Source organism: Pelophylax lessonae (genome assembly GCF_965119305.1).
Source record: "Pelophylax lessonae genome assembly, chromosome: 5".
NCBI classification, from domain to species: Eukaryota; Metazoa; Chordata; class Amphibia; order Anura; family Ranidae; genus Pelophylax; species Pelophylax lessonae.
In genome coordinates, this window is record NC_138772.1 from 343,560,861 (window position 1) to 343,798,201 (window position 237,341).

General features: G+C 44.2%; 3 protein-coding genes across 4 annotated transcripts in view; 1 reads left to right on the forward strand and 2 right to left on the reverse strand.

Annotated features, from left to right (window-relative positions):
* Window positions 1-733, reverse strand: part of NHLRC1 (NHL repeat containing E3 ubiquitin protein ligase 1) — a 1,342-nt gene extending 609 nt beyond the window's left edge. Inside the window, exon 1 of the mRNA XM_082259902.1 lies at window positions 1-733. This exon is cut by the window's left edge and continues 609 nt beyond it. Coding sequence (XP_082116028.1) covers window positions 1-679 — 679 coding nt within the window. The 5' untranslated portion in view covers window positions 680-733.
* A 5,811-nt stretch (window positions 734-6,544) lies between these two features.
* Window positions 6,545-95,142, reverse strand: TPMT (thiopurine S-methyltransferase). The gene is made up of 9 exons (XM_082259316.1): window positions 95,027-95,142; window positions 44,073-44,197; window positions 34,861-34,953; window positions 32,816-32,948; window positions 32,226-32,278; window positions 29,540-29,614; window positions 19,789-19,874; window positions 10,254-10,298; window positions 6,545-6,868 (listed from the first exon to the last, which is right to left on the reverse strand). Exons 2-9 carry the CDS (start codon window positions 44,186-44,188, stop codon window positions 6,747-6,749), a joined length of 723 nt encoding a protein of 240 aa, XP_082115442.1. The 5' UTR covers window positions 44,189-44,197; window positions 95,027-95,142; the 3' UTR covers window positions 6,545-6,746.
* Window positions 95,143-95,210: 68 nt separating this feature from the next.
* On the forward strand, window positions 95,211-223,754 carry KDM1B (lysine demethylase 1B). Of its 2 annotated transcripts, none has more exons than XM_082258769.1 (21): window positions 95,211-95,382; window positions 113,621-113,723; window positions 115,445-115,569; window positions 120,716-120,805; window positions 136,999-137,110; window positions 138,117-138,233; window positions 139,569-139,607; window positions 144,128-144,326; window positions 144,425-144,609; window positions 147,074-147,250; window positions 147,461-147,532; window positions 147,970-148,107; window positions 149,468-149,639; window positions 153,872-153,999; window positions 168,816-168,947; window positions 175,842-175,916; window positions 192,937-193,053; window positions 203,472-203,597; window positions 203,687-203,809; window positions 205,116-205,268; window positions 223,354-223,754. In XM_082258769.1, exons 2-21 carry the CDS (start codon window positions 113,634-113,636, stop codon window positions 223,435-223,437), a joined length of 2,454 nt encoding a protein of 817 aa, XP_082114895.1. In that variant the 5' UTR covers window positions 95,211-95,382; window positions 113,621-113,633; the 3' UTR covers window positions 223,438-223,754. The 2 variants fall into 2 exon arrangements, with proteins under 2 accessions (XP_082114895.1, XP_082114894.1); XM_082258768.1 differs by having other exon boundaries at window positions 147,458-147,532; window positions 223,354-223,752.
* The last annotated feature ends 13,587 nt before the right edge of the window (window positions 223,755-237,341 follow it).

Below are 237,341 nucleotides of genomic sequence, written 5' to 3' on the forward strand. Positions count from 1 at the left end.
CCCAAGGCAAGAGGAAAGGCTTTTTAACTAATAAAGTACATTTTCCAGCTGGACTGTACACTTTTAGTGAACGATCACCTGCATCGGTCACTGCAACAAATCCATCCAATGTGACTGCCACACTGACTGCATACACTAGGCCATTTTCAGAACTGTCTTTCTCTCCCATTTCCTGAACTAATTTTCCATTTTTTGTGAATCTTGAAAGCCTTTTTTTACCATCGTGTGCCACAAGCAAACAGCCGGTGCTGGAACAGAATGCAGTACCGGTAGGGTTGAAAAGCACACCCCAACCACCAAAAGATGCACTCAGTTTAAAACTTGCAGATTTCAGTATTTCTACTTGATTACTTTTACAATCTGTGAGTCGTCTTTCTGGATGATCAGGAACCATGCGCCCTATGATCTCCAAGAGGTGTAGGACAGGAAGGCAAACACTTGTCTCAGACTTCCTGCAACCTTTGCGGCAGAAAGGGCATTCTAGCTTTGAGTTTCCAGGGTTGCAGAGCGAAGAAACACAATCCTGACACATAATGTGACCACAAGGAAGATTCCTAGGCCTATTTTTTTGCTGATGACTGTATTTTTCAAAACAAACCTTGCATTCAAGTAAGTTCATTTCGGTTTCATCCAAAAAATCCTTCATAGTCCTGATTTCTTTCTGTGATGGGGATGACATTGCTAGTAGCTGTAATCCTTCACAATAAGACCAAAAGCTGATCACACTGCAGCAAATCACATGACCAGGTGGTCTGAAATAGTCAGCACGACTATTATAAGCACAGTGAGAAAGCACTTTCAATGGCTTGTCATACCATGCCACCTATTGGTCTGAAAGATATGCACAGCTTTTGGAATAGGAAAGATGTCTTTTCTCTAAATTTTTCCAAGGACATTTGGTTTTAGAGACATACATCAACATCATGCAAAATCGGATAAAATAGCCTAATCTGCAATACCACAATGCAGCTATATTCATCTTTTTCAGAGATATAGAATATGCAATAAACACAAATGGGTCTATCTATAAACATTTTGCTTTGCAAATGTCTCAACATTTATGCAAGCATACCAAATATTACTTGTAATGCTTGTAAAATGCGTGTAATAGTTTCCTTGTTGCCTTTTGCTGGGCGAATGTAACATTCAGTAACATTTGTTCCTTACAGAAAATCGCTATAATGCAATAATGCAAATATAATACAACAGTACTATCTATGGAGAATCCTGCGCAAAACAGCCAAAAACACCGTTCACTGCAGTGTGAAGTGAAATATTTAGCAGTGGTATAATTACATTATTAATGGCACTATTTTTTATATTGATAATACTACTGCAAAATGTTTCACTTCACAATGTTTCACTTCACACTGCAGCAAGAGGTTTGTTTAGCCGTTTTGCACAGGCTTCTCTATAGACAGTACACAGTGCAGAAGTCTCCATTATTTCCCCTGCTAGTAAAATGTTCTTAGTGGTATTATTACCACTGCTAATTGTGATGCTTCATCCTGGTCAGTAGAGAGCTGAGGAAACCTCATGCAAAAAAATAAAAATAAAAAAAGCGTGAGGTTTCTCCCCCTTTCCCGAAATTCATACCAGGCCCTTTTCCGAGCAAACAGCCAGGTCACGTGCCCCAATATGGGGATGGGGTACCTTTCAGGGGGTTCCCCCATGGCAAAGCAACTTGTCCCCATGTTGATGAGGACAATGGCCTCTTCCTCGCAAGCCTGGCATGGTAGTTGTGGAGGTCTGCGGGTGGGTGTCTTATTGGACTATGGAAGCCCCCTATAAAAATAATACATAGTAGCCCTACTCATTAACGAAAAAAAATATTTTAACTAAAAAAGGGCCCATGATATAAATCCTTCAATTACGTCATCCGGGAATGCAAATCCACATCAGTCACAATGCTTGCTGACCACTTGACTTCTGCCTGTGTTAGCTCTTGGTCCACAAAATGAGAAAAGGGGTGGGGTTTCCAGATGACATACCGGACCACATATGGACATGACCATATTTGGTCAATGATATCACAGAATATCAGAAGTGGGATAGGAGGTAGATTTTCTTGCTTTGTGTAAGGTGGGGATAACCGAGTGAGAATTACCCCTATCTTTCCAAACCTAGGCTTAAATAGCAATGCCATTAAAACCAATGAGAAGCAGAGTGGAATAGGAGGCCTTGCACCAGTAAGTTGGATCTGTTTGGAAGAGACGAATGAATGCCCACCAAGAGTCTAATGCCTCATACACACGCAACGATTGTTGGGCGTGAATTTTCGGCCAACGTCCGATCGGCCAATTGTCGGCTTGTTAGTATGATGCTTCCGACAACCGACTGCAACTGATCAACAGAACGGCCGATTGTTCGTCAGTCAGATTTCGGCAGACAAAAATCTGATGCGCAAGACTGGGCATGCTCAGAGAAGAAAAAACACACGGTAAGTAAACCAGCACATGATATCACTTCTGAAGTTGGTTTTTGTTGGCCGAGAAAATTTGTGTGCAGTCTAGAGCACATTTCAACCAACACAACAACACTGGACAAAAGACGGCCGATCGGTCGGCCGATAATCGTTGCGTGTGTAGGAGGCTTAAGAATGTCTGTGTACCACGTCCTTCTTGGCCAGTTCTGTGTGATGAGGATCTTCAGAACTCTTTCTATCTCTATCTTGCACAGCAGTTGGTGGAGAATCTTTATCAGAGTGATGGCATATATTAGCCTGAATGGAGTCCAAGGATTCACCATGAATCCCTGGACCTGGCAACAAATTTGTTAAGTTGTTAAGTTTGTTGTTGAACCTGAAGGACAGGGTGTCCACATCTTGTTTCCTCTACCTTTGACAGAGAGTCTTTAAGATCTTGGAGTGCAGGGATAATTGTCGGGGGGCAGGTGTTGGCTGTTTAGGAAGTCCACCTGCCAATTGTCCATTCCAGGCCTGCGGACAACAGAGAGAGCTGGAATTTTAATTACTGCCCAGTAGAGGATTAGATTTGCTTCACTTTGGATAGATCAACTTTTGGTGCCCCCTTGATTGTTTATGTAGGCCTCTGCTGTGGCACTGTCTGAATGAACTCTGACTGGATCACCTTGCAGAAGTGGGGGTCCGGTATTGTAGAGTTAATTTGATGGCTTTCAGTTCTATGTTAATGGGCAGTCTCAGCTACTCAGAGGACCATGTCTCCTGCACAGTTAGGGAGTTGTCTCGCCTAGGACGGTTCAGAAAATGGATTTATTTTCTCCACGATTTGAGGGTGTTTATTTAAAGAGACCTGGAGTGAACTTAGGCCAAATGAACTGCTAAAGAAGGCTACCATTGAACCCAGAATCCTAAAACAGAAACAAACTGAGGGGTGCCTTTTGGATCTGAGGATGTGAGACCTTAAAGACGCAATCTTTTTTGAGGAAGGAAAAATTTGTCTTGGGATGTGTCCAAGATTAGACCCAGCTACTCAAGACATGAGGGCTGGGTGGCAGACTTTCAAAAGTTAAAGTGGAAAAAAAGGCATCGACATCGACCAGTTCAATAGAAACCGGCCAACATTCGATCTCTGTGTATGGCAGTCGGGCCAAAACAGTGCTAGAAGTATGTATAGCAACAAGTAACACAATAGAGTGAATAATTTACGATTCCTCTGCCTACATATGCCCAATGTGTAGGATGCCTGTTAATAGCCAGGAATTGGTCCAAAAGACAGGGAAAAACTGTGTCTTTCTTCATCCACATTGCTGGGCCCATTAAGGGTCCAGGCTTTGCCTGTCATGGTGAACATACCCCTGAAGGAGTCTTCAGGGTCTTCCCTGTATAGCATCCTGGGGCTAACTACACATATTTGGTCAAGATGAGTGCCTAATGCAGGATCCAGTGTCTAAAGAAAACATTACAAGCTGGCCCCACATAGTGGTGTCCAGGTACAATCCCCAAGGTGTCCCAATGGCTACTGATCCAGAAAATAATAGATAGCCCAGGGCAGTAAGCCCTGTAAGTCAGATCTTGATAGAAATGTCAGATTAAAAAGGGAAAGATTAAAAGAACAAACTTCAAAAAGGGGAAAAGGTCAATTACATAAAAACCTTAGAAAAAAAGATGGAGTCTCACAGAATGAGTAGACATAAAGGGAGAATTATGGCCAAAGCTCTTTTGGCCATATTTCTCATGCGGATCACAGGAGTGAACTTAGGTCTGCACTCCTGTGAACCAGATTCACCCGACACTGGGCTAAATTCTGCTGTAGGCTGATGTCACAGAGCTGGTCCAGGCTATGTAGAAATCGAGACAATGTCCCAGATGCCTGACTGGCAGCTGGCTCAGCCTCTCAACATGCTACTGAGAGCCTAAGCAAGCCGCTCTCGCTCTCCCCAGCCTGATGCTCCAGTGAGCAATGGAGGGCCAGAGCATAGAGTGGTGACTGACAGTCACGGTTCTTGGTGCTCAGAGTGGACCCAAGAACTGAGCAATTAGTGGACTTTGATTGATCAGTACTAGGTGTAGAGCCAGCGAGGGACAGTTGCAGCATTAGATCAATGCTGAAGCCATCTTGGTCAGTATGTATGTTTTTTTTTTTTTCCATTTCCTTACTTTTCTTTTAAATGAACATGCACTAAGGGCAGCCCTAGCAAGTTTTTTCCCCCAGTGTTCAATTACCTGAAGGGAGCCTGTATATAACCCATGGTCTATGAATACAAGCACTGTGTCCTGTACTGTACAATAAAGATACATTGTTTGTTTTCCTGTCACCTACCTTGAAGATATGAAATTCATGTTCACTATTATTATGTTGCATGATAAGTAAGATCTGAGAGTTTTTGTGCAACTGATGCTTGTAAACCACAAAGACAGAGAATCGTTCACCATTCCCAGTTCTGGTGTGCTTTTTTAAAAATCTATTAATAATCGTGGTCGTTAAAAGCTTTAAAAAAAAATTATACGTAAAGAATATCCAAACCCCAGCTAGAGAAAATTTAGTTTTCTAAAGCAAGTACTGTGTATCATAAACAATTACCATTTTCATAAAATATGGTGCATTTTTGTTTTTTATTCTTTCTTGCATTTCTGCACTGATCTTCTCCAGCCTTTTTTCAACCATTTATTGTCTACATGCATTGCTCTAGTGTCCTCTAAATATTATTATTCTGGACTAGATTCCTGATCAAGACAGTTGTGCACCTTGCTTGTGCAATGTGTGTTAGCATGGCTGCTTTTAATCTCCACCAGGGATGAATTGGCAGCAGAACTGAGAGACAGTTGTCACTCCATAACCAGAATTATTTTAAAAAGAATCTTTATGTAAGGATCACCAGGTAATGAAAGCTGCATATTTAAAAAGCGTGAAAAGCAAGTTTTTAAATAATTTTAACATGGTAAAGCTTATGGCTTTAGTAATTGGATTTACATTTACTTTATTATTATGAACATACTGTTGTGTCGCTTATAGCAGAAAAAAATACTACCATCAGGTAAGTCATACAGTCTATGGAACCATTTGTCTGCCTTGAAGAGGTAAATACACCTTTCATATTTCCAGGCTATACACCGAATAAGAACTAGACATTACCAAAGACACCATTAATTATCCTTTTTTTTTAAACAAGTTTATACATTTTTTTTATTGAGTTTGTTAAATATAACAGTAATAATTAAATATAATTAATACAATAGAGAGATCAGAAGTATGTTCCAGTATAGACATTACTCAAAATTAGTATTAAATGGACAGGTAAAAGTGATGACAATTGCAACCATAAATCATCTGTAGTGGTTATTTGAAATTTTTTTTAGAAACAGTAGGTTAGGCAGCATACATACAGCCCCAACGGCTTTGCGCCATTATTGGCACTTCCTCAGTAGATCAGAGCATAGAATTTAAATGAGAGAGGAGGGGCAAAGATGCACATATTTCTCGTCCTCCAACCACAGAATGTCCTGTATTCTGTGAAAAAACAGAAGGCTTTTTGTGAATGGGCATGGAGTAAGGAAGGGGTGTGGTGCAACCGGAGACCTTCATGGTCGTTAGCCATTGCTCTCATGCTCAAAGCACCCAGTCTAGTGGAATAGGCTTATAATAAAATACAATTTTACTACTATACAGCAGCACCGAACACAGAGTTAACCTATTGTTACCTTTTTCTTACATAGCTGGTGCAGGAATTACAATAACATGTTTACCCGGAGTTGGGCTTTAATAGTTCAGACATATTTACTTTATAGTGTTTGTTACCCCAACATTGCCATGTACTTGTATGAAAAAATATCCTAGTCTCTTTGTATTGCTGCCTTTCTGTGAAATCCCTGGTGTTCCTGCCAGTCCCTCTACTTTCCCATTAAAAACAGACCACAATTAGCAGGAGAGCACATCGTGGTCAGTCCTCTAGCTATGCTGGGAACTCAGCCTGCTCTCCTCCAATGATCAGACTTGTCTTGACCCCCCCCCCCCTCCCCCTTCTCAAAGATTAGCTTTTGAAAAGAGTATGCGTAAATTGGTCTGGAAAGCCTTCACCTAATGACTCACTCCATTGTGCGACTGTGTATAACAGCTTACATACAGTGAACAATATAGATGCTAATGAAACACAAGGGACATTTTTACGATGTAGATATTTATACCTGAAGTGCAGAGGTACAATTTGGCCATCAAATTATCAATTAGACTTTATGAAAGTAAAGATGTTACAGGTGGTAGACACTTGAAATCTATTGATACTTACACATCCTAAAATTGTTATCTCACTTTATTGTTTAAAATTCATCAAAAATGGGATTTTAGAGTTACAAGGTATAGTTTTTCATAGAAGTAATCAAGTCCCCACTGTTTCTCCCTTTCATTGAGTCTATCCACTTTCTTCAACAGTTTATAATTGCAGGCAGAACCTGGAAGGATAGAAGGAAAATTATTTGAAAAACAACAAATCTATATCATTAGGCTAGATTTGGGTTTATCATCTACTAGTTTCAAGTGTTTTCATTTTTGCTTTTTTTTTTGATTTTTTGCTTAAAACTGTAAGAGCCAGTTCACACACATTCTGCACTGCTATGGAGCTGTGCTTCAGTGATTTGCAAAAAAATGCAGACATGCTGCCTTGTATCACAGTGCATTGGACAGGATAGCATGTCACTGTACAGCAGTGCAGTGCCCCACACTGCTGTACAGTGACATGACTAAAGTGTCACTTTTCTGCACTTCAAATAAAGTTCTTTGAAAAAATAAAAAGGGAGTTATGTGATGCGCTGAATCATGCACCACAACGCCCCCTACCACCGGCTCACTGCACCGGACCGTTTATACTGTATGTGAACAAGCCTTAAAGGGTGTCCAGAAAAGGCATGTTATGCAATTCAAATAAAATAAAGAATCAAAATGGAATGGGTGGAATGACTCTAGGCAGACCCCTACTGTCTAAATTACCACTCCAGGAGATTTTACCCCCTTTATGACCATACTATTTTTGCTATTCAGCACTGTGCTATTTTAGCTGGTAATCGGGCGGTCATGCAACACTGTATGCAAATGAAATTTATAACATTTTTTTTTTTTTTTACACAAATAAAGCTTATTGGTAGTATTTGATCACTACTTCATTTTTTGTTATATAAACGAAATCGAAAATTTTGAGAAAAAAACAAAAACAAAACTAAAAACGATTCCAATAAGTGTATATGACTGCCTGTTATATAACTTGAGGCGCAAAAATGCCAGGTACAAACACCCCCCAAATGACCTCTTTTTAAAAAGTAGACACCCCAAGGTATTTGCAGAGGCTTGAGTTCATAGAAGATTTTATTTTTTGCCACAAGTTTTTGGAAAATGGCAACAAAAAAATGATTTATTTATTTTTACACAAAGTTGTCACACATTTTGTGAGATATTTCTCACACACGTCATGAGTATACATGGCATTACAACCCAAAATGCATTATGCTACTTCTCCTGAGTATGGGGATACCACATGTGTGAGACTTTTTTGGGACTCAACATGCCTCTCAGAAAATACCTCAGGGTGTCTACTTTCCAAAAAGGGGTCATTTAGGGGTGCTTTTGAACGATAAAGTAACAATAGAACATTAACTCGATAAAACAATGTTTTTTTTTTTTTTTCCTATTTTTTTTTTATTTCTTTTTGGACTTTTTTGGTAACTTAACTTTATAGAATCATAACACTTCAAGCCTTTGATTTTAGAGTCTCTCAAAATGTGATAGACCGTTTCCTGACCAACAAAGGAAGCAGCCCTTGATGCAGAGGCCAGGACAGGTGGGACAGAAAAACTCCCCAAAAAACAGGCATCACGCCTCACTCTGCATTTACTACAGACACATCTTTTTTGGGGGTTTCCTTTGTGTTGTGGTACCTGGGAGGACATATGAAAAATGTCTCATGCAACCGGATAACTGCATCTGGATTTGGGTCACAGCGCATTCTGGATACAAAAGAGCTGTGATGATCTCTTCCTGAAATTGTAGGAAGGAACCAGTTCTTTAAGTAGCTTTATAACAAAAGCAGTATATAGAGCCAAATTAAATAAATAAATTGACACTTTTTGTACCAGTGTCTAACTCTGAGGGAAACTAAATACAGCTCTGTCATTTAGTTGTTGAAGTCTATGTCTGCTATATTTAGATTATAGTTGTGGACACAGAGAGGCTTTTCAACGACACCAATCACGGTGTTAATTTTGACCGTCATATCGGCGTGAATGGAAGACAGGATGAATAAATTCAGTCTGTCCTTCCACTTCACTGCAAGTAGTTCTCCACTGCGCAAGTTCTCCCGCTTTCTAGGTGGGGTGTTAATGAGCCATTGGGGGAAGCCCCTGTGATTATGTCGCACGGTGCCACAAAAGCCAATTTCTTGAATGAACAAATGTCTAAAAAGTGGTACACTTGCAAAAAGTTGACCAGATACAAATGGTACCCCTTACAAAACAAGGGAGACAACAAGTCCCACACTATCTTGCCACTGCTCCCCATGTAGTCTGGGCATCTGGGAGCTCCACTTGACTGTCTTTTCCCTCAAATTCTAAAGCAGTATTTATAGCTTGTGGCCCTTTCACACTTATACAGCTTATACAGTTTTATCCCATATCTGGCATGCTTGCTGGGGAGATATTGCTTTATTGCAAGCCTGCCAACAAAAAGGAACAAGGGACTCGTTTATGCGGATGTTTTACACAATAAAATTGTGAAGGTATTCGGTGAAAAACAGCTAAAAAAACATAGGGCGTTAAGTTAGCTGTTTCCATCTGAACCTTGGGCTAGACTGTGACTGGGGGATATTGGGTACTGCTGAGTCTAGGGGAAGCCAATTAGGGTTTGTAAACACCTCTGAAAGGCTACTATGGGCTCTATGGGCCAGTGCTAAAATTCTTGGTGGCTTGTGGCCAAACACAAGTGCTGGCAGTAATAGAGGCTGGTACCACTAACACTGCGTTTTTGGAAACACTAGTATAGTTCTGTTCATGATCAAGATACTGATCCATACAGACACTATACTAGCAATGGCGGTGATCAGCGACCTATAGTGAGACTGCAATAGTGTGGCGGACAATCTAGAACTAACTGACCCTGGCTGGGACGGACGCTAACTGGCTCTGATGCTATCTGATGTTGCTAGGGACACTAATACAGTGTTCAGTGAAAATACTGTACACTGACACTTTATTAATGGCACTGGGTGATTGACAGGGCAATCATATGGTTAAGTGACGGGCAATCAAAGGGTTAAATGTGCCTAACAAGTGTGTTCAAGTGTAAATGTGCTGCTTTAACTCACAGTGGTCTTGCTTTCTTTTTTTACTGAACTAAAAAGGATTCAAGAATAGAAGAACCAAGAAGATCCTGTGTCTAGGTTTATAAAAAAGACACAGGACCGTTTTGGATTGGCTACAGCCGATCAGCAGGTTCACCCCCAAAATCATTGGCCAAAACCCGCTGACAAACTTGTGTTGTAGCCAATGACAGCACGGGTCAGCAGGGAGTGAGTGCATGCGTGCCCCAAACCCAGAAGTACATGTACGTGAATATGCCTGCACCTGCAACTCGATTGCAGTATATTAACTGTCAGCGGTAGGCAGGTGGTTAAATATAAGAATAGCAACATGCTTGTGCTAATGTTCACAGGAGTATCTACTTTAAAGAAGAATTTTTTCGGCACTTTTCACAATAAATAGAGTTCACACATTGTTCAAATAGGAACAGAGTATACAGAGGAGTATTTTCCTAAAGGTTATAAACTTACTGTACATCACTGAATCTACTTACCAAACAGTTGCTCTAATTCAGATTCAGAGACATAAAATGGTGGTCCTACAGGAAAACACACAGCATTAGTTTTTATAAGGTATGGAGGCTGCTAACTTTTACATTCTAGGATTACAACAAAAGATCTAGCAGTAGACTGAAATCTTGTTAAACCTTAACAACTAACCAAATTGACAGAAATACAGTGGGGAAAATAATGGTTTGATCCCCTGCAGATTTTGGAAGTTTGCGCACTTACAAAGAAATTAAGGGTCTATAATTGTTATGATAGGTGTATTTTAAATGACAGAGACAGAACATTAAACAAAAATCCAGAAAAAATACATGATACAAATGTTATAAATTGAGTTGCAGTTTAGTGAGTAAAATAAGTGTTTGATCCCCTACCAACCAACAATAATTCTGGCTCCCACAAACTCGCTACAGTATGTGCCTCCTGTGGTACACAGATTAGTTCTGTCAATTTAAGGTGCTCCTAATGACAACTCATTATGTGTATAAAAGACACCTGTCCACAGAATCTTTCTTCCATTCCAACCTTACCATCATGGGCAAGACCAAAGAGCTGTCAAAGGACGCCAGGGGCAAGATTGTAGACCTGCACAAGGCAGGAATGGGCTGCAAGATCATAAGCAAGAAGTTTGGTGAGAAGGAGACAACTGCTGGAGCGATTTTTCACAAATGGAAGAAATACAAAATAACCATCAATCACCCCAAGTCTGGAGCTCCATGCAGGATTGCGCCTCATGGGGTAGGGATGATTATGAGAAAAGTGAGGGATCAGCCAAGAGCTACATGGGAGGATCTTGTGAATGATCTCAAAGCAGGTGGAACCACAGTCACCAAACAAACCATTGGTAACACAATACGCTGCCATGGATTGAAATCCTGCAGAGCCCACAAGGTCCCCCTCCTCAAGAAGGCACATGTAAAGGCCTATCTGAAGTTTGCCAATGAACATCTAAATTAATCAGAGAAGGATTGAGAGAAAGTGCTTTGCTCAGAGGAGACCAAAATGGAGCTCTTTGGTATTAACTCGACTCGCCGTGTTTGGAGGAAGAAAAATGCTGACTATGACCCGAAGAACACCTTCCCTACAGTCAAGCAAGGAGGTGGAAACATTCTTTGGGACTGTTTCTCTGCTAAAGGTACAGGCTGACTTTGCCGCATTGAGAGGCCAATGGACAGGGTCATGTATTGTAAAATTTTGGATGAGAACCTTCTTCCCTCAGCCAGATCGCTAAAGATGGGTCATAGATGGGTCTTTCAGGATGACAATGACCCAAAACATACTGCCAAGGCAACAAAGGAGTGGCTCAAGAAGAAGCATATTAGGGTATTGGCGTGGCCTAGCCAGTCTTCAGACCTTAATCCTATAGAAAAATGTATGGAGGAAGCTGAAACTTTGAGCTGCCAATTGACAACCAAGAAACCTTAAGGATTTAGAGATCTGTAAAGAGTGGACCAAAATCTCTCCTGAGATGTGTACAAACCTGGTAACCAACTACATGAAATGTCTTACCTCTGTGCTTGCCAACAAGTACTAAGTCATGTTTTGCTTGGGGATCAAATATTTATTTTACTCACTGAACTGTAACTCAATTTATAAGATTTGTTTTGTGTGTTTATTCTGGATTTTTGGTTGATATTCCGTCTCTATCATTTACAATACACCTATGATAATTATACACCATTCATATCTTTGTAAGTGGGCAAACTTAGATAATCTGCAGGGGATCAAGTAATTATTTTTGCCACTGTAATACATATATGAGCTGTTTCGCCCGCCAAAAGGTTTGCATTTTTTTTCATCCAGTTCTGAGATTTAAATAACTCTGCCCGACAACACAGCCAGTCTAAAGATCAGACTTTTCATACCTGCATAAATTAGCAATTTTAATTTGCCTGGAGTTTAGCTTTAACCCCTTCCAGCTCCAGATCCGGATGTGCCTTTAAATAGTTTGTAACGCCTGGGGGCCAGAAGGATCAGCATATGTACAACATGTGGGTGTTATAGTCTACCCTTTTGCCACCGCACATGTGTGTTGATGTGTCGTACAAGGGTTAAGAGACAACTAAAGATCACATTAAGCATGTAAATATAATGTTTGAAGTTTACAGGAGAAGATCAGCATTTGTGTATTTTTATGTCGGCGTGACTTCTCGTGTCTCATACCACATGCCTCATTTCCCTCCTAGCTCCAGTGCCTGCCCAGGTGTAGCAATGTTTTAATCCTATAGCTGGATACATCCTAACAAACTGTTATAGGCAGTGATGTACACCATGACCAGTCCATTTCTTCCTGTGCTTCTTTCCTGCATTTTTGCTCACTGAATTTTGGATTGTTGGATTACTGGATGTGCCTGAACATTTAGCTTGTGTTGTCTGAAAATGTCTTTGGACAGCAAGCTGTAATTATGCTTCTATTTATCCTCTTCTTAGGCCTAAGAGATTCTAAACCCACTGTTCCTGATCATAGGGAGAGCCATTCGTCACTTCATGTACACTATATTGTCAAAAGTATTGGGACACCTCCCTTTACACACACAGGAACTTTAATGGCATCCCAGTCTTAGTCCATAGGGGTCAATATTGAGTTGGCCACCCTTTGCAGCTATAACAGCTTTAACTCTTCTGAGAAGGCTGTCCACAAGGTTTAGGAGTGTATCTATGGGAATGTTTGATCATTCTTCCAGAAGTGCATTTGTGAGGTCAGGCACTGATGTTGGATGAGGCCTGGCTATCAGTCTCCACCCTAACTCATCCCAAAGGTGTTCCATTGGGTTGAGGTCAGGACTCTGTGCAGGTCCTTGGACAATATAGTGTAAGAGCAGCCCAAGGCTGTACCATAGTTTATGTTATCTTTAAATCATGGAGTGCAACATGCAATGCTCCATAGATTTCCAACTAAAGTTATATGTTGCAATTAGTCATGACACATACATTGTCTGGTGGTCATACAAACACCTTTAAAATGTTTGCCTTACAAGACCTCCTCTTTGTATGTGTAACCAGTTTTTCAGTTTACTGATTACCATTTTCTTAATTTATGACAAAAATAAGTATTAAAGAGGAAGTAACCCCTCCTCTGACACTTTTACCTATAGGTAAGCCTATATTAAGGCTTACCTATAGGTACTGTAAATATCTCCTAAACATGTACCATTTTGGAGATATTTACCTTACATGCAAGCCAGTGACGTCACTAGCGCATGCGCTCTGAAGGAACGGCCGCTGGTGCCGCTTCTTCAGAGCCCCCTGCCATGACCGTCGGCTCCCACGCGCGTGCACGGGAGTGACGTCACCGTGGCTCCAGGCAATCAGATGGCCGGATGCCGCGATCCCGGAAGACGGGCGACTGGACATGTCGCCCGTCATACAGGTTAGCGTGCGGCACGGCAGGGGCTCGTTCTTAGGTAAGTATTTCATAATGAGCTAGTATGCGATGCATACTAGCTCATTATGGGTTTCTCTTTCAGGTTGCAGCAAAAAAAAAAAGTTTTGAGGGTTTACAACCTCTTTAAAGTGTAATTAAACCCAAATAATCAACAACTGTCAATACATACTCTATTACATTGTGTTCATACTCACTCATTCACTACAGCATTTGCTTTCTGTAGACTGCAAACATCCTGGTTGATCCTGCTGTTCACTGTCCCTCATAACTCTGTGTCCCCACTGCAGCCTGATATTGTGTACACCAGCTTTTGACATCTACTAAGCATGCTCCAGTTTCAGTTCCCTTTCCCTTCTATGCTGTTCATTTGCTCTTTTTTCTTATCTGTGTAACTCATGTGACTATAGAGTCACACATGTGGGCATATACACAGTGGAAAATGACACTCCCCTTCCCTCCCTCCTCCGTGTCCTCATATTGCTAAACACCATATGAGGAGGGATATAAGATGGTGATTGCGGAGGCTTCACTTCCCTGTTAGTCCAAGCACATACACACCATAGACAAAGGCTGGAGGGGCATGACAGCCTGTGATTGGCAGAACCTCCCCCATATATCTCTATAGTGTGAACAAAGTGAAAGCTATTGTCAGTAACTTAAACTCCACCCACACCATGTTGTTGCAAAAAAAATGATAATCATAAATATTTGCTTTGAAATATAGATTTGTATGAAGCTTTAAAACACTGTTGCTATTATTTTAATTCTCTATTCTACAAGCCTTTTTTATATCATGTGACTGGCACAGCACCAATCAACTCTGTTCAAACACAGATTCAAACATTAGCAGAGTACCTGAAACTCCTTCATTAGAACTTTCCCTGAGGACAGAAAATACCTGACCTCTGAACACCAATGTACTCAGATAATTTTTTTTTATATTAAATTAAATACAGTGATGTGTTCTTTATACATATATAAAAGGGATAATGGCAATTAAAAATTGTATGTTTAGTATCACGTTAAATAAAAAGTACTAACCATAACATCAACAACATACATTATGGTGCTATACATTTAATAGGATAATATTGGGATTTTTGACTTACCGTAAAATCCATTTCTTTAATGTTCATTGATGGACACAGCTCTTCATCTTCATGACCATAGGGGTTTTACTGTCCCCTACAGGAGTAGGATACTAGGCAGAGAAAAGCTTGAGCACACCTATGGGGTAGTCCCTGGGGGTATACCCCTTCTATAGGTATTCAGTTTTGCAAACAAGCAGTGTTAGAAGAAAAAAATAAAACAACTCCAAAGAGGGGTGGGTGCTGTGTCCTTCAATGAACATCAGAGAAATGGGTTTTACGGTCAAAAATCCCATTTTCTCTTTCATTCATTGACGGACACAGCTCTTCATCTTGACTGTAGGGACATCCCAAAGCAGTGTCAAGCATGAGGGGTGGGAACAGCAGAAAAACAAACTTCCCCAAGGCTAAACATAGCCAACCAGGTAACATGAAGCTCAACTGATCTCAAAGTTGGCCAACAGAGCAGTTGTAAAAGCAGATCGTCCAGGTACCCCAGTACTGCTATCCCCGGCTGATGCAGCAATGCTAGCACCGGGGCCAACACCTTTGTGAAGACCCAAGGAGTGGACGTGAAACCAAAGGGTAAAGCCACAAATTGATAATGCTCCTCGCCCACGGCAAAGTGGAGGAAGCGCTGATGGGCGGCACAGATGGGGATGTGAAGGTAAGCGTCCTTGATGTCGATGGATGTGAGAAATTCCCCCTGATGTAGGGACGCCACTACCGTGCGAATGGATTCCATTCGGAACTTCTGTACCCGCACAAAGCAGTTTAGTGCCTTGAGGTCCGCTTTCGTCAACATCTCTTTAAGGTGCTTCTGTTTGTCATTCAGAGGCACCTTAAAGAGATGTTGACGAAAGTGGATGAAAATTAATGATCATCCACACCTGCTTTTGCTGTTTAAAGCGTGAGCTGCATTCAGATTTCTCTTCAGACAGCAATAAACAGGAGAGGGGACATAAGGCCAGCACCATATTCCAGCAGCCTCCCGCAGCCTAGCAGAGGACCGGCGATCGGATTACCAGGCTTGGAGGATATTTAACCACTTTAGTACCAGTCACGTAACCTCTACGTCATCAGACTTTGCGGGGTTATACCGGGATGATGCCTCTAGCTAGAGGCATCATCCCGGTACCGTTGTTTGAAGCCGACGGTCGGCTTTCCGTCGGTAACGATCGATGCGGCTCGGGAGCCGCTCGATCGTTACCCGGGGGGGGCGGGAGGGGACGTCCCCCCCCTCCCGCCGCCTTCCGCGGCTTTGCTCGGGGCTACCGTCCCACCGGGAGCCCCGAGCACCCAGCCGGCACGTCCGCCGGCTGGATGGAGTCCCGATGAATGCCGGAAACGGCATCGATCGGGTCTCCGTTGACGTAACCCGGAGGCGGCGTCCATGACGTCACGTCCGGGTTACTGTGCTGCAAAAGGCGGCAGATTTGAAAAACGGCTGTATGCAAAAATGCCGTTTTCGGCGTTTTGCATACAGGGAAGTGTAGTGGAGGGGTCTAGGGTCTTTTAGACCCTCGATCCCTCCATAAAGAGTACCTGTCACGACATATTGCTGTCACCAGGGATGTTTACATTGCTTGTGACAGCAATAAAAGTGATCAGATTTTTTTTTTTTTTAAAAACCTGTAATAAAGTTTAAAAAAAAAGAAAAAATAAATAGGAAAAAAAAAAAAAAAAAAAAAATTTAGCCGTCCCCGTCACCGTTAGCTCGCGCACAAAAAAAAACGTATACGCAAGTCGAGCCGCAAATGAAATCGCTGTTCAAACCACACATGTGAGGTATCGCCGCGATCGCCAGAGCGTGGGCAATAATTAAAAAAAAAGAGCTACACTCTAACTCTAAACTGGTAACCGTTAAATAAATTTAAAGCGTCGCAGATTGAGATCTCTATTGACCGTAGTTTGTCGCCATCCCACGGGGGGGCGCAATTTTAAACCGTAACATGTTTGGTATCTATTTACTCGGCGTGACATCATCTTTCACAATATACAAAAAAAATGGGCTAACTTTACTGTTTAGTATTTTTTAAATGCAGTGAAATGTGATTTTTCAAATTTTTTCCAAAAAAATGGCGTTTTAAAGACCGCTGCGCAAATACCGCGTGACAAAAAATTTTGCAATGACCGACATTTTATTCTCCAGAGTCTTTGCTAAAAAAATATATATAATGTTTGGGGGTTCTAAGTAGTTTTCTAGGAAAAAATACTGGTTTTAACTTGTGAACAAAAAGTGTCCGAAATAGGGCTGGGGCTAAAGTGGTTAAAAGGCACAGCAACCCTGTACAGCCACTGTGTTTAAGGCTTGAGTTACACAGTCTTCCGGTGAGTAGGGACCCAAAATGGGGAGCACCAGCACTTTTTACAGAGTGGAGCACTGAAGCACTTTGCAGCACTATTGATTTATGAACTGTTCACATTGATACTGGAGGACATTTATTTATTTATTTTTATTCATGCATTGCACTTTAGATTTGAGCACAATGCACTAAGCACTTTTCGATATCCATTCATTGTATAATTGCTTATTTATTATAACATTTATTTAATGATTTTTGGCACTCTGTTCAGCGCTGACTCACACACTCTTAGGTTTGAATAGAAACCTTGAAAACGTTCCGACAACAGAACCGGAACAATCACTCCTTGAAGTAACAGGTCTTGCACTGCCCCGTAGAGATCTTTTAAACGATCTGGGGATAAGTGCAGGTTGGAAGGAAAGAACCTTTCCGGCGGATATGATCGAAACTCGATCTTATATCCGAATCGAAAGACTTTGCGGACCCAATTTTCTTGAATCAGGGAGGTCCACAGGTCCGAAAAATAGTGAAGACATCCTCCCACCCCTAATGCGGGTGAGGGCGCCCCTTCATGCGGAGGAATTTTTGTCTGCAGTCCTGACAGACCCCACTTTAGGTTTGCCCAATCAAGACTTCTTGGAACCCCCATTGGAGGCCCTAAAGCCTTTAGATCCCTTGTCCTAAGATCCTGAGAGACGAAAAGGCCGCTTGTGAGCAGAAAAAGAAGGACCCTGTCTGCGGCGGGACTCCTTACACTTGGAAGCCTGAGGAAGAAGACTACTCTTTCCCCCTGTGAGGCCTTTGATGATGTCATCCCAGGAAGCTTCAAACAGGCGATCCCTCATGAATGGAAGATCGGACAAAGCCTTCTTAGAAGCCTGGTCTGCAAACCAGCACTTCAGCCAGATAATGCGCTGCAAGACCACTACTGAAACATACAGTCTAGAAAGCAGGGGAGCGGCATCCATTGGATGGAGGACACAAGCCGCAATAGACCACTGAGCTGGGGGGGAGGGAAAATGCGGTTGGGAAGGAGGGGAACCCGGGGGTCTGAACATCCCAGGGAGGGGAGGGGCCCACCCCAGAACCCTGCAAGGGTAGAGGGGGGACAGCTATTTACCACACCAGGAACAGGATGGGCACAGCTACGAACAGGACACTGCTCCATTGTAATGTGGGTGTTGTCGGCCAGGGTTAGAAATGCTGGCGACTCAGGCCAAAGCCATTTCAAATGCGCCCTCGCGAGGCGTTTAACTCGCAGGCCAGCCCCCAGTGGGGCTATGTCACGGTCAACCTAGAGCAGAACTGTGGTCTGCACGTGCTTGCTGACCCGACTGGGGGGACCCTACGGATCTAGATTATCCAGTTTGTCACCCAGTCCGGCAGTTGATAGATTTTCACAGGAACAAAATAATAAAAGGAAAAAATTATATTTAAAAATAAAAAAAATGCTAGGACCAAAGATCCCAGCAAGGAACTAGGTCCTTACTCCTGACTAGGCAGAAAAAAAAACTGAATACCTATAGCAGGAAGTGAGCGTATACCCCCAGGGACTGCCCCATTGGTGTGCTCAAGCTTTTCTCTGCCTAGTGTCCTACTCCTGCAGGGGGCAGTATAACCCCTACAGTCATGAAGATGAAGAGCTGTGCCTGTCAATGAACGAAGAAAAAAAAACTTTAAAGGCTAAAATAAGTTTAAGAATCTGAGTTATACAGAGACAGGGGTGAAAACATTAATGTATGATTGCACCACTTAGTTTATTTTTACTATATAATTTCCACCTATGTAAATATTTAGTTCCCTTACTTTGAATGCTTTTTTTTTTTCTGGATACATTTTTCTCCTTTTTTCCTCTTCTATTATTTTCCTAGCCAGGATTGTTTTTTTTTTCCTTTCCCCTTGATTTGTAAACCATGTGAGCACACATTGCTCTCTAATTCCGTTTGAGTATCACATAACTTTTCTATACCTGTAAATTCGAGTGCACACATTTTGCAGTTACTGAAATATAAATAGTTGTGACTTTATATAGCAGTCCATCTACCTTATGCCAGATATTACCCGCTTGTGTTTCACTGCTACAGGGTGGCAGCTGTGCGCTGGATCATGTATATATACATGATTCTGGACCTCCGCCTGCAGGAGGCACGCACACACCACCGGCCCGTCGCTTCTGCTGTGATAATTCACACCAAAAGCCGATCTGTGGGTGCCAGGCACTCAATGTCCTCCAGCACCCGCCAATCGTTGCCAATACACAGATAACCGAGGTAAGCCAAAGTAAACGGTTATCTCAGTCCTGACGGGTGAATGAGCGGATTCTGTGTTTCTGCAAAGCAGGGACTAAAAGCTCTATTTGTGGGGAAAAAAAATGCATAATATATTTGGGTACAGCATTTCTTGACCGCGCAATTTTCGCTTAAAGTAATGCTGGATTGCAAAAATGGCCTTGTTATGAAGGGGGGTAAATCTTCCGGAGGTCAAGTGGTTAAAGCAGCAGGCAGTATAGTGACACAAAATGTATGAAGGTCATTATAGCCAGAAAAGTAATAGTTTAGACCTATTTAAATGCCACTGGAAGACCGTGAAGTCAATGTGGTAACATATGAATCAGATGGAACATTATCACAGACTTGACTTGCTTACCAACCATCAGTACTGCCACATATGATAAAATGATTCTTGTAGGATACATAACAAAAACACAAACAAACAAAGGAAACATATACTTTTGGTATTTTACCTCTGATCAGCTTTTGATTATAATCAAGGACTATCAGCAAGTAGCGACTATCCTTATTTAGTAATGGTTGTAGAACACTGGCATACCTGTTCCAAAATACATGATAAAATGGAGTAAGTAAAAAATGCTAAATCGCAACAAAAGACAGGAAAAGCATATGTGCAAAAACTGTACTTTCTACTTGTACACCTGTAAATGAATGAACGCACAGATTTTATAGCCAACATTATGTGAATGTCTTTTCTCTTCTAACTTCCCAGAAATAGAACAATCCAAATTCTGCTTTCCTCACTACTGGACTTTTACACCATAAATTATCAGTAATAAAGCTCTGGCCTTTTTTTCTGTCCACCACTCTGCAGTTTCTAATTATACTGAAAAGTAACTGCAGAGTGCGGTGGCAAAAAGTGGAAGTTCCGCTTCAAGGACTACTCACCCCCTTACATGCCACATTTAGCGGGTACCTACAGTGCCTTTAAAAAAGTATTCATACCCCTTGAATTTTTCCACACTTTCTCATGTTACAACCAAAAACATAAATGTATTTTATGTGATGGACCAACACAAAGTGGCACATAATTGTGGAGTGGAAGAAAAATGATAAATGGTTTTCAAATTGCTGTACAATAAATATATGAAAAGTGTGGCGTGCATTTGTATTTAGCTCCCTGGGTCAATACTTTGTAGAACCACCTTTCGCTGCAATTACATCTGCAAGTCTTTTTGGGTATGTCTCTACCAGCTTTGCACATCTAGAGAGTGAAATTTTTGCCTGTTCTTTTTTGCAAAATAGCTCAAGTGCTGTCAGATTGGATGGACAGCGTCTGAACAGCAATTTTTAAGCCTTGTCACAGATTCTCAATTGGATTAAGGTCTGGACTTTGACTGGGCCATTCTAACAGATAAATGTGCTTTAACAGCTTAAAGACCAGCCGCCGCAGATATACTGCGGCAGGCTGGCTCTCTTGCGCAAACCGCTGTACCCGTATCGCTCGCCCGCTCTCTAGCCCTGCAGCTTAGCAATGGGTTCCAGCAGCCACGATGGCCACCAGGAACGATCGCAGCAGGGACTGACAGAAGGTGGTGTGCCGTTGTAAACATGGCACAGCACTCATCTGTCACTGACTGAAACAGGGCTCCTGTGATCCTGTTATCTCGGAAAACACAGGAACCCTGTTTCCATCACAGTTAGAATCACCCCCTAGGTACATATTTAATCCTTTGAACGCCCCTGGTGTTAACCCCTTCCCTGGCAGTGTCATTATTACAGTAACAGTGCATATTTTTAGCACTGATTACTGTAGTAATGTCACTGGTCCCCCCCAAAAGTGTCAAAAATGTCAGGGGTCCAATCTATCAGTTGCAATGTCGCAGTCCCCCTAAAAATCGCAGATCGCCGCCATTACTAGTAAAAAAATAAGTAAAAATGACAAATCTTTTTCCGTGTTCGATAAAGCAATAACTTTTGCACAAACCAAAATACACTTATTGGGATTTTTTTACCAAAAATATGTGACAAAAATGATGAAAAAATTTGATTAGAAAATGTTTTTATTGGGAATGTTATATAGCAGAAAGTGAAAAATATTGCTTTTTTTTTTTTTTCACAATTGTCGCTTTTTTGTTTATAGCGTATAATCAAAAAACCGCAGAGGTGATCAAATACCACCAAAAGAAAGACGGTTTGTGGGGGAAAAAAAAAGTCAATTTTATGTGGGTACAGTGTCGCAGGACCGTGCAGTGGTCAGTTAACCACTTTAGCCCCGGAGGATTTGCCCCCTCTTAATGACCAGGCCCTATTTTGCGATTTGGCACTGAGTGATTTTAACGGACAATTGCGCGGTCGTACGACGCTGTACCCAAATGAAATTGACGTCCTTTTTTCCCACAAACAGAGCTTTCTTTTGGTGGGGTATTTGATCACCTGTGCAATCTTTATTTTTTGCGCTATAAACAAAAAAACAGTGACAATTTTGAAAAAATAATATTTTTCAAATTTTTTTGAAAAAATTTAAAAATCAAAATTTAACATTTTAGGCCAATTTGTTTTCTGCTACATATTTTTGGTAAAAAAAAAAAAAAAAAAAAATCGCAATAAGTGTATTTTGATTGGTTTGCGCAAAAGTTATTGCGTTTACTAACTACGGGAAAAATGTATGTAATTTTTATTGTTTTTTTTTAAACTAGTAACGGCGGCAATATGCGTTTTTTTTTTTGCGGGACTGCGACAATACGTCGCTTTGCCTGTAAGCGGCAGAGTGCCGCAGTAAATCTACATGAGGCAGGGCTAAAGTGGTTAAAATAGCGCAGTGGGGGGCAAATCCTTCCGGTCCAGAAGTGGTTAATCTAAACCATTCCATTGAAGCTCTGGCTGCATGTTTAGGGTCGTTGTCCTGCTGGAAGGTGAACACCTCTGCCCCAGTCTCATGTCTTTTGCAGACTCTAAGAGGTTTTGTTCCAAGATTGCCCTGTATTTGGCTCCATCCTACTTCCCATCAACTCTGATCAGCTTCCCTGTCCCTGCTGAAGAAAAGCATCACCACAACATGATGCTTCCACCACCATGTTTCACGGTGGGGATGATGTGTTTAGGGTAATGTGCAGTGCCAAAAGTTAAATTTTGGTCCCATTTGACCAGAGCACCTTCTTCCACATGTTTGCTGTGTCTCTCATATGGCTTCTCTCAAACTGCAAACAGGACTTCTTATGGCTTTCTTTCAACAATGGCTTTCTTTTTGCCACTTTTACAAAAAAGGCCAGATTTGCGGAGTGCACGACTAATAGTTGTCCTGTGGACAGATTCTCCCACCTGAGCCGTGGATCCCTGCAGCTCCTCCAGAGTTACCATGGGCTTCTTGGCTGCTTCTCTGATTTATGTTCTTCTTGCCCGGCCTGTCAGTTTAGGTTTTAAACTTTCCATTTTCAGGAGATTGGTTGAACAGTGCTAGGTGTGATGTTCAAAGCTGGGGATTTTTTTTTTTATAACCTAATCCTGCTTTAAACATCTCCACAACTTTATCCTGACCTGTCTGGTGTGTTCCTTGGCCTTCATGATGCTGTTTGTTAACTAAGGTTCTCTAACAAACCTCTGAGGTCTTCAAAGAACAGCTGCATTTATACTGAGATTAAATTACACACAGGTGGACTATTTACTAATTAGGTGATTTCTGAAGGCAATTGGTTCCCCTAGATTTTAGTTAGGGGTAGGAGAGTAAAGGGGGCCGAATATAAATGCACACCACACTTTTCAGATATTTTTAAACACATTTTGAAAACCATTTATCATTTTTCTTCAACTTCACAATTATGTGCCACTTTGTGTTAGTCCATCACATAAAATCCCAATAAAAACTGGATTTTGTCTTACTGTAAAATCCTTTTCTTTGATGTTCATTGACGGACACAGCTCCTGTCATTCTTGATCATTGGGTTATACTGCCCCCTACAGAAGTAGGACACTAGGCAAAAAAAAATTCTGGCTACACCCATGGGCAGTCCAAGGGGGTATACTCCCTCTCTCTGCTATAGCCACTCAGTTTTGTTACAAGCAGTGTCAGGAGAATGATAACTCCACAGAGGGGTGGGTGCTGTGTCTGTCAATGAACATCAGCAAAATTTACGGTAAGTCAAAAATCTAATTTTCTCTTTCATTCATTGATGGAAACAGCTCCTGTCATTCTTGATCATTGGGACATCCCAAAGCAGTGTCAAACATGAGGGGTGGGAAAAACAGCAAAAAAATCCAAAGGCTAAACACACACATCCAATTTATAAAACTTTTGTAAAAGTATGCACAGACGACCAGGTGGCCCCCTTGCAAACCTGCGTCACTGACGCTTGATGACGGAAGGCCCAGGAGGCACTAAGCGCCCTAGTAGAATGCGCCTTGACAGGGAAAGGAGGAACCTGACCCCTGATGGAATAGGCCTGAACCACCGTCTGTTTGATCCATCTACAAATGGTCGCAGTGGAAGAGGACAACCCTTTGCGAGGTCCATCAATGAGCACAAATAGAGAGTCTGACTTCCTGAAAGACTCCGTAGCTACCAGGTACACCCTTGTTGCCCGGACCACATCCAAGGCATGCAAGACAATTTCCTTTGGAAGTTTAGGCTTGAGACACAGAGAAGGCAACACAATGTCTTCATTCAAATGAAAGTCAGAGATCGCCTTAGGAAGTAATGACAGACAGGGGCGAAGCACCACCTTATCCTTGTGAATCACCAAATAAGGTGGACAGGATAACGCTGCCAGTTCCAACACCCTGTGCACAGAAGTGATAGCCACCAAAAAGGCCACCTTCTGGGACAGCGAAAGCAGGGGAATCTCCCGAATATTTTCAAATGGAGGCTTCTATAGAGCTGAAAGCATCAAATTAAGATCCCAAGGTGGCAACGGAGCCCACACTGGAGGAACCAAATGTCGGACCCCCTAAAGATAAGTACGCACCAGGGAATGTGTGGCCAAATGTCGTTGGAAAAAGACCACCAAGGCCGATACCTGGCTCTTGATGGTACTCAAGGCCAAATTCTGTTCAACCCCCCGTTGAAGGAAGGTTAAGATCCGAGCCACCGAAAAGGAGCGAGGATTAACCCCAAGAGACTCACACCATGCAATGTACAACTTCCACGTACGATGGTAGATCTTCCTAGAAGCAGATTTCTTACCTTTCAACAGGTTAGGAATCCCCAATACAGATAAACCTCTATCCTTCAGCACCTGGTGTTTAACATCCAAGCCGTCAAAGCCAGCGACTGCAAAGAAGGATGGAAGATCGGTCCTTGGGACAGCAGATCCTCCCTGAGACGAAGCTACCAAGGAACGTTGGCGACCAGCCGCACAAGAACGGCGTACCAAGCCCGGCAAGGCCAGTCCGGAGCCACTAAGATAACTGGAATTCCTTCTGCCTCGATCCTACGTAGGAGTCTGGGCAGAAGCTTGAGAGGAGGGCAGGCATAGATCAGACAATACTGACCCCACGGGGCCACCAGTGCATCTGTGGCGTCTGCCAGGGGATCCCTTGACTGAGCCACAAACCTCTGTACCTTCTGTTGAGCTGAGGTACCCCACCGGAGACACAGCCGATGAAACACCTCCAGGTGAAGGGACCACTCCCCTTGGTTCAGCGCCTGCCTACTGAGGTAATCCACCTGCCAATTTTCCACCCCGGGAACGTGTACGGCGGAGAGGGCTGGAATGAACCGTTCTGCCCACCTTAGAATGCCAGCTATCTCCAGGGCTGCCAGGGCTTTTCTTGTGCCCCCTTGGTGATTGACATAAGCCAAGGCCGTGGCATTGTCTGATTGAATGCGCACTTGGCATCCCTGAAGACGATCTGTCCAATGATCCAGACACAGTCTGATCGCTAGGAGTTCCGGTACATTGATCAGTAGTCTGGACTCTTCCACCATCCAGATCCCCTGAGCAGAATGCTTGGGGAGGATGCCTCCCCAGCTGAACAGGCTGGCATCTGTGGTAACCACTGTCCAATACAAGGGGAGGAAGTACTTTCCAAGCCGAAGCACCGGAGAGCGAAGCCACCATATCAGGGACTCCTTTGTTCCCTGACTCAGCCGGATCTGTTTGTCCAGAGACTGCGGAGTCTTGTCCCATTTGGTCAGAATCTCCCTTTGCAGGGACCTCATATGGAACTGTGCAAACGGAACCGCCTCGAAGCACCCGCATGCAAGTCCAGAGGGATGTTGTTGGACAGCAGGAGGCAAATTTCAGCCTGCAATTTCTGAAGTTTGTCCAGCGGAAGGAGCACTCTGGCTAAGGCCAAGTCCAGAGTCAGTCCAGCTTCATGGAAGGAACCAGGGCAGACTTCTGAAAATTCCGAATCCAGCTGAACTCCCGCAGAGTTGGTATTGTGATCTCCAGGTTCTCCACCAGAGATGAAGGAGATCATCCCAGTACCGCGATCTCCCGTTGGGGTAGCAAGGCTAGCACCGGAGCCAACACTTTTGTGAAGACCCGAGGAGCGGAGGCGGGTAACGCCACAAACTGATAATGCTCGTCTCCCACAGCAAAGCGGAGAAAATGCTGGTGACTTCTGTACCTGCACAAAGCAGTTTAGCGCCTTGAGGTCCAAGATTGGACGCACTTTGCCTTCCTTCCTGGGAACTATGAACAGGTTTGAGTAAAAACCCTGAAATGTTCCGAAGAAGGAACTGGGACAATCACCCCTTGAAGGAACAGGTCTTGTACCGCCTGAAACAGACCCTGTAACCGGTCTGTGGACAGGCGCAGGTCGGAAGGAAAAACCTTGCCGGGGGACAAGAGCGAAACTTGATCTTGTAGCCAAACCAAATTACTTAGTGGACCCACTTTTCATGCACCAGGGAAGTCCACGCCTTGTCAACGGGTCTGGAGAAGTTTGCTTTTGGCTTGCAAGACCAGGTTTATTTGGATCTGCCAGAGGAGGCCTTGAAAGGCTTCGAGCCATTGCCAGTCGACCCTGAGGGATGAAAAAACGTATGAGCCGAGAAGGAAGGTCCACGTCTACAATGAGGTTCCTTGCCCTTAGTGGCCTGTGGAACAAAGGTACTTTTCCCCCCTGTGAGACCTTTCATGATGTCATCCAGGGTAGCTCCAAACAGAAGATCTCTTTGAAAGGGGAGATCAGTCGAGGCTTTTTTTTTAGAAGTCTGGTCCACAGACCAGCATCTGAGCCAAAAGACTTGCCAAAGGACCACGGCCAAAAAAGAAAGGCGAGCCATCAGGGGAGCCGCATCCAAAGAGGCATCACTGATGACCAGCTGGTCCAGGGGCTGCAGTTTGCCAGCTCAGCAAAAGCAGGAGGAGGGAGCTCCAGGTCATGGCGAAGGAGCTTAGTCCATTCGGTCAGAGTTTGCGTCACTAGGGCAAAGGTAAATACCAGCCTCATTGCCGGACCAGCTAAGGTGTACATAATGCGGGCCACAGCCTCCGCCTTCCGGTCAGCCGGATCCTTAAAGACCGGGGACTCTTTCACCAGAATCATGGGTGCCTTGTTTAATCTAGAAACCGGAGGGTCCACCACCGGTGGCACAGTCCACTTCTTAAGAAGGGACTCCTCATAGGGGTAACGCCTGTTAAAGCGCTTAGGAACCCCACGTGGACGCTTTGGTTGTCCCCACTCTTTAGTGACAATTCTTTCAATATAGGTGGGGAAAGGAAACACCTTTGCCACTCTGAATGGCTTACGAGTGCCGAAAGGGTACCTGCGCCTCCGTCGCAGCTTCAGCTGCGTCCTCCATCTTCAGGGTCTCACGCACAGATACAATCAGTGCATCTAACAGCGCCTTTTCGTGCATGATCGCAGACGTGGAAGAATTATCCTCATTATCAGAGGATTACAGGCACGTAGTCGCAGACCCAGAAGGGTGGCCCACGTCCGCGGCGGCTGAATCAGATTCAGGATCTGATGAGACTTATGAGGCAGGGGAAGGCGGTGGGCGCATTTTGCTAGCCCGTCGCCCGCAAGCCGCCTCCACCTGGGACACAAGGGGCCCCAGGACCGCCGTCAGTGCATGGATGGATGATTGGGACCCGGAGGGCCACGCAGCCTCAGAGAGGGGATCAGGTGGGGAAGCATGCTCCAAAGACTCCATGAGTTACCAGGGGTCCCCACAAAAAGGTGTAACACACTGCTACAGGACAACCCCCACCGCTCTGGCAGCACCACCCAGTTGCCATGCACAAGGCACAGAGCGATCCTCAGCTGAAAGGGAGAGGACCCCACCAGACTCACCACCTGCCGACACAGTCACCTGCAATCACCAGGAGAATCTGCACTACACATGCGGCGACCAGGAAGCTAAATGATCCAGGAGTCAGCACCAGGGGATAAGGAGGGGCTCCCACTGCCAAAATCGCTGCCCACAGGGCTCCACTGTCATGGCTGCCGCTATTTGCAATGGCAAACCACAAGAAAATGGCAGCTGGATTACACAAACATGGCCTGCGGTGTAAAGAAACACAAAAGCTACAACAAAATGGCGGCACATAGGGACCCAGAATTGGGAGACAGGGCCTCAGGACATCAAGACAGGATGGGGGGCTCTGGCAGGAGCCCCCACCAGGTACAACCCCCCCCCCCGCACAATCGATCATTCGGTCGCTGGTGGCGCACCCCCCCCCCCCGGCCCCATGGCCATTAGCGCCCTGCCCCCACCCCAGGAAAGTGGCCAGACCACCCAAAAAAATACATCCCCAGCGTATGTGGAGGGGAGTGGGGCAGGATGTTGGACTTGGCAAGGGGGGCGGTGCTTGCGAGAAGGAGAGGAACCCGGGAGTCTGGCCGTCCCAAGGAAGAGCCACGTCCATCCCAAAACCCTCCAGGGGTAGAGGGGGAATAACTACTCACCATACCAGGAGACAGGCGGGCACCACTCCAGACAGATCCTCCTCTGCATCGAAATGGGGGGGGGGGGGGGGCTGTCGGCCAGGAGGAACGCTGCTACTCAGACCGAGACCAGGTCATATGCGACCTTGCGATACGTTTAATTTGCAGGGCCAGCCCCCGTCCATTGGGGCTAGGTCGCGGTCGACCTAGCGCGGAGCTGAGGCCTGGCGTGCTCGCTGACCAGACTGGGGTGACCACTGGATCTAGATTATTCAGTCCGGCAGTCAATAGTGGATCTTACAGGAAAAATCCAACAGGAAAAAATTGTCTATCTCAAAAGATTTTGCCAGGACTAAAGATCCCAGCAAGGAACTAGGTCCTTACTCCTGACTAGGCAGAAAAAAAACTATAGACTATAGCAGAGATAGGGAGTATACCCCCTGGGACTGCCCATGGGTGTAGCCTGAATTTTTTTTCTGCCTAGTGTCCTACTTCTGGAGGGGGTAGGATAACCCAATGGTCAATAATGACAGAAGTTGTGTCTGTCAATGAACGAAAGAGAAAATACATTTACGTTTTTGGCTGTAACATGACAAAATGTGGAAAATGTCAAGGGGTATGAAAACATTTTCAAGGTGCTGTAGTTTTGATAGGTACCTAGCGCCGTGGCACCCGAGCGGAAGTTCTCCTCTCCCCCTCCCTCCCTGCAATCTTCTGGGACATGTCACAGGTCCCAGAAGATTGCGGAGGTGCAGCGTGATACGCACATGCGCAGTGAGCACCTGGCTGTGAAGCCGCAAGCTGTCACAGCTGGGTGCCCACACTTGTGATGCCGGCGCCGGGAAGAGCCAGGGGAGAGAACCAAGGGGCCGGGAGGCCGCACCGCTGGATCGTGTGACAGGTAAGTGTGTTTATTAAAAGTCAGCAGCGACACTTTTTGTAGCTGCTGACTTTTAGCAAACACAAAAATGACGGGAACACCACTTTAAATGTAAAGAACCTTCCATGTGTAGCTCCCCGCCCCCAGCTCCCCCCCCCCTATACTTATCTGAGCCCAATCTCAATTCATCGTTGTGCATGAGAGCAGCGGTTCTCTCCGCTCTCTTCCTTCATCATAGGCTCAGAGACAGCAGCGGGAGCAATTGGCTCCTGTTGCTGTCGATCACAGTCAGTAAGCAGAAAGTGGGGCTGAGTCACGCTCTGTGTGTCTGCTTTACTACTTTGTCCAGAATGCAGACACACTAAGACAGAAAAATGTAGTAATGGGCAGGATCACTAGGTGAAATAAAGGAAAAAAAGGTCTAAAAAAAGGAAAACTAATGCAGCCATCACATCTAAGGATTGCTTAGCTTAAATATACTGCATTTTTGTTATGGGGTTTAATACTGCTTTAAGTAATTAGAATAACTTATTACTATTACAGACCGTTCTCTGTCACATGGGTTAACAGCAACCAGTGCCCCTCTGTCCCATATTCCATCAATCCGTCCAATGATTGAGCTGAAAAACACAAAACAAAATCATAGTAATCCAAAGTTAAATCAGTTTTTTTACTGAAAATTGTTTCTTGCTGGCCATTAGATGATACTGCAGTACAACTATGCAAATGGAGAAAGAACTGATGTTTTTTGTCCCTTTGTCACGATCCAAACACACCTATAGGATTGGCTCTTTACACTCGGACTGTCGGGTTTATGATGGAGTGTAGACTTTGAATCCAGACCCATACATTACGGGCTTTAGCCTATCAATCCGAGTGGTCATCCTGCTGAATTCTCCGTATTTTGCCTATGAGTGCCATACCCTGCTGCAACTCTTCTATTGCTCTGACACATATCCTCCTTTTCTGCTCATTTGCTGCTCTCTCGGTCCCTGCTGCTCTGACTGATATATACAGCTCACTGGCCACTTATACTGTTACTACATATGATAAGTTTATGACGCTCCGGTCCATGGTTAAAACTGCTGCATTGACATTCGCTGATTTTCCACTGCTGCTTAAATATTTTTTCGTGCTACAGCTGCCGTACTTAGCTTTATGACTCGTTAATTACCTCTCATCAGATGGACACCTGTTGTCTAGCAGCCCAGTCCATCCAGAGGTCTCCAAACTATGGCCCTCCAGTTGTTCAGGAACTAAAATTCCCATCATGCCTAGTCATGTCTGTGAATGTCAGAGTTTTACAATGTCTCATGGGACGTGTAGTTCCGCAACAGCTGGAGGGCCATAGTTTGGAGATCCCTGGTAGACCTTCACTACTCTGGGCTGTGCCTGAATTACTGCTTCATTATATGCATCCAGCAGGTTTAGTGTCCATGATATGCTATTGTTTGGCGCGCATCCACTGACTCATTTCAATGCATCAGCATCTTTAGAACACTGATTACCTATATTTTTGTTGGCCATACTCATTGATCTGGATTTGTTCTATACTTGCTGCACCATTCAAGGAGTCATTATTGGTGAATTCCATACACTTTTTATTGGAATATTGCTTATTGCTTTACCAACATTTATGATTTGATTTCCTGTGTATGTGAGCGTGTGGCGTTTGGTGCACCGTATGGTCTTTTGTTTTCAAGACAACGTTGTCTTTTTAATGGTGATAGTGGGAAGGTGTTTTGTTTTACATAATTTCTCTACATGTTGCATCTACTTATATTGTATTTAAAATAAAATTTGATACTTTTTGCTACACTTATTTTAGGTTGATTTAAAATCTTTTTTTTTAAACCATTCCTAGGTGGCTAATCAGATATGGTGCTTTAGGCTACTCTTTCTATTTGCCTATTTTTTTCTGTATTTTTTGCCATAGAGTCCCACTCTTTAATCTACTGTATATTTAAGAGTGAGTGGGTAGGTTACAAGAGGGTGTTCACTACATCCTAATTTATTAGCCTTCCCATTTTTCTTTTTTCCTAGTTAAAGGCAGAAATAACATGTAAACGTCTCGTCTAACATATGTAAATTTTACTGATCGGAAATGGTTAATACCAGCTGCAGCCATGATCCTGGCATATTTTTTTTCAGCCAGGGATCTTCTGTCATGTAAAAGTGATCCAGCTGGCTCCACCCCCCCCCCCCCCAACCAATGTCCGCAGTGCTTCCCGGGCTCTCCCTTTCCTGCTCAGCTGTCAGATATGCTTACTGCACAGGAGTTTTAGAAACATCCGTTCCCCGATCTCCTTTATAGTAAATAAAGATGGAAGTGATGGGGATTTAGTCACTTCCAGTTTCAGGCCCATCTTTCCCTGGTTTGAACAGCTGCTTTGGAGGGCAGTGGAGACATCAGGGTTCCTTTAGACCCCTGATGTCTCCTTGAAGAGGACCTGTCACCTGCCCAAATCTTTTACAAATAAAAGAAAACATTTTAAAGTACTCCTGTCCCCTTGTGCACACATGCAAACGCAAATGTGCACGTACGCCTGGCAAGTGTATGTAAGCAGTAGTTGCACTACAAATTAGAGGTATCAATGCAGATGTCAGAGAAGGAGCAATAATTCTAGGGCCCTAACTTAACTCTTAACTGATAAGCTATGAAGGCTTTTAAAGTGCCACCTATGGACAGTTTTAGATACCATTGTGTGTTGCCATTTCACAGGCATGCACAAATCTTTACGCTTGGCATCTATTACTTGATACAACGTCATCATTTAGATTTTACAAAAAAAAAACGGTATGTAAAAAATCTGAGAATTACACCAGACAGCTAGTAGTGTATTTGTGAAGACTCTTAAATAAAATTAATGCACTTTATACTATTGCAAACATTTTTTTAATGCTCTAAAAATATTAATTTTTAAAACAAAAAAGTATTCCGCTGTCACAAGCCTGCGCAGCCTCTTTTTCAATCCCTCTTACCCATTGTGGTGGGGTATGTCTCAACACAATCTTTTCTCAATAAGGCCCCTTTCACACATACGGTCCGATCAGATCCGCCAGGCAGTCCATTCTCATCCGATTCCCCCATAGAGGACAGCGGGGATCTGACAGCTCCGTCTCCACACACAGAGCACAATTAAGAAAGCATTTTTGACAATATTAAAGTGCTACATGAGAGAAACAAAAATATAACGACTGAGGAAAAAACATAATAAAATTTACACTTACGCAGAAATGTCAAATATGTTACAGCAGTACAGTGAAATGTTTCCAGAAGTGCTCTGCAAATAGTTAAAAACAGAAACATTCATTAATGTATATGAAATATAAACATCTAATATACACAGAGCCCTCTACTAAACAGAAGCAGTAAAGGAAATGCAATAACATATACAACATTACTTGCAATGTACACTGCTGAACAGGAATAGGATTATTTCTTAACAGATAGTAATGGAGTGTCAGTACAGATGCTGAAGCAATATGTTCTGCCCAGTACAGTAATTGGAAATCGTAATTTGAAATAAAAGCTGTAGAATAGACATAGACATCTTCCAGCGCTCTAAAAAGTTTCTGTTTAAGCAGCCATATTCAAACAGTAAACATATGACGTGTTCCAAGTGGAAGAAAGCAATACTACATATTAATGGCAGCCAGTCCATCCAGATACCAATACCAGATCATTTTTCAAGAAATAATTGTTTGCTTGCTTTTCGAGGGACACATACTGTATATAAGGATTATTCAGCAACTAATAATACTAATCGCAACAAAAGAAACAATGATACCACATAATAGAGCCATACATTTGGGCTAACCTTGAAAACTTTTGCCCCGGGTATCTCTGCTACTGGTTCTTCAACATAGGGAACATTTTGCTCTTCAAAAAATTCCTTTAATCCCACTTCAGCGACATCAACCCCAACAATGTTATGTCCCATATCGGCCAACCTGTGATTAACCAAGGTTTTATTATGTTGAAAAAAAAAAATGGTCCCACACATTTTCATACAAACAAGAATACTGGGCATTTCTTAGCAATGGGCGATAGATCTTTTAGTGTTTTATTATTGCAGACAGTGTATCAAGAAATTCATGATTTTACCTGTGGAAAATCTGATTGAATACTCCTATACAGACAACTTTAGTATCCTTAACAACATCTATGTAATATCGTTTTTGTAAAACCCGGTTCACACTGGTGTGACATGTGCTCTGACTTTGAGTGCATGTCACATGACTTTTCCAATTCAATGTTTCCCTATGAGAGCCTTCTTAACTGATCCGATGCAAGTTGGTCTGACCTTTAATAAGGTTCCTATACTACTTTGGTTCAACTTGGGTGTTATTTCAGCCCATAGAATATAATGGAAGCCCCATCCAAGTCAGACCATCATCTTAACTCATCCGACTTGTTACAAGCGACGTGCTCAGAGGTCAAATTTCCCAGAAAACCCCCTGCTCCTGTAGCCCTGTCTGTTGTAGTGAGTGCAATGTTAGCAATGCAAAACTTATTGAAAACAAATATGGTGTGACACCACCCCCCCTCCCCAAATTCATACTAGGCTCTTTTGGGTCTGGTATGGATCTTGAGGAAAACCCCACACCAAAAGGCAAAAAAAATATTTAAAAAAATAAATATGGTGCGGCCCCCCAAAATCTATTACAGCCCCTTATCCGAGCATGCACCTGGCAGGTCAGGAAAGGGGGGAGGAACAAGCGAGTGCCCCCCCCAACCTCCCCTCTGAATCATATCAGGCCTCATGCCAGTACCCACAAGCACCTTGTCCCCACGTTGACTGGGACAAAAGCCTCTTCCCCACAACCCTGGGGTGGGGCAGTGGTTGTGGGGGTCTGCAGGCAGGGGGATCCCAAAACCTGTCCCCCCCCCTATATGAAGGAGTATGGGTTTCATAGTATAGTGTAAAAAAACAGGAGGCAGTTTTTGACAAGTGGGGGGCCATGCTGTTTTTTTAATTTTGGAGTGGGGTTTCCCCTCAAAATCCATTCCAGACCCAAAGGCTTCTTTCACACGGTCCGCCTCCGCAGGCGGATCCGTGTTGCTCAGCGGGGATCGATCCGCGATCCCCGCTGAGCCGGGCGGATGACAGCTCCGTCTCCGCTTGCAGAGCGGAGAGGGAGGTGTCTCAGCACCCGCTGCCCTCTATGGGGGATCGGAGGAGAGCGGACCGCTTGTCCGCTCTCATCAGATCCGCTCCGCTCCGATTACTGAACGGATGGAAAAATAGGGTTTCCATCCGGCCAGATTTCAGCACAGGATCGGATGCGGATGGCAGCGGGTGTCAGCGGAGGTGACCTCCGCTGACACCCGCTGCCCCATAGAGCTGCATGGAGGATCCGATCAGATCCGCCTAAAAAACTGACAGGCGGATCTGATCTGACCGCCTGCGTGAAAGAGCCCTAAGGTATTGTTTTGACTGGTCAAAGGACAAGTCGCATTAATCTCAAAATCAGATCCAATTCATTAAAGTCGCATGGAAGTCAGACCGAAGTCGCAGGTCAAAGTTGGGTCGACAGTTGTGCAACTTTCGAGTTGCACCATGTAAGAGAGGAACTAGGTAAAACACTTCCCTAAGGCCCTGAGGAAAAGGTTGATGGCAGCTCCCTCACCAGATGAACCCTGGCTATGTGCCATCTTGGCAAACAGTAGAGCTCTAACAAGAGACCATCCATGTAGACAGGCTCCATTCTTCCCTGTAAGGCTCTCTGCTGTCTATATAACTAGCTGGTGCAGTATATTATGTGGCCTTTGACAAATACTCAGAATGTAATGAACATAATGTAGAACTGTTATAGTAATTAGGCTGTTTATAACATGTCTAATGGGAATACACTGGTGTACCATTTCATATCCACTGCTTTTCCACATAAAGGAAAGAAAATGTTGAGCTTCTCCCTGCCATTTTTCATTTCATTCAGACATTCTGCAAGTAACCTGAAAGCAAGAATAAACACCATTAAAATATACACATTAGATCAGTTAAATGGGAATGCCTGCTTACATCCTGTTTTTAAAACACAACTTGCCACAATGACCACGTTCTAATGTATATGTTGTTAAACAAATGAAGTTGGTCCAAAGGTCCAAAAACCACATTTTTACAAAAAAACAAAACCCATTTGTTATTGTGCTTTGCCCATCTGACCTAATCCTTGCATTAGCTCTTCCAAAATTACAAAAAATATATACATAGGCCATCAATGTTCTGTTTGTGAGAGATAACACTTGTTACATGGTCAGAATGAAGGCAGAAAGGACATTAGTGACCCTTCAATTATTTACATGCAGATTGAATGCCAACATTGATATGGATGCCAGAGTAAATGAACAGTACAAAAAGTGAAACGCTGCATCTATGAACCTCTTTCTGCTGGTGGTACACATATGTGGAAGCAATGACTGCCACATATATGGTACTTTTGTTTGTGCTGGGAAAATGCTGAATCCCATGCTTCCAGCATTGAGACTGAGCTGTCATCAACAGCTCCTAGTCTGGGACTAATAATCAAGAGCTGAAAAAAGGGGCCCCTGATCACATGAACACTGTAATAGCCAATCATGGTGATCACTAGTTTCAAAAGCCCACTATATATATATATATATATATATATATATATATATATATATATATATATATATATATATATATTCTCCTCTGTGAAGAGAAAAATATATATTTTGTCCTAGCAGAGGCTCTCTAAAAGAAGAAGTCTGTTAAGACAACAAAGGGCTGCCCTATTATGGGTAAAAATGACAAAAAATGCACACCTACTGTATGGACTTTGAAAGCACATAAAATAATTCCAAAATTTTATTTTGTCTACATTAAAAACTTATACAAATAAACAATGGAATATAAAATATTTTCAAAAATATTGCTAAATACTGAGTGTAAACCACTTTAAGGTGTATACCGCACACATGGAGACCCTGCACATAGAAAGATGTACACCAGAGTGTTCCGTTTTCTCCAGGTGCTGAGGTTCCACTTGTCTTTGCTGGGGCTTTTAACCCTTTCACTGCCAGGTCCGTAAGTTGTATGAACCTACAGCACTGCTTCCAGCTCTGATCAGATTATATTCCCCTGAATAGAGTTATTCACCTCAAATGTGACCCCTCCAATGCTGCCGCTTCCAAGTCTCCAGGCTATCCCCTTCCCGCTGCTCCTCTTTCTCCAAAAAGGCTATCCCCTCTCCCCTTTTTTCTATGTCCTTTGGCGGCAGTGGCAGGTGAGGTTGGGGCTGGGGGGGGGGGGGGGCTTGGTAAACGTGTTTACCAGCCACCTCCCTTCACTACAATGGACCGCTCCTGTGTCCATTGATAACTAAGCATAAAAAATCGTGTTTACTATGTATCTGTTTATGAATGCATAGGAGTCTCTATACAGACTCCCTATTCATTCATGTAATTTGCTGCAGAGAAAAGGACTGTCTTCAGTCCATTTCTCGGTCTCAAAAAAGAGACATCAGGGGTCCATTCAGACCTTTAATATCTCACCAAAGACAAAAAAAAAAAAATATATATATATATATATATATATAAATTATATAAAATTATAAAAATATAGTACAAAATATAAAAAAATATTTTAAAGAGATAAAAAATAAAACAAACATAGTAAGGCCCCTTTCACATGGAGCGGACTCCGTCAAGCAGAGCCGCCTGGTCAGCCTGCTGTTCTCTATGGGGTGGTCAGACAGAAACAAACAGACGCCTGTCCATTTCCATCAGATTGCCATTCCATCTGATCTGCTAGATGGATGGGGAACAGATCCCCATCTGTCTGTTTTTGGCGGAATGGATCGGATCAAATGCAGGTGGGTGTAAACGGACACATCCATTTACATCGGCCTCTCCATAGAGAACAATGGGTGGTCTAATCAGGTCCACCTGAAAAACAGACAGGCGGACCCGATCGGTCTGCTCATGTGAAAGGGGCCTAAGGCCTTGTTCACACAGGGCATACATAGTGTACACCCCTGCAAGGCCATGTTTACCTGTACAGGGAAGCACAGGTGTACTGTGCATCCCTGTGCAAGCAGTCCCATGGATGTCATTTGTCAATATATATATTTTTTAGCAAAGACTCTGGAGAATAAAATGGAGGTCATTGCAATATTTTTTGTCACGCGGTATTTGCGCAGCGGTCTTTCAAAAGCCATTTTTTGGGAAAAATTATGAAAAATCACATTTCACTGTATTTAAAAAAGAACTAAACAGCAAAGTTAGCCCATTTTTTTGTATATTGAGATAGATGATGTCACGCCGAGTAAATAGATACCCAACATGTTACGGTTTAAAATTGCGCACACCCGCGGAATGGCGATAAACTACGGTCAATAAAAATCTCCATAGGCGACGCTTTAACATTTTTTAACGGTTACCAGTTTAGAGTTAGAGTGTAGCTCTTTTTTTTTAATTATTGCTCACGCTCTGGCGATACCTCACATGTGTGGTTTGAACAGCGATTTCATTTGCGGCGAACGGGGGCGGCTAAAATTTTTTTTCTTTTTTTAATTGTAACACAGGTTTTTAAAAAACAATAAAAATCTGATCACTTTTATTGCTGTCACAAGCAATGTAAACATCTCTTGTGACAGTGATATGCAGTGACAGGTACTCTTTATGGAGGGATCGAGGGTCTTAAAGACCCTCGACCCCTCCACTACACTTTCATGTATTCAAAACGCCGAAAACTGCATTTTTGGATAAACTCACTTTTTAAAACTGCCGCCTTTAGCAGCCGAGTAACCCCGATGTGACGTCATGGACGCTGCCTCCGGGTTACATCATCGGAGACCCGATCGAAGACGCATCCGGCTTAGATTGGGACTCCATCCAGCCGGCGGACGCGCCGGCTGGTATGCTCGAGTCTCCCGTTGGGACGGGAGACCCGGGCAGAGCCGCGGAATGTCCCCTCCCGCTCGCCGGGGTAACGATTGAGCGGCTCCCGAGCCGCATCGGTCATTACCGCCGGAAAGCGGACCGCCGGCTCTAAAAACCGGTACCGGGATGATACCTCTTGCTAGAGGCATCATCCCGGTACAACCACGCAAAGTCAGCCGACATAGGTCTACGTCGCTGGTCGTAAAGTGGTTAATGGATTGTCAGTTGAGAATATACACTCACTTATGGTGGGGAAAAAGAGAAAATATCCAGTGAGCGGCAGTTGTGTGGAGTAAAATGCCTTGTTGATGTCAGAAGTCAGAGGAGAATGTGCAAATTGGTTCCAGATGATAGAAAGGCAACAGTAACTCAAAAAAACACTTATTACAACCAAGGTATGCAGAATACTATCTCTGAATGCACAACACATTGAACCTTGAAGCAGATGGACTACAGCAGCAGAAGACCACAGTGGGTGACACTCCTGTTAGCTAAAAACAGGAAACTGAGGCTACAGTTTGCACAGGCTCACCAAAATTGGATAATAGAAGATTGGAAAAACATTGCCAGGTCTGAGGAGTCTCGATTTCGGCTGCAATATTCAGATGGTAGGGTCAAAATGTAACAACATAAAAGCATGGATCCATCCTGCCTTGTATTAACGGTTCAGGCTGGTGGTGTATTGGTTTGAGGGATATTTTCTTGGCACACATTTGGACCCTTAGTACCAGTGGCGGCCGGTGCATAGGGGGCGCTAGGGCGCCGCCCCCCCTGAAAAAAGGAAGAAAAAAAAAAAAGATAAAAAAAAAAAAAAAGATTGCAAAACGAGCAATAAAGTTTGAAAAAAAAAAAAAAAATTGCGTTCGCCGCCGCCGCCGCCAGCCGATGTGGAGGGGGTGGGGGGGTAGGGTTACCACCCAGAAGAGGCGCCGATTGGCTGCCTTCTGGGGGGCGTGGGGGGCGTAACCTGGGCGCAAGGCAGATTCCTTGGAAACCCCCACTTCGTGGATTCCTGGCTGTGATTGGTCCAGCCTCCAGCCTGGACCAATCACAGCATCCAGGACATCCAACGCTGACCCCGCTGACGTCACTCGCAGCAGTGGACCGGACCGCGGGCGATGGAGTCGGGTGGACACCGGACGGGAGTGACGGCGGCACCGGAGAGGAGACCAGACCACCGGAGGTCATCTGCTGGAAGAAGACATCACCACCGGTGAGTCCTCCTGTCCTGTCAGTCCTCCATGACCATCCATCCAGCTTTTCCACCGCCATCCCCCTATGCTCTGCCTCATCCCATGAGTCATGGGATGAGGCAGAGCAGAGGGGGATGGCGGTGGAAAGGCTGGATGGATGGATGGTCATGGGATGAGGCAGAGCAGAGGGGGATGGCGGTGGAAAGGCTGTATGGATGGTCATCATGGGCCATGACCATCCATCCATCCATCCATCCAGCCTTTCCACCGCCATCCCCCTCTGCTCTGCCTCATCCCATGACCATCCCTCCCACCGCCATCCCTTTGCCTGATCCCATCTCTCCCACTGCCATACCTCTGCAGGGGGCATGTACGCTGGTCACTGTATTGAAAGGGGGCATGTACGCTGGTCACTACATTGAAAGGGGGCATGTACGCTGGTCACTACATTTAAAGGGGGCATGTACGCTGGTCACTACATTGAAAGGGGGCATGTACGCTGGTCACTACATTTAAAGGGGGCATGTATGCTGGTCACTACATTGAAAGGGGGCATGTACGCTGGTCACTGCATTGAAAGGGGGCATGTACGCTGGTCACTACATTGAAAGGGGGCATGTACGCTGGTCACTACATTGAAAGGGGGCATGTATACTGGTCACTACATTGAAAGGGGGCATGTACGCTGGTCACTACATTGAAAGGGGGCATGTATGCTGGTCACTGCATTGAAAGGGGGCATGTACGCTGGTCACTGCATTGAAAGGGGGCATGTACGCTGGTCACTACATTGAAAGGGGGCATGTATGCTGGTCACTGCATTGAAAGGGGGCATGTATGCTGGTCACTGCATTGAAAGGGGGCATGTACGCTGGTCACTACATTGAAAGGGGGCATGTACGCTGGTCACTACATTGAAAGGGGGCATGTATACTGGTCACTACATTGAAAGGGGGCATGTACGCTGGTCACTACATTGAAAGGGGGCATGTACGCTGGTCACTACATTGAAAGGGGGCATGTATGCTGGTCACTACATTGAAAGGGGGCATGTATACTGGTCACTACATTGAAAGGGGGCATGTACGCTGGTCACTACATTGAAAGGGGGCATGTACGCTGGTCACTGTATTGAAAGGGGGCATGTACGCTGGTCACTACATTGAAAGGGGGCATGTACGCTGGTCACTACATTGAAAGGGGGCCTGTATACTGGTCACTACATTGAAAGGGGGCATGTACGCTGGTCACTACATTGAAAGGGGGCATGTATACTGGTCACTACATTGAAAGGGGGCATGCACGCTGGTCACTACATTGAAAGGGGGCATGTACGCTGGTCACTACATTGAAAGGGGGCATGTACGCTGGTCACTACATTGAAAGGGGGCATGTACGCTGGTCACTACATTGAAAGGGGGCCTGTATACTGGTCACTACATTGAAAGGGGGCATGTACGCTGGTCACTACATTTAAAGGGGGCATGTACGCTGGTCACTGTATTGAAAGGGGGCATGTATGCTGGTCACTACATTGAAAGGGGGCATGTACGCTGGTCACTACATTGAAAGGGGGCATGTACGCTGGTCACTACATTTAAAGGGGGCATGTATGCTGGTCACTACATTGAAAGGGGGCATGTACGCTGGTCACTACATTTAAAGGGGGCATGTATGCTGGTCACTACATTGAAAGGGGGCATGTACGCTGGTCACTGCATTGAAAGGGGGCATGTACGCTGGTCACTACATTGAAAGGGGGCATGTACGCTGGTCACTGCATTGAAAGGGGGCATGTACGCTGGTCACTGCATTGAAAGGGGGCATGTACGCTGGTCACTACATTGAAAGGGGGCATGTATGCTGGTCACTGCATTGAAAGGGGGCATGTATGCTGGTCACTGCATTGAAAGGGGGCATGTACGCTGGTCACTACATTGAAAGGGGGCATGTACGCTGGTCACTACATTGAAAGGGGGCATGTATACTGGTCACTACATTGAAAGGGGGCATGTACGCTGGTCACTACATTGAAAGGGGGCATGTACGCTGGTCACTACATTGAAAGGGGGCATGTATGCTGGTCACTACATTGAAAGGGGGCATGTATACTGGTCACTACATTGAAAGGGGGCATGTACGCTGGTCACTACATTGAAAGGGGGCATGTACGCTGGTCACTGTATTGAAAGGGGGCATGTACGCTGGTCACTACATTGAAAGGGGGCATGTACGCTGGTCACTACATTGAAAGGGGGCCTGTATACTGGTCACTACATTGAAAGGGGGCATGTACGCTGGTCACTACATTGAAAGGGGGCATGTATACTGGTCACTACATTGAAAGGGGGCATGCACGCTGGTCACTACATTGAAAGGGGGCATGTACGCTGGTCACTACATTGAAAGGGGGCATGTACGCTGGTCACTACATTGAAAGGGGGCATGTACGCTGGTCACTACATTGAAAGGGGGCCTGTATACTGGTCACTACATTGAAAGGGGGCATGTACGCTGGTCACTACATTTAAAGGGGGCATGTACGCTGGTCACTGTATTGAAAGGGGGCATGTATGCTGGTCACTACATTGAAAGGGGGCATGTACGCTGGTCACTACATTGAAAGGGGGCATGTATACTGGTCACTGCATTGAAAGGGGGCATGTATGCTGGTCACTGCTTTGAAAGGGGGCATGTACGCTGGTCACTACATTGAAAGGGGGCCTGTATACTGGTCACTACATTGAAAGGGGGCATGTACGCTGGTCACTGCATTGAAAGGGGGCATGTATACTGGTCACTGCATTGAAAGGGGGCATGTATGCTGGTCACTGCATTGAAAGGGGGCATGTACGCTGGTCACTACATTGAAAGGGGGCATGTACGCTGGTCACTGCATTGAAAGGGGGCATGTACGCTGGTCACTACATTGAAAGGGGGCATGTACGCTGGTCACTACATTGAAAGGGGGCATGCACACTGGTCACTACATTGAAAGGGGGCATGTACGCTGGTCACTGCATTGAAAGGGGGCATGTACTGTGTGGTCTGTGCTAGGGGGTCTGTACTGTGGGGTTTGTACAAGGGGCCTGTACTGTGGGGTTTGTGCCACTCTGTCAGTGTATCCCATAATAGGGCCCCTGCTCCCTATTATGGGATATACTAGTACTGATGGACCCCTTAATATGTGATATATTGGGAGAATTGGTTCACGCAAGCAAAATACAGGGGACAAAATGGGTGGGGTCTATAAGGGGTGTGGCTTCTGAGAAATGGGAGGGGCCAAAATAGAAGGGCGGGGTCTTGCGCCCCCCCATCTTAAAACTTCACCAGCCGCCACTGCTTAGTACCAACTGAGCAATGTTTAAATGCCACAGCCTACCTGAGTATTCTTGCTGACCATGTCCATTCCTTTATGACTACAGTGTACCCATCTTCTGATGGCTACTTCCAGCAGGATAATGCACCATGTCACAAAGCTCAAATCATCTCACCACTGGTTTCTTGAACATGACAATGAGGTCACAGTACTGCAATGACCTCCACAGTCACCAGATCTCAATCCAATAGAGCACCTTTGGGATTTGGGAGATTTGCATCATGGATGTGAAGCGGACAAATCTGCAGCAACTGCGCGATACTATCATGTCAATATGGACCAAAATCTCTGAGGAATGTTTCCAACACCTTGTTGAATCTATGCCACGAAGAATGAAGGCAGTTCCAAAGGCAAAAGGTCCAACCCGGTACTAGCAAGGTGTACCTAATAAAATGGCCAGTGAGTGTATATCTCATGCTGCAAGTGCTGTCTCCCTCGTAGATAAATGTGCCTCTATATCCAAGAGTGAGACCGTACTTGCAGCTGTATCGCCGCTCCTCTTCTGGCTCTGGGGGTGAGCGCCTTGATCCCCACATCCCATTTCTTTGTCTGTGATTCATAGCATTTAGAAATAATTTAGAACATTTTTTATATTCAATCGTGGCTTCAAATAAGTTTTTAATGTAGGCAAAATAAAAATTGGAATTATTTTATCCTATGTATACGTACCTTCAAAATCCGCACACTTTCGGATATATTGTACCCATGGGCCACCCAATAGGTACTACACCTATTTTTATAATACACCTACTGTATGTGATATCTACATGCATGCTAGGGAGTAGAATTTATTTTGCTTGGTTTTTTTTTTGTGGTGGGTGATAGTAATGGCTACAAATATACAACTGAAAAGTGCTTTTTTTTTTTTTTACTATTTTGGGAAGGTTTTCTTTTGATAAACAAAAAGGAAATATCCATAACATTTACCACCAAAGGAAAGCCCAATTTGTCCTGAAGACAAACAAGGTATATTTCACCTGGATACACTAGGTTGTTTCAGAGATATGTACAGTTATAACAACACCTGCCCAAGTAGCAAAAGTGCTTTCAGGCTTTAAGGCTTACTTTACCTTTGTCATTTAAGTGGGGTACACACTATAAGAAAATCGGGCGAATGATTGTCCAATTTTCTTCCGATGTTTCACATTGGAACCGATGAACGAAAATTCTTAAGAAAATTTGTACTAAAATTCTCGTACGACAAAGGCTTTTTTTGTTGTTTATTGTTTCTGATCATGCGCAGTCTTATTTTCTGATTCTTCTTGTACAAAAATCGTATGAAAACGGTACACATTAAACGAAAATTGTTTGCTTTTTCCCGTATGAGAACAATTTTGGAGTTTGTCCCTTTGAGAATTTTCGTACGAAAATTCCGAATCGTCTGTAGAAAGTTCTGTACACACTATACGAGAATCGTACGAAAATTCTTTGTACTAAAATGTTCACCCGATTTTCTTATAGTGTGTACCTTAAGGGGTTAATTATCAAGCTCTTTAACAGATGACTAGAAAGTAATTTTTGTATGATAAATATTGTCAGATGTCAAAGAATAAACATAACATGGTAAGCCAATTGCATATAACAAAAATTCTTACGGATGTATATCCTTGTCATGAAATCCAATTTGTCCGGTTTCCCATCTTTGGGTCCAGTCCATTTCTGTAAGAACTCTGTTCTGTTTTGTTTCAGTGTCGTTAGGGCAATCAGACATAGTGTGCGTCTGAAAAGTAAAGAAAAAAAACACAATATCCTGTAGTAAAGGTAGAATTATTATTACATAAGAGTTACACGGTCACCTTCCCATCCTTCCATACAGACATACTCACACATCCACACTCCCTTGACACTTGGGGTCAATTCTGAGTAAGCTCCTGTGTTGGATGGAGAAGGTTTATATGCCCTCCCCCATACCCAAAATCTCAGCTTTATTAGAACTAAAAAGAGGCTAAAAGAAGAAAAAAAAAAAAAAAACATGAATTGGGAGTATACCTTGTGATGCGGGTGGGGAGAGCTATCAGGAGGCAGTGTTAATAGCACCGAATGGGAAGTAGTTACCAGTATCTATTTAAACAGAACCACACACGGTTTGCCTTATAAAAGAATCTGGATATTTAACCTATAATTTGAAACCTGAAATCTTAATACAATTTACATGTTATTCCCCTTATTAAAGGGATTGTAAAGGCAGAAGGTTTTTTTTTCTTCTTTTTTTTAAATCCTAATGCATTTATGCATTAAGATGAAAAAAAAAAAAAAAAAACTGTGTGCAGCAGCCCCCCTCATACTTATAACGAAGAAAATTTCTGGACAGCTGCACTCCAACGCAAATGCCCATTGAAAAGAGGACAAAAACACCACAGCAAACAGAGGTACGGATCAAAGACAGCTGACGCGTTTCACACTTCTAACAGTGCTTAATCAGAGCTATGATTAAGCACTGTTAGTAGTGTGAAACGCATCAGAGTCTTTGATCTGTACCTTTGTTTGCTGTGGTGCTTTTGTCCTATTTTCAATGGGCATTTGCATTGGAGTGCGGCTGTCCAGACATACTCTTCATTCTATATGGCTTGCACATTGAGCCTGCACCCTGCACCTGTGCTGTTACTGTGAGGATTATTGAAGGAATTTCCACCTTGAGCGGTGTGTGGTTTCCCCCTAATACTTACCTGAGCCCATCTTTATCCAGCGATGTTGCAGGACTGTCACAGCTGCCTGGGACTCTCCTCCTCATTGGCTAAGACAGCAGCGTGGCGCAATTGGCTCCTGCTGTCGTAAAAGTCAGTCAGCCAATCAGGAGAGAGAGGGGGCAGGTCGCAGCTTCGTGTCTGAATGGACTCAGCTCGGGTGCCCCCCACAGCAAGCTTCCTACTGTGGGGGCACTCAACGGGAAGAAGGGGCCAGGAGCACAGGGAGCTGAGAAAAGGAAGATCCAGGCCACTCTGTGCAAATCCAGCTGCACTGAACAGGTCAGTATAACATGTTTGGTATTTAAAAAAAGAAAAAAAAAAAAAAAAAAAAAAAAAAGAGACTTTACAATCACTTTAAGTTTTAATTGTTCGGAGGATGGTTCTTCAACCTGAGTGAGAGGCCCCTAAGGTAAAGACATTTGGTGCCTTGTCAATTGGCTATCTTATAATGGTTCTAAAGGCTGAAGGTTTTTTTTACCTTCATGCATCCTATGCATGAAGGCAAAAAACATTCAGTATGCAACTCCTCTTGCAGACCCCCCCCCCCCCAATAATTACCTGAACTTGATTGCAATCCAGCAATGTGCACAAGAGCGGCTGCTCTCCTGGGTCTTTGCCTCCTTATTGGCTGAGAAACAGGGTTGGGGGCCTTTGCTGTCAATCACAGCCAGTAAGGAGGGAGAAGGGGTGGGAGCAAGCTGTGTTCTGTGTGATTTATGGAGCAAGTGAGCACGCATGAGTGCCCCATAGCAAACTACTTGCTATGGGGGCACTTGGAGAAGAGGAGGAGCCAGGAGCACAGAGGAGACCCAGATCGGGGCTGTTCTGTGCAAAATCATTGCACAGAGCAGGGAAGTATAATGTTTGCTAAATAAAAAAAAAATGTTATTATCACATAATAATTCCAGGAGACTGGACAAAAGAGAACACATGAGTACACATAGAAATGTCCTGCTGAAAGAAGAGACTGTGAATCAGAAGAAGGAAGTGAGGAGGAGGTGGTGGAGACACATTAGCTGGAGTTAGGGATATCTTATTTACATACGATCCTATACATCTGGCCCGGTATGGAGTGCCGATGGATGGTGATGATTTTTTGAGTTGATCCCTGTCTCTATTGCCCGATTGACCCATCATTAAGTTGAGGGTCCACTGCAGCTGGTAAGGGTACCTATCTTGTTTACAACACGGTGGTGGATTATCCTCTTGCAGTGGGGAGCGGCTTCCTATCGTCACCATTTTTTCCTATACCAGAGACTTATTCATACCAGGACTGTTTTCTTCGTCCAACATATGTACTAGATAATTTATATCAGCATTAGAGCTGCACGATTCTGGCCAAAATGAGAATCACGATTTTTTAGCTTTGAATAAAGATCACGATTCTCTCACGATTCTCTGTGTAACAAAAAAAAAATTGGGATAACTTTACTGTTAAGTTTTTTTTTTTTATTCATTAAAGTTTATTAATTGCGTTTGAAAGACTGCTGCGCAAATACATTCTGTAGGGTCTCTGCTAAAAAAAATATATAAAATGTTTGGGGGTTCTAAGTACTTTTCTAGCAAAAAAAAAATGATTTTAACTTGCAAGCAACAAGTGTCAGAAGAGGTTAAACTTCCTTTCTCCCTGGCAGAGGGATGGAAAAGATACAATGTAATCATTTTGTTTATAGTTACTGGGAGATTTATGCTGATAGAAGTTTGTGGGAGGAAAGATACAATGTAATCATTTTGTTTATAGTTACTGGGAGTTTTCCACAGCTGTTTTCTCTGCTCTCTCAGCTATGCAAAGAATCGAGCATATGTCAGGTTTAGATCGTCAGGGGGGGTGAATCGAGATCGCGATTTTCATACGATTAATCGTGCAGCTCTAATCAGCATCACCGCAAATGTGTGTTTTAGGTGCTGCACTTTATTTTTGTTTTGCATTCTCAGATTGGTTATCTGTTGTGCTGGCTGCCTTGTTTGTTAAAGCCTATTTATTTCATTTTATATTGCTTTTCAGTTTGATTGTTGGCTAGCGCAGCTTTTTTCTCTTTTTTTATTTTCCAGAACTGCCTTAACCCTATTGGGAATAAAGCTTCACAGGTTGCCACTGGAGTCCTCTTCCACTCCTCCATGACGACATCACAGAGCTGGTGGATGTTAGAGACCTTGCGCTCCTCCACCTTCCGTTTGAGGATTCCCCACAGATGCTCAATAGGGTTTAGGTCTGGAGACAAGCTTGGCCAGTCAATCACCTTTATCCTCAGCTTCTTTAGCAAGGCAGTGGTCGTCTTGGAGGTTTGGGGTCGTTATGTTGGAATACTGCCCTGTGGCCCAGTCTCCGAAGGGAGGGGATCATGCTCTGCTTCAGTATGTCACAGTACATGTTGGCATTCATGGTTCCCTCAATGAACTGTAGCTCCCCAGTGCCGGCAGCACTCCTACAGCCCCAGACCATTACACTCCGACCACCATGCTTGACTGTAGGCAAGACACACTTGTCTTTGTACTCCTTACCTGGTCGCCGCCACACACGCTTGACACCATCTGAACCAAATAAGTTTATCTTGGTCTCATCAGACCACAGGACATGGTTCCAGTAATCCATATCCTTAGTCTGCGTGTCTTCAGCAAACTGTTTGCGGGCTTTCTTGTGCATCATCTTCAGAATAGGCTTCCTTCTGGGATGACAGCAATGCAGACCTATTTGATCTAGTGTGCAGCGTATGGTCTGAGCACTGACAGGCTAACCCCCCTCCCCCCCCACACCTTCAACCTCTGCAGCAATGCTGGTACGTCTATTTCCCAAAGACAACCTCTGGATTTGAAGCTGAGCACGTGCACTCAACTTCTTTAGTCAACCATGGTGAGGCCTGTTCTGAGTAGAACATGTCCTGTTAAACCGCTGTATGGACTTGGCCACCATGCTGCAGCTCCGTTTCAGGATCTTGGCAGTCTTCTTATAGCCTAGGCCATCTTTATGTAGACAAACAGTTCTTTTTTTCAGATCCTCAGAGAGTTCTTTGCCATGAGGTGCCATGTTGAACTTCCAGTGATCAGTATGAGAGAGTGAGAGCGATAACACCAAATTTAACACACCTGCTCCCCATTCACACCTGAGACCTTTTAACACTAACAAGTTACATGACACTGGGGAGGGAAAATAGCTAATTGGGCCCAATTTGGACATTTTTACTTAGGGGTGTACTCACTTTTGTTGAGTTATTTTGAGGGGACAGAAAATATACAGTGTTATACAAGCTGTACACTCACTACATTGTAGCAAAGTGTCATTTCTTCAATGTTGTTACATGAAAAGATAAAATAAAATATTTACAAAAATGTGAAGGGTGTGCTCACTTCTGTCAGATACTGTACATGTTGAACCCCTTGGTTTAGTCTAATCAGCACTAATTAACTCGGTATCCTCCTTCTCCATTAAATTGTCATTTTCCTGGTGATTTTTTTTTCAATTTTTTTTTTAACGAATAGTTAAACTTTTTTTTCTGTTTTTGTTTGCTTTGTTCATTATTATTTTTACACATTTTACATATATTTACACGTATGACACTGAAAAAAAATGCAAAATTTAAAAAAAACAACTTTACTTCATTTATTTATTTATTTTTTAACCACCAGAATTGGTTTTAGTGAAGAAAAAAAATGGCATAGTACAATAGGCCCAGTTCACTTAGCAATTCAGCACATCTAAAAAGGTATTATGTGACAAACAGTGTACAACAAACAATTGTATGAATATAGGCGATGGGTGCAAATGCAAAACATATACTGTCATCACAATGGGGGGGGGGGGGGGGGGGGGCTGACAGGGCACTCAACGCAATCCAGGGCAAAGTAGACAAGAACCCGTACATCCATCACCTCCCCCTCCAGGGTTGCCAAACCTTATCATACTTCCCTGGGCATCTCCTACTAATGTATGTCAATTTGTACATGGGTAGTACAGCATCAATAGAGGATTCCCATGAGGCCACCGTAGGGGATGGGGGAAATCCATCTATTCGGAATTTCTTTTTTGGCATAGTACAATAAATGTGCAAGTGTTTTGTTACCTCTGCTCATCGTCTTGAATGCCCAACAGGGGCGTACCGTGGGGTTGGCCAGAACGGCGCCCGCCAGGGGCGCAGGCCGAGGGGGGGCGCAAAAACACTGGCAGCATAGTGTAGCCAGGGCCGGCACTACCACTAGGCAGGTTAAGCAGCTGCTTCTCATCACCTCTCCCGCCGCCTCCTTTACTGTACAGCCAGCGCCACTCAGGACCATCACTGTGTCACTGAGTGTGGAGGCGCCGCGGCTGCAAAAATACACTGCCATACTCATCTGTCCTGACTGACAGTAGTGAGTCACTCTCTCTCTCCTCCTGACCTGACACACAGTGAAAGAGGCAGCCCGTACCTCTATGATCAGATACTGACAGACAGGTCACACCTGTCTGTCTCTCCCAGACTCTGTGGTGCCTGCCTGGTCCCTCCCACGATCATCCATGCTGCAAGTTACACAGACAGCCGTAGGCAGCATACATGCTGTCCTGAAGTGGTGTGTCATGTCAGACAGTGACAGCCTGGATGGGAGACACTGCTGAGACAGGGCTTGTTGTGCCTCCCTGGAGAGTGGAGACAGAGAGAGAGAGCCGTTGGGAGCAGAGCCCTGGTGCTGTGCCTGGTGGTAAGTGAACACACAAGAACATATTGAGTTTATTTGACTGTGTATGTACTGTGTGTGTATATAGACTTGTCCTTAAACTCTTCAAATGTATGATGGCATCCCCTCCTTGGTCCTCCCCCCCTCCTCCTTACCCCCTCTTCCACCCCCTCCTCCTCCTTACCCCCTCTAGCACCCCCCTCCCCTCCTCCTTTTTCCCCCTCCCTCCCCTCCTCCTTACCCCCTCTTCACCCCCCCACCTTCTTCCCCCCTCCCCTCCTCCTTACCCCCTATTCCACCCTCCTCCTCTCTACCCCCTCCTTCTTTCACCTCCCTCCCCTCCTCCTTACCCCCTCTTCCACCCCCTCCTCCTTACCCCCTCCCCTCCTGCAAACCCCCTCCTCACCCCCTTTACCTTCCTCCCCCTCCTCCTTATCCCCTCTTCCACCCCCCTCTCCCTGTCACCCCCTTTCTCCCTGTCACCCTCTCTCTCTCTGTGCCACTCCCTCTTTCTCCCTATCACCCCCTCTCTCCCTGTCACCCCCCTCTTTCTCTCCATGTCACCCCCCCCTCTCTCTCTCCCTGTCACCCCCTCTCACTCTCTCCCTGTCACCCCCCCTCTCTCTCTCTCTGCCACCCCCCCTCTCTCTCCCTGTCACCCCCTCTCTCGCTCTCCTTCCTCTCTCTCTCCCCCCTCTCTCTCTCTGTCACCCCTTCTCTCTCTCTGTCACCCCTCTCTCTCTCTCCCTGTCACCCCCCCTCTCTCTCTCCCTGTCAACCCCCTCTCTCTTTCTCTCCCTGTCATCCCTTCTATCTCTCTTCCTCTCTCTCTCCCCCTCTCTCTCCGTCAACCCCTCTCTCTCTCTCTCTGTCACCCCTTCTCTCTCTCTCTCTGTCACTCCCCCTCTCTCTCTCCCTGTCACCCCCTCTCTCTTTCCCTGTCACCCCCTCTCTCTCTCTCCCTGTCACCTCCTCTCTCTCTCTCCCTGTCACCCCCTCTCTCTCCCTGCCATCCTCTCTCTCTGCCCCCCCTTCTCTCTCTCTCTGTCACCCCTTCTCTCTCTCTCTGTCACCCCCCTCTTTCTCTCTCTGTCACCCCCATCTCTCTCTCTGTCACCCCCATCTCTGTGTCACCCCATCTCTCTGCCAAGTCCTCCCCTCTGTCTCTCTCTGTCAAATGCTCTCTCTCTCTTTCTCGGGGGGGGGGGGGGGGGGGGGCACCTCTGATGCCCAACAGTGCTAGTTCTGGGGACAATGGCAGGGTTAACAGAAGATGGGCAATAATACACTTAAATACTTTCTCCCAAATTCGTGCTACTCTTGGCAATGAACAAAACATATGGTAGTATGTACCTTCAGTAGAGTGACATCTTGGACAATCTGGGGAGTGCTGTGGGTAAAATTTTATGCAGCCTTTGAGGCGTGAAGTAAATTCTTTGCAAAATTTTTGTTTGAGTCAACCTGTCACAGAAGGAAATTACCATCATAGTATTATTCTCAAAACACTCCTCCCAAGTCTCTCTATCCAGGGCCGGGATGTCCTCACTCCGCTGTCCCCACAACCTATCAATTTTGGGAGACTCGACACTAAGAATAGCCAGGTAAAGGGAAGATAGGGGCTTTACCAGGGTCTCCTGCGCAAGAAGCTCCTCAATTGGGTCTGCCTTCAAGGTAGGAGCAACAGGAAATGTGGCTCTCAAAGTGTGACACAGTTGGAAGTATCTGAATAGCATCCACCTAGGTAATCTATATCTGGCAGTCAGGTCACGGTAGAGTAACAGCACCGCAGCAGGCAGAATATCCTTAAGCGTTTTAATCCCAAAGCGAGCCCATAATTGTGGATCCAAAATCGTCCTAAAATGGGGCAAAGATGGGTTTACCCACAACGGGTGGAACGGGGACCACTGATTAGGTTGGAGGAATCGTTTCCTAGCAGTCATCCAAACTCACAATGTCGCCCCTGTGGGACAAGGAAGCAAGGTATAGGCTTTGGAGCCCCTAAAGACAAGGTTACCAAGCTCCACCAGGGAACCCAGAATGGCCGCTTCTAAGCAGACTGCTGCGTTGGTCCTGGATTGCTCAAACCACCATGTAACAGTTACCTTTGCCCAATAATTGGCTTGCAAATTAGGTAGTGCTAAATGCACATGGAGCACTTTACTTCATTTGTAAATAACTTTGCAATGCTTTGTACCAAAATCATAATTTTAGTGTTGTTTGAAACAGGGCAAATTTCAGAATGAAATTCACACTTTGTATGTGCAGTAATACTATTTATATTTAAACTAACACTGCTAGAAAAATGCCTTTTGTTTAGTTTTAATATATTTTATTGTCTAAGGATTGCGTAAAAAATATATATTGTTGCAGGACAATATTCACAAAAAGAAAGCTTTGCTTGTTCTAAAAAAAAAAAAAAAAAAATCTATGTATTACATTTTTATCTTAAAGTGATCGTAAAGTCTCATTTTTTTCCTACAAAAATGACAAACATGTTCTACTTACCTGCTCTGTTTCAGTGGTTTTGCACAGAGCAGCCCAGATCCTCCTCTTCTGTGCTCCTGGCCCCTTCCTCCTGTTTAGTGCCCCCACAGCAAGCAGCTTGCTATGGGGGCACCTGAGCCGAGTCAAACCTTCCTGTGTCCATTCAGACACGGAGCCCAGCCTCCTCTCTTCCCTGATTTGCTAGCTGACTTTGACAGCAGCAGCCAATGGCGCCGCTACTGTGTCTCAGCCAATCAAGAGGGAGAATCTCAGACAGCTGAGACACTTGTGGACTTCGCCAGACAGAGGGACCTCAGGTAAGTGTTAGGGGGGCTGCAGCTCACGGAAGGCTTTTTATCTTATTGCATAGAATGCATTAACCACTTTACCCCCAGCCCTATTTCGGACACTTTTTGTTCACAAGTTAAAACCAGTATTTTTTCCTAGAAAACTACTTAGAACCCCCAAACATTATATATATATTTTTAGCAAAGACTCTGGAGAATAAAATGTCGGTCATTGCAAAATTTTTTGTCACGCGGTATTTGCGCAGCGGTCTTTAAAACGCCATTTTTTTGGAAAAAATTTGAAAAATCACATTTCACTAATTTTAAAAAATACTAAACAGTAAAGTTAGCCCGTTTTTTTTGTATATTGTGAAAGAACATGTCACGCCGAGTAAATAGATACCAAACATGTTACGGTTTAAAATTGCGCCCCCCCGTGGGATGGCGACAAACTACGGTCAATAGAGATCTCAATCTGCGACGCTTTAAATTTATTTAACGGTTACCAGTTTTGAGTTAGAGTGTAGCTCTTTTTTTTAAATTATTGCCCACGCTCTGGCGATCGCGGCGATACCTCACATGTGTGGTTTGAACAGCGATTTCATTTGCGGCTCGACTTGCGTATACGTTTTTTTTTGTGCGCGAGCTAACGGTGACGGGGGCGGCTAAATTTTTTTTTTTTCCTATTTATTTTTTCTTTTTTTTTAACTTTATTACAGGTTTTTTTTAAAAAAAAAAAAATCTGATCACTTTTATTGCTGTCACAAGCAATGTAAACATCCCTTGTGACAGCAATATGTGTGACAGGTACACTTTATGGAGGGATCGAGGGTCTAAAAGACCCTAGACCCCTCCACTACACTTCCCTGTATGCAAAACGCCGAAAACGGCATTTTTGCATACAGCCGTTTTTTAAATCTGCCGCCTTTTGCGGCACAGTAACCCGGATGTGACGTCATGGACGCCGCCTCCGGGTTACGTCATCGGAGACCCGATCGATGCCGTTTCAGACATTCATCGGGACTCCATCCAGCCGGCGGACGTGCCGGCTGGGTGCTCGGGGCTCCCGGTGGGACGGGAGCCCCGAGCAAAGCCGCGGAAGGCGGCGGGAGGGGGGGGGGACGTCCCCTCCCGCCCCCCGGGTAACGATCGAGCGGCTCCCGAGCCGCATCGATCGTTACCGACGGAAAGCCGACCACCGGCTTCAAACAACGGTACCGGGATGATGCCTCTAGCTAGAGGCATCATCCCGGTATAACCACTCAAAGTCAGCCGACGTAGATCTACGTGGCTGGTCGTTAAGTGGTTAAGATAAAAAAACCTTCTGCCTTTACAACTCCTTTAAAGTAATTGTAGTTTATCTTTTGTATCGTTTTTTAAGTTTAAAAATAACAAACTTTTAATAATTACCTGCCCTGTGCAGTGGTTTTGCACACAGCAGTCCGGATCCTCCTCTTTTTCGAGTACCTCTTCGGCTCTCCTGGCCCCTTCCTCCTGTTGAGTGCCACCACAGCAAGCAGCTTGATATGGGGACACCTGAGTCGAGCCGCAGCTGCGTGTGTCCATTCAGACACGGAGCCCCAGCTAGGCCCCACTCCCTCTCTCTCCTCATTGGCTCACTGGCTTTGATTGACAGCAACGGGAGCCAATGGCGCTCCGCTGCTGTTTCAGCCAATGAGGAGGAGAGTCCCGAGTCTCTCCTGCAACATTGCTGGATAGAGCTGGGCTCAGGTAAGTATTACGGGGGCTGAGGGGGGCTGCTGCACATAGAAGGTTTTTTTATCTTAATGCATAGATTGCATTAAGATAAAAAAAACGTTCTGCCTTTACAACCACTAATGACAAAATTATTATTGACGAGTAAACAGGCCCATAGCAGAAATTTGAAAAATGCTCTGGTCCATAAGGGGTAAACAGGTGTGAAAGCCGAATTGGTTAAAGCTAATATTCAGCTTAACCGCTTTCCGACCACCCGCCGCCTTTTTACTGCGGCAGGGTGGCCCTCCTGCGCAAACCGACGTAGACCTACGTTGGTCGCGGGAAGCTAGGGGGCCGGCGCTCTCCCGCCCCCACTTGGCAGCGGGGAAGCCAATGCATGGGTCAGGCGGCTCTGATTGCCGCCTGACACCCACGATCGCTTCTCGCTGAGAGAGAAGAACGGTCAGCTGTTGTAAACACAGCTGACTGTCCTTCTCGCTGGAATGATCATAGAGCCCATGTGATCCTTCTATATAGGATCACATGTCTCTATAGTCATTTGAGAAACCACGCCCCCCCCCCTACAGTTAGAATCACTCCCCTAGGCTCACAATTAACCCACTGATCACCCACAGAGTTAACCCCTTCCTTGCCAATGGCATTATTACAGTAACAGTGCATATTTTTAGCAGTGATTACTGTAGTAATGTCATGGTTACCCCCAAAAGTGTCAAATATGTCAGTTAGGGGTCCGATCTGTCCGCCGCAATGTCGCAGTCCCGCAAAAAAAATAAAATAATGCAGACCGTTGCCATGACTAGTAAAAAAACAAAAAACAACATAAATCTTTCCCGTAGTTAGTAAAAAATGACATAACATAGTTAGTGAGGTTGAAAAAAGACATCAGTCCATCCAGTTCAACCTATGATGTGTGTGTGTCTACTGTTAACCACACATTGTATACCCCTGTATGTTGTGGTCTTTAAGGTGCCCATCTAATAGTTTTTTGAAACTATCAATGCTCCCTGCTGATACGACTGTTTGCGGAAGAGAATTCCACATCCTTACTGCTCTTACAGTGAAGAACCCCCTGCCTATTTTAAGGTTAAACCGCCTTTCCTCTAGTTTTAGTGAGTGGCCACGCGTCTTATTGTATTTCCTTTCTCTGAATAGGTTTTTCCATATGCTAGGGTTTCCAGTACAATATTTGTACATTGATATCATATCCCCCCTCAATCGTCTCTTCTCCAGAGAGAATAAGTTCAGTGCTTATAGTCTTTCCTCATAGCTGATGTCCTCCATTCCCCTAATTATTTTTGTTGCCCTTCTCTGGACTCTTTCCAGTTCCAGCACATCCTTCCTGAGGACCGGTGCCCAGAACTGGACAGCATACTCCAGATGTGGCCGGACCAGAGTCTTGTATAGTGGGAGAATAATATCTTTATTTCTGGAGTGAATCCCCTTTTTTATACATCCCAGTATTCTGTTGGCTTTGCTTGCAGCACCCCCAGGTCCTTTTCCATCCTAGACTCACCCAGAGGTCCCCCCCCCCCCCAGTGAGTAGCTTTCTTTCTTGTTTCTGGCACCCAGGTGCATTACTTTACATTTTTCAACATTGAACCTCATCTGCCATGTAGTTGCCCACCCCATAATTTTGTTCAGGTCCGGTTGTAAGGTTTCCACATCCTGCCCAGAAGATATTGGCATGCTTAGTTTAGTATCATCCGCAAATACTGAGATTTTGCTCGATATCCCCTCCTCTAGATCATTTATGAATAAATAAACAGGATTGGCCCCAGGACAGAACCCTGGGGGACCCCACTTTCCACACCCGCCCAATCAGAGTACTCATTAATCACCACCCTTTGCACTCTCCCCTGGAGCCAGTTCTCTATCCAGGTACTCACCTTATGGTCCATACCTACCTTCCTTAGTTTGAACAGTAAGCGTTTGTGGGGAACGGTGTCAAAGGCCTTTGCGAAGTCCAGGTACACCACATCCACAGGCTTACCTTTATCTAGGTGGCAGCTCACTTCATCATAGAAGGTTAATAGATTGGTTTGGCAAGAACGATTTTTCATTAATCCATGCTGATTAATACTAATAATACCGTTTTCATTACTAAAAGTCTTGTATGTGGTCCCTTAACATCCCCTCCAAAATCTTGCAGACTGCTGAGGTTAGGCTGACCGGCCTATAGTTACCCGGGATATATCTCTGCCCCTTTTTAAATATTGGTACCACGTTGGCTTTTTTCCAATCAGCTGGCACCATACCCGTCTGTAAACTATCCTTAAATATCAAGAATAATGGTATGGCAATCACCTGGCTGAGCTCTTTAAGAACCCTCGGGTGCAAGCCATCTGGTCCCGGTGATTTATTTATGTTAAGTTTCTCTAGTTTAGTTCTAAGTCTTTCCCATAGTTAGTAGACGCAATAACTTTTGCGCAAACCAATCAAAATTTTTTTTGAGAATGTCATATAGCAGAATGTGAAAAATATTGTTTTTTTTTAACATTGTCGCACTTTTTTGTTTATAGCGAAAAAAAAAAAAAAAAAAAAAAAAAAAAAAAAAAAAAAAAAATCGCACAGGTAATCAAATGCCACCAAAAGAAAGCTCTATTTGTGGGGAAAAAAGGACATCAATTTTATTTGGATACGACCATGCAATTGTCTGTTAAAGTAATGCAGAGCCGAATCGCAAAATAGGGCCTGGTCAGGAAAGGGGCAAATCCTTCCGGTCTTAAAGTGGTTAAAACAATGCAGAATAGCTGAGCCATGATGAATCAGCATATCTATACTCCAGTGAAATCTGAAAAGCTGGATAACTTGTCTATACAGTTTCTCTTTATCTACAGTGCTAAACTGACTATGCTAGACAAAGATAGGACTGCAGGCTAAATGAAAATAAAGTAACAGAATGCTCCATCCACGAGGTAATTGGAGGGGAAGAATTCCCCTGCCAGGGCATTGAATTCTGACAATGGGATCCCTGTATTGGCTGTAGCCGCTGATAGAGAAACTTTTTCCAACATTCTCCTACTGCAGAAGTTGATCAAATAATTGACTTCATTCAAACAGGGATGGCCACACACTGATCTAAATTTGTTAGGTCCCTACTGAACTGGCTGAACTTTAATCTGTCTATCTATGGTCAGCCTTACTGTGCAACAATGTAGGGCTTTCAAAAGCAACAGGACTGCTGAAAGAGGGAGTTAGCATAAATTTCAGCAAAACCTTTATTGCTCTGCAATACTACCTGTAGGCTCAATGAATATATAAATCCAAGTCAGTACTGGATTCTATTTTTGCTTGCTAAAATGCACATGAAAATTATACTGAGGATTCTTTTACGACTGCTACTACCTGGCAAAAAAAAAAAAAACAAGTAGAGATTGTAGCCACAGATAATGCAGACAAGGGATTAAAATCTTCTGCCACTGTTGTGTAGCATAAAAAGCCTTCCTAGATAATCACAGAGAGAATGAATTGTACAGTGATGGTATTTCACGATGTACACTTAGCCCTTGTTTTCTTGTAAGACACTGATCATACAGGTCTGTGTAGACTGAAAAAACCAGGCTGACATGCTTTCAAGGACAGCAGTAGACAGACAGCAGACCAATTGTTAGGGTCCATGCAGGGCCGTCTTTAATATTGATTGGACCCTGGGCAAAAATTTTCTTGGGCCCTCCCCCCACCTCTGTTCTTGGGACATACATAAAAATAGCAGGTAGACTCAAAATCAGTTTACTGCAGCAGATCATGCAGTGATTACATTTCGTTGCCAGAGGTTACAGTCTATCCTTACTGCTCACAGACTGGTTGCTAGAGGTTACAATACGTTATTTCTGCTTGCCAATTGGTTGCTAAAGGTTACTGCACATTATTGCTACTCACTGATTGGTTGCTAGAGATTACAGCGGATCACTACTGTCAACTGATTATTGATTGCTACAGCTAATTGCACAATATTACCACTGACTGAGCAGTGGAGCAATCCCAAATAATTGCGCAAGTAAAGCGGCACATTAATACACATACTACAGGAGAGGGTCAGAGATTGTAAACGTACTACAGGAGAGCCTCAGAGACTGCAGACATACTACAGAAGATGGTCAGAGACTGCAGACATACTACAGGAAACGGTCAGGGACTGCAGATATGGTACAAGCGACGGTCAGAGACTGCAGACATGGTACAGGAGGGGGGTCAGAGGCTGCGGACATGGTACAGGAGGGGGGGTCAGAGGCTGCGGACATGGTACAGGAGAGGGTCAGAGACTGCGGACATGGTACAGGAGAGGGTCAGAGACTGCGGACATGGTACAGGAGAGGGGTAAGAGGCTGCGGACATGGTACAGGAGATGTCAGAGGCTGCGGACACCTGCTGCACCTACCACACACCTCTGCACCTCCCAGCATCCTCCGTACCCCCATACACCTCCTAGAATCCTCTTTATCCCCCAGTATGCCTCCACATGCCTAGAAAGCCTTTGTAACCCCCAGCACACAAACACACACACCCACCCGTCAGTGGGATCTGCTTGCTCAGCGGGGATCTCTCCACTGAGCAAACGGATGACAGGTCCATGTCTGCTTTGCTAATGCAGAGCGGACACGGACAGCCAGCTGCTCTCTATGGAGCTGTCGGATAGAAACAGGCCACCTGTCATTTGATCTGATCCACTGGATGGATAGAGAATGGACCCCCATCAATCTTTTTTTAGCAGACAGGATTGGATTGAATGGCAGGGGGTGTCAGCAGACACATGTCTGCTAAGATCCGCTGCTCCACAGAGAGCAACAGATAGAAGGATCGGGTCCATCTGAAAAACAAACAGGCAGACCTAATCAGTCCGTGAATGTGAAAGGGGCCTACCACATCTCTGCTCTGTACCCACTTGATGTGGACCTCCAACCCCCAGTGCATCTCTGTATCCCACCCCCAACTTTCATCCCATGGCCACTCACCTGAACATCTCCCCCTGCATCTCAGTTCACTTCAGCTGCAGTTCACTATGCAGTGGAGGGGGGGCGATCAGCAGCTCTGTGGTGCCCAAAAGCTGCAGGATCTCTCTTTGTCTAGCAGTTTACTTCCCGAGTCTATACAGTGGAGAGGGGTAGGGGCCTCTGACCTGGGCAGGTATTGGCTTCAGTGTACAAGGAGAGCGACTTGTATTCTGAAGCCAATACCTGCCATGGTCAGAGGCCCCCATAGTTGCCAACGCTTAAAAAATATTTTTTAGGGACATCCTGGTTTCCTGCATGTCCAGAAAGCCATTGTAGGCGGGGCATGTACTTTAATTAGGGACGGGGCATTCATTTATTTTCAGTGTGGTTCTACAAGAAGCGTCCCATTAACATATTTATTTGTTGGGGGAAGCTTTCCTTGTATCTAAAGTTTACTGTTTACATTTTGTGACATGTACATCACTTGGGTCCCAGGACACCCCATGAGAGATTTGGAGCACATTTTCTGAGTGCCCAGGGCTAGTGATTATACTGCATGTATTATTATTGTCACTAGGACATTAGGATGCTATTTGAGATATTATCATAACATGCATGAAGATGTGAAAAATTGCTAAAGTGAACATACTGTATATACTGTGACTGTACTTTTATATTACTTCCATGGTAATGTGAACATACAGATATTTATTTGGATTTATTATTGTAGCTTATTATAAACTATAATAATAAACCCAAATAAATATCCACGTTCACATTAACAATAAATAAAAAAAGCAGTCTAATATATGGTGACTTTAGCAATTGTTTACATCTTCATACATATTAGGAACATCTCCATTTGTAGTCCTAGTCACATTAATAATCAATGAAATCTGTAATGTTGATTACTGACTACAAAACCTTACATTGGCTGGTGGTGGAGACACTGAGGTTCCCTGGATTTTGGTTAAGGGTGGAGGTGTGCACACCTCCACCCTTAACTGAAATCCAGGGAATCTCAGGGTCTCCATATGGTTACATTTTGCTGCTTAGAGAAGCGTCACCTGCTGCACATTTTCAACCTGGAATCCTCCACCGTGCGCTGCAGTCTCTCACAGGGTCTCTCTCTCTCTCCATGCAGCTTGAGCCTCGTACCTGCACCAGAACATGGACTGGGCACCATCAACTTCGAGGCTGGCCACACCCCCTCCCAGAGTCCAACCCAATCAAAATGCATGCCTCAGCAGGCTCTGCCTCGGGGATGTTCTGCAGAAGTAGGAGCAAGTGTTCTGATCTTCTGCTCCGCAGATCGAGACAGCTGGCAAACACAGAGGCCCCTCCCCTCTCCACTGTACATACAAAGGAAAGTTAACTGCTAGCCGAAGGGAGATTCCACGGCTCACGGGCACCGCAGAGCTGCCGATTGCCCCCTTCTGCCCCTACTGCATAGTGAACTAACGGCCGAATCTACAGGGGGAGATGCCGGGTCTTAGGGCCCCCCCACATTGGCGAAACACCAGGGCCCAGTCGCAAGTGCGACTGCTGCGATCCTGGTAGTTCCGACACTGGCGCTTCTAATCCTACCAGACAGTCACAGGATACAGCAAGGGAGCGGGACTGGGAGCTCCACTGATGCTCTGACCCCCGCCCCCCTCTAAACTGGCAGGGGAATACAGAGGTCTGGGGGCGGGGCTCCCTCTCCGATTACTGCTCTCCCTACAGCCGCTCTGATCGAACAAACAGGATGCATGGGGCGGGGATCAGAGCATCAGTGGAGCTCCCAGTCCCGCCCCCTCTCTGCTGCCTTGCTTGGAGTCGGGAATGCAGCCTCCGTGCGCTCTGCATCATCCATGTGCGGGTTCAAGCGGCAGTTGGGCCCTGGGCAGTTGCCCTGGTTTGCCCTATGGTAAAGACGGCCCTGGGTCCATGTACACGGGACGTTAGAAAAAACGTCCTGCAAAGCTATTTCTGACGCCGGGAAAAAGCAGCTGTTAAACGTGCTTTCAGTAGCTTTTTCCATTTGCATTATTGCACGTTTGGCCACGTGGCTTTTAGCAGCATTTTTCTGCCTCCATTCAAAATCAATGGTTCCCTATGGGAGCCTATTGATTTGAATGGAAGTCGCACCGCAAGTCGGATCCGACTTGCGGCGCGACCTGCACTGTGAGAATCTTGAGGGGGAACTCCACGCCAAAAATGGGAAAAAAACTGCGTGGGGTTCCCCCCCAGGTTCCAAACCAGGCCCTTCGGGCCTGGCATGGAATTTAAGGGTAGCCCCACGCCGAAAAAACGGCGTGGGGTCCCCCCCAAAATCCATACCAGACCCTTATCCGAGCATGCAGCCCGGCAGGCAAGGAAAGGGGAGGGGACGAGCAAGCGGCCCCACCCCCCCTGGACCACACCAGGCCACATGCCCTCAACATGGGGCGGTGTTGGTGCTTTGGGGCAGGGGGAGCTCTGCACCCCCCACCTCAAAGCACCTTGCCCCCATGTTGATGAGGACAAGGGCCTCATCCCCACAACCCTGGCCGGTGGTTGTGGGGGTCTGCGGGCAGGGGGCTCATCGGAATCTGGAAGCCCCCTTTAACAAGGGGCCCCCCAGATCCTGGACCCCCTCCCTATGTGAATGGGTATGGGGTACACTGTACCCCTACTCATTCACCACATAAAAGGCAGTGTATGGAAATAACGACAGGAGACGTTTTGGAAAGTTTATTAAAAATCTTCATTCGGCTCTTCGGGGTCTTCTCCTCTCCGGGGTCTTCTGCTCTTTTGCTGCCCCCTCTCCGGGGTCTTCTGCTCTTTTGCTGTCCGCTCTTCTTGTGTTCTTCTCTCCGGGGTCTTCTGCTCTTTTGCTGTCCCCTCTTCTGCTGTCCTCTCTTCTTTTCTTCTCCTCTCTGGTCTTCTGCTCTTTTGCTGTCGGCTCTTCTTCCTCTGGTCCTCCTCCGACGACGTCTCCGGTGATTATGCCGGTCTCTGCAGCTTATTATATAGCCATAAGGGGCGTGGCCCGATGATATCATAGGGAGGCCCCGCCCCCTCATGTCACAGATGACGTCATCTATACAAGAGTCCTGTACTACTTTGGGGCGACCTCGGAGCGACTTGTATAGACTTCCATTATGTGAAGTCCCTGCAAGTTGCTCCGAAGTCGTGGTGCAATGTAATGCACAAGTCGCCCCCGAAGTAGTAAGGAGTCGTGTCGCCTCAGTGTGAACCGGCTCTTAGGCCTCATGCACACTAGATGTTTATACAGCTGCAGTTTTTGGCTCCAGGAGTTTTTTTTTCTGCAGCCAGTAAACTCCCCGGCATGTTATCCTACAGTATGTATGTGTCCATGCATACATAGGCTTTCATCAGCAGTTTTTGGCAGGGGTGTTTTCAGGCTGGAAATAAAACGCAAAAAATGGATTTTTGTAAAATCTTACCGTAAAATCCTTTTCTCTTAGCTCATTGACAGACGTAGTCCTCGGTGATACAGTACCTTCGGGTTATGTTGCCTCCACAGGAGCAGGACTAGACAGGAAATTAAAATGCTCTGGCCACACCCTAGGGGCAGTCCCAGAGGGTATATCCTCTCTCTCTCTGCCTCAGCAAATCAGTTATGTCAAAAAGCAGTCTTTAGAGATTTTAACCCAACCCAACTCCAAAACAGAGGGGCGGGGACTACCTCTGTCAATGAGCTAAGAGAAAAGGATTTTACGGTAAGATTTTACAAAAATCCATTTTTCTCTATCGCTCATTGACAGACGTAGTCCTCGGTGATACAGCACCTTCGGGACGTCCCAGAGCAGTATCACAAATGAGGGGTGGGAAAATGGAAATCAAATCCCAATCTAGAAGGCTCAACCGGTGCCAACTAGAAGTTTACAATGCTCATCCTTAATGATGAGACTCAACAAAAAAGACATTTTTCAAACAGAAAAAAACTCTCGAGGTAGACCACCGGTCTCCTCAAATTGCGGCCTGCAAAACCTTGCGGCCAAATGAGGCATCCGCCGATGCCGTCACATCAATTTTATAGAATTTTGTAAAGGTATGTACCGACGACCAGGTGGCCGCCTTACATACCTGGACCACTGACGCCCGATGGCGAAAGGCCCAGGAAGTACTGAGCGCTCGAGTGGAGTGCGCCCTAACAGGGAACGGAGGACTCTGACCCTTAATAGAATAAGCCTGTACCACCGTCTGTCTAATCCATTTGGCAATGGTCGTGGCAGATGCAGGCAAACCCTTTCTGGGGCCATCCAAAAAGTGAATCCGTCTTACGGAATGATTCCGTAGCTTTCAGGTATACTCTGATTGCCCGAACCACATCCAAGGAATGCAACGCATGTTCCCGATGATGCTTGGGCTGAGGACACAAGGAAGGTAGTACAATATCTTCATTCAGATGAAAATCTGAAACCACCTTAGGAAGAAAGGATGGCTTAGGATGAAGTACTACCTTATCCCTATGAATCACTAGGTATGGGGACTGGCATGATAATGCAGCCAGTTCTGACACCCTGCGAGCAGAAGTGATAGCCACCAAGAAGGCCACCTTCTGGGATAAAGTAAACAAAGGAATCTCCCTGATGTTTTTAAAGGGAGGTTTCTGTAGAACCGACAAAACTAAATTAAGATCCCAGGGCGGTAAGGGCGCGCGGACTGGTGGAGCCAGGAGCCGCACCCCCTGGATGAAATTCCGCACCAAGGACTTGGTAGCTAAAGGTTTCTGAAAGAAGATTGCTAATGCTGAAACTTGACCCTTGATGGTGCTCAAGGCTAGCTTCTGCTCAACCCCTTGTTGCAAAAAAGCCAATATTCGAGTCACCGAATAGGTACGTGGAGGAAATCCTAAAGATTCGCACCACGCAATATAAGTCTTCCATGTGTGATAATAGACCTTGCTGGAAGTCGCTTTCCTTGCTTTAATAAGGGTAGGAATGACTGAAGCTGACAAACCTCTGTCCTTCAGTACTTGGGTCTCAATGGCCAGGCCATTAAAACCAGCGACTGTAAAGCACGATGGTAAATTGGTCCTTGAGACCACAGACATTCCCTGAGACGAAGTTCCCACGGAACATCTGCGACTAGCCTGTCCAAGTCGGCCAGGCCGGCTTGACGAGGCCAGCCTAGAATTTCTAGGACCACTGGTGCTGACTAGATCTGAACCAGGCGTCCCTAGAGCTATCTGGCCCCGACCATCCGAGAAAGTCTGGTCGTTTTCTGTTCCCACACATTTATCAGATACCTGATTGCTATCAGGAAGGGTGATCTTTTCTGGTTGAACCTCAGGGACCGAAGTCACCCGGCTAGAGGCTTCTTGGCCTGTCTGGTCAACCAGATCCGATTCCTGTGGGGAATTGAGACTAATCTTAGGAAAAGGTAAAGGAAAAGATCTATTCAGGGAACGGTGACTACCGCTCCCTGTAGTACTTAAATGTTGGAAGGGAAGAATCGCACCGGTAGTAGTAGTTGATGCTCGATCTAATGTCCTGAATACCGGTGAAAACGTCCCCCCACCCTCAAACCGGGTGGGGGCGCACCTTCAGGCTGTGTACTCCTTTGCTTCGGGTTTGGCTGAGTTGGTCCTCTGTTTGTCCGACCAGCCTTTCTTGAACCCTCCTGGAGGAGTCTTGCCTTTCCCGCTTGTTCCAGCCGGGCGTGCGAACCCTTTATGGGCGGTAAAGAAAGGTCCTCGCTTGTTGCGAGGTCCCTTAGCTTTAGCAGCCTGTGGCAAAAAAGTGCTCTTGCCCCCAGTGGCATCCTTAATGATTTCATCTAGGGTGGCCCCAAATAGACGATTCCCCTGAAAGGGGAGATTCGTCAAGGTCTTTTTGGAACCTAGGTCAGCTGACCAGCATTTTAACCACAGCACACGTCTGAGGATTACCGCTGACATAGATGCATGCCCTAATAGGGGAGTAGTGTCCAAGGCTGCGTCACAGATAAACTGTAGCCCTTGTATAATCTGTTCCATCAAATCAGATGTTTCCTGGGGAATATCTTTTTCCCTAAGGTCTTGGCGTACCAATCTCGCCCATTCCGTAAGTGTCTGGGAAACTAGACCAATAACAATTACTGGTCTAAATGCTGACCCTATCAGAGAGAAGATGGTGCGGGACTCTGCTTCCATCTTTCGATCCACCGGATCCTTAAAGGACGAAGTGTCCTCCACTGGGATAACCGTGGCTTTATTCAGCCTGGAAATAGGTGGATCCACCACTGGTGGTACCGTCCATTTCTTAATGATGGATTCCTCAAACGGATAGCGTCTAGCAATACGCTTGGAAATAGTAAAGGTACGTTTAGAATGCTCCCATACTCCTTTAATCTTATTACCAAAACACTTGGGTACAGGAAAAACCTTCACCGTTTTGATGGGCTTGTTAGTACCAAAAGGAATCTCTGTATCAGTTGCTTCTGCCGGTAAAACCTCAAGTTTTAAGGTTTCCTGCACTGCCACAACTAGTGCGTCCACCAATGCTTCTTCCTGAATTATAGCGGGAGAAGAAACGTCCTCCTCACTGTCTGAGGGAGCTTTACCTGAGGTAACAGCCCTTGCAGAGGGACCTGCAACTGCAGTGACCATCTCTGAATCGGAGTCAGAGGTGTCAGATAATATAGGGGTAGGCGGGGGTCGCTTCCTTGACCCTCGTCCCTGACAGGCCGCCTCCACCCGAGCCACCATAGACTCCAAAATTGCTGTAAATGCCTCTACACTCTGTGCACCGGCGGGTCCCGTGGCCCCCTCGAGGGAAACAGGTGGGGGAATTTGTGTGGCAGGGTCCATGATTATTCCAGTAACTTCCCGGATAATATAATTCAAAAATAAAAAACTTTTTTTTTTTTTCACAGATTTTTCACAGACCCCCAGCGCCACAAAAGCCCCTTAGTGTTACCTGCTAGGGATCCCTATCGATCGAGAGAGAGAGATAGACCCCCAGGCTCACCCCTTGATGCTCAGAGTTTAACTGCAACAGGTTACAGCGCTGTCTTGACAAACAGGAAGTCTTTTGGCTGGCTGCCCAGGAAGAAAGGAGGTGGCTCCGCCCCTCTGCACGCCTTCCGGCGCCTCCCCTAGCTCCACGAGGTGTTTGGATCACCTCAAACATGGCTGCCCCCATGCTGGACACACGAGGCTACGCCAAAATGGCGGCTTGTGCAATCCAGCAAAAAAAATGTCGGCGGCCTGTACCGAATAGCGGTGTGCTGCAGGGCACACAACACTATCTCTGCATGGGGATTTTTGGCGTGGTTGGCGGTACCGGCCCTGGCGGACCTCATGGCCGTTCGGAAGGCCTGCTATAGCTGGAGATTTGACTAGGAAGGCAGTCTACATGTCCGTGGCTTCTGACTGGTAGGTACCTTATTCTTATCACAGTAAGATTCCCAGACTGCCACTGATTACAATCTTTTAAACATGTATACAATTAGATTGTTAGCTCCCAAACCAAGCCTCCTGGCTTTTTGCACATAAAATCACACTCAAAGTAGGGGGATCTGTGCCATGTTATAGGATAGAGGGGGACTCTATCTTACCATACAGAGAGGGGCCCGCGTTCACCACAAGACCCGTCAGGGGGAAAAGGGGGAACATACTACTCACCATACCGGAACCAGGCGGGCACCAACTCCTGACAGTACCCCTCTCCACCGGGGCGGGAGGGCTGTCGACCAATACGGACGCCGTGACTCATGGTCTTTGGCGTTTCAGCGAGACGTTTAACTCGCGGGGTCAGTCCCTTAATGGGACTTTGTCGCGGCCGACCCAGCGCGGAGCTATGGCCTGCACGCGCTCGTAGGCTGAACTGGGGTGACCACCGGATCTCAACATCCAGCCCGTCGCCCAGTTCAGCTTTCTTGCTTGAAGATCTCACAGGAACACTGGAAAAAAAGCTGTCTAAAAAATCTTTTTAAGAAAAAAATCTTGCCAGGACCGAAGATCCCAGCAAGGTATCTAGGTCCTTACTCCTAACTAGACAGAAAATAACTGATTTGCTGAGGCAGAGAGAGAGAGAGGATATACCCTCTGGGACTGCCCCTAGGGTGTGGCCAGAGCATTTTAATTTCCTGTCTAGTCCTGCTCCTGTGGAGGCAACATAACCCGAAGGTGCTGTATCACCGAGGACTACGTCTGTCAATGAGCGATAGAGAAACTAGGGTTTGAAGATGAGATTTTCATGCACACTAGTGTTTTTTAAGCTTCTAGAAGCTGTTATTAGCATTTTTTTTTTTCTGCACCTAGAAGCTATATAGTGTTATCCTATGTGTCCATGCACACTACTTTAGGCTATTAGCATTTTTTGAGCTTCAGCATCTAGGAGCAGAAAAAAAAAATGTTTTGTTAGAGTTTTTGGAGCGTTTGACACTATATTGTATTGGTATTGGGACGCCTGCCTTTACACACACATGAACTTTAATGGGATCCCAGTCTTAGTCCGTAGGGTTCAAAATTGAGTTGGCCCACCTTTTACAGCTATAACAGCTTCATCTCTTCTGGGAAGGTTGTCCACAAGTTTTAGGAGTGTGTATATGGGAATGTTTGTCCATTCTTCTAGAAGCGCCTTTGTGAGGTCAGGCACTGATGTTGGATGAGAAGGCCTGGCTTGCAGTCGTCACTCCAATTCATCCGAAAGGTGTTCTATCAGGTTGAGGTCAGGACTGTGCAGGCCAGACAAGTTCCTCCACCCCAAACTTGCTCATCCATGTCGTTAGGGACATTGCTTTGTGCACTGGCAACCTTGTGGACAGCCTTCCCAGAAGAGATGAAGCTGTTATAGCTGCAAAGGGTGGGCCAATCAATATTGAACCCTACGGACTGAGACTGGGGTGCCATCAAAGTGTATGTGCGTGTAAAGGCAGGCGTCTCAATACTTTTGACAATATAGTGTAACTGCTTTAACTGCAGTCAAATTAAACATGTGCAAGTTTCGAAGAAAGTTTACACAAGAGACTGTTTTCTTTGCACTAATATACATAAATGTTGCCTTCATTTAGGTCTTTAGATAGTTAGTTTAGGGTAAGAACATGTACGGACGTCTATCCTTTACATGTTCTCTAAAACAAAAATGTCAGTTGATGATAGGTAGACTTAGCCCTTTCTATTACCCAGCCAGACAGTGGCAGCCCATCCATTGGGGCCTCCCCCTTATCCATGCGTCCAGCCCCCTAATCTACATGCAAGGCGCCGGATGCATGGATTCCAATGGGAGATTTTTTTTTTTTTTTTGAAGCATGTGATTAGAGCCAGAGGCTCAATTAGGCTTAAAAAAGGGTGAAACTGCACCCTGAGCCCACCCAGTTGTGTGAATGAATAATCGCTATTGCCGCACTGATTCTCCTCCCAGCCAATCCGGAAGTGGGTCCTGAGACCTGTTTACCAATTGGCTGAAAGGAGAAGGCATCCTATTGGCCAAGAAGGAGAGAGGAGATGGCCGCCGAGAGGGAACATGGAGTCTGAGGGGGGAAGCCGCCGCTGCATGTCTGTCCCGCGGAGCGAGGTAAGTAAACTGGCGGGGGGGATATGGTGGTGCGGGCTGTAGTGATTTGGGGGGGGGGGGGGAGAGATCCGTCTGCTGGGGGCTGTCTGCCGCCGCCACCCCCGACTGACGGAGCACCAGCCGCCACTGCGGCCAAATCTACTTTAAAATAAATAAAATGTGTTTGTAATTTTTTTTTTTTTAAAGAACTAAATGCCAAACTTTTTGTATTTTCTTTATTTTGGGAAGAGTAAAAGGAGGTTGTATTCCCGGTCAGTTTTTTTTTTTTTGCCATCCCAAGTTGTTATCAGAACTAGTGTCCTCATTGTATGAGTTTACCGTTCTGGAGATAACCCAAAATTTGTGATTCTCTTTTATTTCACTTTTGGTGCCAATGGTAAACAGGAAAAATAGCGAGGGTAAATCTCCCAAACAGGGGAACAAGCAACATAAAAACATGATAGGTATTCTAATTCCTGTCCAATCAATCCCAAACTAAACAAATTGCTTTTAGTTATACTTTAAGCTCTGCTTTTATCTCTACACTATAGGAACATTTTCCTACGTAAACTCTTTAGCCCTTGATTTTCCCTTTTATTTTTCCTTTTTATTTATTTTTTATATTTTTTTAAATTATGGCCAAAAAATATATATATATATTTTTTAGTTGTAACTACTGCGGGGCAGTATGCTCCTTTAATAAGCCCCGACTGTGGTAGGGCATCATCAGCATGCAACACTGCCCTGGAATTACATGCTCCAAGCTGCAGATCAGGCAACAAGGGTTAGTAAGGGGACAGGCAAAAAAAGAGCCTGCCAATGGCAGCAGCACCGTGAAGTTACACACTATGATCTACAGGACATGAACAATGATGACCACAGCAGAAAGTGTTAATCTCAGTGTCACCAAGCCTGGAAGTAAGGGGACTGACCTTGATCCCCTATTATATACAAAGGCAGAAAAAAAAGTAGATGCAGGGGGATTTCAAGCAAGGATAAACAATAAGCTACTGAACAATGGACGGTATAAACAGTACAAAAATATACTGTTACATATAAACGGTAAACAAAAATATAACATTGGGTTTGGGTCTTAAACTATACCTAACATACAAGGATTGGTTTTAGGTTCTATTCATCTTCTCTGTACATGTTAACATGTGTTTTTTAAATTTGCTGAAATTAACTCGATTAAGATAGCTCATTCCCTAATAAGCCTTAGGGCAGGTTCACATATATGCAACTCTGTGAGACACGTTTTGCACTAATGGGCTGCCGTGCCTCCTGAAACACAGGGAAATGGTCACTGCAGCATTTCAGAAATAGCAGTCTGCATGGGAACTATAAGTGCAGTGCGGTTCCCAATGCGGGTGCGATTTCCAGTGTGTGCGGTGTGCCATGAAAATGAATGGCACCCACACACATCCAGTGAGTTATACTGTGCGGGTGGTTGTGGCTATGGGAACAGGTGGTGGTAGGCAATGGGCAGCACCAAATCCAAAACATAGTAGTCGACACACACACACACACACACACACACACACACACACACACGCACACACACTTTGCAAGGTACTTAAAAATGCACCACAACAATTCTAAAATACACTTTAAAAATACACATTAGAATCTTTAGATTATGTTTTCTCTTCTGTTTTATATATAAAAAAGACTATGCAATTATAGAAAATATTAAATCAACAGGCTTAAATAATTTTTTTTTTAAACCAAAAACATGCAAAAAATGAAAAATCCTCAATAAAAGTCATAGTGAGCTTACCCAGTAAAGACCTGTGCCTGACTAAAGCGTAAATCAGGAATGCACTAGTAATAATTGCTCTCTTGCCCCTCCTACACATGTGAACTGGTCACAATGACTACACAGTTTTTCTTACCCATGATTGTACATTGTAAGAGTTAGCATTCTTAGCTTTCAGGGTTTAAAATCAACTTTGTAACTAGGAATCTTTATTAGTTATGCCTGGTTCACACCTATGAGTTTTTTTTATGTTTTTTGCAGAAATGCACCACAATCCATTTAACATGGTTTCCTATGGGACACGTTCACATCTATGCTTTTTTCAGCCGTTGCATTTTTGGAAAGGGTCAGAGACCTTTCTAATCGGAAAACTGTGTGTTTAGACTTTAATGGAGAAAGTGCAGAAAAGCATGTAGTGCATTTTTGCCATGTTTCGCTTTTTAATCTGTCCAACAACAAATTGGTAAAAAAAGAGCATACACAAAAAACACGAAGTGAACTGCAAAAAGCACTGAAAAAGCACAGAAACAGATCAAAAGCAAGCTGCATAGATGTGAACCAGGCCTTACATTGTGGATGGTGTTACTGAGAAGTTACCATTCAAAACAGCCAAATATTGGTTTTAGATTACAAGCAGAGGTATTACAACTTCAATATGTACTTTATTCTTTTCCAAGGTACCTTGTTTCTTTAGAATCTGATCAAATGATCACATCCCTGCCAGGCCAGCCCAATCAGGTGTGGTTGGGGCATTTCCCAGCTTCAGCCAATTGGGCTAGTGGGGATGTGTTTATGTGACAACTTCCTGTGGGTTCTGCCGCACTGGGTTTGGACTAGGGATTGACCGATTATCGGCAAAGCAGATTATTAGAGGGCCGATATTCACTTTTCCCGATATATCGGTATCAGCCCTGGAACTTGCCGATATTACCGATATTGTTGTGACGTCATTGCGCATGTTGCGCCACGCGCCTCCGCGCACTGGGCCTAACCGTCGAGACTAGTCAGGAGTGTAACACAGCCATACAGTCACCCACCCACAGCAGCCCAGTGCCAGCCAGCCACCCACACCCACAGGCCCTGTTCCAGCCAGCCAGCCAGCCAGCCAGCCACAGGTCAGGCACTGTACCAGCCAGCCAGCCACCCACAGGCCCTGTACCATCCAGCAACCCACAGCCCCTGTGCCAGTCACCCACCCACCACAGGGTGCCAGCTAGCCACCAACCACAGGGTGCCAGCCAGCAAGCCACCCACCACAGATTGCCAGACAGCCAGCTACAGGTACTATACCAGCCAGCCACCTACAGGCTCTGTGCCAGCCAACCACGTACCACAGGGTGCTAGCCAGCCACCCACCACAGGGTGCCAGCCAGCCAAACAGCCAGCAACCCAAAGGCCCTGTACCAGCCAGACACTCACAGCCCCTGTGCCAACCAGCCAGCCACCCACCACAGGGTGCCAGCCAGCCACCCACCACAGGGTGCCAGCCAGCCAGCCATCCACCACAGGGTGCCATCCAGCCACTCATCACCACAGGGTGCCAGCCAGCCAGTTTTTTTTAACCCTATATTAAATTTTAGTAGTGTCTTTCAAATTTCAATGGAGATGGATGCAGATAAAAAAGTAAAAGTGTGATCTGGGACTATTTCTCGTCTCCATCTCCAGGAAAAGCAGCAGTGTGCAACACGTGCACAAACAATGTAATCATGGGATCAGCAATTGCAAAAACTAAAAATACATCAAATCTTTGGGCCCATCTAAGAGTTCATTATGTTAAATTATATCATGCAGCACAGAAAAAACACAATGAATCACAAGGTGAAATATCAGTATCCCAGGCAACAATAACAGATACGTTTCAGAAAAAAAAAAACAGGTGGCTAAATTCAGATGGAAGATCCCAACTGCTAGACAGAGTAGTCAGAGAGATGATGGTCACTGATAACCAGCCATTTACAATGGTGTCTGACTGGATTTAAGCGGTTGATGTCCATAGTTGAGCCAAGGTATACACTGAAGATTGACAAGTATTATAAGAAATGCTGGGAAAGATTCACTAAAAAGAATGCTGGAGCAGAAGTGAGCCCTTACATTCTATTCAGGTGAATATGGACTTGGAGGGTATTCTTGTCCTACTGCTGATAAGTGGGACATTGTGGCCAATGTCATTGAGACCCTCCTCCCCACAGAGGAAGTGACACTAGAGGTGAGTCATTACGACTCATCTGTCATCCCATGCATGAGAGTGCTGAAGATGCTTCTTCAAGAGAATGAAGGACCCAACACACGTGGCACTAAAACATGTAGGCAGGCCATGAGGGACAGCCTCACCAAACGTTTTGAGAAGCATGAAGAGAATAAAAATGTTGCGATTGCATGTCTTTCGGATCCTTGATACAAGAATCATGCTTTCTCTTCTGATGACGTATTGGCCAAGGCAAAACAATGGCTGATAGAAGATATTCAACAGGAGGTTTCTGCCGAAAAGACAAGTCAGGAAGAACCGGCTTCTGGAAGAGCAAGATGCTGCAATACGAGAAAAATGTCCAGAGACAATGGACAGAGGAGAAACTTCATTGAGATCGAATAGATGCCATGTTCAGTGTTTTATTGGGGCCTCATGCAGAGGATTCTTCTGAATCTGCAATAATGACCCTGGATGATGAACTTCATCTCTATTTGAAGGAACCAGTAATTGACAGAAGAAGTGGTGATCCTCTTCAGTTGTGGAAAGAAAATGAGGCATGCTACAAAAGACTTGCTTCTCATGCTAGAAGACACCTTTCTGCTCCTCCTTCCTGGTACCAAGTGAGCATGTTTTTAGTGAAGTGGCAGCAAAATATGAAAAAAACAGAAGCCGTTTACCTGGTGAACATGCTGAAATGTTATGCTTTCTGCACTATAATATTGTTCAACGACGTTCTGGGAGTATTGAAAGTGAGTAATACTATTGTCCAGTCCACTGTCTTTTGCACTGCAGCTACTAGATTTAATAATTTCAGACAGTGAGTGCACTACTGCAGCAGTTTATGTAAATTTTGTTTTGGGAAGCCTTTAGTTACTATTTTCCCAGCACTTTATTTTTCCCAGTTGTCTAAAGTCGTCTACTATTCTATGACTCCGTTCATATGATGTGAAACTGATGTATCTGCAAGTGAAAGCTGTGCGGTCTTCCTATCAGTTTTCATGCAGGTAAGGTGTGAAGAACGAGCCTTTAATGTTAATAAACATTAGATTTGTGTCAAAAATTGTCTTTATTTTTCAAAACTTTAAAAAGTACAAAATATTGTCAGATACTGATACTTTGTGACCAAAATATGACCTTATCGGTCTAGCCCTAGTTTGGATCAAACTCAGCTGATCCCTAGTAGGGGGATGATGAAGTCGTTGATATACTTACCTCATTCATCACACCTGCAAGCTTCCTCTGTACTCTAAGACCAGTCTTCTGAAGCCACTACTTTTTGCTGCCCAACCAGTCACAGCTCTCTGACATCACCCAGTACTATGCAGGAGCACCAGGAGGACCTGTCCACCACCCATGGTATTGAAGCTGCCAGGTGAACGAGAAGTAATATGGAGTATATCACCTCATTCATCACCCCCTGGTCAAAAGAATCATGAACCTTTTAAAGCAGTTAACCAATGCAAAGGTTAAAAAAAAAAATGTCCCCTGGAGTTCAGCTTTAAGCGTATAATATTAAAATCACAAAGCTCCAACTCAAACTCTGGTGTCATAACTGATCACGTTTCTTTCCTATCACATCTGAGCAGCCCATGTGACTATAGAGTCACACATGTGGGTGTATAGAGTGGTAAATGACAGCCCACTCCCTCCCTCCTCCTCCATGCCCATTAACCAGCTAAATATAATGGGGGAAGGCTAGATTAATGGAAACTTCACCTCCCTCTTATTCTAAAACAAAGGCTGGAGGGGCGTGACACAGTCTGTGACTGGCAGGAATCTGCCCACACCATGTTATTGCCAAAAAATAATAAAGATTTGATTTCAAATATATATTTGTATGACAATTTAAAACAGTTTGTTGATATTAATTATTTTTACGCTGTATTCAAAAATACTTTTTTTTTTTTTAACATGTGACCAGCAGCAGAGGACTAGAAGCTCCTGCTTAGGTTTCCCCCACTGGGAAAGAGCTGGGTCATGCGACAGCTGTATATCGATTAGGAAAAAGGGGTTCAGATTCTTTTTTTTTTTTTTAATTAAAATAATTACAGTGCCATCATCCACAGAAATAGAAGGGACAATGTAAATTAAACAGTAAGTGTTTATTACCACTTTAAGCAGTTACAGCAATATTTTTTTTTTAAAGGTAAACTTTTATTGTGCTATCAAAACAATACATACAACGAATATTAATAGAAAATACAGGAGTAATTTCCTGATAAAACAAAAGCAGGAACAGGGAAAAAGTAAACAAAGACAGTGCCGTTATATCAAATGTCCATACAGGACACAGTATATGCATAGTTATCACAGTGAAGATTAGACATAGGAGGGATATAAACAGGAGACATACAAAGGGGGGTGAGGGGAGGGGAAGGGAAGGAGAGAGGCCATACAGTCAATACTGAAAGGACTGAACATACATCTTCAGCAAATTAGGAGGAATCACCTGCAGGCAAAGAGGTCGTAGAATCAGACTCACTCTACCCAGATGGACCAAATTTTGTGAAATTTTTTTGGGCAGCCCCTAGCCCAGGGCTTGACAAATTTGCCTGACATCTAGGAGCCAGCTAAAAAAGTTAGGAGCCAGTTTTTTTTTTTTTAAACTAACAACCAAGCTTTATTTAAAAAAAAAAAAAAAACCGATACTAAATTTAATACGACTAGAACCCCGCTCTCCACTATAGGGCAATCGGATGGAAACAGACCGTCTGTCTGTATCCATCCGATGCCATCTGATCCGATGCATGGATGGATAGAAAATAGAACCACCATCCGTCTGTTTTTGGCGGACAGGATCAGATGGCGGCAGATTACCGCTCCATAGAGGAGATGAAGGGTCCGATCAGGTCTGCCTAAGAAACTGACAGGCGGACCTGATCAGACAGCCTGTGTGAAAGGGGCCTTCGGCTGTGTGGCTGTGGCATGGCAGGGAGATGATAAAAAAAAATAAATAAATATATATATATATATATATATATATATATATAGTGCCTTGCGAAAGTATTCGGCCCCCTTGAACTTTGCGACCTTTTGCCACATTTCAGGCTTCAAACATAAAGATATAAAACTGTAATTTTTTGTGAAGAAACAACAAGTGGTACACAATCATAAAGTAGAACGAAATTTATTGGATATTTCAAACTTTGTTAACAAATAAAAAACTGAAAAATTGGGCGTGCAAAATTATTCAGCCCCTTTACTTTCAGTGCAGCAAACTCTCTCCAGAAGTTCAGTGAGGATCTCTGAATGATCCAATGTTGACCTAAATGACTAATGATGATAAATAGAATCCACCTGTGTGTAATCAAGTCTCCGTATAAATGCACCTGCACTGTGATAGTCTCAGAGGTCCGTTTAAAGCACAGAGAGTATCATGAAGAACAAGGAACACACCAGGCAGGTCTGAGATACTGTTGTGGAGAAGTTTAAAGCTGGATTTGGATACAAAAAGATTTCCCAAGCTTTAAACATCCCAAGGAGCACAGTGCAAGCGATAATATTGAAATGGGAGTATCAAACCACTGCAAATCTACGAAGACCTGGCCGTCCCTCCAAACTTTCAGCTCATACAAGGAGAAGACTGATCAGAGATGCAGCCAAGAGGCCCATGATCACTCTGGATGAACTGTCAAACATGGTGGTGGCAGCATCATGGTTTGGGCCTGATTTTCTTCAGCAGGGACAGGGAAGATGGTTAAAATTGATGGGAAGATGGATGGAGCCAAATACAGGACCTTTCTGGAAGAAACCCTAATGGAGTCTGCAAAAGACCTGAGACTGGGACGGAGATTTGTCTTCCAACAAGACAATGATCCAAAACATAAAGTAAAATCTACAATGGAATAGTTCACAAATAAACATATCCAGGTGTTAGAATGGCCAAGTCAAAGTCCAGACCTGAATCCAATCGAGAATCTGTGGAAAACACTGAAAACTGCTGTTCACAAACGCTCTCCATCCAACCTCACTGAGCTCGAGCTGTTTTGAAAGGAGGAATGGGCAAAAATTTCAGTCTCTCGATGTGCAAAACTGATAGAGACATACCCCAAGCAATTTACAGCTGTAATCGCAGCAAAAGGTGGCGCTACAAAGTATTACCTTAAGGGGGCAGAATAATTTTGCACGCCTAATTTTTCAGTTTTTTTTTTGTTAAAAAAGTTGGAAATATCCAATAAATTTTGTTCTACTTCATGATTGTGTCCCACTTGTTGTTGATTCTTCACAAAAAATTACAGTTTTATATCTTTATGTTTGAAGCCTGAAATGTGGCAAAAGGTCAAAAAGTTCAAGGGGGCCGAATACTTTCGCAAGGCACTGTATATATATATATATATATATATATATATATATATATATATATATATATATATATATATTTTTTTTTTTTTCAATAATTGAAAAAAAAAAAAAAAGAAATATTATTATTATTATTTTTTAAATAATTTAAAAAATAAATAAATAATAACCACACTCCCTGTCCACTTACCTTTAAGCAAAGGTAAGTGGACAGGGAGATGAAGCCTGAAAAAACTTCCATCTCATATCCTCTTGGGAAGGAGATGGCCAGGCATTGAGAACAGGCAGTGGAAACAGTCATTAGTGACTGCTTGTGAAACTCCCGGCCACCACAAGAGGGCGCCAGTTCCTCGTTGGAAGCCCCTCTCATCAAGGCCGAAAAGCCGGGCCTCAATTTTCAGACGGCGCGGTAGTCCATGCACTCGGGGAGGAGGGGGCGCAAAAGGGATGACACCTCCTGCAGGGGACCCCAGCCACCAGGTCGCTAATTCTAGTCGCCAATGCGACCTGGCGCCCGGGGTTTGTCGAGCCATGCCCTAGCCTCATACGTCATTTTATAAAAGGGAAGTACTTGATTGGTTAGTGAGATCCAGAACGGTACGTCTGGGGGAATATCAGATTTCCAGTGCAATGCTATGGATTTTCTAGCATAAAAAAAAGGCAAAGCGTAAAAACATTTTAGTACGACTGGGGCTGTCCTCCTCATCCACATAGCCCAGCAGGCAATAAAGAGGATTACAAATGTTGGGTAGGAGTAGCAAGAAAGTCTGTCACAGCAGACCAGAAAGTCCTTATCAATGGTCACTCCCAAAACATATGAAAGAAAGTACCCTCAGCCTCAGAGCATTTTGCACAGGTAGGGGATACTAACTTGCCAATACGATGTAGGAATGTGGGTGTATAATACGCTCTATAAAGAAATTTCAATTGAATAACTTTGTCTCTAGAGGAAATGACCAATGGAATTTGCAAAGGAAGGACATCTTGTCACACCTCCTCCGACAGGTCCGGGATATTAGCCCTCCAAAGAGATTTGACGGCCATCAACCTTTTAGTTTTAGAATGTAATAAGGCAGAATAATATGTAGAAACCAGTTTGTCATGAGAGGGGTTATTAATTAGTTTCTCCAACTTAGAGGGTTGGCGGGAAACAGTGTGTAAACCAAATTGTGCAGCCGCAGTGTGTCGCAGCTGGAGGTATCTAAAGTGGGCGGTGGTGGGTAAGTTGTAGGAGCATTGTAGATCAGCAAAGGAGCGGAAGACACCCTCAGAAAATAAATGGGAGACTGATTTTATCCCATGTTTAGCCCAGAAAGCACTGTCGTCCCTACAAAAGAATTCATTAAATCTCGGGTTATGCCACAAGGGAGCATTAGAGGAGTGTACTATAGAGGACCGGGACCCATCTAGGTTGGAAGCTGTGAAGACCCTCAGAGTCACAGACAATATAGTAGTGTTCGGTCTACCCAGGGTAGAGCGACGATGGAGTACATTTTATAACGATTCAAAGGAGGTAAGTATAGCTGCCTCAAGGACTGACGCAGCATTATTAGTCTCAGGGTAGAACCACCAATGTGCGTGGGCCAACTGGGACGCTATGTAATAAAGCTGGATATTATACGCTGTGAAGCCTCCCTCAGGAACAGGTAACTGTAGAGCATCTCTAGCAATCCTAGCAGCCCGGCCCCCCCAAATAAAAGAGATTAACAGTGAGTCAATCTCCTGGAAGCGACGTTTGGGGACATACACCGGGGAGTAACACAATATATATATATATATATATATATATATAAATAAATAAAGGAAACGTGGCAGAAAAATAATTTTAAAAATATAAAATTTTATCCAGGACAGTAAGAGGGAGGGTAGCCCACAGTTTCAATGTAGCCTTGAGTCGGGTAATGAGCTGGTCTAGGTTGTTAGCAAAGAATCGGGAAAGGGGTAATTGAATTTCAATGCCCAGATACCGAAACCAATGGCCGAAGAGAATGCACCTCTCATGGTAGCTTTAAAGGCATCCCACACCATAAACATAGAAGAAGTTTGTGCGTTCACCAACCAATATGCATGCATCTCAGTCAACCCCTGATCAGCAACCGCCGAGTTCGCAAGCCATAACGGGCTCAGCCTCCACAATTCGTAATTAATAGGTGCCCCCAGAGTGAGGTCGGACACCGCTCTAGGGAGAAATGTAATATCCGAAAGCAAATTCAGCAATTCCTGAGGGATCAGACAGAGATCAATACAGGATAGGGTACCATGAGTGCCAGAGTAACATGAGTATTCCCTGGCCCCACCATGTTTCCATCTCCAGGCGTCCAGAAGGTCCAGTTTATCCAAATAAGAACAGAGAGGGGTGTGTGGATTAGACACACTCCCGGATCTATCTAGGGAGTTATCAAGAACCATATTAAAGTCACCTGCCATAATAAGGGGTCCCTTGGCTATTTCCAAAATCAAACCCAGGATCCGATCAAAGGAGGATTTAGTAAAGGTAGGGGGAATGTATAAATTTACCAGAGTATATGGTTTTCCCAGGAGATCTAAAAATAAGGATAATAATTAAACAAAAGGGTCTGTCTTAATATGCTTAATGGAGATGGGGGCAGATTTAGAAATATAAATAGAGGTACCCCTTGCATAGATGGAATAAGTGCAGTGAAGCACATAGGCTATATGGGCACATTTAAGAGCCATGACTCTGGACCCCTGGAGATGGGTCAACTGGAGGAGGATAATATGTGGATTATGCTGTTTCAGGTATTCAAACATTAGCAAATGCTTGACCTTGGAGTTAAGCCCCCTGACATTCCAAGAACTTATATGTAAATTAGCCATGAGACAGGAGAGAATCATGGTTGGCACCCTAGAGCCCCCCTGCTGGAATAGGGGCTCCCAGAATGCCAAGCCCACACACCACGGGTAGGAACACCTACAAGAACCTAGAAAAATAGTTGCATGAACCTCATCATGGATCATGGACTTTTTGACTAATAGACCTCAACTCCGATCTGGTTCCATTTGCTCAAACACCATTACACTTAATACTGGTGTACCACAGGGCTGTGGTGTGCTGAGCCTCTTCCTCTATTCCCTTTTCACTTTTGACTGCAGGCCTGTGAATGGATCTAATTGCATTATCAAGTTTGCAGATGATACTACCGTGATTGGTCTCATCACTAATAATGATGAGACTGCTTATAGGGAGGAGGTTCGGCACCTGGCCATATGGTGTAACAACAATAATTTGCTCCTTAATACTTCTAAGACAAAGGAGCTTATTGTGGACTTCAGGAGGGAGACGGGAGGCACGCTTGACGCCATCCATATTAATGGGATGGCTGTTGAGCGTGTCCCTAGTTTTAAGTTCCTAGGAATTCATTTCTCGGCGGACCTGTCTTGGGCTATTAACACCTCTAGCCTAGTTAAGAAGGCTCAACAATGTCTCTTTTTCTTGAGGACACTCAAGAAAAATCATTTTTCCATGGATATTCTGGTGAACGTCTACCGCTGTGCATTAGAGAGTATCCTGACCAGCTGTGTCACAGTCTGATATGGGAACTGCTCTGTTGCAGAGCGTAAGGCACTGCAGCGGGTGGTGAAAACTGCCCAGCGTATTATAGGGACTTCACTCCCAGCCATAGAGGATATTCAAAAGAGATGCTGTTTGCGTCGGGCTCGCAATATTCTTAGGGACTCCTCTCATCCGGCTCATAGTCTGTTTACTCTTTTGCCTTCTGGTAGGCGTTTTAGGTGCCTCCAGACTAGGACTAGTCGACTGAAGAACAGCTTTTTTCCCAGAGCTGTCTCTTTAGTGAATTTTGCTACTCACTGAGAGTGTTATCATATTCCTTTTTCTTTTTTTTCATTATAGTATATATATATATTTTTTAAATTTATTGTTAGAGTTAATATTTCTATTTTAATTAATTATGCTAATTGTGTAAAATTGTATATCCTGTACCTGCGATTGTTGCATTCTGGTTAGACCTAAACTGCATTTCGTTGCCTTGTATTTGTACATGTGTAATGACAATAAAGTTGAATCTAATCTAATCTAATCTAACCAGGGGGTGAATGATAACAGATCACACATAGGCACAGAAAAACACAACAAACCAAGAGAAATAGCAATGAAACCCCTTGAAAAAGAAAAAAGGCAAAAACATCCCTAGCCCACCCGGCCCTCAAGTCCCAACTATTGAGAGCTTTGAATCCCATAACAAAACCAAAATATTGGGAAAGCATAGAGCTGCCCGTCTACAGGCAGGGTATACTGTCAGGTAAGGAAAACAAGAAGTAGAAGTGGATCATTATAAAAAATTCTGCCCAAAGGTGCCCTTCTGGGGAACAGTAGAAAAATCGGGACAGGACAATCATCCAGGAGAAAATCAGATTCCCCAGCACAACGTGAGCTTGAGAAAGAACTGAGGGGCTGCAAACTAAGTCCAAGCTAGCACAGGTGTAGGTTTCCACTCAATAGGGAGGTGAGTGACGGTCCCGGAGTGCAGGATCTCTGTGACCCAGAGGGTCCACCCACTGAGCTGCTTCCTGAGGGTCCAGGAAGAAGTGAGCCTTGCTTTGGTAAATGATGCGCAGGCATGCAGGATACAACATACTGTATGGCAATTGTAGGTCACGTAATTTCTTCACAGCAAGGAATGAGGCCCATTGCTTCTGTGTAATGGCCGAGAAGTCAGGGAAGATGGTAATGGTATTATTATTGTAGGAGATGTGACCCCTCTCCCTGGAGGCTCCGAGCACAGCCTCCCTGTCATGATAATGCAGCAGCTTAATGAGAATGGGTCGGGTGGCTCCCCAGGTGGCAGTGGGTGCAACGGAACCCTATGCACTCTCTCTATAGTAAATAAGGGGGAGAAAGTATTAACCCCAAATGTAGTGTTGAGCCAATGTTCCATAAAGGATTCAGGGGTCTTACCCTCACAGCCCTCAGGGAACCCCAAAAAATGCAAATTGTTGCGCCGCAGGCGATCTTCCAAGTCAGTGAGTTTGTCAGCGGTGGCAGCATGATCCCTCTTTAACTCAGTCACAGAAGTCTGCAGGGGGCGGGTAGAGTCCTCAATATCACTGATGCGTTGTTCAGCATTACTAACTCTGTGGCGGAGTTTATGGACATCCTGTTTTAGGAATGATAAGTCCATCCGAACAGAGATGTAACAGAGACATAAAATTGCTGTCCTTTTTCCCCCCACAAATGGAATTGGATTATTGCTCTTTACGACAGAAGATCTTATCCGAGAGAAAGGACTTCAATCTGATACCCCAGTATCAAAGGCAGGGACCAAGGCCTGTTTGGCCAATAGGGAATTGCTGCAAACATTGCCACTGTCTTAGCAGAAGACTCACCCCCCCTCCCCCCAAAAAAAGAAAAAATACATATATAGATCGAACTGGAAAGCATATGGCTCATGAGACTTTTCCTGATCTGACACAGCATCCGCACCCAGGGCTTGGCCCTGGCTCCTAGGGAAAAGCTTTACAGCTTTTTACAGTAGAGATGGTACCGGATCTAATCTTGTCCAAAGATAAAATCCACTTGGAGGGTAGGAACCACCTATTGCCCAATTGGGCCACAGAGTATGGATTATTTTCAGAAATTCTATGTAGATTTAAAAGAGATAACAGAAGATTCTTCTCCACCCAGATCACAGTCATCTCTACCTCTTCTCAGTGGACTGACCCTGCAGGTTCTGACCTGCCCCCTGATGTAGGATACCACTGTGGAGTTGTTCAGCCTCACTGGAGACTAAAAAGCTTGCTGTCAGGTGACATGGAGCATGAAGGAGTGTTTAAACTAACTTCCCAACTGGGGAGATCTACTGGCAAAACAACATCCTAACAGGGGAGTTCCACTGGCAATAACTCAGCAGCACAGAAGATTTATTACTGTGCCAGCACCCGTGGCTTCATCTGGCCTGTTTGCAAGCCATGAATCGCTGTGTGCATTGACAACATTGGAGATGAAAACCCCTTTCAGGACAGGAGGCCTTTTCCATTGAGCATACCTCAATATAGGGATGGGAGAGACCATAGTCCTAATCATAAGGTAACAGGAGACACTGACAGGTGAAGAGAGGAAATTTAGGAATACCCTGCTTCCTACCACCAGTATGCTCTAGTGGCAAAAACTATGTATCCTGAACAATGATGGATTAGGCTCTCAGATACACAAGGATTTGCGAAAGAGTCACAAGACCCTTTTTGAAAGACTAGCCAGCCAATCTCTTGTAGGGTTTTGAGAACTCCCTCCGTATACTTGACAGGAATTCCTGTCTAGAGGAGTGGATTAAGAACCCAACCAGCAGACATATATGCTGCAAAATGTCTTAATCCATGTAGAAACAGAGATACTGTATGTCAGAAGACAGCTCTGGTAATTGGAAATAGGCATCCCCCTGAGCAACAATAGAACTCCTCTTAAAACCACATCTGCTGGAATTGGAATGGCCGTCCCTAGAGATGGTAAGAACCACGTTTGCTAGCAGAACTTGCTTATTGTTGCTGGAGCAAAGGATTCCTTCTGGCATAGTCAGAGGCTTGAAGGTGGCTGATTGACCAGCATGGCCTGAAGTGCTTTACGTGAAGGTCCAACGTCCGAGACCAAAGCTGTATCTTCCTAGCAAAAGAGAAGCAACCAGGTACCCATAGGATGCATATGGGTGGCACAAATATAAAAAAGACAAGTAAGCAACCTCTCCCCCCAGAAGTGGAGCTCTTTGCTGACTACTTGGTTGAGCACTCCTTCTCTCTTCAATTCTTTCTGGACTCCAGGCCGGAACTGCAGTAGCAAACTTTTTTTTAAGTTAGACACCGACTCTTGAACTGCAGTCCTCTTTTATTCAGCAGACATGTACTCTGAGGGAAGGAGGCCAGACTAAACACAGCTCTTAGCTAGGGCTGGGCGATAAATCGATTTATCGTTTTTTTTAGTTTGAAACGATTTTTTTTTTTTTAAACTCGAGTTTTTTCTACAATACTTTTTTCTGCCTTGTGCAGCCACCGAACTCCCCAGTAACGGACCACCGCCGCCCCTGGATGTGACGTCAGCTGCGGGGCGGGCGGTGCGTCTGTACAGGCCGGGGCTGCGGCGCGCTGTGATAGGTAAAGTCTCCCCGGAGTTCTCTGTACCTATCACAGCGCGCCGCAACCCCTCATACCCAGTACATAGGTATGGCAGCTCTCCAGTACACTGTCCACTGTTCTCTTGTGTGCGCTTCCGGCTCTCCCCCTCATCCCCTATTTGTTCCCCATCCTTTTTGGTTACACTGTGCTTTTTGGGTTGTTGCTCAATTTCCAGTCCAACGAGGCATTCATATGCACCTCCTCCTTGTTGGCGTGCCACCATGTCTATTGCCACCATACAAGCATGAAGCAGTGGTTCTCCCTTTTCTCCAGTTTGATCAGTCCCCACTGCCAAAACTTTGCCACTTTCTCGATCAACCACAACAGCACCAACACCCTTCCCTCCTCTAGCCTGGTTCAACTGTGCAGCTTCCACAGCCCTGCACATGTAACTACCAATTCTTAACTTCTCCTCATCAGACACTCCTCCTCCATGACTGCCTTGCTCCAGGTTCACGGTCTTAGGCTTCGCATGGTAGGTGCTAGGCCAAATTCCTGCCCACACTTGCTGCTCCTTACAATTCCTTGCTGCACGCGATGGGACTGAAACCACAAATGGTTCTCCCAATTCAGTTAAGTCGATAGGGTCACAGACGCACCGCCCGCAGCTGACGTCACATCCAGGCGCGGCGGTGGTCCGTCAGAGTCAGACACACATATACAGCGCTTCTCCTTCTCCTCAGTCCTCCCTCCAGACTCTGCAGTCATTTTTCAAGTGCATTGGAAAAAAAATCAAAAATCGAATCGAAACTTGAATTTTTCTTTAAAAATCGAAGATTTTTTTTTTTTTTTTTAGGCAAAATCGCCCAGCCCTACTCTTAGCTGTCAAATGAGGCTAGCCCTTGAAGGGGACTGTTTAGACTCTCACAATAAAGACAAGATTGTCCTACTTGTAGAATTACTTCCAACTATTTGCAATCAAATGAAGTTTTCACTTAAAGGGGACTGCTGGACTCTCGCAATGCAAACATGATAGTCCCCACTTGTAGAATTATCAAATTAAGCTAGCCCTATAAGGAGATTGTTTAGACTCTCGCAATGCAGACAAGAATGTTTTACTTGTAGAATCATCTCCAGCTATTTGCCATCAAGATACGGTTAGCCCTTCAAGGAGCAGAATAAGGACACACCCAATCATCCTGATTGAGTATACCCCTGAAGGACACAGCATCCTCCAATGACAACTCCATGTATACGGCTAAGCTGATGAAGGCCACATCAACCAAACAGATGACTCATTATGCTGGAAAACCTCTTCCCTCATAAGTGCCTTAATCTCACATCCTGCAGTGCAGGTAGAAGTGTCCTGGTTGGGGTTTGAAGTTGAGCAACCCAGTACTGCAAGGTGCTGACCACTAAGGCATTCTGCTGCTCTGTTCTTCTGTTCAATTTGCACCCCTCTTGAACAATGATCTTCTAGGTTAAACATCATAGGAAAAAAGGCAATGCACTCCTTTGGAAGTGCTAAATACTTGCATTGCAGGTACCTCTGCCATTTTAGGCACCCTAGCAGCCTACGAAAGGAGGAAAAAAAATCCTGCTCAAAGATCTTCCTAGGCTGCATATTTATTTTAGGAATTGTTTGAAGAGATTAAAATTGGCCAATTGACTGGTCCTGCAAGGAAAAGCTTGACATTGTCAGAGTAAAGAATCCATGCACAGGGAGAGTTGCAACAGACTCCTTTAGAGAGTGTCTTGACTACCCATGGCAACCTAATGGTCTCTGTCATCTTGCTTCTTGAACAAGGCAGGAAATTCATACAGGGTTTTACCAGCCAAGGCATGAGCAGCAAAGGCCCAGTTTATGGTGTGCATAATACATGTAGATCTGGAGACGATTAATAGCAAGCGTCCATTATTCAGCTTTTCTTACACTAGTTTTAAGAGACCTGCAAAATGGCTGACAATCCAGAAACAGTATCAGGAAGACACTGCCCCCCTCCAGCTATAACCTGCATAGAGTAGACAAGGCATAGGGCTAGGCTGCAGAGGACTTGTTGCAGAAATAAACAAATCTCAGTAATTTTAAGGGAGACCTCCAAATTGTTAAGGAAATAAATATTATAACATGTACAATTGCCACTCAAGCCATGCAGTAATTTATTAACTACTTGCAGCCCGCCCACCATCAAATGATGGCGGAGCGGTGCGGCTCTCGTTCTGGGAGGAGGTCATATGACGGCGCTCCAGAATGGGTGCGCAGCACGGTGAAAGTGGCTGCACCGTGTTCCTAGGACACAACCCGACCCTGATCTTGGTAAAGAGCCAATGACGTGGCTCTTTACCCATGTGAGCGGCTGTGTCCAATCGCAGCCGGTCACATGGAAATGTGGAAGTGCCGTTTATCGGCGCTCCTCGCCTCACACTGTCAGAGTGTGTGGCGAGGAGAGCTGATCAGCGGCTGCTTCTCAAAGGGGAGTGCAGGACAAGTACTCAGGGCACTGATCATCATACAGAGGCTTTCTAGGAGCATAAATTACATTTATAATTTCCTGAAAACCTAACACTTTTTTGAAGGCCCCTCATATTTCTAACGCATACATTGTACATACCAAGATTTACACACCAAAATACATTCTGCTGAGCATAAGGGTAAAAAAAAAAAAAAGATTACCTGTGGTTTTAGTAGTACAGTTGTCCACAGGAGAGCATTGCCCCAGGCAGAGGGCAGGGACGTGGTCAGCCACAGCGAACAGAATTGTTCAGGCTGCAATATTGTCCATAGTCAGTACAGGCAGGGATACTGCCCATATACAGTCCAGGTATAGATATTGCCAGCAGTGCCAAAATATTGGTCCTGGTATTAGGCAGGAGCATGGTCCATAGTACAGCTAGCAGGCCAGGAAAGAATGGGGACAGGGGTAGAAGCTTCTCCCACCCAAATCGCTTTGAAGCCTCCGGTCTCCAGACCCTAATCCGGGAATGAGAAAACCAAAAAATTTGTTTTCTCATCCAGAAAAACAATTCTGAAGCCCCTCACATACGTGAGACCCCTGTGTTATGAATCCCACTACTCCAGTAGCAGGGTAAAAGATCAGTCCAAGATGCAAGCAAAAAGCATGGTCAACAAACAGTCCAAGGTCATTTCCAGAGCGGGCAGAGGTAGAGTTTAGCGTTAGGCAGAAGCGTGGTCAAATAACAAGCCAGGGTAAGTTCCAGGGACGGCAGAGGTATGTACAATTTAGTGCAGTGGCATAAGGGGTGTGGAGTTAAATGACAGGACTTGAGAATTATGTTTACCATACTTTACTAATAATGTAGAGAAGTATGGTAACGGACAAAAACAGTCACCTATATAGAGGCCTGGTTGGGAAGGACACTGGGGGCAATAATACGCAGTGTTTCTTCTAAATACTCCTCTGGAGCACACCCAACATTTTTGCTGTCTTTGGCCTGTTTAACAGGGGGGAGGAGTTTTAGGAAAATAGCGTTCTTAGAGTCTATTCACTGAATCTGAGCAAATGCTTGCTGGTGGGCCTTCGGGGTACAAAAGGGCGGTGATAATTTCCTCTCGATAGGATAACGGGGTCTCGATAGATTTACTGTAAATAATATAGGTATTATACATGGCCAAACTGAAAAAAATAGAAACTTTTTATACCAATGGCGGGTTTTTCTTGTGGGAAGGTAGGGTTCGATCATTTGGGCATTGAAGTCGACTCCCCCCCATGAGCAAATACTAGTCGTGGACACATTCTGGTTTCTTGATTGGGCCGTTCCTTCTGGGGATTTCCACATAGGTGTCATTATGAATGGATGAGAGCATGTATAAGTTTCTTCTGTCCCTCCACCTGATAGCCAATATCTCATCATTCCACAAACACACCGTCTCCCCTTGTGGTAGTCTTTCATTAACAAGCCTTTGCGAGAAGCCCTTCCAATTGGCTCTCACTGGACCACATGCTGAAGTCTTCTTCCAGTGAATATTGCGGAAGAGGGGCAAGCTTGTGTAGTAGTTATCCACATATAGATGGTAACCCTTTTCCAGGAGTGGATATACAAGCTCTCAAACCTTTCCGCTTGCTCCAATGTACTCTAGGCATTCAGGGGGATGCAACTGGGTGTCTTTCCCTTCGTAAACCAGGAAGGTGTAGATGTACCCCGTGGCTCTGTCACATTATTTGTAGAGATTAAACCCATATCTGGCCCTTTTGCTGGGGATAAACTGCTTGAAGCCCAGCCATTCTGTGAAATGGACAAGTGACTCATCCACAGAGATATTTTGGTCGGGGTAAATAACTGGGTGAAATTCTCAGAGAAAAAAAACTTGGAAGTGGCCGAATTTTAAATAATTTGTCGTATGCTGAGTCATTTTGGGGAGGGCACTTGATCTTGGCAAAATGGATGAGAAGATTGGCATGTGGTGGATAGCGTCGGTTGACCAGCATTCATTTTTTTTTTTTTGTGAGCCCCATATTCAAAGTGAGACCCAAAAATATTTTAAATTCCTCCACGGTTAGTTCTCTCCACTCATAGGGACAGGCGTAACTTGAATCTGGGTTTCTTGAGATAAACTGTTGTGCATAGAGGTTGCACTGGGCCACGATGGAAGATAAAAGATCTTGGGTAAAAATTAAATTTAAAAAATCAATAGGAACAAAGTTCTCTGTATTAACTTGGATACTTGCCTGGACGGTAAAAGGGGGGGGTGTTTGCTGCTCCTGAATTGGGGGAAGCCACATAGGGTTTTGAATGGCATAGGGAAGGCTGGCATGGGTCCTAACCCTTTGGGACTGAGATGACACCCCACTAGTGCTTGGCTTTTTGTGCAGTGGTACTCTATTTCTCGTGGATGGCACTGCGCCACTAGTGGATGCCACTTCGCTACTGGTGGATGGCATGGAGCTGCTGGCTGATGCCACTGCGCTACTTGTGGTTGCCTGCTCCTCACCAGAACGCCTTAGTTTCATGGGCACACATTTCTCTTCCTCCAATTCCGTACCAAATCCACTGCTTAAAAGGGGTTCAAATGCCGAATCAGAACCGGACTCAGACTCCGAGAGCTCTCCGCTGCTCTCGTTGCTCAAGCTAAAAAGCTGGTATGCCTCCTCACTGGAATACTTTATTTCCACCATACTGAAGACTGTGGGCTGTGGTGCGATAAGGACTCTAGGACAGATGTGGCTGCACTGATGAATGCTGAATAGGATAGTCTAACGAGGCTGCACTGCTGGGTGCTGCAGAGGCTGCACTGCTGGGTTCTGATGAGGGTGCAATAATGCACTGCACTGAGGCTGCACTGATTAGCCGGCACTGATGTGCACTAATGGGGTAGCACAGATGTGCACTGATGAGGATTGACTGATAGGGTGGGACTGATGTGCACTATTGGACACTGTAGTGGCACTGACTAGCACTGTAGTGGCACGGATGAGCACTGTAGTGGCATGAAGGGACCCTGTACTGGCACTGATGGGCACTGTAGAACACTGTAGTGGTGCAGACTAGCACTAATGGCACTGTAGAGCACTCACTTTTGGGCACTGATGTGCACTATTGGACACTGTAGTGGCACAGATGAGCACTGTAGTGGCACAGATGAGCACTGTAGTGGCACAGATGAGCACTGTAGTTGCACTAATGTGGCACCGATGAGCTGTGTAGTGGCACTGAATATCTTCATTACAAATATTAACCACATACAGTTAACACAACAAAATATTTTTCTCTTTAGTAGGCTTTAAAAAATATATTTTTTTCTTACTATTAGCGATAGATCGGCTATTAGTGTGAGCACCTTCCGTGTTTTTTCTTAAAAAATATCCATTTAACGTTAACTTCTTACTACCCTGCCCTGGTGTGGAGTCCCTTTAACTGGGCTATTATGTCCGGTTGGGGGAAGATCTGCCTGATCAGTTGACCACTGAATGGCTGTTACAGAGACCAGATGATCATGAGCCAGTCCCGCCAGCTCCTGATCATTACTAGAGACCGGGAACTGTTTTTGACAGCTAGGTCACCGCGCTCGGAGCTTACTTTCAGCACAGAAACCTCTGCCGCCCATGGGCACATATGTGTGGCATGTGAACGTTAAAGCCGATCCTTTTTTCCTGCCGCACGGGTGGCAACAGTTTAAGGATTATATCATTTTATTTAAGTATATGTAAACCCTAACAGTGAATTTCACTTGTTTCTTTCCATTAGTTAAAGTGGAAATCCAGGGTTTTCCTAACTCTGCATGCTTAAGCTTGCTTCCACCCCCATTCTAACTACCCTGTGAAAGGAAGATACTTATACCCATCTATGCTGAGGGTGCCCTGGTCCAGACATGTGATTGGCTCCCAGTTGCGGCTTCAAGTGGGAGGAGGGACAACCGAAAATGGATGCTCAATAGTAAGCCTATGGGTGATGTCACTGCTGAGGCACTTCAGCTGTTGTCTGATCTCTCCTCTCCCCTGAAGAAGGCCACTGGGACGATCATGTGACCTGACTGGAGCGCCCTGAGAATAGGTAAGTATAAGGCCCCTTTCACACGAGCGGTTAGATTTCAGCTTTTAACTGTGGATAGGGGAATTTATTCACCGCAGCTAAATGCAGACAATGCATCCGTATGGCCCCATTTACACACTGCGTTTAGCAACATTTTATAACATTAAGTTTTGGGCATTTAGGAAAAATAAAGTTGACAGCGTCCATAAGCGAAGTACCACAGCTTTCTGTATATAAACGCAGTTATTCGCAGTACAAAGAAAAAATAAGTAAACAATTGCTATACAAAAGGCAAGAATTTGTTACCGCAGCCGCGTGTAAATGCAAGTAATTGCATATAAAACACAATGTACAAATGTGAGTAATCTTTGTGCCAGGAGTATTGGAGTTTTTAAAATAACAAAACATGCTTTTACCAGCGGCAGAACAAACGCCCGTGTGAAAGGGGCCTTAGCATCTTCCTTTCACAGGTAGGCAGAATAGGAGTTAGAATGGGGGTAGGAGCAGGTTTAAGCTTAGTTAGTTCTAGACTTGAATTACACTTTAACAACTTCTACAGTGCATCTGGAAAGTATTCACAGCGCTTCACTTTTTCCACATTTTTTTCCAACAAACTTCTTGTCATTATAGGGTATTGTTTGTAGAATTTGGAGGAAAATAATGAATTTAATCCTTTTTTAAATAAGGCTGTAACATAACAAAATGTGGAAAAAGTAAAGCGCTGTGAATAATTTCAGGATGCACTGCCATGCAACACTGTACCCAAATTAAGTTTTTTACTTTTTTTTTTTTTTTTTAAAGACAGATAGAGCTTTCTTCCAGTGGTATGTAATCACCACTGGGTTTTTTTATTTTTTGCTAAACAAATGAAAAAAAAAAAAAATGAAAAATTTTGAAAAACAAAAATGTTTTATTTTCGGTTATAAAATTTTGCAAATAAGTAGTTTTTCTTCTTCGCTGATGAGGAGGCACTTGATAACCTAAACTGATTGGCACTGATGGGGTGGCACTGATGATCAGTGCCCTGATTTCCAGTGTCAACAATGTACTTAATGTGCCCTGTCAGCCTTGCCGGTTATCGGCTCTCCTTTCTCATATAATGACAGTGTGTGAGGAAAGGACTGCCCATAACTGGCAAGCGTGTTTACATGTGATCAGCTGTGATTGGATACAGCTGATCACATGGTAAAGGGCTGCAGTGAATGGCCCTTTACCACGATCACACACAGCGTGAGAGATGTCACCATCACACCATGGATCTCCAAAGTGGGTCCAAAGCCTTCTTCAGCAATCACATTGTTACAACAAATAACAATGTTTCAGAGCCACGCAAGACCCCTTTATCAGGCATGTGACGAAGGGGCCCTTGTAGCTCCGAAACGTTGCTATTTGTTGTAACAATGTGATCGCTGAATAAAGCTTTGGACCCACTTTGGAGATCCATGGTGTGCTGGTGACATCTCTCGCTCTGACTATTCACTGGTTCCAGCCGTTGGTTGCTTCAGCAGCACCCACTGATATATACAGCCATCTCTACAGGAATGTGCGCTGGGAATATTGTGTTGGAATCAAAGGACACAGAGGGGCACGCAGGAGGGCGCGCTTCTGGGAGGATGTCCATGGATGACCCCCAGAACTGGAGAGGCGTGCTGTAGCCATCTTTCATCCATAGCGTGGACGGAAATGGGTTAAATATACGATTAAAAGCAGTTTGTTATATCTGAAAAAAAAAAAATACTTTTTTATTTTGTCAGGAATCCAGAGCTGACCTGTGTCCTGTGTACCCTTGTTATGTCAAGCAGTACTGAAAACCCCTAAACTTTTATGGCAAAGAGGAAGGAGGGGGGTGTTCTATAGTCCCAGCACATTTCCTGTACTAGGGTGAAAACAGTGTTCCTTCATTGATACAGTACAGTAAGTGTTGTTACAGAACAGGGAGTGTGTTATTGGCAGGGTCTCCGGGTAAAATAAAAAAAAAAGCCTGATAAGAAATGCGTCCACCATATCTAAGGACTAGTGCGCTGCAATATACTGTATAAGATGCTTGGTCTTGCTTTTAGGTACTGTGATAAGCTCCTGCTCTGTCATACTGAATATTTATTTCAGGTACTTATAGAGCACTGTCAATTTATGCAGTGCTTTACATATATATTGTACAATCACTACCCTTTAAGGAGCTTACAATCTAAGGTCCCTTAACCACTTTACCACTGGAGGATTTTGCTGTCTTACGTCTGGGCCACTTTTTGTGATTCGGCACTGTGCAACTTTAACTGACAATTTTGCGGTCATGCAACGCCATACCCAAACGAAATTTACGTCCTTTTTTTCCCCACAAACAGAGCTTTCTTTTGGTGGTATTTGATCACCTGTGCGATTTTTATTTTTTGCGCTATAAACAAAATATTGCGACAATTTTGAAAAAATAACAATATTTTTCACATTTTTTTATATGAAACCCCCCCCCCCCCAAAAAAAAAATGTAAAAATCAAAATGTTTTATCATTTTATGCCAATTTGTTTTCTGCTACATATTTTTGGTAAAAAAAAAAAAATCACAATAAGCGTATTTTGATTGGTTTGCGCTTTACTAAGTTATTGCGTTTACTAAGGGAAAGATTTCTGTCATTTTTGGTGTTTTTTTTTTTTTAACGAGTAATGGCGGCGATCTGCGATTTTTTTTTTACGGGACTGCGACATTGCGGCGGACAGATCGGACCCTTGACTGACATTTTTGACACTTTTGGGGGTACCAGTGACATTACTACAGCAATCAGTGCTATAAATATGCACTGTTACTGTAAAAATGACACTGGCAGGGAAGGGGTTAATATTATTGGAGAGGGAGGGGTTAATGTATGCCTGGTGCTTACTGACGTGTGTGGGAAGAGGTGACGGAGTGACACAAGGACAGATCGCAGGTTCAGCTATGCTGAACCCTGCAATCTGACCCTGCCTGTCACTTAGGAGATCCGCCCGCTTTGTTTACACAAGCAGGCGGATCTACAGACTCGATTCCCCGACGATCGGGGAAGAGCGGCGGTGATTACCACCGCTCCTCCCCTGGCCCGACTCCTGCTGTGACAGAATACAGTGGGAGCTAGCCTCCGGCGGTGCTCGCGCCCCGCCGAGAAGGGGGGAGTGTCTGGCGGCGTAGGTCTATGTCGCCAGACGATAACGAACCACTTTGCCGCAGTAGAGCTCTAGTGAGCAGCGGTAAACTGGTTAAGCTCCGTATACACGGGCCGAATGCCAGGTGACCTATGATGACCTATGAATGCCCCGGTTTTCATTGAACCGGCCGACATTTGGCTCATGTATATGTCAGCCAGTCCGACAGAAGCATGCTGGAAAACCAGCAGCTGACCAGCTCCTGATCAGCACTCTCAAGCCAATGGCTGAGAGCACTGATTGGAGTGTTCTGGTGGGGGGCTGTCCCCTTGTCAGAACACAACAGCCCAGTAGGAGAGATCGCTATACTAACGTTGGATCGGAGCTGACAGTTTTTTTTCCAGAAAAAAAACTCATAGTGTGTACCAGGCCTAACTCACATTCATACACATACTAGGGCCATCTAAAGCCCCGTACACACAATGAAAATATCGGACAAATGATCGTTGTTTTTTTTTTTTTTTTTTGCATGCTAGTCTTATATTGAAAACCAATAAAGTTACGAAAATTCTCGTATGACAGAATACAATTTCAGAAGTGATGTAATCTATTGTATTCTGATTTCCGTGCATGTGTGGTCTTGGTCTTCCCGTTTTTTTACGGACGAATCTTGTACTGATTATATGAAAATCGTTCATTCGTTCGAGTAAAACTTTTACGTTTATCCTTTCGGATATTTGCACATGAACTGTCGTGATGGGCTCTCGAATGCTTTGTACTGATGATCAGATTATCGGAGGAACTGATAATCCGATCATTAGTATATAGCTTTGGAGAGCCCATCACAATGTGAAAATATCCAAAGGGACAGAGCGAAAGCGGTGTCTTTCATCCAATTTTCTCATTGCGTGTACAGTACTAGACATCAGACAGGAGCCATCCATGCAAGGCACAGGGAGAACATGCCTACTCAGGCAGGCAGTGCTTTGGTTGGGATCCAAACAGACGACCCCTAGTGCTGATAAGTGGTAGTACTAACAACAAGGGCTTATGCACACTTCATAAAAAAAACTGCTTTTACAGGCATCTGAGCTTTTTATTTTTCTGCCTAAAAGCATAAAGAAGCTTGTGCTTTTTTTTTGCTTTTTTTAGCATATGCATTTTTTACACAAACTCTCCCCTCAGCTCATTTTTGTACGTTTTTTTAGCCTTTCCTGCTCGAAAGCTCCTCTCAAAAATGCAAATCTGCCTTCTCTATTTCTCTAACAGACAGTTCACCTCGTTCACTATATTCTGCACTAATATAAAAACCCAAGGTAAAGCATGCATTCTATTTCTACACTCTATAGCAAACAGGAGGTCCAAATAGTTACAGGTAGTAAAAGGAAAACTCACTGCACTTCAGAATCACGCGTTAGAACAGAAGTCTTCTTGGCTTGCTGTGAAGCCTGGCGTTCCCCTCAGCAAATATGGCCGCACCGCCGCTCACTAATAGCCCAATTCGCTGTCGTCAAGCTGATCACGTGCACAAACGCAGCGTGCGCTGTAGAAAAAGGAAGGCCTCACGGAACAGGGGATTAGGTGCGGCGCATGCGCACTGGCCGTTTTGTTCCGACTGGCTCTTTTGCTGTGGCTGTACTGTACAGAAGACCCTGCAAGAGAGATAACAGGAAGGAGAAAGAACTGGTCGTGTGTGACACCTCTGTATACTCTTCCAGTCCTCCTGTGTCTCCTCATGACACAGCTGCCAGGTGGGGAGCATGCATGAGAACTAGTCTGGGGGTTTCCTCTTCTCTGGGTAGGATATAATGTATACAGGATACCATAAATATATTATAATATACTGTATAAGAGTGGCTGAGGGGAAGGTAGACCTTCTGTGTGGGCTATGGCTGCTGGAGAATTCCATGGTGGAGTTTTTATTTGACCATATTCTGTGTATTACTGGAATAATGTGCTTTTCCATGTTCCTATTCTGTAAAGATGCTCATTGCTGCGTTTTCTGATTTAAAACAAAGAAGAAATGATTTTTGTGTCCATATTTATTAGAGAATGCATTGTGTGGTGCTGCTATTTTCCACCTTTGCTAGATCTTTCACAGTCATATGGCTTCCCAGGGATGACATGATGTCATCGTTGGTGCCCATGATGCAATCTTTAACTGCTTGACCTCTGGAAGATTTACCTCCCCTTTCATGACCGGGTCATTTTTTGCGATACGTGTTACTTTAACCGCTACAGCTCCGGAAGGTCTTACCCACTTAATGACTAGGCCATTTTTTGCGATTCGGCTCTGCGTTAATTTAACGATTGCGCGGTCGTGCGTCGCTGTACCCAAAAACAGTTGATGATTTTTTTTCCCCCACCAATACAGCTTTCTTTTGGTGGTATTTGATCACCTCTGCAGTTTTTAGATTTTGCGCTATAAACAAAAAAAGCGACAATTTTGAAAAAAAACACAATATTTTTTGATCAGGGGGATCAAGGTGATCAAGGGGTTAAGTGTGCTCCTAAATGTGCTTGCTAACTGTGGGGGGCTCTGTGAAAGGCACACCGAGATCGTTGTTTCAGCTTAGCTTAGCTGAAACACACAATCTCTCTGTGCCTTTTTGATAGAAGAGCCGCCTGCTTTGTTTACATAAGCAGGTGGCTCTTCTGTCAGTTTCCCTGAAGATCGCAGGAGGCCAGCGGCGATCGAGCCCTCTCCTTCTGCGATCTGGCGTGATTATGCGCAGCCAAGCCACCCTGCCACAGTAAATCTGCGTGGGGCGGTCGGCAAGAGGTTAAGGCTCAAATTCACACCAATGAGTTTTTTCATGCTTTTTGCAGAAACGCAGGACAATTCTTTTACATGGGTTCCTATGGAACACTTTCACATCAATGCATTTTTGTGCCTCTGCGTTTTTGGAAAGGGTCAGGGACTTTTTTGCATTTTTGGTTCAGTAGACTTCAACGGAGAAGCCGCAGAAAAGCACGTAGTGCATTTTTACTGCAATTGTGACGCAATTTGAATTTTTCAATCTGCCCAACAACGAATTTTCCCCAAAAATAGCACAAAACACGCAAATCTCAACAAAAAGGTAATAAAATTGTGGTATGAAATGCAAAAAGAACAGCAAAAAGCAACATGCATAGATGTGAATGGAGCCTGACAATTGCGCGGTCATGCGACGCTGTACCCAAACAAAATTGATGTCCTTTTTTTCCCCCCACAAATAGAGCTTTCTTTTGGTGGTATTTGATCACCTCTGCGTTTTTTATTTTTTTGCGCTATAAACAAAGCTAAAACACATGATTTCTCTGTACCTGTGTGTCAGAAGAGCCACTTGCTTTGTTTACATAGGCAGGTGGCTCTTCTGTCAGTTTCCCCGAAGATCGCAGAGACCGCGTGCACATAATCACGTAGATCTACGTGATTATGCACAGCTGAGCCGCCTTGCCACAGTAAATCTGCGTGGGGCGGTCGGCAAGTGGTTAAGGCTCAAATTCACACTGATGCGTTTTTTTATGCTTTTTGCAGAAATGCAGTAAAAAAATTTTTTAACATGGGTTCCTATGGAACACTTTCACATCAATGCATTTTTGTGCCTCTGCATTTTTGAAAAGGGTCAGGTGCTTTTTTTGCATTTTTTGTTCAGTAGACTTCAATGGAGGGGTCGCAGAAAAGCAATTTTGCTGCAATTTGCCTTTTTCAATCTGCCCAACAAAAAATTATCCCAAAAAACGCAAATCTCAGCAAAAAGGTAATAAAATTGCAGGTATAAAACGCAAAAAGAACAGCAAAAAGCACTGCAGAAACGCTCAAAAGCAACATGCATAGATGTGAATCGAGCCTAAAGCCTCGTACACACGTACCGATTGTTGGCTGTGAATTTTTGGCCTCCGCCCGATCGGCCGATTATCGGCTTGTTAGTATGATGATTCCGACAACCGACTGCGACTTTTCGGCTGAACAAAATCTGGTGTGCATGCTATAAAATTTTTGTTGGCCGTCAGCAGAACGGCCGATTGTTCGTCAGTCAGTACAGATTTCGGCCGACAAAAATCAGGGCATGCTCAGAGAAGAAGTAAACCAGCACATGACATCACTTCTGCAGTTGGTTGTTGTTGGCCGACAAAATTTGTGTGCAGTCTAGAACACATTTCAACCAACACAACACTGGACAAAAGACGGCCGATCGGTCGGCCAACAATCGGTGCGTGTGTATGGGGCTTTACTGACAATTGCACCGTTGTGCAACGCTGTACCCAAACAAAATTTATGTCCTTTTTTTCCCCACAAATAGAGCTTTCTTTTGGTGGTATTTGATCACCACTGCATTTTTTAATTTTTTATAAACAAAAAAAGACCGACAATTTTGAAAAAAAAAAAAACAATATTTTTTATTTTCCGCTATAAAACATATCCAATAAAAACATGTAAAAAATCAAATTTCTTCAAAAATGTAGGCCAATATGTATTCTGCTACATGTTTTTGGTAAAAAAAAATCTCAATAAACGAATGTTGATTGGTTTGTGCAAAAGATATAGCATCTATAAACTATGGGATATATATTGGAGTTTTTATATATATTTATTTTTTTACTAGTAATATCAGCGATCAGCGACTTATAGCAGGACTGAGATATTGCGGTGGACATTCGGACACTAACTGACATTTTTGACGCTTTGCCTGGAACCAGTGACACTAATACAGTGATCAGTGCTAAAAAATATGCACTGTCACTGTACTAATGATAGCAGGGGTTAAACAACTAGGGCAATAAATCAGTCAATCAATCAGGGTTAAATGTATGCCAGCCATTGTTTTAGTGTACTGTGGGAGGCGCTTTTAGTAGGGGAAGTAATTGATTTTGTTCCCTGCAGGGAAAGAAAATCTATGACTTCCCTGCTGACAGGACAGGGCTCTGCGGCGGTAATTTATTGGCTGACACCTGCTGATTGACACCTGCTGTGTGCAATTACAGCACAGCAAGGTCGCTGGCGGTGTGCATGTGCGCCCCCTACCTAGAAGTGTCAGATCACATATCTAGTACATGATCTGGCTCAGCTGAGCCGCCTTGCCACCGTATATCTATGTTATACAATCGGTGAACATACAGGAAAACATAATGGTGAGTCAATGGAAGCCTCATCATTGGAAGCCTCAGTGAGCACTAGTCCTCACGGTTTGGTTATACTTTTATTTGACCATTAACCACTAATTATCATCGGTGACTCTGTCACCAGATCATTAATTTCAGCAGAAACCTTCCTATGAGTGCTGAGTTTTCTTGTGTTACGTTTTTAGTGTGAGGCCTGCTATCAGGCTGTCATGTACTGTTTTTGTATCTGTTAATATAAAATTTAATGAACAGAATAATAAAAAAAAAACCTTCCTATGAGATTATATTTGCATTTACAGATTTTATGCAAGCTACTTATCTGTAAAATCTTCCTTTGTGTAGACCTCCAAAAGCCCTGAGGCTGCTGCTAAGTGCCACCATCTTGGATGTTATGTCAGCAACTCTAGCAAAGTCAGCGCTGTCACTCTGTAGCAGGGGTAAGCAACCGCAACACTCCTGATGTGGTGAAACTACAAATCCCATCCTGCCTCTGGGAGTCATACCTCTAGCTATTGGGGTCTTGCAATGCCTAGGATTTGTTCCAAACTGCTGAAATGCCAAGGTTGCCTACCCCTGATTTGTAGTATTTCCCTTTTCACCTTCCATGGAAGCTACACAAAAGGTAATGCAGGGAGGTGAGAGGAGGGGTTGAGTAGCTGGGCCAGCACAGAGAGTAATTAGACACTCACAGAAGGGAATAGGGCTATGACTTGCATGGAGGAGGGGGCTCTGCTAGAGAATTGACTCCCCGTGAAGAAGTCTAATATTCTAGCAAGTTCAAAGGCACATTGCAAGTGAAGATAAAATTATTTATGGAAAGGAAAATCTCTGCAAGTAAACAATAAAGAGGAAGTAAACCCATTGTGTCCCCCCCCCCCCCCCCCGAAAAGTAAAAGCATACTGTGCTAGTATGCATCGCATACTATACATTATGTGACACTTACATCCATACGAAAGCCCTTGTCATCCCCGCTGGAGGCCAAATCCATTTTCAGCCATCTTCCTTCCTAGTCTGCAGAGCAGACTCCGGCTATGCTACTGGCCGGGAGCCGCGTGACGTCACTTCCGTGCATGCGTGTGGGAGCAGCCGGTCACGGCACAGGGCTCTGAAGAAACGGCATTGGCGACCTTTCCTTCAGAGCGCTTGCATTGATGACGTCATCGGCGCACTATACAGTAAATATCTCCTAAACGGTGCAAGTTTGGGAGATATTTACAGTACCTATAGGTAAGCCCTATTGTAGGCTTATCTATAGGGATAACTTACAGAGGGGTTTACAACCACTTTAAAGCCCAACTCCAGGCAATTTTTATTTTTCCCATGCAGTGGGGCTGTGCCTGCACAGCATGGGTTACCTGTTCATTTTTGTCTAGGGGTGAATACAGCTCCTTGATACTTCGATCCTCCGGAAAACGTCACTCTCCCACGTTCAACGGTGGACTGTTCCTGGTGTCTTCACGTCCAGAGCCGGTCTATGGGCGTGATGACATCAGGAACAGTCCACAGCAGGAGACCACTGCACCTGGAGGGGGGTTTAATAGACAGAAGCTGAAGGGACTGTTCTTACGTTTGGAGGATTAAGTGAGTATATCTCGGCTTTTCGTACCCCTAGACCAAAACGAGCAGTTAACCAGCACAGCCCCATGGGGTTTTAGCCTTTAAAATACTGAATTTTCCCGTGTGTTTAACTGCAAATTTTCAAGTTTGGTGACGGGATCGTTTTAAAAGATCACAGGTTCAGTTCACAAAGCTTTCACATATAGATATTAATTTTGCCATGTAACTGTCATTTTCTAATCTCATTGGACTCAGCTAAGTAATTCTCTTTTTTTCTTTTTTTTTTTTTTTTTATTAAAAATGGTTATCCTTATGTTAGCTTTTAAAAAGAAGAGGTAGTAAACTCAAGAGCAAACATTTATTTTACTGCAGCTTACCAATCTTTAGATGTGGTGGCTTCATTCATTTTCGTTTTTAGGCTCTTTGCTTTATTTTCACCTGATGATCTGGCCAGTAAGTCTGTTGTTTTTCAACCAAACACATGTTCCTGCAAATGTAGCAGTTATAGCGTTGAGATAATTAATTTACCACTGACAGGTGTGCTTATAATGATCAGCTTTTATTTATTCATGAAAAACTTTTATCCCAAAAAAGAAAAAAATGTTGCTGTAACTGCTTACAAAGGTTTAGCTGGAGTTACGCTTCAGTTTGTTAGTGTATCTAAAGCTGCTAGTGCATCTAACACTCCCCTCCCCACAAACAGACAATGCTGCGGTCTGCTGTGCCCCCTGTGCTCCTTTACCCAGAATGGGGGGCACTCTAATGCAGGTGGCTTGTTACTGGCCAGATTAGTAGGTGAAAACAGAGGAGAAAAAGCCTAAAAAAAAAAAACGAATGATGTCACTACATCTAATGATTGGTAAGCTGCAAAATATTACGTTTTGGGTTTAACCACTTGCCTACCGCTGCACGACTATATACGGCGGCGGTCAGCCCCTCCTGGGCAAAGTGACGTAGAGGTACGTCACTCGCCCACGAGCCTCTAGGGGGCGGGCTCCCACCCCCGCTCGTTCCCTGACATCCCCACGCGAGTGACCGGCGGCTCTGATGTCCGCTGATCACTCGCCATCTCCCGCAGGAGAGGGAGAAAGGCAGACGGCTGATGTAAACACAGCCGTCTGTCATTCTTCCTTAGATCATGACAGAGGCTATGCGATCCTGCTATGTAGGATCGTATGTCTCTGTTATGGTCTAACAAGCCACGCCCCTTGACAGTTAGAATCACGCCCCTAGGGACACACTTAACCCCTTGATCACTAATAAAGTTAACCCCTTCCCTCCAGTGTCATTATTACAGTAACAGTGCATATTTTTAGCACTGAATACTGTAGTAATGTCACTAGTACCCCCAAAAGTGTCAAAAATGTTAGTCAAGGGTCTGATCTGTCCACCGCAATGTTGCAGTCCCGCAAAAAAAATCGCAGATCGCCGCCATTACTAGTTAAAAAAAAAAAAACAATAAAAATTACATAGTGCCGAATCGCAAAATAGGTCCTGGTCTTTGAGCAGCCAAATCCTCCGGGGCTTAAGTGGTTAATAGCGCTTTAAGTCTCATCTTTGTGTGTGTGGTTTTTTTACAGAATGTTTTGTTGAAATGAATGAGGTTGAATTGTGTCCCTATTCACCTCTGAGGAATTTTCTGCTTATTTCCTTTGTTTGACTATGCTGAATCCCATTCTTTGCAGTTGTACCTGTTCACACTTTTATGCTTCGTCGTATGCTCTATGCCAGTGTTTCTCATCCTTTTTCTCTCAAGGCACTCTTTAACCGCTTCCATACAGAGCAGTTAGACCTCCTTCCTGCCCAGACCAATTTTCAGCTTTCAGCACTCTCTCACACTTTGAATGACAATTGCTCAGTCATGCTACACTGTAACCAAACAAAATTTGTATCTTTTTTTCACACAAATAGAGCTTTCTTTTGGTGGTATTTGATCACAACTGGGGTTTTTTTTTTCGTGATATAAGCAAAAAAAGAGCAAAAATTTTGCAAAAAAAAAAACACTTTTTTTTAGTTTCTATTATAAAATTTTGCAAAAAATTAATTTTTCTTCACACATTTGGGCCACAATTTATACTGCTACATATCTCTGGTAAAATTAACCCAAATTAGTGTATATTATTTAGTCTGTGTGAAAGTTATTGAGTCAAGAAGCTATGGTACCAATTACTGAAAATTGATCACACCAGATGTACTGATGGCCTATCTCCTTTGATGGCCCTCTCTTCTTGAGGCCCTGAAATGTCAGGACAGTACAGATACCCCCCAAATGACCCCTTTTTGTAAAGTAGACAGTCCAAGGTATTTAGTAAGAGGCATGGTGAGTTTTTTGAAGTTATAATTTTTTCCCACAATTCTTAGGAACATGAAGAAAACATTTTTTTTTCTTTTTTTTCCCAAAACGTTGTCAATTTATAAGCTATTTCTAACACATAGCATGTACACAGCATAAATACACATAAAACTTTCTTACTACCTATTACACTTTTCAAGGCCCTTGAGCACCAATACAATGGAAAAGTCCACAAAATGACCCCATTTTGGAAAGCAAACACTCCAACGTATATTCTATGAGGCATTATGGGTCCTTTGAACATGTCATTTTTTTTCCACAAGTTTTTGGAAAATGTGGGAAAAAAATAAAAACTTTTTTTTTTTACACAAAGTTGTCAATTTATAGGATATTCCTAACACATAGCATGTACATAGCAAAAATGACACCCCAAAATACATTCTGCCACTCCTCCTGAGTATTGCAATACCACATGTGTGAGACTTTTTCACAGCCTAGCCATATAGAGGGGCCCAACATCCAAGGAGCATCATCATGCATCCTAGCCACTTGCCTAGGCCTATTTTTGACATTTGGTGTTTACAAGCTAAAATCAGTTGTTTTTGCTAGAAAACTACTTAGAACCCCAAAACATTATATATATTTTTTTTTAGCAGAGACCCTAGAGAATAAAATGGAGATTATTGCAATATTTTTTATCACACCGTATTTGCGCAGCGGTCTTCCAAACGCAATTTTTTGGGGGAAAAAATTCACTTTTTTGAATTAAAAAATAAGAAACCAGTAAAGTTAGCCCAATTGTTTTCCATAATGTGAAAGATAATGTTACGCCGAGTAAATAGATACCCAACATGTCATGCTTCAAAATTGCGCACGCTCACAGAATGGTGACAAACTTTGGTACTTAAAAATCCCCATAGGCGACACTTTAAAAATTTCTACAGGTTGCTATCTTGGAGTTACAGAGGAGGTCTAGGGCTCAAATTATTGCTCTTGCTCTAACGATCGCGACGATACCTCAGATGTGTAGTTTGATCACTGTTTACATATGTGGGCGGGGTTTCCGTATGCGTTCGCTTCTGCGCGCGAGCTCACGGGGACAGGGCGCTTTAATTTTTTTTTTTTTTTACTATTTATTTTATTTATTATTTTTTATTTTTACACTGTTTTTAAAAAAAAAAAAAAAAAATTGATCATTTTTATTTCTATTACAAGAAATGTAAACATTACTTGTAATAGAAAAAGGCACGACAGGACCTCTTTTTTGTGAGATCTGGGGTCAAAAAGTCCTCAGATCTCACAAGTACACTAAAAGATAGAAAAAATAAAAAAAGAAATTAAATAAAATGAAAAAAAAAAAAGGGACATTTAAACTGGTTGCTAGGCAACGACGTTTGCCGTAGCTCCGGTCCTCCAAGACCATAGAGTCGAGTGAGGGCAAGCTTGCCCTCACTCGACATCCTGTCTGTGAGGATGTGGGACCGTATCGTTTTCCCCGCTGCCGGCGGGTCCGGTAAGCGGGGAAAAGGGCCAGAATGCGGCGGGAGGGGGGGGCACCTCTTCCGCCACCCCGGAAGGGTGATCCCGCGGCAAATCCGCCACTGGGACCACCCTTATCGGAAAGCCAACCGTCCACCGTTTAAAAAAATACCGGGTTATGGCAGCTATCTGCTGCCATAACACCGGTATTTAGGTTTAAACGGAGGACGTATATAAACCTTTTTGGACTTAGACATGGTGGCTGTATGAAGGGTGACAGGTACTCGGGTACTTTGCTGGGCAGGTGACAGGTACTCTGGTACTGATGAGCAAGTGGCAGGTACTCGAGTACTCCGATAGGCAGGTGACAGGTACTCGGGTACTCTTATGGGCAGGTGACAGGCAGGTGATAGGTACTGATGAGTAGTACTGATACTGATAGGTGATACTGATACTGTAATGATGGGTACGGATGATCAGTACTGATACTGATAGGTGATAGGTACTGATGGGTACTGATGAGTAGTGATGGGTACTGATGAGCAGGTGGCAAGTACTCGGGTACTTCTGGTGTCAGGTACTCTGATGAGCAGGTGGAAGGTACTCGGGTACTCTGATGGGTAGGTGACAGGTACTCGGGTACTCTGATGGGTAGGTGACAGGTACTCGGGTACTTTAGGGTGCACTGTAGTTGGTAACTAGTTGTTACCACAATCTCCTCCTCACACAGGATCAGTGTGTGAGGAGGAGAACACGGTGACAGCTAGTTACCGTGTTCTCTGATGACATTTGTGACCGGCTGTGATTGGACACAGCCGGTCACGTGGTAAAGAGCCAATTTTATTGGCTCTTTACCTAGATCGGGGATGGGCTCTGTCCGAGGGACGAGCCTCGTCCCCGATCGCCGTGCATTAAGGAAGGAATGAGCGGCTCACGCTGGAGCCGCTCATGTGATCGGCTGTGATTGACACAGCCGATCACGTGGTAAACAGCCAATTTCATTGGCTGTTTACCTTGATCAGGGTTGGGCTCAGTCCGAGGGACAAGCCTCACCCCCGGTCGCCGTGCTGCGCCGTCATATGACGTCCGCCCGGATCGAGAAAGGATTTGTGCCGACGTCATTTGACATGACGCGGTACGGAAGGGGTTAAAACTCTGCAAAATCTCCAGGCACCCCATTCTAAAATGTAAAAAAAGTAAACAAATAATTTTTCATATTACTGCAGCATCGACAGACATGGGACACCCAACCTTAGAGGTGATTTAATCTTCCAAAGCAAATACACTTTCCTGACAGACTCCATGGCAGCATACGTATCGGGTTTGGCCCCGCCTCCAAACCTACCCATAGGACCTCACTCCCATAAATCTTTGCTCCTGTTCAGCACACGTGTTCTTTTTTTGTCCTCCAAAGGATTACCTGATATCCTACCTGAAGATGGATTCCGGGTGATGGATGGCTCTACCTGTCGGGTATGGAGCTCTCCAATAAGCCCCAGCTGCTGCGGGGTATGGAGGAGGGGCGAAGATGTAGCAGCCTTGGCCAAAAAGCCCAGCTGCTGCGGGTGGCCGGTACCCTTGAAAGAGATAAGTCCGGTGTGCATCCATCCCTGGTGGTCTGCGGTTCGTGAGTACACTCCATGGCAGCTATGTTATATGCTTATATTTGCCTTTGTTTATATGTTTTTTCTCTTACCTGGTCTTTCCTGCCTTCCCTGGTGGCTAGTGGTCCGGGGCCGGTCAGCGGTTCACTTCCTGACCGGCCGCCGGTGCGGTGCGCTACTGCGCATGTGCGGCGCCTCCAGAACGAGGCTTGGTTCTCGCGCGTGCGCAGTAAGAGCGCGGCGCATGCGCAGTGAGTTGGCGTCGGCGGCGAGCGCTGATGACGTCACCAGGCGCCATATTTAAACCCCAGAACTGTCAGCAGTGTTGTGTTTATACACACTGCTGATACTGGGTGTTCCATACTCCGCATCTGATCGGTTTTTGGACGCCTGCTGTTCGTTGCCGCTCTGCCTGCTAACCTCTGGTTCTTGGTGAGTACTGGCCCCAGTTTGGGAGCCCCCCCCCCCTCCCCCCCCCTCCTCTTTTGCTGGTTTTCTGACATTGCTGTCCGGCTCATTCTTGTAGGTCAGCATCAGAATGGAAGCTACTTTGCCCTCCGGTGGTCAGCCCGCCCCTAACAGGTATTTGGGGCTTCTTAGTGGGGCTGTGGGTTATAGGGGGTGGGGGTAGGAACTCAAGTGTTCCTAGCTTCCTGTCTGTTTTTTCTGTTTTTTCTCTTGTTCACAGCCCTCCTCGTTCAGAGACTAGGCACTCTTCTCAAAGAAGTGAAAGACGCTCAAGCTCTCGCCACCGGCACTCTACAGGAAAGTCCCGTTCGGGCTCACATCATCAAAAATCATCTACTTCAGCCAGCCACGCACGGAGACCTGACAAAGCAGGTTGCAGAGGCTGTGGCGCTAGTGTCCCGGAGAGGAAGCTTTTCTGTGATAGATGTTTCTCCCAGGCTGCGGGAGAAAGGGATACTTCCGATCAGCGCATTGAGGCTTTGGTCAAGAGAGTGGTTAAGGACTCTTTGGCAGAGTTGGGTGTCAGTCGTTCTCAAGACACTGCAACGGCTTCCCCAAGCCCCTCCCCTGTAGCACTACAGGTACAGGAAGATTTCGAGTCAGCCCACACAAGCCATCAGTCGATGCTCTTGTCAGGTAGCGACTCTGAAGATGAGGATCCCTGCTTGGGTTTTGAATATACCTTGGTGCCTTCCCTGGTTAAAGCGGTCAGAGAGACCTTAAATTGGGAGGAGTCAGCTGTTCCCCCTCCCAAGCAGAAGAAGTACTTTAAACAGCTCAATAAGGAGCGTGTTAATTTTCCCTTCCTGGGAGAGTTGGGTGAAATCATCTTGGAGGAGTGGAAAAAGGTGGAACGAAAGAATGCCTTAGTATCCAAGATGGCTAAACTTTACCCCTTCAAAGAGGATGATGTGAAACATCTTGAGTCCCCTCCCCTAGTTGACGCAGCAGTCATGAGACTGGTCAAGCACGTGACCCTTCCCTTAGAGGATACGGTCTCATTTAAAGACCCGTTGGACCGAAGGATGGACTCTGATTTGAAGAGAATCTACCTTACAGCAGGTATGGCCTGTAAGCCAGTCCTGGCTTTGGCTGCTCTATCCAAAGCCATGGAGTCTTGGGCTGATGTGGTAGACGAATCGGTCAGATCGGTTTCGGAGGAGGTGGCCAGAAGCGCTCCAATCCAGGAGCTTAGGCTGGGCGCGTCGTTCCTTGGGGAGGCTTCCATAGACTTGATCCGTCTATTGGCAAGAGTTATGCTGTCCTCGGTCACAGCTAAGAGAGCTCTTTGGCTCCGCCCTTGGGTGGCGGATCCGGCATCAAAGCAAGTTTGGTGCCGTATTCCCTTTGAGGGGTCCTCCCTTTTCGGGAATAAACTGGACGAGGCCATAACCCGGGCTACAGGCGGTAAGTCTGGGTTTCTTCCCCAGGATCGGCGCCAGTTCAACGTCAAGAAAGGACAGCCTACCAGAAAATTTGTGCCTGACCGGGCCAGGGAAGCTCGTTCTTATAGACCTGGTCGGGAGTTCAACCGGAACTGGAGATCCAGACAGTCTTCCAGGAAGACGACAAAGAATGTCTCCTCTGGGGACCGCGAGCCCACTAAGTCCTTTTGAAGGTGGGCCCGCTCAGACATGTCGGGTGGGTGCACGTCTACGCTCCTTCCGACATGTCTGGGCGGCTTCGATTCAGGACCCCTGGGCCGTCAGGACGGTGTCTTCAGGCCACAAGTGGGTCTTCAAGGAGAGGCCAGGCTCAAGGTTCCTGCCTACTGCCATACCATGTCTAGAAGAAAGGCGTCAGATTTTGTTTTCTTACGTCGAAGCTCTCATTGTTCAAGGGGCTGTCATCTCCGTTCCAGAGTCAGAGCGAGGCCAAGGAATATATTCTCCGCTCTTTCTGGTCCAAAAGAAGAACGGATCATGGAGACCAGTAATAGATTTGACCTTCTTGAACAAATTCATAAAAAAAGAAAGGTTCAAAATGGAGACCCTGTTGTCCATACAGCAGTCAGTCCAGCCGGCAGATTGGATGGTGTCCATCGACTTGAAAGACGCCTACTTTCATGTCCCTGTGGACGAAGATTTTCAAAGGTTTCTCCGGTTCGAAGTGGGAGGATTACATCTTCAGTTTATCTGTCTCCCATTCGGGCTCTCAACATCTCTACGGACCTTTTCAAAAATCTTATTGGCCGTGGTAGCCCTACTGAGATTGAAAGGTATCCGTCTTCACCACTATTTGGACGATCTACTCCTGTTGTCCCAAGACAGAGACCAACTATTAGTTCATCTGGAGCAGGTCGTGTCCACTCTCCAGAAGTTTGGTTGGTTACTCAACAAGGAGAAGAGTCACCTGATTCCAACTCAGTCCCTGATCTACTTGGGCGCTCTGTTCGACACAGAGAAGGCGACTATCTCTCTTCCAGAGGAAAAGATAGGGACTCTCCGAGACAGGATTCGCTTTGCCCTCTCATCCTCTCATCTTCAGGCACGTCAATGTCTGAAGGTGATCGGGACTATGGTCGCAGTAGTCCCCATGGTGAAGTGGGCCCTGTGGAGGATGAGACCCTTTCAGAAGGGATTCCTTCAGCAATGGGATACGTGGCATCTGGATCAACGCATCTTCCTAACCCCTTCAATGAGAGCGAGTCTTCCTTGGTGGCTATGCAGAGACCACCTGCTGAACTGCCACTCTCTGAAACCAGCTCCGTGGGTAGTGGTTACCTCGGACGCCAGCAACATAGGCTGGGGTGCCCACTGTCTGTCGGAGGTGGCACAGGGCAGGTGGGAGTTTTCCACTCGAGGAATAGTATCCAACATACTAGAACTCCGAGCAGCATTCCAAGCTCTTCGAGCATTTGCTCACCTGACAAAAGACCAACCTGTCATGCTGCGCCTGGACAACACCTCAGCAGTGGCATACATCAGGAAACAAGGGGGTACACGCAGCTGGTCCCTATTGAGGGAAGTGGAGCCGATTATGTCCTGGGCACAGAAAAATCTCTCGAATCTTTCAGCGGTTTATGTTCCAGGAGTCCAGAATGTCAAAGCAGACTTCTTGTCCAGAGTGGATCTGGACAACAACGAGTGGTCCCTTCACAAGGAAACGTTCGACTGGATCCTAACATTGGGGTTTTCTCCAGAGGTAGATCTCTTCGCCTCCCCCTGCAATCACAAACTGCCGAAGTACTACTCAAGATTCAGAGATCCACAAGCATCAGGGATAGATGCACTCTCGGATCAGTGGAGATTCCACAGGGCATACGCCTTCCCACCAATTCCGATTGTGTTGCAGTTCCTTCGGAGACTCAGGTCGGAGCCAGTGGAGGTAGTGGCGGTGATTCCCTTCTGGCCGAACAGGCCATGGTTTCCCCTTCTGACACTACTCAGTGTCCAAGATCCAATCCCGCTACCCTTCAGACCGGACCTGTTGTCCCAGGGGTCTGTACTCCATCCATGCCCAGACCGTTTACATCTCAAGGTCTGGATGTTGAGAGGAGGAGGTTACAGGCTTTAGGCTGTCCAGAAACGGCAATCTCGACATTACTTAGTGCTAGAAGAAGCTCAACGAACAGGGTGTATCAGAGAATCTGGGAAAATTTTCTGCACAACTGAATACAAGGCCTGATCCTCAATCTTCAATTAAGATCCAGGATGTATTGAGCTTTCTCCAATCAGGACTGGATTTGCCTCTGTCAGTGAGTTCGCTCAGAGTCCAGGTCTCGGCTATTTCTGCTTTTACAGGGATCTCCTGGGCCACTCATGCCCTAATTCGTCAGTTCTTCCAAGGGGCAGTGAGAATCAGACCTCAGAGAAAACCCAGGTTTCCCAAGTGGGATCTGCCACTAGTTCTGGATTTCCTGGCGAGTCAAATTCAAGACATGTTTGATTCTTTGACCATAAGAGAGCTTACACTGATAACAGTGTTTCTGGTGGCTATAACCTCAGCAAAAAGAGTGTCGGAAATTGGGTCCTTTGGGACACAAGAGCCTTTCTTAACCTTTTTTCCTGACAGAGTGGTGCTCATCCCCATGCTGGATGCGAGACCAAAAAGGACCTCTGTCTTCCATGAAAACATAGAAACAGTATTACCAACCTTTAGACAGGAAGAGGAAGAATCTTCGGTTCATCCGCTGGATGTTGGAGAGTGTATTAAGAGATATTTAAATGCCACTTCCTCTTTCAGAAAATCAGAACATCTTTTCGTTACCTTTTATGGAAAAAACAAAGGTTCAAGAGCCTCGACGAGATCCATTTCCTCTTGGATCATCCAGACCATCCAGTGGGCTTATAGGGCTAAGGGCTTGACCCCTCCAGCAGTAGTTACAGCTCATTCGACGCGGAGCATCTCTACCTCCTGGGCAGTATCCAGACATGTGGCTCCTGAAGTCATTTGCAGAGCAGCATCGTGGTCCTCTATTAACACTTTCTTATCCCATTACTGTGTTGAGCCAGCGGCTCTTTCTTCTGTGAATTTTGGTTTGCAAGTCCTGTCTGTTTGACAAAATGCATTAAAACTTTTCTGTTCAGCACCTGCCCACCCTGTGTGTACGGCGAGTTATTTCCCGATACGTATGCTGCCATGGAGTCTGTCAGGAAAACGGAAAATTTATATCAAATACTTACCGTAATTTTCCTTTCCTGATGGACTCCATGGCAGCAGGAGTTCCCTCCCGGATTTCTGTGGAGGATAGTTACAGAACACGTGTGCTGAACAGGAGCAAAGATTTATGGGAGTGAGGTCCTATGGGTAGGTTTGGAGGCGGGGCCAAACCCGATACGTATGCTGCCATGGAGTCCATCAGGAAAGGAAAATTACGGTAAGTATTTGATATAAATTTTCCGTTTTTGTACACTGCTACTGATTAGTATTCCAGGGTTTTTTTTCTCTCCCTCATTCAGCTAATGTGACCCTAGTGCTGACAGGGAGGGCAAGGGGAGGATCAAACAAGGATGCAATGCAGGCGTCCTACTTCCTCCTTATCTGATTACATTATTGGTTGTTACCACACCAGTGGCTACAAGGTTGTAATGCAGGGATGGGGAACATTTTTTCTGCCAAAGGCCACTTGGGTATTTATAAAATCAGTCGGGGGCCGTACAAAATTAGCAACTAAAAAATGTGCCTGTTATAGACTAGTTGGTGAAACATTTAATTAACTCACCCCTAATGTGATGGCTGCAACTGCTTCTCTTTGGTGAGATGTGTGATGTTAGCTGGTATTGATGATGTTGCTACTCGCAACTGCTTTTCCAGGAGCGCAGTCGACTCTTTGTGGTGGTAAGTTTTAAAAAGAACTGCTGGTGGGTACTGCTGGTGGGTATAGCTGGCTGGTACTGCTGGCTCAGGTTGGTACTGCTGGCTTGTACTGTGCTGTGGGTACTGCTGGCTCAGGCTGGTACTGCTGTGGGTACTGCTGGCTCAGGCTGGTACTACTGTGGGGACTGCTGACTCAGGTTGGTACTGCTGGCTCTGGCTGGTACTGCTGGCTCTGGCTGGTACTGCTGTGATTACTGCTGGTTCTGGCTGGTACTGCTGGTTCTGGCTGGTACTGCTTGCTTTTGCTGGTACTGCTGACTCTGGCTGGTACTGCTGGCTCTGGCTGGTACTGCTGTGTGTGCTGGTGGCGGGAAATGCTGGCTAGGAGAAGTTTAGCGGCGCCGCGCTGGATAAAGAGGCAATGTTTCCTGTATTGGTCACAGGCGGAGTGCATTTGATATCACTCTGCCTGTGACTCACTCAGACTGTCAGAATGGAGCCGGAACTATACAGGAAGCATCGACTCCGTTTTTGACAGATCAGCTGAGAGACACAGACTCAGCTGCACGTGGTGCCGGACCAGATGACTTCACGGCCCGTGGCCCATAAGTTCCCCACCCCTGTTGTAATGGGTGCACAGTGATGTGTAATGAAGACAGCTTCAATCCACCTGCTTGTTTGTATGCAATTTTTGGGCACCTTTTTGGCATTTTGCCCTAGGTGAAAAAAACCCAAAGGCATCCTGGTTGAAAAAGGCCACTTTATGCCCTACCCGCAAAAAAGTACATGAGCATTTTTGGCGCTTATTCAATGTTTTTTTATCCCATAGTCCTTAATCTGTAAGTGCCGGTTCACACTGAAGCGGCACGACTTCGGGGGCGACCTGTGAAGCCGCGTGCACCGCGACTTCGGCGCGACTTGCACGGACTTCATAAAATCAATATCTATGCAAGTCGTTCCAGGTCGCCCCGAAGTAGTACAGGACCCTTTTTCTAAGTCGGAGCGACTTGTGTCGCTCCTATTAGAACCGTTCCTGTACCACACAATGGACCGCGACGGTGCACGACTTGTCAGGCTGACCAAGTCACCTGACAAGTCGTACTAGTGTGAACCGGCACTTAATGTGTGATACACAATTAAAGTGATACTAAACACTGTTTCATTTACATTGCCCCTTCTATTTCTCTGAATGGATGATGGCACTGTAATTATTATTAAAATAATAAAAAAAAATCTACCCTTTTCCTAATTGATCTAGCTGTCACATGACCCAGATCATTCCCAGCCTGTCTGCAGGGAAACATAAGCACGAGGAACTTTTAGTCCTCTGCTGCTGGTCACATGTTTAAAATATAAAAAAAAGCAGTTTGGAATACAGTGTAAAAATAAATAATTTAAATCAATAAACTGTTTTAAATTGTCATACAAATATTTATTTGAAATCAAGTCTTTGTTTTATTTAATTTTTTTAAACAGGTGTGTAAAAATATGAGTGAGCGCTCCAAACAAGGAAAAAAAACAGCTAGCACAAAGTAAGGTAATCAGCCAACCTTATATGCAGATATAAAAAGTGCACCGCTAGGAAATTCTAAATACAAATAATAGCATGCATAAATGAAATGCTGGAATTCATAATCCTAAAATTAAAAAAAAATAACGTAAATATGACCAATAGTACATTAAGCAATTTACATGGAAAGTATAAAAAAATGTAGTAATCTCACTCCAAAGGCTACTGATCTGGCTCATGGACTTGGTGGCGTGATGTCAGCATGTACAGGCCCCACCCAGCACGTTTCGTGCGCATACACCTCCTCAGGGGACCCGCCTCTGCCTTTTTTTTTTTTTTTGGCAAAAGCATGGTGTGGGTGGATTTTTGCCAGTCACTAGCTGTGTCATGCCTCTCCAGCCTGTGTCTTAGAATAAGAGAGAGGTGAAGTCTCCATGAATCTACATGTAATATCCCACTCCCATTGTGTTTAGCCGGTAAGTGAACATGGAGGAAGTTTTTGGTTGGTGTCAGGAAAACTTGTCAGAAGTGATTCATGTTGATAGCAGAGGAATGAAGCAGTAGACTCTTCCTGAAAAGACAAGTACACACTATAGTATAAAGGGATATGCTTTGTTCATATTTCATGTCTGAGGTTTACAACCGTTTTAAACAGCATGATCTTTAATGGCAAGTCTTTTGATAATTAATAATGTATTTTTTAATATTGCAGGTAACTTGAAAGTATGTCTGGAAATAAAGGCAGAACAAAGAAAAAGCCAATTGCAATCGACACTTCGAATGACAGCCTTCCTGTACGGTCTTCAGTGCGGCAGGTATCAAGTCTTTAATGCTGTTCAGTAAACTATATGTGAGCCATTAGAAATCCATTTCTAGCAGTGATCTGTACTCACCAGTACAGTAATGTGAATTGGAAGGATACTGTTACACAGTATCATGTTGCCGATGTTAGGTTGGTAAATACTATGTTAACTTTGGAAACATTCCCCAATGAACCCACGAATCAGTAAGCACATGAACAACAGTTGTTGTCTGAATAGAGCAGAACTTGTTACTTGTGGGAAATGTGTTCTGGTTAATTTCTATTAAAGCGGTTGTATACTCAGAAAAAACAAAAACAAACCCTGCAGGACAAAGGCATAATGAGCTAGTATGCGATCTAGTATGCATCGCATTCTAGCTCATTATGAAATACCGTATTTTCCGGCGTATAAGACGACCCCCCTAATTTTCATCTACCAGTAATACTTATACTTAGGTTACCTTGGAGATATTATACTCGGCGTATAAGACGACCCCCCATTTTTGGGGGATTTTTTTGAGGTTCAAAAGTAGTCTTATACGCCAGAAAATACAGTACTTACCTTAGAACGAAGCCCTGGCATGGTAGTCTGGACAATGGATGAAACATGTAATGCATGCGCAGAGAAAACAGATGTTATTTGGATGGTTTCAGAGGTCATTGTCTCCTATCTGAATCTTGAGAAAGAACACTGTTGGGTTGATTTACTAAAACTAGAGAGTGCAAACTCTGGTGCAGCTGTTCATGGTAGCCAATCAGTTTTCTAATTTCAGCTTGTTCAAATAAGCTTTGACAAAAAAAAAACTGGAAGCTGATTGGTTATTAGAAATAGTAAAAAAATGGTGTGTTTGTTCAACCTGTGAGATTGGTTTGTATGCAAAACCAACAATAATAGTTTATTTTAACAGCAATAATATAAAGCACCTGCCACCGTTCATGCCCAAAAACCATTAATCTGTTTGTCAGTCTATTGCTGTAAACATAAAAAAATCTTTTAAATAATGTGAATCACACAAAAATAGGAAAAGTCCACACAATAAAGTCCAAAATGAAATAATAATTTGATGTGTATGGGTAATATGTAGCATACCAGAATGTTTGTCAGTGAGCCTTGCCTAATGTAGTTTACACTTAAAGAATAAGTTTACCTTTTGAAAAAAATAAAAATAAATACACATTTTTTACAGGTTAAAAAAAAATGTGCATTTCTTAAATATCATCATGTCGCGGGTGCAGTGCCAGGCTCTTGCAGACTCTCAGTACAGATGTCTGCCCATAACTCCTGTATGGGCAAACAGTTACTGAGTTGCAGGAAGATCAATGAACCACAGGAGCACTCATCAGCACCCTCGAAGTTCATTGAGAACTACAAGCTGTAAACTGCAATGGAAGATGGTACTTGTAGTCTGTTCGTTCTCAGGAAACTATTAATGAATAATGTGGCCATGTGGGGGGAGCCTGGCACAACCTCACTGTTTTCAAATTGTGACAGCGGGTATGGGAAGATCCCCCGCCCGCTGTCACAGGGAAGGGGGGGATTGGGGGAGGAGCGGATGCTGAACATGTAACACCTTAAATACAGATGTAACATGTTCAGAAAGGTGAATTTAACCTTTAACACATTTATATATTTTATATTCATTCAGCAATAAATTATATCTAGAGGTAATCTCCTTATTGTGAACACTTAGTATATGTAACATGTACGTTCATTTTCTATTCTCCTGTGTTCAGGTGAAGAAGAAGGCAAGCGATGCACTAGATGATGATGAGGATTTCTTAGAGAAGAAATACAGGAAATGTGAAAAGGCAGGATGCACAGCAACATGTCCAGTTTGCTTTGCTAGTGCTTCTGAAAGGTAGGCAGATGTTTGTTTTTATGTAGGCTTTTGTGATTGAATGTAAATGAGTATTTACCATTTGCAGCCAGCGGGTGGTGAATATGATACAACAGAGCCACCTAATTACCAGGCTGATTTTCTGTCATTCTGTGAATAGCTTATTCGGGGATTGTGCTTGTATAGCATATATGGTCGGATACACATAGCTGAATGAGGAAGGAAATATCCCTTGTTTCCCTTCTTTTCTCCCCTATCCTCAAAGAGTTTGGACACTGTACTATTTCCTGTTTATAATAGTGAACTTTCATTCCTCGGGAGTAACCCAAGAAGTGTTTAGGATTGCTTATGGGCATGCGTGTATCCCTAAAAGTGAGCCTAATGTGAATGAATTTAGCTCAACCTTCACATCCTATTAAACCGTTGTTAATTTGGAATTCTGTCCAACTTAGCTAAACAGAGAGGTGTTGTATATCTAATATAATATATAAGACAGCCCTCAAATTTTCCACTCGCCTGCTCGCTCTTTGTGAGCATAAAATAAATGAGGGCGAGTTTGGGGCTGCCTCAAGAGCCGTTCTCCCACCAATCACCCAGGGGAAGAGAAAGGAGAGAAAGAGGAAAGCCGGTAAGATAACCACAGAGCTGTAACAGCTTTCATTTGTATTGCCAGGTGCTCGCCATCGCACACAGCACCGCCTCCTGGCCTGGCTCCTTTAATAGACAGAACACTGGTCCAATGCTGGGACGTGTAATGTCTATCATAGGAGCCTATCCAGGAGGCGGAACTGTGTGTGATGGCGAGCGCCCGACAGTTCAAATGAAAGCGGTTACAGTGGGGCGATCCCAGCTCTGTGATTATCCGGCCGGCTTTCCTCCTCCTGTCCTCTCTCTTTTCCTGCACTGGTGAGGTTGCATTGACGGGCACAGGTGAGGTTGCATTGACGGGCACAGGTGAGGTTGCATTGACGGGCACAGGTGAGGTTGCATTGACGGGCACAGGTGAGGTTGCATTGATGGCACAGGTGAGGTTGCATTGATGGGCACAGGTGAGGCTGCATTGAGGGGCACACGTTAGACTGCATCTATGGGCACAGGTGAGGCTGCATTAATTCGCACAGATGAGGCGGCATTGATGGGTACTGATCAGGCTGTATTGATGGGCACAGGTGAGGTTGCATTGATGGGCACAGGTGAGGCTGCATTGAGGGGCACACATTAGACTGCATCTATGGGCACAGGTGAGGCTGCATTAATGGTCACAGGTGAGGTGGCATTGATGGGCACTGTTCAGGCTGTATTGATGGGCACAGGTGAGGTTGCATTGATGGACACTGGTGAGGCTGCATTCATGGGCACTGGAGAAGGGGCATTGATGAACACAGGTGAGGCTGCATTGCTGGGCACAAATGAGGCTGAATTGATGGGAATTGAACAGGCTGCATTGATGGGCACAGATGAGGCTGCATTGATGGGCAGAGATGAGGCTGCATTGATGGGCAGAGGGGAGGCTGCTTTGATGGGCACAGGGGAGCCTGCATTGATGGGCACAGGGGAGGCTGCATTGATGGGCACAGGGGAAGCTGCATTGATGGGCACTGATCAGGCTGCATTGATGGGCACTGATCAGGCTGCATTGATGGGTACAGGTGAGGTTGCATTGATGGGCACAGGTGAGGTTGCATTCATGAGAACTGGTGAGGTTGCATTGATGGGCACTGCTGAGGTTGCATTGATGGGCACTGCTGAGGTTGCATTGATGGGCACTGGTGAGGCTGCATTGAAGAGTACTGGTGAGGCTGCATTGAAGAGTACTGGTGAGGCTGCATTGAAGAGTACTGGTGAGGCTGCATTGAAGAGTACTGGTGAGGCTGCATTCATGGGCACTGGTGAGGCTGCATTCATGGGCACTGATGGGAACTGGTGAAGCTGCACTGATGGGCACTGGTGAGGTTTCACTAATGGGCACTGATAAGCTTCACTGATGATGCTGCACTCATGGGCACTGATGAGACTGCACTGATGGGCACTGATGAGACTGCACTGATGGGCACTGATAAAGTTGTTATTATTATTTATTTTTGTAACTTCTGCATTAATGCAAAAACATTGAACAGTGTCATTTTATGAGATAATTTATGAGGGCGTGTTTAGGGGCGGAATTAGGGTGGGGCAGGGTAGGGGTTGGGTGGGGCAACTGGTGGCAAGTAACCCTTGGCTAGTAGCTCAGGACTTGAAATTTTGAGCCCTGATATAAGATAACATAAAATCATCTAATACATAAATTGGCCATGGATGGATTGAAATTCCACCAGTTCAGCAGGAACCAGCTGAATTTCAGTTCATGTGTGGGCACCCCTGTTTGACAGAAGTTGATTGTTATATCGACTTTTGTCAAATGGGAATGTAGGAAAACTTTTGTCATTTGGTGGCTGCAGCTGCTGATGAGTGTATTTGGACAACTGAGATTCCTGCTGTCAAAATTCAAACCTTAGAATTCATAAAGACTGATGCGGACCAATTATGTGAAAATGTCTCTTCTGGATTCTAAAAGTGGTGTAGAATGTGCTAAATTCATGTACCTGTCTAGAACTTGTACTTGTACTTGAATGTGGCGTAGGAAACTTAGAATAGGCAGCCGCATACCTCAACGGGATACCAAAAAGACTTCTTAATTTTAATGTGGACAGATGATGTCACAGGAATAAACGGAAGGTTAACATGTTTCACACATCCTGTGCTTAGTCATATGACCTTATACCCAAATGTTAACCTTTTTGTTTTATTCCTGTGACTGCATCTGTCTACATTAAAATAATGAAGTTTTTATTCTCTGCCTAGTCTTTTTCTCTGCCTAGTGTCCTACTCCTGTAGGGTGCAGTATAACCCTACGGTCAAGAAGATGAAGAGCTGTGTCCGTCAATCAAGGAAAGAGAAAAGCGAGATTAACGCCAGAAAAGTGATGCAGCAGATTTATTAAATTCCCCTCATGGTCTCAGTAGGGGAAATTCCTTTATCCACCTCATTTGTGTGGATGGAGGAATCTGTTTGACCATCTATGGCAGTAATGGCGAACCTTTTTGAGCCCGAGTGCCCAAACTGCAACAGGTGCAAGAGCAGCGTGCCAGAGGTAATGTGACTGCATCCAAAGGAGGGGGGTTGGACAGAACTCCGCTCACCCCACCATATATCTGATCCCCGGGAGGAGATCACACATGGCTTGCTACAGTAATGGCCCCTCCCGGAGTCCCCGCCTTCCCCGGCAGGTGCAGCGCTCGCTCCCCATCCTCCAGGGGCAGCAGTGACACCCAGCACTGCTCAGACTGCTCAGAGAACGAGGGGGGACTGAGAGAGAGAGAGGGGTGTAAGAGAGAAGGGTACTGAGAGATGGGGGAGGGTTGAGACAGAGGAAAGTGAGGAGGGAGATAAGAGAGAAAGACCCTTAGCTCTGTCCCTATTTGCAGTAGCTTCTCTGCCCCCCCCCCCCCAGTCTCTGTCTGCAGGTAGGTCTGTGTATGATCATGTCTGGTACCTTCCATGCCAGTCTCTGTGTGCTCTCTGTTCCTTCTGGCGTCTTCCCTTGTAGGCTGTGCCTCTTGCCCATACTCATCTTTCAGGCCCCCAGTCAGCCTGTACTCCTGGCCTCACTGTTTGTGTTTTAGCAGAGGGGAGTTTTGAGGAGGAGTTCAGGTTCTGGAGAGCACTGGGGATGCTGCCCCCGCTGCCCGCCTCTTCGGGGGTCAAGGTGGTAGTGAAGCTTTTTTACGCTCTCCGGGCTTATCTCTTCATCTACCCTGTGGAGGCTGCGGGACAGCCCACTCACCCGCCTTGTGCAGATAGATTCCCACACTTCGCCCACACCGCTGTTTGCTGCCGCTCTCCCGCCGCCACGAGCCTGGACTCTCCATGGATCTCCCTCTACCCCTGCGATCACCAGACTACTCGTGTGCCCACAGAGAGGACTCTGCGTGCCAGCTGTGGCATGCGTGCCATAGGTTCGCCATCGCTGATCTATGGTCTGCTTTACATTTGATCAACTTATCCAGTGTTCAAATAATATTAACAGTGGATTCAAGAAAGAATTATTCTATTTGTTGGCTTGAGTAAATTACTTAACCGTAACCACTTCCATTCCCGACACTTTCACCCCCTTCCTGCCTAGTCTAGTTTTTAGCTTTCAGGGCTGTCACACTTTGAATGACAATTGCTTGGTCATGCAACACTGTACCCAGATGAAATTTTTAGCATTTTGTTCACACAAATAGAGCTTTCTTTTGGTCGTATTTATTATTATTATTACCACTTGGCTTTTTATTTTTGCAAAATAAATGAAAAAAGACTGAAAATTTAAAAAAAAATGTAATTTCTGTTATAAAATTTTGCAAATAATCTTTCTTCATAAACTTAGGCTAAACTGTATTCTCCTACATTTCATTGGGGAAAGTAACCAAAATCAGTGTTTATTATTTTAGTTCATTTTTAGAAAATAAAAAAATAAAAGTTTTTTACAATTTTTTTTTTTTTTTTTTTTACCTACTGTAACCAGTGCAGTACAAAGTCATTATATAACTGGAATGGCGGTTATAGGGACACTGACTGGTGACAGTATGTGAAAAACAGAAACAACATTTTTTATAATTTTTTTTTTTTTCTTTTTCAATTTGTTTTTCTTCATTACATTTTTTTACTTTATTTTTTTATTTTTTTTTTCTTTTACGATTTTTTTTTTTTAACACATTTTGACCGGAGCATTACAGTGTTAACATAGTAACACTGTACTACTCTGGGGAAGTGATCAGTGAATTTCACTGGTAAAATCAACCATTTTTACTAAATGAAATTGATTTATTCAGTGTGTATTGTGATTAGCTGTGATTGGCCACAGCTAATAACATGGTACAGATGGGCTATTTTTGGCCTTATCTGTACCATGTGATTACTGTGACCAGCTAGCAACACAATTGTATACAATAAATCGTGTACAATTCTCATGTGATCTGCTGTGAATGGTTACAGCAATCACATGGTACTGGCAGCAGGCCGGTACACTAATCAGTCATCAGTTGGAAACAGTGTCTTATATTGTTCTTGCATGATCTGCATGCCACAAAACTGTAACAAAAAAAATGTACCTCAATTAATAGTAATTTCACAACTTTAATTTCAGGTGTGCTAAGAATGGTTACACATCAAGGTGGTATCATCTTTCCTGTGGGGAGCATTTCTGCAATGAATGCTTTGACCATTACTATAGGAGGTATGTGCCGAGTTTCATTTTTCAGTTATTTTTTAAATTTTTGCATAATACATGTGTGATTAAAGAGCTTTGGTTCAATGGATATTGCTGCTGCCTTGTGGTAATGGGTTAACGAGTTTGGTTTATACCACTGCTGGAACGATAAAGGGGCACGTACAGTGCATCCGGAAAGTATTCACAGCACTTCACTTTTTCTACATTTTGTTTTGTTACAGCCTTATTCCAAAACAGATTAAATTCAATATTTTCCTTACAATTCTACAAACAATATCCCATAATGACAATTTTAAGAAGTTTGTTGAAATCTTTGAAAATATATTAAAAATAAAAAACGAAAAAAATCACATGTACATAGGTATTCAATCAAAGCCTGTGCCATGACACTCAAAATCCACCTGTGGTAAGTTCAGTTGATTGGACATGATTTAGAAAGGCACACACCTGTATATACAAGTAATCACAGTTAACAGTGCATGTCAGAGCACAAACCAAGCCATGAAGTCCAAGGAATTGTCTAGATCTCCGAGACAGGATTGTATTGAGGCACAGATCCGATGAAGGGTACAGAAAAATTTCTGTAGCGTTTAAGGTCCCAACGAGCACAGTGGGCCCCATCATCTGTAAATGGAAGAAGTTTGGAACCACAAGGACTCTTCCTAGAACGGGCCAACTGGCCAAACTGAGTGATCAGGGGAGATGGTCCTTAGTCAGGGTGGTGACCAAGAACCAGATGGTCACTCTGACAGAGCTCCAGCATTTCTCTGTGGAGAGAGGAGAAACTTACAGAAGAACAACCATCTCTGCAGCACTCCACCAATCAGGCATGTATGGTAGAGTGGCCAGACAGAAGCCAATCCTCAGTAAAATGCACATGACAGCCTGCCTGGGTTTGCCAAAAGGCACCTAAAGGACTCTCAGACCATGAGAAACAAAACTCTCTGGTCTGATGAAACAAAGATTGAACTCTTTGGCCTGAATTGCAAGCATCCTGTCTGGAGGAAACCAGGCACCACTCATCACCTGGCCAATACCATCTCTACAGTGAAACATGGTGGTGGCAGCATGATGCTGTGGGGATGATTTTCATTGGCAGAAACTGGCAGACCAGTCAGGATCTTTGGAAGGATGAATGCAGCAATGTATAGAGGCATCCTTGATGAAAACCTGCTCCAGGGTGCTCTGGACTTCAGAAAGGCGAAGGTTCATCTTCCAACAGGACAACGACCCTAAGCACAAGATAACAAATGAGTGGCTATGGGGCAACTCTGTGACTGTCCATGAGTTGCCCAGCCAGAGCCCAGTCTTGAACCCAATTGAACATCTCTAGAGATATGAAAATGGATGAGCACTGACGCTCCCCATCCAATCTGATGGAGCCTGAGAGGTCCTGCAAAGGAGAATGGGAGAATCTGTACAAATTGAAAAAAGAAACTGAAATTAAAAATAGGTGTGCCAAGCTTGTAGCATCATACTCATAAAGACTTGAGGCTGCAATTGGTGCCAAAGGTGCTTCAACAAAGTATTGAGCAAAGACTGTAAATACTTATGGACGTGATCTTTTTTGTTTTTTATTTTTAATAAATTTGCATAGATTTCAAACAAGCTTCTTTCACGTTTTCATTTTGGGGAACTTTTTGTAGAATTTTGAGGAAAATAATTAATTTAATCCATTTTTGAATAAGGCTGTAACATAACATTGTGGAAAAAGTGAAGCGATGTGAATACTTTGTGGATGCACTGTATGTCTTTTCTTTATTTATGTGAGTTCTATTTAGCTGCTCTGATTTCTATCTGTTGCAATCTGTCTAAACACGCTGAATGCCTGATGTAATGCTTTGGGCATTGTTCATGACATTTAAAAAAATTATATTGAATATTTTAAATAGAAACAAAAATTTGCCCCTGGGACTTTAAATGAATACAAAATAAGCATAATTGATACATTTATTTAACCACATCCCGCCTGCCCTATAGCAGAATGACGGCGGGAATGTGGTTGTATTATCCTGACCGGACGTCACATGACGGCGGCAGGATAATACGCTCTGCGCGCCCCCGGGGGGGGGGGGTCCAATCACGGCTGGTCACATAGTAAACAGGAAGAGCCGTTGATCGGCTTTCCTCAGTATGTGCCTGACAGGCACCAGTAAAGGAGCGGCTCCCCTGACGGGGGGGGGGGGGGGGGGGTCGGCACTGGTAATCAGATCATTGATTACCAGTGCAGACCCTCGGGGGGGGGGGGGGAGTTCCACTAGAACCACCAGGGATGACCACCCATGACCCCAGGGATGACCACCCATGACCCCAGGGATGCCCACTATGGCCACCAGGGATGGCAATCAGGACTCAGGGAGCCCCCCATTGCCCTCCCCATCAGTGCTGCCCGCCAGTGCCCTCCCTATCAGTGCTGCCCACCAGTGCCCATCATTGCAATCCATCAGTGTCGCCCACCAGTGCCGCCTATCAGTGCTCGTCAGTGCAGATCAGTGCCGCCTATCAGTGCCCACCAGCGCTGCCTATTAGTGCCCATCAGTGCCACCTATCAGTGCCCATCAGTGCCACCTATCCGTGCCCATCAATGCCGCCTATCAGTGCCCAGCAGTGTCGCCTATCAGTGCCCACCAATGCTGCATATCAGTGCCACCCCATCAGTGCCTGCCAGTGCAGTCTCATCAGTGCAGGAAAAAACGTATTTATTTACAAAATTGTATAACATAAACAAAAAACTTTTTTTTTCAAACTTTTCGGTCATTTTTTTATTTGTTTAGCTAAAAAGAAAAAACCTTGCGGTGATCAAATACCACCAAAAGAAAGCTCTATTTGTGGAGGGAAAATGACATAAATTTGGTTTAGGTACAGTGTTGCATGGCCGCGCAATTGTCATTCAAAATGCAACAGCGCTAAAAGGGGAAAATTGGCCTGGGCAGGAAGGGGGTGAAAGTGCCCTGTATTGAAGTGCTTAAAGGTAGATACAATAGTCATCATCATTTTACATTCAATGCAAATACAATAATTCCAAAGTTTCAGATATAAATACATGATTGGAAAAAAAGGCATCCTTTATACTCTACGTGTTTCCTGAGCTACTGCTTACTTCCTCAGGAGTGGATGCACATTAAAACATATCTATAAAATAGAAACCTCAGTTTAAGAGAATATACCATAGTAAAAATTGATATCTTTCAGATTATAGGGGACACTGTTTTAAGGGACCCCATGCTTACAATCGGCTAGATTTTGATTGCCATGACAACATTCCTAGCTGTGGTGGTCGGGCATGTCTGGCCTGGGAGCTGTAGGGGTGGAACCAGGGTGAACCCCAAGGGGAAACAGATGGAAGGTGAATTCAGTGTGTGTGAAATAAAAATGTGTCCATCCATAAATATCCGAAATGATTGCTATAAAAAAGATGTAAAAAAAAAAAAAAAAAGTAGAGAGATATGTGTCTAATTATTTATAATGGCAAAGTACCGAGGTGACATATTATGGGAAGTGGGAAAAAAAAATATATTAAAAAATCAGATGGAGTGTAGAGAATGCAAGAAATAACTGTAACTAGATTAAAAAGTCAAATACAAGGATCCGTCTCCAAAAAGTGGTGAAAGAGAAAAAATATATTAAAGTGTGTCTCCATAATAAAAAAGAAAAAGAAAATCACTGCAAAAAGATTTCAATATGTATACTAAATGGTGAAAAAGTAAGCATACATTGTAAGGTACAATAAAAAACTTCTTCCCCCTTCTCAGTGTCAAACAATCAGTGCTCTCCAACATTATTTGCAGTGCAAATAGATACTCAAAAGTGGTCCATCAAAAATGAAAAATCAGTGCAAAAAGATTTCAGCATATAGATGCAATAGTGGAAAACTCTGCATACATTGTAATGTACAAACAACACTTCTCCATGTGGAGGTTCAGTCGATGACCTTTTAACAAAATTTGCAACCATATATGTAACATTTTTTAGAACAAATAAATACTCCCAAGGTCCATCAAAGAACAGCAATCATAATATTCATTAGTGCTTCAGACTAGTTTTCCAGTGCTCCATCCCATTAAGAATGTATCTTCATGTGCAAACACACAATTCCAAAACACACCTAGAAAACCTCCATGATAGTGGGTGTCTGCTCTCCTGGAGAGAAGGATCCCTTAAAGCGGTTAAAAAAAACTCATGCACATTAAGAAAAAAAAAACATCTACATGCAAATTAAGAGCATAATGTGCTAGTATGCACCTTAAAAAGAAGCCCTCCACCAGCACAATGTCACCGCTGTAGAGGCTTCCATTTTCACCTGGTTCTCCTTCCGGGTTCGCGGGCTGCAGCTGCTTGCATGGCCGAGCTGCAATAACATCACTCCTGCGCATACACAAGAGTCCCAGCCATGGCACAGAGCTCTGAAGGAACAGCACAGGTATGCTATTCCTTCAGAGCGCATGCATTGGAGCAACACTAAAAAATGTTCATGTGACAACACTGAAGAAATGACACTTTGCTACAATGTAAAGTAATGAGCAGCTTGTATAACAGTGTAAATTTGCTGTCCCCTCAAAATAACTCAACACACAGCCATTTATGTCTAAACCGCTGGCAAAAAAAATGAGTACACCCCTAAGTGAAAATTTCCAAATTGGGTCCAATTGGCCGTTTTCCCTCCCCGGTGTCATGTGAGCAGATGTGTTAAATTTGGTGTTATCGCTCTCACTCTCTCATACTGGTCACTGGAAGTTCAACATGGCACCTCATTGCAAAGAACTCTCTGAGGATCTGAAAAAAAGAATTGTTTCTCTACATAAAGATGGCATAGGCTATAAGAAGATTGCAAAGGCACTGAAACTTATTTGCAGCAAGGTGTCCAAGGCCATACAGTGGTTTAACAGGACAGGTTTCACTCAGAACAGGCCTCACCATGGTCGACCAAAGAGGTGCACATGCTCAATGTCATATTCAGAGGTTGTTTTTGGGAAAAAGACGTATGAGTGCTGCCAGCATTGCTGCAGAGGTTGAAGGGGTGGGGGGTCAGCCTGTCAGTGCTCAGACCATACGCTGCACACTACATCAAATTGGTCTGCATGGCTGTCGTCCCAGAAGGAAGCCTCTTCTAAAGATGATGCACAAGAAAGCCCTCAAACAGTTTGCTGAAGACAAGCAGACTAAGGACATGGATTACTGGAACCATGTCCTGTGATCTGATAAGACCAAGATAAACTTATTTGGTTTAGATGGTGTCAAGCGTGTGTGGTGGCAACCAGGTGAGGATTATAAAGACACGTGTGCCTTGCCTACAGTCAAGCATGGTGGTGGGACTGTCATTTTTTGGGGCTGCATGAGTGCTGCCAGAACCGGGGAGCTACAGTTTATTGAGGGAAATGAATGCCAACATGTACTATAACATACTGAAGCAGAGCATGATCTCCTCCCTTTGTAGACTGGGCCACAGGGCAGTATTCCAACATGATGACCACTTCCTTGCTAAAAAAGCTGAGGGTAAAAGTTATGGACTGACCAAGCATGTCTCCAGACCTAAACCCTATTGAGCTTCTGTGGGGCATCCTCAGACCGAAGGCGGTGGAGTGCAAGTACTCTAACATCCACCATATCCATGATGTCGTCATAGAGGTGTGGAAGAGGACTCCAAAGGCAACCTGTGAAGCTCTGGTGAACTCCATGCCCAATACGGTTAAGCAGTGCTTGAAAATAATGGTGGCCGCACAAAATATTGACACTTTGGGCCCAAATTGGACATGTTCACTGAGGGGTGTACTCCCTTTTTGTTGCCAGCGGTTTAGATATTAATGGCTGTGTTGAGTTATTTTGAGGGGACAGCAAATTGACGCTGTTATACAAGCTGTACCCTCACTACTTTACATTGTAGCAAAGTGTCATTTCTTCAGTGTTGTCACATGAAAAGATATAATAAAATATTTACAAAAATGTGAGGGGTGTACTCATTTTCGTGAGGTGAGATACTGTATGTATGTATGTACAGCATGTGTTTGTAAATATGTTAGTGTATGTACAGTGTGTGTATTTGTACACTTTGTATGATCAGAACTGATTTTCTAAGCTAACAGGACTGCTTTTTCAGGGCTCCTTCACACTAGTGGTAGAGAATGCTGCTCCACTGAAAAGCAATTCATTCTCTGATCGCTTTTCAGAGGCATTTGACAGACAGTGAGGAGGCAATATGTCACCTCCTCACTGCCTGTTTTAGTCCCTAAATGTACCATTGTTGTGCTGCAACCGCATGCAGTTGCAGCAAGGCCCCATTCATCAGTAATGCCCACCAAATGCAACAGGGGGTATAATTTCTGCCATAGCCAAAAAGCATTGTGTCTACAGCAACCCTGGCTGATTCCCCTGCAGGTAAAGAGAAAGCAGTTGGGGGTGGTAAAAACGTGGCTGTTACTTTGTTTCATGCAGGAAAACGGTTCCTGCACCATTTTTCAAAACACAGTGGCTGGGAAATCGCATAAGGTTTTTGCACCATGCAATTCCCAAGCGGTTCCCACATCTACAAATGTGTGATGGATGCGGGTGCTATTAGGAATGAATGGCAACCCCACGCGTCTGTAAAGAGCAACGCGTTTTAGCTGTGGTTGGTTGCACATGTGGGAACAGCTGCGATACCTGCAACTATCTGAATTAATGTGGACCTATCCTTAGACGGGGCTGCTCCTTGACTGAATATGCTTTCAAAGGGTGTCTCAACTGAAAAAAGGTTGAGAAACACTGCTCTAGAGAATAAAATAGTTGTTGTTCCAATTTTTAATGTTACACAATACTAGTGTAGCTGTTTATAATATACAAAAATTCTGTCAAAAACACACTAAAGTTAACTTTAGGGTACATCAATGCAATAAATGACCCAATTTCTTGGTAACATATAAAAGATGAGGTTGCACTGAGTAAATAGATACCCGGCATGTCAAGCCTTTAAATTGTGTACACCCGTGAAATGGCAAAAAAATCAATACCCTATATATAAATCCTGTATAATATTAATAGTATTAATATTTTCCATAGCTAACGATTTAAAAGCCCCTACAGGTCACCAGTTTAGTCTATGGTAGTCTTGGTGTGAAAGCAATTAAGCAGTGCTGCTATTAAATACCATCATCTGGGTTGTTTGTACTTTCAATAACATGTCTGGCTAGAAGGGTGTCGAATACAAAGCTGGAATTGAGAATGGCAACAAGGAAATATCGCTGTGGAGCTTGCCAGAGGAATGTTTATTTTCGCTGTGCCTAACATTAAGATCTGGAGAGAGAAGGTGGTCTGATTATAAATCTGGAGATATCAAAGGGAGATGGTTGAAACCCCTTAAAGGGGGCAGCGCATGGTGACCTATTTATTCTAAAGGTCAATTTTTTTCAGGTGAGCGCACAGAGTGACAATTGGTGGCACACACGCGGGAATCCCTGCATAAGAGTAACCATGAGCACTGTGGAGTTATTATTCACCTAAAATATGGACTTTGTAAAGGACTTTATTATTTTCTGTGTATTTTATTATGTACAGACAGTCCCCGGATTACAAACATCCGACTTACAAACGACTCTTACTTACAAACGGAGGAAGACAACAGGTAGTGAGAGGAAATCTATTGCTAGGAAGGGAAATTCACTCCTGTAAGAGTTATCATGGGAAAAAGGTTTCTCCACTGAAGCTTTATCACTAATCCTGGTTTTCACAACAATCCAAACTTTTCAAAATCCAATTGTCATAAGGACAGAAAGTGAGGTGAAATCTTCTGAACAGTGGCACAGACAGCAAAACAAATGTTACAGGGGTGTTAACCCTTCCATATGCCATCCAAAAAACGTAAAACAATTTTTTTGGCTGGAGCTACATTTAAAAAATGTACCTGTTCCGACTTACAGACAAATTCAACTTAAGAACAAACCTTCAGACCCTATCTTTTTTGTAACCTGGAGGACCGCCTGTTTTTAAAAATAAGTGCACTTTGCACATGTCGTGTATATAAATAAGTATTTTTTAGGGCCAATTCACACTATGTGCGGTGACAGACGTTTTGCCACATGGTAAAATGTCTGTTGCCGCAGGGGCACATGGTAAACAATTGTCCCAATCATACTGCAATGCAGTCTAGCACTGCGCTGCAGCGTGCTGCGGTAAAATGCAGACATGCTGCATTTTATTGCAGCACATGCTGCATTTTATTGCAGCACATCATCCAGAATTGCACTGCACTGTAGGCCAGTGCGGTGCACCGCGCTGTCCGACATTGCAGTCAATAAAATGTACGCTGTACAAACAGTGGGTACAGTGAGCGCGAAGTACCTTAATTTAAAGCTGCTTACACTAAGAGTTGACAATATCTTACTTAGACAAATTTAAAAAGAGTGCAGCGCTTCAGCAATCTTATAAAAAGGCTTACATATAAAAATATTTCACTATATAAACAGATTATATACAAATGTAGTACTGCAAAGTGAACTTAAAGTGCCATAAATAGTGCCAAAAAATTGGTTATTATAACGCCTATATTAAATAAAGTTCAAAAGGTGCAAAATGTATCATGAATGCAGTGTCCATTAAGTATAGTATGCAAACGGGAATGCTTCCAACTTAAATTCCTCAACAAGTGCTCCTCCGATTCCACTACCACTATGCACTCACCAGAGCTAGTAAACAAATTCACCTGATATAGTTATGTCAACACTTAGGGTCTCCTTCCTGGTCCCCACAATTACTATCCCAGTAGTGATTGGGCACATCCTGGCAGCTCGTCCTATGCAAGGAATAGCTCACCACGCGGAGCCCAAAGATTGTATAATAGTTTAGTATGTTTTTTTTTTTTTTGTTGAAAGGCATACAACATAAAAAAGTTCATGTGGATAAAACAGATTTGCAAACGCCCGAACATATCAAAATGGCCGCTGCTCCGGGGACCAGATGGGGCAGCATGATATCAGTGTGTCAGGCTCCTCCCTACGTGTTTCTAGCACATGCACATCTTCAGGGGATCGCCTACCGCTGACGTTGAAGATGGCCTTCTTATATAGCCTCCGAGGCACAGAATTAACCGGGGGTATTTTGCTGAAGACCCGCTAGTTTGCTAGTGATTCTGAGACAGCCTGTGCCATTTTGCAATAGGTGCTGCCATTTTCCCATAGATCCCGCTATGTCAGCAATAGTAAAACACTGAGAAGGTTAAGCTGGAACTTAGCTAATACAAACAGCAATGAAAATCACCGCTATTATGAATATCATAAGCCCGAAAAGAAGGGAATTAAAAACACTAAACTCATACTGCCAACAGTACAATTAGCCATGCAGGTTAAGCATATTAAATTTGGATAAAGAATTATTGTATAATAAAGTCAGCTAGTGATACCATAGAAAACAGATTAGAGCCAGTTAGAAAGTAAACTATATAAGGTGCCCATAGACAATGTATCAGTTTAATCCATACAGTAAAAATAAAACCTTTAGGCCCCTTTCACACAGGGAGTCCGTCAGGCGGACTCCGTTTTTCGGATGGCAGCTGGGTCTCCGCGCTGTGTGCGGAGACACAGATGTCAGGTCCCCCTGTTCTCTATGGGGGAATCCGATGGGAACGGACCATTTGTTGCATAGTTTAGGGACTAGGCTTTTCCTGAACCCCCTGTGTGATCGGGGCCTCTAGGTATTCTAGATCGTCCTTAGGCACCGTTGTAAAGACCAGTCCCCACAGATACTCCCACACTGCAAGGTCATCCTTTCCTCTTTCCCTACCCCCCCCCCCTTTTTGTCTGACATTATAGAATTCGCTATAATATGAGTGGAATACTCCTGCAATTTCTGGGGATGAATGCACTATTTCTCCTTTTATCGTTTTTCATTTTTAGGATAAAAGATGCATTTTTTTTTCCCTCACTGCTTTTGCCAGCCATTTCCAAGGTTTATTACCCCATTGATATTTCTCCTTCATAACTATGTGGAATGCATGTTTTGTTGTTCCATAAGTGCTGCTAACCCCCCTTTTTTTTTCAATAGTCTCTCGCTTCTCTGGGATGCCTTTGGGCCTAGTCTGTTGTTCCAACCTCTGAATCTCCCTAAATAGGAAGTTCATCCTTTCCTTTTTTTCCCCTTTTTTTGTGTTCCTATGCTTATTAATAATCCCCTTATATAGGCCTTATGGGACTCCCACAGAGTAGCCCGCAAAATTTCTGGTGTGTCGTAGAAAAAAAAACTCTCTCCAACTCCCGTTCAACCTTCTCGACTACCTTGGAATCCTGAATGAGCGAGTCATTCAGTTTCAAAGCCATTTCTCTAGATGCCCTTGACTCCAGTTCTAGCTGAACTGTTACTGGAGCATGATCAGAAGATGTAATGGCCTTAATAGTCGCGTCCTTGAGAGTGGATAGCAGTTGACTTTCTATTAAGATGTAATCAATCCTTGAGTAGGACCCATGAACTGAGGAGTAATAGGTGTAATTCCTAACCTCTGGGTGTCTAATCCTCCAGGCATCTACTAACTGGTACTCCACTAGTAGTCTTTATATTTTGTTATGTCTTTGAGATGAGACGTGAGTAGAATACACAGAGGAGTCTACCCGTGAGTCAAGGTTCATGTTAAGATCCCCAGCTACAATGAGGCTCCCTACCTTAAATGCCACCAATCTTTTCAAGGTTTTCTTAAAAAACCTATTTGGCTCCCTATTGGGGGCATAGATATTTTTGATGGTACATTCCATATTGAGAAATCTACCCTTGATGAACAAAAGCCTCCCCTCGGCGTCTGCTAGCTGCTCCTTTAGCACCAACACAGCGCTCCCATCAAATCCAATAACCATACACCGTGAGTAGCTCGAAGTTGAGTTACCATAAAACCATAAAAAAAGTTAGATGACAGTCTGAACCCCGAGGCATGTGTGACATGTGTCTCTTACCACACTTGCCACAAAGTGGTGCAATTCTTTATCTTATACCTTTTTACCAGGGGTGTTCAGACCTCTAACATTATACAACACCAAGTTTATCACAGCCATACTTAACCATAAGGGCAGCTGTCATATCTTTGTTCCCAGGTGAAATCTTGCCAGAGGAGGAGGGGGAGAGAAGGAGCAAACCCCCTCCAAACAAAAATTTCAATCCCATCTCCTCTTCCAGGGAAATTGTCCCTTCTAAGGGCTGATCAAGTTTCCAACTCATGTTCAATATATGGATCTGGCAACCCTCATCTAAGTGTTGCCTCTTGTCCATATCATCTAGGGGGGCAGTCACCCCAACACTTCAACCCCACCCCAACCACTGGATGTGCAAGCCCTCCAAACCCTGCCTACCCCCTTCTGCAACTATTACACTTTCCTCTACTTTCTCCCTTACTCTCGGCCGCTAACCCAATCCTCCCATCTCCCTCTCCACTAGTTCTTAAGGTGGTTGTCCCCCCCCCCCCCCTTTTCTCTACATGTGGAGGGAGGAGGGTAATAAAGAAGAAAGAGAAGATCTTCAACAATCATGTTAACGTCAGTGTCCTTAGGTTCATTTTTCCTCTCTCTCTTCCCTCTCCTCTCTCCCTCCTCTTTCTTACTCCCACTCCCCCTTCCCCCACCCCCCTCAACCCGGTTCCATCGTTTGTTCCTTAGCGACATTGGTGTTCCCACATTCTCTTCCCAACCCGGAAGGGATGGAGGTGGTAAATACAGTTTGCTGCAAAATTCTTTTAAATCTTCTGGGACGCTCAAGACCTCAGTGCAGCCATCCATTTTCCCTTTGAGGCAAACCTGGAAACCCCAGTAATACGGAGCACAGGCTGCCTGCAGCTGCTTAAGCAGTCTCCTTCTTGCCAATGTTTCGGCCGACAAATTGGCGTATAACTGTATGTTCCCTTCCTCAAAAGGAATTCCAACAGAGTTCTCTACTTTTTCCATGATTAGCGATTTTTTCCTCTGCGTAGTGAAGCCTTGCGATCACATCTCTTGGAATTCCCTCATCATGGCCCCGATACCTTCCCACCCTATGTACCCTATCAATTCTTAGTATTTCTGAGGTCTCCCTTCCCAGTATGGGATTAAATAGTCCACAAATTACTGCTGGCATCTCTTCCTCTTTGTACTTCTGAGACAGACCCCTTATTCACAGATTTTTACGTCGACTTTGATTCTCTTAATCTTACAATTTATATAATAAGGATCTATTAGCTCTCTGCAGAAGCTTTATCTGTTCATTCATTTCCTCCAATATCTGATCCTGTGCATCTAGCCTCTTCTCTAACTCTTCCACCCGACCCAAAACCTGTCTAATATCTGTGCATAGTGCAAGATCTGTTTTTAACGATATTTCCATTTTGGATAGTATCCTGGCTAGCGCCTCTTTAATCTGGGGCATGTTTACCTGAGCCTCTTCAAGGCCTACATCCTCCCCCACTGGTGAGACTGGGCCCCCTTTTTTGACTCCCCATTCTGTACTTTGGGCCCTCCCTGGAGGTTTCCCCCACTGCTTTTTGGCCGACTTGATGTCAGGCTGCTGGGCCTTCCACTTATGGCTTCTTCCATAACCAGCTTTTGCCTGCCCGTCCCTGCCCATCCTGAGGCCCCTTATCAGTCATGCTAGTTTCTGCTGACTTGTACCACTAAATGCCCCCGGGTCTAGGAGCGGATTGGGTTGTTTATCCAGTTTTATTTGATTTACCTCTCAATTTTGACCCCTGGAGGGTTTCAGCAGCAACAGGACGGGCGAGCAGCTGCAAGTATCTATTAATAAAGATGACTAAGCGGTTCCAATAGATGAATAAACAGTAGAAAAGGTACAGGGGAGTCCACATGGGTAAACTCAGCCTCGTTCAGTTCTCATGTGATAGTACTCTTGGTGACCGATTTCCAATGTCCACTTTATTATGGGGGTGAGAGAGGGCCTCTGGTTGCTAGCAGAATGCATATTGTATCAATTGAACATGTGGCAGAGTGATTAGGTCAGGGGGGTGCTAAATTGCAAAAATCAAGCAGCAGCATAGAAGTCCACAGGCAAAGATTAAAAAAAAAAAAAAACCATCCTCCAGTAGAGCCTGTCCCTTCTGATCCAGGTGCAAAATATGCCCCCTTCCCCTGTCTCCAACAGCCCTCCACAAATGAAAGCAGGAAGGAGGGGGTTATACTGGTGCAGCCAAGAGGGGCTTGAGAAAGTTTTTCTCCCAGTCCGTGTGCTCCTTTAAGCGGTCTCTCCACAGTCCGTCAGGGAGACAATCTCACTAACCAAAGAAGCCCAGCTGCTAGCCTGCAGATACATTCTCCCATCAGGGAGGCCCTATCCCAACGCGGCTCCTGACTGTGTGAACAGAGACAAGGGAGGCGAGAGGGGATCCAGGAGCTCAGGGACCGAGATACAAGCTGTGCCTGGTCACAGCTATATGTGGCTACATGCTGTTCTCTCTCCTGCGTGGCATGCTTTCGTCATCGGGCAGCAGCGGGGACACGGTCTACAGCTCACCACTCCAACATGAGCGTTATACCGTGCTGGAGCTCCTCCCCCCTGCAACAGAGTATTATTTAAAGTGATCATACCATTTAATAAACGTCTCTTTTAACATGCCTGCCTGCGCATAGAATTTTCCCAAATCATTACGTCGCATTCTGATAAACTGACCTTTGGGGATATCCCTGAGCCAAAGTCAATGGTGACAGCTGTCAGTGGGAATAAAACTATTTTTATCCATATATTTAAAAAAGGATTTAGTAACATTATAGTACCATTGTTCATCAAAGTAAGATCTAAAAAAAATAATTTCAAAACAGCTATAAGTATGTTTTAACTTAATATTTAAAGTATTATTGTTCAGGGTCTCAAAAAAATTGTTCAAGGAGGACTCACTACCCTGCCATAGGAGGAGGACATCATCAATGTAGCACAACTAAAAAGATAATTTGGGCCACTCATGAGAATAGATGATGCCCTCCTCCCACCTGGCCATAAACAAATAGGCCAGGCTGGGGGCTAGTTAATTTAATTTAAATAATTAAAGAATTTTCAACAGCCTCCTCACAATCAGTATGACTGATGTTGCTATATAAAGAGGCAATGTCTGCTGTCGCCGTAAAAGTGGACAAGTCAATCACAATGCTACATAAATCCCTATATATATATATATATATATATATATATATATATATATATATATATATATATATATATACCTGCTCTAGAGAGCAAGGACCCAATCCTTTAAATAATGCCTCTTTAAAACAGAAAAAAAATGGAGCCGCGTGATGCGCTGAATCTTGTACCACACTGCCCCCTTAGCGCATCTGGCAACGCAGAGTGGCCAGAGGGGTGAATCACTGTGTAACAGTGTAAATTGGCCCTTATTGTTGGCTAATATCTATGCTGATGTAGAAGTCATTAGATCAGTGGCGGCTGGTCACAGTAAAATTAGCATAAAAAAAGTACACCTTTTATTATTACAGTGGGGCGCCGGACACATTGCTGGCTATGGGAGGGGTGGGGGTTTAGGCATCACGTGCCTCTTTTCTTTTGATGTGATTGGCCATCCTATAGAGTGTCCTCGGGGCGCAGAGCGATGCGCCTCGGACATTCCCATTCACAATTGCCGTCCTGTGATTGGTCCAGCCTGGACCAATCAGGATGTCTGACTTCATAGGGGCGGTGCTTGGGCCGGGCGTCACAGCCTCTCATCCAGCCTCTCAATGGGTTCAGCATGACCATGAAGGGGAGAGGAGCTAGAGGAGGCAGCTGCTGCAGACACCACCGATCCTGGATTAGAGAGAACCGTAAGTGTGTCCGCCGCCCCCTTGTGAGCCTGGGTAGGAGGAATGAGGAGGCGGTCTCATTTATAAGAATCAAGCTCTACATTTCCTTCTGCATCCTCTGAAAGCCTGTAGGAGGGGGAGGAGGAGAAGCAGGCATTCTGAGGCTGCAGAAGGAAATGCAGAGCTTGATTCTTCAAAATGCAGCCGCCTCTACTGCTCCTCTTATCCAGTGTCTTTCTACTGACCCCCAGTGCTCTCTGACCAGTCCCAGGGCTCTTCAACCCAACTGCTCTCCAACATCCCCCAGTGCTCTCCACCCCCCCCCAGGGCTCTCCTACACCCCCCAGTGCTCTCCTACACCCCCAGGGCTCTCCTACACCCCCCCAGTGCTCTCCTACACCCACAGGGCTCTCCTACACCCCCCAGGGCTCTCCAACATCCCCAGTGCTCTCCTACACCCCCCAGGGCTCTCCCACACCCCCAGTGCTCTCCTACACCCCCCCCCCAGTGCTCTCCTACACCCACAGGGCTCTCCTACACCCCCCAGTGATCTCCTACACCCCCCAGTGATCTCCTACACCCCCCAGTGCTCTCCTACACCCCCCAGTGATCTCCTACACCCCCAGTGCTCTCCTACACCCCCCAGTGCTCTCCTACACCCCCCAGTGCTCTCCTACACCCCCCAGTGCTCTCCAACATCCCCCAGTGCTCTCCAACATCCCCCAGTGCTCCCCTACATTCCCCCAGTGCTCTCCAAAATCCCCCAGGGCTCTCCTACATTCCCCCAAGGCTCTCCTACATTCCCCCAGTGCTCTCCTACATTCCCCCAGTGCTCTCCAACATCCCCCAGTGCTCTCCAACATCCCCCAGGGCTCCCCTACATTCCCCCAGTGCTCTCCTACACCCCCAGGGCTCTGCTGTAGGGTCTATTGATGCTGGCTACTGGGAGATCTATTATTGTTGTTTGGGTGGTGCTGTTGTTGCTGGAGGGGGAGGTATTTTGTGCCAAGTAGTCTATCTTTGCTGTGGGATCTATTGTTGCTCGGGCCTATTGTTCTGGGGGATCTATTGTTGCTTTAGGTGATCTATTGTTGCTTCAAGGCACTGTACCTTGATTACTGAAGGCCCCTTTCACACTTGTGTGACCTCAAAGTCACGCAATTTTTTGCCGTGTTTTTTCTGCGAAGCAATGCCTAATACATTTTACTGTTTGCGCCCCCCCCAAAAATTTGGAACACCAGCCGCCACTGCATTAGATTGTATGGTCTAATAGGACAGGGTTGATATAAAAAATTGAGTGTAATGTGTGATATGCTGCAAACTTGTCAGTGCCTTTGAAATAAATAAATAAAACAAAATTACATTTTTAGTACAAATTTATATTTTTTATTAGAATCTCCAGTGTATGTTGATTTATAGCTTTCTCAAGCCAGGTAGGTTGTATTAATTAGTGATTTTTCTGCTCTGTCTTCCTGTTTTTAGTCACAAGGATGGTTATGACATATATGCTTCTTGGAAACGAATTTGGACAAGTAATGGTAAAAGTGAACCAAGCCCCAAAGCTTTTATGGCTGATCAGCAACTTCCTTACTGGGTAAGAGTTACTTTTCTTAAAGGCATACTCCAACTGATGACTAGCTCAGTTTTTTTTATCTAGGTGTTACTGTATTATACTAATTTACCCCACTCCTTTTTGTCTGTAATCTAGTGATCCTGAGGCACACGTGACTTAGATGCTGGAACACATAACATGATGTTTGCCACACTCAGAAATCCTGATATAATATTGCTGGCACTAAGATGTTTATCAAAGCCAAGAATCAGAGATCCTTGGAAGTTTGAATATATTTTGTGATGTGAAGTAGAGAGAAAGTGAGGATGTTACAAAAATCCAAAAAGTCCAGTGCACCCCATACAACAATTAGACCCGATTATAGAAGTGTGCTTTTGTGAAATGGTGGATGGAGCCCTAATTCAAGATAAAACCAGCACACCTTGTTTAAACAAACGTCACCAAAAAAAAAAAAAAAAAAAAAACGAAACATTTAAAGCCACAAATAACCTTCTACCAGGGCAGTAGGGACAGGGGAAGAGATTCTTTGTGACCTTGAGGCATCATTTTTGTGTAATTTTGTTTGAACATAGTATACTAATGATATTTCTATCACAAGCCTTAGGAGATACACTTCTACTGGCCTGATTTGATTTCATATAGAAGTGTACCAGGTAACTGCACTTCTTTTATCTGTAATCTAGTGATCTTAGAAGGTTCTTACTTGTGTTCCTGGAAAACTCACTGAAGGCCTCCTGCTGCCTCTTCCATACAGAAAGCCTAGTGTAAAAAATGCCAATATAATAGTCAGGGAGTTTGTATTTGCAGTCCGTAATGCCTTCCTTTCAGGAGAGATTTCTTTGAACTTATAACAACCTGGAGAGTTACCCTTATTTATGGGATCCATTGCGGTTTGTAAAGAATCCTGTTGCGGTCAGTTTATGAACTATGTAAATGCTAATTATTCTCTGAATATTGAAAGTGCTGATTATTCTATGCTTGTTACACTCCTTCATTAATTGTTGATTCTGTATTTTTCTTTTTTTAGGTACAGTGCACAAAACCTGAGTGTGGGAAGTGGCGTCAGTTGACAAAAGAGATTCATTTAACAATGCAAATGGCGAAAACATACAAATGTGGCATGAAATTTAATAACTCAATGAAGGTAATGGTTCTCTATGATTCGGTGTTTATGTAGTAATGTTGAATATGCCTTAGCATTTTAAAGTGGAACTAAACCAATCAATTTAGCTGTTTACCAAAACCGTTATATTAAAGGCATGCTGTGAATAACTGTCACAGTTGCTTATGCATTTAACTGATGATCACATGTGTAGCACCATGGCAACTGCTGATCAAATAGAGGCTTAGATGGCAGCTTTATTGGCTTTAAAGGATACAAGGGCTTAGTTATGCTTTAAAGTGATTATAAAGTCTCAGTTTTTTTTAATTAAAAATAACAAACCTGTTATACTTACCTACTCTGTTGCAGTGGATTTGCACGGAGCAGCCTGGATCCTCCTTTTCTTGGGTTCCTCTTCGGCTCTCCTGGCCCTCCCTCCTGTTGAGTACCCCCACAGCAAGCAGCTTGCTATGGGGGAACCTGAGCTGAGTCACAGCTCTGTGTGTTCGTTCAGACACAGAGCTACATCCCCACCCCCTTTCTATTCTCATTGGCTAACTGATTGACAGCAGCAGGAGCCAGTGGCGCCACACTGCTGTCTCAGCCAATGAGGAGGGGAGTCCCGGACGCCGAGACATTCCTATAACATCGCTGGAGCTAGAAGGGCCTCAGGTAAGTTTTAGTAGGCTAAAGGAATTGGCAGCACTCCAGGTTGAGTCAAAATCCAGATTTATTGACTGGACATCCAAATTATGACAATCGTGACAAGGTAGACGCGTTTCACACACTGACTGTGTGCTTAATCATTACTGTAATCATGTATGATCCTTGCTCCAGCTGGGGGTTTCTGCAGCACCCAAAATCTTAGAGCCTTCTCTCCAGGAACGTGCAATGGCAATGGCAATATTGTAGCGGCACTCTCCTCACTCTCACAGACTTTGCTGAGGCAGTGGGAGCCATTGGCTCTTGCTGCTGTCAATCAAAACCTGTGGAGAGGGAGCAGGGGCGAGGCCAAGCCATGCTGTGTGTGTCTATGCAGCCTGGCTCTAGAGTAAGCCTGCACGTCTGCCCCCATAGCAATCAGTTTTCTATGGTGACGGACACAGAAGAAGAGGAGCCAAGAGCGCCGGTGGGGCACCCAAGAAGAAGAGGTTCAGGGATGCTCTATGCAATACTATTGCATGCACAAAACTGGTAGGTATAATGTGTATTATTTTAGAAAAAAAATCCAGCCTTTACAACCACTTTAACACTGTTCTGTTTGATGGAGTGTGATGTTGATGCAGGACCATTTAGCTGTAGCCTACTTTGAAAATGTTATGTTCTTGTTGTTAATTATAAAATATTTGTCTTTCTTGTTTGTTTATTTTTTTGCAGGCAGAGGGGCCAGATCAGTGCTCTATGCCAGAAGACCTGGTAAGTTAAACTTTACATTTCACAAATAGTAACCAAACATGTTCTCAGTAGATCTTGGAAAGTGTAGCACATATTAATTTATAGTGTGTATAATAAGATGCACTGATGCAAAAAAAACATTTTTACCTTGGTAGCATAAATTAAAACTATAATGGTTTTTGTTGAGTTTGTATTTTTTTGTTAGTTACAGGTGTCTAAACTGATAATTTCATTATTTGTATAAAATCTATAATTTACAAATAAACATTTTTTTGCTGTGTACATGCATGACACTGTTTGTAAAACAGGCTAATAATAAAGCCCAATCCCACCATACCTATTTCTAGAAGACTGTTTTATTATTTACCAGCAAGAGAGAAAAGGGCGTTTCCTTCCTCTGACTAAGTCCCGGTTCACATTTGTGCGATGCGGGAACGCTGCGAATATGCATCGCATCCGCACCTCTGGCAGTTCACACTGCCATATGCGATATGCAGGGGTGTCAATTAAAAGTTAACGACACCCCCAGTTGCGATCGCATATCGCAGTGCGATCTGCAAGTTCGCACAGAATCGGATCGCACTAGTGTGAACCACTATGTGATCCGATTCTGCTGCGGATGAAAAAAGCCTCATGTGCGAGTTTAGTGCAGATGCGGTGCGAATTCAGCCATACAAAGTGTTTCACTGCTAAACAGCTTCTGGACATGCCCAGAAGTTGTGCAGGGAGGCCGCGCCTGCATCGGAAGTGACAAGCGGGGCCGGTGCAGTGCATTGTGGGACGCCAACGTCACAGAAGAGGACACGAAGAGGGACGCTGCAGCTTCAGCTGCCCACACCTGAGATGGCAGCGCTGGAGAAGAACTTTTCAAGGTAAGTATTTCTTCTTACAGGTAAGTGCGACCTGGGACAGTTCAGAGGCTATCCATTATGGAATGTACTAGCCCTGACTGTCCTGGGAGTATTTTTAGCTCAAATTAACTCCGCTTTAATTTATATAGATTCTCTTTGAATTTGCATGCGTTTTGTTTCATAAATGTAGTTTGTACAGTTCTTTGAATATGTCAGAAAACCCCTGATGCATGCTGTGTTTACTGTTAAAGGACTGTAATAACCATTCTGCATTACTTTATGTAAAGAACGGTCCATAGCTGCCTACAGCCACCTTCACCCATTCATGTTTATGGGCGACTGTACACAGCTTCAGGACATCCTCAGCACCAGAAATACAAATATTTAGGGTTTTTTATGTTGCACAGGCAAATGCGCCCATGTCCATGAAGCCCTAAACTTTATTTTTTTATTTTTATTTTTTTTCCTTCGTTTGTTCATTTGTTTAAGGCTCCGTTCACATGTGAGCGTATGGATCGCGGGCAGAACCGCCGCGGTTCCGCCCGCGATCCGGAGATTTATTGCAAATAGCGGGACGCCTAGCGTTGCCCGTTGATTTGCAATAGCCCCCCCAAACGCCGAGCGATGTTGCCGCGATTTCCGCCTGCCGAATCGCGGCAACATCGCGCAAACAAAATCGCGGGACGCAACACGCTCCAAAGAAGTACAAGAGCTTCTTTGGAGCGCATTGCGTCCCGCGATTTTGTTTGCGCGATGTTGCCGGCGACATCGCTCGGCGTTTGGGGGGCTATTGCAAATCAACGGGCAACGCTAGGCGTCCCGCGATTTGCAATAATCTCCGGATCGCGGGCGGAACCGCGGCGGTTCTGCCCGCGATCCAAACGCTGACATGTGAATGCAGCCTTATAGTTTGTAAATAACTTTCATAGTTTATACCAGAATGTCATTTCAGAGTCAATATAAATGGGACAAATTATCAAACAAAATGTGCAATGTTTATTTACAGTAACCTATTTTAAAAACTAACAAAACTAACAGTCATCAAAATAGAAAAAAAAAGCATTTTTCAATGCAATCTATAGACAAAAAAATTAAAGAGCATGTCAAGGCAATATTTAAAAAATAAATCTAGCACGTCTCTATAAGGCCTCATGCACATTGGACATTTTTACAGCTGCTGTTTTTGGTGTCAGGCGTTATTTTCTGCAGCCAATAAACTCCCCAGCATGTTATCCTATGTGTCCATGCACACATAGGCTGTTATCAGCAGTTTTTGGCAGGGCTGTTTTCTGGCTGGAAAAAAACCCAGAACTAGTGGGATTTGAGAGGGGTTTTCCAGTTGTAAAAACGCTCTAACTCTGATAAAAGCTGAAAAATGCAGGAAAACTCATCTATTCGGTGTTTCTCAACGTTTCTGAGCTATAAGCTTCTGTGAGAGTATAGTTTTCCTTAAAATAGCTAAAAAACATGACAGGTAAAAAAAGCCTTGAGGCCTAATAGAGGCACATTTGCCCAAATTTTATTCCTTTAAATTTGCTGCAGGTACAGAAAAAATAACTGTGGTTAGGCCTGAAATATGGTCTTTGACAGGACAACACATGATGTCAGTCCTGCCTCTATCATTTTCTGAAGGATTGCAATATAGACAGATCTCTCCTAATTTACTCCCCTACCTTCGTTCTCTCCATAACCCCTCTTGAGCACAGGCAGAGAGCACAGGAAGTTACGACTATGCCTCAGTAAGTGGGTGAAATGCATCAGGGTGTGTGATATGGTGGAGACATGTAGGCTGAGGCTGCTTCTTATCGTTTATTCACCTGGGCTAGTCGAGTGAAACAGTGATACTTTCCTCTACACTAGCCTTCTGGATTGGCATTAGGATAAGCCTACACCCCATGTTCTGGGACACAGAAATATGCTTTCACCTCTACTTTGAGTGGCGCAAAAAGCAATATAACAGGTCATAGCTCAAAAGATTTCTTGCAATATCAACAGGTATTTTTTGCACTTATCAAAAAAAAAAAAAGCATTTGTATATTTAGCAGACCAAAAGGAAACAAACGAGAAGATTATTGTTAAAGTAGAAGTCCAGTCAAATACTAACTATACTTAAACCTGCTCCCACCCCGTTCTAAGCCTATTCTAACTACCCTGTAAAACAAATATACTTATTCTGTGGGAGCTCCGGTCCGGTCCGGTCACATGAGCTCCCCAACAACCGGCTTTAGTGAAGAGGAGAGATCGCCAACAATGGCTGCAATGCCTATGCAGTGATGTGACTTATAGGCTTACAATGGGGCGTCCATTGTCAGCTGTCAATCCTCCTATGCTGAAGCTGACGCTGGGAGCCGATCATATGACCAGACCAGAGCGTCCTCGGAATAGGTAGGTATACACATCTTTCCTTTACAGAGTAGTTAGAATAGGCAGAATAGGAGTGGGAGCAGGTTTAAAGGATAAGTTCACTTTCAGAACATGTTACATGCTCCACCCATTTTTAGCATGGAACATGTAACATATTCCAGCTTTTGGTGCTCCCCCCCCCCCACTCCCTGTGAGAACGGACAGGTGTTCGTCTGCTTGCACCCACTCTGCTCCGCCCACACGGTTGCGTCATTTATTCACAATTTCCAGTGAATTAATGCCTAGAAGTTCCGTCAGCCATTGCGACTGATGGCTTGCAGTGCTCAATGAGTTAGAATGCACATTATTTTACCTGTAAAAAATGTGCATTTATTCTTTTTTTAAAAAGGTGAACTTATCCTTTTAAGCATAGTTAGTATTTGACTGGACGTTTACTTTAAGGTTTGCATACATGTCAACAAACCAAAATGGAATATTTTTGCAAGACAATTTTGTCAATAAAAGCCTAATTTGTTCCCAAAAAAAAGAATATCTGTGTTAGTTTAAGTTCTGACAAAATTATCACTAAATAGACAGGCCCATATGAGAAATGTAAAAATTGCTCTAGTCCACAAATAGTATACTGTACAGGTACTGGAGCCTAATGGGCCATACACACTATGAGATTTTCTGAAGACTTTTTTTCCTTTAGATTTACCAAAACCATGTAATATGAGGTCAAACCTAAACACTTTCAATTTGTATGCAATCTGGCAGGCCCTTGCACTACATAGAAAAGGTAAATCTGAAGGAAAAAGTCTTCAGAAAATCTTATAGTGTGTATGGCCCTTAAGCAGTGGATATACTTAAACAAGATTTCAACTTTTTGGCTCATGTTCTGTTTGGTTTATGATACATAAAATGAGATTGTTTGGAGACAACTGAACAATATGACAGAATAATAATGTACAAATTAAACCAGTTCTGGTGTTGATTTACATAATTTAGGATAACAGAGAAACCATGTCTTAGATAGTTTTTTAACCCTGCCTTAGCTCAGGTTCACACTAGTGCAATTTTAAGTACGATTTGAGTAACACAGAATCACATGACAATGGAAATCACATTGTTTTCAAAGATGCCCATTCACATTATTGCAACACACCATGGTACAATTTTGGAAAAGGGCATTGACAGCCAGACAACTTGTGTTTTCAGAAGGAGAAAGCTGCAGCTATTGTAGCCTGCATTTTTCTTTCATAGTAGGTTTCCAAAAGCCAATTTTCATTTTGTGTCATGCTCATATATGTTGTATGCTGAATGTTTTTGTTTTTTTTTAATTATCAGAGAGTATCTGAAGTATCAACTCAGCCATGGTATTCGATGCTCATTCTACCTCCATTGCTGAAAGATAGCCCAGCAGCTGCAATGTTGGCTGCTTATTACCCTGACTGTGTGGGCATGAGTCCATCTTGCACCAACACAAATCGTCTTCATATAGAAGGAAAAATGGAGCAAGACAGAGGAGTCGGTTCTAACTTAGCTGGTGAGTGCTTCAAGTCTTATCACTAAATGTACCATGTTAATAGTTACAGTTAATGTCCCCCAACAAAAAAGATTGTTCACTTTTTTTTTCTCTTACAGCCGCAAGAATGAATCCATATTTTCAGCCATTTTACCAGCCCAATGAATGTGGGAAGGCATTATGTGTAAGACCTGATGTAATGGAACTGGATGAACTCTATGAGTTTCCAGAATACTCTAGGGATCCTACAATGTATTTGGCTATGAGAAATCTGATTATGGCCCTGTGGCACATAAACTGTAAGGTGTGTGAAGATGCATTTCTAAAGATATTCATAATGAATTAGGGTGCAACAGCTTTACTAACTGATGAGTGCTCTGCTGATTTTAGCTATAAACTGATGATGATTTAGAGCAGGGGTCTCAAAACTTTCTAAATAAAGGGAGAGTTTTCTGTTCTTCAAACTTTAGGGGAGGTGGAGTGTGGCCAGCTGGAGTAGAAAATGTCACGGTGTCAGTGTAAGTAGACAGTGTCCCCTCTTTTCTATTAGGGGGAGGAATAGTGCCCCATTGTTAGTATCAGTAGGAGGAATAGTATCCCATCAGTGGGAGGAATAGTGCCCCATTATTGGTGTCAGTGGGGGAAATAGTGCCCCATCATTGATGTCAGTGGGAGGAATAGTGCCCCATCATTGATGCCGGTGGGAGGAATAGTGCCCCATCATTGGTGCCAGTGGGAGGATTAGTGCCCATCATTGGTGTCAGTGGAAGGAATAGTGCCCCATCATTGGTGTCAGTGGGAGGAATTGAGCCCCATCATTGGTGTCAGTGGGAGGAATTGAGCCCCATCATTGGTGTCAGTGGGAGGAATTGAGCCCCATCATTGGTGTCAGTGGGAGGAATTGTGCCCCATCATTGGTGTCAGTGGGAGGAAATGAGCCCCATCATTGGTGTCAGTGGGAGGAATTTTGCCCCATCATTGGTGTAAGTGGAAGGAATAGTGCCCCATCATTGGTGTCAGTGGGAGGAATTGAGCCCCATCATTGGTGTCAGTGGGAGGAATTGAGCCCCATCATTGGTGTCGGTGGGAGGAAAAGTGCCCCATCATTGGTGTCAGTGGGAGGAAAAGTGCCCCATCATTGGTGTCAGTGGGAGGAATAGTGCCCCATCATTTGTGTCAGTGGGAGGAATAGTGCCCCATCATTGGTGCTGGAGGGAGAAGTAGTGCCCATCATTGGTGTCAGTGGAAAGAATAATGTCCCATCAATGGTGTCAGTGGGAGGAATAGTGGCCCATCATTGGTGTCAGTGGGAGGAATAGTGGCCCATCATTGGTGTCAGTGGGAGGAATAGTGCCTCATTATTGGTGTCAGTGTGAGGAATAATGCCTCATCATTGGTGTCAGTGTGATTAATAGTGTCCCATTATTGGTGTCAGTGGGAGGAATAGTGCCTCATTATTGGTGTCAGTGTGAGGAATAGTGCCCCATCATTGGTGTCAGTGTGATTAATAGTGTCCCATCATTGGTGTCAGTGGGAGGAATAGTGTCCCATCATTGGTGTCAGTGGGATAAATAGTGTCCCATCATTGGTTGTCAGTGGGAGGAATAGTGTCCCATCATTGGTGTCAGTGTGATTAATAGAGTCCCATTCATTGGTGTTGGTGGGAGGAATAGTGCCCCATTGTCGGTGTCGGTGACAGAAACTATGTCCCACTGTTGTTGACAGTGGGGGGAATAATGCCAAAAGGGATGAATAAAAGCAAGCCGAGGGCAGCAGTTTGGAGACCACTGATATAGAGGAATTGCTGTCAAGGAGGAGCAAAGCCCTGACAGTTTTTTTTTTTTTTTTTTTTTTACTTGCAAACAGAATTGGAAAGGGAAAGATCCTTTATAGGGGTTTCGTTTGTGGTTCTGTGTCTTTTTTTAGGGAATTACCCTCACTTCCTTTCGGGAAAGGAAATGATGGATAATCTCTCTAGTGGTAATACAGATTTTAAATAAAAATCTTATAGACAGTCTATCCCTTTCCCATTTTTGTGGGGGGAAAGGTTGGAAACTTCTGTGAGGTTATTACTACTGTCTGTGTCTTCCTTTTTTCAGAGACAACCGACTGCCTTATTTCTTGTCCTGGAAGTGAGCTTTCCTCAATGGGATCACAGACACCAGTAAAAACTTGAGGAATATGTACACTTTCCAGATTTATCCGAAAACTAAAGCTGTGCGTTGTAAATGGCAAGTGCATAAAAGGAGAACAGACAATCACTGAATGAGCTCTATGGCAAAATTTAAATGAAAGTGTCTGAGATACTTTGTCTCAACCTTGTCTGAACTGCAGCACAGCCAATCAACTTTACATTTTTTTGTTTTCGAAGCTGTGTGAAAAAAAATGCCTCATTTGATCGAGAACTTGTCTCAGACACTTTATTCATTTCCACCCTATGAGTTTCCAAAATACTCCATGGATTCTATAGTGTGTTTGAATATGAAAATAAATTTTGGTTCTTTGACACAAAAACTGAAAGGTGTGTGATGGCTCTGATTTCGGTGGGGACCCAAAGAACTGCAGGAGCTATAATACCCTGTGAGGCTAAAAAGAGGGGTTTTCAAAAGAAAGCATGCTGTTAATTGTTAAAGGGCAAAGGCAAACACATACTGTATTAAGCAATCCAAAACTAAAAACGAAGGTGCCCTAAGTTAAGCTAAAGTTTAAACAACTGTCTTTTTTTTTTTTTGCTCTAATACTTTTGCATTATGTATCCTAATCCATAGGAAGTGCTCACAACACCGACATGTGCTCATCATATAATGGTAAGGGGCCTGATTCGCATCCGTTGTGTACAGGAGTTGGAAAGAATTCTCTACTTTATGACCAGGAAAGGACTGGTTAACACTGGAGTTTTGTCTGTTGCACCTGGCCAGTATCTACTTCCAAAAGAATACCACAATGTGAGTGGACGGGGAACATTTTAAGGCTTGTGACCTTCTAGAAATCTGAAATGACAATGTTTTACTAACACATTTCATTTTTTAGCCAAGTGCATTATTTGACTTTTGGATTCTTTGAAATATACTGTGTGTTGGCTGTTCTTTTCTGTAGCTGTGTCTATCTAATATCTACATAAAATCCATCCCTATTTTTTCTTAATGTTCCAGAAGTCTGTGATTATCATTGGGGCAGGACCAGCAGGACTGGCTGCTGCTCGAGAATTACACAACTTTGGAATCAAGGTATGCAAAGACACTTCTTTTTTATGTCCTGCCATATTGTTTGCTTTTCTGAAAATTCAGTTTTGAAACGAAGACACTGCCATTGTACCTATTCGGGGCAAAAGTGACTGTGTAAAGCTGCCACCCAGAACATTATACCTAATTTTTCAGTGCTCCCCCTCCTTCTTCAGTGTCCTGCAGTGAAGTTTGCTAAAATTCTTGCAAAATATAAAGAAGACTTCGAGAGGTTTTCTTTTTCTGCCTGTAATCTGAATTATGTGTGGCAATGGCCCCTAAATTAGTTATGCTTAGCTAAAGAGGAAAGTTATCATTTAGCAACAGACACAGGGTAGTCAGAAAACTCCACTGAATATTGGCTCTATAGTTGCATATATATTTTTTTTTAATTAACATTTTATTTCTGCTGGTTTTCTACCTGCATTTTGTGTTCTTTTTAGGTGATGGTCCTAGAAGCAAGAGACAGAATCGGTGGTAGAGTTTGGGATGATAAGTCTTTCAAAGGAGTCACTGTGGGAAAAGGAGCTCAGATTGTGAATGGCTGCATAAACAACCCTATTGCATTAATGTGCGAGCAAGTGGGTTTCTGTTGTCTTTGTGTTTAAAATTTAGTGTTGTCTCTATTAAAGCTAAATTCCAGGCAATCTATTAGATGCAATATTCACAAGGTATTTTTAAACCCTGCCACACAGCACAGCCCTGTTTAGCAGGCCAGGAGACCTGATTTTTCTCAGCTGCAGTTTCTAACATTAACAGGTCTTATTTCTCCCACAGCCTTACTGGACCAGTGATGAACTCATCACTCTGTCACTCTCTTCATATCAACATGACCTTTACTGGCACATGAGCACAGCTGACTGGCTCACCATGCTGCTTCTCCCTCTTCTAGTTTGAGCTCTGCTTTGCAGGGACTGAAAGTGGCTGATAGCAGATCAAATTCTGGTACTTGCATCGTTTTTAAAAATGTAATTTGTTCTTTGCAAGAAATACAGAGCTGAGTGAGTTAGTGTCCTTTGCTTCTGCCTGGAATTTCGTTTTAAACATAAAAGGATTCACCAGTAATAAGTTGTAGAAAGACATTTGTAATGTGGTAATTTACTTATGTTTCTGTCCATCCCACTCTTACGATCACTACATGGGTAAAATGCATTAAATCTGGAATCACAGTGATCCCTAGAAGTGAATGTATTGGCTACCTGAATTTATTTTGACCACATACAGCAGTGGTGCAACCAGTGTTGTATTACCTGTCTTATATTCCATGTGTAGATGTTCTAAAAATCAATCAAGCTATTACTGGGCAAGTTCCTATGGTACTACTCCCCGCCCTGCATGATGTCAGAAGTGATCCACTTGTCAAATGTCTTATCTTTCAGATCTCAGACCTGGTACAGGCCATACAAGAAGTGTTTATTTTTAGATGATTAGACTTTACCTTCCAAAGAGCTTCTCATCTGGTCTGCAAATCCACTGTTCAGGGTGTATGCAGCCACTTTCTTTGGCAGTAGCACATGCCATCAGCTTGTTTCTGTGTAATCAGCAGAGAACAATAGAAAATCAGCCAAAAAGGTCCAACCTGCCATACCTCTGAAGCTGTGAGGATGAACCCCCATGGTACTCTGTTACAGTCATTAACTTACTGTATGTGGGGACATTGTTGTACAGTAGACCCATTGCATGTTATAGTTTCCTCATTGTTAGCCACATGAACTGCTATAACTGAAGTTTCTGTCTTCCTTTTAATTAGGTATGTAAAATCAGAATGGCTATTTGTTGTTTTCCTATCTCATTTCAGATCTCTGATGACTAATAAAGTGATTGCAGTTTAGAATTTTTTTTGATTGATATGTTAGAATTCATGAGTGATCTTAATGCTTCTTTGTTTATAACTCATATTTTTTAAGTCCCCCTATTTATTCTTTATTATTGAAACCGCAGCTTGGTATAACAATGCGCAAACTAAGGGAAAAGTGTGATTTGATACAAGAAGGCGGAAGGCTAACAGACCCATCTATAGACAAACGAATGGATTTTCATTTTAATGCTATACTGGATGTTGTGGCAGAATGGCGTAAAGATAAGGGTCAGCAACAAGATGTTCCACTTGGAGGTATCTATTCACTCAATATATTTTATACAGTCTTAGTAAATACTAAGAACATACCTAAGGTTGTCCATTAATGTGCTGTTTAATGACCAATGACCTTAACATCAAGACATAATTTGCAGATCATTGTTATACTTTATACAGTGCCTTAAAAAGTATTCCTACCCCTCCACATTTTGTCATGTTACAACCAAAAACGTAAATGTATTTGAATGGGATTTTATGTGAAAGACCAACATAAAGTGGCACACAATTGTGAAGTGGAAGGAAAATGATAAATGGTTTTCAAATTTTCTTTACAAATAAATATCAGAAAAGTGTGGCATGTATTTGTATTCAGCCCCCCCTGAGTCAATACTTTGTAGAACCACCTTTCACTGCAGTTACAGCTGCAAGTCCGTTTTGGGTATGTCTCTACCAGCTTTGCACATCTAGAAAGTGAAAATTTTGCCCATTCTTCTTTGCAAAATAGCTCAAGTTCTGTCAGATTGGATGGAGAGTGTCTATGGAAAGCAATTTTTCTTGCCACAGAATCTCAATTGGATTTAGATCTGGACTTTGATTGGGCCATTCTAACACATAAATATGCTTTGATCTAAGCCATTCCATTGTAGCTGTGGCTGTATGTTTAGGGCAGTTGTCTTGCTGAAAGGTGAACCTCCGCGCCTCAGTCTCAAGTCTTTTACAGACTCTTGGTTTTCTTCTAACATTGCCCTGTATTTGGCTCTATTGATCTTCCCAGCAACTCTGACCAGCTTCCCTATCCCTGCTGAAGAAAAGCATCCCCACAACATGTTGCTGCCACCACCATGTTTCACGGAGGGAATGAATGGTGTTTTCAGGGTGATGTGCAGTGTTAGTTTTTCACCACACATAGCATTTTGCTTTTAGGCCAAAAAGTAGAATTTTGGTCTCATTTGACCAGAGCACTTCTTCCACATGTTTGCTGTGTCCCTCACATGGCTTATCGCAAACTGCAAACAGGACTTCTTATGTCTTTCTTTCAACAATGGCTTTCTTCTTGCCACTCTCCATAAAGGCCAGATTTGTGGAGTCCTGTAAACAGATTCTCCCACCTGAGCTGTGGATCTCTGCAGCTCCTCCAGAGTAGCATGGGCCTCTTGGCTGCTTCTCTGATTAGTGGTTTTCTTGCCCAGCCTGTCAGTTTAGATGGACGGCCATGTCATGGTAGGTTTGCAGTTGTGCCATACTCTTTCCATTTTCGGATGATGGATTAAACAGTCCTCCATGAGATGTTCAAAGCTTGGGATATTCTTTTATAACCTAACCCTGCTTTAAACTTCTCCAGAACTTTATCCCTGACTGTCTGGTTTGTTCCTTGGCCTTTATGATTCTGTTTGTTAACTAAGGTTCTCTAACAAACCCCTGAGGGCTTCACAGAACAGCTGTATTTATGCTGAGATTAAATTACACACAGGTGGACTCTTTTTACTAATTAGGTGACTTCTGAAGGCAATTGGTTCCACTGGATTTTAGTTCTGGGTATCAGAATAAAGGGGGGCTGAATACAAATTCACGCCACGCTTTTCAGATAATTTATTTTTAAAAAGTTTGAAAACCACTTATCATTTTCCTTCCACTTCACAATTATGTGCCACTTTGTGTTGATCTAGCGCAAAAATCCCCAAAAAAATAAATTTTTGTTTTTGGTTGTAACATGAAAAAATGTGGAAAATTTCACAGAGCATGAATGCTTTTTCAAGGCACTGTACACTTCAAACTTCCCTGCTGCTTTTCACAAGTTTTACAGTACCTCAATCATGGTAATGAATAAGCTTGTAATGCATCTGTCCTGTCGTCCTGCACTTCTCATCACTACTTCCATGTCTGGAGTCCCAAGCCTCAGGTCATGTGACATACAGTATATTCACACGTACAGTACAAGACTATAAAAAACACAATCGTCTTTGTGCAGTACAACACACTATTTGGATAGAAAAGTAGGGTGATGGCACTGCCTACAGTAGAAATAATTGAATAAAATGTAGTATAAAATAGAGAGGTACTCACATAACAAGCATGTATACAGGCACAGATTCGTGAGTCTGGAGCGCGATGCGGTCCAAGCCTCGTTCTCGATCGTGCAGGAACCGGAAGTGACGCGACACGGCGTACGCGTTTCGTAATGAATACGTCTTCAGCAGCAGGGCTATATTTAGTCACTGGACGTGACTCAAGAGACTTTACCATATTGGACTGTCTATATACATATCTGCTGCATACCAGTGTTAATTTGGACTGTCTATATATACATATCCACTGCATATCAGTGTTAATTTATTTGATATTTTTTATTCAATTAGCACCTTATGCACCTATATCACAGTGTATGATATAGTTGGGAATCCCTCACGTGCACGTTAGCACTTTATTTGATAAGCACTTTATTGGATATGCACCTTTAAGTATGCACTATTTGTGTTTTGACATTTAATATTTGCACCAGTCACTTTACTAAGTTCATTACCTGATATATACTGTATTTTATACTACATTTTATTCAATTATTTCTACTGTAGGCAGCGCCATCACCCTACTTTTCTATCCATTCCATATTTAGTCTTCGGACTAATATCCAGGGAGGCTGCAGCCTATATTTACACCTTTTATATATAATATATCACCATCCACATTTTTTCATCTCTATATTTATACTCCCACATCTTTCACTTTACCTTTGCACATATTTATAATATAATTTTTTCACATCCAAATAGAACCGTTTGCGCGGAGTTTATATCTTCCACAACACAGTATTTAAACAGAAACCTAAAACACACACTTTTACTTTTGGAAAGCATATCTATGGGGTCTTTGTATAAAGGATTTGCTGTGTGATTTAAGACAAAGAATGTTTGCTTAAAATTTGTCCATTTGTGTTTTACAGCATTTGGCTATCTTTCAGATCATTCACAGTATGTGTAATGGGTCAGCTAATGGACAACTCTTTCATTTTTAAATGTGAAGGATGAATCTTGTTTGTAGTTGGAATCTCTCTATTACTGTATGCTGTATACTGATGGGCAAATCTTATTTTAATTTAAATGTGATGAGTGAATCTTGTTTGTAAAAGTAATTTCTCTATTATTTTCTATGATGATGGATGACATTTGTAATTGTTATGTTAACATGTATGCTAAAAATGATAAATGACTAGCGTGAATCTGAAAAAAATAGTTCAATGCTGTAAAATGCAGATGGATGAAAGTCCAGCAAACATTTGCTGTTTAAATTGCAATTCTTTGTAAAATAGGACCCTATATATTTTTCCTGTCTGTTGGCACGAATAGCTGTATCTCCTAGTCTGCTGACAGCTTACCTTTGTGTCAGTAAATGAGGAGTGTCTACCCCTTGTAAAAGGGGCTGGAGATGTTTTGGGCACAATTGTAATCTATGCCAATTTGTAGGATGCTGACTGGACCACGCATTTGTCAATCTGCAAAAATGGCTAAATCTCTTAACAAGATGGGGTGACGAAGAACAAGTCAAAGCCAAGATGGCCATTTTCATGTTTGGCCAGCTTTACAGAATCAAAGTTTTCCTTTTTTTTAGTTATATACACTATATTATTTTATCTTGGTTTCCATGTATCATACCTCCCCTTGCTAAGAATATAAATTCAGTTTATAGCCTAATTAATGTATTATTTAAAATCTACACTGCTTGTGGGCTTCCGTCAGTATACGGCTTCCTTCAGTCTTGAACATAGATTTCAGATTATTCAGCCTCCCCCCATACAAAGCTAGCCGACAACTTAGCTTGTTCTGGAACCTTCTCCTTTATTGAACAGTCACTCAGTTTATATATAGCATGGACATCCCCCTCCTAATCAGATTACCACACACAGGTCAGGGGTTGACTGATTACATTATCATATGCAGATTAAATTATATACAGAAATCAAATTAACCTGAACTAATTATCTAGTCATCTGGACAGAAACAATATGTGAGTTCATTAACAGTGGGACAGACAGGCTTAACAGAATACACAAACAATAGGAAGGGACCCCCAGTGACAGATTGTCTGTCTTTGACATTGAAGTACAATACACATTATCAGAAGTGTAAACACAGAACCCATTTGAAGCACTTCAAAACATATTCTCAGTGTCCATTAAGTATCTGTCTTTCACTCCCAGTGGCGGTGAGTACCGTCACACTACATATTACTGTTCTGCAATGTAATATCTACACTTTTTTTTTTTTAATTAGATAAGATACAAGAGATCTACAAAACATTCATTCAGGAATCTGGAATCCAGTTCACAGATGTAGAAGAAAAGGTCTTACAGTTCCACCTTGGGAATCTGGAATATGCTTGTGGAAGCAATCTACATAATGTGAGTTCTTGTTGTTAATTTTTCACAAAAAATAAATAAATAATAGATATTTTTTCTATGTATTTATTTTTTTTACAAATTAATTTGTTTTTAATTTTTTACAATGCTTTTTTGGGAGGAGGGGGTTTTGGGGCAGTGGACAGTGAATGTTCATTCAGATCCTTCTGGACAGTGTGGAAATCAGTGGACAGGGGTTTAATAGTATTTTCTACATCGCTGGTCTTTGTTTAGCGGTAGACAGGGCCATCTTTTCCAATGGGCATGCCCGGCGGTTGCCCGGGAGCCCCACTTGCCAGGGGGCCCCACATGGATGGTGATGAACTGGCAATTACTGTCCCTGGTGGTCTAGGGCCCCCCCGTTGTCCGCCGGCCCGGGCCCCCCCCCCCTTGTCCGCCGGCCCAGGCCCCTCCCCCCCTTGTTGTCCGCCAGCGGTGGCCGTGGTGGCTCGAGTCTGCACTGCACAGACACTGGTTGCTAAGGCCAGCATGATTGGCATCTAGCAACCAGTGACGTTAGCAGAGCAGACCCATGATGCACAGCGCCGCAGCGGAGGACTCGGAGGAGGATCCTCCTCCTCGTCGGCTCGTCCTCCTCTCCGTCGGTCTCCGTGCCTAGAAGACTGGCTCCGTCTCCGCCTGCTCCACCCACCTCCTCCCATGTGCAGCCATTGTGAAAAAGGTAAGGCAGCCAGCCCAGCTGCCAGGCTGCTTGATATTTTTTTTTTAACTCTCTCTCTCCATGGCATGATGATGATTGACACAAGAGACAACTACCTGTCCTGGAGGATATACCTTACTATATATTGGTCCCTGTAATATGTATATAGTAAGGTATATATCCTCCAGGTAGTAGTTGTACAGTACTCTCTTGTATAGTGTTCCCTGTAATGTGTATATAGTCTATATACATATTACAGGGAACACTATATACTACAAGAGAGTACAACTACTGCCTGGAGTATATACCTTACTATATACATATTACAGGGACCAATATATACTACAAGAGACAACTACCTGGAGGATATACCTTACTATATACATATTACATGGAACACTATATACTACAAGAGACTCTTGTAGTATATAGTGTTCCCTGTAATATTTATATAGTAAGGTATATACTCCAGGTAGTTGTCTCTTGTAGTATATATTTTTCCCTGTAATATGTATATAGTAAGGTATATACTCCAGGCAGGGCCGTTTGAAGGAATTTGGGGGCCCCAAGCAAAATGGACATGGAGGCCCCCCCGCACACACGCAAAGCCTCCAGCTTTATTTTTCACAGAGGAGAGAAAGAAACATGTGTTCCTTCTTCTTCTTTGTGCAATGCCAACCCAACCTGTTGGAATGGGAGAGCCCAGGAAAACAGGTGCAAGTGGCGGCTGAACACAACCATGGGGATCATTTTTGCTACACAAAAAGCATCATGGCCACATCATATAGTATCCATCCTCTGCTGTTTTGCAGTATAAGGGTAAATGTTTGGGGATGGTAAAAAAAAAAAAAAAAAAATTTTCTACACCCTAAACACAAGTGTAAGGGGCTCATTCACATGAAGAAAGTGTAGGTTGTGTCTCCTGTTCAGAGCTGTATTTTACCAGCATGGGGATGCACAAAGTATTGTGGGCGTCCACGTGCCAGCTTCCCATTCATTTCTATTTGGACCTGCACCCACACCTACCTGCATTTTAGAATAGGACCCAGTGGTTGTACCCATGCAACTGCGTTTCCCAGTAGAAATGAGTAGGACACTGGCAGGCGAGGCGGATGCGCACACAACACTTTGTGCATCCCATGCTGGTAAAAGATGGCCCTGCACAGGAGACATATATCTGCAACGCCAAGTGTCCGGTGTCCCTAAAAGGGCCCTAAATGAGGCCTAAGAATGCTTTTCACTGTCCGTCCTGTGATCACCATCATTATCATCATTATAATAATCACACAATACAGATGCTGTGGTTCAATGCAACTGCACTGTGTGATTAACATGATGATAATGATCACATTTAGCTGCTGTATCAATCATGTGCAACAGAGGCATGGCATAGGTGAAGAAAGAAGCTGTTTTTTTTAGTGACAATGACAATACCTTATTTAAGCAACATTCACTGCAGACTTGCTGGTCCCCACTTTCCTCATACTGTCTGTCCCTCTGTGCTTTGGTGGCTTTTGGCTGCTGCTGATTTCCCCAGAGCCTGAGCCTTCCCTCTCCTCAGCTCAGCACTTACTTGCTGAAGGAGACACAAGACAGTCAGTGAAGAAGCTGCTGTTTGCTGACAGCCTCTGCTCCCTGTGACACAGCATATCACTCCACCAGGACTGGAACTTGGGGCCCAGGATATATGGTCATTGGTCACTCAGACCACATGGGAGCAGCAGGGAACTCGGCAAACAGGCAGAACTTCAGAAGCAAAAAAAAAAAAATGTGCCTGTGTTGTAAAATTTTGTCGGATGCTCTGTGAAACACAGCTGCCGGACGGGCCCCCTACAGGAGGTAATGGGAACTGCATTCCTGCAATGGAAAGAGTTCAGGAACCGACGTCATCGTTCCTCTGCGTTCCCGCAGCTGGACTCGAGCCCTGGATGATAATGTCAGTCTGTGTCGGGTCTTGGGGCCCCAGGCCAGCTCGGGGCCCCAAGCAATTGCTTGGTTTGCCTGCCTTGACGCGACGGCCCTGACTCCAGGTAGTAGTTGTACTCTCTTGTAGTATATAGTGTTCCCTGTAATGTGTATTCTTGTGGGTGATTGTGTAGGCAGGGGGCCCCAGTGCACTGCATTGCCCAGGGGCCTATAAGACTCTTAAGATGGCACTGGCGGTAGACACCATGGGGGAGATTAACTAAAACTGGTGCACTCAGAATCTGGGGCAGCTGTGCATGGTAGCCAATCAGCTTCTAACTTCAGCTTATCTAGTTAAGTTTTGGCAATTAAATTTTGAAGCTTATTGGTTTCTATGCAGAATTGCACCAGATTTTGCATGCTCTAGTTTTAGCAAATAACCCCCCCCCCCCCCCCCGTGTCGAATATTTGCATATCCTGTTTCATAATAGAGAAGAGATCCATCCTCACTATGTCTGTTTGGTTTGTTAATGCAGCTTGCCATTCGCATATGGCCTTCAGCTTGCATAGCTTGGGGAGGATTATTTCTGCTGTGCATACCCCACATATGACTCTCTGTTCTCTCGCTTCTCGGCCTTTTGGCTAAGATCAAGTGTAGTATCTGTTCTTATCAGTTGGTATGGACCCTGAGGGTTAGTATCGGCAGGGGCTGAAATGAACCGGGGCGCTCCAGACGTCACTGGGGGACCGGGAAGTAGGCACTGTCAGAGAAAGCCGGATGGGTCCGCTGCCTCCTGATTTGAATAGGTCCGACCCTATCAGTTTGAAGGGAGCAAGAAAGCTGGGAAATGACGGTTAGTATTGCTCCTGGATGTGATTGGTGAGGAACGTGGATGGCGGTGGGTGGGCCTTTCCTCCTGGGTTGAATCTGGCCTTGCAAAAGGCTTGTCCCCAGTTGTAGGCAGGCTCTCCCCAAGCTGTACATGTTCCAAACCTCCTGGTAGGTAAGGGCTACACTCGGTCTGGCCATTGGGCCGGGATAGAGAAAGCCCGTAGTGCAAGTGCCCCTGGGGTGGCAGCCCAGGGGTGCCTTGATTTCTCACTGGTGAGGGGCAGCTCGCCTGAGTTATTTTGGCACCTTGGTCACTGCACTATGCACACTTTTTCCGCACCTGCCTCTTGGGACAGGCCTTTTGGCTTGCACCAGAGGAATTTTTTATTCCGGCTGGAAGGCCTGCCTTGGTTCCTCACATGGCACCATAGCACTTTCCCCACTTCCCCTCCCCCACTTTTTGTTTTGTTTGTCTCTTTTTCTTTGTAGTTTGTCACCTGCACTATCACCTTTGTCTTCTTTATTTTGCACGACTTGTAGGGTGTGGGTCCTCGGGCCCTACCTTAAGTCTTGGGAGGGGGTGGATATGGCCTTTTGGCTAAGTCCGCCCTCTCTCATGGGGTCTCCCTTCGGGGGAGCCCCACTTAGTACTCGGTGGGGGCTGTTTCGGCAGTCCCCCTGAAGAACGGGGTCGGTCTGGTTTCGGCCAGACAGACCATGAGTACCTTAATCCCTGTCAGGAGTCTTGCGCCCCGGGGGATCGAGGTTTGGGTCCTACCTCTTCGGAGGGAAGACCACTAGTTTCGCACACCCTGTGCACTTTTTGTGTTCTCACTTTGTGTGTGTGCACTTTTTTATGCACCGGGTGGAGTCTTTTGAGTGTGTTGCACACGCTACGGGCTAAAAAAAAAAAAAAAAAAAAAAAAAAAAAAAACATATGACTCTCTGTCTCCTCACTGTTGTATGTCTGTGCGATCAAGGTGCTAACTAAGCCAGGGAGATTCCTATCCTCGTGGCTATTCTGTCCAGTATCACAAGTTAAGTGTGTTTTATGGGGAATCTTAAAGTGCTTTGGAAGTGTATGCAGAGACTTGTCCATTGAAGGTCTCTTAGTCTTATCTCCCTGTGTACGGCTGCATGGAGAGGCCTCCATATTTGCCCTCTGTGTAGGCAAATTTTGCAAGCCGCTCTCCTGCCAGCTTGGGATCCATCTGACCAATTATTTCCATGTTAGGAATTACAGGACAGTCTTGAAGTCTCTCAGATGGTGGTAAGTGGTTGAGCATAGGGGCTGTACAAGCGGGATAGTTTGCAGGATCTATTGGTATAGATGGAGCTCAAGGCGAGCGCTGCTCACATTTCTAGAGCTGGACACGCCCCTCATTTTTTTGTACTCCGTCAGCACAAAGCCTTTTCACACGCCAGAAGGCGCCACAACAAAGAAAACAAGAGAACCCTGAGCATCAATCAGCCTCCATATGGAAAGGCCTGTGAGTCTAACATTGAGGTCTGGCTGCCACAAAGAATAGAGACTTTATCCCATCCAAAGCTCTACAAAGTTTCTAGGCTCAATGCCCTAGAACAGAACTTATTCAGATTCTGAGAACAAAAAAAGTTTTCTTTTTTTATAACACTCATAAGTCCTGGAGTCTTCCACCACATGTGTGTGAGAAACCTAAGTGAAGCATATACACCATACACAATCCTGCCAGGCATTAACTCATAATCGCCAAAATAATTAGAGCTCAAACAAGTTGTGTTATTCTAATGCAGGCATGTCTACCTATTCTCTTTTAAGCTTAAATATAGGAGGTATCGTATCTGTCTAAAATGCGGAATTGGTACAGACTTAAAGCGGTATTAAACTCAAAAAAACAAAATTGAAATCTATTGCAGCTTACCAGTTTTTAGATGTATTGACTCCATTCTTTTTCTTTTTTATTGGGGGGGCTTTTTTTCCCTTTATTTCACCTGGTGATTCCACCAAAGAATAAAATAAATTTACAGTGTTCTGCATAAATGAGTATGTTCTTTTTGGAAAGTAAGAGTTTAATCAATATCTCAATGAACACAGGAACAATTTTTGTTTAGCTCCATTACATGAAAGTAAGGTTAATAATATAACTTGGATTACAAAAGCTTCAGTTTTACTCAAATTAGTTGATGCAAAAACGAATACACCCCACAAAAAACTACTACAGCTAGTATATTCTATGACCTTCATGATTTGTAAGGACAGCACCAAGTCTTCTAAGTAAAGAATGAACAAGTTGGCGACATCATCTATCTTTTACCATTCTTCAAGAATGATCTCTTTTACAGCCTGGATGCTGGATGGAGAGGGATGCTCAACTTGTCTCTTCAGAATTTCCCATAGGTGTTCCATTGGGTTCAGATCAGGAGACCTATTTGGCCACTGAATCGCTTTCACTCTGTTCTTCTTCAGAGATGCAACAGTGGCCTTAGATGTGTGTTTAAAATCACTTTCATGTTGGAAAAGTGCACGACGACCAAGGACATGGAGTGATGGTATCATCTTATCTTTCAATATAGAGCAGTACATCTGAATTTTTGATACCATCAATGAAATGCAGCTCCCCGACACCAGCAACACTCATGCAGCCCTACAGAAGGACACTGCCACCACCATGTTTCACTGTAGGCACTATGCATTTTTCTTTGTACTCCTCACCTTTGCGACGCCATACAGTTTTGAAGCCATCAGTTCTAAAAACATTTATCTTGGTCCCATCACTCCAGAGTAAAGAGTCCCCAGTATTCTTCTTTATCAGCACGGGCCCTGGCAAACTCTAGGTGGGCTATTTTGTGCATGGGCTTTAGGAGATGCTTCCTTCGTAGACAACACCCATGCATACCATTGCTCTGCAATGTGCGCTGTATTGTGTCAATTGAAACAATCACCCCAGTTTGGCTTTTTCTACTTTGGATAACTGCAGTGAACTTGCAGGGTGATTTTTCTTTAACCCTTATCAAAAGACGCTTCTGTGGAGGTGTTACCTTCCATGGATAGCCTGGACATCTCTGTGAGATGGTTGCAGTTCCATCTTTGTAAATTGTTTTTATCACTTTTGCTACAGTAATGGGACTGATTAAAGTTTTGCTGATCTTCTTGTAGCCTTCACTTTTCTTGTGTAAAGAAAATTTGTTTTTTCAGGCCTTGTGACATTTCTCTTCCATGTGATACCATTGCTGACAGCATGAAATGGGAAGAGGTTTTCTTTAAGTAATCCCCTTTTATAATCAACTGTCTGCTGGAATGAATAATTGGACTCATCTGTAGTTGAAATAATATAATAGAATTCTTACTGTGCTAACCAACATATAAACAAAAACTGCCAGCACATCAACCGACATAGAGTTGTCCAAACAATTATACAATGAAAATGCACTTTTTTGTATAATCGCCTGTAGTTCTTGTTGATTATGATTTTTATGTATAAAATTCACCTTTGCTTACAAGACTTTCATTGGGGTGTATTCATTTTTGTAACATAGTCTTGAATTAATTTGTTAGGAAAAATACTTTTTTGTGTGTGCAAATTAACAAATCTTGGTTGCAATCAATGACCTGCATTTCTAGGAGTATTTTGTAGTATAGTGTCCCAAAGAAAATGTTGATTCTGAAAGGAAAGTAAAGGCTTTCTGACAAATCTGTTGGGGTGTACTCATTTATGCTGAGCACTGTAAATCTAGCATACACTAGTAGGTTTTTTTTGCATTTAAGGAGCTGCTGTTTCCGAGGTTAGTACAGCGATCTCTCCCGCTGTTCTATTGTGTTCTGCAAATGGAACAGCCCCCCTGCCAGAACCTTCTGGTCTGGATCTGGAGCTAAATGGCAGACCTTTTTTGGTCATGCCCCATCGACATGAACTGGCCAATGCCGCCCGACATTCAGCCGTGTGCACTAGGCATTAGAATACTGTTACTTCTTCTGGAGCCTACCTCTTAGATGTTTTTCTGTATTATTGCTTTTGTGTGGAGAACTTATACCATACATATCTAACATGACTTATAGCAGGCATCCCAACCTGCAAAAACGAATTTCAGAGAGGTGACACTCCGCGCCGCCGATGCGCCACCGCGCCCTTCCCGCGCCGCCGCCCCCCCCCCCCACTTATCTAACACAACTAGAGGATGATCAAATGAAATGGAATCAATATACCCAGGTTTACTTCTTTTGTGAGATATTAAAGGAACACTCTAACCACCATGACCACTTCAGTGATTTGAAGTGGTCATGGTGGTAGGAGTCAGAAACACTTCACATGCTGGGATATTTACAGTTATGTGCTGGGGGCTAGTTGCTCCCCTAGCACATATGACTTAGGCAGCCAGAAAATGTCATGTCCTTATTCATACATGTATGAACAAGGACATGACCTATTATGACAAAACGCATCTAGTTATTAAAGCGGAGTTCCACCCTGGAATTTTTTTTTTTTTTTTTAAATACCCCCGGGACAGTCAGGGCTAGTGCATTCCACAATGGCTAGCCTCTGATCTGTCCCGGGTTGCACTTACCTGTTAGGACAAATACTTACCTTGAAAAAGTCTTGTCCAACGCTGCCATCTCAGATGTGGGCAGCTTGAAGCCAGCGCGTCCTCTTCTGCGTCCTCTTCCGCCTTCTTCGGTCCCACGATGCCCTGCGCCGGCCCCGCCGTCAGTTCCGGGGCGCGCGCGTCATCCCCTTCTAAACAGCTTCTGGGCATGCCCAGAAGCTGTGGAGGGATGACGCGCGCGCCCCGGAAGTGACGGCGGGGCCGGCGCAGGGCATCGTGGGACCGAAGAAGGCGGAAGAGGGCCGGTGCAGGCGCAATGATTCCTGGGAGCGATGGCGTTCAGCTCCCAGGAATCATTGCAGAGCCAGGAAGTGACGACGGGCCGCGGCCGAGGAAGGAGGAAGAAGGAAGTAAGGTAAGTATATTTTCTTCGCTACGAGGTAAGTAAAAAAAAAATGCGATTAGCCACTTGTTTTTCAGGTGACCCGGAGCGAGAAGATGGAGGTAAGTATAAAATGAGGGTGGAACTCCACTTTAAAAAACATATTGCAACAATTTACACGCGCTAATGCACATACCTTTTCTACTTATTTTGCAGACTGCTGGTGGTTACTGCTGGTGGGTACTGCTGGTGCGGTTACTGCTGGCAGTTACTGCTGGTTGGTAATGCTGGCAGTTACTGCTGGCGGGTAATGCTGGCGGTTACTGCTGGTGGGTAATGCTGGCGGTTACTGCTGGTGGGTAGTGCTGGCAGGTAGTGCTGGTGGGTACTGCTGGTGGGTAATGCTGGTAGTTACTGCTGGCAGGTTCTTTTGGCGGTTACTGCTGGCTGGTAATGTTGCTGGTTTTAGCTGGCGGGTAATGCTGGTGGGTACTGCTGGCACTGCTGGCGGGTAATGCTGTTCATGCGGGTACTGCTGGAGGGCTCCTATCACAGGCGGAGTGCATTTCATATCACTCCGTCTGTGACAGAGCCGGAACTATACAGGAAGCAGCGGCTCTGTCACTGACTGCAGACATCCTAAGTCTCCCGCGGCAGCCAGGAGATCGCACGGCACTTGCGGGTGTCTGTGATCTGCTAGTCAAAGGCGGGAGACTCCCGCAAGTCGCGGGAGACTGACTTGGGAAGGCTGCTTATAGCTAAGTATGTTTCATGTTGTGCTCTACACAAAGTCAGTGATCTTTGATTGTTCTGTCGCCTACCAAAAATAAAAAGAATTGAAAAAAAAAGAAATACAGCCACTACATTGTGAAACGTTAAAGGAGGAAGTCCACCCTAACACTAAAATCGCTACCTCTATATTGATATGGATATGTTCTAGAATTCCCCCCCTCCCCCCCCCCCCCCAAAAAAAAAAACTGCCTTTCTCTTTCGTTCATTGACAGACACAGCTCCATATCTTCTTTGACCCGTGGGTTATGCTGCTCTGCCTAGGAGTAGGACACAAAAGTTAACAAAGCTTAACTACGCCTATGGGGCAGTTCCTAGGAGGTATACTCCCACTTCCTGCTCTAGGATCTCAGTTTTTTTCTGGCTAGTAAGGATTAAGGACCTAGCTCCTTGCCCGAATCTCTGGTTCTGGCATTTTTTTCTTTTTAATTGAATTTATTTCTTCTTTTATTATTTTCTGTTCCTGTGAGAACTACAATCAATTTGGTTCCTGTGAGAACTACAATCAGCTGCCAGACTGGATATCCTAGATCCTTACGGTCTTCCTAGTCTGGCCAGCGAGTGCGCGCAGGCCTCAGCTCTGCGCTAGGTCGGCCACGACATAGTCCCACTGGCGGGGACTGGCCTGCGAGTGAAATATCTCGCGAGGATGCACATGACCTGGTCGTGACCTGAGTCGCAGCGTACCTCTTGCCCGCAACACCCCCCATTCCAAGATGGGGAGGTGGTCTGCCCAGAGTGGTGCCCACCCGGTTCCATGGTGTGGTTAAGTAGTCTCCCCCTTCTCCCTTTATGGTACCTCGGGGTGGATGGTCCCTCCTTGGGATGGTCGGACTCCTGGGTTTCCTTCCATTCCCCCAGCCCCTCTAACAGTCACGGTGGTCTTTTGGCCCCAACCTACCTCCACCCCCCCCCCCTGGATGAGGTAGGAGCTGGCTTTGCCACTTGCTCCTGTAAGAGTGGGGGGAAAGTGTTTGTTGCAGACCGGACTTTGCGGATCGCACACGGGGGTCTTTGAGCAAGTTCCCGGGCCCCCTGGGGGTTAGTGTCGGGCAGGGATGTCCTCTTGGCTCCCTGCGGTGGTTATTGGGCTTGGGGTGAGCGGATGTCAGACCATCTGCGGGTCTGCGCCTCATGGGGCTGGATCAGGCCGAAAATTTAGCCCATGGCTTTGCGGCCTACTTGTAGCTGTCCGAGTGCCTGACCAAGCTGTCGGGGTGCCTGAGTGAGCTGATGATATAGTGGACAGTACTGCTGACGTATGCGCACCTCACGAGGCCGGATCGGGTCAAAAATTGAGGCTGCGGCTTTGCGGTCTGGCTGGGCTGTCCGAGTGCCTGGCCAGGCTATCAGAGTGCCTGGCCAGGCTGTCTGTGCTGCTAATATAGCGGACGGTGCTGCCGACGGACGCACGCTTCATGCTGACGAAGCTGGCTGTCCCGGCGACTGATCAAACTGTCTGAGTGACTGACCAAGCTGTCCGAGTGACTGACCAAGCTGTCCGAGTTGCTGAATAAGCTAACAGAGCTGCCGGTGGACTCGCAACTTACGTGGCCGAATCGGGCCCCAAACTTAGGCCGCGGCTTTGTGGCCCACTCACTGCCGGCTGTCCAAGCTGATGACTAGACTGTTTGGGCTGCTGACCGGGTTGATGGAGCAGTGGACGGGTGTCCGCCCCCCCCTTCCCCCCAGGTGGGTGGACATGCGGTCTTCCTGGCGCCCCCCTTGAACCGGGAGCGCCGTGTGGTCGCTGCATTTTTTAGTGAAGTGAAGCTTCGAGTTTCGATCATTCCTGCCGGAAAGGTTCTTTCCGTCCTACCTGCACTTATTCCCAGATCGCTTACAGAATCTCCATGGGTCAGTGTAAGACTTGTTATCTCAAGGAGTAATTGTCCCTGTTCCGATGTCAGAATGCTTTCAAGATCTCTATTCAAACCTATTTACAGTTCCCAAGGTGTGTCTAATTCTGGACCTAAAGGCACTGAACTGCTTTGTGTGGGTACAGAAGTTTCGAATGGAGTTCATTCGCACGATGGTAGCATCCCTACATCAGGGGGACTTTCTCACATCCATCGTCATCAAGCACGCTTACCTTCACATACCTATTTGTATCCCCCATCAGCGCTTCCTCTGCTTTGCCGTGGGCGAGGAGCATTATCAATTTGTGGTGTTACCCTTTTGTCTCGCCTCCGCTCCTTGTTTCTTGACAAAAGTTTTGGCCCAGGTGCTGGCATTACTGCGTTAGCAGAGGATCGCAATACTTGGGTACCTGGACGATCTGCTTTTGCGAGTCTTCAACTGCACTGTTGGCCAACTTGGAGATCACTCTGCAAACACTGAGGGTGTTCAGTTGGATTCTGAATCTTCAGAAGTTTGCTTTGGTTCCGTCCACGAGCTTGGAATATTTGAGACTGACTCTGGACTCGGCCTCGGCCAGAGTGTTTCTCCCGCTGGCAAAACTTCAGAAGTTGCTAGAGTAGATTCGGCTTCTGCTGTCCAGCAGACGGTCATCTTTTCGGACTTGCATGTGGGTGGTGGGCCTGATGTCTACCTTTTTGAGGCGGTTCCATTTGCACAGTTCTACACAAGATCTCTGCAAAAGGAGATTCTGGTGAAGTGGAAGAAGGATCCTTAGTGTCTGGACAATCTGATCATGTTGAGCCGGAGAACAAGGGGGTCCCTGGTTTGGTGGCTTCGCTCTCCGGAACTTCTTCACGGAAAATCCTTTCTTCCCCTGTACTGGACGGTTGTCACCACGGAAGGCCAGCCTATCCGGGTGGGGAGGCGTCCTCAGCACGGATTGTGCTCAAGGGGTTTGGACTCTGGAGGAGTCCAGGCTACCGATCAATGTATTGGAGCTCCAAGTGAGCAGACTTTGCCTGGATCATTGGACAGTTCGTCTCCAGGGATGTCCGGTACAGATTCAATCTGACAATGCCATGACCGTGGCCTATGTCAATCACCAAGGGGGCACAAGAAGTGTTCTGGTGGCTCGGGAAGTAGCCAGCATTCAAAAGTTGGCAGAACGGTTCGTTCCAGCCCTCTCTGCTGTACACATTCCAGGGGTGGAAAATTGGCAGGCAGACTATCTCAGTCGACAGGCGTTGGACCAAGGAGAATGGTCACTTCATCCAGAGTTGTTCAGTCAGTTGTGTCCTCGGTGGGGGGCTCCCGAGGTGGACCTGTTGGCTTCTCACCTCAACAGGAAAGTTCAGAGGTTTGTGGCACGGTCTCGGGACCCTCTAGCCGACGCCACAGATCCCCTAGTGGCCCCCTGGAGTCCTTATCGTCTGATATATGCCTTTCCTCCTGTCAAGCTTCTGCCGCAACTCCTGCGCAGGATCGAGGCAGAAAGAATTCCAGTCATTCTAGTGGCTCCAGACTGGCCTCGCCGGTGTTGGTACGCTGATCTGATACGGCTGGTCACTGATGTTCCTTGGGGACTCCCTCTCAGGGAAGATCTGCTGTCTCAAAGACCAATCTTCCATCCTGCTTTACAGTCGCTGGCTTTGATGGCCTAGCTGTAAAGACCGGTGCTGAAGGATAGAGGGTTGTCTGATTCGGTAAATCCTATGCTTTTATATATACTTCCAGGAAGATTTACCATCGTACTTGAAAAGACATACATTGCGTTGTGAGTCTCTTGGGGTTCCCCCTCGCTCCTTTTCGGTGACTCAGATCTTGGCTTTCCTCCAGCGGGGGGTTGAGCAACGTTTGGCCTTGAGTACCATCAAGGGCCAGGTCTCAGCCTTGGCGATTTTCTTTTAACATCTGCCAGCCTCACACTCCTTGGTGCGTACTTCTCTCCAGGGAGTGAGACATTTGGCTCCCCCCGATGCAGTCCCCATTGCCACCGCGGGACCTCAATTTGGTGTTGTAAGTTCTTCAGAAACCTCCCTTTGAAAATATTTGCGGGATTCTCCTGCTATCAGAATAGAGGTACTCACCGAGGCCGAAATGCCAAGAGCGGTTCGCTGTTGCGACTAAGCGCACTCCGCCCTTCTGGAGGTGATATAGAGGGTGGATGGCACAAAGAGGCACAAGCTACCAGCAGGCAGGGTAGAGCTTGCGTTGAGGTCCTGTAGAACTGGAGCAGAGACTGATCAGGATCCAGCAGAAGAAGAAAGTCCGGAGCAGGCTGAGGGTCAAACACAGGTAAGCAGACAATCCAGGACACAGGCTGAGTGTCAAGGCACTGGAGACAGGAGACAAGACTAGGTCACAAGCAGAAGGTCAAGGCACAGGAGACTGAAGGTGAATCCAGGTCGCAGGCAGAGGGTAAAACACAGGAGGCAAGAGCAAAGTCCGTAAAACAAGCCAATGTCGGGTCCAGGAGAAGAGCAGAGTAGGTCAGGGTCGATCCGGGTCACAGCAGATAAATGATCAAACAGGAAACAGGAACTCCGGTACAGGAAGCTGAAAGCAAACCAGCAATTCCTCTGAGCACTTGCTCAGCTTTTATAGGCAGCCAGGAAGTCATGTGAAAGTTATGTGGTGCGTGTCATGTGACGGCCAGTTTGCAGCTGAAGGTTTCTCTGACACCTGCTTACATTGTCCCCGAAGGTGTCCTTTTTGGTGGCTATTACTTCGGCCCGCGGGTTGTCTTAGCTGGCGGCACTGTCTTGCCATTCACCTTATCTACTTGTTCACAGGGATAAGGTGGTTCTTCCACCATGTCCACTTTACCTTCCAAAGGTCGTCTCCAATTTTCATCTGAATGAAGACATTTTGTTGCCTTCACTGTGTCCTAAGTCTAAGCATCCTAAGGAAGTTGCTTTGCATTCCCTGGATGTGGTTCAGGCAATCAGGGTGTACCTGGCAGCTACGGAGTCGTTTCGAAAGTCAGATTCACTGACCTGACGGATGGACCTTGCAATGGGCTGGCTGCTTCTGCTGCTACCATTTCCAGATGGATCAGGCAGACTGTGGTTCAGGCTTATTCTATTAAGGGTCAGGTTCCCCCTTTCCAGGTCAGGGCGCATCCTACTTGGGCGCTTAGTGCCTCCAGGCCTTCCGTCATCAGGCGTCAGTGGGGCAAGCGAGTACTTGGTTGTCTGTGCACACATTCACAAAGTTTTATAAAGTGGATGTGTTGGCATCTGCGGATGCTTCTTTTGGCCGCAAAGCTTTTGCAGGCTGCTATTTAGAGGATTTGTCCTCTTTGAGGGTGTTTTCTTCAGGTGAGCTCCAGTTGTTCTCAGTTGAGCTCCATGTTACCTGGATGGCCTTTGGGAAGTTTGTTTTCTGCTGTTGCCACCTCTCATGTTTGACACTGCTTCTGGATGTCCCTATGGTCATGAAGATGAAGAGCTGTGTCCATCAATCAACGAATGGGAAAATGGGATTTTTGACTTACCGTAAAATCCATTTCTCTAATGTTCATTGACGAACACAGCACCCGTCCCTCTTTGGAGTTGGGTTTTCTTCTTCTGACACTGCTTGTTACAAAACTGAATACCTATAGCAGGAAGTGGGAGTGTACCCCCAGGAACTGCCCCATAGGCATGCTCAAGCTTTTTTCTGCCTAGTGTCCTATTCTTGTAGGGGGCAGCATAACCCTACGGTCATGAAGATGAAGAGCTGTGTCCATCAATGAACATCAGAGAAATGGATTTTACGGTAAGTAAAAAATCCAATTTTTCTGTATATTTTTATTATATGCTATTAAGTGCTTTTCACTATAATAAAAATAACAATTTTTTTTTTTTTTTTTTTGCTTTTCTTTTCAGGTATCTGCTCGTTCATGGGATCACAATGAATTCTTTGCTCAGTTTGCTGGGGATCACACAATGATAACTGCTGGTTACTCTGCAGTAACAGAAAAATTGGCTGAAGGACTTGATATTCGACTTAGGTCACCTGTAAGTTCTAAAGAAAAACAAATACATGTATATAACAAGAATTTTAGCAAACTTTATTTAGGAGGACCTTTCCACTGTTAGGAAGATTACACCTGTAATTGGAGCCCAAAGCTTTAGCCCAATATCAGTGCAGATTTGTATGATTTAAGAAGGCTGCAACTGTTGCAGTATGTGAGGAGTATAAAGAACAAATTAGTTTAATGTTATGAAAATTAAGGTTCATGTCAGAGTTATGTTAGGTGTGAGGGATTTGGGCCAAAATTTGCAGGAAGGGCTTACAATTTTTTGCAGGTGTCTGAAGGTAATGGTCACTGCTGTGTAGCACTCTACACGAATTTCCCGAATCTCTAGCTTTTAATAGGGATTAGGAGACTGGTTCCATTTTTACAGCTATAATCGTTTAGAGAACTAAAAAGGAAAAGTTTAAATATTGCGCTAACCAAACAAAGAGCTGCCAGCACTGAACAACTGAAATACAGGTTGTAATAAAAAATGGATAAATATTAAGTGCAGCGCTAAATGTGATAAGTGAACTAAGAACATTCACAAAAAACATAGTGATAAATCATATAAACATATCACATAACAACAATGAAAGTCCCATAAAGTGTTATATAAAACACAGGCTTCACAGATAAGCTCCCAGATTCCTCCTTAAGGTGACCTTGGATGTTTTTTTTACGCTCACAGTGAGTGGAGAGGAGGAAGGGTGAATCCCTCATTCACCATATCACTTGAAAAAGCCAAAAGAAAGGGCACATAGTGTAAAACAACTTAAAAGGAAATTTATTAAAAAGCAGGTGTGCACTTACAGACATCCAAAGGTAAACCAGCAATACAGTCAAGACAAGCGGTCTACAGGGAGATTCTGATGCGTTTCATCTTAGTAGACCTTCTCAAAGGATATTAAATATTCTTTGAGAAGATCTACTAAGATGAAACGCGTCAGATTTTCCCTGTAGACCGCTTGTCTTGACTGTATTGCTGGTTTACCTTTGGATGTCCGTAAGTGCACACCTGCTTTTTAATACATTTCCTTTTATCACATTTAGCGCTGCACTTAATATTTATCTATTATCGTTCAGAGAAAAGATGCTGCATGTATGAAACCCTGCGCAATGATATACTGCCAAGGCACTTTCCAGTGGGGTTCCATACAGATCCAGGGCATTTGACCCCAGCATGGGGGATCTAGTCCCTGAAGGCCCTCTGGGCAGAGCTTGCTTTGACGGGTGAAGATTGCCCCCCCCCCTCCCTCGCCCTCCTGTGGCTTGATTGGTGAGTGCCCCTGGTAGCCCTGCTGGTGCCCCTAAGTAGCTAGTGCCTCACCCCCCTCTCTTGGGAGGCTATGTTGGGAAAGTTCCCTATATGGTAGTGTGCTGCTTAGCTTGTTCTCTACTCCCTCATTGCCTCTGAAGTTGAGGGGGAGGTATGTAATGATGGCAGCTATATTGCCTCCTTGTACAATGCTTGTACTAAGGCGATGGAGAAGATAGCAGCAGCAGTAAAGGCAATGGTACATCCCTAGCTTGTCATGATGTAAAAACATAGCAGCACCACTCAAAAGCAAGTCACGGGACCGAGGGTTGGTGGTGGGGAGGGTATGGGTAGTATCTCCTAGGGTAACCAGCGCACTGTTCATGGCTGACCAGAAGCACAAGGCTAGCACAGTCCCAATTATTGTGGTGTCAGCACAGCAGGCCATATGTCTCACAGTCAGCAGAGAAGAGGGAACACTGGGAGATGTGGTCCCATATGTCTTCTTTAGGTAGGAAGGAACCTGAACGTTGACCCCCCCCCCCCCCCTTCTTGGAAGTTGCAGACAATTGCCACCAGATTAACATGCTGTGGAAGAGTCCTAGATCACCTTTGGGTTCAAGGACCTGGTCTCCACTGGCGAGGGTGTTGCCGATCTATATTCTAGAGTGGCAGGCATTCCACTTGCTCTCCTGTATTGCTCAACACAGCAGCAAGGTCTCCCTATAAGAGTTCAATCTCCAAGATGTCTTTGAGTGAGTGGGCCCTTCACCCGGAGATGTTGCTAGGTCTGATCTCCCATCCTTCTGTGGCTGGCTTTAATAGCATGGGTATGGAAGCTAGAGTCTTGAGAGAGAGGGGAGTTTCTGATTTTGTTATTCCTACTTCTTAAAAGTCAGGAAGGTTTCCTCAAAGAAGATATACCACAAACCTAGAAATCATATTTCACTCGGTGAGACTAACACATTTCCTACTTGCAAGTATGTTGTAGGTCGTATCTTGGATTTTTTCCTTACAGGGGTTGATGTTCAAATATTGTCGGGATCCACCCAGCTGACTGACTGACACTTGGCTCCGCCTCTAAGCACGCAGTTGGGAGCCAGAACCAGCTGTGCCCAACTTCTCTCCTGCCCGATGCTTGTGTGTGTGCTGGAGGAGCAGAGTGGAGGGCAGTGGCTGACAGTCACTGCTCTCTGCTCAGAGCAAACCAGGACCCGAGCAATCAACAGTTATGTAATTACTCTGGCTTAGAGCAAACGTGGGACAGGTGCAGCATCAGACCGATGTTGCAGGATAAATGTGAGTTTTTTTTTTTTTTTTTTAACAAACCTATACTTCTCATTTAGGAAAACCAAGAGAGGAAAAGGGTGATTCTAAATGCACTGAACTGGCCCAGAAGAATCTGGTACACAGACATACTCTAGCAGATTCCTGACCTTTCCCCAACAGGCCAGATCTGCTATCTCAAGGCCCTCTATTCCATCCTGCTTTACAGTCTCTGCTTTTAACAGCATGGCTTAAAAGAAAGAGGGGTCGCTTAGTCTGTCATATTGAAACCAATATTTGTGAATGTTATAGTGTGTCAGACGGTTACTGAATGGGTGAAGTTACTAAAAGGTAACTTGGAAGCTGAGCAGCTAACCTCAGCGGTGCTGGAACTAATGGACCAGATGGTTCAAGCCCTGGTGTTCATGTGTGATGCGTCCCTGGATGCGGCTCCCCTAGTAGCCAGAGTGTTGGCAGTGGGAATTGCGATTAGACACATGGTGTGGTTAAAAAGCTGGTCTGCAGACTAGGCTTCCAAAAAGGCTTTGACAGATCTTCGCTTTATGGGGGAGAGGTTGTTTGGCTTCTCTCTGGATGAGTTGATCAATAGTACTCTTCTCCCTCAGTCCACTAAGGGCAAGGCGCCACGTCATAGACGGGGGCCTTCCTTCACTGCTCATAAGCGGGTTTTTCGTACCTCCGGGTCGCAAGAAAAAAGAAAGCCACTCAGGTCTTCTGGGAGTTCTGAGAAGCCATGGTCAGGTAAATCAAAGACCGGCCAGTCCAGATCTGCAGACAAATCCTCGTCTGCATGAAGGGGCGCCCTAACCCGCTTCTGCGGTGGGGGGACATCTTTGCTTCTTTGCCGAACCTTGGACTTCCTTGATTCAGGACAAATGGGTTTACGAAATGATCCGATCAGGGTACAAGATCGAATTCTGGGCTCGTCCGTTGGACAGATTCTTCCCGTCCAATCTGCGCCTATCTCCAGACCGGTTAAGGAATCTACGGGAGGCAGTACAAGATCTGCAGTCGCAAGGGGTGATTGTACCAGTTCCTTTTCAGGAACGCTTCAAAGGTTAAATTCAGACCTGTTTACTGTGCCCATAAAAGAGGGCAAAAAGCGTAGAGTTCTGTATCTCAACGCTCTGAACCGCTTTGTGCAGGTTCAGAGGTTTTGCATGGAATCTATTTGAACAGTAGTGGCGTCACTACACCAGGGAGATTTCGTGGCCTCCATGGATATCACGGACGCATATCTACACATCCCTATCTACGCTGGACACCAGCAGTTTCTTCGCTTTGCCGTAGCAGAAGACCATTATCAATTTGTGGCGTTACCCTTTGGTCTCGCCTCCGCTCCCAAGGTGTTTACCAAAGTACTGGCCCCGGTGTTGGCATTGTTGCGCCAACAGGGGGTTGCTGTACTGGGGTTTTTGGACGATCTCCTATTGAGAGCAGACTCCCATTCAGCCCTGATGAGCGACCTGACGATCACTGTCAGCTCACTGCAGGAGTTTGGGTGGAACATCAATTTCAAGAAATCCACATTGATACCTTCCTTGAGACTGGATTATCTGGGCCTGACTCTGGATTCAGCTTTGGCGAGGGTCTTTCTTCTCCCGGACAAGCTGCAGAGGTTGCAAGGGGGCGATCCGGTTGTTGTTGGCAAACAATCTGTCCTCTCTCCGAACTTGCATTGCGGGCCTTGGGTCTGATGGTATCAACCTTTGAAGTGGTTTTGTTTGCTCTGTTCCATACCAGACCTTTGCAAAGGGAGATTCTTGTCAAATGGAACAAGGATCCAAAGTCCTTGGACACTTTAATTCGGTTGAGCCACAACACGAGATCTACTCTGTTATGGTGGCTTCATTCTCTAGTGCTATGCCAGGGCAAGTCCTTCCTCCCGTTGTTTTGGACGATGGTAACCACGGGCGCCAGCCTGTCGGGCTGGGGCGGGGTACCAGGGAAGCTCTGTGCCCCGGGAACCTGGACAGTAGAAGAGTCCAAACTGCAGATAAATATTTTGGAGCTCAGAGCAATAAAGCTTTGTCTGAGCCACTGGACGACTCGTCTGCAATAATGTCCAGTTCGAATTCAATCGGACAATGCCATGGCTGTGGCGTACATCAATAACCAGGAGGGCACCAAGAGTGTCTTGGCAGCCAGGGAGGTGGCAGAGATTTTGGCCTGGGTGGAACAGTGTGTTCCAGCCCTCTCTGCTGTGCACATTCCAGGTGTGGAAAACTGGCAAGCGGATTATCATCGTCAGGTGTTGGATCAAGGGGAGTGGTCTCTACACCCAGAGGTGTTTTATCTCCTGTGTGTCCAGTGGGGGACAACCGAGCTCGATCTGTTTGCTTCTCGTCTCAACAAGATGGTGCAGAGGTTCGTAGCCAGGTCTCGAGAGCCTCTGGCCGACGCCACAGACGCACTGCTTGCTCCTTGGGGTCGGTATTGGCTAATTTATGCCTTTCCTCCGCTGAAACTCCTGCCGAGGCTTCTACGCAGGGTAGAGGTGGAAGGAATCCCGTTCATTCTGGTGGCTCCACACTGGCCTCTCCGATCTTGGTACGCAGACCTAGTAAGGTTGATCGCCAATGCTCCTTGGAGACTTCCTCTCAGGGAAGATCTGCTGTCTCAAGATCCGATCTTCCATCCTGCTTTACAGTCGCTGGCTTTAATGGCATGGCTGTTAAAAGCCAGGTGTTGAGGGATAGAGGTCTTTCTGACTCTGTGATTCCTATGCTATTGAAGGCTAGGAAGTCGACTTCCAGGAAGATATATCATTGTACGTGGAAATCGTACATTTCATGGTGTGAATCGCTGAGGATGCACTCTTGCTTGTTTTCAGTTGCTAGGGTTTTGGCCTTTCTGCAGAAAGGGGTTGGACAGCGGTTGGCTTTGGGCACTATCAAAGGCCAAGTGTCAGCTTTGGCTATATATTTTCAACGCCCTTTAGCTATGCATGCCTTGATTTGCAGTTGTACCTTCATTCAGGGAGTGCGCCATATTGCTCCTCCGAGGCGGTCCCTGCTACTCTGTGGGATCTAAATCTGGTATTATCTGTTCTTCAAAAGCCTTGTTTTGAGAACATTCGGGAGATTCCTCTGCCTTCATTGTCTCAGAAGGTTGACTTTTTTGTGGCTATCACTTCTACCCGCAGAGTATCTGAATTGGCGGCGTTGTCTTGCAGCTCGCCTTATTTGGTGATCCACAGAGATAAAGTGGTACTACACCCAAATCAGTCTTTTCTTCCTAAGGTGGTTTGTGATTTTGATTTGAATGAAGACATTGTGCTGCCTTCACTCTGTCCCAAGCATCCCAAGGAAATTGACTTGCATTCTTTGGATGTGTTCGGGCGATCAGGGTTTACCTGGGGGCCACTAAGTCTTTTAGAAAATCAGGTGCTCTTTTTGTCCTTACTAAGGGACCTTGTAAAGTATTTGCTGAGTCTGCTGCGACCATTTCCAGATGGATCAGGCAGACAGTGGTTCAGGCTTATTCACTGAAGGGTCAGGTTCCTCCTTTCCCAGTGAAGGTGCATTCTACTAGAGCGCTGAGTGCCTGCACTGAGTGCCTCTTGGGCTTTTCGCCATCAGGCGTCAGTGATGCAAGTTTGCAAGGCGGCGACTTGGTCATCTGTACATACGTTCACAAAATTCTACAGGGTTGATGTGTTAGCGTCTTCGGATGCCTCTTTTGGCCGCCAGGTATTGCCTGCTGCTTTTTAAAGAGAATCTTTTTTTGTTCTCTTTAAGGGTGTTTTCTAGGTAAGCTCCAGTTGTTCCTGGTTGAGCTCCATATTACCTGGTTGGCTACGTTTAGCCTTTGGGGAGTTGCGTTCTTCTTTACGTTGTCTTCCCACCCCTCATGAAAATACTTCTTTGGGACATCCCAATGGTCTCAAGAAGATATGGAGCTGCGTCTGTCAATGAATGATAGAGAAAAGATGATTTTTGTACTTACCGTAAAATCCTTTTCTCTGAAACTCATTGACAGACACAGCACCCGCCCCTCTGATTCTGAGTGAATGGGGTTTTTTTGTCTTCTAAACACTGCTTGCAACGAAACTAGATGCTGTAGCAGAGTGTGTGGGGTTATGCCTGCAGGGACAGCCGCCATAGGCCTATTAAAGCTTTTTCCTGCCTAGTGTCCTATTCCTGATGGGAGGAGCATAACCCAATGGTCTAAAGAAGATATGAAGCTGCGTCTGTCGATGAACTTCAGAGAAAAGGGTTTTACAGTAAGTACAAAAATACAGTTTTTTGTTGCATATTCACTGAATCCAAAACCTTCAGGAACTTTCCATATTTTTATACAGTATGTGTGTACATAGCAAAACATCAAGTTCCTGTTTATTTCCTACAGGTGAGAAAAGTTGATTACAGTGGTCCAGAAATTACTTTAACAACATCAGATGGGAAAACATACAGTGCACAAAAGGTAAAGTTGTCTGTCTGCTCAATAATTTGATGTCTGTATTACCTTTTTTATTAGGGTTTTGGAGTTATTTTTTAGAGTTTATTTAAACAGCTATAATTTACAACGATTACTAATTCATGTTGTAAATAACAAATGTCACAGGAAACTAGGCATGTGTCATAGCTTTGTGACACACACACACATACATACATATATATATATATATATATATATATATATATATATATACAGTGGGGATCGAGTTTGTGCACCCCAGGTAAAAATTTGTATTAATGTGCCTAAAGAAGCCAAGGAAAGATGGAAAAATCTCCAAAAGGCATCAAATTACAGATTAGACATTCTTATAATATGTCAACAAAAGTTAGGTTTTATTTCCATCATTTACACTTTCAAAATAACAAACAATAAAATGGCGATAAAATGGCAATAAAATTCCTGCAAAAGTTTGGACACCCTGCAGAGTTAATATCTTGTACTGCCCCCTTTGGCAAGTATCACAGCTTGTAAACGCTTTTTGTAGCCAGCCAAGAGTCTTTCAATTCTTGTTTGAGGTATCTTTGCTCATTCTTCCTTACAAAAGTCTTCCAGTTCTATGAGATCTCTGGGCTGTCTGTCACGCACTGCTCTTTTAAGGTCTATCCATAGATTTTCAATTATGATGAGGTCAGGAGATTGTGAAGGCCATGGCAAAACCTTCAGTTTACGCCTCTTGATGTAATCCCCCGTGGATTTCGAGGTGTGTTTAGGATCATTATCCATTTGTAGAAGCCATCTTCTCTTTAACTTCAGCTTTTTCAGAGATGGCATCAAATTACCATCCAAAATTTGCTGAAATTTTATTGAATCCATTTTTCCTTCTACTCGTGAGATGTTCCCTGTGCCACTGGCTGCAATACAACCCCAAAGCATAATTGATCCACCCCATGCTTAACAGTTGGACAGAGGTTCTTTTCATTAAATTCTGTGCCCCTTCTTCTCCAAACGTACCTTTGTTCATTCCGGCCAAAAAGTTCAATTTTAACCTCATTGGTCCACAGAACTTGTTTTCAAAATGCATCAGGCTTGTCTATATGTTCATTTGCAAAGTTCAAACGCTGATTTTTGTGGTGAGGACGAAGAATAGGTTTTCTTGTGATGACTCTTCCATGAAGACTATATTTGTACAAGTATCTCTTTATAGTGGAATAGTGTACCACAACTCCAGTGTCTACCAGATCTTTCTGGAGGGATCGTGCAGTCAAACGTGGGTTTTGAATTGTTTTTCTCAAAATCCTGCGAGCTGTTCTGTCTGATATTTTTCTTGGTCTTCCAGATCTTGCTTTAACTTCCACTGTTCCTGATGACTGCCATTTCTTAATGACATTCCGAACAGAGGATATTGACATCTGAAAACGCTTTGCTATCTTCTTATAGCCTTCTCCAGCTTTGTGAGCGTCAACTATTTTAAGTTTCAGTTTTCTAGACAACTGCTTAGAAGATCCCATGGTGCTGATTGTTGGGGCAAGGTCAGATGAGTCTGGGCATTTAAAACCTTTGAGATTGACATCACCTGGTCTTCCCAGACGATGATTGAGAACAATCCATGACACTGGCAGGTCTCAGCCTTGCAAAGGGGGCAGTGCATGCTATAAATTCTGCAGGGTGCCCAAACTTTTGCAGACACCATTTTCTTTGTTTTCTGTAATTTTGAAAGTTTCAATGATGGAAATAAAATCTAACTTTTGTTGACATATTATAAGAATGTCTAATCCTGTAATTTGATGCCTTTTGGAGATTTTTCCATCTTTCCTTGGCTTCTTTATGCACATTAATACCAATTTTTACATGGGGTGCCCAAACTTTCGATCCCCACTGTATATATAGAGCCTTATATATTCTGATTTCTGGTTGGGAAATACATGTTTATACTTTATATATACTGGGCTTTTTTACTGGTTTACTTTTTTAAACTGGGTTTATACTGGGCTTTTTTATTGGTTATTATATGATCCAAGCAGAGTGTGGAGTGCTTGGCATTGTACACACCTAAAGGAGTTGTAAAGTCAGAAGTTTTTTTTATCTTAATGCATTCTATGCAGCTCTGAATAATACCTATTATCCCATATTGAGCTCTAGCTGGTGAAGCCACTACCAGCTTGAAATTGTCTGGACTTATTTCACACTTTTTGCATGAGGGCAAATGTAAGGAAGCATTTATTATATTTAGCATAGGCTAATGCCTCCAGGCCCATAGCCACATCATTAATTCCAGTTACATGACACACCAAAGCAGTAATGGAATCCACTCTCCCTCCCACCATTACTGGTTCTATAGGCATGGGTCGAGCAAAATGCTGCAACTGAGCTACAAGGTGATAAAGCCACGGGTTGGGCAGTACCAAACCCCCAGCATCTTTAGGTTTCTTAAGTTACACTAATTTAACACGTGGAGGCCTATTTAACCAGAGGAAGGACCGAAATATTGAGTTGATGATACAGAACGTTTTCACGTGGACCAACATTGAGGTATTGTGCAAAACATAAAGGAGCTGTCGCATGAAAATCACTTTCCTCACTATGGAGAGCTTAAGTACTTTTTTTTTTTTTTTTGAAAGGGTAAATTTATTAATATTCAAGAAGACAAGTATAACAGCATTCACAATGCACAAAGCGTAGAATAGAGTATAGAATAGATATTGGTACATTCAGCCACATCAAAGTTTGTACATTATCCAGTTTTCAGAAATGAATAAAAGTAAGCCTACATATTCTTAGGACATTGCTCTTTGATTACTGTTGGAGCATATAGAACTTAGCATAAAAAAACAGTAATTGTTTCCACACCGAGAGTGTGCCAAAATATACTGTATATAAAAACCTGGGAAGGTATATCATTTTGAATATATTGATTCGGCCTAGGAGATTCAGAGGCAGTTTGTACCAAGTCTGGAGACTGTTTCGCAAGTGTGTTATTAGATGTGAGAGGTTATTGGAAACCTATGTGTACAGTGGGTACGGAAAGTATTCAGACCCCCTTAAATTTTTCACTCTTTGTTATATTGCAGCCATTTGCTAAAATCATTTAAGTATATTCTTCTTCCGCATGAATGTACACATAGCACCCCATACTGACAGAAAAACACAGAATTGTTGACATTGTTGCAGATTTATTAAAAAAGAAAAACTGAAATATCACATGGTCCTAAGTATTCAGACTCTGCTCAGTATTTAGTAGAAGCCCCCTTTTGATCTAATACAGCCAGGAGTCTTTTTGGGAAAGATGCAACAAGTCTTTCACACCTGGATTTGGGGATGCTCTGCCATTCCTCCTTGCAGATCCTCTCCAGTACTGTCAGGTTGGATGGTAAACGTTGGTGGACAGCCATTTTTAGGTCTCTCCAGAGATGCTCAATTGGGTTTAAGTCAGGGCTCTGGCTGGGCCATTCAAGAACAGTCTCGGAGTTGTTGTGAAGCCACTCCTTTGTTATTTTAGCTGTGTGCTTAGGGTCATTGTCTTGTTGGAAGGTAAACCTTCGGCCCAGTCTGAGGTCCAGAGTACTCTGGAGAAGGTTTTTGTCCAGGATATCCCTGTACTTGTCCGCATTCATCTTTCCCTCGATTGCAACCAGTCGTCCTGTCCCTGCAGCTGAAAAACACCCCCACAGCATGATGCTGCCACCACCATGCTTCATTGTTGGGACTGTATTGGACAGGTGATGAGCAGTGCCTGGATTTCTCCACACATACCGCTTAGAATTAAGGCCAAAAAGTTCTATTTTGGTCTCATCAGACCAGAGAATCTTATTTCTCACCATCTTGGAGTCCTTCAGGTGTTTTTTTAGCAAACTCCATGCGGGCTTTCATGTGTCTTACACTGAGGAGAGGCTTCCGTCGGGCCACTCTGCCATAAAGCCCCGACTGGTGGAGGGCTGCAGTGATGGTTGACTTTCTACAACTTTCTCCCATCTCCTGACTGCATCTCTGGAGCTCAGCCACAGTGATCTTTGGGTTCTTCTTTACCTCTCTCACCAAGGCTCTTCTCCCCCGATAGCTCAGCTCTAGGAAGGGTTCTGGTCGTCCCAAACGTCTTCCATTTGAGGATTATGGAGGCCACTGTGCTCTTAGGAACCTTAAGTGCAGCAGAAATCTTTTTGTAACCTTGGGCAGATCTGTGCCTTGCCACAATTCTGTCTCTGAGCTCTTCAGGCAGTTCCTTTGACCTCATGATTCTCATTTGCTCTGACATGCATTGTGATCTGGAAGGTCTTATATAGACAGGTGTGTGGCTTTCCTAATCAAGTCCAATCAGTATAATCAAACACAGCTGGACTCAAATAAAGGTGTAGAACCATCTCAAGGATGATCAGAAGAAATGGAAAGCACCTGAGTTAAATATATGAGTGTCACAGCAAAGGGTCTGAATACTTAGGACCATGTGATATTTCAGTTTTTCTTTTTTAATAAATCTGCAACAATGTCAACAATTCTGTGTTTTTCTGTCAGTATGGGGTGCTATATGTACATTCATGAGGAAGAAGAATGAACTTAAATGATTTTAGCAAATGGCTGCAATATAACAAAGAGTGAAAAATTTAAGGGGGTCTGAATACTTTCCGTACCCACTGTATATTGGCAATTGGATCTCAATCCCTAGATACCTGAATTTGGGAACCACTTGTAGGGGAACATGTGGAGTTATCTTAGGAGTAAACACAGGATCAAGAGGGAAAACAGTTGACTTATTCCAATTAACTTGGAAACCTGAACAATCCCTGAACCTTGAAATTATATTCAATGCTGTAGTTAAGGATCTATCTGCGCCTGCTAAGTATAGTAACATATCAGCATATAAAGATGTCTTTTCTTCCAAAGTATTTATCCAACAACCCCTAACATTCTTATCTGCCCTTAAGACAGCTTCCAATGCTCCTATAGCAAGGGCGAACAACAGGGGAGACAATGGGCACCCCTGTCCTGTGCCCTATTCTATGTCAAAGGCATCAGTATTAATATTATTTACTCATAAACGAGCCACAGGGTAGGAATAGAGTAACTTCACCCATGCAACAAAGTTGGTTCCGAAACCCATTTGCACAAGGACCGCTAGTAAATAGGGCCACTCAATAGAGTCGAAGGCCTTATGAGTATTCAGTGACACTACAATTGTAGTATCTGGGTTAGGCCCCGCAGACTGCAGGATCATAAACAGCCAACGTAGACTTATAGCCGTTGATCGCATCGGTATAAAACCGGTCTGATCTGGAATTATAACAGAGGCTATCACCTTATTCAGTCATCTAGCAAGAAGCTTGGCCAATATTTTAGCATCTACATTAATTAACGATATCAGTCTGTAGGATTCACAGAAGTTATGGTCCTTGTGTGGCTTGGGGATCAGGACAATTAACGCTTTCCTGAGAGATTTCGGGAGCACATGACTATCAAAAGCATCTTTATAAACTTCCAGTAGTTTTTGTGCAAAAAATTATTTATAAGTACAATACCATTCAACCGGGTGCCCATCTTGTCCTGGAGTTTTGTTGGGATGTAAGGAATGCATTGCCTCCTCTATTTCATGCACAGAGATAGGAAGATCCAACTCTCCTGCAGCATTCTGTGACAGCACTGAGACAGGGATTAGCTCTAGATTTTGCTGAACTTCCTCTGCTTTATAAGGTATAGAGGGTAGAAAAAAAAAACGCATTTGCTATGTCATATGGATAGGTGCAAAGAGTACGATGTTCATCATAAATGCAAGGAATAGAAGCAGGGGAGTGTTGAGAATGAGCTAAGTAAGTTAGAAGTTTGCTTTTTTTATCTCCGAATTCAAAGATGTGCTGTGATTGGTAGAGTCATTTCTTTTGTGTCTTTTCTTCCAGTACTAATTCCAGTTGGCGGTCATAATCTCTCCAGATCTTAATATTAGGGATGATGGATTCCTAATACATTTAACTTCAGCTTCTGTAGTGACCTGTTCACATTCTCTAACCTTCCATTCTCTGTCAGATCTAGATTTCTTTATATTCCTCAAGATATCCCCTTTAATGGTATCCTTAAAGCATCCCAGGTAACCCCTATTGGGACTTCCTCATTGTTTTCAGGCCAGAAATTACCAATTGAGGCAGCAGCCATTCTTTCAAAACATTCCTCCTTTAACCATAATGGACTTAGTCTCCAAAGAGAATATCCGCACGACTGGCCCAAGGCCATAGTTAACAACAGAGGGGAGTGGTCCGAAATAGCCCTTGGGAGATACTAAACCTCCACCACCTGGGGCAAAGCATCTCTAGACAAACAGCACATATCTAAATGAGAGAGAGTATTGTAGGTGGAGGAAAAATGGGAATATGCTCCGGCTTCTGGGTGTTTCCATCTCCAGGCCTCAACTAAGTTATAATGTGTCATACATGTCTCTAAAGGGGTGTTACACGTAGATGCAGCATTTAGTCTGTCTATATGAGGAGAAAGCACTGTATTCAAGTCCTCTGCCACTTGGAGCGCCTTTGCCATCAGCACCTCCCATACAGCCACCATAAAAGGTGGTGGAATATAAACTGCTACAACAGTATGGGGCAAGTTATCAATTCATAGAACCACCTCTACGAACTTACCATACGGTCCATAACAATAGTTTTAGGGGTACACATTAGGGACTTGGTCACCAGAACAGATATTTTAAGGGCTAGAATTATAGAATTAACCAAGTGGTTTTCTTGGAGGAGGATTATATGGGGTTTGCAATTTTGGATGTAATCAAAAACTAAGGCACATTTCACTGTATTGGCAAAGTGGCAAAGGGCTTGCAGAAAGCACAGAGAACAATGTCCCGGTCCTCAGTATGTGGTGATATCGTTAGAAAGCAGGGACATTTTGTAAAGCATGGAAACATTTGCGATGTGGACTAGAAATGAAGACCAAACCTAAAACAGCAAAATTAAATAAACAAATCCGAAATGTTCCCAAACTTAGAAGCATCACCAACCCCCCCCCCCCCCCCCCCCACACACACCCTGCCCGCAGTCCCAAACATAGTACAGGCTTCCACCCCAAACAACAATGTAACAGTGTCACCCTTGTGGGGGAATTCTTCTTTGTCCAGCCGGAGAGGAAGAGGAGGTTGTAAGTGCAAGGAGCAGCAAAACGGGCCATGGACCGCAACAGAGTTAATGTCCATATGTGCCAGCCGGGCAATATGTGCTTTTATAAGGAAGTATTACCATCATTATCAGTTGTAATAGAACAAACAATGGTAACCATAAACAGAAGAGGGGCCTCAGCCTACTGCCCTTAGATAAAGTAATGGGAAATAGGAAGGGTGAATTGGTGATCAGGTGCTTCCCAAAGATTCCAGCCATCTGTTAGCTTCTTTAGGTGAAGTGAAGAACTGCGCTTTGCCCTTATACACCACTCGGGAGGCTTGCAGGATACATCATACTGTATTGTAGACTGCGTTCTCGCGTGTCACACTTTGAAATGCTGCACGCTGTTTATTTTAATTCCTTTATTTAGTCAAAGGTTGCAATACAAACAGGGGAAATGGCAGAACATGAGATGACAAGGTACAGAACACAAAATGTTGAAGAAAACCTATCAAGTTGACCGCAAACATTTGAGATTTTGCAAAAACAAACAATATAATTGCCTAAGAAGCATAAAGTTTGATAGTGTACACCTCTCAGAGATGCCATTTACAAGGTCATTAAACATGGCAATTAACAACCAGGTAAGTAAGTTTTTAGAAGAAAGGTATTGGTCAATACAGGTTGTGAAGGTGGGAGTGGGGGGATCATCAAGATCTCAAGAGATGTAAATACTGTATACGAAATTCAAAAAGGATCTTATAGTGATAATGAGCAGGGTATGAATGATAGAGAGAAGGAAATGCAAGAGAAAAAAGGAAGAGGCAGGAAAAAGTGTGGAGTGGCTCCCCGAACCCGGCCCCCCGCGTCCCCCGTCACTCAGCCAGGATGCAAAATTTCCTGTAGGTAGGCATCCGTAAGGTTAAAATATTGTCACGGTCCCCATTTGTCATGGAGGAGACCCTCCTGATAGTATAAAGTAGCTGAAATATCTTCCATATCCCTGAGTTCATTGACCTTGGAGAACCAAAGAGACCTTGTGGGTGGAACAGCTGATCTCCAGCAAAGGGATATACATGCCTTGACTGTGTTTAAGAGCTGAATAGTAAGGGATATCTTATAATTTTTGATGGGCCTTCGAGTGAGGTGGAGCAGGCATGCTGCAGGGTCGTCTGCTAAGTCTACATTGGTTAAGTGTTTGATGGTATTGGTCAGTGCTCGCCAAAATGGTTTAATTTGTGGACATTCCCAAAAGATATGGTACAAGGTCCCCCGATCGATATCACACCGCCAACATGTGTCTGGGACTTGTGGGGAAAACAGATGTAGAATTAAGAGCACCCTATACCACCTCTTGAGGATCTTGTAGCCTGTTTCTTGTACCTTTTGTGGCTATCAAGGATTTTTGTGCAAAATGGAGGATCTTCTCTTTTTGAGCTTTTGTAAATTTGGTGTTTAGGTCAGGCTCCCAGTGCGCCAGGAATGGAGGGGAACAGTCCGAGGGCGGGCTGATTAAGGCAGCATAAATGATGGAGAGACTATGGCGGATCGGTTCCCTTCTATGACATATACGCTCTATTTCTGTCAATTGGCAAAAGATACCTGGAGAATGGAAACATTTGCGGAGAAAATGTCGGAGTTGAAGAATACTCCAGAAGTCCAGTGGAGGATTAGCTGCTTTAGTCAAAATGTCCATGGAGAGTTTCCCATCATTCCCAAGAAAATTTCAAAGGTATAATCGGCCCCCCAAGATCAAACCAACGAACCGCGTACCCTCGAGACCGGAGGGTAAATCTGGGTAGCCCAAAACGGCACTATCGGGGAGGTAAGAGGGAAGACCGCGGTAGGAAGGAAAGCCTCCCTAACGACTGTGAGCATACTGCCTAAGGTAGGGTGGCTACTAAGTTCCTTTGGGATAGGTAACGTAATCCATGGCCAGCTTTTTTGCCGTGTTGCCGGAGTCCTCCATTTCCATGACAACCCATCTTTTGGCCTCGGCATGACAATACCAGTCGATCAGTCTGGTTAAATGGGCTGCTCTAAAGTAGGCTTTCACATTCGGTAGCCCCAACCCCCTGGACCTTGGTAGATAAAGGAGCTGGAGCTGAATGCGTGGCCTCCGATGTGACCAAACGAACTCCTGGAACAATGCGTCCATGTGTTTAAAGAAAAGGGATGGGAGACGCACAGAGAGAGTACAAAATTTTGGGAAGGACAGTCATTTTGAGAGCGTTGCACCGACCAAACCATGAGCCAGTGGGTTAGGTCTTTCTTAATTTGCTAAAGAAGGGGGTCAAAGTTTGCCACATACAGGGCCTCAGGATCAGGTGTGATGTTCACTCCAAGGTATCGGATACTGTCTGTCGCTAGCTGCAACAAGCAAATAGCCCGGAGTCCCTCCGTTTTGGTACGATCTAGAGAAATGGGGAGGACATAGGACTAAGAAAAGTTGATGCGGAAAAAATTACAGTGCGCAATAGCGTTGAAGGGCTTGCACTAAGTTCGGAAAAGATGTTAGGGGATTAGTAAAAAAAAAAGATCAAGTCATCTGTTCTGGATGGCTTTCGGTAGCCTGTGACTTCTGTCCCCCCCCCACCCCTGGGATGGGTCCTTACCCTCCTTGGGGATCAGCGAGATATACGCTCTAAGAGAGTCAACTGGCATGGGTTGACCATCCTTGATTGAGTTAAGGGCTGTAACTAAGTAGGGGGAAAGGTTTTCGTAAAAGTTCTTTGTATTATATCGGAGTGAGACCATCCGGCCCCGGGGCCTTCTTGGGTCTGGAGTTTGCTAATGCCAGTCCCAGTTCCTCCACCGTGATGGGTTCCTCAAGCCCCTTCCTCGCCTCGAGCGACAAGGATGGCATACCTGATGATGTTATATAGGACTGAATAGATGCGAAGGTTGGATGAGGCGATGCCCAGGTAGTTGCCTTTCCAATGCCATAAAGATCCTTGAAAAAGGAGCGGAATTCCGCTGCCATATCCCTCAAAGTAGTCAACTTCCTCCCTCCAGTGGTCGTAATTGAAGAGATGAAAGTTCTGGTGTGGGGTCCACGGATAGCACGGGCTAGCAATAATCAAGGCTTATTAGAGAATTCGAACATAGTTTGGCGCGCCCACACCAATTTCTATTTTGTCTTGTGAAATAGAAGAGACCACAATTCCTCACGGACCTTGATCAGGTCCTGGTAGGTGGAGCGCGCCAGAGTATCTTTATGAGCACATTCCAGCGACTGCACCATTGCAAAAAGATTGTCAGTAAGCCTAGCGCGCTCGCGTTTGAGTTGTGATCCTATTTGTATTAGTAACCTTCTCACCACCGGTTTATGCGCTTCCCAAAGAAAAGGGGATTGTCTACCGAGTTGCTGTTGGTGGAAAAGTAGTTTGACAATGCAGTCCGAAACACGGTACAAGATTCTGGGGACTGTAGTAGAGCTTCATTGAGCCTCCAAGAAGGTGGACTCGTGTGCGTTGGGTTTATTCAAAGGGTCAGGTGAATTGGGGCATGATCCGAAAGGTAGATGGCATCAGTTTGAGCGGACACCACTTTAGTGAGATCTTTGTGAGGTATTAGAAGATAGTCGAGACGTGAGAAAGTGTGATGCACTTGGGAAAAGTAAGAGTAGTCCCAGTTTTGGGGATGCAGTAACCTCCAGGGGTCTATAAGATGAAGGAGTAGCAAGTCTGTTTTCAGCCTTCTCAGACAGGTGTATGATAGATGAGAGGACCCTCGAGAGACATCTAGTTGGGGATCCATCGCAAAATTGAGATCCCCACTGAAGATCAGAAGCCCCTCGGTAAACTTCAAGAGGTCTGCGAGTAAGTCCTGGAGGAATTGGGCTGCACGCTGTTTCTGCATTGCTGCTGAGAAATCAGGAAAGATGGTAATACGGTTGTTATAGAGCAACTTCGGCATATTCCTAGCACGTTGAAGGATTATTTCTTTATCCCTGAAGTAAAGGGAGCGAGCCAGTAATGGTTGTGGGTACCGCCCTTAGTGGGACTCAATGAGCTCTTTTAATTGCAAACAAATGGGAAAATGAATCTTTCCCAAAGGTTTGTTTCAGCCATCCGATTAGAAAGTCTTCAGGATTTTTGCCCTCAGACCCCTCTGGAAAGCCCAAGAACCGGAGATTGTTGCCACAGTCAGTCCTCAGTATCTCCCAGCTTAGCCTCCTGAGATTTGTGGTCCTCCGCCACATCTCTAACAGTCACCATAAGTGGGTTCAAATCATCCTCTACCGTGCTAATGCACTGTTCTGCATTAGCTATGCGGTGACGATCTTTGTGAACATCATCTTTCAGGATAGCAAAGTCCACCCTCAAAGTGTGTATTTGTGTGGTGAGTGAGGCCTGGCAGGTCTTAATGGCCGCCATAATTTGTGATAGGGTCGGTTCTCCTACCTGTACCCCAGAGGTTCCTGTCAACATTTCTGAAGAGGAGGAGGCCGCTGGAACAGCCAGTGGGTCTGTCGCCTCCAGCCAGTCAGACTCCCCCTCAGCCCAGGGCTGAGCTTCTGCACTAGGAAAACCATGTCCTGGGCACCATTTTTGCCAGCCTCATAGGCGAAGCGAGAGAGCTTCTCAGCGGGTTTCTGGTGAAGACCAGAACCTATCTTTACCATGATTGGCCTCCCGGTGTCTGTATCCACCGATCGTTGTAGTTGCTGGCAGGATAAGCGAGCCTCAGGCTGTTTAGGATGATGTAGGATTTCAGTGTGGTCCGGAGCTCCAAAGAAAGGTTGCTTACATATCGAATATCAGATACGTCCCCCTTGGACCACACTTTAACTTTATCCTGGATACATCCCAGTAGCGGTGATATGTTAAGGTATAGTCCAAAGTTATAGAAGTGACATAGATTCCTAAGTATTTAAAGGATACAGAAACTGGAATATTTTGCAGTCTTGACCGCTGACTGTCTGGAACAGTATCTAGTAACATAGTTACAGACAGTAACATCACAGTGAGACTTTTTTAGCAGAGAAAACAATTTAGCCCAAGGCAATATACTTGCTGTTTAGCTGAGTTAAAGGGAAACTGCAGTTTAGCTGAAATTGTAGTACAGTCACCAGGTGATGTACGGCTTGAGGGAGCAGATCATAGGCGTCTGATGTGTTGCTGCGACACTGAGGGAATGAAGTTCACACCTTAAGTAAAGGATGGGTGGGGCCACACATGGAACAAGGAACAGGAAGTCCGGTAACATGGAACGAGGAACAGGAAGTCAGGTAAGTCTGTTACACAACCAGAGTTGCAGGAAAGAAATTAAATCGATTCCCTCATCAACACAGACAGGTTGATTTACTAAAACTGGGGAGTGCAAAATCTGGTGCAGCTCTGCATAGAAACCAGCTTCCAGTTTTTTTTTTTTATGCACACACTCCCGCTGGCTGCAGTGTGTGTAAAACCCCTCACCTGCCCCCCTATATACTTACCTGATCCCATTCTCGTTCCAGCACTGTGCCACTTCCTCTTCATTGGACTCCGTAAGAGCAGCAGGAGCCAATAATCAAATCCCATTGCACATTTCTGCAGGCTCCAGAGTTTAGTTGCTCCCCTGGAACAATCATTCAGCCAGTGAAATCTGAATATGAACTCCATCAATAAAACAGACTGTTCTTGTTTCCCAGATTGCAAGCTCTAGGGCTGTCATCCTTTTATTCCTGATATGTCTGATATGCATGTTTGATCTTTTCAGTTTTTTTATTTTATTTATTTTTTCCGAACTGCTTTACATTTTTTTAATTAAATTTCCATCAAGAAAAAAAAAACTTTACAAAACATTTAAAAAAAAAAAAAGAAAAGAAAAAGGTTCCTTGATAATGAAAGAAAACCATGATTACATTACAAAACATTTTCCCTTATTCCCCCCCCCCCCCCAACCCTCCCTACCAATCTCCTTCCAACATGTTACTCTTAACTTGCTCTGCTGCCTTTAATTTCTCTGTTTATTTATAGTTTAACAAAGAGTGAAAATGTATTGAAATGTATGGCCCTCTCTCTCTCGCTATTTCTCCTCCTATTAGATATCTTACGCCCTTCTCTTTTGTTGATCTTTTGTTCCTATTTCTTCGTTGGTACTTAAATATTAATTTCTGCGTACTTACTTGATTTATTAAAGTAAGCCCAGTTTTCCCATTTTTTTCTCATATACGCTGGGTTTTCCTCCTGACTACCACCAATTTATTCCATATTAAAAACATGGTTAATTCTGCTACACCATTTTAGATTTGGACCTTCTGCTTCATTCCACTTCTCGGAATTGTTCCCTTTGCTGCATTTAGCAAGGTTGGGACCAAAGTTGTTTTATATTGTTTTAACGATATTGTCGTTTTGTGAAATAAACAGACCCATGGGTAATTTGGGATCGTTGCTTCGGTAATAACTTCAGTGATTTGCTGCACCTTTATCCATAAATCTCTAATTTTGGGGCAGTCCCACCAGATATGGCACATCGACCCAGTACCTCCACATTCCCTCCAACATTTATCCGTTTTATCTGATTGATATTTATGTGCTAATACAGGTGTGATGTACCATCTTAACAAACATTTGTAATTTAATTCTATGGTCCCCACGTCTATGGCCATGCAACCTGCCACCCTCAATACAATGTCTGATTCATGTTTTGACAATTGTGTCCCAATTTCCTTTTCCCATTTTGCCATGAATGGAGGCCTCTCCAGACAGTGCCACTCCGTTAACATCTTATATATTTGAGATGTTCCATGTTTTATATTAGTTGTTGTATTACACAATTTTTCAATAGAATTTAATGTTTTCTCCGATCTTATCGGATCTTATCATCCCCTTATTATTTAATTTTAAATCTTGAAGTGTCTTAATACCCCCTTTGTGTACAATATCTTTTAATTGCGTGTTTCCTATCCAGTTTCCAAATTTTTCCTCATTCCCTGGTGGGAAATATTTTGTGCCGTTCAGTGATATCATCGGGGAGTTATATTCCCAATTTAATTGTTTATTAACCCCATCCCATATTTTATACACCACTCTTGTCAGCCCATTCAATCATTCGTGTAATAATTACTGCCCTATAATACCTTTCTATGTCTGGTGTTGCTAACCCTCCCTGTGTTTTACTTCTTGTAAGGACGGCATATTGCACTCTGGGTTTTTTCCGCTGCCATATGTATTTCATTATCATAGTTTTCATTGTTTTAAAGAAAGAGGGAGGGATGTCTACTGGTAATAAGGAAAACTTGTACAGAATTTTGGTCAACAAGAACATCTTGACCACATTTATTCTCCCTTTCCAGGAAATTTGGATTGTTGGACCTCTTCTTTATGTCTGTTTTTATTTCATTTAATAAAGGTATATAATTAACTCAATATAATTTTTCTATTTGTGGCGTTCTATATATCCCTAGATACTTTAATTTGGATTTTGCCCAGGTATATGGGAAGTGGGATTTTAGGGCCTGTTCTTCTCTGATATTTAAGCTTATGTTGAGGATTTCGGATTTTACTGGATTTATTTTAAAATTGGATAGTTTTCCATATTCTCTTAACTTTTTGGATATTTCGGAGGTTGATCCTAGGGTTAGTAATATAAAAAAGCAGATCGTCTGCATATGCTGCGATCTTATGATCTTCTTGTTCCACCTTCACTCCCCTTATATCTCTATTTTGTCTTATCCTTGCCAAAAGAGGTTCTAAAGCTAAGATGAACAAAAGGGGAGAGAGGGGATACCGTTGTCTAGTCCCGTTGCTCATCTTAAAGCTTTCTGACAATCCCCCATTTATCTTAACTTTTGCTGTCGGGTTTTTATATAATGCCTCTATCCATTGCCTCATCCTTACTCCAATCCCAAGATTTCCTATTGTCTCCATTATGAAGTCCCAATCCACCCTGTCGAAGGCTTTCTCAGCGTTAATCGACAGTAGAAGAGAGGGAACGTCATCGTTTTTGTTTTTTTGTAGGAGTAACCGAGTTCTTACTGCATTATCTTTCCCCTCTACCTGGTACAAATCCAGTCTAGTCTGGGTGAATCCAGAGTTCCAACAAGTCTTTTAATCTTGTTGCTAATATTTTTGCGAATATTTTAGTGACCACCTTAAATAGGGCAATCGCTCTATAGCTAGAACAGAGAGATAGGTCTTTCCCCTCTGTCGGTATTACCGTGATATATGCCAGTAGAGATTCCTCCCTCAATTCCTCTTTTCCGATCTTATTCAAATATGTGTACATCTTTGGGACTAAGATTTCTCCAAATCTTTTATAGTACCTTGCTGTATATCCATCTGGACCAGGGCTTTTTCCGTATTGGGTGCTTTTAACTGAGAGATAGGAGCATGTAGAAGCTCTAATTTGTCCTTTGATAATTTGGGTAGGCTTGCTTCCTTAATATATCTTTGTATATTTATTATTCTCTCTTGTGTTTCCTCCTGACGGACATTATATAAGCCACTATAAAAGTATGTTGTCGAGTTGATTATTTCTCCTCTGCTATTCTTCACTTTTTCTATGTCATTTTTTGATTTTTTTCTTCATTAGTAGTCTTGCTAAAAATTTCCCTGGTTTATTACCGAATTTATGCCTGTATCTTGCTAATTTATAAAAGTGACCTCTAGTTTCTTCTTCTAATAGGTCTTTTAATTTATCTCTTTTTAACACGAGGTCTTCTTCTATTTCCTTTGTTAAATCTTTTTTATGTCTCTGTTCTAATTCATATATTTCCGTTGTTAATCTGTTTATTAAGCTGGTCCTTTCTTTCTTTTTTTTTAGAGGCTATGGATGTTAATATCCCTCTGATGTATACTTTATGAGCTTCCCAAATAGTCGCTGCCGAGATTTCAGAAGTTTCATTCTCTTGAAAATATAATTCTAATTCTTTTTCTATTCTAGTTCCTTTCTCCTCATCCTGGAATAGATCTTCGTTTAGTCTCCATGTTTTTGTGTTTCCCTGAGAACCTAAAATTTTTATTGTTAGGTTTGATGGTGCATGATCCGATAAGGTTATTGTACCTAGTTTTGTGTTGACTACTGATTCTATCATTTGATGGTCAATAAAAATATATTCCAATCTTGAGTACATCAAGTGCATGGAGGAATAGTAGGTGTAATCTCTTTCTTTTGGATGTTGAATCCTCCACGCATCGACTAATTGAATATGATGTAATTTTCCCTTTATCTTTCTAAGTTGATGTTCTCCCAGCGTCCTTGGACTTGATGTACAGTCAAGATTTGGATTTGTACAGAAATGTATGTCTCCCGCCAGTACCAGAAAGCCTTTTTTGAAGAGAGATAATTCATGTAGGATCTTCCCCAAATAGCCACTAGGGTTTTTATTTGGGCTATAAACATTAGCCAGCGTAAGTTCCATATCCTGTATTCGTCCCCTAAGGAAAATATATCGACCCAGTGGGTCTATCTTACTCTCCTCAAGGGAAAATCTAACATTTTTGGCCATTCCTATTACCACATTACTTGCTCGTCTAATTGGGGTATCACCATAGAACCATGTTAGATAGTGCTTTGAATAGAGTTTTACATTGGAATCTAAAGAGATGTGTGTCTCTTGCAAGAAGGCTATACTCGCTGCGTTTCTTCTCAGCTCTTCTAAAATGTTATGTATTTTTATTGGACAGTTTAGGCCTCTTACATTATAGGTTATCAATTTCAGTTGGTCACTATCATGCATGTTTCTTCTTGGTCTATGACTCACTAAGTTAAAGCATGGATAAAAAAGACAGTTTGGGAACATACACTTTGAAATCGAGTCAGCAGTGATTACTTCCAGGTTTTTTACCTGATCTAGTCCCTTTACAATTGAATTAAAAAAAATCTAAGTTTAGAAAGAGTGAAATTATTCTAAAAAGTCATATTGAACTTTAATTTGTGAACTTTTGTAAATTAGCAGTTTTTATATACTATCTGATGTTTGACAGATTTGAATTTGCTCATATTTACCCCAAAAAAAAACTGTCTTTTTTCAGGTTTTGGTCACAGCACCCTTGACAATACTTCAGAAAAATGTTATTCATTTTAATCCAACTTTACCAGAGAAAAAAGTTAAGGCCATCAACAGTCTAGGAGCTGGAGTTATTGAAAAGGTACAGTGCTTACCAGGGATAATTCTGAACTTTGTGTGGCTAATTTAAAGGTTATCTGTGTCTTTTACAGAGTAGCTCATAAGTTGTGAATAGATAAAGACATTGTTGATATAGTTTACATAGGGTTTAACTGCAGGTGACCTCTGACCCTAGTCTTAGACATTAAGTCATAGTTAGACTTTTTTTTTTTAATTGTATGTAAAGTCAAACCTTTTCTTTTTGGTTGTAGATAGAGAATGGTTGACACCTGTCTGTTTTCTCTGACTTGTTCCCATTGGGAAAATTTCCCTTCATTTCCAGTACTTAAGACACATATCAAGAAGTATTTTACAAGTCATGTGTCCACAGATAGCAGCCATCTTGGCCATGACGTATCCAATTTAGGGTGTGCCCCTATCCTCAATTGATCAATTACATTTGGAAGGATTGGGAAACAGGGATTTCGGGCACAAGAGTTTTGTTAAAAAGATTTCTTTTATTCAACACAAAACTAAATATTTTAAAATCATAGAAAAATACAGGCAAATAATTGTGTATTAAGGACACAGTGAGACCACACAACAATGGTCTATGTTGTACAATATCTCAGTGCATAGAACTTATAAAAGTCGATTTACATACAGTTCAAAGTACAAGATCATTAGTAGTCATATAATCCTTGGAAACGTATTGCTTGATATCAGAAGAACCGCCGACGGACACCCAAGCAGTATGGTGCCGGTCAGCGGGGTCGACTGAAAGTATAAGTTAACATTCACCATGTAATATATGACCTTTGCTCGACATGTTTCGCTTTCTTAGACAAAAAAGCTTCATCTGGAGCATATCATTTCTTTTGTCTGTGTGAGAAATAACAGTATTTAGATAGATTACATATATATGTTACCTCATTTTCAGTATGTTATAATTACAATTGCACATCATTTATCTCTCCTTTTAATTACATACAATCGTCTTACACATCTCAGATAAGTCCTTCTATTTTTGCAATATCAACACAATATAACATTGGGTCTTAAGTTGCATTCAGACACTAAAGGAGTTTAGGGGAAAGAACGGAGGCTGCCAATAGTGAGTATATGTGGGGATCCATGCTGTAATTATAGTATAAGCATATATATCCTGTTTATATACCTGGTAAATGGACAGAAAAATGTATACATACCTGTACATATAGTAATCAGGCACATATCTCAATTTCCATAGAGAATTCTTTAACGAGGAGGACTGTGCGTTTTGGGAAGCTCAAAAAAGGCAATGTATAGTGACATAGTAGTGAGGGTAGTCACTCCATGTCTCATATCTGGGTGGATGAGAGCAGAAAAACAATGTTTCTCAGAGTAGTAGGCGTTTTTATTCTATGATATCGCTTTAAGGGAAAGCCCATAGAAATGCTAAAACTTAAGTTCAAGTGTTTTAAAGTGGTAAAATCAGTGTGCCTCATGCTTGTTATAAGAGTGTGTAAGTACCTATAGAGCCCATAGACTATCTGCCTTAAAAGGGGGGCAAAAGAAAGACACATAGTCATTCTGGACCGTAAGAATAGACAGGTGCCATGCGTTTCTAAACGATTATACACCAACATACAGAGTTTACCCATTCGTGTATGGGCTACCCCTAAGGTAAAATATATATCATGTATATTGATTTCCTTTTACACACATCTGTGAATATGTGTGTGTAATCAATTTAGTATCCGGCCCACCCTCCTCTATAATAGTGGGGGGGTGACCAGGGTTATATATAGATAATCAGTTGCTACATAGGGTCCAAGATGAGTACATGCAAAGCGTACTTAGAATAAACATAGGTAATAAACATAGTGGTAAATATATAGAGTGCCACCCAAAATGATAGATCCCTATGCAGTACGAAAGTTCCAAACATACACAGACACCTTAGCAATGCTCACCAAACTTAGGAAGGACCAGAGCTTAAATGTAGGGAGCGTGTCTCCTCTGCTTGTATGTCGGCTGTTAAGCACAGTAAGATTAAGGTGAATTCCCGGATATCACAAAAGTGTAATGTTACAGTATTAGTACTGGCCATATAAAGCTTACCCCTTGCTACGCTGTTCCCAGCTTCCGCACAGTCCTCACCGGATGGGGAACCTCCACCATACCAGGGCTTGTAAATGGCGCCCTTAAGTAGCATGGATCCCGGGCGGTTCGTCAAACGGACGTCACCGCCCCGGCCACTCCCACCGGACATCGCTCGAGAGCCAGCGCGGGGACACCTGTGGCACCTGAGCGGACTACGGAGGCACTTCCTGCCTCTGTATGATCTGCATACACCCGTGACTAAGCCGAGAGCCTCGCTGGGGTGTCCCCGCGCTGGCTCTCGAGCGATGTCCGGTGGGAGTGGCCGGGGCGGTGACGTAAGCTTTATATGGCCAGTACTAATACTGTAACATTACACTTTTGTGATATCCGGGAATTCACCTTAATCTTACTGTGCTTAACAGCCGACATACAAGCAGAGGAGACACGCTCCCTACATTTAAGCTCTGGTCCTTCCTAAGTTTGGTGAGCATTGCTAAGGTGTCTGTGTATGTTTGGAACTTTCGTACTGCATAGGGATCTATCATTTTGGGTGGCACTCTATATATTTACCACTATGTTTATTACCTATGTTTATTCTAAGTACGCTTTGCATGTACTCATCTTGGACCCTATGTAGCAACTGATTATCTATATATAACCCTGGTCACCCCCCCACTATTATAGAGGAGGGTGGGCCGGATACTAAATTGATTACACACACATATTCACAGATGTGTGTAAAAGGAAATCAATATACATGATATATATTTTACTATAGGGGTAGCCCATACACGAATGGGTAAACTCTGTATGTTGGTGTATAATCGTTTAGAAACGCATGGCACCTGTCTATTCTTACGGTCCAGAATGACTATGTGTCTTTCTTTTGCCCCCCTTTTAAGGCAGATAGTCTATGGGCTCTATAGGTACTTACACACTCTTATAACAAGCATGAGGCACACTGATTTTACCACTTTAAAACACTTGAACTTATGTTTTAGCATTTCTATGGGCTTTCCCTTAAAGCGATATCATAGAATAAAAACGCCTACTACTCTGAGAAACATTGTTTTTCTGCTCTCATCCACCCAGATATGAGACATGGAGTGACTACCCTCACTACTATGTCACTATACATTGCCTTTTTTGAGCTTCCCAAAACGCACAGTCCTCCTCGTTAAAGAATTCTCTATGGAAATTGAGATATGTGCCTGATTACTATATGTACAGGTATGTATACATTTTTCTGTCCATTTACCAGGTATATAAACAGGATATATATGCTTATACTATAATTACAGCATGGATCCCCACATATACTCACTATTGGCAGCCTCCGTTCTTTCCCCTAAACTCCTTTAGTGTCTGAATGCAACTTAAGACCCAATGTTATATTGTGTTGATATTGCAAAAATAGAAGGACTTATCTGAGATGTGTAAGACGATTGTATGTAATTAAAAGGAGAGATAAATGATATGCAATTGTAATTATAACATACTGAAAATGAGGTAACATATATATGTAATCTATCTAAATACTGTTATTTCTCACACAGACAAAAGAAATGATATGCTCCAGATGAAGCTTTTTTGTCTAAGAAAGCGAAACATGTCGAGCAAAGGTCATATATTACATGGTGAATGTTAACTTATACTTTCAGTCGACCCCGCTGACCGGCACCATACTGCTTGGGTGTCCGTCGGCGGTTCTTCTGATATCAAGCAATACGTTTCCAAGGATTATATGACTACTAATGATCTTGTACTTTGAACTGTATGTAAATCGACTTTTATAAGTTCTATGCACTGAGATATTGTACAACATAGACCATTGTTGTGTGGTCTCACTGTGTCCTTAATACACAATTATTTGCCTGTATTTTTCTATGATTTTAAAATATTTAGTTTTGTGTTGAATAAAAGAAATCTTTTTAACAAAACTCTTGTGCCCGAAATCCCTGTTTCCCAATCCTTCCAAATGCACATATCAAGAAGTAAGAGATCTCTCAAAAGTGAGAAGTCTACTCTTTGACATTTTATCACCAGAACAGGCGTGTTCTGGAAATATTATTGATAGGCAACTCCTATCCTCACATTGATTAATGGTTCCAAATGAATAACTACTGCAGTAGGGAACAGACACCAAAGATACACTGAGCATCTTTCTAAATAATTGTTCTGTTTAATTGGCACAATTTAAGTTTTTTTATACACATGATTTCCTAGGTATCACATTAATATTACAATTACGGTATACTTTTATGGTAATGAGGGTCGTAACATAGGCTGGGTAAATTCTAATCAAGACTTGAAAGAATGCAACATTTAATCAAAACATTATTAGGGCAAAATAGAATACATTTTTATACGGATATATAAAGCTAACAAACCAATGCGCTACAAAAAAAAAATAAATAAATAAAATATATGATACAAAATGAAAAGTAGATAATAAACACTGCAATATAGCAGCCAATCCCTGTAGTGTCTCCACATACAATATGAATAAAACTCAAGGCAATATGGAACGGCCCTACAACAGTGTAAAAATACAGTCAAATACCATATATATGACAGTATATACAGATATGATACATATAAAGTGCACTGGTGCTTCAAAAAAATTTACGTGCATGTGCAAGAGATCATAATATAATAATAGAACAGTAATTAAGTGAATGTGCAAAACAGTGTATATGACTTAATACGCACCCTACAACAAGTGAAAATATTGAATCACAGTCCCAAAAAATATGGTACTGAAACCAAACTGTAAACAAATGTCCAAAATATGATAAGCAACAGTGCTATAAAAATGTCTGTTATTCCATGGAGGTAGTAGAGCTGCACGATTCTGGATAAAATGAGAATCACTATTTTTTTTTTGCTTAGAATAAAGATCACAATCCTCTCACGATTCTCAGCGTAATATCATCTTTTACATTATACAAAAAATTGGGCTAACTTTACTGTTTAGTTTTTTTAAATTCAATAAAGTGTATTTTTTCCCCAAAAAACGCATTTGAAAGACTTCTGCGCAAATACAGTGTGACATAAAATATTGCACTAATCGCGATTTTATTCTATATGGTCTCTGCTAAAAAAAAAAAAAATATATATATATATATATATATATATATATATAAATAATGTTTGGGGGTTCTAAGTATTTTTACTAGTACTAGCAAAAAATACTGATTTTAACTTCTAAGCAACAAGGGTCAGAAAAATAGGAACAAGGTATGCAGCGCTTATTATAACAGGAATTGGGTCAGTGAAATCCACAAAAATTGACACAGACAAGGATCAACATCAATAAAATATATAATGATTCAAACAGATAAATCATATATAGTCCATAAAATTAAATACAAATTCATCAGGAACAATCCCGTTCACCATGTGCTAATTAAGACAACGGTACCTCCACCAATCACCAGTTAGTGTGGCCTCTTACCGATTGTGTAGATCCCCATTACAGAGATCCTCACCAGCTCCAATAATAGTTGTCTCAGGCACAATAGTCAGCTGAATGGGCATTAGATCCTGGTCCCAGAACCGTGTATAGCCAGGGATAAAAGCCAGACTGATGAATGTACACCCTCAAAATTAGTTTTCACCAAGGCAGGTATACCACAGATTTGGCAAAGGTAAACAAAAAGAAACTCCTCATGGTGAAGTAGGCAGCAACACGTTTAATAGGTTAAAAAATAAATATTAAACTCACATATTACAAAAGCAAGATGCACATTGTTTGTGTCCTGCAGAGGTGTTCCCTTAAGATTGCGTGGAGGTGTGTTTTGCTTGCGTATCTAGCAAGGTAACTTTGCGGTACAAACAAGAAAGCTCAGACCTCTGCAGGGTATAAATGCACTTTTTTCCTAAACAAAAACATGCTGTACATACAAACTATTGCAATATTAGGAACATATCATAAGACTGGCAGATATAACAATGCCTAACACATGAACAGCCTATGGTCTGTAAAACAGCAGAATTACGCTTCTTAAACATACAACCCTTGTCCCAAGAATATTGAATAAATACTTAGCTCTGGTGGTGGATTCAGCAGCTTCCAATAGATCTCTGCAGCAACAGGACAAAAAGGTCCTTGCCGCATGTTTTCTCCAACTACAAACGAACAAAAAAGCCAGGCTGCATCATGGATGTTTAAGGGCCAAAAGGTGAGGTAGAAAGGGCTTTTCTCATGCAAATTGACCCTTTTATAGTCCTGTACACAGAAAGACCTCCCACAGGATGTGGTCATATCTTTTGACCACTCCTAGGTCACTTTGAGTGAGGTCATCCACACATGGCCGCACCTCCCCCCCTACAAGCACATGGTTCATTAAATATGCGGCAGCCATTTTAAAACTACCTGTGGTAGAGAGAAATTATTTACACATGTAATGGGAACATTTGTAAAAAAATCCACAACTGATGCAAGGTGGATAGCCGAAAGCTCCAAGTCAAGCCAAATACATTAGGGATATGCACGAGATGCATGTGATGCCGAATCCCCATGGGGATTCGGCATCGCATGCATCTCCCTGATGTATTTGGCTTGACTTGGAGCTTTCGGAGATGCACGAGATGCGTGCAATGCCAAATCCCCACGGGGATTCGGCATCACACGCATTGCATGCGTCGCACTCATCTCCCTGATGTATTTGGCTTGACTTGGAGTTTTCGGCTATCCACCTCCACGTAATCTTAAGGGAACACCTCTGCAGGACACAAACAATGCGCATCTTGCTTTTGTAATATGTGAGTTTAATATTCATTTTTTAAACGTGTTGCTGCATACTTCACCATGAGGAGTTTCTTTTTGTTTACCTTTGCCAAATCTGTGGTATACCTGCCTTGGTGAAAACTAATTTTGAGGGTGTACATTCATCAGTCTGGCTTTTATCCCTGGCTATACGCGGTTCTGGGACCAGAATCCAATGCCCATTCAGCTGACTATTGTGCCTGAGACAACTATTATTGGAGCTGGTGAGGATCTCTGTAATGGGGATCTACACAATCGGTAAGAGGCCACACTAACTGGTGATTGGTGGAGGTACCGTCGTCTTAATTAGCACACGGTGAACGGGATTGTTCCTGATGAATTTGTATTTAATTTTATGGACTATATATGATTTATCTGTTTGAATCATTATATATTTTATTGATGTTGATCCTTGTCTGTGTCAATTTTTGTGGATTTCACTGACCCAATTCCTGTTATAATAAGCGCTGCATACCTTGTTCCTATTTTTGTTTGAGTTGGGGTTCAACAACTTTATGTGCTGGCTGCTATTATACATTTACCTAGTATCTTTTATTGATCAAGCACAGTGATTTATTAATTTTTAAGGGTCAGAAAAAGGCTTAGTGCCGGGTTAACATATGTGCGGCTGCGGAGATCGCATGTAATTCGGAGCGCACTGCTCCTTCATTACATGTGATCTCCTGTGCGGATGCGAATTCAGCCATACACTTTGTATGGCTGAAATTCGCACTGCACCCGCACCAAAGACGCACAGGAGGCATTTTTTCAGCCGCATCAGGATCGGATCGCACAGTGGTTCACACTTGTGCGATCCGATCCTGTGCGAACTGTCAGATCGCACTGCGATATGCGATCAAACTGGGGGTGTCGTCAACATTTAATTGACACCCCCTGCGTATCGCATATGGCAGTGTGTAATCGCAGCCTTTCCGCATCGCACAAGTGTGAACCGGCCCTTAGTCTTTAAGAGGTTGAACTGCCCTCACTTACAGACAGAAGTTCATTCCTTTGATCTAAGGCTCCGTTCACATCTAGGCGTTTTGGGGCGTTTTTGGGGCGTTTTTCTGCTCTAGGATCAGCTCTCAAAACGCCCAACAAGACAAATCCTATTCATTTCAATGGCCCCTGTTCACATCTGAGCGTTTTGACGCTGTATACAAAACGCCCAACGCTCAAAAAAGTACATGAGCTTCTTTTTGGGCAGATTACAGGCGTTTTCCATTGATCTCTATTCAATCTAAAAACGCCTGCACAAAAATCGCGGTAAAAATCGCGGTAAAATCGCGGTAAAAAACGCCGCAAAAATCGCGGTAAAATCGCGGTAAAAAACGCGCGAAAAACGCTACGCTCAGGTGTGAATGTAGCCTAAAAGAACGAAAAGATACATTGTAAAGTATTGTGTTTATAGTTATCTAGCAGCCTTAACAATGTTGATAAACATTTGCTGGAGGCTTTTTTTTTTTTGACAGCTGTGAGTGAGCAGAGAACAGCTCTGTAAGAATCGAGGACATGCTGCTTTAAGATGATGGGGGATGGGGGGGGGGGGGGGCGCAGAATCACGATTTTCTTTTTTTTAACGATTAATTGTGCAGCTCTTGGATGTAGTGATCCAAAAATATGGTGACAGCAGTGCAGTTTTTGCCACAACCGGTATCCAACATTAGGTGCAGTGGCCGCTCACCTTAAAACAATATATGATTGCGTGTTCACAGAAACCAATGGTTGGTTAGGGGGATTCACTCCTTTTTGTAGGTAATTCTCTGCTCATATAAAATAAAAATAATCTCTCCATAGTGTAGTATGTATAAAACATGACTTTAATGAAAAAATAGTAACTTACAATATAGTAGACAGTAGCAGGTATAGCAAATAACTGGACCGATGGGTCCCAGGATCGTAACCACGTGAAAATTCAGGATTTATGGTCTCAGCCGTAGACCGGAAGTGACGTTACCCGGCTCCTCCCGACGCGTTGCGTCACAATCGGGCAACTTTCTCAAGGGCTGGAGGCTCGGTGATCGTCGCCGGGATAAATACAAGAACGGTTACCATAGGAACCGCACAACAATGTAAACCTACAATAACACTCTCATATTCCCACACTGAACAACCTCGGATACTTCTACTAGAGTGTAATAATCTATTCTGAATCATAAAAAAATAATCTTATATGACTGTTATAATGAGAGATGAGGAAGTATCAATAAACATGCCGATCTCTTAGTAATACATGCCAGATCCCAAAATCGCAAAGAATATGAAGGAATATATATATATAAAAACGGCATATAATGGCATATAACATAACTCGATGGATAATGATGAAACTCTTGCCATATAATTTAAAATCAAAGATATATAAATGTAAAAAAAATAATTGCTTCTGTAGATTCCCATATATCAAAATCTCCGTAATGCAAAAACAGAGAGAGGAGGAGCCTCAAAACAAAAATAACGAAAAAATAAAAAGAATGAAATAAAATAAAATTAATAAAAAATGCAAATAAAAATAACCATAAAATCGGAAAAAAAAAAGAGAAAATTTGGAAAAAAAAAACCAAGGGGCTCAAAGATTCTCCTACAAGAATAAAAACGACTTAAAACTGATGGTAAGATACTACACCAAAAACTGAAAAAAATACTCAAAAACCAGAAATAAAACAATTAAGATCAAATTTGTAATATGGCCCAATGGCGCAAGAGTCTGCATCTCCTAAAACTAGCTTTTCTCAGCTGGGTTGCTGTTTGGGTTTCCCTATGGTTACTCAGACACAGAATGCAGTTTGCCCTGAATTAGTGTAATGCGTTGCATGTGGTGGGCGGGCCAACCACTTGCACCAGTGAAGCTCTGGGTTCGGGACTACCCTCTTGCACCATTAAACCCCATGAAACTGATCCAGGGCAGGTGGCATGCATGTCCGCCCCTTAGCATTCATGAGGTGACGGAAAAGCTCCTTCATCAAGACCTGCTTTACCTCCTGCCTTCTGCTATGCGGTGGAGCCATAAGGTATGTTGCCCAAGTGCAATTATTCACACACTCGATGCTAATGTGCAATTCCACTTCTTATCACTTCTTGTGTACTCCCCCCCCCCCCCCGTGTTTCCACACACATTGGAGCTTATGGACTCTATGCCCTAGGCATTAAGAGTAATAAGCACTTGTCAGAAAGTCCAGCATGGATAAAGGTACTCTCTCTCACTCTCCTTTCTTCTTACTCCTCTTTGTCTCTTTCCCACTCCTCATATCCTGCGAGGAGCGATATTAAATATAACACTGCTTCTAACTATCAACATGCAGAAGGATAGACAAGGGGGAAATCTTCCATAGCATAACTTTCTTATTATTTACAAACACACAATGAAATAACACTCACATAGAAGCTGTTATACAAATGCAAACAAAGCTAAACCCGGAAGCTCCACAGGCAGGATGTGACATCACCGGCTGACTCCACTCAACACATTTCGCCCCTCTTATGGGCCACACTTCCAGATTCAGCTTTGTTCATATTTGTATACCAGATTTTAGATTTTTTGGTTCAATGGTTATGGTATGAGCTTTAAAATATATAACATAGAACTCTGTATATTTTCTCTGCAGATTGCATTGCAGTTTCCTTATAGATTTTGGGACAGTAAGATTCAAGGAGCCGATTTCTTTGGTCATATTCCACCCAATTCTGGTAAACGTGGTCTTTTTGGGGTATTTTATGACATGGATCCACAGGTACCAACTGTAAATAGTGCATGTCTTCATACATTATGCTTTTTATAGGATGCTTTCTATGACTTTTTGCTGCAATGTATTAAATGCAGGGTAAACATGCTGTCCTGATGTCGGTCATTACGGGAGATGCAGTGCTTACCATTAAGGACATGGATGATAAGCAAGTAGTGAAGCAGTGCATGGCAGTACTCAGAGGGCTATTTAAAGAACAGGTGAGTTAAATAGCAAGGGCTGAGTAAATGGCTCGAAGTGCAGTGCTGCAGTTAAATGTTATACTGTATATTTTAGGCTTGACTATAAAATACAAAATGTGCAAAAAGATTTAGGGCCAGTTCACACCATAGAAACACAGTCGGGATGCGTTCCATATGCTTTTCTGCAGCGAGTTTTTGGTGCTTTTATGATGCAGTCTAGTGCATTTTTACCCCTCTTTTTTTACTTAACCTTAAATAAGGACATGTGTGTTCCAGTGCATTTTTGGTGCGTTTTATTGCGTTTTACAGCGTTTCAGTCCAGTGCAGGAAAAATGCAGCCTGTTCTACTTTTTTATTTCTGGAACTGGAAGGCACTGGAACTGTAAGCACTGGCGTGAACTATGCCAATAGAAACCATATAACCTACTTTCCATGCGTTTTTGCTGCAGATAAAAACGCACTGGACTGCATGTGGTGTGAACTGGCCCTTAAAGTATATGTGAACCTTTACCTCGTAAAACAACCCATTCAGGTTAAAAAAAGGATTTGAAAAGGAAATGAAAGGCAAAATATTTGCATATATATATATATATATATATATATACATATATATATATATATATATAAATACATTTCTTTTTTTTTTATAAGTGATCACATAATTTCTGTTCTCAGTTGCATTAGAGAGCCAGGGGTAGAGAAACAGCAGTACACTGATTTTCCCACATAATAGCTGTGAAGGGGGAGTGTGTGTCAGCACAAGACTTAACCATTGGAGGACAGACAGGCTTTTCTTCCAGCACAGCCAGAGAAACTAGCACGCTGAGATGGATATGCTCTCATGCCTAGTTTGGTCAGTTTGAAATAGGAAAAGCAGGGGGACATAAGTATATCAGACACATATGGGGAATATGACATTTTGGGGTAACATATTCCCCTCTCCTTCCCCACAGGATTTGACTATTTGACAAACAGTAGCAAGAGCCTATGGCCCCTGCTGATGCCTGCGTCTCCTGTGAGAAGAGGAAGAGTAGAAAGCAGGGCTGCAGACAGGGCAGCACTGAGTTAGTGGAGGAGTCAGGTAAATGTTTAGGGATGGGGGGGAGGTAGTGTGGTGTTTTTAACCTTATTGCATAGAATGAAGTAAGATAAAAAAAATACTTAGACTTTAGAACCGCTTTAACATAATTTCTTTGGCTTTTTGGCACAAATGTGAATCAAGAAGTGTTATTTTGCATCTCTTCATTGCACTTTCCACTGGCTTTTTGTTCTTTTTCTCTATGCAAGCTGTGTTTACCCATGCAGTGTCATTTTCATGATGCAGGAGGTACCAGTCCCAGTAAAATACTTTGTTACAAGATGGGCTAAAGATCCTTGGGCACAGATGGCATATAGTTATGTAAAAACTGGTGGAAGTGGAGAAGCTTATGACATAATAGCCGAAGATATCCAGGGGAAAATATTTTTTGCAGGCGAGGTAAGACCTGAAACAATTTATTATTTTTTTTTTCATGATTACTCATGGCTGTTAGATCTGAGATTTATTACTGGTTTAAAACACTGCGTTATGGATCCCTATTAGAAAACTCTTCATTCAGTTTCTAAAAGGTATGTCCCACGTCTTTATTGCTAAACTCTAAGCCGATGTAGAAACCACCATTTCATCTATATTATATGATCATTACAAATACTTAATTGTTTACAGTACTTTATATTAAACCTCTAGTACAACTACATTAGTTAGTCTTTGCTTTAGCCTATAAGAGCTTTGGTTTTAGTAGCAGGCCCTACTCTTCACCCAATCATGGCTGTGACCTTACCTTGCCAAACCTTGGCTGACTGGTCAATGTACCTTAACAGAGATCTTCTGTTGGAAGCAGTAGATGTTCTGGTTGACTCCACAGGGATCCGTACACTCAAATCTTTGCCTTTCCTCTAATAAAACTTATTTTCTACTTATGGTCTACTTACACGTGAACATGGGATTGTTCAATACACATAAACAAAAAAAAAAACGAAATTTTTGTAAAATCTTACCGTAAAATTCCTTTCTCTGAGTCCTCCAACAGTCGCCGCCCACTCAGTCGTCACCAATGGGTATTGACTTCCTCTCCACAGGAGTAGCTAGGCATAAGACTTGTTAAAAACAAAAGCATTTAACATAGACACACCCATGGGGGCTGTCCCACTGGTCAATACCCCCCTGCAATAAGCCATCCCAACTCAGTTTGTCTTCTGCCTAGCGTTAGGAGTAGATAGGCTTCCCTGTGCTGGGGCTACAGGCTCAGCCTTCTAATTTTTTTTTTTTTTTATGATTTTTATTTGCAAGAATGTCATTTTTTCTTTGCTTTACTAGCTGTTTATTTTGTCAGCTTTAGTTTAGTCGGATCTTCGGACGAAGATGGATTTTGAGGAGCTGGGAATCGGACTGGTCACCCTGGTTCTCCAGGGCAGAGGGTCAGATGGATCCCCAGCCTGCCATCGAGCGTTCAGCATCGTTCGCCGTGGCATTACGAATGACCCATCCTTGTTCGCAGGGATGCAGCCTGTGAGGTGGCTACCTCACTGGACACATCTGCGGTTTATTCGCATGCTGCAGTGTCCTGCGTTTTGGCTGACGGCATTCCCTGTCATCTGAGGGCAGCGGCTTTCCGTTTAATGAGAGGCACCCCACGCCATCCGGTACAGGTAAGTACTCTCTGTGTGGGGCCTCTGTCTGGGGTGGCAGTCCTGTGTGCTGTGGTGTCCCCTCATGTATGTGCGTTTGTGGGGCTCCCTGATGCGATCCCTGCGGGGGTCTTTTTTATTTGCACTGCTGGCGCTGTGTGTGTTTGGGGGCCCCTCTCCTGTGTCACTTCGGTGTTTGGAGGTGCAGACTGTGTGTGTGGCGGCCGCTGCGGGGTAAAAAACACGCGGTCCGCCATTTTAGGTGTGGGCAGCATGTCTGGCTTCACTATGGGTTTTTACACAGCTTCTATGTAGTGGTTTTTGGGCCCTCCGGCGCCATCTTGTGTGTGGCAACAGATCGTTCTGTGCACATGTCGGCGGCCATCTTGCCGAAGCCTCCCATTACTTCCTATGGGCAGCCATTTTCCCTTAGCCTGCAGCATATAGTTCAGTCTCCGGCGACCTCACTTCCTTTTCCTCTGGAGCAGCGATCTGTGTGGTAACACTCTGTGGGGCTCTGCAGACTGTCCTTTCCATTTTCCTCTGTTTTATCCTTTCTGGCTCAGGTTTGTCCCTGCGGGGGGTCTGTGTACACAGTCTATTTAGCGGTGGGCTGTGGGATCCGCAGTGCTCTTAAAGGGCCAGTACAGGTGGGTTCAGGAAATCATTTGATCAGGATACAAGATCGAATTCCTTTTGCGGCTGGCAGACGGATTCTTTCCCTCAAATCTTCATTTGACCCCAGAGCCTTTACGAGTCCTGCATCGAGCGGTGCAGGACCTCCTTGCCCAGGGGGTGATTGTCCCGGTGCCTCATCGGGACAGGTTTCGTGGGTTTTACTCGAATCTGTTCACTGTGCCCAGAAAGGAGGGCAAGGTACGTCCGATCCTGGACTTGAAAGCTCTGAACCGATTTGTGCAAGTTCGAAAGTTCCGCATGGAATCTCTCCGCTCGGTGGTGGCCTCCCTGAGTCCAGGGGAATTCCTGGCCTCTATCGACCTGAAGGATGCGTACCTGCACATCCCCATTTTCGAGGGTCATCAGAGGTACCTCCGATTCGGTCTCGCTTCGGCTCCAAGGGTCTTTACCAAAGTGCTGGCGCCTGTTCTGGGCCTGTTGCGGGCACAGGGCATTGCGGTCTTGGGATATCTGGACGATCTCCTGTTAAGATCGAGTGCCAGTCAGAGCCTGTTGCGCGATCTGTCGACTACGGTACAGACGCTCCAGGAGTTCGGTTGGACCATCAACGTTCAGAAGTCGACTTTGTCTCCTTCGGTTCGTCTTCCCTATTTGGGAATGGTTCTGGACTCTGCTCAAGCAAAGGTTTTTCTGCCGGAGGACAAGCTCCGGACCCTACAGAACGAGATCAGGTCCCTCAGGGATAACAAAGTCTCGTCACTCAGGACCTGTATGCGGTCCCTGGGGTTGATGGTGTCAGCCTTCAAGGTGATACCGTTTGTTCAGTTTCACACGCGGTCCTCACTTCACACTGCCTCAGTCCTTGGATCTGAGTGTCTCGTTGAGTCGCCAGACCAGAATGGATCTTCTGTGGTGGCTTCAGTCCCCGGCTGTGTCGGAATGGAAATCCTTCTGACCGTTACTGTGGACAGTGATTACCACGGATGCCAGCCTGTCTGGCTTGGGTGGAGTCCTGGGCAACCTGTCTGCCCAGGGCACTTGGTCGGAGGAGAAATCCTCCCTTCCGATCAACATATTGGAATTGAGAGCGATCAAACTGTGTCTCTTCCAGTGGTCGGATCGACTTCTGGGCCATCCAGACGGCCAATGCTACCGCGGTGGCTTACGTCAACCACCAAGGGGGCACCAGGAGTGCCCGGGCGGCCCGGGAGGTAACCGGCATTCGGTCTTGGGCCGAGACTCATGTCCCGGCGATTTCAGCAGTTCACATTCCGGGTGTGGAGAATTGGCAGGCCGATTATCTGAGCCGCCAGACCCTGGATCAGGGGGAATGGTCCCTACACCCGGAAGTCTTCCAAATGCTGTGTGCGAAGTGGGGATCCCCTGATGTGGATCTGTTCGCGTCTCGGCTAAACAACAAGGTGGAAAGGTTCGTGGCAAGAATGCGGGATCCTCTGGCGGATGCCTCGGATGCGCTGGTGGCCCCTTGGCATTAGTATCGTCTGATGTATGCCTTTCCTTTGATTCAGTTGTTATCCAGGTTCCTTCGCAGATTGGCTTCGGAACCGATGTTGGTGATTCTGGTGGTGCTGGAATGGCCACGCCGGTCCTGGTACGCGGACATCGTTCACCTAGCCGTCAAGTCTCCTTGGCAGCTCCCGCTGCGGGACGATCTTCTGTCTCAGGGACCGATCTTCCATCCTGCTTTAAAGTCGCTGGCTTTAACGGCATGGCTGTTGAAAGCCAGGTCCTGAGAGACAGGGGTCTCTCCTCGGAGGTCATTCCTACTTTAATCAAGGCTAGGAAAGCCTCGTCTGGTAAGATTTATTACCGTACTTGGAAAGCTTATTTTGCCTGGTGTGAGTCCAGGGGCTTTTCTCCTCGTTCATACTTGGTGGCGAGAGTGTTGGCTTTCCTCCAGTCTGGTGTGGACCAGCGCCTTGCGCTGGCCACGGTTAAGGGCCAGGTATCTGCACTGGCTGTTCCTTTTCAACGCCCTGTGGCGTCTCATTCTTTAATTCGCACCTTCATTCAAGGTGTGCGCCACTTGGGCCCTCCCCGGGGGGCGCCTCTACCTCCATGGGACTTGAACTTGGTTCTGTCGGTGTTACAGCATCCTCCCTTTGAAAACATCCAGGACATATCGTTGCCTCTGCTGTCTAAGAAGGTTGCCTTTCTAGTGGCGATCACTTCGGCTCACAGGGTGTCGGAGTTGGCGGCGTTGTCTTGCCGCTCTCCTTACCTGGTGGTTCATAAGGATAAGGTGGTCTTGCGACCTAACCCGTCCTTTCTCCCTAAGATGGTGTGTGTGATTTTTACCTTCGCTCTGTGCGAAGCCTAAGCATCCTAAGGAGGTTGCATTGCATTCCTTAGAGAAAACACACATTACCAGTCCCTGCGCAGATCCTGGAGATTGATTCTCAAGCTGGGGAATCTTGTAATATGGCCTGTGGTGAGACACATGAATGAAGCGTGGCAGCTCTCCTAACTCTCCATGGGATATGAGGCAAAGCAGCTGTACAAAAAATAAAGGAACAGAGCGCACACCGCCCTAGTGTAACACCATTTATTTGAACTTAATAGAAGCCATAAAAACAGGTACTCACAAACAGATAGGAAGTCATGCATGGAAATAAATATCCCCCGATGATGTTTACAGGGCTGTCTCCTCCTAGCCTCGGCGGCTCAGCTGTTCGTCCTGCACTAGTCAGTGAGTATCGTACGGCTAAGCCAACCGCCTCGGATTACTCAAGGATCAACAATATAACAATATAGCGGCTATATTGTTATATAAATGAGGGCAAAGGATCTCTGGGGTGTTGAGATCTGAAGAAGGAGGCTACGCCTCCGAAACGTTGTCCTTAGCAACCCCATGCAAGTCATGCTCTGGGTCCCGATCGTGGAGTCTCCCTCTGCTTAACCGCATTGTCAGTTTCTCTGAGCGGCTATAGCATCCGGCTCTTGGAGGGTGTGCGGCGGCGGCTGGACCGTGCGCAGGCTCACCACATCGAGTCTCCTTGAGTAATCCGAGGCGGTTGGCTTAGCCGTACGATACTCACTGACTAGTGCAGGACGAACAGCTGAGCCGCCGAGGCTAGGAGGAGACAGCCCTGTAAACATCATCGGGGGATATTTATTTCCATGCATGACTTCCTATCTGTTTGTGAGTACCTGTTTTTATGGCTTCTATTAACTTCAAATAAATGGTGTTACACTAGGGCGGTGTGCGCATTGCATTCCTTGGATGTTGTCAGGGCGATCAGGGTTTACCTGTCGTCCACTGAATCCTTTCGAAAATCGGATTCTCTCTTTGTCCTTCCTGAGGGGCCTTGGAAGGGCATGGCTGCGTCTGCGGCGACCATTGCCTAATGGATCAGACAGACAATTGTTCAGGCATATGGTTTGAAGGAACGGGTTCCACCCTTCCCTGTTAAGGCGCACTCTACCAGATCAATGAGTACGTCCTGGGCCTACCGGCATTAGGCTTCGGTGGCCCAGGTGTGCAAGGCTGCGACTTGGTCGCCGGTGCACACCTTTTCCAAATTCTATAAGATTGATGTTCTGGCATCAGCTGATGCCTCCTTTGGCCGCAAAGTTCTCTGTGCGGCAGTGCCATAGGGGACCCTGTTTTTTTTGTGGGTCCCTGGCTGTTGGGGTTGTTTATCCCCTGGGTTATTTGCTTTCCTGGGTTGTTGCTCCTGTTGAGCCTTTTTCTGTTGCCCAGAAGGTTCTCTTACTGTTCGTGTAAGGTTCCTTTCTCTGATGTGGGTACTGCGTTGCCTTTTCTACGGTTGCGTCTCCCACCCCTCATGTCTACACTGCTTTGGGACATCCCATTGGTGAAGACTGTATGAGTGGGCGGCGACTGTCGGAGGACATAAGAGAAAACTGATATTTTTGTAAAATCTTACCGTAAAATTCCTTTCTCTGAGTCCTCCGACAGTCGCCGACCCCGCCCCTCTTTTGGGGTTTTCTTGTACACTTACTGCTATGCTACCAAACTGAGTTGGGATGGCTTATTGCAGGGGGGTATTGACCAGTGGGACAGCCCCCATGGGTGTGTCTATGTTAAATGCTTTTGTTTTTAACAAGTCTTATGCCTAGCTACTCCTGTGGAGAGGAAGTCAATACCCATTGGTGAAGACTGTATGAGTTGGCGGCGACTGTCGGAGGACTCAGAGAAAGGAATTTTACGGTAAGATTTTACAAAAATTCAGTTTTTCGTCTGCTTTGCAGGATCAAGATGGAGGACATTCTGGTGATTTTCATTGCTCTGGATTGGCCCAGAGGTGGTACATCAGACCTGATAAGACTGCTAACATACTCCCTGGGCTCTTCCAGATCACTAGGGTCTTCCATCTCAAAAACAAATTACCATCCTGCTTCCTGTGGCAAGGCTGTTCAAGCCCAGGTCTTCAGAGACAGAGGCATTTATGAATCTGTGATTCCTACGATAATTAGGAAGCCTACTTTCTGCAAGATCTGTCATTGGATATGAAAGGCATATTTGACTTGACGTGTATCTCAGAGCTTCCACCCTAGGCGTTTTTGTCGAAAAAATCCTCTCCTTCTAGCAGTGGACTCTGGATTAGCGCTTGGCTTTTAGCACTTTCAAGGGCAAGGTTTCTGCTCTTTCTATTTTGTTTCAGAGACCATTGGCCTCTAACTCTTTTTTGTATTGAGAGTCTCTTGTGTAGCTCCCCTCGTTTATTCCTCTGTGACTATGTGGAATCTGAATCTGTTTTTTTTTGTGCTTCACAAACCACCATTTGAACCAACCAGAGACATTCTTCTCTCTACTATTACTCACAAGGTGGTTGTCCTTGTCATCACCAGTGCATGGCAACGACCGGGGGGGGGTGGGGTGGGAGGGGGTGTGGGTACCCAAGGGGGGTGGGGGGGGTACCCAAACCACTTGCCGAGGGGTGGGGGGGGGTACCCAAACCACTTGCTGATGATTTGGATTTTTGTCTTCTGTGCTCCCTAGCAGGCAAATTAAAAATTCAACACTGCTCCTGGTAAGAGAGAGGGCGCACAGTTGAAGTTTTAATTTGCCTGCTGTTTATTAGGCTACGGGCTGAGCACGGTGAGCACAGTAGGCAGGCAGGGTGGTCTGCATGTCCTGCTGCCAGAGCAGGCCTGCAAGGATGCAGAGGAGGGCGGATCCAGGTGTGCTGTAAGCTGTCATGCAGGCTCCAATGAGGAATGTTAAAGAGAAAAAAACGCGCTGATGTCCCAAAAACAAAAAAAAAGTAACCAGCGCCACAAAGGACAAATATGTGTTGTAAAAATACATGCAGCGCTAATCAAGTGAATAAGAATATATAGGGACCCTATTGAATGGTACCACTGTAATTATGTTAGTATCACTAGTGGTTCAAATGTTTGATATTAACCACTTCCTGCAAACTGACATACCTGTATGTCAGCTTAAAGAAGTGGTTTTACCTGGATGATGCCTGCAGCTGCAGGCATTGACCCTTTACTGGTTTTTAGAGCTGGCGGTCGGCTTTCTGGTGATAACAACTGATGCGGCTCAGCAGCCCCTCAGCCGTTATCCCAGCGAGCAGGAAGAGATGGTCCCCCCCCCCGGCCCCTTTCCGCCGCTCTGCACCGAGTCTCCAGTTCCACCGGGAAACCCGAGCAACCAGCCGGAACATCCACTGGCTGATTAGAGTCCCAGCTAAGCTGGATTTGGCTGCGATCGAGTCTCCGATCAAGTAACCCTGCCAATTGTCCCCAAGCTGATCCCAGATCCTTCTATAAAGAGTACCTGTCGCTGCCTATTACTGTCACAAGAGATGTTTACATTTCTCTTTCCTTCATTGACGGACACAGCTCCATATCTTCTTGACAGTTAGGTTATACTGCCCCCCTACAGGAGTAGGACACTAGGCAGGAAAAAGCTTGACTATGCCTATGGGGCAATCTCAGAGGGTATACTCCCACTCTCAGCCACTCTCTTAGGCACTCAGTTTTTTCTGCCTAGTCAGGAGTAATGACCTTGTTCCTTGCTGGGATCTCTGGTCCTGGCAATTTTTTTCGTTTTAAATGGAAATTTTTACTATCTTTGTTGTTTTGTTCCTGTGAGAATCTACTTTCAACTGCCGGACTGGGCCACGGACTGGATAGTCTAGATCCAGAGGGTCCCCCCAGTCTGGCCAACGAGTGCGCGCAGGCATCAGCTCTGCGCTAGGTCAGCCACGACATAGTCCCTCTGGACGAGGGCGCATACAACCTGGCCTCGGCCTGAGTGGCAGCGCTCCTCCTGGCTGAGAGCCTCCCCTATTCCAATGGCGTGGTGGTCTGTCAGGAGCGGTGCCAACTTTTTCCTGATATTGTTAGTATCTGTCCCCCCCCCCCCCAACCCTGGAGGTTTTTGGGGTGGACATGGGCCCCTCCCTGGGACGCTCAGACCCCTAGGTTTCCCTCCATCCCACGCAGCGCTCCCCCCCCCCTTCTCGGTGGTCCTCTGCGGACTTGTTACCCCCCATCTGCCCGCACCCCCCTCCCATGGGGTGGCCATACCTTTTAGGTCAGTCTGGGGTGTTGAGCTGGCAATAGGAGTGGGGAGCGCGCCACCAGCGACCGGACAATCTACCTTTGGGAGGGGGCTGTACATGGTAGGGGCTTCTGCCAGGACCCCTCCTTCCTGCTGGGATTGTGTTCGATGCTTTTAGGGTCCCCCCTGGAGCCGTTTGGCACCGCACGGAGCTGCCATTTTCTTGTAGCCTTTTGTGCTGTATATCGGCGGCCATGTTTGTGTAGCCTCGGTGGCCATTTTGTTGTGGTTTTCCTCATTGAAAATAGCAGCAGCCATGTTTTTGAAGCTGTAGGATGGTGGTTTCGGCAGTGGGAGCCCCTCCTCATCCCCTAGTGTTGACTCCTGGGTTTTTTCTCTTCCTGATTGCCGCATGGGTGCAGGTTTGGCTGGTGCTGTAGTTGCCTAATCGGTGGTGGTGAGTCTTTGTGGAGTTTTCTCTCCCTTTCTCTGCTGTAGCAGTGGTAATGCTCTGTGCTGGACCCTGTGGTGCCACCAGCGTGGTGGGGTGTCCCTAGCGGTGTTATACACTTTTTTTGTGTGGGTCCCCCTCTTCTCTTATGGGGTCCCTGAAGCACTTTTCCCCACCTGATCCCCTCTCAGAGGCTGCGGGTCCCAACCATCCATCCATGCAATGACGGCAGGTCCTGGAGTCTCTTAGTGCCCTGGATGGAGGTGGCTTTAGGCGACGGCTAGCAAAAAGCACCCCTGGCCTTCCCCTGCCTCATCTGTCTCATCAGATCCTAAATCCGATTCGGCCGCCGCAGACGTGGGTCACTCTGCTGGGTCTGCAACCACGCGCCTGGAATCCTCTGATAGTGAGGATGATTTCTCCACGTCTGTGACCGTGCGCAAAAAAGGCGCTAATGGATCCACTGATTGTATCTGTGCTTGAGACCCTAAAGATGGAGGACGCAGCTGAAGCTGTGACGGAGGTGCAGGTACCTTTATCACTCACAAGCCATCCAGAGTGGCAAAGGATTTTTCCTTTCCCTGCCTATTTTGACAGAATTGTCACTAAAGAGTGAGGACGACCAAAGCGTCTCTGTGGGGTTCCTATGCGGTTTACTAGGCGTTTCCCCTAAGGGGAGTCCTTTCTGAAAAAGTGGTCTGTGCCACCGATGGTGGACCCTCCAGTTTCCAGATTAAACAAGGCAACCATGATTCCGGTTAAAGAGTCCCCGGCCTTTAAGGATCCGACTGTCCAGAAGGCGGAGGCTGTGGTCCGCAATATGTACACTCTGGCTGGTTCTGCAATGCGGCCAGTATTCACCATTGCCCTAATGTTGCAAACGTGGGCTAAGCTCTTTTGCCTGGAGGGGGGAACAACTCCCCCCTGCCTTTACCGAGCTGGCAGATGAGATGGTTTAGGGGCTGCAGTTTATCTGTGATGCCTCTTTGACTGTGGCTCCCCCTGGCTCGCCTCTCTGTTTTGGCAGTGGTCCTTTGGCGTTTCTTTGGCTCAAGGCTGGTCTGCGAATCAGACTTCAAAAAATGCCTTGACTGATCTTCCTTTCCAAGGAGATCGCCTGTTTGGAGCTACCCTGGATGACATCATTAAACGTCTCACAGGATGAAAGAGTACTTTTCTTCCACAGGCTACTAAGGGCAAGGAACATCGTCGCAGACATGGGCCTTCCTTCTCTTTCGTCCCTCAGGGTCGACTGACAAGGGCTCGAAAGCCTTTCAGGGCCTCTTCAAGAGGATTCAAACAAACCTGGTCTGGCAAGCCAAGCTCGAGCTTCTCCAGACCAGTGGACAAGGCTCCTTCTGCATAAAGGTGGGCCCCCATCCATATCAGGGGTGAGGGGACGTCTTCACTGGTTTCGGAATCTGTAGACTTCCCTGGTGCAAGACAAGTGGGTCCACAAAGTAATTTGGTCTGGCTACAAGATCGAGTTTCGCTCTCCCCCAGCGAGGTTTTTTTCCTTCCAACTTGCACCTGTCCCCAGACTGCTTAAGGGCCTGTTTTGGGGCAGTACAAGACCTTTTCCTTCAAGTGGGGATGGTTCCGGCTTCGGAAAGTTTTGAGGGTTTTTACTCAAACCTGTTCATAGTCACCAGGAAGGAAGGCAAGTGCATTCAATCCTGGACCTCAAGGCGCTCAACTGCTTTGTGTGGGTACAGAAGTTCTGAAGGGAATCCATTTGAACCCTGGTGGCATCCCTGAGTCAGGGAGCTTTCCTCGCCATTATTGATATCAAGGATGCCTACCTTCACATTCCAATATGTGGCAGTCACCAGGGTTTTCTCGCTTTGCTGTGGCTATGCCAACGGGGGATTGCGTTACTGGGCTACTTGGGCGATCTCCTTCCGTGAGCGGAGTCTCCCTCTGCTCTGGTGGAAAACCTGGAGATCTCAAAACGAACTCTGCAAGTTTGGCTGGATTCTGAATTTTCAGAAGTCTGCTCTTGCAGCGAACTTGCATGCGGGTGCTGGGCCTGATGGTACTTACCTTTCGAGGCAGTTTGGTTTGCACAGTTCCATATGAGGTCCCTGCAAGGGAGATTCTGACCAAATGGGACAAGACTCTGCAGTCTCTGGTTAATCAGGCTGGCTGATTTGGGGGAACGAAGGAGGCCCTGATATGGTGGCTTCATTCTCTGGTGCTTTTGCTGGGAAAATCCTTTCTTCCCTTGTATTGCACAGTGGTCAACATGAATGCCAGCCTGTCTGGCTGGGGAAGCTCGGCAAGCATTCTGTTCAGGGGATCTGGACGCTGGAAGAGTTCAGACTACTGAACTCCGAGTGATCAGACTGTGTCTGGATCATTGAACGGATCGTCTTCGGGGTTGCCCAGTGCGCATTCAATCGGACAATGCCATGGCTGTGGCTTATGTTAATCACCAAGGGGGCACAAGAAGTGTCCTGGCAGCTCGGTAAGTAGCCGGAATTCTAAGGTGGGCTGAATGATTTGTTGCAGCCCTCTCAAACTTCTACCACGACTCCTGTGCAGGATTCAGGCAGAAGGGATTCCGGTCATTCTAGTGGCTCCAGACTGGCCTCGTCGGTCTTGGTATGCCGATCTGGTACGGCTGGTCGCCGATGCTCCTTGGGGACTTCCTCTCTCTGAGAGGATCTGCTGTCCCAAGGAGCAATCTTCCATCCTGCTTTACGGTTGCTGGCTTGGCTGTAGAATGCAAGGTGCTGAAGGATGGAGATTTGTTTGAATCAGTGTTTCCTACACTGTTAAAAGCTAGGAAATCTTCCTATAGGAAGATCTACTATTGTACGAGGAAGCCATACATTGCGTGGTGTGAGTCTTTTGGGGTTCATCCTCGCTCCTTCTCGGTGGATTGGATCTTAACCTTCCTTCAATGGGGGTTTAACAGAATTTGGCATTGCGTACCATCAAGGGTCAGGTATCGGGTTTTGGCTGTCTTTTTTTCAACGACCTTTGGCCACACACTCCCACGTGCGTACCTTTTCTTCAGGGTGTCCGACATTTGGTTCCTTCAGTGCAGGCCTAGTTGCCGCCCTGGAATCTTAATGTGTTGCTTTCAGCTCTACTGAAGCTTCTCTTTGTAAATATTCAGGAGGTTTCCCTGTATACACAGCCCCAGAAGGTGACCTTTGTTGCTATCACCTCTGCATAGAGGGTGTCAGATCTGACGACATTATCCTGTCGTTCACCTTATGTCTGTTATTCCTTCCTAAGGTGGTCTCTGACTGTCTTTTGAATGAAGACATTGTGTTGCCTTCCCTGTGTCCCAGGCCTAAACATCTGAAGGAAATTGCCTTGCATGTCTTGGATGTGGTCTGGGTAATTAGGGTGTACCTGGCAGATTAGGAGTCTTTTAGGAAGTCAGACTCTCTAATTGTACTCACAGACTGACTTCACAGAGGGTTGTCTGCTTTTTCTGTGACAAAATCTGGATGTGCAGGCTATAAAATTTCTATCATACCTCAACACAACGTCAGATTTTTGTTTAATTAGTAAAGTTTTTCGTCCGAAAAAAATTGTAAGAGCAAGACTAGGCATGCTCAGAAACGAAAGAACACATACAAAACAATTCAACACATGACATCACTTCTGAAGTTGAATTCTGTCATACGAGAATTTTCGTATGAAAGTAACCTCTTCACTTTGAATATGAGACTAGAATACAACAAAAATCAGACGAAAGATCGTTCGATAATCTGATAGTGTGTACGAGGCTTTAGTTGGACTGCTTTTGGATATATTGAGGATTAAAGTCTTCCTGTGTTCCTCATTGTACGAGTAAGAAATACTGTAAGATCCTTTTCTCAAAGTCCATTGAGGGACTTCCCCTCTGTGTTTATCATCATGCTCTTGGGCTTGCTTTGCTATAAAATAAAGGCATACTGGTGGTAGTTGGGAATATTTTGGACTGGCCAAAATTTTTTTTTTTTTGTTTGCCAGTGTCCAATCCTCATGTAAGCAGCAGTATAACCTGAAGGTGAAGGACTTCCTGTATCCAGCGGGTAAATGAGCATATATAAATGCATAACAATTGAGAATGTCTGATATTACAAAATAGTGGGACATCAGAGAATGCTGTATCTCAATGTGTTTGCAGATTACAATTGTGCAGGAGATCCATAAAGTAATTGTATATGATCAGCTTGTAAAACAAGCCATTCAGTTCAAAATATAAATGAAAGGAAAACCATTTGTGTATAGACATAAAAACAAACATTATAAATACAACATTCTCCAAAAAAAATACAGTGCCTTGCAAAAGTATTCCCCGATTTCCCCCCCCCCCCCCCTGGCATTTTTTCGTGTTTTGTTGCCTCACACAATGGAGTTAACATGGATTGTTTGATGATTTGCATCATTTAATTTACAGAACATGCCCACAACTATAAAGATTTTTTTTTTTTTTTTTTATTGTGAAGCCAACAACAAATAGGACAAAATAACAGAAAAGGTCAATGTGCATAACTATTCACCCCCCTAAAGTCAATACTTTGTAGAGCCACCTTTTGCGGCAATCACAGCTCCGCTTTGGATAAGTCTCTATGAGCTTGCCACATCTTACCACTGGGAGTTTTGCCCATTCCTTCTTGCAAAACTGCTCAAGCTCCTTCAAGTTGGATGGTTTGTGCTTGTGAACAGCAATCTTTAAGTCTGACCACAGATTTTCTATTGGATTGAGGTCTGGGCTTTGACTGGGCCATTCCAACACATTTACAGGTTTCCCCTTAAAGCACTCAAGTATTGCTTTAGCAGTGTGTTTGGGGGTAATTGTCCTGCTGGAAGGTGAACCTCCATCCTAGCTGCAAATCACCCACAGAGTGGTAAGGTTTTGCCCAAGAATATCCCTGTATTTAGCACCATCCATCTTTCTGTCAACTCTGACCAGTTTCCCAGTCCCGGCTGCTGAAAAACATCCCCACAGCATGATGCTGCCACCACCACCATGTTTCACTGTGGAGATGGTGTTCTTTGGGTGATGTGATGTGTTGGGTTTGTGCCAGACATAACGATTTCTTTGATGGCCGAAAAGTTCATTTTAAGAGGTCCCGGATGAGGTCCCGAAAAGTTCATTTTTAGTCTCATCAGACCAGAGCACCTTCCTCCATACATTTTGGGAGTCTCCCACATGCCTTTTCGCAAACTCAAAACGTGCCATTTTGTTTTTTGCTGAAAGTAATGGCTTTCTTCTGGCCACTCTGCCATAAAGCCCAACTCTATGGAGTGTACGGTTTATTGTCGTCCTATGTACAGATACTCCAGTATCTGCTGTGGAACTCTGCAGCTCCTCCAGGGTTACCTCAGGTCTCTGTGCTGCCTCTCTGATTAATGCCCTCCTTGCCCGGTCCGTGAGTTTTGGTGGGCGGCTGTCTCTTGGCAGGTTTGCTGTTGTTCCATGTTCTTTCCATTTGGTTATGATGGATTTGATGGTGCTCCTGGGGATCATCAAAGATTTGGATATTTTTTATAACCTAACCCTGACTTGTACTGCTCAACAACATTGTCCCTTACTTGTTTGGAGAGTTCCTTGGTCTTCATGGCAGTGTTTGGTTAGTGGTGCCTCTTGCTTAGGTGTTGCAGCCTCTGGAGTCTTTCAAAAAAGGAGTGTATATGTAATGACAGATCACGTGACACTTAGATTGCACACAGGGGGACATCATTTCACTAATGAAATTCTTCTTCTGAAGGTAATTGGTTGCACCAGAGCTTTTTATGGGCTTCATAACAAAAGGGGGTGAATACATACGCACATGCCAATTTTCTGTTTTCTATTTCTAAAAAATAGTTTTATGTATATATTTTTCTAATTTCACTTCACCAACTTAGACTATTTGTTCTGATCTGTCGCATACAATTCAGATAAACAAAACATTGAACTTAAGGCTGTAATGTAACACAATAGGTAAAAAGTCAGGGGGGTGAATACTTTTGCAAGGCACTGTATATAGGGCCATAGAATGAATTGCAAGCATCAAATATAAAAGTTTTCATTACTCACTGCTGGTTTGTAATTTGAAATGTACTAGGTTATGTGATCAATGAAGGGTTACCTTCCTTGATGTCCAAATTGAAGCACAGGAAGATGGTCATCTTATTTCTGACCTATATCGTGAGCCATCATCGGCTTAAAAAATCATCATCGGCTTAAAAAATCCTCCGCGCATCCAGTGTACATCCAGGACCTCTTAAAAATAGTATTCCATATAGACAGTATCTCAGAGCAGCTAATAAAAACAGGGTAAAGTTAAAAAAAAGCAAAAAGCAATGCTGAGATCAAGAGAATCTCTGATCCATGAGCAAAGATGTATATCCACTCCTGCAATTACACGTATTGACGTGAACTGTCAGCGGGTGGGGTATCTTAATAATTATGCAACGTTCTTGCAAAGCCTATTATGTTGGAAAAACAGACCATGTATATCATTAAAAATGGAAAAATGACTACGCTGAGCCACTGCATCGACTTATACCAAAGATTTGATCTTACTGTGACAAAGTTCTTTATATTGGAGCACATTAAGAGCTAGGAGATGACATAAATAGATCACTTCTCTAACTTGAACTTCACGTTCGATGCAACAAAAGCACCAGGATTGAATGAAAACATACGTTTCAAACATTTTTTTTGAGATCCCCCACTCTCTTTCCATAATTAAATTATTGTATAACTGTTTTTCATGATTTGTTCATTTTTATAGTTGTTTATGCAGGGGTTATGCTATTTTAAAGTATGGTGGGGTTGGTGGGATTCCCTTCCTCGGTCCAGTAGGATGTGTGGACCTGGCTGCTGTTGTTGTTTTCCCCATCCTTTTTTTCTTTCTTTAACTTTATTTTACACTGCTCCAAAAAATTAAAGGAACACGTTTTAATCAGAGGATAGCATCAAGTCTATTAAACTCCTGGGATATTGAGCAACAATGAGACAGCCTCCAAAACAGGAATGGTTTTACAGGTGGAGGCCAGGGACATTCCCTGCTCATCTTTTCGGGCTGTTTTTCACTAGTTTTGCATTTGGCTAGGGTCAGTGTCGCTACTGATAGCATGAAGCGATACCTGGACCCTATAGAGGTTGCACAGGCAGTCCAACTCCTCCAGGATAGCACATCAATACGTGCCATTGCCAGAAGGTTTGCTGTGTCTCCCAGCACAGTCTCAAGAGCATGAAGGAGATTCCAGGAGACAGGCAGTTACTCTAGGAGAGCTGGACTGGGCCGTAGTCCTTAACCCATCAGCAGGACCGGTATCTGTTCCTTTGTGCAAGGAAGAACAGGATGAGCACTGCAAGAGCCTTACAAAGTAACATCCAGCAGGCCACTGGTGTGAATGTCTCTGACCAAACAATCAGAAACAGACTTCATGAGGCTGGAGAAGCCGTGGAGAAGGTTATTCTGCCTGTAACATCGTTCAGCATGAGCGGTTTGGTGGTTGGTCAGTGATGGTCTGGGGAGGCATATCCATGGAGGGACGCACAGACCTCTACAGGCTAGACAATGGCATCCTGACTGCCATTAGGTATGAGGATGAAATCCTTGGACCCATTGTCTGACCCTATGCTGGTTCTAGTGCCTGGCTTCTGTTTGCGGTGAGCAGGGTGGAGGTAGTTGTATTGTTTTTATTCTCATGTGAGTGAATTTTTTTAAATTTATAAATGCTTTTTGGATAATAGTTATTTATGAGCACAGTTTTTTTGTGGTGTAATGCTGTATACAATAAGGATTACCCTTCTATTTCGGTCATCTAAGGGTATTTATTTACAACTGCTGTTTTTTATTTTTTTGGGGGATTTTTTTTAACCATTTATTATTCTTATTTATTTATTTTAGTCAGCTGCTTATTGTTTTTAATTTTTGTTTGGATTGCAGTTACCATTAAGCACGAAGTGGGGTTACTAATATTTTATAATGTTAAATACTGTACCTTTCCTATCATCAGCGTGTTGAGATACAGCATCCTCTGATGTCCCACTGTTTTGTAATATCAGACCTTCTTAATGGTTATGCATTTATATATGGTCATTGAACCGGCTCTTTATATATGTTATAATTGGATAGTATGAAATTCTGAGATACAATTTGAGTCTGTGGATCTATATAAATATAATGCCCACTGGGTGGTACCATGAGCACGCACAGTCTAAATCGGTGGCACATTCTGATTTGTGCATAAATTCCCTAAACTTGATTCTGTGGATTTTATAATGTTCTACATAATTAAAGCGTTAGGAATTTTAATACGTTTTCAATTTCTTGAAAAAGTCCCACATGTCTTTTCTCTATTAGATTAGTTTTCATGTCAATTTTTACATTTCTGTGTGCATTGCAGGTACTGCAGCAGCAATAAAGATATTTGTGCCTAAAGCACAAACAAAGTGCTCACAAAAGATTGTAAAACATAAGTAGCAACTGAATTGTAAAATGCATAGAAAAAAAAAAAACAGAATAAAGTGACAGTAATGGATAGTCGGACCTGGAAGCATGCTGCAGCGATGTCTAGTACCGACCTCCCTGTACACTCAGGGTTGGAATCAATGCTAGGAGAGGAGTTGGACGGGCATACGTGTTTCCTGGGGACTTTGAAAAAGGGGTGGAGTCCAAAAATATGTGTCCGCCCACCTCCTCTCAGCATCGGTTTCAGCCCGAATGTAGAGGGAGGCTGGTACTAGACAAAGTTGTGTCATGCTTCCTGGCAGATCGGGGCTCTCCATTACCTGGCTCATCAATCCTTGCAGGTCCCTGTTGCTGAGCTGTGACTGTTCACCCTCCCACATCGATGCTGATCTTCCTTTGCCCAAGTGTGCGTTTGGATTATTTGTTTGAAAAAAATTATTGCATTTTTTTTATTGATTCTTGATGATTTTTATTCAGCACCTTGGTACCTCTGTTTCCTTGGATGCAGCAGCAATGATTGACTCCTCCTGCAGCCCAGTGGGTGTGACTTTGATGGTCAGTGGGTCTTGTGGAAGGCTGGGCTGCTGCAGTACCCATCATAGAAATTTAAAAGACAGAAAGTGGAAAGGAAAGCAGATTAAAGATCAAAGCAGTTATAAAACCAAAAACCAGAGACCGAATGAGATGGCATAGAAACATTAATATTCTATCCAAAAATAGAAAATGAATAGCAAAAATGTTCTGCATAAGAGGTTTTAGGCTAACATAGAATTTGATTTATCTTTCAGCATTGCCTGTCATCACTAATTGTTTGACTGCATTTGAATGCAATAAAATAAAACCAGACATTTGAAGCTGACATCCTTGTATTTGTGATCTCTTATAGGCCACGAATCGTCATTTTCCACAGACTGTGACCGGCGCTTATCTAAGTGGCGTACGAGAGGCAAGCAAAATTACAGTTTTTTAAATCGGACTCACTTTCCCACTTCTTTTCTATTTTTATATGTATTTTTGAAGAAACCGCTCACAGTGTTTTTCACAGCTAAGTTTCTTTACAGCATTGTTTATTTTTTTTCTTTGTGTACTTTTAAGTCTGAGCTGAGCATTGACCACTGGATGATGCGGATCATTCACGCAAAAGACAAAAGTGTCCCTGAAATGAGAAAACACAGGTGTTATGTGTGTTTGGTTTCATGTAACAAGATTACTAAAAAAAAAAAAAACAGTAATCAGACTTCTGAGGTACCGGTGTTCAAAAAATTGAAGTGGAAACCTGAGTACCCAATGGAAGCCTTGTATTGTTTTCTCGTCAAAAGTCTTAATTTATTTTAATTAATATTGTTTCAGGGTCTGTTTAAATTAAGTTTTATATACTTTGTTAAGCAAACATTGCTTCATTTTCCCTTTGGTTAATGTAAATTATTTTTTATAAGTTTAATACTATATACTTGGAACCCTTCCATTCAAAATATGTCACAAGGATAAGACAAGAACTTTGTTACCTGAAGTATTTCACTGAGTTATTTTGGAATCTTTGGTGTTGTGGCAGCAGTGACGTCAAAGCATGACAAATAAAATGTTGGATGGACTTTAAATTACCAAATTAAAGAGACAATTTATTGTTAACCATTGTGTCTTCCTTGCTTATAGAACTTAAATCTGACTTGTGAAAGGTTGTTTTGTTTGGGACACCGCAGAGCAGAATGACGTAACCATGCCCAAGGCAAGCTTCACATAATTGTATAGTTCCTGTGTACACAGACTAACTTATTCTCCTTTTGAAAATTATAGTTGCCCAGCTGCCATGATAGTGTCTGGCTTCATTACTGTCTCAAGCAGCCCATACACAGAGTGAGTTTCTTTCCTCTGGAACCATGAGTTGATAGGGGAACCGATCAAGCTCAGCTGTCAACCTGGGAAGATGTCGGAGGTGGGCGGGCAGTGAGAGCAAGCCACGCCCATCACAGTACCATCCACCAGAGGGCAGCTGTTCGCACATAGGAGCATGTATCCCCCTCCAGCAGGCTGCAAAGCCACAGCCTCAATTATTGGCCAGCCCGATGCTAGTCACACGACCACGGGTGCACCACATGGGAGTATCCCGACCACTGCTGCGGTGTAACCTAGGCACCAGGACACGATTTCCATTCGCCATTGCAACCTGGTACCTGGGGTTTTGTCAAGCCCTGGGCTAAGTTGCTGACCTAACAGTAATCTAAACTATTGTACCAGCATCTTGTTTAGGTGTAGTGGCTCAGAAAATACCAGAGGATCATCATAACAGCTTACATGTTTCTATGATAATGAGCAAGAAAACCAGTCAGTATATAACATGAAGACTGTCATGAAGCTCTTCAGACTTTGGTAATTTATGAGCCACTATACCAAAAAAAGCATGCAGGCCTAAGGAGTTCAAATTTCAGGTCAGTGACTAGAAAGTACTAAAGCCAGAGAGAATCAGCATGGCAACCTACATGTTGCCTTTATGAACTCGTGTCAGTTTTTATTGCTGTCTGTGCTCCTGTTAGGGAGATTCTCCCAACTATTTGTTCTATTTACTATTATCAAAAGTGAAAAATAAAATCCCAAACTCTGGGTTGACACCAGAACAGTCATAGAGGGGAAGTCATCCAATGGGGACACTTAGTCGGGTGATCTTGGCAATGACCTTTGGAAGAATTTCCTTTCACTTCCCGTTTTGGTAAAAAGACAAGTAGTAACAGGAAATTCCCCTAAAGGGATACAGGTTCTCCCCCCCCCCCCCCCAAAAAAAAAACACAACAAAACAGGGGTTTTAACCCTCTTACTCTATCCAAAATGAAACAAAAAGTTTTGCCTTTAGTTCTACTTTAGGGCTTACCAGTCCTTGCGCTAGGAGGCCTCCCCTTTGCACTGTTTGTGCATGCCCCGTGGCGTATACAGTAGTGCACTCTGATCACTGTATCCAACTAGACACAGCACATCACAAAATGGGGTACAGGGCTGTACTATTGTGACCAATCACAGAGATCAAATGTAAACAAAAGCTTGTTATATATTGGGCACAGAGATCACACAAGGCTGCACATTGCAGCCAGCACTGCTGCCATCTCACAGCAATTGACTGAGAGAAACCAGTGTTTCCACAGTGATCGCTTTTTTTTTTGGTACAGTACAATATCACTAGAAAAAGGGGGAGAAAGCGGGACTTTAAATGAAACGCACGGTGGGATTGGCCGTGCGCCTCCATCCCTAATATCAATTGAGACAATGCAAAAGGTTGGGACTTTAAATGAGAGACATGACTGGGTAAAAAAATTGTATCGTATTTATTGATGCATAAAAGGGGTAATCATGATGTAATACACGTATAGGCTGAGATGATATGGTAACAAATAAATAGAGTACATGGTGTGCACCCCAACAAAAACAATCTCAAAAGAACCAACATGACAATGAAACAGTAGTAACAGAGTAATAAAATGACATCATAACATCCATAGACTGACGCGTTTCGTGGACTACATTCGCCACTTCTTCAGAGTCGGTGTATGATCATATCTATAAGTAAATAAGTATATGCGTATAGGTACATTGCATTGGATGGTAATTTAGAAATTGGGGGAGAAGGGGAGATAGGAAACAGAGTCCCCATGACCCCAAAACTTACACAGTAGTTCCAACAGTAACTGGTCCTGGAGGTGGGGGCATCAGCCCAAGTGTCTCCCCCGGGAGCTGAGGGCACGGCGAAGGTGTCACATACAAAGTAAGTTTGTGGAGGTATTACAGAGTAGGCAGAGTATATCTAAATAGAGTAAATAGTAATAATGAATGGTAAGTAATTGTATTTTGTACACAAAACATAATATTGCTGAACTGATGTGTGTGGTGAGGGGAGGGTGAAAAGATAATGTGAACATGGAGAGATGAGCGAGGTGGGGTGGGGGTGTGATAAGTAACTGAACTATTGAGAAAATATGAAATGATCATAATTATAATGAAAGTATAACTGAGTAGCCAGAGTATGTCTATATAGAATGAGTATAAGTATTGGCTGTCATAAATAAGTATGTACTATATAGGGATCATAGTGCTACTTGAATGGTATGTATAGTAATTATATACCTGCATGATTGTATACTATATAGAGGTCATAATGCTACTGAATGATATGTATGGTAAGGGGAATGGCAAGTATTTCAAACCTGAAAAAATTATTAAATTAATTGAAGTGGGGGTGAGTATGTAGTAAGGTAGACTAATTAAGCAAGAAAAAGGGGGGGGGGGGGTGATATGTGTAAACTGGTGAGGATTGTGAATGAAATAGAAAAAATTGGATGAAGTCGGATACAAACTGACTAACAGCTGTGCCTGATTTTAGAAAGTATTACTTTCTAAAATCAGGCACAGCTGTCAGTCATGTCTCTCATTTAAAGTCCCAACCTTTTGCATCGTACAATATCACTAGAGCAGCCAGTCAGTGTTCCTGATCACTTAGCAATAGTGCAAGCTAGAAAGTGTTCCTGATCACTGCCACATCTGTCCAAATTTCACTAGACCAGTGCAGCCAGCAAGTGTTCTGATCACCACTACATCAGTACAGTGTCACCAGAGCGAGTGCAGTCAGCAACAGTGATCCTGACCACCACCCCACTGCAGTGTTGCCCCTTCCTGCTGCCTGTACTTACTGTCCATTGTCTGTATTGACATCTCTGCCTGCTCCCTGAACTGTTATGCACAGCCTACTAAAAACATTCTTGCAAGACACCAAACCCAGCTATTCCCTGCAGACAACTGCACTTGTGGAACGCTTTTATTTACCCTTCGTTCAGCCTCTTTTATTCCCTGGCAAGTGAACAGAGAATTTCTGTCCTGTGAGGCTTTGTGACCCCTGATCCTGGACAGTGCTAATTGGCCCCGCCCTGATCACATGCACGCCCCCCTCCAAAAAAAAAAAAACTTCAGCAATACACACCAAACTGAGCATGTGCAGAGTGCCTTCAAGGCTCTGGTATATCAGCAGATGGATTAATGACAGTAAAATAAGAGGATCACAGAAGACAGGATCAAACAGCCTTTTATCACAATGGAGAGAATTAATCCCTTAGGGTTTTGTGGTGAGTATAAAAAGCATGCTTTACGGCATTATACAGACTGATTTTACTGTTGTGGGTTTAGTTACAATAAGTATTCCCAGTCCACACATTGAAAAATTCTCACCACATGAGGTATTTTTATACTTAGGGAGTAGTAGCAGAATGTGTTTTGGGGTATAATTCTAAGTATGTCCATGCTGTGTGTGAAAAAAATATTTCCACTTTGTTTCATTGACAGACCCAGCGCTCCATAGGTTATATCACCCCCCCCCCCCCCCCCTACACGAGTAGGACGCTAAGCAGAAAAACACTTGGCTATGGGCAGTCCAAGCTGGCATATATCCCTCTCTGCTATACTTTCAGTATTTTTTTTTTTGCCTAGTCAGGAATAAGGACCTAGCTCCCTGCTGGGATCTTTGGTTCTGGCAATTTTTTTCCTTTTAAATGGCATTTTTGTTGCAGCATTCCTTCTGGCCTACAGTCCCCCCCCCCCCCCCCATTTTGATGCTGAGGGGGGTTCTGTCTGAAGCGGTGCCCACCTGGTTCCATGGTATGGCGAATAGGATGTCTCTCCCCCCCCCCTCTCTCTCCACTGGAATGCAGTGGGGGGTGGACATGGTCTCCAGTGAGACGGGAAACCCAGACAGAGCTGGGGGGAGGGGTAATGAGCGAGCAGATCCCACACCACATCGGCCGTTACCACCTGAAAGCCGATCGCCAGCTCTAAAAAAAAAAAAAAATGGTACCGTGATGCCTCTAGCTGCTAAGCTTGGATGATGGTCTGTCTGTGCCACTGAAAAAAAAAAAAACCCTAAAAGAAATCAAGAATGACGAGAATCAGTCATGTTGAAAGAAGCAGAGGCAAAAAAAAAAAAAAAAACTGGTTTACACCAGGCTTGTCCAACCAACTCCCTGATCTTGGAGGCAGGCAGAGGCAGGGCGCGGTAGGGAGTCAGGGCACATGTGACTTGATTGAGGCTGCGGGGCTGAGCACTGGCAATTTTACTTGACCCCAGGACAGCAGCATCAACCCCCTAGGCCCCCCCCCCTCAGAGCTCGAGCAGGGACTTGCTGAGCTGGCAGCTGCCATTTCTGAGGTGAGACCCTTACACCCCCACATCCCATCTATATAAACCCCCATTTATCCTGCCCCAGTGCCCACCCAGTAACCTCAAAATAGCCCTGAACACTGTGGGTCCAGCCGGCCACAGCCTGTGGGTCCAGCCCTGCTGGGTGCTGGCCATGGCCTGTGGGTCCTGCCCTGCTGGGTGCTGGCCATGGCCTGTGGCCCACAGATTATGGCCAACTCCCAGCATAACCCACAGGCCAGCAGGACCCAAAGGCCATGGCCAGCACCCAGCAGAACCTACAGGCCAGTGGCAGCAGGGCCCACAAGCCATGGCCACCTCCCAGCAGAACCTACAGGCCAGCGGCCAGCAGGACCCACAGTGATGGGCACTGGTGCAGCTGCATTGATGGGCACCAGCTCTCTACTGCAGCAGCGGCTTTCTCCAGCAGTACCCAACATCATGACCAGCAGTACCCACCAGCAGTCTGCATTAGCGTGTGTAAATTGTTGCAATATGTTTTTTAATAACTATTTGTGTTTTGTCATAATATGTCATGTCCTTGTTCATTGTATGAAGAACATGACATTTTCTGGCCTAAGTCATATGTGCTAGGGGTGCAACTAGCTCCCAGCACATAACTATAATTATCCCAGCATATGCAGCGTTTCTGACTCCTCCCACCATGATTATGGTGGTTAGATGTTCCTTTAACCACTTCCATACCGAGTCATGTAAAATGACGTCGGCAAAGTGGTTGTAAGGATCCGGGCCGCCGTCATATGACGTCGCCCGGATCTCCCCTCTACTGCGCGCCCCCGGGGGCGCGCAGCGCGGCGATCGGGGGTGAGGCTTATCCCTCGGACATAGCCCATCCCTGATCAAGGTAAACAGCCAATAGAAATTGACTGTTTACCATGTGATCGGCTGTGTCAATCACAGCCAATCACATGAGCGGCTCCAGCACGAGCCGCTCGTTCTCTCTGCAATGCGCACCCCCGGGGGCACGCAGAGCAGCGATCGGGGACGAGGCTCGTCCCTCGGACAGAGTCGATCCCCGATCTAGGTAAAGAGCCAATGAAATTGGCTCTTTACCACGTGACCGGCTGTGTCCAATCACAGCCGGTCACAAATGTCAACAGAGAACACGGTAACTAGCTGTCACCGTGTTTTCCTCCTCACACACTGATCCTGTGTGAGGAAGAGAGTGTGGTAACAGCTAGTTACCAATTACAGTGCACCCCAAACACACTGATTGCCCCCCCCCCCAATAAAGAGCACCTGTCACTAGCCCATCAAAGTACCCGAGTACCTGTCACCAGCCCATCAGGTACTCAGATGACAGGTACTCGGGTACTCTGATGACGGGTACTTTGAGTACCTGTCAACGGAGTACCCGTCATCTGAGTACCTGTCACCTACCCATCAGAGTACCCGAGTACCTTCCACCTGCTCATCAGAGTACCTGACGCCTGAAGTACCCAAGTAATTGCCGCCTGCTCATCAGTACCCATCAGTACTCATCAGTACCTATCACGTATCAGTACAGTATCATCTATTAGTATCAGTACTACTCATCAGTACCTATCACCTGCCCATCAGAGTACCCGAGTACCTGTCACCTGCCTATCGGAGTACCCGAGTACCTGCCACCTGCTCATCAGTACCAGAGTACCCGTCACCTGCCCAACAAAGTACCCGAGTACCTGTCACCCTTCATACAGCCACCATGTCGAAGTCCAAAAAGGTTTATATACGTCCTCCGTTTAAACCTAAATACCGGTGTAATGGCAGCAGATAGCTGCCATAACCCTGGTATTTTTTTTAAACGGTGGACGGTTGGCTTTCCGATAAGGGTGGTCCCCTTCCGGGATGGTGGAAGAGGCGCCCCCCCCCTCCCGCTGCGTTCCGGTCCTTTTCCCCGCTTACCGGACCCGCCGGCAGCGGGGAAAACGATCCAGTCCCAGATCCTCACAGACAGGATGTCGAGTGAGGGTAAACTTGCCCTCACTTGACTCTTTGGTCTTGGAGGACCGGAGCTATGGAAAATGTTATTGCCTAGCGAACGGTTTAAAAGGTCCTTTTTTTTTCATTTTATATAATTTTTTTTTTTTCTATCTTTTAGTGTACTTGTGAGATCTGAGGACTTTGACCCCAGATCTCACAAAAGAGGTCCTGTCGTGCCTATTTCTATTACGAGGAATGTTTACATTCCTTTTAATAGAAATAAAAATGATCAATTTTTTTTTTTTTTTTTAAACGGTGTAAAAATAAAAAATAAATAAAATAGTAAAAAAAAAAAAATTAAAGCGCCCTGTCCCCGTGAGCTCGCGCGCAGAAGCGAACGCATACAGAAACCCCGCCCACATATGTAAACGGTGTTTAAACCACACATGTGATGTATCGCCGCGATCGTTAGAGCAAGGGGAATAATTGGAGCCCTAGACCTCCTCTGTAACTCAAAGATGGCAACCTGTAGAAATTATTAAATTGTCGCCTATGGGGATTTTTAAGTACCAAAGTTTGTCGCCATTCCGTGAGCGTGCGCAATTTTGAAACATGACATGTTGGGTATCTATTTACTCGGCGTAACATTATCTTTCACATTATGGGAAAAAATTGGGCTAACTTTACTGGTTTCTTATTTTTTAATTAAAAAAAGTGAATTTTTTCCAAAAAAATTGCGTTTGGAAGACCGCTGCGCAAATACGGTGTGATAAAAAAATATTGCAATAATCTCCATTTTATTCTCTAGGGTCTCTGCTAAAAAAAAAATATATATAATGTTTGGGGGTTCTAAGCAGTTTTCTAGCAAAACAACTGATTTTAGCTTGTAAACACCAAATGTCAAAAATAGGCCTAGGCAAGTGGCTAGGATGCATGATGATGCTCCTTGGATGTTAGGCCCCTCTATATGGCTAGGCTGTGAAAAAGTCTCACATGTGGTATTGCCATACTCAGGAGGAGTGGCAGAATGTATTTTGGGGTGTAATTTTTGCTATTTACATGCTATGTGTTAGAAATATCCTATAAATTGACAACTTTGTGTAAAAAAAAAAAAAAAAAAAAAAAAAAAAAAAAAAAAAAGTTTGTTTCCCACATTTTCCAAAAACTTGTGGAAAAAAATGACACGTTCAAACGACCCATAATGCCTCATAGAATATACGTTGGAGTGTTTGCTTTCCAAAATGGGGTCATTTTGTGGACTTTTCCCATTGTATTGGTGCTCTAGGGCCTTGAAAAGTGTGATAGGTAGTAAGAAAGTTATGTGTATTTATGCTCCTAGAACGCCTGAAGGTGCTTCTTGGACGTGGAGTCTTTTTGTGGCCAGGCTGTGTAAAAGTCTCACACATGTGGTATCACCATACTCGGAAGGAGTAGCAGAATGTATTTTTGGGTGTAATTTTTGCTGTGTACATGCCATGTGTTAGAAATAGCTTATAAATTGACAACTTTGTGGGGAAAAAAAAATGTTTTCTTCATATTCCCAAGAATTGTGGGAAAAAATTACAACTTCAAAAAACCCACCATGCCTCTTACTAAATACCTTGGACTGTCTACTTTACAAAAAGGGGTCATTTGGGCGGTATTTGTACTGTCCTGACATTTCAGGGCAGTCATTTCAGAAAGGAGATAGGCAGTCAGTACATCTGGTGTGATCAATTTTCAGTAATTGGTACCATAGCTTCTAGACTCAATAACTTTCACACAGACTAAATATACACTAATTTGGGTTAATTTTACCAGATACATGTAGCAGTCAGTATACATTTTGGCCCAAATGTATGAAGAAAAATTTTTTTGCAAAATTTTATAATTGAAACTAAAAAAAAAAAAAAAAAAGTGGTTTTTCAAAATTTTTGCTCTTTTTTTTGCATATATCACAAAAAAAAAAAAACCCCAGTTGTGATCAAATACCACCAAAAGAAAGCTCCATTTGTGTGAAAAAAAATGATAAAAATTTTGTTTGGTTACAGTGTAGCATGACTGAGCAATTGTCATTCAAAGTGTGAGAGTTCTGAAAGCTGAAAATTGGTCTGGGCAGGAAGGGTGTCTAACTGCTCTGTATGGAAGTGGTTAATATTTCTCAGAAGTAAACCTTTGTATACTGATTTCATTTCATTTGCTAATCCTCTAGTTGTGTTAAATTAGTGCGAGAGGGGGGGGGGGCGGCGTTTTATTACTTATATACCTTAATTATAGTATATATTTTATATGCGGCCCGAGAAAATTTCTCTACACTCAATGTGGCCCAGAGAAGCCAAAAAGGTTGGACACCCATGGTATACACTAAACTAGAACAATGGAGTGAAATCTTCCTGGAGAAAACGGTTGGCAAACAGATTAGCATGTGCTGGTTGAGAAAGGCAGACTACCTTTGATAGTCATAGGACTTTACACCTTGTTCCTAAGGAAGGCCAAATAGTGTTCCTTACGAGATAAAAGGCACAAGAAAACAAACATCTTGCCAAGGTGATGCCTACAAAGAACACCACCTCATGGGTAGGCAAAGAGAAAGCAATGTCTGCAATGGGTTAAAACAGCAGTTTTTGAAGAGCAGAGTACTACCAGCCTGCCAATAAATGGATCAAAATTTGGCAGTCTATGTCCAGCTAAGTTTGTGTTAGATACTTAAATTCAAACTATGCGAAAAAGCATAGTGGACAAGATTGACGATACACCAACTGGAGATTATGATGTGAACCATTTTAGTGCTATAAAAAAGGTAATTTCAAAAGTTTGTCCACACAGCATCAAATCATACCTTTCCACTGCTGAAGCATCCATTTACAAAGCTGCAGGAAAAAAATGACAAGGGACTGAGGATATTTTTCCTGCCTCTAGGTAAAATGCACTAAGGCTTGAGCAGCCAATTGCAAAGTGCTGTCATAGGGGAGGAAGGCAAGAGTTGCATGATCCAGGACACCAATCAAAAAAAAAAAAAAAAAAAAAAAAAAAAAGCCATGCACACAAATTTTTTTTTTTATTCCAAAAATTTATTTTTTACATAATTGAACCTTAAAATGTACATAGTCCACACTAAAATTAAACACACCAGCTATGAGAAGTTAACACAAGTATCCAAAAACAAAATCTGTTGCTTTACAAATACACTAATCTTGAGATACAAAATATTTTGGCTTTTTTTAAAAACAGAGGAAATGGAGATTTGTGATTGGATAGAGCACGCAGTGCACCCCTCCCAGGCTGTTCTATACATCTGCATTATCTTTCGTAATAAATTTAAATTTGTCTAGATCTGAATACTTACCAGACAGCAGCTTAAAACTCTCCAGCCAGTGTTCTCAGTTGCAAGCTGGGATCTCTAGTCAGCACTAAAGATTGGCTGCCCCGTCTAGCAGCCAATCTGCATGTAGCATCTCTTGCAATTCAGCACTGTAGTGAAGGGGAGTACAAAGCCACTATTCGATATATTGCAGGTTTGATTTAGAATCTAAAAATGGGATTTTTGACTTTCCATTTCTCTGATGTTCATTGACGGACACAGCTCCTGATCTTAACCATTGGGTTGTACTGTCCCCTACAGGAGTAGGACACTAGGCAGAAAAAAAGTCTGGCTACGCCTATGGGCAGTCCCGGGGGGGTGTATACTCCCTCTCTCTGCTATAGGTACTCAGTTTTGTTACAAGCAGTGTTGGAAGAATTAACACCCGCCCCTCTGTGGAGTTGCGTGTCCCTCAACATCAGAGAAATGGAATATACGGCAAGTCAAAAATCCCATTTTCTTTCATTCATGGACGGACAGTTCTGGTATGCTTAACCATTGAGAAGTCCCAAAAGCCAAGTTAAACATAAGGGGTGGGTACAGCAAAAGAAATTCCTAAGACTAACCTTTAGCCAACCAGGAAAACAGGAGCTCAACCCAAACAACTGGAGCCCACCTGAAAAAACAAATACACCCTCAAAGAGGACCAGGTCCTGAACAGCAGCCTGCAAAATGTTACAGCCAAAGGAAGCATCTGCAGTTGTAAAAGTGAAGTGTGCACCGACGACCAGGTGGCCGCCTTGCAAACCTGCTTCACTGACCTGATGGAAGGCCCAGGAGGCACTGAGCGCCCGAGTAGAATGCGCCTTGAACAGGAAAAAGGAGGAACCTGACCCTTGATGGAACAGACCTGAAACACCATCTGTCTGATGCATCTGAAAATGTTCGCAGAGGAAGCAACCCTTTCCAAGGCCCATCTGTGAGCACAAATAGTGAGTATGACTTCCTAAAAAGGACTCCGTAGTTACCAGGTACGCGCTAATTGCCCGGACCACATCAAAGGCATGCAAAGCAATTTCCTTTGGATGTTTTGGCCTGGGCCACAGGGAAGGCAACACAAGGTCTTCACTCAAATGAAAAAAATCAGGTTGTCTAATTTTCATTTGGTTGTCTAAGGAGGGAACGACAGACCGAGGCGAAGAACCACCTTATCTCTTGGAACCACCAAGTAAGGTGACCGACAGGATAACACCGTCAATATCGACACCCTGAACGCAGAGGTGATAGCCAAAAAAAAAAAAGCGCCACCTTCTGGGACAGTGTAAGCAGAGGAATCTCCCAAAGATTCTGACAAGGAGGCTTCTGGAAGACAGAGCACCAAATTGGAGGGTCCAAGGTGGTACCAGAGACCACACTGGGGGAGTCAAGTGCCTAACTCCCTGAAGAAAAGTACATACCAGGGAGTATGTGGCCAAGGGCTGTTAAAAGAGGACCACTAAGCCCAACACCTGACCCTTGAATAGTACAGTTTCTGCTCAACCCCCAGCTGAAGGAAGGTCAAGATCCGAGCCACCGAAAAGGAGCAAAGGATGAACTCCAGGAGACTCATTCCATGCAATGTATGTCTTCCATGTACGATGGTAGATCTTCCTAACTTAACATCGTTGGAATCACCGACTCAGACAAACCTCTATCCATCAGCACCAAGCCAGCGACTGTAAAGAAAATGGAAATTTGGTCCTTGGGACAGCGCATGCGATCTCCTTGAAAGGGAGGATCAGCCAGGCCCTTTTAGAAGTTTGGTTCACAGACCAGCATTAGACCAGCATTTGAGTCAAAAGACACGCCGAAGGACCAAAAGAGCCTAGCGATTAGGGGAGCCGCATCCAGAAGCATCACAGATCAACTGCAGCCCCTGGACCAGCTGGTCCACCAGCGCCACAAAAGGCAGGGAAGGAGCTACTCCCCCCCCCCCCACCAGATCACGGCGCAAAAGCTTAACCCATTCGGTTAGAGTCTGACACTAGGGCAATGGTGAATAAAAGCTTCAGTGCTTCACTCCTCATAGGGGTATTGGCTAGCAACTCGCTTAGGGACCCCAAAAGGGACACTTTGGTCATCCTCATTCTTTAGTGACAATTCTGTCAAATAGGAGGGGAAAGGGAACACCTTTGTCACTCTGGATGGCTTGTGAGTGCCAAAAGGAACCTGCGCCTCTGTCTTAGCTGCATCCTCCAACTTTAGGTCTCAAGCACAGATACAATCAGTGCGTCCACCAGCACCTTTTCGTGTGCGGTTGCAGAAGTGGAGGAATCCTCCTGAGGATTCAGGGCGCATGTTTGCAGACCCAGCAGGGTGATCCAAGTCTGACGGCCGAATCGGACAGAACCCTCCTCTCCATCAAAATGGGGGCTGTTTGCCAGAAGGTACGCTACAACACAGGCCTAGACCCCGGTTGTATGCGAACTCGCAGGCTAGGTCACGGCGACCTAGCGCAGAGCTGGAGCCTGTGGGCGCTCGCTGGCCAGACTGAGGTGACCATTGGATTTAGATTATCCAGCCTGGCAGTTGTAGATCTCACAGGAAAGAAAAAACAGGAGAAAATCTGAAAAAAAAAAAAAAAAAAAAAAATTGCCAGGACCAGAGATCCCAGCAAGGAACTAGGTCCTTACTCCTGACTAGTCAGAAAACAACTGTTTACCTATAGCAGAGAGGGGGAGTATACCCCCTGGAACTGCCCATAGCCATAGCCAGACTTTTTTGACCTAGTGTTCTACTCCTGTAGGATAAGTAGGTAGTATAACCCAATAGTAAGATCAGGAGCGCCCTCTAGGTGTTGTGGAACTACAAGTCCCATGAGGCATTGCAATGCTGCCAGTTACAGACGTGACTCCCAAAAGCAGAGGCATGATGTGACTTGTAGTCACGCAACAGCTGGAGAGCCACAGGTTGAGCACCTATGCTGTACACATTTATTTTTTAATGGCGAGTCACAACACACTATAGGGCTTTTGACAGACAATGACAGTATGTTTGGAGAGGTGAAACTCCAGCCTAGGTCACGAATCCAAAACCGTATGCTTTGGATCTATGCACAGATATTGGTTACTTATACTTGTGCTGAAATATATCATGACTAACTGACCAGGACAACCAGAAGATAGCTGTAAGATATTTGTATATCCCAAAAACCTAATTTTTTAAACCCATCATCTTCACAAGTTGTATGTAAAATCAGAACACAAATAAGAATCATTAATGCTGTTCATAGATGCACAGCAAATAGGATTTTGAATTTAAGCAAAGTCTCCAAGCTGTAAAAAAAATGGCCAAAATTTGGAATTTACAACAATTTTCTACATCAAAGTAACATCAACATGGTTGTAGGAATATTTACCCACAGTTTGATCACTTTTGTAGCACCAAGAGACTGGCTTTGGCACAGAAGGATACTGCTCATAATGTCATGCATACAAACCTATTGATTTCATTGCAAGTGCCC

Excerpts from the sequence above, each read along its gene's own strand:
- TPMT (XM_082259316.1), bottom strand. The coding sequence starts at position 44,188 with ATGTCTGATTGCCCTAACGACACTGAAACAAAACAGAACAGAGTTCTT. Across the intron at positions 10,299-19,788 it reads TAATCAAAAGCTGATCAGAG|GACCACCATTTTATGTCTCT; the intron begins GTAAAATACCAA and ends GTTTTCCTGTAG. Across the intron at positions 6,869-10,253 it reads TGAATTAGAGCAACTGTTTG|GTTCTGCCTGCAATTATAAA; the intron begins GTAAGTAGATTC and ends CTATCCTTCCAG.
- KDM1B (XM_082258768.1), top strand. The coding sequence starts at position 113,634 with ATGTCTGGAAATAAAGGCAGAACAAAGAAAAAGCCAATTGCAATCGAC. Across the intron at positions 120,806-136,998 it reads TTTGACCATTACTATAGGAG|TCACAAGGATGGTTATGACA; the intron begins GTATGTGCCGAG and ends TCCTGTTTTTAG. Across the intron at positions 193,054-203,471 it reads GAGCTGGAGTTATTGAAAAG|ATTGCATTGCAGTTTCCTTA; the intron begins GTACAGTGCTTA and ends TTTTCTCTGCAG.